The sequence below is a fragment of the Calypte anna genome, chromosome 7, assembly GCF_003957555.1.
Source record: "Calypte anna isolate BGI_N300 chromosome 7, bCalAnn1_v1.p, whole genome shotgun sequence".
NCBI classification, from domain to species: domain Eukaryota; kingdom Metazoa; phylum Chordata; class Aves; order Apodiformes; family Trochilidae; genus Calypte; species Calypte anna.
Genome location: NC_044253.1, coordinates 16,911,635 through 17,199,992, shown reverse-complemented (window position 1 = coordinate 17,199,992; position 288,358 = coordinate 16,911,635). Strand labels below are relative to the sequence as shown.

Below are 288,358 nucleotides of genomic sequence, written 5' to 3'. Positions count from 1 at the left end.
CTAGTTTCTGCATCACATGAAGCCTCCCATTGCTATTTCATGCAGAATACAAAATTGCATATCTATAAAAGCAGCATGGCTTGAATGATCCATTCGTAAATAAAGTAGAATTAGAATGCATTTTCCCCACCTCCCACATACCTATTTTTATCACACTCCTCGTTCTGGCTCACAGAAAATGTGAAAAGAAGTGCTTAACATACAGTGTCCCCAGAAACCACTGCCCTCCCACTCGTTTTGCCTCTGTGCAGGAAACGCTGTGCGAGAAGCTACTGCCACCGCGTGCTGCGCTCCAGAGCCCCTCTTTGCCTGGGATCCAGCTCCCAGTAGTGATGCTGAGTCCAGAGGATGTATGGCTACTAATTCAGATGTTTATGCTGTTGTATTGTATCTCCTAGCTAGCTCAGTTCTCTAAGAGCTCTAAGAACTGGTAGTTGGGTAAAGCTGTTTCTTCCATACACAGATCCAAAATGGCATTCAGAAAAGCTGGGATACTCTGAATTTGGAAAATAAAATAATGAAGAAGGGAACAGCTCACTTACGTAAGTAGAAGTGCCAAGGAGAAAAGTTGTCTAAAATAATCTGTCTCTCCATTTCAGGCGTTTCCCTGTTCCATCAAGTTAAAAGCTTAGATATTCAAAATTCTTTGCTTCCAAAATTCCTCAAAAAACCCACTTCCCTTCTTCCACCCTTTACCCCTCATAAAGTATTCATGCTCTTTGTTTTACTGTGTGCAAACACTGGAAACAGAAACAGTCTTGCAGACCTGACTGTAGGTCTCCCTTCTCTCACAAAAGTGATCTCATCTCTGATCTCGAGTCAAGATCTTGCTTATAATTTTTGTACAGACTCCTAAAAACTTGTATCCAGCAGGAACCACACAGTACCACAAACCTCTGTGCTCAAACCTCACACTTATTTAGCAGAAAGTTAGTTGGTCTAAAGAAATGGTCCTGGAGAGGAAGAGCTGCCATCTCTGTCAATTTCTGATTTCTCTTCAGCTCTGATCTCTTGGAATCTGAGCTCTGACCTTCCTGTCTTTTAGCATTGATTCCTACTGGTGATCATCCTGCCTAGATCTATTCCATTTCTGCCTCTTCTTCTGACTGACTTGACTGTGTTGGTTTTTTTTTTTTTTTGCTTTTTCCATTTGGATCAGTGAATGTGGATACTCTAGAACCCAAGCTGGGGCTTATATTTGTCCTTGACCATTCTTGGCAAGATATATTAAACTTATAATGGGGAAATGTTCTATAAATATAGTTCTAATTGGACTGTATTTGCTAACATGTTACATATTTTTAGCTCTTCTTGTTTTTACAATGAACTATCTTTGATAGAATGTCCAGCTTCTGAATTTATATAGCATAAAAGTGTGTATGTAAGGGTTTTATCTCACTGAATGACAAATACTATCACATGCATTAAGGTCCAAATCTGTTCTGCTTGACAGTAGTAAAGTAAAGCAGATTACTGTGTACTAATACTTTCCTCTGAAGATGGGAAAGTCCAGCTTCTTGAAAGTGAAGCTGGGGAGCTATGTGTGAGCTTTTTAGAAGAGAGGAAACATACCCTGGAAATAACTTGTACAGTAGAGGGCTATGTCAAGTTATCGTAGCAGATTTTGAATTATCCATCTATGGTGTTTGACCCTGATCATTAAATAAATTGAAGTAGCTTTAAACATAAGAAAGATTTAAAAGCTAGTATATGTTGTCACAGGGATTTCTATGTGAACTGTTGTCATGTTTGCCCATTAAAGTCTCAAGTCTGTTTTTTTTCCCCTTAAGTCCAAGACTGCATAAATTTGGGCTGTGTGATTAGGGGCTCAGTATAGGAATTGCACCTGAGCAACTCACCAAAGGGAAAAAGTTCTAATACTAAGCTTCTGCTGTGAGAGGTACCTTCTGTCATGACTGAGAACAGGATCCTGCTAAGTAGCACAAACAGCAGCAATGAAGTACTTCACTGTACTTAGTAAAGTACTTAGTGAAGTACTTCAACTTTTCTACAGAGATTAGAAAATAAGGGACTGTCAAGGAGGTGGCTCTCCTGGTATGTTTATATCTGGTGCACTTGGTCACAGAGCAGGGGAATAATACAGGTGAGTCTTACTCAAGTCTTGATGAGTGGGATGTGATCAGCTCTCTGAATCTCTCTGCCTTATGGAAATCTGTAGCTCTCATTCTTCATTTTGTGAAGCCTCTACACTGGACAGACCAAATCATTAATTTCTTCAAAAGTATGGGGATGACAATACTGCCTAATAATTGATTTCCCCCAAACCTTCCTGTATATTATCTATTTCTAGCTGCTTATGATTTTCCATAATCACTGTTAGTGATTAACTATTAGTCACTTAGCTGGTAACCATCTTCTTAATCCCAGATTTTCACAAGTCTTTAGAAAAAATGCCAAAAATCAGTCATTTCTTAGAAGAAATCAAGTGGAGAAGTACATAATTTTCTGCTTTTAAACTGCATGGAATAAACTTAATTTGAGATGCTGAAATGAACCATGAATTAAGGCGGGGACTGAAAATTTGTCTGAAGCGGTATTTTTTGACATAATATGCTTTGTCAGTCCTTTGAAAATTCTTCTAATTCTGGTTTTAACTGTAAACCCTCCAAGCATTTTGGCATATTTGAATACATCTTCATCTAGAAATCAATGCTTGTAATCAAGGAATCAACTAAATCTGTGATGATTCTGGTGTCATATCTCTTTGTCATGAGCAAACTGGCATCCACACAAAATGACTATTTATGTTGTAATCCAGTACACTCTGGACTGAGATGAGCACACTTTCTCTGTACTGACTGCAGCCAGCTTCCTTTTATGTTTTTGGTCTTGGTGTAAGAGCTACTACCCTCACGAAAAATAAGAGGGAAATATTGGATAAAAAATAGAATGAAAAGGGAAGCAACAGCTGGAGTAAGTGGTCTAAGTGTGTGCTGGAAAAGGAAATGTAATAAGATTAGAAGAAAAAACAAGCTCAGAACAGAAGACAGGGTGGGAAATGGTCTACAGAATAGTTGTACATCTAACTTTGTGCCTTTTACATAATGGTTATAATGTTCTGTCAAATTTTTCAGTCACAAATTGCATGAATTTGTTCTTCTTGTTTTCTTGAGGGGTAAAAGTAGCACTGCTTCCTCTTTCTTGATGTGCCAATGGTATTGTACATTGTACATGTACTTGATGTAACATGGGCATTGGTCAAATTCTGAATTCAATGTTAAAGAGAAGTTCAGAGCTTACTGATACTAAATGCAAGTTGCTGTCTTGTTGTGGTTATTAGTATCATTTGTTCCTTCAAATTTTTGAGATTGATGAGGTTTAGTCTTTGAGTATCAAAGAAGTTTAACAGAAATGCTATTCCAACATGCAGGATTTTAGTCCTAATTATTGGTTAACATGTAATTTCTATGTATTACAATATACACTTTAAAAATAAAGTATTTAAAATAGTGTAACTCACTTTTACCTGCCAGGACTTCATGTCCAATTTTCTTTCCCCCAGAATGAATGATACAGGAGCTTTCCATGCAGATAGATGCAAAGGCAAATGTAGTCAAGCTTGCTAAAACTTAAAAAGCTGAAAGGTTGTTTTATATTAAGAATGTCAGTCTCATTGTTCCCCAAGGACTTGTTAGGAATTGGATTAGTGGCAAAATGTTGATATTACAGGAGAGTGATACTGGAACAAAGGAAGGAATTTTTAGTTGCAAAGTGTACTTTTTGGCTAGAGGGATAGAATGTTGCTACAAAACTGTAGCAAACTTGGTTAGAAGTTGACCAGCAAAATCAAAGATCAAGAGGTAGAAAGACAAAAATCCTTTTTTCTCTATTTCTTGTCTTTGAAACACACAAACACACCCACTCTGAAAAAAAAAAAAAAAAGAGCAGAAAAAACCATAATTTAAATGCTGATTATAGTTAAAGAATTCAGCTTTCTGTTCTTGTTTTTTATATTAACAATCTCTTAAGATTTAGCAAGAGTTATCCATGTTAAAACCATGTTAGGTTTTAACAGAAAAATAAATAAATTCAAAATATTCCCTAATATTTCAAAGCAGCATGAGGGATATAGTGGCAATGTTGTCATATTTTAAAATTGCTTCCATCTGAAGTGGTTCAAATGCAGGACTTTCAAATGGACATGGAAGTATAGTGTGTCACCCTCTTGATTCCCTTAGATTTTGATGTCTAGTTGCCCAGATTTATCAATGTAAAGCCCAAAAAGCAAGGAAATTTTACTACATATACTGAAAAAAAAAATTAATAGAGCCCATCTATTCATTTCCCAGCAGACTGACCTGAATTTTGCAGAGCTGTCCCAGATGCCTCTAGATTTCAATAAAAATAGCTGCAATTAATATTTCTTCTGCCATATACCATCTCACAGTAGAAGAATATTGTATTGCCTTGTTTAAAATCCGTTTTTAAAAATCACGATCTTTTAGAAAAAAAACATTTTTCATGGCTGGCAGGAGGTACATAAGCAAAGGTATGAAGACCAGTTGCATTTAATTTTAAGACTTGGTAATAATTATGCAGAATTATGTTTATCAACAGTAACTTTTAGCTCCGGTATTTAATTCCAGAGTCATTAACAAAGCCTTACCACCTTCTTTCTTATTGTGTTTTATTTCAAAGGAAAATCAATAAACAGATTACAGAGAGAATGCCATGCCCACAGCTAACAGTTTGCAGAACTTGCAAGAACTTTTGTATCTGCTTTTCTGTTGATCAATATACCTAAGGCATTATATGAAAAAATATAAATGAATATCTTTATAGATGTAAGCTGCAGAATACCAAAGTAAAATGACTTTAAGGATGTCCTCATGGAGTCTTTTCACCAAATCCAGTTCCCAGTGCCTTTCTAAATACTAAATTCTGATTGAACAGGGGCTGTGGCTATATAGATACAATTTCTTACAGAATCTGCAGATGAAATCTTTTCCCTGTTGAAATAATTTATGTAAAGTGATTCCAGCATGACTCAAATACCTACAAAAGGTGTCTGATATGATCCTGCAGATATTAATAAACTGTATTTACGTATATGTTAGATTAGCCATGCACATCAATGTTGACAGGGTCTGAGGCACTCTCACAAGGCTATTGTGCTAATGATTGTTTTTTAAACCAAATATTTCACCTCTTTTTGCACCTGTAGGTAACTGCTTGTTAATAACTCATTCCTCTTTAGAGAATCAGGTACATTTCTATTAATGATGCCAAATCATATTTAAACAAAGTTTTGAAATAAAATATAATTGTTTCATCAGTGATATTGATCAGCGGCAGAAACAGAGTGCATTTCAATGAGACATAAATACAGACTAGCTGGATTCTTTTGCAGATATGAAGCACATTCCCTTTTCTAGATAAGCTATATTTACTTATATATTACTCATACCTTTAAAATTTATGAAACCAAGCATAGGAAGAACTATTGCACTGTGCTCAGTTTAGTAAAACATTGAATAAATTCAGCAATAAAGAGATCAGATAATTCCTAAAGTACACATTATATTGCCTACTTGCAAGAAGCTATAGGTAAAAAGAAGTGACAATCAAGGGTTAAACTATGAAATTTTAAAATTTATTTCTTATCATTTATGAGATTGTTAAATGTCAGAAAGTGTTTTTTTTTTTTTACTATCAGTATAAAACTGAACATACTGTGAGACATAAGGTAGCAGGTGTCTTGGCTCTAAACTATCAAGTCTGTGGGCATTCTGTTATAACAGGTGCTCCAAAAATTTGAACAGATTTTAACAAGAGCTGTATGGGCTTTTTAATTAGCCTGGTTACTCAGCATGTGGAGAAAGCACTAGGTATGTGCTTAAAACATCATTGTATGTTGCAAACAAATGTTTCACATACCCATAGTCACTCTTTTGGATGTTATCTTAAAAATCCCTTTTATCTCATGCTAGGATTTGATCCTTATATTCACTCCTTTTCTCATATGTGATACCTGAAAAAAAAAATCTTACTAAAATAGTGTTCAATAATGCATATTCTTGTCTTTGGAAGTAAGCATTTAGAATCTTGGATTTACCTGATAATTTGTTGTGATTTTACTTGGCATTATAGAACCATGAGAAGGCACATAGCAAAAAAAAAAAAAATCTCTTCTCCTAATCTCTTAGTATTAACTACAAAGGGTCTTCACTTCCAGTTATACTTTTTCCATCGTTTTGTACATCACAAGTTTTTTAAAGGAGCTAATGCAACAAGCTGTAAAATAAACAAAAACAAATTGAAAATGCTTTGATTTGAATCAATATTAGTGATTATAAATTATGTGATATTTATAGTATGATTTAAAAAATGCATACGAATGCGTGACTATAGCACAAAACATGAAAATAATGTAACGTAATTTAAATCAGTTTGTGCTATAATGTTGGTTTAAAAGGAATAAGCCAAAGAACAAGTCACATTAAAACGGAGAGAAAAAAAGAATCAAAATGACTGCTTATAGAAGATTTTTGTGCAAAATGTCCTGTTGCAAAAATTGAGATTTTTATTTATAAGTATTTTCACATAAAAATTATTTAACTAGCTGTGCCTGTAATATTGACAGAAGAACCTGCTGCCGGTATTCATCTAGAGATCTTTGCATCTATAATGATTTTGTTGCTATAAAGTTTAATATTGCACATCTTTAATTACAGAAATAGGTTTGGGGTTTTTTTTAACTCAGTAGAGATTGTTGAGATATTATGTGGAGGATTTCACACTTGAAACATTCCTGTCAAAATATCTTTAATCATTTGGTCTAAGATTAAAAATACCAAGACACATTTTGATCCATATAAAATGCACACTTTAAAAAGCGTGCTTAATTTAAAAATGCTTATATCTGCATTTTTAAAGGAGCTTCTTTTTTACATAAATTTATGTAAGACATATGCATTTTATGATTTCACTGTGAATTCATTCTCTTTCCTGATGCTACTATTTATTTCTTTCAAACCAAGATGTGCTCAGTAGTAAGAAAGAGAAGAATAGTCGATCATCGTCTATTACCCGAATTATTATTGCCATTCTTACTGTATTGTTTTTTGGTTTGGTTTTTTTTTCTTTTTAATTTTAGAAACCCCAACCAATTTTCAAGCTTGAAGGAAGACAAAGATGGGGACATATTTATGGAGTGAAATGAAGGTTGTACTTGTTACCATAGATGCTAGTTCGGAGAGGTAGCAATAGTGGTGAAAACACAGCAGAACAAGTGTTAGGATGGGTTAGGCACCCAAAATACCCATAGATTTTGAAATCTATATTTTGCTCAAGGATAGAACCCTTAGCATTGCATTTATGTTAGGTAACAAAACAGTTTCCAGCAGTTCATATTACCACTGCAATTGAGCATCAGTTGCCTTGAGCACCAATACCAGCTGGATTTCTGACCCCACCAATTCCCATTACTTGCTCCTGCTTTTGCTCCTCTCCTACATACCAGTCTCTCAGCTATGCCAATGCAGTTGACTGTGGATTTTGTTACAAGACAAAATTGCCTCTTTTTAAACAAGTGGATATATTGAGCCAACAATGCTGCTGAATATAATGTATTAGCAAACTATGGTCTCATTTTGCTGTGAAAATATAACCTACATACAAATTAAGTCTTCTGGGAGACAGTAGCAAACCTGAAAACAATTAAATGGATTCTGGAATGGCAGATAGAGAGAAAATGAGTCTGTCACAGGGACTTAGAAGTGGTAATAACTTTGATAATGTAGTCTTCCTCTTTATTACTGTATTTTCCCCCTCAATTAATCACCTCCTATTTAGTCTTCCTGTAACTAGAGAACTGTGACCACTTGAGCATAGTTTTCTGTGTTCATCATCATGCTGCATTATCTACATAGTCATGAAATTAAAATATTGAAATTAAATAATGAAATTAAAATATCATCCCTGCCAGAGGATGATACACATTACTGAAGGGTCATATAGGGAAGTCTGTAATGAGATTCAGGTAATAATGGATGAAAAACACAACAAATGAAACTGCAGGAGGATGGCAATCTGAAGTTAGAAATTGTTTCAGTATTAGCAGTTAATGGCATGAAACCATGGAGAGTTGCAGCAAACCATTTCTAAATATGATAGGGTTGGTCAGTTAATTATCAGAACTAGAAGAAGCCATTCTTTTAAAATCTGTAATTATAAACAAGAAGCCTGTTTGTCAAAACTGAGCTATGTCTTAATGCAATGTTTTTTTTGCAAATGTGGAAGCTCTAATTGCATTGATTGAATGTTACATTAAGATGGAAGCTAAGTGCAAATGGTAAAGTAAAATGTTGGAAGGTGATAAGTACATTTTTTAAACATTTCTAATTGCTGTCTTATGTTAAGATTGACTTTGTATGATACAGATATTTATACTAGGTATGAACACATAGGTTAAATTAAATATAGGGAGCTGGTCATGCAGAGTAAAGCCAGCACTAAGGATTTAATCTGTAAGGCAAGGTTTGAAAAAGGTTTCAGACTTCTAAGTTTGTGTATGGAATACCTATGGAAAGCACAGTTTTGTAATAAAATCCATGAAGCTGTGCACCCCATCTAGTTAGCTAGAAATCTAGCTATTTGTCAGTATAAATTCAGTGTATGGTAATTCCATTCATTAACATTTAAAATATTACAGCTGTAAAGCTTGCAAAGATTTAGGAACCAGCCTTGAAAATAATTGCAGTGGTGGTAGTAATGGTTCTGTCAGTTTATGTAAGAGCAATATGGAATTAAAGCCTTCATTTAGATATTTACAGGGTTGCAGTCTTTGGAGCAGCTCTTGAAAATATCACCAAGAGTAATTTAGTTGGGTAAGAAGAGGACATTTTCAATGAAAATTATTAATTCCATAAATTATTGGAAGAGATACTAAATGATGGGCTCCACAGTCATCACTGTTTCTTTTCCATTGAATTTCACCATCCCACTGACCACTCATTTTCAGGGACATATAATATAGCCTTGTGAAAATGTACTCAGTTTTGGAAAATCTCAGCCTGAAAAAAACTCTTAAGGAAAAAGTTGTGTTTATGAAGAGCAGAAAAAAATAAAAGTGAAAAGTTTAGATGCTAATTGCAGTTAATTTTTTATTTTTTTTAAATTTAATTTGGCACTGCTCACTATCTTTTATTGTACAGTTCCTGAGGTCAACCAGGATGCAGATGATCTCAGAGTCAGTTGACAATGAAGTTTATAATTAGATAGAGAAAAGGGAAAAGGTTTTTTCCTCATTAGGTCTGTATGGCTGACTGAGACCATTCTACTGGTATCTTAAAGGCAGTTTAAAGGGTCATGTGGCTGTTTCCTAAGTGAATTCTCTTGCAAAATGCTGTTGTCTTTTTAAGGGTAGTCCATTTTCAGGATGGATAAATGGTTCTTAATAAATTTTTAAGTCTAAAGTTAACCCCTTTGATAGACAAAGAAAAGCATGTGAATTATTTTACCTTTCACACTCTGGCCTTGGAACTGCAGGGATTCCAATTTTAAACAAGGGGTCAAAAAATCAAAGCCAAATTTAGTCTCAAATGTTTATCTTTAACAATACTTTCTATAAAGTAATGCAATTTTAGATTAATAGTGACAGACCTTTAAAATCTTTGCCAGAAATCGTGTTGCTTAATGGTTGTTTAATATATGTTCACATTAGCACGAACACAAATGTATTGAATTACTGCATAGCACTCTAGGAAAAAGCATATATAAAATAAACGTGTATTTTATTAGCCTTGAAATTAATTGTAAAAATTTACTGTGTATACTGCATTGACATAATAGAAATAATCTTAATTCACTAATGCCTTTGCAATGTTAGACACAGTAATTCTGTTACTCTTGCAGTATTTAATGATTAGTGCAGTGCCGACTCCATTAGTATTAACTTAAAGTATAAACTGTATATAAAGTTATAAAGTATAAACTTAAAAATAGATATTACTTTTTCAGAACATATAATACAATGATTAAATCTTATTTTTAATTTGATAAATGTATTTCGATAAGGATGTTTATGCATTTCTATAATGTGCATTATGAATACATTTATAATAGTATTTTTATTAGAGAAATTAAAGCAACCCTTCAGTTACGTAATTTCAAATGTATAAAACTGATATTTGAGAGCTCATGAGAGAAAAAAGAAAAAAATAGAAGAGAAAAGAAAAAAAGAGAAACTGTAAAAGAAACGCAAGAGGGAAAGTCCCAACAGTTCTAATTAAAGTTATTTCAACGCTAGAACTAAAGCATCCACCCACATGTCATTCTTGCATGACATGTAACAGAAGCTCATCAGTTCTGTCTTCCTTGTACAAAATATTTTTCCTTGTAATTGTTTATCAATAATGGCAAAAGTGAGAGATTTTGCATAATCGTATTTATAAATTGAACAGAAAAACAACAATTATAGTAAATCTGCCTGTTACCAAAAATTGATTATTAAAGTAACTTTCAAGAAACTCTTTCAGCCATATATTATCAAGTATTTTACTCTATACTGGTTTCCCTCATCAAGTAGGAGTGAGTGGTGCAGCCTGGAGAAGGTGATCAGCTCAATGAATATGTGAAAAACTAAAATGCATGTTTCCCTTATTTCATTCAAAGAGGACAGAAGTGAGAATAAAAAGCCAGGCATATTCATGACAGTGGCAGATGGTGCTAACCTTGCACAGCTATTTTCTTTGATTGTTGGTTACTTATTATACTTTTAAAAATGAGAGCCCAAGCCAGAAAGCTGTGGTTTTAGAAGATAGTGAAATCACAATGACACAGGTCAGCATCTTGAACATCACATACAGATTTGGTTTGGGTTCTACAGAATTTTCCTCAATTTCTCCTCCACTTTGTATTTTCTTCAGGAAGCCACCTGAACTGAATACAGATCTCATCATTTTCACACCAATATTAGGCAGAGTTTGAGATTTGATGGAATAAACTTGCTTCTGCCATTTTAGAACATGTTTACTTATTACAATCTTGAAGAACTGCCTTTTTCTTTTCAAAGAACAGTATTACCTTCAGTAGTTGTCATCTTATTTGTTTAACCACTGTCAAACAGAGAATGTGGATTTTGAATTTTTAGTATCCAGTTCTAAGAACTACATTTACTGTGCTGAATCATACAGAACTTGGCACAGCTTTGAAAAAAGTAAATGCTGGATTGAGAATGGAGGTATTTTTCAAAGTGTCTAAGTAAACATAAGGAGGTTTTTGAGTACTTATAATTTTTTTCTTTCCTGCTCACAAGATCCTACTGCATAGTGTGGTCACAGTCAGATGCATGTTTATTGAAAATAAAAACTACAGCCAAGTAAGAATGAAAGCAGAAGAAATACCTACCAAGGCCTGATTTATGATTATAATTTCTACCACTCTTCCAAGCAATAAAAGGGCAGTGGAAAAAACATTTTTCCACAAACTGAATGAATGACATTGCCTTTACAAAGGATCTAGAGAATGAATAGGAGTTTGGAGACCAAACGAGGAGAACAAATGAGTTTTCTCCTATCCAGGAATGTGGCCAGTCAGGCTCCTCTTAAAGAGTAGATTTCTTTTGCCAGCAGTAGACAAAAATTCAAGCAAACCCCAGCGAATGCTGGGGTTCAGTGAGAGCCTTCACCAATAGAGAAAAATGAATCACTGTCAGATACATTATAAGCGAATCAGATTAGTCTAGAAATGAGATCTGAATATATTTGTATTGCTATGTATAGCCAGTTGTATTTTTAATTCTGGTGTCTGGAGCAGTGCTTTAGCACTAACCATAGTATAAACCTGCATCCTCATGCTGGTGTGACTCTGTTACAAAGGAGTCATTTGCAAAGAGAAACTTCATGTCACTGATATTTCTTTGATTTCACTGATGTGACCTTAAATACTTGTTTCAAATAATTATTTCAAAATTGGAAGGCTTTCTGTTAATGTTTTAGTCTTAAGCAATTGCTATTTTAAATAATGAATGGACAGGAGAATGAAATAGCGTTTTGAAAAGGATATATTTCTCAACAGATGATAAATTTATCCTACGCCTTGCATCATCTTCTAATTTTTTAGAAGCTGTGTTGTCAATAATTAGGGTTTTAACAATCCTAGTTTCCCCCTTACTAGAAATATAGCAATGAGCTTTTAACATACAACAGAAATCCTAGTGCTATTCCCTTCCCTCAGTGTTTCTTTGAACTGCCTCTAATAGATCCTCAAAGTATAAATTCTTTCCAGTAAAAAAATGTAATCAGTGCTTTAGTTTCATAATGATGTGTCTGTGGCTGTGCTGTACTCTAATTAACTGTTATCACTCTGTTATAAGAAATACCACCTTTTAAAATAGGAGGATATTTTGCTCAACTTATCCTTGCTATCCTAATACTGCAGCATTGTTTTCAGGTGCTTCTTAGTCTTTGATGGCACAGCAGAGAGAACTGGTATGGATTCTCTTTACTTTAATAAAGCAACAAATAGGCCAACATGCAGTAATTCTTTTTCCTGGAGAATCAGAAAAGATTAGCATTCATTATGTATCATTCCTTACTATGTACCTTTTTTTGTTTGTTTAATATTATCACTATAGTGTATTTTATGCAATGCTACTGAAAACTAATAAATTAATTCTGGATATTATTATCCTTCACTAAACCTATAGATGTATACGTGCAAAGATATAGTATTGCAGAATTATCAAAAAACCTTGACAACAAATCTGCCATTCTTCTTATCCCAAGCATATATAATACGTACTTCACTGTGATGGAAAAGGCAAGACACATGACAGAGAAACACAAGTATCTGTTTAAAAGTAAGCACCCATGTAAGCCTAAACACTATCAGAAACCTGGTGCGTTTTTCTGCAGTTTCTCAAAACCAGTCATTTTATATCTGCTTGGTTTTGTTTGTTTGTGCTATAAATTTCTTGACTCTGTCTTTTGGTATGTGATTGTACAAAGGCCAGCAAACTGAGAGGAAGAATGTTTTTAAAGAATTTTTTTATATATAGGGTTGAGTCTGGATTATAACACATTCTTCCTGAGAAAAATTATCAAAAAGCTGTCCTTCAGCTATTACATTTAAAAAGCATGAAATATTTACAGAGATACTTAAAACTGAAAGTTTAAAATATCAGATGGAAATAATAATAATAATAATAATAATAATAATAATAATAATAATAATAATAAATTTTAACTGAAGGCTTTCAGCGAATGCATTCTGGGGTACAGGGAATCACTTGTGAATGCTACTGCTGAAAAACAAAAGCATGTAGAGCTAGAATCATATATATTGAGGAAGCTGGGATAGAAAGCATGGTGATTCACAATCCATGAACAGTGAAGTAGTAAAAAAATATACATTTATTGAAGGACAAAGACTTTATATTAGGCAGCACATGATAGAGTACATTTTCTGGGTTTGCACTTATATTTTTGAGGCACTCAAATACTTATTGACTTGCATAAGTAAAAAAAATGCAAACTTAGATTCTGTATTTGCCATAACTTTTGGTTCACATCAACTTTATGTTAATTACCAGTGTCTTGGGAGAGGCAAACATGCAGTCTGTCTACGTGACTCATAGAATCACAGTATTTATGAGGACATACCACCTGAATAAATTCTTCCCAGTCCGTAACACCAAGAAAATCTGTAGCATTGCTGCTAAAAATTAATAAGCCTCATCTGAAAAGCCATTTTTTTTTCTTTCCAACAATATAGTGAATCTAGACAAAAGAAAAAACTCTGAGAAGCTTTTATGTATTAAAACTGGAGCCAGTTGGCTGCCTTGGTTAGGCTGAGCAAATGCCAGCAAAACCAAAAATCTTCGTTTGCTTTGAAGACCTCATGCTGAATGAGAAGCTGTTGTTGAGATAAAGATACTCTCTCCTTAAGAGCATTTTCATTTTCTTCTATTGGACTTTCAAGAAAATCTAAGCACAAAGTTTCTTGTCCATTTTAAATCAGAAAGTGCAGAATATGCAAACTTTGAAGAACTGAAGTTTATCAAAATGGAGCTATGAAACTGTGGAGGCATTTGACTCAATGAAATATTGCCTTCACACTACTACTGCAGTAGATATTTCCTATTGCATAAATTAATATGAAAATTCTTCATATTGGATGATCTCTATGCTCTTCGGGAGGTTGCTCTGCAATGTAGTTGAGGAGTCTGGCACTTGCAGCCCTTTGTGGATAACTCAAATAAAGCTCCCAAAGCAAGCATTTCCCAACACACCTTCCCAGCCATCTTTGCTGAATACAGGTGTTTAGAGATCCAGAATCTAGTTAGCACAGGAAGAGAAATTTTTATTATGCAGAACTTTGTCACTGGTGGGAATAATAGAAACAAAAAGTTATTATTCTTGGTAACTTGGGATTTTAAAATATTGCCAAAATTGTATATTGTTGCATGTGTATGTTAACTATAGTTACCTCTGGAAATAGAGCTGTACTTTTTCTGCAACAGGAATTTATTCTAATACTTTTATACTTTTCTTTCCTTAGCAGTATAATAACTACTGTGCCATATATATAGAAATTACTCCCAAGAATGTAACAAGCAGGATTCACACATTTAAATGATTTTTTTTAAAAGCTGAACTGTTTCCAAATTCTTCCATCCAAGCATCACTTAAGAAACTGTTTGTTCAGTTCAGTTTCATCTCTGCAGCTGCCAAACCACTTCAGTTCTGCCAGCTCTGCTCTCTGATTGCAAAATAAAGGGTGGTCACTTCACAGTGTATGCAAGAAATATTTTAATTTTGTGAAAATTATGACATTTAAGAAATCCTTTCAATAGTAATTGCTAGGCTATCCTGCTACATGCCTATTTAGCAAAAAGAAAAAAAAAAAAGAGAGGATCTTTTATATCTAACTTCTCCATGCCTTCTAATAACATTACTAAATAGAGTATACTGGGTTTGCATTTTCTAAGGCTGATGCACTTTGCTGCATCTTATATTCATAGATATTTTTGAAGCATAATAGCATGCCAAAACAAATCTGTTTTCCTCATTTGTGTCTGAGCAGAATGATGTCCTTGCTGCTTTTTGTCCATGTCTAAAGGCAACAATAGAGCAATAGTAATTGCACGGTGTAGAAAATCTTGTCCTTTTTTTTTCTTCCTTTTTCTCTCCTTAAAAATCAGAGGATGTGTGAAAAAATGAAGCAAATAACACTATGAAAAATGTTGCTATGTAAATGCACTAATCATTTTCATAGCTCATGTCTGGATATGGTGTGCAGAAACACAAAGAAGTTACACAAATGAAACTGCAACCTTTTTTCTTAACACGAAATGCAGATAATTGCATTACCTTTCTACTTTGCTACAGACATTTTTTTGATTTTCAGAAAATTAATTTGAATTGTTCATTAGTCTCTAAGTGAAAGGTCCCTGCTTGATTAAAAGTAAAGTGTAAAATGCATCATACTGTTTTCTATCTCAAAATTAAAACAAAACAGAGAAGGAAAAAACAGTAAGCTTTTATTGATAATTTTCCCTAAGTTCCAAGTAATTTTCTTAGGAAAATAATTTCCCTCAGCAGCAGAAGAAATTAAAGTGTACTTAGAAATAAAGAAGGAACAGAATATTAAGGAGCTTATTTTACTGAAGTTTTTTTCCTTGGTAATAAAAATATATCACTGTAAGTGGTGATACAGAAAAGTTATTAGAAAAAGAAAAATACCAGAATGTCAGTTTCTCAAACATAGAAGCAAAAAGGCAGGAACTTCTAGTGATTTTTTTTTTTTTTAATTGAACACATTCAGAAATGACAACTACTACAACATTCTGATTTTTCCTGTGACAAGGGGCTTTTTCTATCACATCATGTTCAGTGTTTTTCCCTTGATGATCTCTATTTTTCTTGGTAGGAAATCTTATTCACAGAGAGTCATTATGGGGCGAGGAGTCATTTCAGGGGCTGCTTTTTGTCCACCTTGCTTTATCACTGTAAAGAGCTAAAACTGACTGTAAGGCAGTATCGTAATGGTAATGTCTTGCATCCATTTTCGACTTAATGTGTATTGTTATTTACATTAATCCTGAATTGGACCTAATATGCATCTAATATGAGTAAAAATTATAGAAATGGATAGTGCAGATTTTCACTAAGAAATATTTCTGAGAGGGTCAGTATATTTTTCTTAATATTAGCCTCATAACTAGTACTTGATGTAAGTATAGATACTGAGAGTTAGAAGTAATTCTAGCATACATGGGATATTATGTAAACATTAGCATTTGTTTGTCCAATACTGGTTTTGCATATACTTGTGCAGAGCCACTGAACTGAATATATGCACAGAGATACATCCTCTACCAAATTGTTAATCCAGAGAAATATATCCTTTGCAACAGAACTTCATGCCAATCGCCCCTTCAGTAAACACTGCCACATCATGATGACTGCTCTCCAGGAATTAGCAATGAGTTTGTTTATAACCAAGTTTATCAATATTTATAAAGTACTGTACTTAAGGGGGATAATATATTGATAAAATACAGTTATAAAATGCATTACATTTCCACGTTACATTTAATGGCTAAAAATACATATAGTGGGTGTGGAGTAATAGGGGCCATACCCCACCCCCACAAACAGTTTCTTTATCACCCCATCTGCTACCCCAAATGCTAACTCTCAGGAACACCACTGCTTTGCAGCATGTTTTATTATTCAGGCTTTGGTGGGAGGAGAGCTGCAGAAGGAAAGTGTTAACTGTAGAAAAAGGAAGGGTCAGACAAAGGCCCAGAATAAGCTATATTGCTCCACTAATGCCAGGACAGTGACACAAACTTCCACTGGTCCTGAACTGGTTACTAAATACCATTAGACTAGGTTAAAATCTGCTAGAAAAAAAGGAACAGTGAAAAGGAGGTCTAAACACATTTGTCAAAGAATTAATAAAGAGGCTAAAGGTATTTATGTAGGCAGGGAACATATGGAAGAGGAACAAGGCAGACTTTGAAAAGAAATTATTTAGCTTCATTAAAACAAAACCAAAAACCCCCCCAAAAACCAAAAAACAAAAACCTCCCCAAAACAGAACAAAGATAAAACTATAAAAATACCCCAAACTTTACAATGTTTTTATATTTTTCCAAAAGGAAGCAGGAGATTTGGGCCTTATCCAAAGTGCCCACAAGTCAAGCAAAGATTCCTATTGCTTTGGACTTGGTTCTTCAGGAAGAAAGAAATGCTGCTAAATCATCATATACTTATGAGTGTTAATGGGGGTTTAAGAGATAAAACATCCAGTTTGGAGCACTATCTGTTTGTCTATATATGTTTGTCTACACTATCACCACTTGCCAAAAACATTTCCAGCATTGTGCAGTGGTTGAGCTTTACAACTGACTTTCAGTATTTTAATCTAACTCCGATCTGAGCAGGTGAGGAGCTGCCTGAATGTAACTCATCAAGATGATTTTGGGGATGACAGCATTGTTCTTAAATGTAAGTAAAATTCAATAAGCAATTTCATTTGAAAAAAAAATCAATTTGGGAAAGGCAAAGGGAAAAGTGAGAAAAAGAAAGGTTTTTAAAGTGTATTAAAATTTTAAAATTTGATTTTTGATCTTAGTATTTTTCTTTTACAGTTGGTTTATTTTTAATATACATATATATATTTTAATGAAAGAATCCTGAAAGGGAGCAAAATGTTTTGTTTTAGGACAGCTGAAATTGTTTAGAACAACACAAAAATAATTATTTATATGATTATGTGATTCATCTGTCAATCTTCAAATCACATTATTCATACAGCTCTCAACTAGGTAATACACTTACAGCCAAAATGACTAGCCAATATTCTGGGCCTCACTGGCATGCATCTATTAGGATGTGAAGCTGACCATATGAACCATGTTTTCTTTAAAAAATCACACTGATTTACAATGAATACACAGAGGTCTTTCTTTAATTCAAAGAAAACAAATAAGATACAATTTTCATATTCTCCACTGCAAGCCAGAGAGGGTTCCCTGAAAAGATAGCCTTTTCTGGGTGCTGGTTTGCCATGGTGGGTTTATTTATTTGGCTTTTTCTAGGTTGCTTTCTCCTATCTGTATGTTTATGTTTATAGACTAGACTGACCCTTATACTAAAATCTAGGATGTACATCATTATATCCAGAGGTCGACATATTCAGTGAAAGGAAGCTGTTGTTCCTAACCCTTCTATAAATGTTCACAGAGCTGTGAGGGTGAGGAATGAAAGCATCATACCAGATGTTTTAGCAGCTTTCCCAGTGTGTAGTCCTCTGGGCCTTTAAATAATCTGAAGGCAGAAAGTCAGGCCCAGATGGCAAAGTGTCAAGTTAGTGTTTGTTTCTACTGCAATCAAACAGAACTCAGGATAAAAGAGAAGATGTACACGTGAAAAAAAAACACAGGTCTGTACTAGAAAGTCCGGGAGGTTCTGTCTTGGTGTTAAACTGAATAGTGTCCTGTTAATTTACATGGACCTTAAAGCTCTTTAAGTTTTCTGGCACAGTGTAATCAAATCCTAGTATAATCAAGTCAGTTTTCAATCATTTTAATAGGTACTATAAAAAGCTAAATTCTGTTTTATCTATGTGGCCTTTCCTCAAGAAAATTTATGCTCTCTTGCTGGTTGAAATGTGTTAGCTGACACTTTTCTTCACCAGAAATGGCTATAGACTGAGTCATGATCAAAGATTGGATGTCTTATATTGAGATGGCTGCAGTAGTTTCCTACCCACACTGCAGGAACAGTTCAGGCACTGATGTAGAAGCTACAGAATTGCAAATAAGAGCTTGGCATTTGTGTAATAAACTTTAGCAGTTCAACTACTGCTTTCTGAGAAGCAGAGCCAGCTCTGTAGTCAGGGTAGGAATCTCTAAGAAAAGCAAGAAAAAGAGGGACTGTAACTGCCTCAACTTAAGTTATCCCCACTTGTGAATCAGGTTCCTGTGATGCCTTGGCTGTTGTGGTGTGTGTACAGGAGGACATTTTTTGATGCAAGATAGTTCAGTCTGAAATATATTCTTTTATTACTTCCATGAACGAGAGTTCAAAGAAACAGCTATTTATTATTCTTCAAACAATGATATTGCACATGACTAGTCTGAGATTCCAAGCCCAGTGGAAAGTAAATTTGACACTGTAGGGAAAACAAAGAGTTATTATAGTTTCAGAATGAAGGAAAATTGTAGTTCACTGTCTCAGAGAGCACTGTGTTATACAGAAAAATTAATTTTTACTTACAGAAAAAAATGAATTAATCATATCAGACACAGTTGGTTTTAAGTATCAAAAGGTAAATTTTATAGTTTTTTATAGTTTTTTAAAGTGTCATAATCATGTGACAAAGAGAGACAACTGCAGACTGGAAAGAGCTGGAGCTCCCCTGGTTACCTGGAATAGTTAAACATGACATTCCCAACTCAGTAGGGAAGGACTGAGACTCACAAATTGTCTGCTTTCTAATTGTCTCTTGGCTCAGCTTGGAATATGCAAATAGAACTAGACTGCAAAAATTGGTTCAAGAAGCCCTAACAGAATATCAAGCACTAAGCAGTATACAGCAGATGGTAAAAGATTTTTAAAAAGCAATCTTCTTGAAGTTCACAATAGTCAAGGGAGTTAGAAAATGGCAGGTGGAGCAGGAACTATAACAGGTTATGAATTGTCAATAATTTCATTTTCAGTGGCAATGAAAATGCTCTTGAAATCACCAAAGGGTTATAGAGATACACTGTAATTGGAAGACAAATACCTCAAGTGAGAACTGACACAAAGATGTAACAACTATAAAAACTGCAGAGGAAGAATGTAATCTTCTGAGTTAGCATTTGTGCACTAATACAGAATTCTGGTCAGTCCAGAAAATCTTGGACTTCGGTACGCTTAAAAGAATGCAAAAAAGAAACACAATTAAACAGCCTAAATACTTAGGAACACATTCAGCAGCAGAGCATTATTACCAAGATAGTCAGAATCCTTCATTAATGTAAAAGGACACAGAAACTATGCCCCAAGATACTTGAAGTTTACAATCAAAATAGATATCTCAGAATAAAAATAGACAGTGTAGATGGTAGGAAGAGCATATGTTGATGTAGAAGACATGGATCTTAACACAAAGAGTTGTAGGTTTTTACCTGCACTGTATGCAGTGTATGCACTTTATTTACAAGTTACCTCTGCTAACTTCTTCATTTCCCAGTAAAATACTAAGGAAATTAGAGGCATGATATCAGTTGTAAAACTGAACAATCCAGGACAACAAATAACAACTGTTAAAATCTTGTTGGATTTGTCATTTTCCAGCCCCTTACTCTCTCTCTATGGTACTCAATTTTCTACTTCCCCTATGCTTCAAGCCAGCCATTCTGCCTTTGGCAGAACAAATATACTAACAGCAGAAAATAAAGTGAAAATACTGTTGTCAATTTGATACAAAGTGAATGGGGGATGTTGTACTCTTTCGAGGAAATGAAAATTAGAATGTAGTTATCTTGGTTACTCCACATTTAGATAGCCTGAAACAGTGGCATCAAAAGACAGATCTGATATTCCTCATTCATCTTAATGGAGCACTAACTGCAAAACATAATTATGTCAGCTTTAATGCTAATATTAATTATTATTGTGTTAAATTTCTGAATCATATACCAGATATATCTGCACATATACCAGCACAACTTCATTACTGTTGAGCTTACTCGATGTGTACTGATGTCTCATTCACCTTAAATGCTCTGTTATATCTGCTTGTCATAATACTGTCTTTGTACTGCAATACAAGTCTGATAGCTTCAGGCTTCCCTTCCCTCTCTGATCTTCTTACACGATACTCTTTAAATATTTGTATTAAAGTGTTGCAGTTAGAAACCAGTTTGAGACTTTCAAAATTCCAGCAAAACTGGACTGCTGATAAGAAAGAATGTCACACAGCTGTAGCCTAGAGACAAGGGTGAAGAGACCACAGCCTGAGAAAGCTGAGACTAATTAACTCTGTGGGATATTAGCTTTCCAGAACGGGTATATTTCAAACAGTGGCATAATAACAGACAAAAATTCAATTCTGTCACCTTGCCTACCATAATTAGAAAACCAGCAATGAATCAAAACTGCTAGTGTCTTCCCACTCAATTAGCCCATGATTGTGAGATAAACAATTTATTCCTTATCCTCATTTTACAATTAATCATTTGCCTTACTCTCTTGCAAGCAGCAGAGTCCAAATATGCAGGTTTTTTTTCAATTTTCATTTTAAATGGCTAATAATTGGGAAAAAATTCTTGTAAGTGGAGTCAAAAGAACCTGTTCTGCAGCAACCTCCACATGGCAAATAAAGGAGAGAGAATAAGCATTGGTTATTTAGAGCACTGGAAGGCATCCCACTTATGTTTTCATTCTGATATCCAAATTACAAAGAGATGATGCTCTTAAGGAAGTAAGGTCTCTCCTGCCCAAATAAGTTTGTGGGGAATAGGTGACAGGCCATGTCAGTGAAAAGAAAATCTTAGGTGATTCCTTATTCAATAAGTAGTTTTCTGTACTTTCCACAATGTAGTGACTGCCTTAAAGACCACTCTTATACATATGCATGTGTGTATACATGCATATCTGTATTTATACACACACATACGAGTACAAGTAAATGTGTATTTCTTGGAGATTCCTTCACTCCTCAGAAACTGCAGAAGAAAACCAAGGTGCTTAAATCTAGTGGGTGGAAAGTGGGTTAGAAATAGGACAGTTTATCAAATTATGGTGGTCCCATCCCACAGACTGTTGTCCTTTCTTTGCAAGCTGTATAAATTCAGCCTTGAGCTACATTTCCAACTTCAATTCCTTGTCACATTTTTCATTCCTGTCTCTCTGCTCAGCCAATGACAGCAGCGCCAATCCCCCAGTTGTTAAATCTATCTGAAAGCTTCCCCCCTCCTACTTTATATCACCCTAAAAGTGATTTTTGCAGCCTCTCCTCCAGAGAGAGTGAATTTGAACACAAAGATGGAGTATTTGAGCCAACAAGAAGTAAAAAGAGAATCCTTGAAGTCTTTTCTTCAACTGATGTTATCCTATGCACATTACAGGAAGGAGAATGTCCCTTTAAATAGTTTGGGAGCCCTCTAGTGATTCTTCCTTTCTTTTGCCGAAAAAGCAGGAGAACCTCCACTCTACAAGTGGAGATAGGTGGAGATACTAGGAGGCCTTTCCATATAGCTAACGAACCCAGAATTTGCCATCCCATGATGCCAGTGTTAATTCCACAAATACTTAATATGGCACAGAGACACAGAATAAAGTGCTTTCCTTTCCTCTGTTTGTCCGTTTAATTAATAATTTAAATTCCTGTTTTGTAAAGTTGCAGATTCTGGGAGATTAGACACTTATATTTTGGCATCATTTTGTCTTGCCCCTGCAGGACAGAACCCCATGAACACATATGCTTGTGTGTGCTGCAAATGCTTCCTTCTTAGTTGTCAAGAGCTTGAGTGTAAAACCCGAGCCTTCAGATTATGGTTAGAGTGAAACCTTTTGCTATCTTGCCATTACAAACCATAAGCTCTTATAAAATATATTTTTAGGAGTCCTATTGAATCGCACAGTGTGTAGCATAATGTAATCAATACAAGAAGCTTCATATAAATAATCTGTTTGGATTCTCACACATTTTAAGATGAGAGAGGGCACCATTCCCAGCAGTACTCTTCCCCCTCCCTCAGAGTTCACACCTTTTATGGGGGAAAATGATTGTAAAGTATTCATTTAAGCCAATAACCAAAGCTTATGTTATTCATTTCTCGGTGATATACATAGTGCTCTTTTTGTATACTATTAACTGTGGACATATGTTTTTCATTTGGCTATGTTACTTACACACACAATTCTTTTAAAAAATATGTAAAATTTAACAGCTGCTGTAAAAAAAATATTTTTAGATCTCTGAAGTGCCTAACGAGCTGCAGTGCACAACAAAAATGGTTTGATCTTTGTAACATACCCATGGTAAAATACTGTGGAAGGGTTTTATCTGCTTGGTCATCTCCCTGGAAGGGAGCAAGTAGACACAGCTTGAATAACACAATCTGAATCTGTGGGGTATACTCCTTGGTTATAACACCAAGGTCTTGATCGTTCACTGCATCAAAGCAATGACACAAACAGTGGATCAGCCAACTTTTAAAACAGCAGAAAAAAGCCATTGTAAAGGCTCTGAGTGTATCATGTGAGCTCTGCTTTGACATTGCTGTTTTCTGATGACAAAAATATACCTATTTCCTGCCAGTGTAAGTGAGAGATTAAGGGGTAAATATAGAAAACCTAAAGTTTGCTTTGAAGGAGAACTTTTTTCTTTATGAATTATTGAATAAATCAAATATCCTTGGTTCTCATCCCAACAGAGTGTGATGATTGCTAGCTTGAAAAAATGTAGCAAGAGCAAACTTTGGCAAGAGTAAAGCATTATAATGTGATGTCTACAGAGCTTTAGGGATAGAAAGGATTGTCACAGTCAATGTACTCAGCCTTGGTAGGAGATATTTAAACTGCAATTCTACCGAGGTTAAGGTACTTAAAAACAGCATTCATGGCTTGAAAACAACCTGTGTGAGCCTCTTTTGAGGAATTAATTCCACCACTGGTTAATGCATAGATGCAGATTATTCCATTGTAGCTCTTGGCTTCTACCATGTGAGGGAATGGCAAGTATGGAAAACTGCCAAAACTGAATGTCTTCTTCCTTCTCTTCCAGTTGATAAGACAGAAGAACTAAAGTGTTTTTTTGAAATCAGTATCTGGAGAGTAGGATGAGAAAACAAAACCTTCTTTATGAAGATCCCAGTCATACAGTGGTAGAGAATATACTTGGGAGGATCCCGCTCTCAGAAGAGCTCTGACATTCCCTGCAGCAGCTGCAGCACCATTTTGCAAATTTTCTGCTGCTATTTGATGGGAAGCCATGATATTTATTTGCACCATGTCCTGCTCTGACAGGCTTCGCTAAAGCACCTTGTGTCATCCAAATGGAAATGCCTAGACAGGGTTTTTCATTTCTTTGTTTCTCCTACATTTTCATTGATTTAGTCTTAATGACTCCAGAGTGTTAAGTCCAATGTGTTCAAAGATGTCCATGGTGTTAAAATCTCTGCAAGCAGTGTTGCTGAAGCACTTTGATTCTGCTTCAGAGGTGTCTGGGGTGTACCCATGTGTGTAGACAATGGCCTTGAATCACTTCCAGGCAGCTTTTATGCCACGGGGAGTTACAGTAGTGGTACCCAGATGGCTTTCCACAGATTTTTGAAGTGCTGGTTTTACAGCAACATTTTAACAATATTAACCTTAAAATTATTGAAATTTAGCTTATTCCAAAGGTTTTGCTTAGTTTGGTGCAGATGTCAGACTTCCCACAGGTCAGTTAATTTGACGTTTGAATCCTCCTCCCATAGACTGAGCTCTGGAAGTGATGTAATAAATCACTGCCAAGTTTTAGAATGGGAATATGTCCAGGGAATTTTGATTTTATTTGGAATCTGAAAGCCTGTGATCATATTAGGTATATTCTTTTAGGAAGAGCAGGTAATTTGTGTTGCACTTTTCATACTGAATGTTTCAATAATACCAGCAGCCTTGACAGTCTTCCTTAAAACAAGTTTTGATGCCACCAGGGTACTAATTATGCTATCTGAGTATGTATATGCTACATATCTTCATAAAAGTTATTTCTTATTCTAGCTGTGTTTAAATTAGTTAGTGGGTAATGATGGTGGCATAGCATTTCTTTTAAAGTAGTGATCTTGCTGTGTGGTCATTTTTTCTATCAGACAATCTAGTTTATTGATCACTGGAGAAATAACAATGAAGCTACTCTCAGTTTCTCCTATATTTCTTCAGTAATTACAGGTCTACAGTACAGACATCTAATCTAAGTTTCCTTACAATTGTTTTCTTGTTAAGAAAAACTTAATGCAATGTTATTATATGAATTTCGTATCTGGCAACTGCATTGTCAAGCAGGGCAGTTCTTCACATTGGATGATTAAGTGGCTGTCAGTGTGTGCATGATCCTGCTCTGTTCAAAGATGTAGATTTAAAAGACTTAAAGGGAAGTGTGGTTCCATGGGGAATGTGTGTGCTATGCAATTAAATGCAGTGCAGACAGCCCTGGACTAATGCTGACCCATCCACAAACTGGTCACTGCGTTAGAATGATTTTGACTTCAGTAAAATCTTTGACTTCCAACAGTAAGTGCTGGCTGAAGCTCAGTGCCATGGCAATGGAGACATACTGCTTTTGCTTCCAGAGCAGGAGTCTGATCTGCTCTGCTCTGTTGTGTGGGAGTCACTGAATTCTAGCATGGCTTCTAGCTGACGGAAAGTCATCTGTGATTCTGAACTTTGTGTGAACAGATTTTGCAATTGTAACTGCTATTGAATCCATACCTACAGCTTTGCTGGTTTTTGTTATCTAAGACGTCTGAAAGAATGATAGATCAACTTGATTTTGATGTCAAACACACATGCTATAGCAGTATGACTCACCCTGATATAGTCACAAGATAGAGACAAAAAAGATGTAAAGCTGGCTGTAATGCTTGGCTATAATTCCCATGTAATTTGATAAACCTTAGTTGGTGATCTAGTGTGTGTACTTCAGCTGTATGACAAACTTCCTGCACTAAAGCAGAATTGGACCTGATTTGACCTCAAGCTCGCACACCTTTCTGCAGGTGTCTATTTGAAACAGAAGCTCTTTGGAAGAATGTATAAGCTTAGCTGTAGACATTAGGGTTTGGGTTTCCCTTTGCAGATTGTAGCTGATTCCTGAACTAAGAAACTAGCATGATTGTGCCGTGCTCAGAAGGATAATACAGAATGGTCTGGTTTAAAAAATGATATGACGATTGTTATTTTGTGGTTTTGCTTTGGGGAAAATCAAATTGTCTTTAAAATTTAAGTGACCTTTGTATTTTTGTAAGGGAAGCAGAATGGTGGGTGAGGCGTACTTGAGATTTCTCAGCTCTTCCATTTTGTACGTACAATATGCATTGAACATTTGTGCTAGAATGAAGCAAGACACAGGGGATTTGGGATGATGTGCTTCCAGCAAGTAAATGCACTTTATTCTCAGTTTAGTTTAGAGGATACAGAGTGGGTGTGAAAGATAAATTCAGGTTTGAGAACTGAGAATGTAGTGTAAAATTCTGCACTAGGGGGCAGCCGGTAACTGATGTGCTGGATTAGTAATGCCATGTCCCTCATCACTCACAAGTTGGCCCAGAGGATTCATGTACTGTGCAGCTTCTCAGGTGAGGTTTATGCCTGCAGAAACTGCCTCCGCTGCCTAAATGAAGAAATGAAAAAAATCTTGCATGACTTTAGAAAGTCTGCACATGAGGGGGGTGCTAAACTACAGTGATACATCTGGATCTAAGAAATCTCCTCTTACTTTTAGTCAGTAGGCAGGCAGTACTGTCCAGACTTAAGGCTTTTTCAACAGCTGCTTTTTAAAGCAAGGTTGTTGGTTTTATTATATTTCACTCACTTTAAAGTAATTTACATTTGTTTAGACAGAGGTCATTTTTCCAGGGAAGACGAAAGAAAAATAGACTTTAGCTCATTGTCAAAATAAGCAGAAAAACTACACACATCAATGCAAACAAGGTAATCTTTAAACCTTTCCTTTTTAAAGTCACTTTAGTATAAAATTATATTAATGATTGTTGCTGCTTATTACTCAACTTTTCTGTCAGCAGCACATACTTGTAAAACAACACTTCATATTTTGAAGTTAATTTACCCAATTCAGCAGAACACTTGCATATAGGGCTGGAATGCAGGTAGGAATAGGAAACTTAAAGTGCACTTCAGATTCAGAGGTCCAGAATTCTTATGACGAGAACATTTATCTTTTTGGGAAGAAGGTTAGGTTCCACAACCAGCTGGCAGACCTATGATTGCCAACCTGAGTATTATGTAGAGAAACTGTGGTGAGTGCAAGCAAGGTACAAGTTTTGGATCTTAATAAGAATACTTGTCAGAGAGGACTTGAGAACTACTGCGTAAGAATACTTGAAATCTGCATTGTATTTACTTTGCAGAACACAGCTTCATCTCTCAGAAATGAAAATTTTGTTTTCTGTTTTGCCAAAGGAAGGAAGCTGAGGTAGGGGGACAAAGTTATGCTCCCAAAGTGTCACAGCATGGCAAACTGGAAAAGCTTTCTGACAAAGGAAGGTAGAAAAGTGCTAAAAGAAGCAAACATTCCAGTGCTAACTGGTGTACCAAAATGTGGGGCCATTGCTAGGCTAATCCTATTGGCCTCACTACACAGACAAAGAGGACAGACAAGATCCTCTAGATTCCTCTAGAATCAGAAGAGGAGTGTAGTGAAATGAAGCAACCAGGTGCCACTAATTACCAGACAGTGGGCATGAGCTTGTGTTAAGCCCACCTGTGCCTGATTAGGGTGGGCCCCCACTGCGCATGAGCAGGATTAGGGGGCCAATAAAAGATGAGGCCTGAGACACAAGCTCAGCTCATTCCTGAGCAAGCCAGCAGAGAGGTTAGTCAAATCCATAGCAGTAGCACCGAGCCAGGCCAGCCCAGCCAATCCTGAGGGCAACCAACTCAGGGCACTGTCTGTGCACTTCTGCTGGGATACCTGTTGGACCTTGGAGCGCTGTGCCCTAAGAGAGGTTTGTCTTGCAACAGAGGAGCTTCCCTCCCAAGGGAAGTTTTTACTTTCCAATGATCGTTAAAAAAGCACTGGAAGATCTGACTAGCAAGGGTGAAGTCTGATTCTTTATAGTGCAAGGGAATGATTCAATAATTCCCCATTTCTGTAACATTCCCTCTTTTTTTTCTTCCGATATCTGGCAAATATCTTGCAAAGGAGCATATTAATCACCTGCTGTATTTCCTTAGTAGGTAAACTCATGGAAGGTTGTAAATCTAAGCTTTTAAACTTAAAACCTCAAAAAGTTATGGTAGTGCCCAAATCCACAAGATCATGATGTTTTCACTTTTGAGCTGATATTGTCTGAGAAGAATTGATTTTGTGTCAGTTTGAATGATTCTTAAGTGAGTTTTGTACTTTGTGTAAAAAGTAATATATTTTGGCCTTGTGAATCAGAGTGTTGCACTTGTATCAAGTTATCAACATAGTGTATTTTAACGTGTAAATATGGTAATTATTTGTTGCTTATCTCCTTACTAGAGCTATTGCAGTTGTAATCAACAGACATGATCTTGATGGAATGGATGGCTGGTATTGAATTTTGCATCTTTGACATTTGATTTCCTCACGTGCTCCTTCGTCTATAACCATGTGCATTTGCTTGCCTGTGTATTGAATATTTTGGGGATTTTATTCCCTCATCTTTGCACATCACCAATGTGCAGTATTGAGCAGTAAAGATAAACCATTGTCAGGGCTTCACATTTGATGGGTCAGTTATTTAATAGTTTTTTTATTAAGACTACAAAGTGCACTCAGAGATTTGACAAGCATTTTCAAATCATGCAGCAGTAAAATCCCATTTTACAAAGAAAAAATGAAGCTGTGGAAAACAAACAAAAAAATTAACTGTATGAAGTATGAGAAACTTTAATACCAGTTCTAAATGACTATGTTCTGCTTGTTCTGGTCAGAAGCCTGATCATCATCAAGCCTTTTCATCTCTAGCTCCCTTGTGTTTTGTTTTTAGACTTATTACATAGTACCACCATCTGTGCTACTCACATTTTGTGTACAGTTCTACATATTTCAAGACATGAACTCCTTGAGAGTCTCAGAGTTACATAAACATTCTCTCTGGTTTTGTGGTATGTCATCAAGAAGATAGTCCCTGGCCTCAGAGGTAAGAGTTCAGATCAGCAGAGAGAAAGGAAAATATGGGAAAAACAAAGAAAATCAGACTATTTTAATAAGTGAGGTAGGTTTTAGTTCACGAGTGTTGATTTATAGGCATCAAAACAAAGCAAAGCTTGAAATATGTGAAGGTAGTGAGGTGTTTTCATTAGCATTTATGAAATCAGAACTTTGCTCATTTTTTATGACTCTCATTTCACACGTAATCAGAAACATCATCCCTGTCACTACTGTGTTTTCTGCATAATGTACATTGCTGTTTTACAGCTGCTGTGTGAAAACAAAAGTGATGAACATTTAATACAATGCACTAATTGGCATTTTTTATCTCTTTATCTTTCCTGAAATACTTGGCTGAATAACAAGGGTTTCATCAAACATTTTGTTTCTAAAACTGATCTTCTGTCTGGTGAAAATGTTAGGAAAAGACCATAAGAGAGGGCAAAGGAAACCTTACATGAACTAATTTATTTTTCAGCAGAAAATATAGTAAGCTATTTTCTAGAATTGAAATAAGCAAGGCAATTCTAGAGTAATGTGATTCCCTCTCAAATGCCAGCTATATTAGAATTAAGAAAATATATTTTTAGTAACTACTTCAGAATTATTCAGTCTTTTTCTGATGACAGAGTTGTTCTTTATGGGGCATGATTTTGACAGATTTCTATAAACTGAACTGACTGTCAGAAGCTTACTTCATATCCCAGTTATGCTGACATTCCCTTTTTCTGTCTGGTTGACTAAATAATATAACTGAGATGTCTTGATGAACAAATGAGACGTCAGAAGAATGTTCCCATCTTTCTTTCTGACCTAGGGATGACCTAATCGTCAATCTTGAAGGAAAGATTTGTTGCTCTAAGATTAACTTTATGGGACATATGTAAATTTTCAAATACTTTGTATCTGGTTTTAGGAGAAACTTGTTTACAATAGATTGAGGTCAAATGCAAGCATGACTAACAAGTTCTTCAGGTTCTATAAAAGCAGAGGGATGGCACTAGCTCAGCTCTGAGCTGGAGCTGTTGCTGGACAGTGTTTAGCTTGCACTTAGCAACACATTGGCAAGGTCAGGTGGCCTTTGGATCTGACCTGACTCCTGCTTCTCTGTGGAATACAGTAACAATGTGATGCATTTTCTAGATTATAATAAAAACTACATCTGCTTTGTTTTCTACCTTCATGGTAGGTGCTTTTAGTATCATTCCTCACTGTGGCTAGTATAATTTTTTTTCTTATTCCAGTTCAAAATGTCTTTAGTGACAAAACTGACTGAAGGAGAAATCTATATAGCAACTGTCTGAGACACTTTTAACAAACCCGGTTCAGAAGGACTCTTCAAGTCCTGTCCATTTGAGTGAGCTTGTTCTCACTTAGACTGTTATGAATACCTGAGAACTGTTGAAGAACATCATGAGCTAAAATCTGGTTTTGGTTTGGCCTACTGCTGTTGATGAAAAAAAATTTGACATTTTCTATGCATGCGTAACCTCACTCTCCAGACTGTATTTAGGGCTTTTGCCCTATTAAAATGATGCAACACATTCCTTACATGAAAATCATGCTTATGATTCAACAACTTCTCATACACTACTTATTTATTTGTATTAGAAGACCCATTAAGGTCTGACTGATTAATATTCCTCCACTCTGTTCTCCAGATATTGATGCATTGCAATCAGTGTGTAAGTTCAGCTGTTTTTTTCAGATGAAAACCAACACTTGTAAGATTTCATTTAAGAGCAGAACTTAATTTTAACTGCCAACCATGTCAGAGTACTATCTTCCATACATTTAAAGCTCTATCATAAATATAGAGATTTTCACATTTTCCTAATAAATGAATGAAAATACCTTTTTGGGAATAAAGTGATATGCTTTAAAGGCATTTGTTTACTTTTTCTGTAAGTTCCTGAGATGGCTAACATACTAGTTGTTAATCACACCATCTGTTCAAGCAGTTAAATGAATCAATTCATACTTTTTCTCCTTAAAGCAGTTTTTTACAGAACAATATGTTTGTGTCTATTACCCCATCATTTGGCAATGTAATATGAGATATTTTAATTTTCCTATTTATTGTGCATGGATTTTCAATCTCCAAATATTTTTTTTAAATATGCATACAGCACAGAAAAGCTGTGTCTATTGATTTCTGTAGCATTGCAAACAGTGGAAAAATCTGTTCCATTCTGCTGTCAAATTTCAACCATCTGATTATATTTAAATGAGTTATTTCAGCATGTTTCATTTGAATGACCGGCATGCAAGCGATTCCTCCTTCGTACCGAAGATGGCAGTGGTGCACAACCTACCTGGTCTGCTTTTCTGCCTGGGAGAGTTTTGCTCCGGCTTTGGTTACTAGTAGTACCAGGAAAGAGCAAATTAGGCGAGGGACAGTGTTCTGCAAAGGGGAATGGAAACCTTTTGTTGTCTTCCTTGTCTCAGTTGTGTTTGGTGAGCTCACATTTACATAATTCCAACCAAAATTCCAGCTAAATATGGAATCTGCAGCTTGAAATGAATATAAGTCTGAGTTTAGAAAGATTGTAACTGATCTGTTTTAAAATGTGTTCTTGTGTACTTCCTAACTTCATCTGAAACAAAAAAATAATCAGTGTGTGCATCAAATCTTGGTCATTGCTGAAACCTCATGCGAAAGGCTCTAAGTTTCAAGTGAGTTTGGGTTTTTTTCTCAGTCCACAGAACCTTTGCACAAATATGCTGGGACAAGTTCTTGACACTTAATTTACTTAAACCAACACTTTAAAGTTCATATAATGGAGACTCATAGGAGTAATGCTGGGCTGAGCACCAGGGAGAATCTGACAATTAGTAAAATAATTTCTGAACAAAATTAATGAAGCCACACTGGTAGTACAAACATAGTAATGTTTACAAACATAGTAATGAATTCCTCCAGATCACTATAAAGAATAATCCTGAAGAAAAGCTGACCAAATTACTTCTTAATAATTTTTCTGCTATTGTGAACTAAACATTCCTTGGTACTACAGGGGTAATGGTGTTAACAATCGTTTCTAGAGGCTGTAACATATTGTCATGGTTACTTAAGAAACAGTAAGTGCTTTTCCTCACTGTGTGATGCCACTCTCCAGGGAGTTTACTTTATAGGAGGACTACCTCAACCTCAGAAGCAAATACCTATATATTAAAGACAAAAATTGTTCTAAAACTGTGACTCACTCATATTCTGTTTTTAATACAAAGTCTTACTGGTGTAAATTCACATGCAGTCAGGTTAACTGGCCAGCATGCAGTAATAGAAAAAAGTTTACTAAACAATGAAAAATGCTGCTAAGATGATCGTAGTAGAGTGTTCATCATCCTTAGGTTTGTCTGGTTTTACTTATTGATGGTTTGGCTTTTTTTTTTTTTTTTTTTTTTTTTAATAGAGAAAGAAAAGAGCAAATGTTTCTGTAAACCCTCTCTAAAAATTTTCCGGCTGCAAACTGTAATTAGTATTGTGTTGTGCCAGTAGAACACAGTTGTCTTGCTGGCACTGCATGTGAACTGCAAGCCAGTCAAACATATGAAATAATACATACACTTTTTTCTCAAGTGTCCTGGCTTATTTTATAGAAAGTGGAGATTTTGTATTTCTTCTGTTTTAGTTACCATCATTAGTCTGATCTGAGAGTATTGCACTGTGAGCTGACTCCTCAAGGATTATTTTTTTGCATCCTAAAGACAAAAGATGTTCCTTCACCCTTTAAACATTTCTTTCAAGTCTAGATATTTAGCACTTAGCAAACCTTTTTATGTTAATGTGAACCACAAAGCTTTTTTGACAATGTAGTGGCCCACCCCTTCAGAAAAAGAAAAAGGACAGTCTCTTGATTAATTTCACATCTTCACTTAGGTCTTGCTTAACTTTCAGTTTGAACCTGCCACTATGCATTCCAGTCTTGGTAGTATTAATATATAATGGCATTCATTTAATCTCTCTGATTTCTTCTACTGGAGGTATGTCATTCTCATACTGTTGTCAACAAGTTTTGTCTTATCATTCCTGATGGCTCATATATAAATGTAGAGGAAGTAAAGAAGGAAGGGAAAGGATGGCCCTACAGTTTGTAGGCCTATGGAGGATGAAGGCAGCTGGTGTAATGATACAGGGTTCACTTGTGCTCTGTGGGTCAACAATACCTTCCCAAGTCAGTTAAGATGGCAATACTACAAGTGAGACTGTGGTTTAGTTTTCACATTTAAAAGGGGAAAGTAGGGGAAGCCCTGCTGGGAATTTCTTCTCTGTGTCCTAGCCTGTGTCCTTCAAAAGTATTTATAAACTATATCCAAGTATGTAAATGTATCTGTATTACATTACATGTAATTATCAGAACCTTGGGTTTTGATTTTTCAACAAAATTTTCAAAATTTTGTATTCTCTTCATTTAAGGGGTTAGAGAAGCTAACTTTTTACTGTACACTTTTAAAAGTGAGTATGAGGTAAAATAAGTCAGTTGTCACATCAGATCACTGAGAAGCTTAAGCAGAGCTATCACACCAGTGTGAGAGTGCTCCTACACTGCTTTATCTGGTTAATTAAAAAGGATATCTGGGGGGTTCTTGTCAACTTGAATAATGATGCATTCTTTCCCTACATATTAAAATTCTCCTTGAAACATCTAGTAAATAGCAGTGCCATGCTGAGATTGCAGATTTTACTCAGCAGATAGATTAGGTCTGCCATTTTAAAAGGGGAAGTTAAATGTTTTTATTGAAAATAAAAGCAATTCTACTGAGAGAATGAAATTTACCTTCTTTACATTAATGATCTGAAAAATTTGACTATCATAATGCAAAATGATCTCATTTCTATTACACACTCTGAGCTGAATTTATGGAGTCTTTATTCACGTTGATTAGTAACTCATACATAAATCCTAGCAACCTCTGTTGGATCATTTTTTTAAGTGCATGTAAGTAGAAAGTAGATATTATGTGGGGGGTTTTTTTGTGTTAAAAAAGTATAATGTGAATGCATACTCCTTTACTGCAGAAAGTCTCCTACTGGTTTGTTGCACTCCTTTTCTAAACACTTTACACTTATATAAATGAAATTCTCCTCTAAAATGTAATTTTTCTTGAAGATAGCTTTTGAATCTATTAAAATATGAAATCTTGTAAAGAATTTTAATCAATGAATAACTATGATTTTACTGAAAATTGGATTGTACTAGATGACCTTTTCTTTCATTTTTTGTTAAGAAAGGCAAAATTTAAATGAACGGCTTTAAGAATAAAAAGAAACAAGGGCCAAGCTGATATCTTTAAAAACTTTGACAATCTTGAATTATTCAATATAGTTACAAGGTTATTTGTTTTGGATACAATTACTGTCAAGTTAGAAAGTAAAGTACATTCTATTATACATAGCAGTAATATTCCATTGTATTGAAGAAAGCCGTTAGCAGTATATATAGCTAATAACAAGTTTTTAGTAGGTTTGTTTTGATTTTTGTACTGTAGCTGACTGGAAAGTGGAGACAGAAGAGAAAATACCATATAGATCGTCCCAGTGAAAGACAACCAAACAGAAAAGGAACCTTTAAAAATTTGAGGTTATACTGTCATTTAAAGTTAAATTTTGAGGTTAAATTGTCATTGAAATCCATTTCTAGCCCTTCATCTCCAAATTTCTGAAATTAAAGAATTTGAAAGCCTGTGCAGTTTCCTTTGATATTGGTGCAATAGCATGAAGTATTAAGAAATATTTTTGCCACGAAGTGTGCCATGGGAGTGATGGAGAAGAAATAGGATAGAGTCAAATCAAAAAATGTACTGATATTTTGATATTTCTGGGTCTGGAACACCAAAAACTTTGAGTTATTATTTCTGTGTTTAGCCATGGCTTTCTCTCCCATATGAAAGATGCAGTACTTTTTGCCAGTACTAAGGTCATTATTATTTTTTACTCTAGATTTTTGGTAAATAAGAACATTCTGATTACTTAAATGAACAAATAAATAAATTTGAAAAAACCACCTTGCAACCATTTTGGCAAAGAAGTTGCAACCTTGCTGTTCACCAATAGTAGGGACAAATTTTTATGAGTTTTAATAATAGCTCTTGAGTCATTTGTTATCAGATCCTCTTTAGCAGTCACTACACAGTAAAGAACTCACATGTCCACTAAGTTTTAAATTAGTGTGCTTATGCTATTTACTATCTTCATAATGGTAATTCATTACACGTCTTCCACTTCCCTTTTTTGGTGTTTAGATGATAAACCTGAATTGTTTAAATTATGTTATGGCAGATTAGAGAGGAATAAGAAAAGAAAGGAGAAGATGAGTGAGGGTACCACACTGCTTCCTTGATGGTGAAAATCTTCATCAATTATGTCTATGTACTGGCATATTCTCTACCATAATCCTGTCATATGTACTCTCCTTTTCACCTGATCACATATTTGTTCATTCTATATTATTCTTCAGGCTTTTAGTCCTTCAGTTACTTTCCTCTGTCACGGTGGCAATGCTCTAGCACCTTGACAGTCTCTTACTTCCAGTTTTCTCCTATTTAAAGCAAATTTTTAAATTATTATGGAAGAGCCAGGACTTAATAAAAAGCAAGTACTCATTACTAGATGCAGCCTCTACAGACACTGTTAATTCTGTAGACAACTTTTCATAACAAAAACAATGCAGTACAGTAATTCCACCTAGAATGGAAGCCTCACAATCAGTGGGCTGTGCAGAGAATTTTTTTTACTTATTTATTCCTGTACTAGTTTGCATTTCTCTTTCCTTCTGTTACAGGACCTTGAAAGATCAAATATTTTATATATTTTATTTAAACCTTGTAATAACATTCCATTTGTAATTTAAATTGATTACATCTCGCAGAAGAGAATAAAAGGAAATAATGATGACAGAAAGACTTGCTTAAATGCTATGAAGGTGATGATGTATTAGTCAAGGACAAACATTTCCTTTATGCAGTGAAAGAACCCGATAAGTTCTAAAATATTGTCAAATATGCAGCAGCATTGTTGCAGTTGGAGTAGAATCTCACCTCTGTTGCATTTGTTTTTGCCTCCTTAAACTCTTTCAGTATTCACTGGTGTAGAAATGAAATCTCATGTGGACTTAGCATACCCTCTCCCCCCTCTGTTTTCAAGCCACTTGTCAACACTTTTTAAGCACTTAAGTGAATATTGTGCTTGACATGCAACAATGAGACTCATCCAGGTTCAGCCAGATGATAAAACTTTTTATCCTTCTGGGCTCATCCACCCTAGAATATAGTGAACACACAGGGAAGTGTTTCAGAAGCATAACAAACAAGGACATTTGGAAGTACCTGTTGCAGTGAAGAGCTGCTATTTTCTGGGCTTGCTAACAATGACCTTGGAGAAGTAAGAGGTTTGACAGTGGAGTCATCATTTTTATCAAGAAAGAAACAAAGCCAGATCTCATAGACTTAAAGGCACAGTAACCCAGCTGCCACAATCACCCATGGCTGTTGACTTTTCTGGTATTAAATTGATGCTATTGTGAAATGCAACACCTCATGACATTACAGGCATTCACTCTTTTCCTATAAAACCCTGAGTAATCTGCTTTTATGTAGAAAATTGAGTGGAGAGGAAATAACACTTTCCCACATACTTACTGAAGGCTTCTCCTGTGGGGTTTATATGAGCCATAGAAAACAAACGAGAAGTTCCATATAAGTGATATCCTTTAGGTCTTGATTTAGCCAGATTATTGACAATTCTTCCTTAAAGTATAAACTAGAAATGGAGATGTATCTACACTCATGTGAGTGAGTATAAATTACAGATGGCCAAGCACTGTATTATTTATTATGCATGTTTTATTTATTTGCTATTTTGTGCTTACTTCAATTATTTTAATAATAAGCATTCTAACTACTTTACTTTTCAGAATGTATAATCTGTATGGTTTTAAAGAGCACACATTCTTGCTTCTGTTCTTCTCAAAGCAAAAGCTACAGTAAGCCAGTTTTGTGTTATTACATCCTCTCAAGGGACTTAAGTAAAAAAAAAAAGTCTGTGAAACATTGCACTAAATCATCAGTCAATGAGGCCACTCAAAGTACATAAACCTAACTGTGTGCATAAGTCTTTTCTGGGTCAGGGCTGAAGAATGTATTCACTTGCCAGTACTGCCTTCAAGACAATTAAAGAAAGAAAAGAATCAAGCACAACAAGAAAAGCATCGTTCTTACAAAGACACTTGACATTCCCTGAAGCATCCACACCCAAAAAGTCAGTCCACACCTGAAAAGCAGACCAAACTAAAAGCAGTTTAAATATGTACTAGTAGGAGAGCTCAAATATTTGCAAATATTGAGCAATTGTTCTATGCACTTCCAATTCATCTGGTGGCATTGAACTTGAATGCTCAAAGGTCTCAGTATCACTGAGAAAACTGAAAACTTGATAAGCTCTGAAATTCACTGTGTTCATCAAATGTGCATGACTGCATCCAGTAGGTCTGTGGTAATTCTAAAAATTAATGTCTTTTTGTCCTTCAGGTTCCTCAGGCTTCCTATACACTGTGATTAACCCACAACTGAGAACAACTTCTGTTTTTCTCTCAATACAATAGTTCTTTCAAGTACAGCTGACATCCCATGTGGGTTGTGTTACATGTATTTGTATATTATTACAAAATCCTTTTGTTTTGTGGAGGTTTTTCTACTGCAGAGCTGTAAAAAAGAAATCTACACACCACCTTTGCAAAGTTATGTGTTGAAGTATTAAATACCTATAATGATTTGTAATGGAAATACTCTAATGAAAGACGCTTAAATGGTGCTTCTCTGAGCATTCCATACATTCAACTTAACCACTGATACATATGATACTCTATAACTGTTTTCACCATAGAACTAAAGCTATACTTTCTTATAATGTCTTATAATGTGTAGAACAGTTTTTTTTTCTGATTGCCGTTGATAATTCTTATTGTGACACTGGGAGGCAGATGAAAGAACTGGAAATCAGGATCTCTTGATTTCTGTTTTCTATTCTTCAGCTTAGTTAAGTAGCTTCTCTACACATGACTATTTCACCACTGGCAATTCAAGAGAGCAGTTTGGCACATACCTGATTGAGGACATGAGATCTGGAAAAGTTCTGTAAACTGCTTTGCAAGGCTCGCATGTTAAATACAGCATTTAAATCCAAAAAACCTATATTACGTATTGGGAAATATTTTATTGTGCATTCACGACATTTAAAGAACTGCTTCTGTTTTTGTTGTGGAAATACCATATAAAATCCACTAAATTGGGTACAGGTGATATTTTTATATTTCACCTGGGTAGGGATTTGTTTGATGGTTTCTTTTGTGTCTGGATTATGTTTCCACTTGACTCTTTACCCTCAATTGCCTACCAGTTATCTGTGAGACAGGAACTCATGTTTGTAGAGAAGTGGTGAGAAGTTTATCTAGTGTGACAGAATTAGGATATAGTTGTGTTCCAGGTTAATCTTAAAAATTCTGCTTTCATGGCTATCTATGGCCAGCAGATGTGCCTATAGAGCCAAACCCTCATTCCCATGTCTGTCTCTCAGGAGTAGGTTGGCAAGCATATATGAACACAATATGTTTGACTAACATTTGAAAAATGTCCTTGTGACATTTATACATGTATTGTTACAGAGATGTGGCTCCAAACCTGTTTCTACATAATTTTGTACATAAAATTACATCTCTCCCTACAGTATTTCAACATTTAGTGTTGTGGATCAAGATAATACAAAAAAAATTTTTTTGGCATTTTTTCTCCAGGAGATTTGAATATTCTATTAATCTTCCTTTAGGTGGAATAGAGAAAAAGAAATTTAAGTTCTCTTTTTCAATTAAATAGTGAATAAATGCTGTTTAAAACTGTATAGAAATACAGTCCATTGTGTATTAACTCCTTCTGTTAATGCTGGTATGAACGATCCATTTCACTGATGGGCAATGACTGCACAATTTAATAAGAATACATAAATACCTAACTTAATTTTAAAGCTTTAAATGTGTGCATAAGCAGTTGGTCTGGGCAGCACGTGAGAGTGCTTCTCTGAAAAAATACCAGCAGCAGTTAATTTATAAAAAACCCTGAATGTACCAGATGAAGAAAGAGATGACTTTGGCTATAGTTGTGAGTTGTTTAGGGGAAAGTGAACTAACCAAACTTGATGGAAACAAGAGTATTAAGCTGATCCTTCAAGAATCATTCTGTTAGTTAACACAAGGGCTATATAGTAACACAGTATTTATCATTAGGTTGGATACCAGAGCCTCCAGACACTTAATGGCTGGGGTGGGGATATAATTCAGATCATTTCACTTCAAAAGCAAAGGCTTTTTCCTACTTGAACAAAAGGATCTGTTTATTAGTGCGTAGCAGCACAGATGCTGGGAGACTTGTCCAGACATTAGAACAGTTGAGGAGATGAGGAATTTTGCTGAAGGCCACCTACATTTTTATTTCTTGAGCCGTAAGGAGGAACAACTTTTTAAACAAATTTTCACCTAAAATTACTTTGAAGATGTTCTTCATTGAGAACAAGGGTACAACCCTCTCAAATTTTCCCATTGAAAAGTGCATAAGTGATAAAAAGTGCACTTTTTATCAAGTTCAGACAACAGTCTAAACATTTTAAAAGGGTATTATTTCCAATTTTGAGCTAACCCTTTTTAGCAGGTGGTTTACACCTTTGAAAGATGCACAATCACGTGTGTTTTACTGTAATTTTTCCTTTCAAATGGAACAGATTATGAGAAGATCACTCAGTTCAGTGTCTCTAATTAATAGGTAAATGACCATTGTTTAAAATGATACAGGAATGAAAATACTCAGTGAGTTTTATTCTCTGAGCAATGGATGATATAATGATCAATATTTCTTGTATCAATATCTTGAATTTGAGTATTTCTATGAATCAATATTTTAATAACTTGCAATAGAGGAAAATACAGAAGCCTCTAACTACTTTTCCACTAACTTCCATTTGAGCTGTCTTGAGGACTACAACACTCGCCCAGCAAATATGTGTCCAAAATTTTCCACTGTTCTAGCATGTCACTAGAGTTTTTCATTCCTGCTATCAAAACCAGATGATATTGACTGAGTTCTGACTTAACTCACTTCTTCAAAATAGGTGTATTAATATTTGCAAAATTGTGAAAATAATTTTCTAAATGAGGTGCTTCTGAAATCAGTAAATGACACAGAAATCTGGGTTACATTCATTAATGGTGTTTTTGCTTGGTTGGTTCCTTTCTAGCCTATTCTACAGGGTGAGATAAATGAGGCCACAAAAAATTGGCACAGATTTGAGATTTGACAATGATTATAACTAACTTCTGTGACATTCTGCAGACTTTTTAATCTTCCTCATACCTTCTGTTTAAAAATTCTTACAGAATTATTCAAATTTCTGTTAATGAAAGTGCACATGTGCTTCCAGAACAATACCATTAAATCTCCACAACTCATTAGGAAGTAAAAAAACTCACACATTTAAAATAATCTGCAAGTAAAACTTGCATTTAGGAGCATATTGCTACACAATTATCCTGTTTTTAGGCTTTCCTAAAGCTTTTCTCACAGAAAAATGTAGAATTGGATTGTAACTGGAATAAAAATGCCAGAAAGCTTTGGCAAGAGGATAGTTGCTGCATACTTCAGGATATTGCATGGAGAAAGAAATGTGTTTGTAATTAGGGAAACACAGAACAGTTCTGATTACATCTCAGAAAAGCCAAATAGAGTAACTTTCTGAAGGACAGACCATGTAAGCTTAAGTGGATGAAAGCTAACACTGAAATAGTTAAAGGAAGTGCACAGGTTCTCCCAAAGTTACTATAACAGACCAGCTATTTAATGGTCTAGAATCCATTTCTGGATTTGTTCTTGAATTAAAACATACACAGATTTTTTTCCTGCCAGGGTCAAAAAGTTTGTGGTTTTCTCTCAGTGTATGAGTAATGGCTACAAAAAGACAAACACGTTCTGCTGAATGTAGTGGTGATCTGGCTACTAAGCTCAGTGAGCACTAGTTAGACATAATTAACTATCTTGTGCTCTCAAGTTGGACAAACACTGTTTGATTTTGCAAAACATTTAAATGGAGAAGAAAGTGCTTCTTTGTATTCAATGGGTTTTCATAACGACCTTACTCTTAAAATCCAGACATTTCAAAAAAACATCACTTAATATTTTAAAGCAGCCTGACTAGCCAGTGTTGGACTTCTAGTCTCACACACTTCTACTCTGAGCTCAAAAAAATTATACAAGTTAGCATGGCAAACTTGGATAGCTAAAGCAACTTAGATTGGCTGAACTAATGATGCTACAGAAATGTCTACATAAGGATTATCTCTGCAAAATACAAGTTCCAATTGCTTAATGTTTACTAGTTGCCTTTTATAACTGACCAGCAGACTTTAACCCGCACACAAACCTGCATTTTGTGGTGGTTTGAGAAAACTAAAGCTTCTGAGTGAGTTCTTTGTAGCATTCTCTGCCTTGACATGAAACTCTACTTTAATGGCACGTAGTACTAACAGATGTGGTATTGCAGTTTAATTTACTATGACTAGCCAAGTTTCATCAAAGCACTATTATTCTCAAAAAATTACTGAAGACCTTAATATTCAAAATGTAATACAGGCCTGAGATCTTCCAATTACCAATTTTTCTAATGATTATCTTACTGTTTTTAAAGCAAGTGACCAAAAGAACTTCTGAACCCTATGCCTTTGGCACATGGGTCTAACTCATTGTGCAAATAAATGAAATCATTCTTTTTAGAAAAAACAGGTGAGCCAAAGGAAAATGAATATATTCCGGTAAAAAAAATAAAATTAATGTACCCAGTGTTCTTAAAACAGGTCCACGTCAGCACCTGTAACAGCTCTACGAATTGAACTCATGTTCATAAGAAAAACGAATCCCACCATCTTTAAATTAATTCAGAAGAAAATTTCCAAAGCAAATGGCAGCAGAAGTGGAAAGGAAACAAGAGTGAAAGTGTCATCCAACATAGATATTTGCTTAGTATATTTCTTGAAGTGAAGCAGGTCATATTGCTGTCTCTGGAACAAACTGTATCTAAAAAAAGGTCTTGAAATACCTTCTTTTCCCATCTCCTTCGAAACTATAGTGTATTCAATAGGATACTTGAGGGACACATCAGCTGTAGATATTAAATCCCCAAATCCTGCATGCGTTAGTGTATAAACCTCACCTATGGAAGTCATTCTTGCTTCAAATTAAGGATTTACAAATTGGCATTGGGTATCAAACCTGCAATAATGTTTTCTAAGCACAGGCTTTTTCATCAGCTGGTGACTTTATCACAATTCCCTTGAAGAATGTCATGATATGCAAGCATGTAATTTCAATTAAAATCTATTATAACTTGGGAATACTTCTCTAAAACATTCTCCTAGTGTTTTCCTCTTGAGCAGCACACATTCATTCCTCATTGCAAGTCTTTCCAACATTGCTGATCGTAGAAGCTTCCCTGTTCTTGACCTAGAAAGTTAATCATGGTTGTAAGCACAGCTCTTAAACTACTGTAGCAAGTGCTACAAACCAGACAAAATCTGTGGTATGTTTGGGACTACTGTGGTTTAAGCTCTCTGTTGTCAGAATCTTTTCATACTCTGTATGTTTGTAACTTATCTTTGGAAAAAATATATAATTTTTAGGGTTTGTGAGGTTAACTGCTTAATACATGCTATGTTTTACTGATATTTTTCTCATTCTGTAGCAACCCTAATGTTAGTTGGTGGAATGCTAACTATGTGATAGAGAGATCAATTGGTACAATCATATTTCTTTCTCTCAGTGTTTTTCTTCTCTTCATTTTTTTTGAATCTCAACTGCTGATAATGCTTTTGACTTTTCCTCTTTTTTTTTCCTCCCTTCACAGATCAAATATAGGATTTTTTCAGGGTTTTCAAGCAACATTCTGATGTACATTCTAAATTGGTTTACACTGTAGACTTTTTATTTTCCTTTTGTTCTTGATTCAATTATAAACAGTGAGGTTCGCTTCACTTATTTACAATATACTTAAAAATAATTTGATGTAAGGGTATATGTTCTATTTTTATTCCTTCTCCTTCAGATCTTCACAAACTGAAACAGTGCTCATCAGTTACTGAGATCTGAGATGATACAGGTTCAGATTTTAAATCCCAGATATACAAAGAAGAGTCTAATTTAAATTAAAACAAATCTGCCTTTCTATGATGTATATTTTGAGAACTGATGCCATAATGACTGAAATGCATGATCCCTTTAAAAACTATTTATGTCATTACGTTATTCCATTTTGTATTAGTTCTTTCTAATATTGGAAGTGGATACATGCATGAAAGCAAAGCATAGACAGTTGAAATTACTATTGCTTTTGTTATTCAGAAAAAAGTATACTCACCACTGCCGTTAAAAGACCTTTGCCTAAATAAAAGACAAAAAAATTCCATCCTTTCTATTACAGCTTGTAAAATCTTGGAGTTTAAAATCTTGGAGTGTAAAATCTTCCCTCATTTGCAGGGACATGTTTTGAGAATTTAAATCCCATCAAAATGAAGGATGCTGCAGTAATGTGTTCCTTCTTGCTTCTTTACTGCTATGAAACTAAATAAAAGCACTGCCTTTAGATCTTTCTTTCTAATAGTCATTAGTGGCTGATTAAGTATTTTTGTGGTTCAGTAGCAGTTCTGTAGAAGCAGGCTCAATGCTCAGAAATAAAATTAAGTGCAAAACAGAATCATGAACTGTTGCTAAATTTTGCTTATATATGAAAGGGTGTTGAGCAGTATGTGCTGAAGCACCATTTCTTAGATAAAGATAGGATTTGTTTTCACAAAGAAACTCAGAAATATTCTATGACCAAAAATAAATCTGGTGTGTTAGCTTTTCACATTACATTCTTCCCTCTGGATACGATTATTTGCATTATTTTTAATGACTTAGAAAAGTTTAATGCATTATATTTTTGCAGTGGGCAGTATCCTCACCAGGAATGACTTACAGTTTACAAGAGTATAGTCTACAATATAGATCAAGGAAGGCAAGTGCATTCCAGCTTAGAAAATTGAAGAAAAGCTGTACTGTTTTAGTGTTTTATGACCTTCATTATGACCTTAGAATTGAAAAATCTTTCTAAACTCTTACCCATCTGCTCTGAGTAAAGCAAATGTTTGTGCTGCTGCTCTGCATAATCCCCTTTTCCTTTCTCCCACATCTGCTACTGACCAGGCCTTTTCTTGATTGTTATGGAGTACTTAGTTTGAAAAGACACAACAACTTTAAAATCAGAAGATGTCATTGTTATTAAAACATTTTAGTCAGAGTCAAAATCAGGGTTCAGGGATCTTCAGATTTCCTCAGGAATTTTGGGTAGCTGACTGAATCCCTCCATGCTTTCATCTCCTATTTGTAAAAAGGAGTAATAATTATTATTTTCAGGAGAAAAATATTGTTGATTATTTTGATTGAAATAATTTGTTCATTGTGTGACATGAGGAAGTAATATTATCTCTTGAGGCTTCCACACACTGTATGTAATGAAAGTATTTCAAAAGCTGACTAGTGTCTCAAAATGTGTTAAAATTAAATTATACATGAACTGCTACCATTGGTTTTTCAGTAAATAGGACCTTCTGTTTTTCAGTGTTTGTAAACAGTAAAATAGTAGTTAAGAAATACTAAAGCTTTTCTGCTCTTCCAATGAACACTAGTGACCTCTATGTAGTGTATTTTGTAAGTACTAAACTGTAATGTTACTTTGGAAGACCAGATGTCTGGAAAGAAAAAAAACTTGCCCATGTACGGAAGCTTCTATTGGTTTAATTATATAAATCAGATTTATATGACATGTATAAACACTGCACTGTACTGTATCTTGGCAGGCACATGTTATTCAATTTAATTCCAAGATTTCAGGTTGCCGAGCATCACGTATTGCATGCCCCACATACAGTATAAAAAAAAGAACAAAGCCAAAAATATTGCAAAACTCTCCCCTTTCCCCTGTAAGTCCAGTGGTACTGAACCCAGGCATTTTTGCCTTTAGGATTTCTGGGATTTTCTTAGTATCTTTTTTTTACGGCAAAGCCTTAAAAACTGATTCATAGGAGAGCCTTTCAACCTAAGCAAGCATGTGTAGAAGTGGCTTAGCTTGTCAACACGGTTTTTAAAAAATCTAATACTGCAACTTCTTTCTTCAGTTCAATGAAGGAGCAAGCCACAGAACCTTTAAATTAATTGCTCCTGCTTTTGGAGGACTTGTTAAACAACAGAGTAGACATTCAGTGAGCTGTTCAGAGATATAGAGATCCTACTTGTTGCAGAAGACAGGAGGATGCAAAGGTCACTTGACTTCTAGAGGCCTGAACAACAAACAATGTTGTTGATAACAAACATGACATTCTAGGATTGTACACAAATACAAGATTACCAGAACTGGCTGCAGAGCTTCTACACAAAACTATTTGAAAAAAAAAATTATCTTCACTTTCAGAGCAAACTTTCAGAGGAACCAGTATTAGTATCAAAGGTATGAGCTTGCATTCAGACACTGTTGGTGTATTACAAATCAGTTTGGTTACAGCAAGTCAGCTGACAAGGTTCAGCAGTGGTGATAAGTGTGAGCTGACAACTGGCCAGTGCATACCTATAAAATTTTACTGGAAATAACATCTAATGTCAGGAAAAATACAGTAATATAAATATGTCTCACACTGGTGAGACAGCCATAGCCAGGAAATCTCACTGTATCAAGAAGGCCAAGCAACAAGAAGGCCAAGCAAGTAATTTTGTTTTCTCCTAGTAACACTGTATGCAGTATCTTACTACCTCTGGTTGTATGGGTGGAAAGTGAGAGGAGTGTACCTGGAATATCCTGTTCCTGTCAAAAGCTGTAAGAGTCAAGTACGTGTTTCCAAAAAAAAAAAAAAAAAAAAAAGAAGTAGCTGATAAGATAAATGGAAGCGTTGAGGCAATGCCGCAATATGACAATGTCACATTATCATATTACATATTCCCTGGTTGCTGCTTCTTGCCACTCTTTACACCCAAACCAGTTAATTGCCATTGAAAATAGAAATATCATCTGAGGGTATACACAGCAATGTGAAATGTGATGGTTTTTATTTACTGCAGATAATTTACTTGAGTGTGAAATGCCTTCTGTGCCCCATTTATAGTTGTTTTGATTTTAAGATTAATTTTCACAATTCAAGAGACATTGAAATACAGAAAGCTAAAAAGGCTGGTTTTGCTTTTGGTTAGTGACAGATTTTGCATTGTTTTAATTGATAGAATAAAATTCTGTGCATTTGAATTTAGAACTGTGTTTTCTAGGAGCAGCTTTAATCTGTTCCAGTTTAATATTATGTAGCAATTTCCAGCCTTCTAGAAATGTGTCCATTTTATGGTCATGATTGACTCCTTTTCTCTTTTTCTTCTTTACTTCAGCACCTGCCAGGAGCTGAGAGCTGCAAGAGATAGTCTAATCTGTGACTAAATGTGTTGCATTCTTTCCTTTTTGTTGACAGTTTAAAAAAAAACCCACAACAAAACAAACTAAACTTTTCCAATAAGAAAGTATGAATATTTGATTTTCAGGAAAACAATTTATTGTTTAAATGCAAATCATTCTTTTTGTTGAAAGCTGTGCAAATGTACAGAAAATAGTTATACATCTATGCATTAGTTGTACATTTGTACATCTATGCTGAGGCACATGCATGACTAGCTAATTACTTTTTCAAAAGTCCACAGAACTGTCCTTTGTCACCACATATAAAGCACATTTACAAATGAAATCCTTTATCATTCTAAACCTGAGCTTAAATATTTTATCTTACATAGCAGCATCTGGTTTAAAACAGGAAAAAGGCTTATAGCTAAATGACTTTTGCACATAAATATTTAAAACTCTGCATACTGAAATGTGACACCACAATTTACCACTTACCAGTATGTATTCTCTTTTGCTCAGTTTTATTTTGGCAGATGTAAGGTATCATAAAGACACGATCAATGTGAAGTTCTCTCAGAAAACAAATTAAGTTCTGATATCACTTTGGAATGCTATGGTCTTAAAGCAGTATTTCTGATTTTATTGCATTGTCCTTTTTTTTTAGGGTAATTGTTTTTTTTCCAAAGGTAATTTGACTCCACATTTACTTAAAAGTTTGACCTAGTCTTCTCCCACTTCAGGCACTGGGACCTCTGCTGTTGATTTCAGCTGATAATTTTTATTATAGGGATGTGTAATAGAGCTAGTGTAAACTCTTTTCTTTCATGGGGCATCTACAAGCGTTAGGAGATGTTGTGCAAAAAGGATAGTTACGTTATTCTGGAATTCAGCGTTGGGGAGGAAGAATCTTAGTGTATGAGTAAATGATCAGGTCGGTGACTGAAATATTTAGTACATGAATATCTTTTTATTTTTAATGCTTTTTTTCAGTTGTGTGTCCTTATCCCATGCTTATATATGTCTTTTCCATTAGAATATGAACCTCGTATGCCTGCTCCTGTATTTAGTCTCCTTCTAGGTGACCTGTTTCAGCTAAACAACTGAGGATGTTCTGCCTCCTTTCCATGAGTCCCAGATGGATTTCTGTCTACCTAAGAACTTTGAAGTGGGTAGCAATTGTCATGCTAGAAGCCAATTTGAAAACATGCAACATTTTCTATGCATTGAGGTCCCCAGACTGGTTCCCTCAAACTTTGGCTCGTCTTAAGGATCATTGGTTAACTGCTTCTGGTTAATCCTTCTGAAGGTTTTTGTAATAGTGGCTAATTTAATGGCTAATAAGAACTTAATTTTGTACTTGTTCAGCACAGGTGGGATTTTGAGTATTAGGTTCTGTAACTAGACATACATAAAAAGATGCAAGCAGGCTGTTGGAATATTCCTAAGGCATAGATATACCTCAGATAAGGAAATGTTTGAGAAGAGTTGTCCACAAAGTGAGTGGGATGCTTGAAAGGAAGCAAGGAAACAAAGAGAGGAGAGGCATGGATGGTTCAAAGCAGAATTATGTGCAGTGTGTCTGAGGCTAAGAACAGGGAAGGGGTCAACATGCAACACAGAAGAGTAAGCTCTGACATAGCTATGAGCAGCTTTATTCAGAGCTGTTCCACTTCAGCTTATTTGGACTGAGTCCCACCTGCCTCCTGCAGACCTGGGAGAGGTGGAATTTGTGGGAAAAATTAATTTCTCTTTCCTCTGCAGCTGGTGAGTGTGATCAGAAAAAGGTCAGGGAGAGCATAAGAGGGTGGTATGGTTAGAAAAGAGAACTCTGATAACAATTCCCTCCAATTCCAGAAAGGTTTAGAGTGCTCTCAACTTAAAAATTCAATTTTGGGTAGTTTAAGATGCGGTACAAGTATTTTTAGGAATAATGTTTTCATTATTCTGCTTCTAAAGAGCATTCCTTATCTCATCTGGGGAATGCATGCAACAAGCACATTGATAACAGCAAGTAGGGATGGATATGCAAAGTTATAAAATAGTGTCCAGGTATTCTAAGATTCTGATAAAACATTCCATTAGATTTGTTCAAAACTACTAGGAATTCACTGCCTGTTTCAATTAAAAATTATAGCCTTCCTCTGAAAAATTGTAAATTTTTATCAATTTTATATTACGCTCTAAGGAGTTCTTAAAAGTTTATAATATCTTAAATCTTTTGTTATCAAAAGCAAATGTTGATTTGATTCTTAGCATGACATATTTTTCACCCTAATTTTGAAATAAATAATAATTTCTATGAAAACTAGCACTGAAAATTTAAAATATTTACAGTTCTCCTGTGTTTCTTTTTCAGGCCAAACTTGCAGTGAAATAAAAAATTACCAACTGAGCTTATGTGTGATGAAAAAAACCTTTGTGGATGTCTGAGTCATTAAGGAGAATATTTTAAAATTAAATTTATTTTTATCCACAAGGGGAACTTGAGTTGTCAGGAACTGAAGAGAAGTCAGTGTCTCGACTAATTGTTTTATATCTTTCCACTAAATTTTAGCAGATTTGATCCTGAATACTGCCCTTTTCTTGCTCCACACTGGTCAGATGATAAGGATTAATTTGCTGTGACGTATTTGTTTTGACCTTACTATGACCTTTAAGCTTTTTTATCCCTTTTTCCTGACACTGTCTGTCATCTACTTTGGGCAGCCAACTATAACTTCAAAGTAGTGTTCTGTAGGATACTTAGTTTTATAGCATAGTCAGTCATTCCAGCACATAAAAGATAATTTGCCTATAAACATTATTCCTGAAAATAGGAATAAAATGGGTCTGTTTTAAGCTTCCCAGGTTATGCCTTTATGTGAATGTTTCAAAAGGAAAGAGGTAGCACATACTCTTTCAACTATCTAAATCCATTCATTTAATTCCTGCAGGAGCATTAGCAGAATAATTTATGCATTTATGATATATAAGATGTCCATTGTGTTGTATTTCAATAGACTGGGCTTCATGCAGCTCTATTGTGTTTAAAGCCATTTTATTACCAAGTTTCCATATTTCTGTTGAAATATTTTAGTCTGTCTCTGATTATTACATATGAGCCAGAGGTATCAAACCTGTAGAGCTCACATCTGTCATGGGCACTTGTGTATATTCCAGACTGATTTTTACCTGTAATTTTTTCCCCTCTTATCTCTAATGTTCCCACATGCACTTTACAGGGCTGTGCCGACCACTCTGCTTGCACTTATTAATTATAACTAGAATTGAGCATTTTCCTGCTGGCAGCACTTGACATGGTGATTTTATTTTCCTTTCACCACGGCAGGTGACAATTTTTTCTGATTGCTCCATAAATTGCTGTTCAAGAGGAGAAGAAATGAGAACTTCATGTTTCTAGTGATGGACACTCCTAACTCACTCAAGTGAGGTGCATAACTCTAACACCCCAAACTGCTGATCTTAAAAGTGTGATGTTGTATGCACAGAACAGCTGTACTGCAAGGGTGGGGATACAACGGCAGTGCCCTACGAGATAAAAATCTTATTTTCCTCCTGGTTCCTATATAAAAATCACAATGATATAATGCAACAACTCTTACTAACAGCATTTTGGGACTGTGATTAATACAACTGTCCCAGACTTGTGCAGATAACATGTTTGCACACACATATAAAATATACCTGCATGCTCTCCTGTGCTTGATCATACAATCCCTCACCACAAACCCTTATCAGCCTGTTTTATTCATCTCTCTATTGACCTATAGGTTAGAGGCCTTCTTATTCTAAAATTCCTATTTGTTTCACAAGGAATCCTGGCTGTACCAGGAATATAGGAACATCCTCTCAGTTCCCAGTGCAGCAGAACATTCAAGCATATGCTTAGCTGTAAGCACATGTTTTAAGTTCCATGAAAGCAAGAATCTAATCATGTGTTGATTCTGAGCCAGAAAATACAGCACCAGGCATGTGTAAGTAAGTGCAAACAGTTTGCTCAGGTTTTAGGGGTATGTTGAATTAATTTTTTTTATCGGGAAATGCCGTATAAACAGAGCCAGACTAAGTTTTGGGCATGGATAATCAGAACAATCTGCAACGGCTTCCCGTCTGTGGCTAATGGGATGTTTCTCCAAGCTTTGTCACCATGGCAAATACTTTTTAATACACAAACATTTGCTGCATTGAAAATCCACCCACTCTTGTTGAAAGATGGCCAGGTTTTGTAAAATTACATTCCAGCTACCCTGCTGATTTTTAAGATAAGCCCGTTCAGTTAACATTCCATGTGTCTAACAAAAGATGTGTGAAAAGCACAGTTTATAAGAACACACATGGAATCTTTACAGTTTCTCTGTTCTCTACTTTAATGAGAAAACGAAGTTGAAAAGTCTTCTCGTATGTACATATATGCAAGCATGCAAACACAGTTTTATTCACTGGTTTTTTTTCTTTTCCTTTCCTTCCCAGCCCTCAAAGGGACAAGCCAGTAATTCCATGCCAAGTTTCCATCCAAACTTGACTTCCCAGTTCTGGCAGGCATTCTGTGAACATCTCGTGTATTAATGAGAGATCAGTCTTTGAGGTTTCTTAGCCTTCACTGACCAAGATGCATATGCTAGGTAGTGAGGTATCTATTCAGTTTTTAAAAATAATTGCTCTTAACTTTTCTTCTTGCTTAAATAAGAATACAAAGTAGAGTAATAAAAATCAATTATGTTCTTGAACAAAACACAAAATAAATAAAACCTAGACATTTTCCCTCCCACTACAGATCTAGGAATAGTGATCTGTCCAGCTTTTATTTTTAGTGCCGTATGGGTCTTTGAAACCAGTAGGAATGGTCCAAACAGTTACATGCAAGATAGATAGTTACATGCAAGCAGAGACTACAGGGTGCATTTGAGGGAAGATATCAGTTTAAAGGAAAAGACAGCTTGCATTTTGGCAACTTGTGTGAAGTTTTGAGAGCCTTTAACTAGATCAAAAACAGGAGAAAAAAAGAGGAAAGTTAAAAAAAAAAAAATGGAAAGGGAAGAGGAAGGGAATACATTTTGTTCTTCAGGTCTACACTGGGAATATTATTCCAAAGTTTTCTATTTGTTGTTTTTTTTTTTTTTTTTAGCTAAGTGTAATCCTTTTATGCTTTTTAGCAAAATCCCTCAGCAGTTTCTAACTGTATATCTTACTGTACTGCCCTTTAAAAAATATTTGTTGCAGACTTGACTAAAGGGTAAACCTCCCTTAATTTTATCTTGCAAAACACAGGAGATAGTCTTGTGCAAGCCTTTTTGCATTCAAATGCCTCATACTTCCTTCACAATAAAAAAGTTAAAAAAAAGTATTAAGGCATCATTGCTACATAATAGGTACTGCTTTTACATTGTGAGGTTCTTCAAATTTCCACAAAAATACTTTCATAAAATTCCTGGAAATTCTACAAAAGATGTCATGAAAATGGAAACATAAATCCATGCTGTCCTTGGGTATGGTACTTGTTATTATCTTCATCCTTTTGAAGTATTATCAGAAGTGTTTCAAACAGAAAAGAGAATAGATTACTCTGCTTACCCTATGAGATCACTCCTCATAAGAGCTCATCCTATACAGGAAACAGAATTTGAAAGCCTGACACCCAGTTTTTAAGACTAGTGCAATTTCAATTTTTTTTTTTTTTTTTTTTTTTTTTTTTTTTGCAAGCATTATGCTATGTTTTCAAAGCTGTTGTACACTTTCAGACCCATTGATGTGAAATTTCTATTCACTGACAGGAAAAGAAATCAAAAATTCACTTGAAAATGGGGAAGTCTTTATATCATCACATTTTCAAATTTTGCCTGAGTAAAAACAGACATGGTCTAGAAGTGTTTCTGAAAGACTAGTGCTTTCCACATTGAATGGTTGTGCTACAAAGTATTCTTAGTAAACCTATAATTCCATGAGGCTGCTTTGGCAGTATCCTGTATTTTATAAGCATGGCAGAGGGAGATTTGTTCATTAAACAAATATTCTCCTCCAGGTGTACCTCCTCTTCTCAGATGTCAGCTATAGCATGTCCCTCATGCCCTAGGAACCCTGCTTATTCTTCTGGGCTTCATGTCCAGCCCATTCACTGCCATTTTTGCCATTACCAGTGAGGTGCCTTCAATGGAGTTACTTCATTTGATTTCAGCATTTATTAATTAACTGCTGCACTGATATGGAAAAAGAAAACTGGAGTTGCACAGGTAAAAAAATAGCAGATATTTTGAATTAAACTTATACTGAAGCTGAAAAAAATTTGCTGTCCAGCTGGCTCAGAGCACAAATATCCTGATTCAAAGCCCAGATTCTTGCTAAAACTAGAGTACTTTCTAATGTGCATGTAAATGACACAGGAACAGGAAAAAACCTCCCTGGATTCAGATGGTTTATTTGTGGGGAACACCCCCTCTGAAAAAAATGTGGAAAAATTGATGCTCTAAATAAAGAACTTTAAAATGGACTGAACTGATGACTTTACAGGTCATGGATGAATATATGCCTATAGCCCAGATGTCTTAAGGTGGACTGCAGTGTCTCTATTAGTTTGGTGCTGGAAGGCTGGCTGCTGCAGTTAAAGTCTGTTAAAGCTTGTGAGAAGTTTACTTTCCCAATTCAGGATAAAGATTACTTCCAAGACAACGAATTTAAAATGTAACAGGAAACAAGTCAGTGTAAAATATTGAAGCCTTTGAAAATATTTAAATAACATTAGCATTGCACTGAAATACTCATTTCCTAATTGCATAGCACACAAAATCTTGCTCTTGCTAAGGACTCCAATAAATTGAAAGCAGACTAAATCAAGCTTTCATACAAGAAACATCTGTTTATTTAAGTTTCCTTCTCTTAATACTAATTTTAACAATTCCCAATCGTGGATAGAAATACTACCTTATACTTTTGTTTAAAGTTCATTTCCTGTCCCTGGGATATTCACTGACCTTTTAATGCTGGCCATTTTGCTTTCCACTTTCTTATTCTTATTCTCATTGACTTCATTCCATTCTTGACCTCTCTTCCCCTCAAGAAAATTAAATGCAGTCCAAAACACGTTGGACACCAATTAGTTTTACAGCTCGTCTTACCTCCCCTCCTACTGCATTCTTCAGTTCATTGACTCCACTCCACTTTTATAATTTAAGTCTTCACAAAACTTACAGCCCCACTGCAAAATAAACATTGCTGTCATGAAATTAAGGCTTTTTTCTCTGCTGTTTTCTTCCTGCTAACCAATACCAACACAAAGTGATCACTAGACACAGAAGGAAAAATATTATTAGCTTCTACCTTTGACTTTTGAAAAAAAAAGCTCTCTTTTCATGTAGTTATGACAGAGGTTTCTGGAACTTGGTAACAATGAATCTTAACTAACCAGTAAGAAATAATAAATTTGTTTGTACTGTAATTTACTTTTTTCATCTTTTATTTAAAGTGTTGGAAATAGAGAACATATTTTTATGTGTAATGGGAAAGCATGTTCTCTCTTGTGATTTAAAAGTATACCATAAAATACAAATATAAAAATATAAGCATAAATTACACATATATATAATTCCTACATTATATATACATTCCACTTATATTTAAGGTTAATATTTAAGAATTAGATTATTTTCCACTCTTACACTGTTACAAATCTGCTGTTCCAGTGTGATTACTGGCAGAATCTTGCCTAATAAGTCTTTTGTTATTAGCCTGCCCCTGACTCAGCAAGGCACTTTCTGAGTGCATATATGGCAAAGTTCAGAACATTTCTGGTTGGATGGAAACCACTTCTCAACTACTGACATATTTTCCAAAGCAGAACATAGGTATTTATTAAGGTGTCTTTTTGAAGTACACTTAGTGACAGTATGGCTATGAGGCAAAATATTGTAGTGAAAAATACCAGCCATGGATCTGACCCAATAACCGCCAGAATTTTGGCTTTGCTATTGCAAGGTTTGCCATGAAGCATGGGTGCATCTGAACTGTCTCATATTTTTAGAGGTACATTATATATGTTGTGTTATGCATATAATTATAAAGATATATGTATCTATATATATTTACAACAATATTTCTGCCCAGAAAGAGCAATTTTTAAAAAAAATCCCTCTTCTTAATGATCCTTGAGAACAGTCCTGCATCAGGGCTTATATTCAGCCTAAAGATGCTTTTCAGTAAGAGCAAAACTGTACAATTTTCAATGTTTTTTGTTCTTAAAACTCCTTGTTAAAGTAGAAAAGCTAACAATATGCACTTTAAAGCTTTTATTTATTTATGACTCTGTGATACTCAGTTGCTTGGATCGATCTGGAGGAAAGTCCCCTCTTCTCTCTTAAAGGATCATCCTTCCTTTGTCTGTACATAAATCTTATCACCATGATCCAGAGAAGAGAGCTTTTATTGATTTTTTTCTTTTTTAGACATCTTGTAATGTCTAAACACCCATACGAAGACATAGATTATTCAGAAACTTTCAGTATTATTTGCAGTACAAACTTTTTTATTCACACTTGCAAGAACTTTTGATGGAGCTTCAAACTACATACTAGATCAGTATGTTTCTGTCCAATATAATCTTTACAACATTAAAAAACATCTATTAAAGCAAAAGAGGTCTCTATGTAGTAGTGTTTACTGTTTTAGTAATATTTTCTTTTTCTTTCAGAATTAATGTCAAACTAAGAACTGTAACTCACATGATTTTATAAATTTGCCATTTAACTTTTCTGCAGATTATCAGTTTCATGGGTGAACATTTATTATGCTTTAGAAAAAAAATCTGAAAAAATGTATGGTTCTTTCTTTTAACCAGTTTTTTACCCTGAAAAAGTGATAAGCATTAGGTACTGGTGATATGTATTTCTGAGACAGACTCCCACTTTTGTTTCTTATTGTCCTAACCACACATAAGATGCTATTTTGACTTCACTATTTCTGCATTCTACCTATCCTGGTAGATTATTGAGAAATCTGACTGAAATTCTTATTAACAGTTAGATATTTGAAGTTCAGAAGGTGTATTTTTTGACTACATGCTTAAGGCAGAAAGAATAATAGCTATAAAGAAGCACCTCACTTTTATTGTAAGATGGCTTAGTCTTTTCCTTTCTGGGAAAAAAAACCCAGTTTTTGGCTGTATGCTACAAGAATTCTTTCACTGTCAATATGCTGTGATAATTTGTGATACCTATGGTTCTGCTCACACATTGTTAGGCAAAATGAAATCTTTTAATCATATGCAAGCTACAAAGAAAAATTGAAGTGGTGAGAATTATGCACAGAGAAGGAAGAACATGCCTCAAGAAAGTGTTAGTTCACCACATGCAAATGTTATTTACCTTTGGGGAATACAGACAGTTGTAACCATATTAACACTCACAGCATTTCTGTACTTCTGAATATAGAATTAATTTGACATAGATATTGGTGTTCCTGTCCTATCATCACCTTCCTTTCTAAATGCTTGCAAAGTCTTCTTTGTGTAGAAGGCTTATGGTGACTCATGATTTTCTTGTCAGGATGTTATCCAGATTGCTCCAAAATTTGCCCTGTAGCCACTCAGTTTTTGATTGCCCAGGGAAGTGGAGGATGGAAAAATTCAGGAATACAACAATGCAACTAACAGAAGAAAATATGAATATTAATTTTGGGGAAAATACTCTGGGCTGAATTTACTGCTGGGTCAGAAGTGTGAGACCAGATGACAGGAAGAAGGCTCAGCTCCATGCTGCACTCAGTGGATGTATCATATAGCAGGTTCCCTGTCAGGGTGGCACAGTTAATCCACAACCCAAATAATCCCCTACTGGTAACTGAGAGCTGATTATATTTGGTGACCTTCTGTATTAGCAACGCTTTTTCCTGCATCCTGAAACTCAGCTTCCCCACTCTGCTGAAAGTCTGCACATAAATATCTTGGATCAGTTGCATGAATAGTAAAGATAAATGTGCAAAAATGTGAAGACATTGTGCTAGGAGAGCAAAGATTTGAATGACCAGTAGACTCCCTGAATTCTGTGTTCACAGAGAAATAAAGAAAAAAGATATTTTTAAAAACTAGGCTACCAAAAATTAGGCAGCTGTGGCATAAAATTTCTAAGTTTAATGGATAAAACAGCATTTCTATACCCTACTGGTGAGGTCATGCTGTAAATTCTACCAGACTGTATTCATTAAATTAGTAAATCCTTTGGATGTAAATAGAAAAAGTGTGAATATGAAAACTGTATAAAAGAATAAATGTACTGGTTGAGTTCCTCCATTGTAATTTTTAAAGAACATGTTAGGGTAAAAAAAATATCAAAGCAACAAAGCTATTAGATAGAGCTCTATGTAATACCATAATTTTTCTTTAAGTATTGGCTGTTGAACTCAGAAAGCAGAGAAGAAAGTTCTTGTGCAATCACTTTTTTTATAGTTGCATTTTTGCATGGATATAGCACTTAGAATTAAACTCTTCCCGTTTGACTTTGAAAAATTAGGATACATTCCGAAAATGTGAAATGTAGCCTAGGCTTCAGCATGGGGGTTGCAGTCCAAGATTAGCTGCTTATTCATATAAACTCTTTATTTTCAGAGTAATTTTCTTTCTCATGTTTAAAAAGCTCACTTATCTAACTTTATTTTTTATTTTATCTAACTTTCTGTGTTACATGAATGATCCATGAATCTAGGGTGTGGAGCTATATCTGGAGTGATTTCTAATTTAGAAGTAATGATACAAAGAGGACAGTTCAATGCCCATTGCTGGGCTACTCTCATATCTTTGCTGCCGCATCCTCCCTGTTTTTACACAGTGTGTTCAAGTTAAACTTGTACAGGTCTGATCACCTGAAATGCAGTCAGGCTTTGTTCCTTCACTGTAGTCTTAAGAGTATGGAAATTCAGCCTCCATACATTTGTCCCCAGAAGGGGAAAACTTCGCCATTCCAACTTCCCTAAGTGCTGCCTGTCTTGTGGTTGCAATAATGTCCCCATATCCCACAATACCCTCTCTTTATAGAGTTACCACTTCTTGTTTTTAATATCTCACATTCTTACAGACAATAATTCTAGCTGACAGCGCCAAATTCTGGGGGAAAAGGCAGTAGAATTCAGTCTTTATGTGGTAATGCAGTTGGAGAAGTAAAGAGAACAGGAAAAAAACTATCTTGGTATGTGGTTTTTGAGAAACAGAAGTTTTACACACAAGTGTTATCCACCTCACCTTGCTTCCTCCTCAGCAGAGCTAAGAATGTTCTGGCAATATTTTAATTGTTGGAAAAATACAGTTCTGTTGAAACAAAACTGTTTCACAGGAATGTCTCATTTAAAAAAAAAAAAAGTTACTCAAGAAAAGCATAAAAATATATTTGAAGCCTAACTCTGTATATGTGTGAGATTTTAATGTCAAACCCAAACTGACAGCATGAAAACAAATGTGTGGCCATGCCAGATTTTTCAGATTTTGTTTCAAAATAAATCTTATTATCTTGGCTTGAAATTAATTTTTATGTCTGGGTAACTTGATGGTTAGGAATTCTGCCTGAGAGTCTACAAGAGCATACCCCTATTCAGGTGAATTATGTAAAATAAAATATACTTTACTATCCATACATAAGCATATTTTTACAAGAAACCTGTGCATGTATTGGCACATTTTTCAAAATATCTGTAAAAACAGTGAAGGGGACATACAAGTGACAAATGTTAGTGTGATGCTGCACAATGCTGCAGAACTTACAGCTCACACCGTTTGGCACAAATGGTGCTCTGTGGCTCTCTGTATTGCTTATCACAAACCCTTAAGAATGCAAAACCACATGATGTTTCTTTTTTTTTATTTTTTTTTTCATTTAGCTGCCATTTCAAGATAGTGCTTGGTCTGATGACATGTATCTAATGCTTTCTCTCAGTTGAGGAGAAAGAGTACCACATGCACAAAACAAAACAGATGTGGAAAAGAAGAGATGGTTGAATTCTAGAAGAGAGAGAAATCCTTAGATGATTGCTAAAGCCCATATTTCTGAAAGATGCTGGAGAAATTCCTTATTCAAGGTTTAGGAAAAGGTATCCAAGATCCATTAGCAATGCAACAGTTTTCTTAGTGGTTGGAAAGGGAAGACAGTTGAGTTCTAATGAGAGGTACACTGAGTTTAGGAAAAGGAATTCTAATTCAGTGTTAAGACTGAGTTAATCATGTAATATGCTTGTAAACTTTGTTACATTCATAAATTCATTAATTTATGATCCATTTGAAGCATAATGTAGCCATCACTTTTGATATGTATGCCTTTTTAATTTAAACAGAGGAACCAAGGGAGATATACTGATCCAGGGAAATTAGATTTAGATGACATGGGTTTTCTGCTGACTTGCCTTATGACTATTCAGGTAATTTACCTTTCACAGTGCTCCTACTGTAGCACTCAGAAACTGGGGATAACATTTGTTAATGCTTTGCAGTCCTTGCAAAGGTGAAGAATACTAAAGGAATATAAAAAAGTTGACCTCCTTCTATATGTTCACAAATAAATAACATCTGATAAACGTAATCTAAAAGAATGTAATAAATATTTGATAAATTAAATGATAAAACAATCTTAGAACTGCAAACAATCATTAACTCACAATATTAACTCATTTAGAAGACATAATGAAAAAGCTTTTGATGTTCTAACTGGTGATTGTTTATGAACACTTACTAAATGACACAGGCTTGTGCCCTTGCAAGGCATTATCATTGAGGGGGAAGAAATCCATGTTCCAGGATGACATTAAGGAGCCCCAAAAAAGCCTCTTATTGCGATATATAAATAAGAGGTTTTAGCCTTTGCCATGCATTTTGTGGTTCAGTTGCAGCAATCACTGCACAGAGGCAGATTGTCCTGGGATATTCAACTGTACTGTGTAACTAGAGCATAGATTTTTAAAGTGTTTCATCACCACTAACCAACCCCATTTAACAGAGGCAAAGATCTATAAATAGGTTTTCCAGAACCAGCAGTCTCTGCTGATTCCAAGATGTTCTTAATATTGGCACTGTGTCTAAGAAAAAAATGAATAACTTATAGGCTAACATGCCATATAAAAGAATTCCATTTTTCTAGAAAAATACTTTTCTGCACTTCAGTAGAGTATTGTATAACTATCTTTGGTGACTGGACGTAATGTTAAAAGAGAAGGTGGGTCACATTACCTTCTGAAAGCTTGGATGAAAGAATGGAAATGTGCCTCATAATAATGAGCATGTCAGCACTGCGGGGTTACCTCAGGTCACTGGTGGCACATCTGAACACATGGATTGCTTTATTTAAGGTGGGAACCCTAAGTTTATACCAAAGTTACTTTACACATATTATGTTCACCTGTGTATGTCACTGGATTTCTGCAAGCATAAGACGTGTACCCTGACAAGGATAGTGACCTAAATTTTAAAAATCTTTCTGCATTTGCCAATAAAACTATTGAATAAGTTCTCTGCTCTCCTGGGCATCCCAGGCTGAACTGACGGGAGGTACTGATCAGATGGATCAGCCCACGTTATGGCTGCACAGTACTAGTTCAAAGGAAACCTTCTCCTTGGAACTGGTTAACTCGAGATTAAGTAACCTTAATGCAAATCATAGTTTATGGCTAGGTTGAAGCCACACCAAAGTAAGGATATGGATTTACTTTGGAATGAAAACATATTCTAAATTCTTGTGTGAATTGGAGTTTGTCTCGAGAAAATGTACCCAGGCTTATTCCAAAGATTCAATTGTGAAAATGTATCTGCAGCACAAAGCTGTGTGTGCAGGATTGTTCACTGCAGCACTGATGATAGAGGTGATAGGCAAACTCAGTATCCAGGATAAGATTAGGTTAGTAAAATCACTTCACTCATATTTTTGGTATGTTAATTAAAAAATTGAAAACTCAAGAGAGATAAAGAAAGCATAGATTTTCTTAAGTAGTTTGCAGGGCTTGTTGGTTCTCTGCTGGTTAAAAGCCTTCAACATTAAACTATTTAGAGGTCTATACTAATATTTTAATTTAAAATTAATTTTTTTATTAATATAAAATTTTACTAAATATGATCTGAGAAATACCATGTCATATTCTGACTTTTCAGCCTATGTTCTTTTGTCACTGAGGAACAGCTATAGGATAAAGCCACATTATTGTTTCATATAAATTACACCAATGGTTATGTTTTCAATATTAAGTATTTTTTTTAAAACTGTGATAGCTTTCACAGTTTTTCATGCTGTTATTTATTTTGTGCAAGTTTACAAACTTAAATTTTATGCAAATAAAAGATATAAAAATCTGTTTAAAATTTGCTCTGTTTGAACAAATAATGTACTAACTTCCTTTTTTAATGTATTTCAAAAATCACATCAAAAGCAGAAATTGTCAGATTCTTCTTGCAAACCTGTGGTCTGCCTCTGATTACTGCCTACTTCTCCAAAATTAAAACAAATACTAGAAGTCTACATGGTGGATGTTTCTCTCTTAAGAATACTACCCACCATGACCATGTTATTTGAACTATTAACCTTAGACTAGTAGCCAAGCCTGGCTAAACTACATTAGACCAGATTGACTTTAATTCTGGATTTATTTATAATCTAAATTAAAATTCTGATTACAACAAGCAGGAATGTGTGTGTGCATTGTTAAGATTTTCAGTTCGAAGATCTGAGATTTTTTACAGCTGCATAGCATCTCTAAACCATCTTCAAAAATGTGAAGGTGTTTTCCTCCTTGCCATGTTTTCTTTTTGACCCAGTGGAAGAAATTTGTAAATTTAGCTGTAACAGCTTGAATACATTCCACAGATGTTCACTGATAGGGAGTGTCTCCTGTGGCAAACATTTGATGTTGTAAATGTGCACAGTCTGAAATACAAGAATCCTCAAAAGATAATGGCTTTTATCTCACATAAATTTGGAGGCTCTTCTAAAAGCTCCAGCACTGCACATTTTTCCATACCCAGCCCCATTTAGAAAAAAGGGCCCCAAATACTTTGTCTGAATTCCTTGCTCAATGAACCTACAAGGAAACTTATGGAGCAACAGAATTAAAAGATTAAACCACAAGCTACTTGTACTAAGTCTTTAAATGATTTGTGAAGTGTAGCATTTACATAGTAACTGAGTCTGCAGACTCAGTTGCTTTTGGAGTATTCTGAGGATTTTCAGGCTTTTTCTGCCTGACTTGACTGCTTTGTTGCTGTGTAGCTGTCTCCATCTGGATGTTACAAAAGAACAAGACAGAAGTCAGGACTACCACTAAGTAACTTTTATTTGGTGGTTTTTTAACTGCTTTTCAATTAGAGAGAAAATCTATTTTTAACCCACAAGAATTGGACACAGAATATCACATGGGCACAGCATTCATACTCACATAACAACAGTAAGTCTATTATATATTTCAGGCATGCAATGGTTTGTATATATGTAAATTCCTCCAACAAGGTGGGGTTTAAGTTTAAATATTAAATATTGACAAGGCTGAAAGCAAATTTTACTGATCATTTCTGCCTATGGCTTTAAATCCAATAATGTCTGTGGCATGGGGTAGAAGAAAATTATATGTGTTGCAAACACTTCAGGAGACAAGAATTTTACCCTGGGTAGCTAGGAATATAAACCAGTAGCAGATTAGTGGATTGATAGAGTCATGAGGACACAGGTCATATTATTCTGTAGATGCCTTTCAGTTTGTCTCCAAAGTGTAATACATTTAATTTTAAAACTTTGATTTGTACCTGTGTCCTATAGGCTTGGTCTCCTGATTCTATTCAGTCACTATGAGAGACAGAACACTGTGAGAGAGAAGGGAAACATTTCTAGCAAGGACTGTGGGGTTCCCTTTCTCCTATCATGGTTAGGAGGCTGTGTCATGGATAGCTAGGAAAACATTTTTCATTAATGAAACAAATGGAAAGGAGAAGCAGTTAACAGTGTTCGAAGCTTGTACTGATCAGCTATATTCAAGTTTAGTGCTTCTAAACAATATAAATAAATAATAATGATGTAAACATGTAAACTGTTCCCATGGCCAGTGTTTGTGGGTGGTGATGGTTGCATATCATTGTGAAGTGGGTAAAAATGATCCCTGGTGTTACATAGGATCTAAGCACAGTCTTGGTGTTGTAAAATTTGTACCATTTAATTTTCCACTTCAGGACAAAAAACCCCCAAACAGATGAAGTGCTTTGCATCTTATTCCTTAAAATAAGTAGAAACCCAAAGGTTCTCTGTACAGCAATGACTGAACATTTCTTATTGTGCAGGAACACAAAGTAGCTGTAAAACCCGTTAAATCCAGAGTTACTCTTCAAGATTGTCAGTAAAGTTCTGATATGGAAAATAGGCCATGTTGTAATTACAAATACTTATTATAGCCACCTGAAGAGAAAAACGATCTTCACAGATCGTGAGGTGTGCTAGAACAAATTGCGTGTGATTAAATGGGTGATGTAAGGTGACACGAAAGACAATTCAACCAGCAAAACCACTCAAATAAAGGTTGAGAAAGGGGTATTTAGGTAGCAGTTGTGTAGAAAAGAACTAAGGAGTTATTGCAGATCACAAACAATATCAGTCTACAGCATCACTTGGGTTTGCAAAAGGCTGACATCGTGCATTTGTCCTGCAAGATGTGAATTAGTTCTGCTCTGATCTGCAGAAATTTAAGGAAGTGAAAAGCAGAAAGCATCAGCTGAAAAGGGGCAGCTGAAACACTGTGTCTGGATGTAGATGAGACACTTGGAGAAAGATGGTGATCAGTCAGTTTCTAGAGGAGAGCAATGAGGTGTTTAGGCCCAAGAAACATGACCTAGAAGGAAAATCAGAAAAATCTGAAGTTATTTCTCTGTGGAAAAGAAAGCAGAGACATAGTAACAGTGTAACATACACAAAGAACTGTTGTGATGGAAAGGAATGCCCTTCCACATTTGTGTGAGGGGCAGTAGAAGTAGTAATGGTCATTAGATTATATATTAGGATTAGATTATTTTAATAATTAATTATTAATAATTATTATTTTAATAATTATGTAACTTATTTTAATAATAAATATAATGAAAGAAAGGAACAAACATTTTGGAGATGTAGTGAGTGGTATGCACTTTGTCTAAAGACTCCTGGCTTTAAGAAGCCTCAAAGTGGTGATGGGAGGGATGAATTTTGATATGTAATATGGAACTGAGTTATCAGGACAGAACTATTATAGCCCCTATCTCTCTTAGCTGCACCTGAATTTTTAAAAAAAATTCTAGTCTTCAACATTATATGCAGTTCAGAATGAGTCTGAATCATGCCTTGACTTTATAAAGGATACAGACTTCTGAGTCTACATGTCTACATGCTCATATTTACAAAACCTTTGCAACATGGATACATTAGTTCTGCAGTGGAATTACTTGAGAAGCAGAAGAAATTATAATAATATCACCTAGAAAATTAATTTTCATTTATATATCTATATATATGTATATAGATTTATAATATTCAGAAAAAACACAGACAGTATATAATCTATCATAAAATTCAGCAGTTGTGCTTTTTACAAAATTTGATATCCTTCATCAAATAAAAATGATGTACTCCGAACACAGAAAAGCTTTCTGATCTGTATTTGCCATTCTCCAAACACAAAGATTGCATCTTTGATTTTGCTAGTATTAGTATTTGGGAGAATAATCAACACAGAAATGCTCAGGTTTGACAAGTGGTATAAGATTTCAGTAAACATGTCTTCTCTCAGAGAGATATTGGAAGCAGATAATATTCAGGGAAATTATACTGCTTGGAACTCTGATCTTCAAAGAGAATGTAAGTAGAGATTGAAATCAGAATGGACATTTAGGGATATTAAATGCAAATAAGGCTTCAACTGAGGCTCAAAGATGCAATTATATTATGGAAATATGCAGAAGTTCAATAAGTGAAACATGAAATACTGCAGAATAGAAGGTTATAGAAACATAAGTTTATTATTGCTAAATTAATATTTGGAGTTAGCTGGAATTTTTTTGGTAATATTTAAATAGAAAATTTGGATATATCAAAAGTAGGATGCTTTGTAAAAACTTTCAAAGACTTTTAAGTTTCTTTAAAGAGAAAATTCTAAAAATTTAAATTAATCCTATTCCAGCTATTTCAAAACGTAACATTCTGAAAGCAGCTTGCATTGGTTTGCCTACTGGATACAAATTTAAGATAATCACACCAAAATGCAATATATAGATTAATCCAAAGCATTTTTCACAGTTCTTTGTGATGGAAAATTTCTGATATTTGTATTTGTTTCCTTTTCACTAAAAGAGATGAGAACTTATGATATTCCCCCCAAAGAGTCAAGTCCCAATTGATTGATGTATTTTTCTTTAATGATATTAAAACTGGGTCCTCTGATAAAAGTAAAGGGTGGTTAGATTTAAATACTTTTGAAGATTAATATATATTTTCTCATCTAGATGAACATATAGTTTGAAAACATCTGAAAATGTAAACTCATTCTTAAGAAGTCCCAGAGGACTCATTAGACATGACTGACTTTGACTTAAACAAATTACTTCTAAGATAAAAACCAAAGATTTTGCTATAAATATATGTGGTATACCAAATATTTACTTCTTAGGATTTTTTTCCTTTTAACAAGTTACCAGCATCTTGCAACAAAAATTCATAAGGAAAAGAAAACCAAATCAAAATGTGAATATGCTTTGTGAAAGGTAAGACATTTTCAGTAAAAATTTTTTTTCCAGTCACTTCCATAAAAGAAATATATTAAAATATCACGTATTAATATATATACATAGCTCAAACTGTGAATCAATTAGAATAATCAATTGTTGCTTTGATAAGCAAGTGCCTTGCTATTAAGTCTCTGTTGTCACACTTTAGCCAAGTTTCTGAGAAGGAGCTGAAAAACAAGGGTAAAAAGCAGGAAATGGCTCCAGATGTTCACCAACTTAAAGTAGGCCATTAGTTTAAAACATAACTTTGCATTCACATTGCTGGGGTGGAATACAGATTTCTCTGTTCTGGTCTCCAGGCAAAAAAATAAAATTCCAGTCTTCCCTGAATTAAAAAGGCAAGTAAGCAGCAGGCATAAATAATGAATTCTGCCTGTCATCTGCTCCCAAAGTTGCACCAGAGACACTTCCAGCTTTAGAAAGTGGCATCCTCTTAAATAGGTCCACTTCATTTTTCCCACCGTTAGTGCAACTGAAGTCCCTCATTTCCTTCTTGCAGTGTATCTTTTACTTGCTAAAGATCACCCCTTTAAACAGCTGTTTTGTCACATACATACCAGCTATATGAAGAGCTTTAGTTTGGGTTTTGCTTACTCCTCAGGCTAGTCTTCCAGTCCCAACTCAGAGGAAGAATGAAAATTTCCTTCATTTTAGAGCAATTCTGTGTTTTATTGAGACTCTTCTGCTTATAACCATTATCAGGAACTGCCTCCCTTCCCTGAGATCCCCTGCCACGTTATCTGTTATGGTGACAGTTTTAGTGCTGCTGCTTCCACTCTATAGCATCAGCCTCTGAAATGGCTTCACCAGCATCTGAAACCTACATTGTTAGATGGGTAACTGCACTTCTTTCATCTCTGCCTGTGCTCAAAAATCTTTAGGTGGGAGCTCTCCAGAGCACTTAATTAATTCTAACCATGGTTCGCTCTGAGTATTTCTTCTCAGGGACAAAAAATGATTTTATCCTTTATCTTGATTTTCCCAACATTCTTAACTTTCCAGACAGGTTACTAAGCAGTGCTCTTAGCTAAAATTCCCAGGTATGTTGCTATAAGAAGGGAGTTATCAGAAAACAGCCACACCAAAAAGGCCAGGCATGCTATGTAAAATATGTACCATTTATTTACCGAGTATGGCCCTTCCTTTTATTTGCATTCTTTACCAAAAACATGTTTCTCTGAACCCTCTGCTTCACCCTATGTTGATCAAGATGGAACCATTTATATTTGTTTAAGTGTTCTGATTGCATACATGATACTCGGGTTGGTTTCTGTGGTGCCACTGGCAGTACAAGGCAGGTACCTGTTGCGAAAGTTTCTATCTGAAATGTCTGTGTACCAGACAGCTCTCTCAGCAATAATGAGGTCATACTCAGTTGGTCACTTAGTATAAGCAGAACCTTTCTGGTTCAGTGCCAACCTTTCAATTATCCCAGTTAGCTCTGTAGTGTTGTTTCTTTATTTCCAAATTACGCAAACCTGCTCTTTTTAAAAGCAGATTTCTTCCACTCTTCAGTAACTGGTGGAAGCACCAGGCAGCAGAGGGTTGTTTATCATGAATTAGAAACTGTACCTGCATCTTCTTTTCCTTTTTCCAATACTGCTGGATTCCAGAATTCTAATTCTCACCAGTTGCACCTCTGCAGTCAATAGACATAATATACTTCTCAGGAGAAGTCCAAATGTGACTATTTTCCCTCAAAATTCCAGTGTATTTTACAGTTATTTGTATTATCATGAAGCAGGAAATAATTCTGTTTAGGATGCCTCATAATTTAGGACTGAAACCTGGTTTCATTTAAAGCAGTGGTGGAAGTTTGACTGTTTTTAGTGAGATGAGGTTAAGGATTTATGTGGCATGAGGAGTTGAATTTATGGTTTCTTCTGAATTTTGTATGCATTTTTGTTCTTTCCAGTAGGGAAATATATTTCTCCTTCTTCTGTTGCTGTTGGCACACCTTGGAAGTAAAAAAGTGAAAGCCAACAACTTATTTTCATCCAAATAATCTATTGCACCTCTTTAGCAAGATTCTTTTACTGCTTCTAAGAAAATATTCACAAAATGCTAAAGCACACAGAAGACTGTGAAGATAGGAAGGCAGAAAATATTTCACTTTAGAGGAATACTAAAGTATTCCAATATCTTACTGATCTGTACAATTTACGTTGAAATATCTATGGTTATAAAGCTCTCTTACAAAATTCATGTTTAAATTCATAAGGAGTTAATTGTTGCTGAAATATTTCCAGCAAAAACTTTCCCATATAAAGATGTTTCATTTATAGAAAATGTTAATGATAAGGGTTCAGTAATGTCTGGACAACACAGAAGTTTAAATCCCTTTTTAAAAAGTGGTTAAGGCATATATTGAAAGTACCAGCAGCTTGCAGAAAAAGCAGCAAAATGCTCAGCCTAGTGAATTAAGGCTCCCAGCTTCACACAGCTTGATTAGCTGGCTCATCTCCTCAGGCTTCCTGTATAATTACTGGAAAGAAGCAGCTTTCTGCCAGTGCTGATCCATGGCAAGAACCTAATTTAAGTGCTTGAATTCCCAGTGGAAGAACCTGTTTCTCTTCACTGACTATAAAGAAACCAAGCTGACTAAGCTAGGTGCATCAAGTTTGGTGAGAAACACTCTCCTGTTTACTAAGGGCTCAGGTTCCTGGAAGTGGAATGTTAGGTTTATAAACATGTTAAGTGTTTTGCAAGTATTTCCTTGGGGCTGGTCAAACAGTTTAGACAGAATTCCTCTAGCTAAAGATTCCTCTGCTGAAGTCCTCAAATCTTTCCAAATCAGTAGCAAATAACTGCTTTTACAAATATACTGGTTTGTCTAGAATTAGTTAAATGCTGAAACTGATCACATCCAGTTTTCACCATCCTTCATATGACTCTTTGGAAGAAAAAAAAAAGGTCACAGATCTTTCAGATCTGCATAAACTGCTTTCTACTTGGACTTCTAATTAGTTTGTCCATTTAGCTTGAGAACAGTTGTTTTCTGCGCAGCTTTATCAAAAGATTTTGAGAACTATTTCAGAATGATTGACTTTAACAGAAACATTATTTTATGAATTTTCCTTTTTAGTCACCATAAATTATTAACAGTATCACCGGTAAGGCAACTATTGGTATTAGCAAACAGTAGGAATTCTAGAAAGGGTTTTTATGGAACTGGAATACATATGCTTAAAATGGTATGGTAGTTGTAGTAGTATACTACTGTAGTGGTGTTATCATTATTATAATTATTGCCACCTTTCTCATGAAGCATGTGAGCAGAATGATCTTGTTTTCTCTTTATATCTATATGAATTTTTGTTATGAATTTCATTCTAGTACTTTTATTTTTGTAGTGTGGAGTATAGCAGGAGGGAAGGAAAGGAGACAACAAAATCAAGGATAAAAATTATCACAGAATCCATTTTGGTATCTTTAGTTGTGTGAGGGTGGCTGTGAAGCAGAACACAGCACACTGGCACTTCAGATGTCATGCCAAAAGTTACATTAAGTTACAACTTCACTGCCTGAAAGCACATCTGCTTTATTTCAGATGTGCAGTGACTTTGTTAAATGCTTCTTTCTCCTCTCTAGCCCCATCTAACGGAACTACTTTAGTATGGGAATCTCCAGATGTGGCACTATTACAATTTCTGTTGATCCAAATTGTGTATTTTCAGGAAAGCCCTAAATCAGAGAATGGGTGTGTGAATGCTGTTGCACTAACATATAAATATTAGGGAAACCTTGTAACAGTGTAAGTAACAGCATGGGCAAATGATCAAAGTTTTATTAGATTTTTTGTAAAGTAAGAATTTTAAATAATCAGTAAATACTCTAGAAACATGCACTGCAATGAGGAACACAGCTACAGAGCATCAGTGATCTGGCTGCTAAATATTGCAGAAGAATGTATGTTCCCTTATGTTCCCTTCTTATCTACCTTTTTTTTTTTGTTCTTTTTTTGTCAAATATTTTGATTTGTCAATTAAGAAGATAAAGAGGACCTCTTGGAAGGACATTTAACTACAGTTTAAAAGAAAATAAAGAAACAGAAAATAACCAAGTGGCTCAGCTACTAGGTTCTCCTTTTTTGTTCTGAGTCGAGGATTTGGAGACTTTTTCTTCTTTTGTTCTTTTCTAATTCTTCCCTGGGGCTGTCACCTTCTTGCATCGGTCAAAAAACCCAACCAAAATGCCATGCCCATGGCTATTCTATAAATCATGTGGCAATACTGGAGGAAAATGGATTCTATATGTTGTGAAAAAAACAACAACAAAACCAAGCCAAAACAAAAAAAAGCAAAAAATCCCCAAAATCAAGCCAACGCCAAACAAAAAACTGCAACCAACCAGCCGAAACCACCTGTGTAAACCCTGCTCTTTCTTTTGTTGCAGAATATCTTCTTCCTTCTGGCTTAGAAAAAAAATATGTGCCTATGACATCACTATGCCATGTCACATATCTGACAGTAAAGCCGGTCAGTTTGGTGATTTTTTTATATTCAGAAAAGGACAGTGAAATACCTTGAGGACAGAGCCTAGGTCTCTCATATTTAACATGTTTCTTAAATGCTCATCAACAGATATTTAACCAGTGTTTATGAAAGTAATGACCAGCTGGCTTATTGCCGGCAGACTTGGCCATGCAAGTGAAGGCCCAAATGGGCCAGGTGTTTTCCATCACAGCACACTCTCAGCATGCTGCTCTTATGCCTGAACAAACCCCACACATCAAGCAGTAATCGTGCCCTGATTTCTGTTCTAATGCACATTGCAGCATGAAATAAGTTACATTCCATCTTGTTGACACAGCGTGCTTCAGCTGCTGGTGTGGCAAGTTGTTTCTTCACTGAAGCTGAACTAAGAAATGTCTGGCTTTATTAGACAGATTCTTATTACAGTTTTCTTGGCACTTACCCACCATGGCACTTGTATGGCACCAGGAGAAAGTGAGTATCCAGAGCACTAAAAGTGTATTAACAAAACAAATCACAAACATACGTACCCTTCCAGAAAGTTATTTTGGGACAGAATACAGGAACAGTATAATCTGTTCAATAGCAAACAGAGAGTTAACTTCATGTGACTAAACTTTCCCAGTAGTGGGAGAAACAGAGAAAACTGCCATAGGTTAGTTAAACTCCCAGGACTGTGGTAAAAGGGGAGCCTACAGACATCCTCTGCAGACATAACCCCTTATTTGTGCTCTTACCTATGTGTACTTTCTAGTCTAAATCAGGTTAATTGATTTTGCTTTCTCGTATTGACTATAGCTTAATTGTGTGGAAGCAATCAACAAACCTGGCTAGGTTGGCTGCCTCTCTTTTTCTGGCTTGGGCCCCAAAATTTAATCTTCCTTTTTATAGATCATCTGAGCTTGAAGATGAGGGCCACAGCATACTCTATGTAAGCCTAACATATGTAGCCTAATAATTCAGGCACACTTAGAAACTATAATTTGAGCCTCCTCAGAACAAAGAAGCACTGAGATTTCTGCTTTTTGGTAAAATTCTCTAGCTCTCTAGTTCTCTACACTGCTTTGTAAAAAATGTCTCCTTTACCCTTCTGCTTTTTGAATAAGTGGATGTTTTTTGTGTATAGTGAAATACATCCTGTTTGATATGTCTAAAGAACTGTTACATTGAGTCATTGATGACCGTGGACAGAGAACTTAGGTACAGGCATACTTTATGAGTCCCAAATACATTAGATGAGATGTATACCAAAAAACCATTCAGTTTAGCCATATTATGGCCAAGTGTTGGTAATATATAATAGCAGAACTTTTCAAATATTGATGGAAAACACAGCGTTATTTTGCCCTGTATTCTCATAGTTATGCTGTTGGGTTTTGTTTTTTGTTTTTTTTTAATGAACTGCTCACTTGGTGTTGTTTGCTTTAATCTGTATTTTCATGTTTGCACTTCACTGGAAAGAAGTAGCAATTGAATCAACCATCATTGGCTCTTTTTTGGATTAATATACTCCTGCTGCACTATTGCAGTTTTATCAAAGATACTGATAAGGTGTTGGTAAAGAATCTTTATACCTGTATGTCGTTTGTTTTGTAGAAGTTCACATAGCTGTCATCTTCACCATATATCTGATCTGTCACTTTAAATGTTGGATCCTGTAAATAACATGCACCGCAATTCACTCCTTCCTAGGGCATGCAAAAAAGCTGCAGAATCACTCAAATATTGAGGGGAAATTTATAAGCTTTGCCTTTCTCCTCTTGATGATGATCAGAACTGAATTTTTATAACAGTAGCACTCTAAAAAAACATGCATACCTGTCAGGGGCTGGGTTATTTTTACTGTAAGGGCAAGGTAGAAAGTACCTGATACTCCTATTTAAGTAGTTAGAATCAGATAGTGGAACCTGTGACTGCTATCTCTACCAGTACCTGGAGAAATTGTCTCAATTTGCTATGTGTACAGCCCTTCTTCCATAGTTGGTTGTAAGAGGGTAAAAAAGATGTAAATTGAGATGGTCCTCCCTTTTGCACTTACTGCTGCCATCCTAGTGACTACAAAAGCAGAAAGTCCACTGTTGTGGAGCTCTTCCTTTTCAGTATGGAAAGCAATAGCCCCGGGTCTAGTACAGCCTCTTCCCAGGAAGATACAAAATTTTAAATATAGAAGGAACACAGAGGTGGTTTAGGGGGTGGAGAGTGCGGGCTACATGGCATAAGGAGTCTGAGGTGGGATTTTGTATTCTGGAGAGCGCAAGAAACTGCAGGGGATCACAGCTCAGGGTATAGTGCAAAAGTGAAAAAGAATCCCTCACAAAAATCTTAACCTCTATTGAAACATTTCAGCCCTAGGCAATCTTCTCCATTCCCATCACTTCCCCAAAGTACCATTTTTCTTTCATTCCCCAACCCAGATTTTACACTCTGCTTCCATATCTCCTCTGAAAGGGTGCAAAAGTCTGATGCAATTGAATCCAACTTGTGCAGAAAATCCAGCCTGAGCAGACTACACACATGGATCAGATTTCTGGATCAAGGCCCAAGGCTGAAACTATAGCCAAATATTTCCTCCTTTACGTGAGACCTCACAGAGCACGGCTGTGTCCTGGAACAGTGCATTAACTTTGCAATGTTGCAAATCATGTTTCTCTTTAAAAACTAATTTTCTCCTATGAAATATCCATTGAATATGTTACTAGCTTTTGTCTGATTCTTGGTGGTGGAGATTAGCTGGTGGTAGTCCTGTTTGGCTTTGAGTTCTTCAATTTACTTTGAGAAAAATGTAAGAGACATTTTACAGTTTCCATTGCTACTGGTTTTCAGCTGGTATTTCTGTGTTAGTGAGATTTGAACAGTCGCTGCAATCCAGAAACAGTAACTATTTACAGTACTATTAACTATTTAACAGTACTATTTACAATAAGTGCAGTGCTCACACTGGGATTCTAACAGTTTTCCTCAATTTATATAAAATAACTCAGAAATTTTGAGTGCTAAGGACACTGAAGAATCCTTACTGCATTCAGGAACTGACTAATGTAAGAGCTTTTCATTAAATACAGTGGTTTCAAGCTATCTTGAAATCTTGGAGACTCTTTATCTTAGTCCACATATTTTTTTTGTTTTTCTATAAAACTGTTGTATGCCAAAGCAACATCTCTTCTGGTTTATCTACTGTAACCATTAAAGAAATAACTTTTTGTATTAAGTTATTTGAGTCATTAGAGCCCAGAATTTATTTTTCCCTCTGAGACTGGGGAAAAACAAGTATGGGCTTTCTAGACATGAACCTTCCAGACAATGGAAAAATAGGGTATAGGAGAATCTGAGTAGGGTTCAGACTCTGCAGCCCTCTTCTGTTATCATTATATATGTTTGCATGATGTAGGCAATCCCTCTGAGAGAGCAGTTAGGACTTCGGAGATAGTTGCCAGCGAAGCCAGCTACTTGAAATGTTTTTCTAATCCAGTATGGCTAAATTGATGCAGTGATCTAGTGAAGTAAATTTAACTATCAAGAGCAAGACTGACCAGAGAAATAAAGGAAAGGGAAATGAAAAGATAAGCGAGCCATAGCCACCCATAACTTTGGAGCTTTTTCTCTTAAATAACCTTACTTGAAATTGTTCCATTTAAATATGGTTACTTTATGGTATTGCCCCACATATGAAAAAGCAGTCAGGAGCCAGCTGAGTCATCAGAAAACCCTGATGATATAATGTTCAGGAAGCTTTTTCCAAATATCCTGCACTGGATATACATTTGGACTGGTAAATATCTCCATAGTTACTTAAAATTTCAAAAACAATTGGTGTTTGTTTGTCAATTGCAAAGGATCAGTTTTACATTCTGTCTGTATTTTAAAATCTGTGCTAATACTACTGCCAGTCATCACTGTTTTACTGCTATTTGTTTTGCTATGTTATGCAGCATTAGGTGTCTAATCCAAGAGCCTGTGTCTCTTTAATCATCTGCAAACTGATGAAATACTGTCTGGAAAGACCAAGTTGCTGAATTTTTGAGAACAGAGTGCAGATTTACTATTTTTTTCAAAATAAAGCACTAAAACAAAGAAATCCACACTGAAAGTTATTCTGGGACTGGTTCTAACACAGAAGTGGCATTACATTTGTTTATAAATTAAAGTAAATTTTCTGATTAAATATTTAGTATCATTGAAATTAAAATTATTTGAGGAAAACAAAAATATTCTAGGAACTGTAAAAACAAAAAGATAATTACTTTAACATGGCCATTGCTTTCTTTAAATCTGGAAATATATGCATGAAGAGTAATAATTTTTACATACTTCAAATAGTTATGTACAATTAAGTAGGGCTAATAAACATAGCAAAACCTAAATATTATATTTTTCAGGATTAATGAAATTGCCAGTCATTACTATAATAGCTATGGTGCTAGGTTTTTTTTTTAACAAAAACCTAACTTTCCTGATCTTTTCCCACTTAAAAAAAAAGGTGAAAAGGAAATACCCTGGAGACTTTAGGGAAGGCTGTAACTGTGAGGAATTTCTTGCCAGTCTGGCCTCTAAGCAATCCCAAGGCATGTCTAGTTCCAGGAAAAGCAAAAAACTACAAACTCTTTATGAATTGAAAGCTGTGGGATTAGTACAGCTATTCTCTCAAACAAAGCACTCAGTTCACCTCATCATAGCAGATAGTAATGTTTGGTTTGTTTACAGAAACTAAATATCTGTGGGTTTGGACCCTAGTAAAGTTAAACTTCAGTTGTGCTTGAGTGAAGATCAAATTAAGATCACTATACTTTCATGAATGTACATCTTTAAATAGGTTTCAGATTCCTGTGGCTAGATTCCCCAGACAAAATGAGCTGCCCTTGGCAAAGGACTGGAAAATGGAAGAGGAAGTGAAGGCTTTAAGCATTTGTGGTTCCCTCCTCTCCAAGCTGGCAGACAGTCAATCCAGTTCCAGTGCAGCGTGCTCAGATGCCCCTGGCCTCTGGGAGATAATCTGGCAGCCAGCAACTCATGCAGGCAAAAAGGCAAAAGCTACATGTTTTTCCATGTGAGAATGGGTTATGAGATGCAGACCTGGGTGAACATGCTGTCCTTCTGCCTAAATTTTTTTATTTCTCAAGAGGAACATGGCATTAAGAATCTTTTTGCATGCAGAGGGTGGATTTATAGTACTACTAACAAAAAGGTCTTCCTGTGAGCTGAAACCAATTTTACATCAGATTTATGGAGAAATTTGGAGGGGCAGAAGTTCAACAGAAGGATTTGGAAGGAAGAGGTCAGATGTGAGGATACTGGACACTGAACAAAACTGATGTTACCAGTCTAAGAAGGTTGTGTAGCTGACAGTAACTTAGACTGCATATAACTTCAAGTGCAGAGGGATGCAGCTCGTGATTAACAAATGAGTGCTGGCTATAATGTACTTCATTTGAATGCTGTGGTTTCTAGGAGCATCTAAGAGGAGAGATATTTAAATGTACTGAACACGACGACTCTTTAACTTCATGACAAATTTTGTCTTGTGGACTTACGGACAGCCGAGCCACAAGGTCTAAAGTTTGAAATGAAGTGGCATCACATCTAAAAAAAATCTCACCCTCACTCTACCTGCCTCCAGAGTCTCTGTGTACACAGTAAATATTTTAATATATTTATATGCTCCTATATAGTTTGTGTATGCTTTCAATTGTATTGGAAGATACTACAGAATGTGCAGAAAAGAATAACAAAAAAAAATGTGGTAAGTATGTAATAACAACTGCATACAGTTTTTTTTTTACCACCATCTGTTAAACTGACAAAAATTATGTTTTCTGCTGTGTACAAGCTGTAACCAACACATTAGTGCAGTATTTATTGTCCAAATCTGGGTGCAGAATCTTACAATGAATTACCAAAACCCTGTTGTTTCAAGACAGAAAAGGATTAGACATAGCCTGATAGACTGCCCACTGATTTAAAGAAACTGAAACAAACCATGCAAATGCTTTTCAGTGGAAATAAGTATATACATTGACACAGAAGGTTTCTCAGTAATTTTGATTTTGGAATATTTATATCCATAAAAGTAAAAAAAAAAAAAAAAAAAAAAAAAAAAAAGACAGGTAGAAAATAATCTTTGAATTTAAGAAAAAAAATTATCAAGGTTGTCAAGAGCCACAACCATTACTCTGTCCTTCACAGACAGAAAAACTACATTGAAGCAAAGAAGCTTCAGTGAGTTTCATACTTGCTCTCGCACTTTTTCCCTTTAAACTTAATTTATTTTTGGGTTTGTCTTCAAAAATACTTCTAAAAAGTTTGAACCATGATTTGAAAATAAAGAATTGTCAATAACTAAGTAAATGTCTTCTTATGGCAGATACAATTCTTCTTGAAGTTTAAAGCCAAAAGCAATTACGATTTGTAAGTTAAATCTTTGCCAATTTACTCTAGTTCTTATTTATTATATGTTGGATTTTCAACAAACAGTTACCAACAGATTTTCAAAAAATGGAGTTATGATCAAATAAAATTAGAAATTAAATGCAACTTCTCTAAAGAAATCCTTAAATATTTTTAAACTTAGGGTATCAAGTTCCTACATTTTCATTCTTCAGAGCAGAAAGGTTAACCAAATGTTGCAGATAGGCCATTAAAAAATATTTTTCTTCCTCCACAAGAATGATTTTTGCACCATGCAGCGCATTGAGCAATGTTCTGTTGCGATGCAAATGATGGATTTCTGTGGCTGTGAGGCCTCTAGTAGAGTAGGAGATAAAAGAAAATTCTTCCCTTGCTCTGATTACTTTGTCAAGCAGGATCTGTTACTGCCAAAACCTGAAATGGCCCCTGCTTAGACTCTGTACCACAAATCAAAAAGCATATGACTTTTTAACATTTTTGTGTTGTATAATAAGTGTTTTTATCTTCAATTCTAACACTTTTTCTTTTTTGAAGATTATGTATCTCAGCTCACATCCTTCGACTCAGTGACCTCAGTTTATTCCAATCCAACTACCACCTACAACATGCTTAGCATTTATAAGCATCTTCTTCCACTCTGGTAGTAGAAACACAGGGTCACAGAGAGAAAACTACAGGTATTGAGCCTCTGCCCAGGGCAATTTACCAGCAGAGTCATCCCACACTCCAGATAACAAGAGCTGAGTGCACAGAGTGGCCATGACTTCATAACTTGCAGTGCTAGCTGATACACCTTCAAAGTGCACACAGAGTAGTGAAATGCCTTTCTGTATAACTGCTTACCCTTATTTCCAAAACATGCTTAGGTCTCATTAACACTCTGTATACTCTTATTTTTTAAAAAAAAAGCACAGCTGATTTTATCAAGGAAAGGAACAAAAAGCCTCTCAAACCATAACTACTTCTGTGCTCCATTAATATAGAGCTTACTAAAGCCATTTTATCAAATGAAACTTCTAAAATACACTTGTCAGCTGCTTATGCTAACAATGAACTTTAAAATTAATTTTTATCATTCAACCATATGTCTCAAACAAAATTGGAAGGGTGGAAACAATGCTACAAAAACAGTGGGGTTTGCAAGTCTAATTTGAGTGTATATTATATAAATTTATTCTTTCTACATTCAAACTCCCCAGTAAAGTTTAAATTCCACCAGTATAAATCAGCATTGCTCTGTTGGTTTCATCAGAGCTACACTGGCTTACTCCCATTACACTTCAAGTCTGAGAAAGTTTAGGTAATTAATTATATAAGTCACAGAAATGCTTCAAGAGTTTTGTTGTAAAGGGAGAAAACCTTTTCTTCCTGCTTTAAACTTTTTATTTTTTAAATTCTCAAATACCAGCATTGTTAGATAAAAGGTTCAAAATCATATCCCTAGTTGTCAATTGCATGTTATGGAGATGCACGATGTCCAATTTTAAAGTATCGCTGTCTTTATCTACTTCCTAGATCAGAAAGGATCATGAAAATTTCTTCACTAACAAAGGAAAGACACTGCATTTATTATATGAACTTGCAGCTTTGATGAAGACCTGGAGACTCGTTAGTAGAAAATAATTCACAAATTTTGGAAAGTTTTCTTGTCATTCAGTCAGATTAGACAAGAGTCTAACATCAAAGTATGGCTATGAATATGTATTTTTCTTAGAGTTCTGTAACTGTTTAGACAGGTTTCTCATACAAACTCTGGTCCATAATTCTACTTGGTAGAGATTTCTACTGTTATTAAATACTTTTAGGATAAACACAAACATTTCATTTCATTCTGTTTATTTTAATTTTTTTAATCTGAAAAAGATCCTTAGATTTGCTTTTGTTTCAGATTAGTACAAATAGATATTTAATGACTACTTTTGTCACAGTTTTAGCCAATAACCAGATGACAGATGCTCTCTGTAATATCCCCACTACCCTCCCAGGGGAAGTTCAAAGGGGGATATGGGAGAGAGACTTCAAAAGTTGGAAAAAATATAGAACAGGTTTAATGAAGTAGTAATAGTAATGATGGTGGTGAATTATAAATATATACACATGTGAAAATACAGAACCCACACTCCTCAGTTGGCAAGTGGTTCTCAACCACAGAAGTCTGGGAGCAGATGTGGGTGCCTGAGACCCAGTGACTGCCCGCAGCAGCCTGGGAGCAGCTGAGCTGGCCCTACTTTGGGAGGCAGGAGAAGGAGACCTGTCTGGATGAACAGTACTCCTGCAAGAAAACAGGATTCAGGAGCACCAGCAGTATCAGCAGAGGGAGCCATGGCAAGCAAACAGACACCCTCCAAACCAGCCAGCACACCAGCAAGCAAGGCCCAGAGAAAGCCAAGGAGCCATTTTGTGATGAGGGCCCTGGTCAGGAGCGCTGTGATTGGTCCATCCATGTCACCTGACCCGCCCTCCCCTCCCCTCAGGCCCCGCTGCCCCCACCCCTCAGCCCGGTACCGGCTGGGCCTGGGCGGAACCAGGGTGCTTCCGCAAGATCTGTATCCTGGTCCTGTCAAACCAGGATAACTGTGTTTGCTGAATTAAGTGCAATGAAACAAACAATCCAGGCTTCTCATGCATTAGATCTGAAAGTCTTGAAAGCCTTTGACAGCGTCACTGCCACTGCTGTTTGCACAAGGTACTGAGTTTGTGTGATGAATGTAGTTGAATTTTTCATAGATAGTCGATGGAGCCACTGTGTTATACTGGTATGCTCTTACAAACAGCAAGTTAAAATCTCGAATGTCTAGTGTAATACTTTTAAAAAAGGTTATAGGAGATCACACTTTCTGAGGAGCTAATCCTAAACATGTGAAGCAAGCATCCATTCCTCTCCTTGGCTTTGTGATGAGTTGTCAAAATCATGTATTTGAAGGCCCTAGACAGGGAGGGCGTGCAAAAGTGTACACACACTTTGAAAACCTGGCCCAAGCTATTTTTTTCTTTTTGTCTCCTTGCCAAAGAATGCTAGCTATTTTCAAAGGCTATTTACAAATCAGAGGAAGTTCCCACCAGATTAAAACTGTTTTAAGGAAGGTTAAAATCTGGGCTAAGCTATTCCACAGCACAGATTCTTTTTAATCTTTGCATACAGTTCTTGCATCTATAAAAGGAGTTATTTTCTGATAAGGAAACTGAATTCATTGAACCTGCATATGAACACGTCGTTGCCAAAGGCTGTTGTTACAGTCCCTGTGGTTGGTAAGGTAAACAAAGTGCTGTAGGTCTGTTTTGATGAAAGATTGGTCAAATAACTATCCTTCTGCTGGGTAGCAGCAAATGCTTTGGAGAGCAGTTGTAAAGATTCTGGTATCATTTTACTATGACTTGAGAAATTAAATGAACTGGCTAAATAAACACAGAGTAAATTTGGCCTAGCTTTGGTTGTAGCCAAAATGTTGCATAGTGTAACATTATTAATCTGACTAGAGCTGTAATTCTTTGTTGCCTGCTGCTTCTTTCTCTGTGGTAAAGAAACAAAGTCTCTGTGAATCATAAAACAAGTTGAAAAAACAAACTGGAGACATGTTTTACTGTAACTTACTGAATTCTCGAATGTCTACTACTTTAGAAGTAGATATAGTACATGTCCCCATAGGAAAACTTCTAGTAAGGATGTTGAACATATCTTGAATGTATCAATATGAGAAAAAAGAGCAATTCCAAAGTTGAATAGAATTTCTTAAAAAAATTGTATACTCTAGCCACCAAAAGAACAATTACTTCTGCTTTCATCTAATAAATAACATTTTCACTATGGAAGGATGTAAAGGAAAAAGAAACAAGACTACGCTGAAACCTATATATATGCATAAATACTGCAGTAGGAAAGTACAAACTACAGTTTTGACTAAGTAAATTAGATGAAAAAACAAATTCTTCAGAGATCTATGGAGCTATAGAGCACTGACTACTAAGAGTCTGACATTTTCTTCTCAAGCATCTTAATTTGAACACCTTGAATCCAAAGCATTCATATTAACAATCTACTTTTTAGTATTCTGCTAATTCTAGGAAGTTCTGTTGTTGATTGATTATCACAGAAATCTTGCACACAAAGCCTATTTAAGCTGCAGATATCACTACTGCTTTACTGTGGAGCTATTTCAATTGTGTGTCTAAACAGCATAGTGAAAGCTCACCTCTTCTTTCATCCTTTACTTAAATATTAATGAATGACACAAAATGTTGAAACTTTATGATGAGGATGAGAAGTGTGTATAAGTGTTCACACGACTTTTTTGCAAGAATCATCATTAAATGAATTCTGATTGTTGCATAATTGTTAAGTTACAAGACTTTCTGAAAATTAAACACTTGGAAAATGTTGGTAAGAGAATTGCCACTTTCATTAAGATACCATCTCACTGCTAGAAGGATACTCTGAATATTCATCTATCACTTTCTTTTTTAATATTTTTGCTTTCATGAAATGGTTCAACTCCATTCATTTGATGTAAATGGCAAAGGCCTTCCCCTGCTTTTCGGAGTTTTTTGAATAATAATTTTATTCCATTGGGATTCTGTGTTCAGCTTTGATCTTAACTGAGAGAAAACTGAATTCCATAGCAATGCAAACTGAAGCTTGCAGATCAGTGATTAAATGGTGGAAGTCTATTTATGGTACATACAAGATCACTGGAAAATCTTCTGTTTCAGGAAACTATACTTTTCTGAGAAAGCTACCTAACACACTGATTTTTACTTCTAAACATTGTAAAACAGCATACATAAATATATTTTTTCTAGAAAAAGATCATAAATTTTTTATTAAAAAATTGAGTGGAGACAATTATCAACTAGGATTATTGTTTTGTTAATTTCTTGTGCAAAATGCAAGACTTTCAATATAGTTCTTCAAGTCTAAAATATGAAATGCATTGTTTTTAAAACTGGCATGCTGAGGTACATTTGTATCCAGTTTGTATATCCATTTGTATACACATTTGTATCCAGTTCTGGGCTCCCCAGTTCAAGAGGGACTGTAGTCAATTATGTACTAAAGAAGACTCCAGTCGAGGGCTACAGGGATGATCAAAGGACAGGAACATCCATCCTTTGAGTAAGGGCTGAGCAACATGGGGCTGTTTAGATTGGAGAAAGGATGACTGAGAGGGGATCTCATTAATGTTTACAAACATCTGAAGTGTGGGTGTCAAGACAAAGGGGTCAGTCTCTTTTCAGTGATGCCCTGGGACAGGATGAGGGGCAATGGACACAAACTGTTACACAGGAGGTTTCACTGAAACATGAGGAAAAAACTTTATTACTGTAAGGGTGATGGAGCAGTGGAACAGGCTACCCAGAAAGGTTGTGAAGTTTCCTTTCCTAGAGACTTTCAAGACCCATCTGCACATTTTTCTGTGTGATCTGCCCTAAGTGATCCTGCTTTGGCAGAGGGTTTGGACTCAATTATCTCCAGAGGTCCCCTCCAACCGCTGCCATTCTATGGTTCTATGGTTCTATGATAGATGCAGGTCCCATGATTCATATTGTTTATGCTTTTTTAGGCCAAATGCTGATTTATAATGCTATTTATGTCAGCGTAGTTGCGCTATTGTGAGTTGGGACACAAAGTTTTCAGGCTTGTCTCTACTGGGCTTACAGCAAAACTTAGCAGTTCAGATAGAGTAATCCCTGTTGTCTGGTGTCCTGTTGAAATATCCTCTAGGTGTTGAAATATCTCTTTATCTCTTTTGCAATCCAAAGACACCCAGACACCCTGCTCTTTACCCGCTTCAGCTTCTCAAGTCAAACAGGCTCATTCTTCATCACAAATAAAAATGTGTAATGGAAACTTTAGTGTCTTGAAGAAAAATGTGACTCTTGCATGGAGTGTGTGGCAACGTTGTATAAAGATCTTGTCAGCAAGCTGTCTGTTTTTATCTGAGCTGTTATTCTAGAATGAATCATGTGGTTATAGGAGTACCTGTGTATCTTTATTTACAGATCTGTAAGGATGTAATTCTATTACTGACATTTACATTAGTGGAATCTTTGTATTTATCACGTCCTGTATTATTTTACCTAATTCTGTGGTAAAGCTAAATTGAAGCAATGCATTCATCACTTTGCCACTCACTGTCTAGCTCATCTTTGTGGAAGTTCCACAGTCACAAGTAATTGTTATACAAGTTTAGATTCCCTCGAGTGCAGTTCTCACCTTGAAGTGAAATAATGTTCTCAGACTGTCAGTATTCACCCACAACTGCCTCAGTGCTAGTTTCCCTCCTGATTAGAACACGCTAATGGAGATTACCTAATGCAAAAATACACTGTTTCAGAAGTAACCATTCTTTCTCTACACTAAAGAAGACATTTGTTTAACAGCTGCTACCATGCTCCAAACATCTTCCACAGAAGCACAAAATAAGCACAAAAAGTAACTTGAATCACAAGAAATTATGAAAACAGCAATCTAGAACATGAACGATTTTAAGTTCTGTCTGACTTTTTCATTCTTTTAGATTATTCTTTCATAGATACAAATCAAGTTGCCTGAAAATATGACTAGGTGCCTTACATGGCAATTTCCAAAATGAACATGATCTGCTTTTGTCTAATTCTAGGAATTAGGGAGTGTATTCCTTTGTTACACAAATACTAAACTATTGCTGGTGGGAGCAGGATTGGAGGATGATTTAAAAAAAATCAGTCTGCTATAGTAGTTCTTTTACACTCAGGAAGTCCATTTTCTGCAAAGGGCTAGAGAGAGTAATGGCTCCACAGATTCATGGTTCTTCATAACTGAACACAATTTACCAATGCAGTGCCACACAGAATAGTTGTTTTATAAATCAGATTCCAATTTTAAATGTATTCTCTATCTCCAAGTCGATAAATTCTGCTCAGATACTCAGATACTGCTTGTGTTCCTATTTCTTCCTCAAGAGACAGACATTAAGACCAGATCAGAGTCTGGTATTTTAACTGGATAAAATACTAAGTAACATTTATTTTGTGTCTATTTCTCAGTAAGGAAAGGGAGATTTAGCTGCTGTCCTTGGGCCATTGCACTTTGAACCCCTGTAAAAGGAAAATTCCACCTGGAAGGAATATTTGAAACCACACTCTAGAAGCAAGAAAGTATATTTCAATAAGCAACATAGAAAAATCTGAGAAAGACATTTTTTAAACATGAGAACTCCAATAAATATCAGAACTGTCCCAGCTAATAGGAAATATGCTATTAACTTCAGGTTAAAGAATTCCATCTTCTTCAAGAAATATTAGACAGGTTAGTGACAACCATTAGATTAACCCTGTTCAGCTGTCTTGTTGGATTAATTCTTGGAATCCCTCAAAGCATCAGAAGAAAACAGGCATAGTGATGCTTCTCACTAGCAACAATTTTTCTTACACTTTCCTCTAAATGTTATATTTCCAAATTCAAAGATACACATTCTATATTTTTAATGTCTTTATGACAGTTACCATAAGCATGAAAACAAGGAATAATTGACTTCTATTTACCCAAAGCTGGCATGCAGCCATCATTGCCAATTGATGAGCAATTGTTAGTGTGGCATCAACATGTGTTTTTAAAATGTTCATTTCTGGATTCTTACACCAGGATCCTATCTTATGTGTAGTTGATATATTTTCTCTGCTTGTTGAAATGATGAATATCTTTAGCTGGGATCTTACCTATTTTTTTTTTCTTTTCTTTTCCAAAATAATAATAACAAACCTATAGAAAATACTGTTTGACTTCCCATTATAAACCAGAGTTGTTGAAACAAGAGTGGATTTTATTGGTAAAGTTCAATCATATATTTTTCTCAAATTCAAAACATAATAATGAAATGTTCTTATAAATGTCAGTGCTTTATCATCATTACACTCAAAATCTTTTGAAGAAAAAATAAAATGAAGCACACAAAGACAAATGTTGAGCTTAGCTAGATGTGAATTTGCAGTCAGCATTTTATAGAACAAACACCATTTGAATGGAACAGTAGAGAAAATATTTTAAGATTTATTTATTTATTTATATTTAAACTAAATAAAATATTTATGCAGGAGAATTTCTGTGGAACACAAAGGCAAGCACTAATCAAGTCTTGCTGCCTGTTTTCCTCAGCTCAATATTACGTTAAGTAAACCTGTATGAGTCATAAACCAAAAGCTTTGTACATGTTGTTATGTGGGTGGATCCTCACGGTGATGTTTATTTGCCACAGCCAGCTGTCTGTGGAATCACTGATAAACCCAAAACACAATATCCTTTACCTGCATTCCTGGGTAGAACCTGTATATCATCTATTACAGCACAGAGGTCCCCTTTTTAATGTGATAGAAAGGCTTCTAGAAATAATCTAGCAGTATTGAAGAACTGCAGTTCAGGTAGAGAAAACTCAGTGCAGACCTGTTTTTACCTGTAGGCAAAGGTCATGTATCCAACTTGCCTCTTCTAGCCCACTCCCCTCTCAGCCTTTTGACAATTGCTTCTTTGGTATTTTTAAAAACACACACACACCAGAAGAGTTTTAGTGGTGGTCTGAATACAAATTAGAATACTAAAGAGTCAAGATTCTGTTTAGATACAGTTTTCACTGTAGGACAATATTAATTGCCTTAGCCTGAGTGAGATTTACTAGCTGAAGAGATAGTCTATGTAGATGGAACTGTATTTTTTTAGACTTGAGTCAACCTGAGTCAGGCAGTACTTAATATTGCTTCTCAGAGGTTCTAAGAAGGGCTGTACACCTGCAAGAAGCTCTGTATTTCTCAGCTTCCAGATAGCTAATTAGTTCCCAGCTAGCCGGTTTAGCAAGAGTTACTGTATTTCTGCTTGACAGCACAAAGTTCTCCATATAGAAACTGGAGAAGAGAAGGTGCACTTCAACTTGCTCTGTGAATGCCTGCTTCATGCCCTGTATTCCATGGGATGGAAATGCAGGTGCTCTAGCTAGAAGGCAGTCAGAGCACAAACACAACAGTTTACACCCTATGGACTCTGAGTACTGAGGGAGGGCTGGAAGTTCTTCAGCACTGACAGTACTTACATCAGTCCTCACAGTAAAGAGACTCTTATGTTACTCATATGCTGATCTCCAAAGTGCTATTCCAGCCTTTAAAGGTGTGCAAAGCCATCAACTGTTTTAAATAAGCATTGTTGAGATTTTTGACCCACTCAGACAACTGATGTTGGGGATTTCTTGTTGTTACTTGCTTTGGCAGTAAGTTTCTTTTAACAACAAATCCATGCAAAAGCCAGAACCTCATATCTGTGACTCCTATGGCACTCCTAAACCAAACTGTGTGTGCATATTCTTTCTAACACAAGCATTCACTCAAGGCACTGTTTACTGTAGGGCACAAGTCATGTTGGTTTTTAAAATTTTTTTGACATCTGAACTTTGCAGGTTGTTTAAACCAGGGAAAGAATAATGTTTTTCCCTTTGTCCTAGGTTTTTGTACAGACAGCAAAAACTATTGTTAAAACAATGTGGGGGCTTTTTTGTTTTGTTTTGGTTTGGTTTTTGGCAGGTAAAAACAGTCCTTTGAAGTTTTGGAACAAAAATAAAAATTAAAAAGAAAAAAAATAATTGTGGTTGGAGAGCCAACAGGACACATGTGCAATACATTGCTGATGACACACAAATATGACCTCCAGGGCTGATTATTGTAATTTATTTTACCTAGCATTGCTCTCAGGTACATGGGGTAAAAAACCCTCCAGCTAGTAAAAAAAGTATCAGCTTGTTTCCTCATCAAAACAGGTCTTAATGACCCCATCATCTGACTATTCTTCTGCTGATGCTGGAATCTTGGGGATAAATACCAGTTCTATGTCTCTGCCCTCATATTGGAAGATGTATCTGAGAAATTTCCTCTCCAGCCTCTTATAGTAACTGTTTCTTTTAATAGTTAAATTGAGGACAAATGATGGGGAAAGTTTGTGCATATGAAACAGAGTTCCTGTACAACACAGTCCCTATTTTTTAGAATTTTAGAGCAGAGTTCTCAGGCACATGCCTTTTTTTATTTGTTAACATTTTTTTCTTTTTACTTTTTACTACTTTGACAATATAAACTACTCTGACAATATAAACTCTGGAAAATTTTAAAGAAATTGAGAAATTACTTTAATAAGCAAACTCTTGCAAATAATACTGAGCCTTGTGCTGTAATCAGAGATGTCAGTGAGAAGGTTTGTTTTTGCTATTTTCCAGTGACTCCAGTCAAACAATGTTTTCTTTCTGTGTACTTTTATCATCATATAGAAGGGTTGTTCCAGCAATATCAGAATATCAGAGATGATATTCAGCATGTGACAGCTTAAGATGGAATTTATCCTTATAGTGTAGTGAAATGAGGCAACCAGGTGCCACTATTTACCAGGCAGTGGCCATGAGCTTGTGTTAAGCCCACCTGTGCCTGATTAGGGCGGGTCCCAACTGCACATGAGCAGGATTAGGGGGCCAATAAAAGGTGGGGCCTGAGACACAAGCTCAGCTCACTCCAGAGCAAGCCAGCAGAGAGGTTAGTTGAATCTGTAGCAGTAGCACTGAGCCAGGCTAACCAGTCCTGAGGCAACAGACTCGGGGCACTTTTTGTGCACTTCTGCTGGAGCATCTGTTGGACCTTGGAGCGCCGTGCCAGAATCTTGCAACATTTGTGTCAGGATTGGCATTATGCATCATCCATGTAAACATTTATCAATTTTAATTCTTTATATACTGTGTGAAGTTTGTCAATTAGTCTAGGCAGAATGTTTAATTCTTATAAGCTCATAATGCATTCTGTTACTACATATATTAGTGTGAGACATGTCTTTTAAGGATCAAGGCCAAAACCACAATTTTTTTCTCTTATCAACATTCAGCTTCACAGGCAATCTCATATTTATTAACAAGCTTTGGAGCACATGCTGATTTGTAGTATCTCAATGCCTGTAATATCCAAGAATGCTTATGGCAGTATACAGTATTGATGGAGATTTATAGTATGAAAGAACCTCCCTTTAATCACTTACATAACCGCAGATTTTTCTTGGCTACTCTTCTGTTTTTTTTTATTAGAGATGAAAAGAAAACATCTTCTTCTAAATTTACTTTGATGGTGAAAACAGATCTGCAGCAGGGAATGGCCATGTTGCAGTCCCTGTATCCAAACATGTAGTCTCCATCTGTAATGACCAGTTCCAAAAACTTGAGTGAACAAGCAAGAAGCCACAGGAAGTCTTCGTCTTGATCTTCAACAGCAGACAGCTTTTGCTTTGAAAAATGAATGCTTTTATGTCTCTGAACAGTTTAGTTCTAATTATCCCACCTTATCCTCTTTTTTATTGTGTATCTATTTGTATATATACATATAATTTTGCTGTGTATAATTAGCTCAGATGCCCCCCAATAAACTGTGAGAAAAGAAACATCTACAAGATGTGCATTCAGAGTACCTAAGACAGCTGAGGATCACATGGACTGGCTTCCTTGCCATCTTTTTAACCTGAGCCATGTGTTAAAATGAAACTAGGAGTGCGTAGCAGTTCTAATTTTCTCCAACTTTCTGCCATTCAAGGACTTTTCAGTGTCAGGGACTCCACATCTGCCTGTTTAAGTTTTCTTTCCATGTTTTTTGTGCTCTCAGCAACGTTCAACAGAAAGAACTGGAGCCAAGAACTTGGATCAGATGTGTAATCGTGTTTTGAATTCTACTATGCTTTTGGCTTTGGTAGTAACACATGCTGTTTCCACAGCTTAATCTAGATTTATCAAAGTCATCCTGAGATCAAGTAACTAAGAAGCATTTTGTCAGTGATTTTTGGGAAGTTTAATTTAAGAAGCAATACTTTTTGAAGGAAATCTTTTCAGAGTTTGCATCTTTATCCAAGCTCAGTTTAACATTCTACTTTTTTCTTATGAAAATCCAGCTTAATATTAATATAATGGTTTTGAAATGGAGAACTCTGAATACAAATGAGGGTGGTTTTATCATTAGCTGTGCACAAAGTGGTGTTTTGCCAGTTCTTTCCTGATACTTTCAGGGGCAAGGTCAAACCCCTTATCCCTTGGAGGATGATGGCAAACGTTTCAGGGACTTTCATGGAAGTTTTTCAAGACTTCATTAACATAATAGAGATGTACATGAATGAAGAAAATGTTAAAGATGGGTAAATGAAGCCATTCAGATGAACACCTATTTGTGAATATAAATGCCATAAAACTCCATTTTGTGACATATGGCTTGCAAATTCCACTACTCTACAGAAGTTTATGGCAATATATTTTTGCTCATGATGTGCTCTGTGGGAGTTTTTCCATGCAGTTTTTTAGAACGTTTTTATGTTCACAGTCTTCCATGAAAGTGCTTCTTTTAAGACTGAAATTTACTCCCTATCAAGAGCAAGAACTCTAGCAGACAAAATCCCCAGTGTTCCTTTTTAGCACCAGAGGAATGTTCAAATACATGGGAAACAGTTTCAAAATCTAAGGGGAAAATTTGTCTTGTTAGTTAAGTAGCAATCTGCTGTCTTTATCTTTTAAGGACTCATCTTGGAGAAAATCAGTATCAAATACCAAATTATAGTTTTGCTTTGAAACTAGAACTTCATACATTTTTCACACTGCATGATGACTTTGTTTTTTATATGAGAGCAGCATTTTAGAATTTTTTTTAAAATGGATTCCAAAGTACAGAGATTCTGTATCCCTGTTATGCCACTGTTCTCCTGAAACTTGTGGTTCATTTCACAATGAGATTATAAACCACGGCTTTTTTTCAAACTCATATTTTGGCATAAGTGATACAATTGAATCAACTTCTCTGTGAAAAACAAGTGCTGGAATGCTGATGCATTTGTTGTTAGCAAGGTTGTGCAAATGCAGTCACAGCTGTGCAAGCTTATCATGACAACACAGAATTCTGGCATGGCTGATACTACCAATGTGCTTCAGGAACAACTTTTCTCATCTGAAATACTCACTGTGATAAAGAATATGTATATGTTTTAATTCATTGTTCAATGGGCAGACTTAGAATCTATCTAAATTAAAGCATAACTTGAAGTCTCTCATGAATAACTGCGTAACTTGGTTCAATGTTAGGTCACAGTGGAACAGAGGCTGTAACAGGAATATATAAAAGCTCTGAAGGGAGCAAAGAGACTTTATTCTGGAATGGTGAACATCGTTGCCAGAGTAACATAAACCTTGTGTGTTTTCACAAGGAAATGAGTCACTTGTTTCTGTTGGCCAGAATTCTGTTTTCTTTTAATTTCATATTTTAGCTGCCTAATATAGTTTGAAAGAACTCTAGGGTTGCAGTCTTTGGGCTAAGATCCCTTGTTAATTAAAGCAGAGTAGAAGGGTAGTGTAGTAATTACACAGAATCAAGAAAAACTTATAGTAAATATGACATTACCACATGGTGTGTGGGGGAAGCCTTGGTCCCTTTGTAGCATAGTTCTGTGAACTATTTATATAATTCTGAAAAGAAGATTAGTTTTTACATGTACTATGTGTATACCTGTATGCATACTTATATCTGTGGCTTGTATTCACTGTGAAACTAATTTGCAAGTTCCCTCCTTGCAGCTGTGAGTCTCATGGTTAACCTAAGGATGTGAGCCTTAGCTGTCATCAATCAACAGACTGTGCTAATGTTAAAGATGCCGGATAAGAGCCACACAGTGAGAAAATATTTCCTTTCTTCAGACGAGCAACTAAGAACTGGTAAGATTCTCCTCCATTTTCCTGGTGTTAAGGCAGCACCCAGTACTTTCTCACAGTGTCACCCCTTCTTGGTGAGAAGACTCACGAGACTTAAGATCTGCACAGCTCATTCCTAAACTACTTTCTATTTTCTCTTCTTACAGCTCCAAGCTATGGAGACTGTGCCAAGCAAAATAAGTAACACAGACAGTTTGAGCAATTCTCAGTTACAGTGGAGTCTCTGAAGGAACATAGCTGGCTGGTACAATATAGACTACTTTATCCTATATGCAATTTGGGCAGAGACTCCACATACCTCTCATCACTACTACAGCCTTAAATGGAAGTAGTAGAGAATGAGGGCCAACTATATGCAGTTGAGAATTAAAGTATATGCTATGACCATTTTTGATGGCATAAATATGTATGCATAAACATTGCACACCTGGGCATGTGTATGTGATAATTCAGATGTGAGCTTTCTTTAAATTTAAAATTTCCATATGCGTATGGTATAACAGATACTCTTGCATTTATTGCATCATGAATACCAGTAAAACAAATTCCTACTTCCATTGGAATAATAATATTCCCTTATATAATAATGTTTTCTTATTATTCAAAAAGCAATGTTTTGTGCTTAGACGGAAACTCTGGGAAACACTGAAGAAGCACTTAATCTGTTCTATTCCAAAAGCAGTGCTTCCATGTATATTCAAACTCACCTGAGAATCTCAAACCCAACATTTATTAATACTGAGGCATGCTTTTGAGCCTGAGCAAAATGTAAAGAAGTATTTAAAAATAATTTCAATGGGAATCAAAGGAGAAATGGAAAGGGTAAGTGAAACTTAAAGGTCATCTACTGTGATTGACTCAGGAAAAAAAAAAGTGCTGGCTGAACCAGTACCTTGCCATAACAGTTTGGATACAGGTTGCTGGTTAGGGCTTTCAGGGTAAGTTCAGGACACTATAAATCCTGAAAAGCACAGCAGATGATATTCAGATATGTATGACTGTAGCTGAAGTGAATTGATAAGTGCAGTGTTTATGCCTCTTGGTTATTTTGAAATTAATTATGCAGAGTGATTAGGGATGGGTTAGAAGGAAAGTGCAGAGAAAACAAAATATTTGCAATGCATCAAACTCCTTGTCTCTCTTACACAGAAGACCAAGTCCTTCTTTCCTTGCCAAAAAGTGGTGTAGCATATAAAAATAGGCAAAGATAAAAACTAAGGAAGTAATCACCTTGTGTACAACCACTGGAGATTGTCCTTCTCTAACAAAAGGTTATCACAGAGGAATGTGGATGTTTGAGCTACATTAGCTTGCAGTCTGTGAAACTTGTCTGTATTAATTGTGTTGTGCTTTTCATTCAATTACTCTGACCTACCTGATTTATCCAGTTGATACACCTAAGCAAAATAACAGCTGCAGGCATCATAGAGTTTGAGTACCTTAAAAAGAAAATGTATCTGCCATAAATTTTAACCAGGTTTCTATTCTTTGATGCTCTTTCTCTTCAGAGAGGTGCAGGAGTGTGGAAAGTGCATAGCAAGTGTCATTGTATGTTTACAAATCATAATGAGTGTTGTTGTTCTGCTCTACATTTTTTGTCTGTGTCTTCTAGCCACTGCTGTTTCACATTTTTAATGAATCTTTTATCGTTTCTGAGGAAGACCACTTCTGTAGAAACCCACAGAAATGCAGAATCCATTCTTACAACACAGTAAAACAGTTCCTTTGACTATTTCAAAATAACAAGTCCAAAGGTCTTCGGAGATCAAGATTAGAATCTTGAATTCAGAATGGATTCATTGCAGGGGTATTTTGCCATATGGGTTTTTTAGATTTTGAAAACTAACAAAAATTAAGTAGAAGAGACACCATTACTTATACTTACATTTAGGATTCATAATCAGTAGGATTACATTTATTGTTTGGAAGCAAATATTCCAAACTGAAAACTCTAAAAAAGAGATCTTACAGACTCATCTTTAAAATGTTCAGTGAAGGTTTTTTTACCTCAGGTTACAGCTGTCCCACCTACTGTATTCATTGTCCCTTATATGCTTACATAAGTGATGACTCATGAGCACTGAAAAGAGAAATTGTAAGAAATTTTTGCTTGTCCCTGTGCAGGTTTAATCTTTCAACAGCTATTCATTTTGAGGATGAAGAAGATATAAGGATTTTTTTCAATAGGTCTTTTTTTTCCCCCTGTCATTTACTAACTATTGTCCTAGAATAGCGAGGTCATTCTAAACACTACCTGTTGGTTTCCTAACCATTAGCAAAATAAAAAAATAACAAAGCTTCAGCCCGCTGTTTATCACTATGCAGGAGCTGTGTAATCTGAATTTATTTTAGCAGAATATACTACACTAACATTATGTGAAAGATGTTGCATTTATCTGCTTGCACACACCTATTTATCTAATCACTTTATCAGTATTATCACAATAATTTGACTACTATGTCACAGACTGAATCTTCCTGTGGTAATTTCATGGCTTTTTTTATAGTTCACTGTGTAGTCTCAAACAGTATTACCTTACCTGCTCTAAAAAGCTCATGGTGCAAGTTTAAAGGTGGGATCACAAGCAGATACAGGAAGATGTAACAGGAAAACAACTGTAATGGAGATGACAGATGCTCCAGGTCTGTGACTGCAGGTGTTTCTGATTGGTGATAACTGGCCTTAGAGCAAGCAGACCCAGAGCATAACTGTTATGTGACCTTGAAATGTTAAGGTTCATCAGCTTCATGATTGGGGAATACCTATTCGGCACTCCTGGGCTCTTTTTCATCCTTCTCTATCATATTCTTTATGGGATATCACTACTTCAGAAGTTGTTTTTACCATTTTCCTAGTATAAAACTATTAAACTTAACTGAAAACTTGAGCTTGCACAGTAGAATATCTTACATGTGGTGTACACTGAGAATTAGTCTTATTCTGGTTAGCAGTACATTTATATCAGACAATGCCATCATTCCTTCCCCTCCACAGCTTATCCTACTAAATACCTGAGTAAGTTTCCAAATGCAAACAATTTCTTTGAATCACCTAAACTAGGAGAATTCACTAATATAGTCACCCATCTGGCAAATAGCAGAAAAATCCACAACCTTAAGCAAAGTAGTCTTCAGAAAATCAAAAAGCCCCTTTAGAGGATTTAACTTTCTAACAACATTAAAGTGTTTTTCTAGTTTCCAAATCACATTTTCTAGGACAGATGTAAAAAAAAGGTAATGCAGAGTCTAGAAGGAGCCTAGACTAAATAAACTGCCAAAAAAAATTGATATGAAGAATCACAGTATGTTCCTTGTAATCAGTCCTCTGTGAGTAAAATGCAATGTTTGCTCTATTGCCACATCACTTTTGCACAGAGATGACCAATTAATTTAAATCACATTACAGGTTGCTAAGTGCAGATTTTTTTTATGATTAGTGTTTTACAAGAATGATGATAATTTGAAGGAAATAAATAATGTCTTAAATTACTAAGGATCTCCTTTTAAGCTATATAAAAATTATTTGATGAGTGTCTACAACTGTGTAGTTGGCATGTACAATGCTTCTCCAATCTGCTTCTCAGATTTTCTGGGAAAATCTACAGTTTCATGATCAAATGGCAATGACTGTGAGCAATATTCGTATCTTTCTTTTTTGTTCAATAAGAGTTAAATTTGTGTTTATAATACGAAATGCAATGTAAGACCAGCTATCAACTGGCACTTGAATATGAAGCTGATATAAGAATGTGGTCTTAACTTCCACTCAAGTTAAACTACCAGATAAATTCCATCAGATCCTAAACCCAGTCTGTATTTTGCTTGTTGTCTACATACTTTGTATGCAGTATTAAATAAAGGGTTCCATTGAAAATCATTACAATATTTCCTGATGACGCTAAGCTGGGGGAAGTGTCAAGCAGCTGAAGGCAGGAGGGCTCTGCAGAGGGACCTGGACAGACTGGAGAGTTGGGCATTTGATGTAATTAGAATTTAGTCTCTCACACAGTCTTTAAGGCAAAAGAGTGCTGTGAATGAGTTTTCATAAGTTTTGAATTCAGACACACATAACATATTCACATCACATTTTGCCTTTCAGAAATGCATCAGCCCTCTACCTGCAGAAGAGCAGGGTATTAACTCTTAGTGGAGTGATACTTTGGTAGTATAACTCTACTGAAGGCTGACAATATTCTTCTACTACCAAGGCTAATATTATTTATAACACTGTTCACTCCTTTTTTTGCTCCTGTCGTTTCCCTTAAATAGCTTGTTTCCCCCACACACCCAGTCTTCTTGAGAAAATTGAACACTAAAGTCCTTGGCCAAACTTTGGCATGGTTAAAATGCCTGTAACTCATAGAGAGGCTGTAAGCATTTCCAGTGCATTTTCATTTCATCTAATAACTCATGTTGGTTTGTAAGGGGATTTCAAAAGAGGATATTACAAAAAGAAAAAAGCCAAAAGGAAAAAAATGTAGGCAATTATGAGTTTAACACATTATAAGACTTAATATTACTGTAGCTTCTATCATTCGTACTTGTAAAGCTTAAGCTAGTTATTCACATTCTCAACTTCAAGCATCCTCAGGATTTATCACTCATCCCGGCCTTGAATTAAAATTTTGGAAATTCTGTGACTGAGATGAGGTGATTGGACGTTTTACACCTCTCTTGCTGTGTATTTCTTCTTAAAAAAAATCCAAGATAACTGAGCCAACCCAGATCTAGGAAGCAGGATGAGTGGTGGTGCTCTGTCCCCACTGGTTAGCTCTTTTTCTTTAAAATTCTACCAACTATGGGATCCTGGCTAATATCACTTCATGGTTATTTTACTGTGCCATGTAAATAGATCAGTTTACATTCAGAATGAGCACTAGCTTGCCTCTTCATTGCATGATGAGAATGAATCTTTGTCTTTCCATGCAGTATAAACATCAGTCTTTTTTCTAATGTTGTCATCCTTTTCATCTTCAGTCTCTGTACAAATTTATGAGGTGTTTTAAACCCTGAATTTTAACTTTCTCCTCCTTTAGACAGAACCATTCTAATCACTAAGGGAGAGTTATGAATTTTTTCATCATGGTCATTAATAAATTATTAATTTCAAGGACTGTTTATCATTACTTAAGATGATGACATACCAACCACTATATAAGGTGGAACAGCTGAAGCACGGGATAAGCAATCTTACATGGTGTGGCAATCCTTGTATTCCATATCTCTGTATTTTTTGATATAGAAATTAACCTTCTGGGACAATATTCCTTCTGTATAATTATGCATGTATTTATTGGGTAAAAAAGCTGATTTCTACAAACTAGTGGGTATGAGACAAAATACTTTTTTGCTAATTAGTATGGCTAATTAAACTGCCATATCACATTTTGAGTATTAGCTTTGGATTATTAGTTCTTGGATTAGAGTGTAAGGTATGTTTCTAGTTTTATGGAAAAGGACAGAGCTGTCAAGATCTCAAACAGACTTGGAGCTGCTTGCTGTCCTGAGTGACTTACCAGTGACCTCAGTTGTAGGTTGTCAGGGGAAAAAAAGAGAACAGAACTCCAGGCAAAAGCACTCTGTTTGAGAAAGGTATAGCTTGCTGGCTTGGTAAATTTGCTTGGGAGGGACTGGGCAGTAACTGGATATTTACTTTACTGGAGATGTAAGAAAAGCTAAAGAGTAGCTACCAGTAGCTCCTACCCTTGCTCAGGCTTTCCAGTGGAAATAGCAGCAGCTAGATAGCTTGTATAAAGAGGGAAGGTATTCCCTTTTCAAACACCCTGTTACAGGTAGTCTGGGTTTATATCAGAAATTAACTTTTTTTAAATGAAGTGTTTAGAAATAAGCATGAAGCAGCTTCTAATTAGATGCGTCTGAACTTGCTGCATAGTTGTGTGCCATTAGAGTGCTTTGTTTTTAAAGAAGAACTAATGCAAATAAATAGCTATGGCATATTTGTATGCTCCAGAATTTCAGGAGGAGTTGGAGCACTGCTGAAGTAATTAATGCCAAGGTTTGTCAATGATCACAGATCTCAGGATGCCTGCGGACAAGCTCTGCAGAGGTTTCCTTCAGGGGAAGAGGTTTAGAGTGTTTCCCACTCCCAGCAACAGTCTGTCCCTGTGCTGAAGGAGTACTACCCACTGGAACAGAGATTGTAAAAGCAAATGCATAGCTATTGCACGTCAGCCTGCAAGTCTTCTTTGCTTTGAGTATTTGACACATTATTTTTAGACAAAACCAATGGCAGCTGATGCTGAGTCTGTGAACCTCGGGGATGAAGATTTGGCATACAGTTTTTACTGAGGCTTGTCTAGATGTTACCATTGGGCAGTGGAGGAGGGAAGGAGGGAAGGAAGGAAGTCTTCTGGGAACACCCCATACTGGTGTCTTATCCCAAAGGATCACTGGAGTTTTATGAAAGGACTCTTTTGTAGTCCTATTAGCAGCAACACAACCAGTTTCAGAAGCAAGATCAACAGAGTAATTTCTAATTGAGATTTATACAACTACTGACCTCAGGACACCTTATCTGACTCTGCATCAGCTTAACAGAATTAATTTATTATGCTTGTTGTCCATGGAATATATTTCAGATCTTATTTGTAGAATACACTGCCTTTGGATTGCTTGTAGCTTTTAGAATACGCCTTAATTTTATATTTATATTATGTATCATTGCCAGTCTTATGGACTTCCTTAGGAAAAAATTAATCACAAAAATAAAAAGACATTTAATAACTTTTTGACCTGATGAAAAATAAACTAAATTTATGTGAGAGATTATGTAATAAAATATGTATTCAACAGTTCTATTCTAGAAATATGAATTCTAAATAGCAAAGTAAAATAGCTACAGTATCAGAAAACCTTTTCTTAAGAAGATGCTTTGTTAATTGCATGCAAGAACTTTTCTCAACTGTGTGGAAAAACAGGGCCTCTACCAGGGATTTTTCTCTATCCTTTTCAAGCAACTGTTCAGGAGTCAGTGTAAGTATCAAACATTGTTGGGTTCATGCACTTGAAGAGCCCCCTAGGGTTAGATTCTAAAGCCCTTTCACGGCCTTTATACTCATAAATAAGGGATGTGCTGCATTTTAGAGAATATCAGATCACAGTGAAAGTTTAAATTAGCATTCACTAGAAGGAGAACACATTCCCCAAGACTCGTTAATGTTCACCTCTTGGGTACATGCAAAGATTGAAATGAGAAGCTTTCCAGACTCTGCAAGCATTTCTCTCCTGTTCTCTGTCCCATTTCGCTTCTTTGAAACTGCAAAGCAGGAAGATAAATGTGGCAGGGAGTCTGCTGCATTGCTAAAAAATGAGTTTCGTGTCACTGCAGCTATACCACATGGGTGTATTTTATCAATTTGTGTAGTAACTATATGGCAGCCAATTGCAAAGCTTTTCAAGTGTTCAAATTTGTCTGCCAATTAGAAGCTGCAACACCAATCCATCCTAATAGCTATTAGCAGTCAATGCTGGGATGCACCTTTACAACCCAGGACTGATGAAGTAACGGTTATTTCTGCATTTTCTGTTTTTGAAAACTACATCAGGCTGTTCTCATTATTGCAGTTTTAGTTCTGATGATTTTATTAGCATGCAGTTGAAATAAAAGATGCAGGAGGGTTTATCTGATGAGAATATTTGGGGATGAAATTTTCAATGGCTGCACAGCAAGGCACACTGTTTCAGACTTAGACATGTAAATGATTTCATCCAAAACCAATTTTCAGACATGGAATTGAAGTGACTAATACAGCTGAGAAGATTTGCCAGCTTGTGCGTTTATAACTGCACGATTCAGATACTTTTTTTGAAAGATTTACATTTGTGGATAAAGTACAACAAGAAGTAAGTAGATAGAAAAGCCTTTGCAGTGCTCTGCAATCTGTACTCCTCTGAGTACAAGCTCATCCAGACTGCAGCATGGGGGATGCTGTGTGGGCACACAAGATTGTGCTGCAGACTATTAGCTTAGCTGATGCTTTCCCTTCTTTTTGGTGGAACATTCTGAGATTTTGTTTGGATAACTCTGAAAGGGGGAGAATAAATATCTTTCTTCATAGTGCCTTCTAACAACTCTTCTAGGTTAATGTTTTTCTGAATTTTTGATCTTGGTTAACCTCAGGCTCTAAACACATTCACTCCTACTCATAGGCAAGAAAATGGACAGAAGAGAAATATATTAAATTCTCTCTTATGGAGACAGAGCAGGGGCAGAATAGAAAAAGGTGGTGTTACCTTACTGCTAAGTACTTGAAGATTTATTATGGTAAGGAGTCACACAAGAATCTTAATGGTTTTGCAGTTGCTGATTTTCTGTTTTGTCTCATGATACTCATATCTAAATATTAGCAAAGACTTAGCTGCTTTTAAAGCACTTTTGCTATGGCTGCCTGTACCTGGAAACTGGCAAAACCATTGTGATATGAAGCAGGTATTAATGTGTCTATCAAGTGGTTGGCTTTTTTTTGCATGGATCTCAAAAAAGCTGAGGCTTCTCCTTTTTAAAGCACAATGAAGTGAACAGCTTTGGGCATGACATTCCAACACTGGAAGTGAAAAATGATTCTTTAGCCTCAAGATCAGAGAAATTAGCAAGGGAATAGGAAAAAAATTATTTACAAGGATGTCACTGAAATAGTGATCTCATTCTGCTGCTCTGAGTTTTGTTGCTGCTTTGCTTTATTCAACCCTAGAGTTTTCTGTTGCTGTGAAGCAAATATTACAAGCAGTCCTGATTCATTGCTGCGATACCAGAAAAATCCTATTTCTACTTAAGTTGCTGCAGTGCGACTTCCCAGGCACTGTTGGGAAGACATCTCAAAGCTGATTTTTGTCCAGAAAAGAGAGAAACTCTCATACCTGTGTGCTACGGAAAAAGTGAAGAATGCTTTTGTGTTACAGCTCTTCTTCTAATGTGCAACTCAGAAAAACAATCATTGTTATTTAGGAAACTGGGTAATTTATAAAACATTGTTGAGAACAGTAATCTGCATGATGGACTGTGTCAAAAGAGATGTTGTAACAGCAATAAATGGTGAATTAAATAGAAAGTGCTTGAGGGCTAAGAGTTGGAGCTCAGTCTTTGAGTGTTAATTAAAATCATAAAAGTACATAGCATTTCTATGCAACAGCTATATTGAAACCGACTAGTTCCTATTCATAACTCTGCTGAAGACACAAGTCGCACAATTTGGCTCACTGAGTTAAATGCTGCATCGCTACTATGGGAGACAGAACTGTACCTCTTGCACCAGGTGCAATTAAAGAACTAGCAAGATGCCTAGTCTTATTATAATAATTACTTTTCTTTCAACAGTTAAAAATTACTGAGACAGAACTGTGTATAAGAGGGAGGAAAAAAAGCTTATTTTTATATGTGGAGGGTTTTTTTTGTTATTGTAGAGGGAAAAAAATGGTGTGAAATGGACATTTTATTTTAAGGCAAGTTTTGCAGATTATTTGTGCAGAATGTTAATTCCTTGTCCATTATATTGAGGACAGTTTTAAAAATAATAAATTGTAGAATTTAAATTTTATTTTGTCATTAGTTTTACAAAAACCATAAAACATCCACAGAAAGGACTTTCTGATCTTGATTAGCTTCGTGTTGATGCTAACACATCTCCATAGCAATCAGTCTGTTATAATTAACCATCTATTCTTGCTTTTTTTCTTACAACTGCTTCATGATAAGGAGGACAACGTAATAAATATATAGAATGAAGAACAACCAGAATAATTTATTAATAGGAATTAGTCTCGGGTAAGAATTTGCACACCTTTTCAAAAGTCCAAAATTATTTAGTACTGGTCAGTGAATGTGTAAGGAAGAAAAAAAGTGTATTATCTTATTAACATGAAGGTAGGGAGCTGGGCTTCAAAGTGTTTCTTGGAAAACTGGTCCTAATATCCCACAGATCCATTATGCGGTATTTGCTCCTTCATATGTAAAAGTGTGTATTCAATGCTCCTTCCTTTGGCATGCTCCCAAAAACTCTATCCAGAGACCTATTCATGGTTAGCATAGTGTAAAACGAGTCAGTTTAACAGATTTTAATTGGATCAGTTTTCAAACATGAGCTACAAATGTGGGTCTCTTCTTTTTTCACTTAACTCTAATTGGTGCTTGCTGTATTCTACATGGCTGCATCAACATGAATGCTGAAGTACAAAGATGTTGCTGTAAACTGAACACCTCATTCTGAGAAGGGAGGCCTAGGCTGGTTTTTCAGTAGAAAGCATAGAAAAGCATTAAATGATGGGTTACTTAGCCCATAGAAAAATTCTTTTTCTTGCAAAACAGAAGCCTCATCTATTTCCCAGCTACTTTTTAAGGCAGCTTGTTAATTCAAGCCTATGAAGTCTTTGGTGGTGGGAAGGGGAAATAGCTGTAATATTGCTGACTATCTGCTTTAGGATGACTCATTTGATATGAGCAATTCTGAATCATGAACTATCTACAGGCAGCACACAGAGGTCTCAGTCTCTCCCATTTACTAGATGCTTCTAATGTTTAGCATTAGTGATGCTTTCCTCTTTCCACAATATGGGATTGAAGAGTTACCAATTTAAAAGTTGCTCAGAAATATTTGTGATGCTAATTCTTTACTGGCTAGCATGGGAGTTTGGCCAATCTTTTCAGATTCTTATCTGTGAACCTTCAAAAGACTTTAAAATGACAAAGAAAAAAAATTAGAAGTTTATCCCTGGGCAACATACTGTTGCTCCTTGTGCACAGTGTTCATTATAAGATTAGGCATTGTTATGCACTGTTTAGCTACTCAATCTGGTATAGATGGTAGCCAAGTGCTCAACTAGACAGTGAAGGGGTGGGGCAGCAGCAAAGTAGGATGGTAGCTCAGTAGGATTTACAGATGTTGCTAAAAAGAGAGGAATGATGAGTTTTTAAAACTGTCCTGTTCATACTGAATCCATGGATCATCCAGTAGTGGATAAAAGTGAGAAGAGGTTACATACAGTACTAATTGATTTCTAGTGCTATTTCAGTTTCCCTTTGCGCCAGCATGATGTACTTCGACTTCCAAGATATCTACTTCATTTCTTATCACAGCCTTCACCTTTTTATTCAGACAGACCTGTTTTTCCTGACAATGCTTTCTGGCACTAAACCCATAGCTTGCTCGGTCTTCCGGTACCATCTCGTTCCAAGCTCTTTTGCCTCACCTTTCCTCCTGCCGTTTCAGTTTCATCATTCAGATTTTTGTTCTGCTTTCTTCTATCTATTCTTTCATATCTTTCTTCATTTTGGTTCCCCCCCCCCTCCTTCAGGCCTCATTTTCAACCTTCACCTGACCATCAGCTGAGCTCACTGTCCCAGTCTACTTGTCCAGTCAGTCTTATCTCAGTAGGCTGTGAATTCTGCAAAACTATATAGACTCAGCATCCTATATTCTTGGCCATTATCAAACCTGCCTGAGCTGTTCTTTCGCTTTCCTGTTCCTTACTCCCTTTTCAGTTTACTTACTAGAGCAATCCTTTTTTTGATCAGTTCTACCTTGAGGTAACATTCCCCCAGTCAACCGATTCCCAGGCCTCCTCTACTTTTCTTACCAACATATTGTCCTCAGCTCAGCCAGACTTCTTATTTATTAATTCCTCTTTCCATTCACCCACTTGGCTTCAGTATCACCAGATTCCTTGCTGCAGATTTTCTACCCTCTTTACCTCCACAAACTGCCTGGTTTTCTGCCTGCATTTGAATCCTGCAACTTTTTCTGCACATTATGAGTGCCAGCAGTACTGCCTCAGAGAAGGCACCTCATCTTACAGAGTTATTTTTCCCTGAGGATCCCTCTCCCGCTGTGTGCCTCAATTCATACAATACTCAGCCCGTTCCCTGAATCCGTGTGAGTTATCTCAAATAAAGAGGGCAACCAGGAGAAGGCGCTGCGGATCTCGAGCAATCTCTTCTCTCAGACAATCCTGGAGCATATAGGATTCAAGTTTGGTGGATGTGCTTGCAAAGAATATGTGATAAAGCTGGTATTTGTACTCTGAATGAAGTGCCCACAGCAAGAGTGTCAGACATGTTCAATTCCTTGTATGGGAGTGGCTGTGTTCTGCAGCTCCCTGATGCTCACAGGATCTGGAAACAAAAAGGTTTCCACAGTGCTCCTGAAAAAGTCTGTATTGTTTTAGCTAAATAAGCTTGTATCTTAGGGAAACTTTTATTTTGTTAAGAAATAAAAGCTGAAGTTTCCTTTTATATACGTTTATTTAAATTACTGGAGAGATTACTTTTAAACGTCCTCATCTGTGGTTACATAGTAAAAAGTTGCAGTAGTGGTACAGAATGTGAGAAACAAGTGAAAACACAGAGATGACCAATAAGAAAAATCCCTTCCAGCGATATGTCAGAGAAGGGATGTTCTATTTTTGAAGAAAATTAATTTCTCTTCGTAAATTGGGAAGGCCTAATGTATTCTGTGTTCTGAACATGCACTCTCTGAACATCTCGTGTTGGCAGTGGTCCTTTATGCAAACATCGCTAGATTAATCCTAAATGCTGCTTGTGTATAGCACTACAGGATAACTAAACATTTTGTTTCTGATATGTGCCTTTTAATGAATTGCAGGTGCCACAAACTTCATGTTCCCTATAGTGCTTTATTGCTTACTAGATGCAGTAAAACAGTTGGCACACTGTAAATTATCAAGTGATAATTATATTCATGGCCTCAATACAAGAAGAAAATCCTCTGTTAACAACATATTTCTTCCAAAATGTGGTAATGAGATGTGTTGCACCTCCTAAGAAAAGCTTGCCGGGTGACTCTCTATTTAGAATACTGCAATCACAGTTCTATTTTCGGCCAGCATCTCTGTGGTCAGAACACAGAATGACACTGTACTCCCAAAAGTGTGTTCCTCATTCACTACACTAATTTTTACTCATCTACTAAAAGACATTAGTGCTGTGGTTAAAAGTGGAAAGATAGGAAAATATCAATGTGAATTTTTATGTGATTTTCAAAGGTCAATCTGTGAGTTACAATAATCTGATATCTGATATTTTAGCCAAGTTATTCTAGTATTTTTCCACTGTTCCAAATGTTTCCTGTATGTGAATACTCCATGACAGCCACATCTCAAATGGTAATAGTGTCTCTGAATAGCATAGGATGCTTCCTATCTCTAATAAGCTCCTTTAATATACCAGTCATATAATGATGCTCATCAGTACAAATTACCACTGCAAGGTCAATGAATGTTAATGTGTTTCTGGCAACAGAACCTTGAAGAATAATATAACCCCCTCCTCCACTCTAATTCCAGGCTGAGTACTGTCCTACAGCAAAATAAATTAAAGAATACTGGCATGTGTGGTTATGCTGACCATGATTTTGTAAAAAAACCAATTTTATTTTAGAATTCTCCTCAAGCGCTAAAATAAATGTTGCTTTCTAATGGTTTATATTAATCTGTCCAAATTACGTGATAACTGTAAGCAACTAGAATATTTTAAGGAGCAATATTCACACAAGATTTAATTTATATAGTTACAGTTTTAATGTTAGGAATCTTCTTCCAGCCTGCAAAGTTCTAAACTAGCGAACAGTCACATAGGGAATATTTAATAGTTACAAGCCATGAGAAATGTGATGTAAATTCTGTGTTGATCATAAAAAAATTCAGGACTTTTTAACAAATTCTATCAATTTTTTTGTGTGTGCTTGAAACTACTGTTTATTTTATCATGTTTTAAACAAATTATCTGGTTTCTTTTTATATCTTAGATAATTTTAGTTGCTTTTTGGAAAAATATAGAGCTACACTGACACTCTAGGTTAGTCATTTCATATGCAGACACTAATTCAATAAAAATTTAAAGCTGTATTTTAGTGCATGCCTATTTAAGACACTGTGAGAAACTAACAGTAAGTTCTGAACAGGAGCCTCAATCTTTTAATTTTCTTATATGAAGCCTTAATTCAGTATTTTAATCAAAAGATTTTTAGCAAAGAAAAAAGGCTTTCTGAATATTCTATTATGTTTTCTTTCACAGCTTACTTAGCCACCTGTCATATTTGCAGCAGATAATTAATTTCAGAGCATACAATTAGTCTAGCTAAGAATAGCCTTTGCAGCACACCACCTTATTATTTCTTTATCATGCTTCCTAGCCCATTGACTCATTACTTCTCAGCTACTACATTTACATTTTACTCTTGGTTGAATCCACAAAATAATAAAATGATAAGATAACAGACTGACACTGCTCATTATGTATTGTGATAGCCGTAATAAGAGAAATAATCATATCAGGCTTATATTTCATGCATACTTCATTGCCTTAAACTCTGGCCTGTACTCAGCAATGATAATTTTTTTTCTTGGTGTTTGCTAGAAGAATTTAATATTAAACAAAAAATGTATTAAGCATTAATGGACAATTTATTGGAAAATGGACAAAACCAGGATAAATAGCTATTTGAAAACCACTTCTAAAATGAACGTCTTTAATTAAAAAGATATTTCATCATTAAGATGATAGACAAATTAATAAAAATCTATTTTATAGCATATATTACCGTTAAAAAGAGACTCTCATGAGAACAAAAATGCTTAAACCATAGTGTACTGCGTTTTGCCCAATACATAATTCATACATGCAAATGTTCTGCAGATATTTCACTATAAATATAATTAATTGCTGCAGATTCACAGATGAGGCTGTGTGACTCTGCATGCACACATTGCCAGGCACACTCATTTGTGTTGATTTCAGGCTAGAGACTCCTGTGACAAGCAGAATAGGTAAAGAAGGAAAAAAATATAATCAGTGTTTTGAGAGACAGAATCATGCAATACCATGTAGACAATTCCTTACAGAAATGACAGCATCCACCAAGAAACTGTCTCTAACAGTAATACATATATGTACCATGTAATGCTGCATAACATTAGCATACTGCAATTTAGTTGAGTGTATTTTGTTGTCACTCAGCAAATACCTCTTAATGGTCTTTCTGATTATAACCATTGGGAAAACACTGAAATTAGGGGGAAAATTTTTAAGATTATGTTTGTTAATAATTTTGCAAGGTAGAAGCTCTGTATCTTTTGTTATAAAAAGCTACAAGAAAGTCTATAGATAGTCTTCCAAAATGGGTAATTTGGGTTGATAAACAAAAATTGGAGGTAATTTGGAAAATTCCAAACTGAGAGGAGTTATTCAGCTTTGGAGGAAGGAAGCAGACACAAAAGATCATCTTACAGACCTCTCTATGAATCATTACTTAATTGTTACTTAAAGGCAAAAAAAGATTTTCAATCATTTTCCTATGGTCTATTTAACATGTTTTGTAGAAAGAGCATCCAAAACAAATCTCTTTTTTTTCCTGACAAATCCATGTAAAATTTCTCTCAGTTTCTCTTTTTGATTGGATTCCTTGAAAGGGGAAAAAAAATTCTTCAAAGTTTCCAATGAAATCAAAACCTACCCATTATTCTTCAGCACTCAAAAGCTCATTGGAAGTGAGTACGTGTAGGATCCTCTTCTGTCCGGCAACATCTCTTCTTGTTATAAAAAGTTGCTTACTATCATCTTTCTTTACAAGCTGACACCCTGCAGGCTTTTCTTGTATATCTTCTAAAAAGCTGCAATGCTTACTGTCTTGCCTTTTCCAAGCTCAGAGAATTTGTACACACATATCCTACTCATTATCTCGAAAGGTTTGTTAAGACTGTTTAATTATTCCCAGCTTGTCATTTTTCCCAGCTCTTTAGCTGTCCCCCAAAACCCATTCTATGTGTGAGTTAGATTGATCTGTCTCTTGTGAAAATGCTAGTGTTAGAAAATAACTTCATCCTGTCTTTGATTATAGTTTATTCTTTGGTCACTGCAGATCTCATGAAGTTTCCAAGAGATCATGTGTCCTTACTAAACACCATAACTGAGATATTGCAGCCAGGAATCCTAAAAAAGAGTTGGGGAATGAGTGGGTGGAAAGACAGATCTCTTCTGTCTTCTCTCTTTATAAACGGATCTTTCTAGTTTGGGGTTCATCAATTTGCTCTGTCAAAGAGAGTTACTGCAGAGCAACCAATGGAGACATGGAGAGATTTTCTTCAGGAATCGCAGGTGCTTAGACAACCCACAGCAAATACGAGAACAAATAGCAGATTTAACAAAGATCCACTGATCTAAATCCTAATTCCTATCCAGAGAGATGTTAAAAATAACTCATGCTTAGCAAATATAGATTTTCTTCAGTTTGATGTCATCAGTTCAGCTGGTTGCTGTGTTATGCTGAAGCTGTCTGATTTCACTGGATTAAAATAGGGGTGGTAACTAGAAACAGAGGTTCATTGTTGCATGGGCTCTACAGAACAGCTGCCTTTGCATATATAAAATTGTGTTGCTATTCACATGTGGAAATTTATCACATTCTATATAATAGGTTCAGTGAAGTTATACTACTATTGTTTTTATAATATGCCTGAATTATCATGTTCCCATCACAAACGCAAAGGTAAATTGAAAGGATCAGTGCTGACCTATCATTCTTGGTGTTTGGCACAAATGCTGGTGAGCAACATTTTATCTGGAGAGTCTTTACACACCTTTCTAATAGTTCATGTGTCATAGGGAAACACAGTTCTGCCATTGCACCATATGTGCATCCCCTAATAATTCTTGATGCTGCTGCTCAAATTGTTGAAAATTACTTGACATTAGGCAGAAAAAGCAAAAATCTCACTGGTCAGATTCTAATAAGTTGTGTGAAAATCAGATGAAGGAATAGAGGGAAAAGAAAGAGACACCAACTCACAGGAAACAAAGCTTTGGTGGTTGTGTTGCTTATGGAACACTTTGAATTTGATTTGGCTTTTGTTTCAATATATTCCACGATAATTTTGCTTCAAAAAAAATTTCTGTTTTGCTCTGTTTCTTCCTGTCTTACCACTCTCAAATTGTTCCACTTTGCAAAAAACCGTAGATTTTGTTGTTTTTCTGCTATATCTATGTGGAGGTCTCCATGTAAAAGTTGATCTGGACTTCATGGCTTTAATTCTTCATGTAATAATTCACTTATATTTCGATATGTCCCATGTATGAAAAAATTATATGTACCTACTTTCATAGTGTTGCATAGCTTACTCTGCTCCAGGGTCTTCAGGAGATTCTTTAAAAGGGAAATTGCCCCTGCAGTCTCTGAGGGCTGTAAGCTGTTAGTAGAAGAAAGAAAACCAGTGACAGCTAAAACAAGAGAATGTGTGTTTTGCTGTGTGAAGAGGCAGAGGCAGAGGAGCTGTAATAGATTTACACCCTCTTTGTCATTCATTGTCATGCTCAGATGCAGACACACTTGCTTTGAGTTACTCTGGATTTTGCCTTCAACCAAAACCAAAGCCAGCAAGTACTTTTTAGCACTGTATGTATGCCTATGTACTGTTGAAAAGACCCTCTACAGCTCTAAGAGAGGTCCATACACATAATTATAATGTTTTTTTATCACAGAAGTGCTGTTGCAAGCTAATAAGAAAGTACCTTATGTTTGAATAGAAATTTCTCTGTCCTTGAGAGTGTAGATGCATTACCCCTGTCCAGAAGGATTCCCATTGTGGTAGATGAATCATCAGGATTTCTTCTTATATATTCTCATTGAAATATGCTCAAAATTCCTAGTCAACCTGTCCAGATAACACTATGGAGCATGACTACTATTTTATCCTATTCTTTCTTTACCTGCTCCTTCAAAGATACCCAGGAACATATTTTTGTTAAAAAGAAAGCATGCCACAGGGAAAGCATTTTTGCCTTCCATCCATGGACTTCCTGCATGATCAGATGTAGATATTAATTTTTATCTCAAAAAAAATCTCATTAAAGTACTCACATTAATTTTAAAGGGATGAGGAGATGAAATAGGTGTAGGTTGGTTTTGTCTATTGTTCTTTATAGAACTGTAGAAATATAATTGTACAAAGCATCATCAGTATACAGCTAATAATAATGATGGTGGAGCTGGCAGATCAATTTGTTCCTTACTGTTATAATTCTCTCTCTATTTTTTTTAATGTATGCCTTGTAACATATATAACATATATAACATATAACATATATATAACATATATAACATATATAATTCTGTTCCTTTTGTTTTTTCACTGAGGCCATACAGTTACTGCATGTTTTCTGCTATAATATTTACAAGGCAAGTATTTCTCTGCTGTTTAACAGCTTAATAGACACCACTATTGAAATGAAAGGGAAAGAATACCAATTGAGGAGAGACTTGTTTTGGTTTAAATTTTTTTAAAGCTTTGTAAGTTTCTGCTTTCTTTATGTTCTGAGACTTTCAACATTTATTTCCTGCGGGTGCTTGCATTTATAAGACCCTGGGACTTTGGTTTTGCTGGCACTGGAGCTGGCAGCACCAAAATACCATGATAAGGGTTATTTATGCAGTGCTTCCTGCTTTCTCAAAACCTGGAAGTGCTAACAACCCATACAAATATTTCCCAAGCTTCATAGTCGAAAGCTGTTCAATAAAACTGCTCAGTTTTCTGGATGCTAATGCTGTGACCTTTTTTTTCTTTTTTTTTTTTTTTTTTTTTTTTTTTGATATGTGCCTCTCATTAGCAAGCAACATGCCTAGAATGATGCCAGATTGTCCTAAATTGCTGGCCATCCTTGAAAACTAAAATCCTGTGCTTACTTTTCTTCAATTCAGTAACTGTAGTTCACCAGCTTCTTTTTACTGTTTGTCCATTGCATTAATTCTGTGAAATAACTGTCTCAGGAAGTCACACATTGTTTTAGACTGAGCTTATTAATTTTTGTGGTATGACTAAGGGCTGAGGGGCAACGGATTAAAGATAAACCATAGGAAGTTCCACCTCAACATGAGGAAGAATTTCTTTACTGTAATGGTTACAGAGCCCTGGAACAGGCTCCCCAGGGAGGTTATAGAGTCTCCTTCTCTGGAGACTTTCAAGACCCATGTAGATGCATTTCAAGAGTGACCTGTCCCTGTTTTGGTCCTGCTCTGGCAGAGGAGTTGGACTTGATGATCTTCAGATGTCCCTTCCAACCCCTGACATTCTGTGACTGTGATTTTGTGACCAGTGCAAGGCAGTTAGGATGAGGCACTGCTGACAATCCTCCACAAGTGTAAAAGCACTTTAGTTTGGGAAGAAAATCACCTCCATGCATCTCTTTTTCCCATAGTTTGTGCAAACAATGTACAACAAAGTAACTTCAGTTGCTTTCAGTATATTACCACTGAGACAGACATCCCAAGTAACCTTTTTAAGGAAGAAATGGGTTGGGAGAATTTGGAAGTCCATGGCAAATTATTACTGCAAACACTAGTGCAGAGTATCAGCATTTATCAATAAGACTTGCAAGGCTCTTATTCTGACAGAGATCTGATGAAGTTATATGATATGCAAAATGCAGGATGTTCCAGTCTTGAAGGTTTTTACCTTCTGCATGTAAGACCAGACTTGATAGTGAAATCATTACAAAACCTATCTGACAGCACGTATTACAACTTCTTTTTATAACCCAATAGGTTAGTGTTTCATTGTTCCACCTGAGAGTCAGATCCAATTTAAGGGTTTGTGTGTTTCTGTGCATGTTCAAATGAAAATGGAAAGGATTCGTAGGTGACACACCTACAAAGCAAAGCAGTTCTTTCCTGATAAGCCTCTGCCCACCTTTTCATTGTTAAATATCAGAAACCAAACTCCAGAATTGAGAGCAAAAGAGCTTGATGGCATTCCTTCTGGAGGAGGGAGTCATTACAGCAACACAGGAGAATATAATAGCAAAATGACTCAGAGGAAAGAAAATAATTTTCCATCCTGTGTGGGCTAAGTGCATAAATAAGAACCTGGACCTTGCTGGGATCCTGTGCTCTTTCTTCATGGTAATCAGTCAGTTCCCTGAGGGATGGAGTCTGAAGTCTATTACATCAGCTTCTTCATGAGTGAACTCTTCACAAGCTGTTTACACCGAGTTTTTCTATATAAAATGAGGCTTTATTCACTTACTTTATTCAGAAATTTCAAACATCTATGCTTTTAAGACCTAAAGACCCTTAATATAGGTGACCCTCAACAATGTAAACTAATTTAATAGGAATGGAGTAAAGGGAAAGGCTCAGAGGTGGACAAAAAGGGTTATGGATAGCAGCATGTAAACAGTTGTGGAAAGAAAAATAATTGGGTGACTATTACACCCATCAAAAGGACTATTCATAAGAATTGGATCATCAGACACAAGCCAAGGCCAAAAAACCTACCAGTGTCAAAAGATGTGTAATGCTTACTTTTTAGCAATAAAATAAATGTTCCTCATGAGAAGATGTGATCCTTTCTAAGCTATGCTCTCAACTTCCTGAATGTAGTAAGTGAAGGAAAAAGCGAAACATAAAAATTGACTTCTGAATATGAATCATGCCATGATTGAATGTTAGACCAAAAAAAGGTCATTACCAAGGTCTTGTCTATGAACAGCTACTTGAGCAATTGTGATTGAAGACATACTTTATCTTTTCCTTTGATAAACTGAAGAGACTGAGCTCCGATGTAAAGTCATATAGCAACATTCTTCATGTCAGCATGTAATCCCTTGTAATTCTCACTCCACTGTGTTTTGAAACAAAGCTTCCTCCCTGTTTGGAGGCCTTTCAAAGCCGTGGTCTTGAACCTTTGCTGAGTTGAAGACATCCATGTCTAGCTAGGCCTACAAGAATACCTATACATACAGATGCACTCACATCCTTCCAGATGAATTGGGGCATACAGGCATTTTGCAAAAGAACATGTGCTTTTTTAGGAGTATCTTCACCTCTAATATCTTATACATCAATTAGTTTAAATCTCTACCTGACTATATCCTTCTAAGAATGTACTATAACTATAAAGAAAATTCCTATAAAGAAAGAAGCAATAGTATTTTAAAATAATAATAAAAAATTAAATAGAAAGAATAAATCAGCCTATTTAATGATTTTAGAATCTATATTTAATTTTTTTCCTAATTTTTTTTTTGGCAGAAGCTTTGACTTGTAACAAGAATCTGTGTGTCACTCTAAACACTAATAGCTTGTATAAACATATTGTAAGATATATGACAAATTTGCTCTGGTCTTGTTAAATACTCATTTAAATATGTTATTAATGATAATTAATTTCAGTTATTTCCATTATTCACTTTTTCAGCTCGCCCATATTAATTTTATTTCCTTTGTGTGTGTTCTGAAAACCTAATTGGATTCTGAGGTGGGAATGTGTTGTCAGAAATCACACAATCAGTAGTCAAAGAAACTACTAAAATTTATTATGTTTGGTTACAATGACTAAACCAAATAATATGAAAAAGTAGTAGGACTACATAGGAATCAAAAAGAACAGTTACTTTTCAACATGATGTACCATCTTTTTATTTTAAATGCAGGCAAGAAAGAAAGGATCAAGTTTTATTTAATTTAACACCCAGAGATGATATTGTAATAAACTTTAACTTATTATTAATACAAGCATCATCATAGCGGTATGTGGAAAGGCCAGCGTCTGGAAGGACTAATAGAAAACATTTAAATAACAGAGTTGATAGTGAGGTAGGCAGTGTGCAGTGCCGAGAGATCTCCAGTGGGAGATCATCTCCCTCAGTATGAATCCATTGGGAACCAGGAGCATGCAGCACTTTGCAGCATCAAACCTTCTAGATGTCAAAACTGGAATCCAGTGGTTGAAATGGCATTCCTCTGGGCATAGCAAGGATGGCCACACTTGGGAGGGCTCTCGCCTTGACTAAGGTTCCTGTATTCCTTCCAGCAAATGACATGACTCTGACACGGGCACGTCCTGCCTGGCTGAGACCCTCTAGAGGTGTCTGAGTTTTCAGCTGGAGCCACCAGCGAGAGGAGAGGAGAGGGAGAGAGAGAGGAGAGGAGAGGGAGAGAGAGAGGAGAGGAGAGGGAGAGAGAGAGGAGAGGAGAGGGAGAGAGAGAGGAGAGGAGAGGAGAGGAGAGGAGAGGAGAGGAGAGGAGAGGAGAGGAGAGGAGAGGAGAGGAGAGGAGAGGAGAGGAGAGGAGAGGAGAGGAGAGGAGAGGAGAGGAGAGGAGAGGAGAGGAGAGGAGAGGAGAGGAGAGGAGAGGAGAGGAGAGGAGAGGAGAGGAGAGGAGAGGAAAAGGGAGAGGAGAGGAGAGGGAGAGGAGAGGAGAGGGAGAGGGAAAGGGAAAGGGAAAGGAGAGGAAGAGGAGAGGGAGAGGAGAGGAGAACGGCAGCAGGTGGCACTGTCACCCGCAGCGCTGCCACTGCGGGGACGCGGCCACTGCCTGCACGGGGACTTCTGCCTGCGCGCCTTGGCCTCAGCTGGAGGAAAGGGAGTCCTCCCAGCTCCTCCTGCCAGGACACGGCTTAGACTCCGTTCAACTCTTTTTCCAAAGGTATCAGCAAGTGTTGAGAGCCGGGAAGGTCCGTAGCGCTGCGGATCCAACCCAGTTTTTCTGCACAGGCAGTGTGGAATTGGGCGAACAGCTGCCGCAGTTGGTCATACCTTGCAAGAGGCAATTCCTCCTGAAGACTTTTCTGCAGGAATCAGGAAGTGGTGCTTGTCTGAGGTTTCTCGAGAGAAAAAAAAAATCCAAAAAACAAACTAATAAGCACTCAAAACAATCAAAACAACCAAATAAATAAAAAAAAACTACAAAAAACCCAACAACCAAAACCACCAAAGAAACAAACAGACAAACAAAAAAACCCAAAACCAAAACATAACAAAACAAAGGCCCACCACCATCAAAACAAAAAAAAAAAAAAAAAAAAAAAGGAGATTGTCTGCATGCAGTATGGTTAAAAGCACTGCTATGCTATGTCTGCCTGGCAAAACTGACCAGTATGCAGAATTCTATGTTATTTCTAACATTCTGTATTGCAGTTGTTGCCACACATGTTCGTGCTGTTTAGGTTACGTGGGGACTCTAAGGTTGTAAATAAACTAGAAACAGTTATAAATTAAATCTTTAAAGACCCTGTGAATTCCTAGCATATTTAATCAGCAAGCATAAAAATATGAAAATCCACAACTATAAATCGTAAAGGTTTAGAAAACACTTGCTAGTCTAAGTCCTCTGAGAAAAAATTATTAACATTCTTCATGGCTAGAGATGTGTTGATTACAGCTCAGACTTGGGCTTGTTTATTTGCAGTTATTTACATCCCCCAGGAACATATGTTTAGAGGTTTGATGGGTTTGTGTCTCCCCTAGTGAAAATGGAAGAAGTGCTTTATAAACATCAAATTATACAAAAAAGAATAAAAATTCATAATATGATGCAATAAATAGTGCTACCATCTGATGGAAATATTATCCCATGACCAGTAAGTACTCTCTTAAGTTTCTCAGTGGATTAAAGCCCCAGAGACCAGAATTGGAAAGGCAATATTTTTATTTGGATAACTTCCCAGCAAAATAAATACACATTAGTTTATATAGAATTGTTGTGAAACAGAAGACCTGGAAAGAAATTTAAATGCTAAGAATATTTCTGTGTATATCTGAAACACATTTTTGTTATCACAGTGTTACTGACATGCATGAAATTCTAAGGAAAGGAGGAACTATAGTAAAATGAGACTGATAGTTATGGAAACAGGAAAGATACAAAATTGTTATACATATATATGTGAGAACTCAAAGTTTTTTTGGGTGGTTTTTTGGTGTTTTAAATTTATTTTAAGAACAACATCAGAAATAAAGCTGATGTAAAACTAGAGAGCTAGAGAGTTATTTTAATTTTATTTTATTTATGCTATTTGCAACAAAATGTATATCCTATATAGTCTTGTAAAAGTCCTCTAGTCCCTCAACATCTCAGTTTCATGACTGTGAATGGGCTCAAAAAATGGGTTGTGAAGATGGATGAAAAAATATGGTGACATAACAATACAGTAAAAGGACAGGAACATCCTAAATATTGCAAATTAAATAAAAAAGAATTTATCTTCTTAGTCTTGCTAGTGTGTAAATTAGCATGTCTTGAAACAACACAAAAGGAACCCAGAGGATTCTCATTTTATCAGGTTGACACTTTTGCACTATCTATTTTAAGATATAAGAAAAAACCCTAATTTAATCCCCTAATACAAATATTCTAACTGGGACATCTAGCTAGTCCTAGCTCTTAGTTCCACTTATTCTCATCAACGTTTACATTACTGTCTGTGCCAAATGGCAAAAAATAAATTAAATTCCTCAAGTCAGCTTTGTCAGTGTTGTATGACTTGAGAACTATTTTAGCAGGGAATGCTAGGGCTTCTATGGCAAGGTCATCTGCTAGAATGAATCAGCCCAGCTCAACTGAGGATTCAAATTCTATAAGGAAGCTTCCACTTTTACAGCAGATCAAGGGGGATGACATCTTAATGTTTTTTTAAATTATGCAGAAGAAACACAGGATCTATTAGCTCTGATGATGTATTGCACTGTGTTAATTTGCATGTGCATGGGTCTGAGTGCTCAGCATTTACAAATAGTTTGTGATAAATCTAAACATGATAAATTGTAGATGAAGCTCAAATACACAAACTAATTCAAAATGGCAATGTACTGTGGTCCTTTTGTGAGAAAGACTTTTTCTATGTGTAAAGAAAATAAAAATAACACTGATCGGTATCTGTTCAGGTATGTAGTTCAAGGGTTTCATGTGGCAAAGGATTTTTAAAATTCATTAAAATGCCTTATTCTCTGGTTCTGTTCAGGTACATAGTTTAAGGGTTTCATGTGGCAAAGGATTCTTAAAATTCATTAAAATGCCTTATTCTCTGGTTCCACTAAATGAAAAATTTAAGACATCAAAAGCCTAGAACTTAATGTTGGGTATGTGATAATGGGTAAAAGAGCCCATGCTCTTTAACTTATTCATGTTCTTTCTTAAGGAAATAAGGCTCAAGCAATTGTTTTGCCTACTCATATTCTCCTTCTTAATCCCTTAAACCATTACAAATTTTGGAGTCTTTGGGCAATTTAAATCTGGTGGTGCAGTGGTGTCACAGACAGGATGGCCCTAAAAGTTGCATGAAAATCATTAGCTGAGAAAGGGTGAGAATGCTGGTGTTCTGCTTCAGAGCTCAGCAGGTGGGGTTCAGACTGGGCCATTTGGACAGAATGCAGCCCACTGGCCAGGCAGCACTTGGATTAAACAGCTAACCCATACCTATGAATGTGCAGAGTGTGGGACAGCTGAAGGTATTGCTGTGAGCTATAGAAGAAGTAGGACATTGGAAGGACTTGTTAGACATTCCATAATTTGCAAAACTTGCCTAAAATACAACTGTGTTTGGGTTGGTTGACATTTCATAGTTGGGAATAGTTTTAATCGAAAATTAGGAAAAATTAGGGGTATTTTAGAATAGAACCCTGAAGGATTAGAATAGAACCTCTGCCTTTTATTCAGAACCTGCTCAAGATAAGCCTGAAGACAATACAATGCATCCCTAAAGCCTGTAGAAATAAGATGGCTGTTGTCTATGCTAATTAAACTTCTAATTTTTGTTTGAATGGCAGGAAAAGTGCTTGTTTTGAATTATCCACAAGTATTTTAAGTAGATGGTTTGAATTCATTCTGGACCAACTACAACTGGTTGGTCAAGCTTGTAAAAAGACACCCACAAGAACACTTACTACACTACAGCCAAATTGGGCTGGGCTTGGTGTTTTCCTCAATCTGCCTGTGGAGAATGGGAAGGCAAACACTGCCCTGCAACCGAGATGAGAAAATTGAAAGAGAATGTCCTAATGAAAGACTTGTAGCTCGTCAATATTTTATAGGGGTACAATTATTTTCTTCCTTGTTCATCTGCTTGCACAGTGAAGACTATTGCTAGCGAGACTCCAGGGTAGTTAGAGACTGCACAGAATGTTTCTGATAAATAATATATAACTAGAAGTTTGATTCTTAACTACCTCCACTCTAGGATGAACACACTCCTATAATACAGCTAAATTTTGCCATCAATGAGATGATTTAAATAAAATATGCATTAAATAGACCTATAGAGCTTGACCTACAAGAGGTGTCTTACAGGTTTTATGAAGGATACTGAAAAAAAGCTTCAGTTACTGTTAGTATGCAATCACATTTATTAGCTGTGCATCTTAGGGGTAACGTAAACCAGAACACAGAAAACTCAGAAAATGTGGTGCTTATGTGGGAAAGGATTCTCTCAGACATATCAAAACACAAAGAAAAGATTATTGTTGGCAATCAGTGTACCCAAAGTCATGATGATATGTTTAGCTGCAAACACAGAGGCCATTTCCATGAGCAGTCTCTCTGCATCTTTTGTTGACACCCATTTTGTTGACATCCATTGCCAATAGTGGGAGCGTTGTGTGGTACATGAGAGGGGAAGATCAACTGCAAAAGTGTATTAAAAACCTATATGTTAGTGCCAGTTAAATGCTTCAGTCGGACAATCAGTGTATAGCCCTGTAGGTTTTACAAAAGTGAATTACACTGAGTGCAGCTGTCAGGAGCAGCTGAGCCAGTGCAGTATATGGATAAACAAGTGCTGTAAGGATAAACAAGGGCATGCCATATTCAGCAATGTTTCAGCTAAGCCTTGTTACACCAGGAGTGCTACTGTAAAAATACAGAATTGTAGTCACTCTGTTGAAATAAATATTTAAGGATTTGGTGAAAGGGGTAATAGCCACTAAATCTAGAGAGTTGGTTTAATTGATGAAAACAATCAAGTGCTTTTCATCTTGGTGGCTCATTAGCAAAGGGGGTTTATTTAGCCTTTGTGCTTAAGAGTGTGGCCTACTGCGACCTGAATTGAAGAGCCTTTCATTTGTGTTGCAAAGCAGTCAAGGCCATATGATGGGGCTAAGGGTGGCATTACAATAAGGAGGTTTTGCAGCTAATTGGAACAGTGTGTGTTGGGGGTGAGGGGACACCCAAACAAGTTACAGGTTGAGAGCTTAAACCTAGTTGCATTTCTGTAGCCCTAACATATTGTTTGGGGGTATAAAACAGATCTTTGGTTTGCTAAAATTTGTATGTGAATTGTAACACAGTACCTGCCTTCTCTGCATCCACAAGTGATGCACTGCCACTGCTTTTTAGATCCACTGCCACTGCTTATTTTAGTCCTTTAATGTGAATCACACAAGGCAGATTCCTAGCAAATGACTGTGGTGCCTTGCATTGCCTACAGACTGACCACACAAGGCAGACAAAGAGCAGAAGAGAGTGAATGTTTGACATGGTTTGCAATCTGGGGAAGTAAGGCACAGGGTAATTCAGTGACTTGCTCACCCTCTCGCCCACATTCTGTGGTAGATCTAGTATTGGACAAAGATCTGCCAAGACTCAAGCCAGTATGTCAACCAGAAAAAAAAAAAAAAAAAAGCTGTTTAAATATTCAAAGCAATAATGATTTCAACACAAATATGTCTGTCTCTTTCAGCTTAAACCGGTGCAAAGACCCCAAGTGGTGCTGAGCAGAGCAGTCTGCTTGGCTCCTGAAGTGAGGTGAATTAAATATATTTCCCTCCTAGTGTGCATTGCTTTTGACTTTTTCTGCCTTAGGGTAGAACTCCTAAAGTCCAAGTTAATCTGTAAATCTTAAATGGGATTTCTCTACAATGCTTTTAAGTCTGTGCATAACCATTGGTTTAGTTCAATTGAGTTGACTGAAAAGTCCTGAGACACAGCAGCACATACAGTGCTTCTCAGGTTTTTGCAGCAATAGCTCAGCTGTGTTTTCATCCTATTTTATTCAGTCCTGACCAGTTAGACTGTAACTATGACAAGAAATAATGTTAAAAAGATAAAAACAAAACAAACCCAAAAAAGTAGAATTGAATATTGTTCCACCAATAGTCAGTGAAATCTTACTATAGACAATATTATAGATTACTCTTTTCCCTAACACTCACAAAGCCATATTTGTAAAGAAAAAAAAAAAAATCTTTTTTACTCTGTCGGGTATTTACTAGTCTTCAGAACTCAATTCAGTGTGTTCATTAAACCAAATGACAACCTTCTTTCTTAATCCCATACTTTTGTGTAGTGTGTAAATGAGGGAAGCATTTTAACCTTGTGGGTATTTAGCTATGATGGCAGGAGGTAGTACCACCAGACAGCATAAGCAGTTTCAGTTTTAAACTGTTCACCCTTGCTATGGACACAGAATAAGCAATTAAAACCAAACATTTCCATCAGTACAAAAAGTTAAGAAATCAGTCATTTGGTTTAATCTGCAATTTTCTTCTGCAATGCCATTCTATCTGTATTGTACAACTTGCATTCATAGTATTTAGCTGGCTGAATAATCAACATATTATAAAGATAAAAGCAGAATCTGACTTGAGTGATAAAAAGTTTTTTTTGCCTAAGAATTCTTCATTGATCCATTCTTAATAAACACCTTCAATGCTATTATAAAAAATGAAAAAAAAACTGTAAGTGAGGCTCATGTAAATGAAATAATGCAACAAAATAATTATATTTTCTAATGTCATTTTAATAAAAATTGAGCATCCTTGGAAAACTGTCATTAATTTTTAGTAGGATCACTTCACTGTAAAAGTTGGTAATATTAATTTGCAGGCTTATTTTTAATTTCAATCATAAAGAGTAAACTCTATCAATTTTGGACTTCTGCAATGTCAGCTTTGCTAAATAAATTAAAGCAGATGCTCCAATGGAAGTAGATCTTTAATTAGAAAATATTCTGGTAGAAAATGGAATCAAATTGGTTTCAACTCTACATAAACAGTAATGCATGTTTGAGGACAAGATTAAAGATTTAGTGAAAAAGACCTCTTTTGGGAAAGTTCTAACATTCTGCAAGGAGAGACTGGGAATGAACCTGGAGATCAGCTTTAGATGTTACAGTTGAAATTAAATACTTTCTTAGCCATATTTCTTCTTGCATCACTTTCAGGAGCCATTATGGCAGAGTGAATTGCTGCTCCTCTCACTGCAGCCATCAACCATTCTCAGTAACTTGACACAACTAGGCTGGAAAACTTGCAGTTATAAATGCTGGAATGATAGAGGCTTCACTTTCCCTTTCCTAATTTCCTAGAGATTTTTCTTCTGGATACTTCTCTCCCCATTCATGGTTGCACAATGTACTTGTGACAACCACAGTAGCTACTTACATGAAGATGGATTCCAGGAAAACAGCCTTATCTTTCTAGCTGTCTTCAGTACAATATGTGTTTTCTTTCTGATCTCATTCTTTCTTTATTCTCAGGAAAATCCCCACAAAATCCATCCCTCAGTTTTAAGTCTTTGTTTCTTCTTGTTTGTGCTGTTTTTCTCAGAAAGAAACTAAGTGCACTAGCACCCATAACCTGTAATTTGTTAGAGAGGTGTTGCTGACCACATTCTTTCAGTCCAACCAAGAACTTCAGACCACCATTTGGCAGTTCTTAAAGCAATCTGTAAGAGTATCATCACATATCTCAGCTGTAGCAACACTTCCCCATGAAGCTCTGAAACTTCATTTCTGCTCTCCTCTGACTATGCACTATGCTGAAACTGTATTATCTCACATTCTGCCGTTCTAATTGCAGCCTGTATGCTTTTGCCACTGGGTAAAGTCCATGACAGTCAACAGAAGGCAGCTGATTTTGGCCATGGCCATTTTAGCTTTTCCAGATGTACAGTCTCAACCCCTTCAAATACCTGGTATTTCTGAACTGCTCATCTTCCCTCTGAGTTCAGCTCATAACCTTATAGAAGGTTACCATCATGGACACAAAGATATAACTAACTCATATACTTTCTGTGTTCCTCCTTTTCAGAGGAATTCTAGCTATGTATTAAAAAAAATCAAAACAACAACAAAAAACCCACTGGAAAAAAAAACTACTAAAAAGGAAAAAAGAACATCCCCCCCCCCCAACAAAACAAAACCCTAGTAACAACTAACAAACATCAACCCAACAAAAAAGCTGCTCTAAATAAATGTGAACAAAACCTCCCAACCCTATCCAAACCTCAAATGCTCTCATGTCTCTTTTTGGGGAAAATGTTGTATTCTAAAGACACGAGTAGTCTTTTCATCTGTGTGAGCTATAAAGCCTATACAAATTTCTTCCCTGGAAAAAACTTGCAAAGTGATCTTAATGGCCAGCCAGGAGATCTGCAATGTCATTTGTGTAACTGTTCTCTGCTCAGCTGGAATCAGGAAGAATATCTGCAGTTACCTCTCCTCGCTCAGCCTGGACGGCTGCGCAAAAGCTGTCTTCGCTCTTTAACTGGGATGCTTATAAATCTTTAAGTTTTTTAATGTTTCCTTCAGCTATTTTGCCGTTTAGCTTGGTTGATAATACACTCAGGACTTCGGTGGAACTTACATACACGTTTTGTTAATAAAACAATAATTGTTATTAGTGTGACAAAGAAACAGCATCTGCTTCATACTCTGAGGATCAGTTCATTTTAGGGTAGAAAAGAGATACATTTCTCAGAAGTGCACCCACTGGGCTAAGTGGGTTTTTTACAAATTACAGTGGATTATAGTGTGCTGCTGGTCCCTACTTCTAATGTCTGAGAAATGAACTTTCCAAAAGAAAATGTTCAAGTGCAAAAAATCTGCAACTACAGTTGACTAGGTCAGGAATGTTTCCATTTAAAGCATGAAGCATACTCAGCACCTCCGTGAAAGTACAAATTTAAGGATGTACGATGGGCCAGACAAAGAATCTAGTCTAGCTCTGTGGTTGCTGTTCTGTAAACTGATTTTAGCACTGCAGTCCCTTCTGCTCCTAACAGATAAATAGACCTTCTACTGCTAGGCAGAACCGAAGCCAAACATAGTTTTCCAAACCTATATCAATTCTCCCCTAAAGCCTGCGCCCTGCTCCACCGCTCGGCAACGAGATGCACAAAGAGCAAAGGCGGTAACAAAGCACAACCCGGCTAATTAGGTCAGAGCCGAGCCCTGTGCGGATGCGACCACTGCAGCCCTCTTCCTTCTTCTTCTTTTCCTTCTCCTTCTCCTACTCGGGAGTGTGGAAGCCCCCCTCTCCCCGCCGGGCTCCGCGGCTTTTCCCGGCGCTACAGCAGCCCTTCAGCCGATCCGCCGCTCGCTGCCTGCCTCCGACACGTCCCCCTCTTCCCGCGGGAGCTGCCCGGCCGCCGAGCCGGAGCCGGGGCTCTCACCGAGGACGCCGAGAGGGGCTATAAGCACCGCCCCTCGCCCCCTCTCTCCTCCTTTCTCCCTCCCTCCCTGCCTCCCGCCTCCCTCCCTCCGCCAGCCCTGCCCCGCCGCCTGGCACCGCCGCCGCCGCGCCCGCCCCGAGCGCTGCCCGCGCCGCCGCTCCGCCAGCCGCCCCGCCGCTGCTGCCGCTCGGCCCCGGCCGGGCGGGGACTTGGCAGGAACTCCCAGGGAGAGAGCTAGAGTGCCTGCCCCCCGCTGCCGCCGCTCCGCTGTGGCTTTTGGGTGGAGGAGAAGGAAGGTCTAGGCTCGGCCGAGAAGCAGCAGCTGCCGCCGGAGAGGAAGACAGGAGGTAGAGACGACAGACGGCTGGAGCCCCCCAAAGTGCCCCCCCCCCATCCCTGCACTGCAGGATACATTTCCAGCTTCATGGGCAAAGTGTGGAAACAGCAGATGTACCCCCAGTACACCACCTACTACTACCCCCAGTATCTGCAGGCGAAGGTAGGGTACGGCACGCCGGGCGGCGCGGTGCGGCGGGTCTGAGGCTGGCCCCACTCCCGGGGGGCTGGCCAGGGCCCAGCCCGGACAGGGGCTCCGCGACGCCGAACACGGCTCGGGCAAAGTGGTCAGGTTGCACCAGAGGACGGAGACAGGAAAGAGCCGGCAGCCTCTTCTGCTGCCCGCCGCCCCGGGAGCCTCCGGGCCGCCCGCAGCTGCCGAGCTGCCCCCTGGACTCCCACCCATTCCCTTCGCTCCCGTCCGTGCTGTCTCCGACCTGTCTCCTTTCCTCTCGCCTTCCCCCTCCCTCCGGCGGTCCCTCCTCTTCCCCGGGGCTCTCGGCGTGTCTCCTCCTTCCCAACTGTGTCCCCGGCCACCCCGCTGCACGGCGAAGCTCTGCGGAGCCCGCGGGGCCCCGTTCCTGCCTCCTTCACCTGGCGCAGCCTCCTTGCAGGCAGGGAAGCGACCCAAACTTTAGCCGGCGGGGCCCAAACTGGGGTTCTCCGCTGTCGGTAGCTGCGCTATGGGCTGGGGCGGGAGTGCCTTGATATTGTGGGGGTGTCAGGGAGTGCTGAATACTGTGCTGGGGATGGCCGTAATTCCACTTAAATACGGAGGCTGAGGAGGCTGCTGGACTCGGATGGATCCTCATTGTCTGTGGAGCTGGCCCTTTATGAGCCTCCACCTCGCAGTTTACAAACTGTATTATAAATGGATTAGTGGTCCTACTGCTGATGGTTAATGTTGTCCACGGGTAGATGTTTGCAGGAAAATTGGTGTTAGTAGTTGATGTGGTTCGCCGCTTTTTTTTTTTTTTCCACTTTCTTTTTTTTCCGTTTTTTTTTTTTTTTTTCCTTTCCCCTTCAAGTCTGTAAGGGCAGCCAACCCCACTGCTCTGGAAGCATCATGCTGCAAACTGGCAGATGCAGAGGTGGTTGCATCAGCTGTGTGGAACATTTAGCATAAGCTTCTCCAAACACCAGTGTCACTCCCTACAAATCAAAACAGACCCATATGAGGTTTCACTGTGAACTTTTTAAGAGGCTATAACTGTGATGTGTATGGGGGGTTTTGGTGGGGTTTTTGTTTGGTGTGGGTTTGTTTTGTTTTTTTTTTTCTTCCCCCATAGAAGTGTCCAGCCTGTGGTGTGGAAATGACAGGACAAGAATTCCCTTCTCTTTATCTGCACGCTTGATAGGCTCTTCTTACTATTGTGTTCTGTATTAATGTATTTTGAAATGTAATTTATACTGCTTGGCTGAAAAGTAAGTCAGTTCGATAGTCATGAGATTTTGCGAGTCAGCAACAAGGAGGCTTTGAAATGTGCTTTCATATGTAGAGAAATTGATAGAAATATGATGGTCTGTAGGTGATTTGATATAACTAATCTCTTGAATGTAATAATTGACATCAGTCTAAATAGTACAGTCGGTAACCATTTAAAGACTTAAAGACTGTGCTGCAGAGTAATCCCTTCTGTTGTTTCAATATGTATTTTGCATGCATTATTTTAAAGAAAGGTAGGCTGCCTAAAGGACAGCATGAATGACTGTATAAATATTCTCAAATGAAAAGATATCTTTGATAAAAAACTTTTACCTTCATGATTTTGTGGCATTAGTAAGATAGGAACTGAGTACATAACATTGAATATATATAAAGCAATGTCACGTTTTTTTTTTTGACCTGTAAGTAATTGAAGAGGGAGATAAACTGTAATAGCTTACTGTAGTTATTTGAGTATGACCCTAGAAATCCATGATACTCTGAGAAAGCTTGATGGACCATCTTTTGAAACTGTTTCCTGTGCAGATAATTTATTATTGATTTGCATTACAGTCAGTGACATCTTCAAAACATCTTTGCAATAAAATTATACAGCCTGAAATTACATTATCGTGTTTCAGCAGAGAAAACACACAGCCATTTGACCTACACACATGAATTCAAATATCTGGGATGCAGTGTAAGTTTCCTAGTTTTAAAGATCTTGATTTTCTGAAAGAAATAAGAGAAAAAAGTGTCTCCTTGGTCTGTATAAAAGGATCAGTTACTAGAAGTTTTGGTATTCAAATATGCAGAAATGTAACCAATCTTGTCACTATGGTTCCTCTCTGAACATGTTGAAAAATTAATTTCTTCATAGTTTCCTCTGTTCTATTTTTTGGGCCCTAAAATAAGCTGTTGTCCAGTACATGAACTGTTTCAGTAATTCTTGAGAAACCTTTGTTTTTTAATAAAGATTATTATAATAGAATTGAATAACCTTTGCTGAATGGATGATGAGTGAAAGTACTGCTGGGGGTGGTAAGAGATTTTGAAACTAGAAGTTTTGCTTCTCATCTTATCCTTATTTAAGTATGATGTAAAATCTTCTGACTAATAAACTACAAGTTGATAATTAGGAGAATTTCTTTAAGATGGCTTTTTTATAGAGATCTCAAAAATACTCATTAGAAATTGCATGCATTCCTAATAGCTCTTTAGGTTGAAATGTTGATGTGGTCAGCTATTTTAATTGCTACAAAAATACACCCTAGATTTTAAAGACAGATTTTGTGTTTCTCTGTTGTGATCTTCACAGTCTTACTCATGAAGTATTCAAGCTGGTTCAGTCATATGTTCTGGGAGGAAATAAAAACATTTGCTGTGATTCAGCACCTCTCTTCCGCCAATCTTAGGGAGTTCAGCATGAACAGAGATTAGAGAAACCATGGACTTAAATGAAATTAACAAGATAAATATTAGAAGAAGGTGTAAAGCTTTTAAAATGAAAATCCATTATGGCAATGAAAATAGTTTGAACTGGTTTCAAGTTCAAGCACGCAAAACTTGGTTTATTGGGACTGCCATGGTTTTACTCTGGCAAATGATGTGTTTGACTTATCTGTTCATTTTCTGTGTCTTCTAATCAATGTGCCTTCTAGGATACATTGCAGCATTGGGTGGCATGTCAGAGAGCATAAAAATGTTTTCAGAGTTCAATGGATGTTTCTAAAGGTTCAGATACTTTAGCAATATTTCTGAAACATTGCTTTTTAAATTTCAGCTCAATTGTATTTTTTCCTTACTTAATATTTTATTTGTAATGAAGGGATTATGTATTTCAACATTTGAGAAAATTACGTTTATTAAGATTGTAGATGTTTTACTTTATACTTAAAGGCCTCTCTGACCAGGAGAAAATCTTCCTGTGCTTTGGAAAGAATTGCAACATAGAAGAAGACAGAATGCACATAAACAAACGAAAATGTATATATACATCTCTAGGCCATAATCTGCTTTGGTCAAGTGGGAAATAAAAGTGAATTTGTTTTGTTTTCCTTTACCTAAATATCAAATGGAATTCAGGGACACGATGCACACAGTGAGATACAAATAAATTGTGATAACTGGCAGTATTAGTGTTTTTTCCTTGGACAACAATGCAATAGTCTGACTATTTTCACTGGTAGGTTTCTGTATGATAAAGAACATTTCTTTGTATAAGAGAGAGTAAGTAGAAAACAGCAACATTTCCCATAGATAACATGGTTTATTTAAAGTGCAAACATTTAATAATCATAGATAATATTTATGTGACACTTGCATTCTATTTATTTTGTGTAATATTAAGAAACAATAAATAGAAGAAATGAAGTCTTGTTAATCTTGCTAAGTTACCTTAGTGTGAGCATATAAATGTATAAACTTATATACACATATACATCTTCAAAAATAGTGCCCTTGGACCTATGAAAAGAACTAATATTTCTAGAAGTTTGTGTAGGTTTGTAGGCAGTACTGTAGATTGGTGTAAACTTGTAGTGAGCAGGCACATTCTGCCATATCAAAAACTTATTTTCCTTCTCTTGACAGCAAACTTTAGAATGGTAACATTTAATTTTTAGACAAGCCTGTTGGTGGCAGAGTAAGTAGGGAGTCATTAAACAGGGAACTTCCTGTAGTGTTAAACAAACCAGATATGAACCTTTCTTATTAGGAGACACTGGATAATCCACAGTTTAGTGTCAGTGTTTGAAGTTAATAGACTGATGTAGAAACTTCTGGTTAAGATGCTTCTAAAGCAGAAGTGGTAGGACCATCTAATAATGTTTTACTGCTAATTAAAGCCTTACTCACCACATTCTGTTCCAAGCACAGGTCTGTCACCCTTTAAAAATTTTACTAGCTTCTGAGTTAATTTTAATCAGCATAAATGGTTACTAATTTTAGTTATATTTATTTCATAGGCACTGTGATTGTGAAATCTTTACACAATAAAAGACAAATTGGCAGTAACAGAGTATGCATGCCTATGATTATAGGTTTGGATAGAAATAATCCACTTCTTATTGTGGGAAGTTGTATTAATTTTCCATAATTGTGATCTCTCTGGTTCTTTACTGGGCTTAAAAGACCATTAAAAAAACAAAACAAACAAACAAAAAAAGCACAGGTTAGCTTCAGGCAAACTGTTTCCACAGTTACCTGATCCTGTTAGTGTCCTTTGCCTCTAGAATGTGTTCTCTCCTATTCCAGCCAAGCTGGGATTTTATTGTGTAGCTATCCAAAAACTCATTTAGAAAGGGTAGCACGTTGTATAAAGGAAAGAAGTATAAAATCTACCATTCTTAAGAAAAACTTGAGAGTGCTCATGGTAAGGTGATCCTTCCAGCTGTATAAAATAATCTCAGTTTATGTTAAATAGGGAGAGATGAGAAGTGTTCTATAGAAAGAGCATTTTATCTTCTTCCATACATCCCAGTCCGAAGATGGGAATGCCTGTTTGCATCATCAGACAAGCCAGTGACTTTTTGTCACTGGTCACAATGATTGTTTTATGTAAATGTTCCAGCTGGCTTATTTTGTGGGGGGCATCTCTGTCCTTGTCCCAGTAATAGCTCCTTTTAAGTTTTGAACTTTAGTCCAGGTGACTTCCTGTGAGCTAGAAATATGTCCTGAGAAAGTATTTCTTGAAACTGTTGCTAGAATATGTATATGCAGAAGCTGAAACCTTTCTAGAAATGGATCAAGTAAAGTTCATACAAAGCCCTACAAATGTTTGTCCTCCTTGCCTTAAATTACTTCAGTTTTGAATTATTCTGTACCAGTGCCTCTCTTGAGAAGCAATATCAGATTATCCCCATGGGCAGTTATGCACTGAAGCAGGGTGTAACCAAATAAGTTTTAAAAAGTGACTTTAGGAAGGTTTAAACCTAGGTATTCTGCACTGGGAGCACTGCATTGTTTGGAGGAGTCAAGAAGGATGTATGTTAATGTATAGTGTATGTTAATGTACATGATTCTAACTAAATAAGTGATAAAGGTACATGAAATGTAGAAACAGTTCACAATTTCATTATCTTGAAGTCAACATGAATTTTGCCTTTGATTTCAGATGACCAACATTTTATTTACTAGAAATTTGATTCCTGCATGACCAACTATACTTAATTTTGAGGTGATTTGCAATGATATGATACTTGTAAACTTCACTGTGGATGAGCAAGTGAGGCAGTGCAACAAACATTCTGTGATGGAAGTTGTAATCAAGGAGAAGTAGCAATGACATCCATAAATTGTACCAATTTTGTATTTTTTTCTAGAGAATTTTAAAAAAAGACTTTAAAAAGCCAGAACTTCCCTCCCTTAATCCAACCTCCTTAGAGAGGGGAATGGTATAAATATACATGCATTGCAGACTGAATTTGCAAATGACAAAGTGAAAAATACTCTCCCCCCCAGTCATTAATGGTACAAACAGCAGGTTTATTTATACTAGCTTTGCAATTTCTAGAAGTTTGAGACTAAACTCATCCCTAGAGTACATTGTGCTTGGGGCTTAATTCGATACTTCTTGATTTGCTTTATTCAACAAATGTTAACAAAATCTTTGTCCCTCTCCTTGATTCAGTAGCAACTTTACTGCTGACGTTTGAATCAGATCTGAAGTCTGATATTCTTATGGGACTGACTTTTACAGGAAAGTGATACAATATATGACTTGGAAAAGGCTTGAAAAATTTATTCAGAGCTGTTTTCCTTTTGTGTTTGATTGTTAACTCCCCCAAGGCACTGGGTATGTTCCAAAACAGTATCTATGAAGTTCATATCCAGCAGGTAGGCAACAGCTGTAAGAGACCAGAATTACACAATATGTCTGCTTTGCAGGAGTGTATTTCCTAGCTTTACGCTCAACACAGGATCCCAAGGCAGTCATGAAAGGTGTGCAATAAGTTTGTGAGGAGAGAAGTTAATTTTCTTTGAATAAAATAGCTCTTTAAAGTATGGTTTTTTTTTTCACAACTCAACCGTTACTATTGGTAATGCTGTAGTTTTTTCTCATTACTTTTAAACTAGAGTTGAGCATGCTGTTTAGATTCTTAACCTAATTTTTAAAGGGAACTCTGTACTTTAAAACACTTTGCTTCTATTTAGAGCATAAAACTTGAGGTCTCATTCTCAAAGATGAAATTTGCTGAGACTAAATTTCTAAGCTTCTACTTAGTATTTAAGGAACAAAAAAAAGAAAAGCAAAAATACTTGTTTTCTGATACAGTGTAGTAAGGCATTAGTTTCTAAATCTATTTTTCTGTAAAACAGTACTTTTCAGAAATGTATCTATGTCAAAAAGCCACCTTGAACACAATTCTTAACTGCATTAAAGCCCAAGCAGCAGTTTGAGCTGTCAGTGTTGATAGCCCATGCATCACTCTTACTCAGAAAGGTAATTGATGCTACTAATCCAGTGATCCTAATGAAGAATACTTTATTGTGATAGCAGTAATGAAGTTGGAACAAAGGCACAGTCATAAAGTGGAAGATAGCTCAGTACAGTTACATATTTCTGTTTCAGTCCTCCAAGTAGTGATAATCAAGAGCAAACAATGATTTAATTTTTTTCATTATATTGTTCTTTTGGTTTGAGGAGTAGTCCTTTGAAGATTAATGCTCAGATTTAACAAAAAATGCATATTCTATACTAATTTTTGTTGTATTGACTTTCTACAGCCTGTGCAAAGTAATGATCACATTTATTTCTACCAGAAAGTCATCTACTTAGTTAAAGAAATGAATAAGTAATTTCAATCAAAACAAAACAACAGATTCACAACAGGCACACAACAGATTCAGGTCATATTTACTGTATCTAATAGGTGATAATCGTTATCTGACTTCATGTGTTTTCTTAATATTCCTCAGCTGAAAATACTAAGACCTGCATTTAAATGTAATTTCATTAAGTTCTAAGTTGAACTATATTTTCTTGGAATTGAGGAAGACAAAGAGCTTGGACATTGGTATAATCAGGTACCATGCCTTACTTGTTTAATGGGAGCTTTTGAAGCTGCTGTGCTCTGTTCATGGTCAGAGACTGTAAGAGCATGTTTAGTTCCAGTTGCTTTGACCTGATGAAGACATTTAAAAATGTATTTAAACTACATTTCAGAAATCTCAATATATACATAAGGCCTGTGAAAAGTGCTTCAGAATTGTTGCAGGTAGATGAAAAGAGCTTACTGATACAAAATACAAGTCAAAATGTTCAATGTGACTCTTGTGCATTGAGGGGAAAGCATTGATCTTCTGCAGAGAAGTAGAGGGAATGGACTTCTCTTTGTGAATTTTACTACAGGTTAAGAACAGAATTCCCTTGCTTGTCTCTTGGCAACACACTCTGACACAGTTTCTATAGCAGTTTATAGGCTGTGATAGTATCTGTGACCTCTTCTATCCCTCAGGCCATGGCTACATAACCACTTTAATTTTACGTAACTATGCAGCCATAGCACAGCAGCCAAAAAGGGCAGTCTTGTCTTTCCCCACTGCCCCCCAGCAACTCATTCCTGTCCCTTCCCCTGTGCAGGCACTAGCATTCATATGATCAATCAGTGAGCTGAATCAAGAAACCATTCTGTCTGAAAACTAAACCCCAACCCCTGACTATAATACATTTTTACAGTGACCTGACTAAGGGGATGCTTAAGGAGTCTGTGATTTGCATAGTTTTGGGAGAAGTCTCCAAGAAAAGCACAACCGCTTTGGTCTCACTTTTGTACAACAAAATGGTGGTGCTTAACCTTTCTAACTAAAAGGCTTTCCATGTCCTTGGCCAAAAGGGCAAAAGATCCAAGCCAAAGGAAGACAAAATGGAGATCTTAGGTTATCAAAATCTGCTGATTTCAAATATACATATATGCAGATAACTGCTAGCATCCTTTCTCTCTGACTTTATTTTCTCTTTTACTGCATTAAATTGTGTTAAATGTTGGTGCAGTAAGTGTTAAATAATCATTTATGTCTATCATCTTTCTTAACACCAATGAGTGTGGAAGAAAGTGTGAAATAAGTTACCAACAGGGCATAAGCTAGGTATGGGCCTGGGAGGAAAGAATCAAATGTAAACGGGACTTTGGGAGGCCATGTAGCGTAGTGTTACATCTTACTTTCCATTTTCAGTACAGTGCAACATTGATATTTTATTTCATTCTGGGGAAAGAGGGGAGAAGGCTGACACTTCAAATTAGCAGCAGCTGCGGAATTAAGACTAGGGTGTTAGTGACTCATTTGGAAAAGTACTAGCTAAAACATTCTGTCTCCTAGAAAAAAACACTTAAGAAGGGTTTAAGATATAAACTTTGAATATCATGAATAGTGCCTGTGAGCTTCTGGTATCCTCCAGGTCCTTTTTCTGATTAGTGCATATTAAAGTGAGGAGAATACATGGAGACATTTGGGAGGGGCAAACATCTCTGTTAACAGGATCAAAGTCTCTAGAATGCCACTTAGTTCTTTTGACTTAGTCAGGTAGCCAAAAATTCAGATTCTTATTCTTCCAAGTAGAAGGAAAAAATGGTAACACTTAGTTGTTTCTTTGATGTAGCTGAATTATTGACAAAGAGCAGTGAAGCTCCAGTTTCCCTGAACACAGGGATCTTGAATAATAGAAGCAGTTTCTTTGTTCTCAGTCCCAAATTCCTTCCCCAGTTCACTGTTCTCTCTGTTTAGGTCTTTTAAGGGACTACATACTCAGTGCTTATGTTTGGATTGTTCTCTGCTCTTTCCCTATTGTATTTGCATGAGGTTTTTTCCCTCCTCTGATGAATATGTACCTTGCCCTGCTATATCCCCAGGTCTTACAGATTGCATTGTTTAGCTTTAAGGAGTGAAGGCTGAGGGGAGATCTAATTGCTGTCTAAATCTGTCAAATGAGAATATATAGACGAGGTGGAGCCATACACTTTTTGAAGGTGCACAGGGATAGGATAATTCAGGTTGAAGGGTACTTCAGGAGCTCTCTGACCCAACTTTCTTGTCAAAGCAGGGTCATCTAGATCAGACCAGGTTGCTCAGGCCCTTATCCAGTCTGGTCTCAAAAGCCTCCAAGGATGGAGATGCACAACCTTTCCGCACAACTTGTTCCAATGCTGGCTGCCCTCATGGTGAATTTTTTCCCCTTATTTCCAGTCTGAACCTGCCTTATTCAACTGTATGCTTATTGACTAATCCTCGCACCATGCACCACTTTAAGAACCTGGCTTCTTCTCCTTGATAACCTCCTCAGAGGTTTCCATTTTACAAATGGAAAACTGCTGTTAAGTCCCACCAACTTCTCCAGACTGAACAAGCCCAGTTCCTCAGTTCCTTCAGCTTTTCACAGAGCCCCCAGCCATCTTGATGGCCCTCCACTAAACTTGGAGGGAAGCTGGACTAGGTGACTACCAGACGTTCTTTCCAAGCTATTTGTGTGATTCTATAAGGTAGAGGCTGATAATTGTCATCAGCATAAGAGGCTCTAAAGTAACTATTACTGTTCCTTTTATCTTTCATCATTATAAGCTGCAATATTGTATTGGGAAGGGAAGGTGTGGAAGGAATTCCTCTTTTTCTATTTAACATAACGTGTTCTTTAAATATGCAAATAGCATTGCAATAATCTCCTCATCATGCAAATTCGCTTATCCCATTTTAGCAAATATCTTGTTTAAGCTGCTTAAAATTTAAGGGTTTAGGTTTTTCTGTTTGTTTTCTTCTGGAAGAACATTAATGATACAAAATATGTAAGTTTTGACAGACATGTATACATTCTCATACCAAACCACTTCTTTAGGCTGACATTTTTTGTTCTTCATCAAATCTGAGTTTGTTGGTAAGTTTTTCTCTTGAATATGGATTAAAAATTTAAAAAAAAAAAATTAACCTGAAGTTAAATTTTATTTTCTTTCCAAGCAGACAGAGGAGGAGAAAAGTGTACTGAGGAATGCAGTGTTCTGACTTTCTAGTAGTAAATATTAGAAGAATTAGTGTGTTCCTGTTGCTCTTCACTGACAGTTCCACTATATCCACCCAGCTTCTTTAGCCCACTCTTTGTTTATTAGTAGTTCTTTTCAGTGTCATCTTTATACTCATTTGCCCATATTTTCTAAAGATTTTCAATTGCAAGTATGATAAAAGGAAGCTCTTGTGATCTCAAACCCTGAAGTTAATCTTAAAAATAATGTATCTACTACATCTTAAAAAGAAAAAAAAAAATCAGACCTACAGTTTTTTACCAGATTGATGATAAGAACATATAAAACTTAACCAAATGTTGGTTCGTTTTTACACTGCTAACTAAATGTGTTCATGGTTGTCCATTAATTCTGAAAATCAGTTTTTTTGTTAAGTGCCAGAATACATGTAGAGGCATCTAAGACAGGACAAAGTTTACTTTATTATCACCTCCTCATGGCTAGAAAGTTGCAGAGGCAGCAGCATTATCACTCCAAGTTTCTATCACAGAAAAGAAATACGTAATTCAACACTTCTTTATTTCCTTCTTTATCGTGCAGTTTTTACCTTGATGGTGACTGGGCTGCCTGAATACAAATAGTGAAAATTTTTGCAAAAATATAATATTGGAAAGAAATTGGAGATATCTGTGCAATGAGGATTCTTCTCCTCTTAGGAATTTCAAATTATCTTCCTGGACTTTTATTTAGTTGGGGGCCTGGGACTAGGGAGAAGTGTTATCTAACACTTACATGCTAAATACTCATACATCTTTCTGGGATAAAAAGGTAAAAAAAGTTAATAAAAATGATAGGAGAGTGACAGAAGTTTATTTTGCCATGCTGCCCCACAAAGAGGCAGAAAACCAGCTATGTGTATTTTGTATCTGCTAACACTTTTCTTCTTTTAAAACTGAAAGTGGAAGTCCATGTCAGATGACTAATTGAATAATGAAAAAATGATATAATAAATACTTAGTGTATTTTACTCATATGAAATATAATGGGTCATTTTCCATGCTTCCTCACATTCTTACAATACTAACCCCTTTCGCTGATGTTTCTGTGAGGTTTAGAAACATACATTTTGAACAACAGAACTGGTGTTTCTGCAGCACACCTTTTTAGGTGTAGGGTGTTGTCTTCCAAAATGTATTCCATCATTCTCATTGATGGAAGTGTGCTGCACCTCCTCTAGTTGCTTTTGTCATCCAGGGAGGATGCTGTAGATCCCTGTGCTCTGGTGGTGGTTTCTACTACTTTCTACTACTTCTACTACTTAAGTAGTACACTTAAAAATGTGTATATACACAATTAAAAAAATGTATTGGATTTAGTGTAGATTTAGTGTAGATTTGCCTATCAATTATTAGAAAAATATTCACTGTTGATTACATTTTTTTATTGACTAGTTAATGTTGTTCTTTGATTATTGACAGTGTGGTGCCTACTCCGCAGGATAGCCTGTGCTTCAAGTTACTGAAGTATTGGGCAATCTAGTGAAGTATGGCTGTGTGTGCATTGATTATAAAATATTCTGGGTTGCTGTCCATATAATGACAGCATTCATGTGTCAAATAGGCACTGGTGATTTTTTCATAAATTAAGACCTTAGTCTTCCTGACACTGATACTGAGCTCCTCATGTTCTCAAATTTAAGTGGCCATAGAGTGCAGTTTTGGCAGAAAAATTGTGCACCAGAATCTTACTTGTTTTTTGTCTCAAGAAATAATAAACATAACATTAATTTTAACATTTATTTAATTACACCTCTCCTTTTTTCTATTTAAATGAGCTGCAAAATCTTCAGACCATGCAAGACTATTATTCATGCCAGCCTATATCATTAAAGGAGAATTCAGGAGTGATTTGCTCTGGATTCCTTGGAGACAGTGGAAAGAAGGCTTACTGTTATTCAGGGTTGTGTACAAGTCTGAGCAACTCTAGCTTGCCTAATTACTCGAGGATGTCAGGAAACTGAGCAGTGATTTCTGGGAGTGGGAAGCTGAGAGCAATGGCAGGGAATGACAGGTATTTCAGAGTTTTAGTAAGAATCTTTTGATAGTTGATACTTACATGATTAGCATCTGGAACAGAGGAATGGAAAGCATGGCTCAGGATACCAATGAGATAACAACAGAGAAGTAGTCTGGTTTCTTTATTTTTATGTAACCTTGGCTTCACTGAAGCAGCAGACACCTTTGGAAGAAGTGCTTGCCTTACTCTCATACCGAGACCCAGGGTGGCAGTCTAAGGAGCTGTGAATTTGCTCACAAAAGTGGTTCCATGGGGCTGACCCATTTTGCTTTCTTTGCCCCCCTAACACTGAGTTTATCTCTGACAGTGGCTTAAATAGACTCTTAAAGCTGGCTATACACAGGTCTCGAGCCTCATGTTGTTGTTTGAGATAGGAAAAGAGGGAAAGGTAAGTGAAAAATACAAAGCTGGATGGAGGGAAAATATAAGGAAAACTAATTTTGAAAGAGGAAAATTGCTGTAAAGAATAGATAAGGGGGAAGAATAAGAGAGAAAAGAGCAGGGAGGAGAAAAAGCACACTTCAGTGGAGAGGCTGTGGCATGTCTGCCAGAACGTGGCACAAGAGAACACCTGCAGCTGCCAGCCCATCTATGGGGACCTGCATTTCCAACAAAAGGAGATTGAAGGTCGCGTTCTGCAAGAACTCAATTGGGGGACTGCTAAAGTTCAGCAAGAATCAAAGGTTATTTTTCCAAAAATAATGGAGGATTTGAGGGAACAGACAGGCAAGACCTCTGGGAAATGCCTGGTTTTATATAGATTGTGAGAGCACAGAAGGTACTTGTAGGGCAAATTTGGCAGTTACCTTTGCCTATTAAGTCGTGCAGCCATATTCTGATACTGTCGATAAAGTTACTGAGTACTGAAGACTGTGCCATTTCTTTCTAGTAGTTTATCTATCTGTTTTCTTGTTACATTGAAACTAGAATAAGTGCAAGGACTTGCTGAACAAACTCCTAAGTGATGTGGTGATTTTGCTATTCTTTTTGATATTTTTTATGTTCAGAAATTCTCGTATCCCAGTAGATCTGGCATGAAGCTGAATCGAAGAAAAAATACACTGTAGTAGAGACTTAATGGAGTTTGCTTCCACTTAGCAACCACAATATCATTATAGTGTATCACACACTACTTCTGGCTGAAGTGGCTAAATAGAAAAAAAAGGCAGAAGGCATCCATCTCGATATGAAAAATGAGAAGAGTGTGCATGGAAAATAGAATTCAGTTGAAATTATACAGTATATCAGCCAAAGCGAAACTTTAAATTTGTAGCAACATATTTTCGTGTCTTTCAACTTTACACATAGGAAGGCATGCTTTCTTAAATTCAAGTTCTCATCAGTCATTTGTGCTGTTTGTATTATGCCAGAACACTTATGTTCTGGTCATGTGTTAATCAGCTCAGAGGCCATGGTCCATCCCACCAGCTTGAGTGGATCCAATATTCGAACTAGAAGTAACATTCCAGCCTGCTTTGGTGAGCAGAGAGGTAGGATTTCTGCTTAGATTTGGATCACTTGCAGGACCAAGAGGAAGTATGAAGTGCTGAAGTAATCACCAGAGAACAGTATTTTCAGTTCTTACAACTGAGATGGGATGATTTGTATATTTTAATTTATATTTTTTGTGAAATGGCCAGAATCACTCTCAACTGTGCTGTGGCTTTTGTAAGTAGTGAAGATCATGATATTACAAAGGGATATCACAAAGCTTTTATTTTTCTGTCACAGTCTATGACAAAAAGTCAAATAAATCACAAAATCAGTCCCTGTGATTTTGTACTTTTGAATATGCTAGCCTGAAACCATAACTACAACTGACCAGGAGATCCTTTCTGTTTATGTTTAATGTCCTTTTTGTAGCTTTTAGTTCTGTTTCTTTTTGTTGTTTTTTAATCATTTGTTGTGTTGGTGATAGCTGTCAAAAAATGATAAAATCCCTGAGGTTTGGGGCATGGAGTTTTGACCTGCATCTCTCTCACGTGCAGTGATTCTCCGTGAATGGTATTTGGCATCCAGTTCTTTTCTTCTGACAGCAGGGATCTTTGAGAGGTAACTGCTGTGCAAGCACTATGCACAATACTAGCACATTGAGCACTGGTGAAAGGCCAGGTATAAGTATTTATTAGGTATTCTGGAGTAATTATCCCTGAATACCTTCAAGTGAGCAGAGCTTTCTTCTTATATAGAAGTACCATTGTCCAAAACAGCTAAATCCACTTTCAAAGCCAGCTAAACAAGAAAAGGCATTCTTATTCTGAAATGTGATTGCTTTCTCAGGTCATTACTTCTAGATGTTGTTATATCTTAAACTGCTAATCCGATACAATCTATGTCCATACACGAGGCTTCTGTTCCTGATTGTCTCCAGGATGAAGCCTTAAAGGGTTGATGATTCTGAAGTAAATTCACTGGAGTTAGAAAATAAAACTATTCAAGATGCAAATATTGATGCCTACAAGATTTAGAGGGTAACTAAATTTAAAAATATAATGGAGTGTTTAAGGCAATGCTTTTCGGGAATTTCTGTGTTTTATTAATTCCCATAGACATGTTTGCATATCTGCATATCCGTATCAGGAGTCATTTCAGAGCAGGTCTGATAAATTTCCAAATGTGAACAAGACTTAAGCTGACTTGATGTGCTCAACTCAGGTCAGCTAAAACTCTTATTAACTGCATTGTCCTCTAATGAATAACTTTAATAGTTTTAATTATATGACTCAATGCAGTCATACTAGAAGCAAGTAAATGCACAATGAATATTTATTCACTAAGTGAGCATTTTGACTGCATGCAGTATTCAGGACTGAACTCCAGAGCAATTAGCAGAACCCAGATGAGATTTCTCTCTGTTCTTTTTGATGTCTCTTTTCTTGAAAATTTTAAGTACTGTAGTTACATTGGTATCTGAATTCGATTTTAAATTGAAAGGTTTCTATGATATGCAGCAGTGTGGAGCACAAGTAATTGCAAGAATATGTGTTATAGTAACACATTTATATTAAATAGTAGTAGTTTTATAAATGAGAAGTTATGTTACAGAGAAGAGTGGGTATGATGTTGCTTAGAGTTTTAAAAGCTACATTTACAATGATAGATATACATCTAATCTAATATAATTACACTAAATACTGGAATAAGAGGCAAATTGCCGAGCTACAGCCCTTCAATTAAAATTGTAGGGGAACGGAGTTAAATAAGTAACGCTGGGTAGAATTTTACTCTAAATACAGAAAAAAAATAATTTCAGTCTGTAGCATATTCTACTTTTGTGACTCTTAGACTTCAATGAGAATTTTACATTTGCATCCCAGGGCAGAAATTGGCTGTGTGCTTAGAAGCATAAAATCTCTCAAGGTAATACTTCATAGCTATGGAATGTATCCCATGACCGATATGTAGCTAAGAACTGAGAATCAAATTACATATTAGAAATAGTTGAAATTAAATATTTTTCTAGTAAAAGAGAGCATTATGCTGGGTAAACAACATATGTTTTCTCTTTTTCTAGAGATCTATTAGAGCATAATTATATTAAGCATTTAAATATGTATGTTTGTATTTCCTGCTTTTTGAATTTTAATAATATTTCTTTAAGAATTGTTTTTCTTGAGTTAATTTATTAAAGTTTTATGTTTAACTCTTAAGTACCTATTTTTCATTCTTACTTTCTTCTTTTCTTCACTCCAAGTAAATTTGGAAATTCTGATCTTAAGCAATTAATTTCCAAACATACACTTATTTCAGCAAGGAAGGAACAAACATCCCTAAATCCTTATTGATGGCTGCACAGAGCATCCACTAAGGTGCTCTCAGTGATGTGTTATTAGAAAAAATAATATTACTCAAAACAAAACATAATTTGACGAACTTCATTGTCCATATTTACACATCTAAGATCAGCAAGAATTACCTGACTGTTCATTTTCACAGTGACACAGAGCCTTGCAGGTACAGAGAAGCTGTTGTGTCCTCAGCTGGATGGATCTTCTATAGTGTCAGCTCCGCTTACTTCTCCTGAATCCATTCCCAGTACAAACTGAATCCATATACATGCTCAGGTTTGATAGGAGGTACTTGACTCCATACATCTTGTCTTCCCATGACACTGCTCTCTGCCTGGAGTGGTGTTGTGCCAGCTGGGGAAGGTGATGATCACGATTTTTGGCTAAAGAGCTCTCATGGTAGGGGAGACCCTTCTCTGTTGCCTTTGGTTAACAATGAATTGCTGAGGATTCAGCCAAACCATCAGAGGAAAATGGGAAGTAGACAAGGATGTTTAATTGTAATAAAAATGCAGATTTTCTTGTTTTTGTTATTTTGTCTGAGGTTCTGTTCACTTGAGCCCAGGTGGTCAGGAAGCTGTGTTTGCCATGGAATGTGATAGACTACAAGGTACTTGGTAATTTGTTTAGTTTATCACTTGTTACTCCTTATATTCTATGAACACCTCAGCAGCCTCCACACAGAATCCTCTGCACAAGGTGTGTCACTGCCACGGGGCACATTCACGTCTCAATGAAACACAGGAGACAAAATGGACTTTGAAGGGTGTAAACAAACAGTGTAGTAGTAGTGTTCTGTGTGATAATCCTGGGGTTTAAGAGAGTCTACTACTTTTTTGAAAGCTTTGTTGCATAATGTGTATTATATACTGTGACTAATGTGTACTGTTAGGGAAATCTGAATAGTCAAGGAGATAATGCCAGAGTCTTTTGAGACTGGATAAAGAACAAAGCAACTCATTAATCTAGTTCTCAAAAGAGCTATATATACACACCTTAGTTACAACAAAGCAAGATGTTACTTTTTGCTAATACTTAATTTCTATCAACTTTAACAACCTCCAGCTCTATGTCACAATTCTTAAAATGTTTAGTCATGAGAATAGCATTTGGAACTATTCATGTAGTTAAGAACATTCACATGATTTAAAATTTGAAGTTCTATCTAACTTCCGCAGATCAGAAGTATGTGGCCTTTATCATTGCTCTGAATTGTCCATATTCTGACATGTGTTGATTAAAATGTTGGTGTATTGAACTTTACATAAGTTTTTAGACATATGTTTGGGGTTGGAGAAATACTATTGTGATTATTCTGTTGTGTTGATATAAAATGCAATTACAAAAAGCACATCATCCACAAAGAGGGATTTTGTATGAAGATTATGCATTTCTATGGAATCTAATGGCCATCTCTTCAGTGAAATTCCACTGTCTTGCTGAGCATAGAATACAGAAGCACTTATATAATAGAAAACTTGGAACACTGTAAATTATGTCCTCTGAACAATAAATGAACTTTCTTCTTATATTGAACTGTAGCTTAGGAATGTAGTATTCTTTGTTTCATAATTGCCTACACACACCCAGTCTGCACTTTTAATAACAACTTGCAGTTGAAGGAGCACACATATCCTATATTTTTGGCCTCAACCATGTATTTTTGTAGTGGATTGATGTCTTACATTAACAAAAACACTACATAATGATTATACATCAGAGTTAATGGGGCCAGTTTTATATTATGATGTGCATACGTACTTGTTAGAACATGAATAATTTTTTTCAGAGTAACTATGCAGTTTATGGAACGTTTAAGCCTTTTTGGCCTTATTAAAATATTCAACAACATGTTTGCTGAATATGTGCTTTTTCTTGCATTAATGTAGTATTGCCTTTTGTTAATCTGTGATGAACATGTTCTCCAGACAAGCCAACAAAAGATAACAGACCAGTTCTCTGTCCAGAAAATTGACACCATGTAAACAGAAGAGTGGGCCAGGGCTTTAGGGACAACCCATTATTCTGTAAAAGAAAAGGGTCAGCCTGATAATGGCTGATAATGATGTCTCTAACTTTGCTGCAGTACAGGTAAACATAAAACCCTAAACAAAAGCAATTGTCATTTAAAGCTAAGCGTAAAAAGCATAAGCTTCATAAGCTTCATTATCGTGCTGATCTGGGTGAACCTTAAACAATGTTTACAGTAAGGTTTGGAGAGTTGCCTAGCACTGGAGTATACACAATTAAACAACATAGCTGAACTTTTCTTTCATGTCAGTGTACTGCTAAAAAGACCTCCATTATACTCATATGATAGTAATTCTTGGAACTTACAACATAAACAAAAATAGAGAACATTCACTTGTAATTCTATCTGATGGTAGCTGAGTGCATCAAGGGGCATAACTGCGTTTTCACCTATATAGCTTAGGAAATAAATTAGATATACAGATTAATGGCATGGGCATAGCAAAAGGGAATCCATTTCTGCCATATGAATGTGTACCTGAATTTCGTAGTTGCAAATAGGAACTAATAGTTATTTAACATATTGAAAAGTTAATTTTGATTGTCATTGTGCACTCTTAATTTCTGTGACTAATAAGCATCTATATATTTCTCTTTGCTTTGGTACAGTAACCCAAGGAAAGCAAACACAAATTACTGAAGGGACAGAGGAAAGCTAAAGTAACAAGCCATTTGGTAGATTTTGAAATTGGATAATCTGAATTGAAACTGTAGTTTTGGTATATTATTAGTCTAAAAATACTTGTGTTTCATGTATAATAATAGGAATTTCCAAGATAATCTATATTATTTCATATTTGGTTTAATTATTTTTATTTTTTATTCTAAAATAAAATATTTGGATACCATTTTGCATACTTATACATCATAATAGTTCTTGTAGTGCTTATAACTAATGTTATTCCATTAAATTGCCACACAGTTTCTATTAAGCTGTTTATTTTTGTGTTGAGACTATATCTGTATCCACATTTTTTATGATAAACTTAATGGCTGCATGTAAAAATGAAATTTAATGTAGGATACTAATTTAAAGGTGCAGTATATGACTTGTTTAATTCTTGAAGAATTAACTAGGTTGTATGCAGTTGATGATACTGCAGAAAAAATTGTATCTTAAAAATGCTCTTAACTTTTATCAGCATCTAGAAGAGAAGAACTATTCAAAGCTTAAGAACAAATTATGGACATAAATGCTTCAAATAGAAACTGTTTTCTTCCAAATGTTCTCTTTTTTTTTCTGATCAAGACCGCTTGACCTTTGCTTTCTGTAGGAATAATACTAATCCTGTGCAATTTCAGATAATCACAACATTCACTCATCAGAGATTAAAACAGGTTTTTCTAGACTTGGAATTTAAACGTTTAAACTATGCACTCTCTTCACTTTCACTGAGCAGTTTTTACTCCTCATTGACCAAAAATTATTCATGCTATTGTCTGAAATTGCAGTTTGTTACAGTTATGATAGAATAATTATATTCTACTCCATACTGGAGCTGATAGCAAGAGAAAGAATCATAATTTCAGATCCTCAGTCCCTCAGTGGTGTCTGTTCTGTACTTATTTTTTCAGTTTTGGAAAAATGGCATCTCACATGAACAGATACTCAGATGAAGAAGGGTTACATGCCAGTGTTACTGGTTTTAAAACACAGAACTCAGAAAAAGTGCATGGGCTCATGAGCATTTGGCATGCAATTTTGTTAGCAATCCTGCAGCATGTTTGCTAACAGCATTAGAAAGTGCTCTTCCAAGCAGCCCTATCAAGTTTTTTTGTCTGTGAATGTACAGCAACTTTATTACCTTTGGAATGCATTTTCTCAAATTCCTGCTCTTTGAATTAGACCTTTCTGCCAGATGCAATTTGTATTACATTGCTAACTATTGCCAGTATCTTTCCTTCGTATTTTTAATACCGAAAGTTCTTTCAGCATCTAATGAGGTCTTGCTTTTTTAAATTAGATGGGGTTTTGTGTGTCCTGGAAATCCAAAGAAAGTCCTTGGCTTGCAACATCACATTAGTATGTTGGTGCTCAAATACATAAATTGATGGATAGTAACTGTGTGGACAGTGAATTTACCATTTGCTTAACATGTTTGGTGTACACAGCTTTCTGCTTGTAGGCTGGAAACAAGCACCCTGTGAGGACACTCTGGGTTTAAGCAGTGTCTGATACTTAGGCATGCAAGATTTGTAGATTGAAGAGAGTGAAAGGAAATGCTAAACCTAAAGGCACATGGCTGCTGAAAATCAGGAAAGTCTCAGCTGTGGCCGCTGTGGACTAGAGGGGATTGCTTGCTAGCTTAGGTGGGGAGATTCTTAGTGGGTAACTTCAGCAGTGTTCCCACCACTTTGAACAGGCTTATTATGCCCAATGAATAGAGAGATTAATTCTGAAAACCATTACAGTTACTTCATGTTCAATTGCAATTATCATTTTTACTTGAAGGCTGTAAGAATCTTGTGCTACACTGCATGTCTTGTGGCTGTAAATAATTCTGTATTAGTAAAGTTTTAATGTCTGCAAGTATAAATCTACCTTTTCCCCAGCAGCACATTTTTCTTCTAATGATACCTAATGGCATACATTTGTAGCTAGTGTACTGGTGCCAGCCATTTCTGTGCAGATAAGGAGTTGTCAATGCTTCCTTGAGAAACCTGTATTAGCTAGGTCTAGCTAGGTGGTATTTTCTTTGCTGTGCTGACTCATAAACTGGGACTTGATGCAAAATGAGTTTATAAAAATAGTTTGTACAAGATACGCCTTCTCTGATTTTTTTTTTTTTTAAGAGGAAGAGAGCATCTTACTTGAGTGATATTTTCCTGTTAACTTTTACTTAAATTAGCATTTTAAAGTGAGTGAGAGGATGGTATCAGGTATTTCAAATGTGGGCCAAATGTCTTTATGTTATAATGATAATACAGTGTGTTGGATTTTTTAAGGTATTCACTCAAACATTAGGAAAATAAGTGTTAAAACAGTTATCAAAAGATAAAACACAAACTTTATCTTCTGGTAGATATTTTCTGATACATGTTTGGATCCCAATAAGTCAGTATATGGTACTACACAAAGATGAGATCTTACTTATGTCCCAAAATAGGCCTAAAACAATATATGAGTAGTGGGCAAGCATTGCGTTGGTCCTCTGTCCAGATCCATCGACCAGTTTCACTGCTATTGTGATCATCTCAGTAGTACTGAAACATCCAGTTGATGCACATCAATCTTACCTCAGCTATGCAAATTATTATTTCTGTGAAATTATCCCATAATCCTGTGTTTTATTCCAGATAGTCAATGATATCTTCACTCAGTCTCATTTAGTGTTTTCAGGGAAAACTTAGATGCACTTGTAGACGTCTCTTTCTATCCAACACACCTAGATGTGAAGGTTTAATTTGTGCAAGTATTCTTTATTTGCACAGTCCCTAAACACTGATGTGATTGGAATCACACAGATGACGAATCCAGATATAGATCACACCATAGGTTTCCCTCCTAGTCACTGTCCCCGTAAAATCCTGATGATCTTAAGCTATAAATTGTTTGTATAGTTTTGGGAAGGAATGGGCTTTGTTTTGGTTGGGTTTTTTGTTTGTTTGTTTTGTTTTTTGTTTTTTTTTCTTTTTAAGATAAATTATAAGTGTGATTTGCCAGAATGTTGCTGCCATAAAGTCTCACTACTGATTGTATGTCGTAATAATTTTTTTCAGAAAATTTTGTTTATGCCTTTTGATGACATGAAAAAGCATGACAAAAAAAGGCACAAGCCAGTTCAGTTTGTAGAAATAAAAAAATACACTGTGTTACCCATTAAGCTAATTATGGTATTAAAAATTAACATCTCCCGACTCCATGCTTTCTTTTTTCAATTTATGCTCAAAGACAAAAATGGATGTCGAGTGGATGTGAAGCAACATGAATTTGCAGTCAGAAAGAAGGACTATTAACAATAAACCTCCACAGATGTGGTCCTGAAGGACTTTCTTTCCAAATGTGGCCTACTGGAAAGCACTGGGATTACTCACAGTAGTAAGGATTTGTTCTGGGACTTTACAGGGTTGCCACCCAACCATTTTGTGGCTCCCAAGATATGCAGTCCTTTTACAAACCCCAGAGGAGCCAAAGAGCAAATGGAAAGTACTTTTTTATACATAGCCTTGCCACTTTGGAGACGTTTGGGACTTACGGTGCCACTAGAGTTGAAGCAGAACTCTCCACTGCCTTCACTAGCAAGTTCTGCTAGAGAACTGATGGCAAGAATCTGACCCCGGTGTGGTGTGTGCTTGCAGGCTGAGCGGTGGTGGGAGGCCAGCTGTGGAATGTGGGAAAGCGGCTGAACTGCTGAAGTCATGCAGGGAATGTTAAATGTGTCTCCAGCTGGCAGGGAGCTGCGGGTTGAACACAAGCGCCGGGGTCCGGGTATTACCGAGGGTTCTCGGCGCCCTCCCCTCCTCCCGCCCTCCGCACCGCGCCCCTACGTGTTGCAAACGGATCGGGAAGAAAATGAAATGTCTGTCGCCTATCGGAGGAGTTTTAATGGCAACTGTAGCGAAGTAGTGAAGGCTTGAAGTTTTTTATTATAAACTAAAGTGTTGCAATAGCCCTACGCAGGCAGCAAAGAGAGCGGTGGAGAAAAGTTAATTCTGCAACATTCAGTAGAGAAAAAAAAGGGTTCTCGTATTTTCCTTTTTTATTTCCATGGGGTACGTTCTTAGAAAAAATGCAGTTCATCCTAGCAACCCTCTGCATTAGTGCGGGTATTCTCCAACAACGTAGCCGACGAGTTCCAGTTTCACAGTAGAAGCAACACGGGCAGAGATTGCCGCCAGGCTGGCATTGCACAGAGCAGAGGGAGAGTACGCGGGCAATGCCTCTCAGCTCTGCTGAACGGGCAATTAGAATAACCTCAGGTTCCCCGGTGTTCCTCCATTAGCAGGGCAGCTGCCGTAAATACCCCTAAGGGATGCCTGCAGGTATTTTCACGGTGTTTTTGTGTGTGTTTTTGTGGTTGTTTTGTTTGTTTGTTTGTTTGTTTTGGGGGTTTTCATGCTGATATAAGCGCACTTTGTCAGCCCCAAGCTAAAGGTAAACCATGTTGGGGCAATTCTTAACCTGAGCTAAAAAATCCTTCTGAGGTGTCAGCAAGGTAACTGCTGGTCCAAGGGCACAGGCCATATAATCCCAGGTCTATTGAAAGAAGACTGTGTAGACATGCCCTATATTGTCTAAAGGTATACTGAGGGAAGAGTTAGAGAGCATGACAGTAAAACTCAGAGGTGGCAACTGTGCTGCGAATAGCAGTTTATAGAGTACTATCTATTTAATAATGATATAATCAGGAGCAACAAACATATTATTACAAACTGCAGCATGTTACTGCCAAACCATGTAAGTCCCTAGCAACAGTTTTATCTGGAAATTCCTTGATGCCTTCCCAAGGTTAATTTTCATAATAAGATTACTACTTTAAATCATAAAGAGAAAGCATTGATCTGCTGTTTTTCAGCTTTTGTTTAACTAAAGACTCCACCCAAGTAACTCTGGTCATAAGACATTTTCTTCTGTTAGAGTCATAATTCAAGATGTGTCACAAATGGCATTAACAATGAAAACAGCAAAGGGCTGTGCCTCCTTATTTCTAATCCTGACCACAAACCTCTTGACTCTGGATCAGAAACAGAATGGAGAAACATGAGAAAAATCCATTTTTAAACTTTCCCCATGTAAGCAATAATTTAAGGGGGTTTAGAGATCTAACTCTGGTGAATCTTGCTGCACAGACTTCAGATGTTACTTTCCCAATCTGACCACACTCCTTTCACTATCTAGGCTCTCCATACTCGTATACTTTCTCAGTGTTGGCACCAAAGGGACATTTGCCTGTGCCTCTGCTGTGTCACTGAAGAGTTTGACACTACCAATCTAGGTCACGTTGCTTGGTCAGACAGCATCATACACAGCTCTTCTTGAAGCAAGGTGTCCTCCCCTTGGTAACTCCAGAAGGCTACCTGGGAGTTGAGAAGGGAGTCTGCTGTAGCCAATAGGTGGAAAAGGAATACATCTGGGACTGAAACAGAGCTTCACTGAAGAAAAATATAGTTGGGAAGGGATGGGCATACAGTAGCCAAGGGAATACGGAAGGGCAGAAACAGAACTTCGCAAGAACATGAAAGTTCACCTTCCAGCCTTCTCCTCGGTCTGTCCAATGGGAATAAAGTGCTTCTTACTGTCAGAAGTTGGAGTGCCTTGAAAGTAACCCTTATGGTGCAGGAAGGTGGGGAGGTGTGGGAAAAAAAGGCTACTGGGCTAAAATACCACAGGCTGTACTTGGAGGAGCTGAGGCTCCAGCATTCCCTTCTGCTCACTCTGCTACCCAGGCATTTTTGGCACAAGAGCAAAAAGGACACCTGGAGGCAGCAATACCTCAAACTAATAGAGGAAGGCTTGCAAATACTCATTTGCCAAAGCCTAACTTGTAGTAAAAACATTCACTGCTCTCCAATAGTAAACAAAGTTGTTGCTGTAGTATCAATAGAAGCAGCTGGTGCAAGTAGCAGTTCTAAAGGAGATGAACAGGAGATGAACATTAAGTGCTCGTAATTTCTGCTCCAAGGTCTGTAGCTCAATCTTATAATACAGAAGATGCATTGTAAAACTAAAGCTGTGTTTTCAGATGTATTCTTTTGTAGCAGTACCAACTTGAAGCATCCCTCTTTGTCTCCAGACATGCTTTCTCCCCACACTACCCCATCAACAATGCCAGCATAGCTGTTAGTGGGCCCATACAATGAAATAGATCTGGGAATTGGTCCAGGTTAAAAATAAACAGCAAAAATGAATACAAGGAACAAGCAGGATAAGGGGAGAAATATTTATGCTAGCACTGTTGCTGAAAGAAACATATACGAAATTTTGCACTTTTGAATTCTCATTTACTGTTGGACAAAATGACAACTGATGATGTGCAAAGTAAAACATCAGATCTAACAACCCAAACCATTCTGTGATTCTATGTCCTGACAGTCTGAGAACAGCAATTATTATTTTTATTTACCCTTATATCTTATGAATGAGAGTATAGTAACATGAACTAGTATTAATTTATTATATAGATGTTATTGCCATTGAGAATAGGTTCCAGTCTTCCCCCAGCCCGTGTAAACTATAAGTAAAAAAGTGATTACAGAAGTTGAATATTGAAACTTGTCTTTGCTGTACAGTGGACAAGAACGTAATTGTGACAGACTAGAATTAGGGAGTTTCTAGAGAAAATCCTGTGCTCTATAGTACTAGAGTATTTCTAGTACACTAGTATTTCTACTATAGAGTATAGTACTGCATACTATATACTATACTACACACAGTACTATATACTACACATACTATAATACACCTACTGTAGAGTGTAGTACTAGAGATTTTATAGTCTGTAGTAAATAGACCAACAGTCCAAAAAAAGGACTCTTTGAAATATATAAAAAATGGATATCTATTTTCATTATTACACATTAACTGAGGAAATTAGTTTAATCTCAAAGTATGGAAGTAAGGGGAAAATGAGCTACCTTTTCTGAGTAAAGATTAATGACTAATACAGCACAAAAAAGAATCTTATGTCAGTCTGTCTATTCTTACTGGTGAAACCATCGTCATATCAGAAGATATGAAATAAGCTCTTAAAGTGAAAAATGGCTGAGAAAAGCATGCTATATTTGGGAAGAAATCAGAATTACTAAGGCTGGGACACCCTATCTGATGTACTTGTAAACAGTTTTTTTGATCCATGTAAATGGGAGATGGCACACTATTTTTCATATCTACAGTTAGATAAAAACAAACAAGAAAAGGACAGCAGCGGACAACTGGATGTACAGATGTTGAGGTCCCTGAGTACATGGTGAAGCAGGGTGCCACAGCCAGAGGTCTTTCCATACCCAAGGAGCTTTGCTGACCTCTTCTAACATCCCAACACCTTGAAGAAACCCACTTTGCCTTAAATCAGAGATTCTGTTAATAATTTCAAACACAGTCATATATTATCTGTCTGGCTTTTATGGCTTTTAAAGTGGATCAGAAGACTGGATAGTTTGTGGTACTTCCATTTATCTGGTAAGACGAGAACTACCTGCTTTTAAATTTTTTTTTGAGTTGTTGAAATTTCAAAACTGAGAAGTCAAAACATCCACTTGAACTGGAACATTTTTAGAAATTTCAGTGAAGCAAGAAGTTGAGAGTATTCTGTTTTAGGCTGAGTTGTGTTTCTTTACTCCAATTAATTTTCAAGGTTCTTGAAGTGAATTTAAAATAGGATAATTCTGAAATGTTGTAATTAAAAATTTAATAAGAAAAATGTTAAAATTCAGTAAATGGGCATTTTGTCGATGTCTTAGGAGGTTTCTTGTTGCTGTATGGTTGTCATCCCTTATACCAGTGTAGAACTTAGCTCACATTTGCTGGTGTGTGTTCTCTGGACCCTCTTTGCTCATCCATCTTCCAGACTAAATTCCTACTTGTGCATTCAAAGCTCTGTATATTTAAAGCTATTCCTTGCCCTGATTTCAGAAAGATAAGTCTATCTTTTTGTCTTCTTTTTGACTAGTAAAGGATTGATCAAACTACATTGCTGTATGTAACGTCAGCAAAAGTGACATAGTTTCTGAGAGTTCAGTTTTCACTTATTTTATAATAAGTAAATTGCCTTGTTTATAATGCTTAAGATTTTAAGCATGTAGTATGCTTGGCAGAGAGTTAAAAAAAGTGTAGAATTGCATGTGCATTGCTTTTTGAAGGCAAACCTACAATAGAAGGTTTGAAGCAAATCCACAGGCCAGTATGGGGAAGCTTGTTCTCTCACTGCCCACCTTGTACCTCTGTTTGTGGAAAATGGGATCTTGTAATTTCCAGAGCTGCAGAACTAGCTTTGAGGTAATGAAGGTAAAGTTTTGATTTTTAACTTCAAGATTAATTTAAGTTTTAACTTTGCAGTTAATGTCTTAGTCCACATTTAAGCAAGTTCTTAACCGAAAAAAGCCCAAACAAATCTTTGGAGATTTAATGTGGAAATCATGTGATGCTATGGGGAAGTAACTGAGGGCCCTGGCTAAATGTAGAAAGCCTTTTCTGTGAATGTCTTTTCATGGATCTCTAAGATTTCAAAGGTAATAAGTAGGCTTACATTTAGTGAAAAGAAAATTAAAAATGAGTCATCAGTTAAATTTTAAGGACATAAAGAGGTGGAGACTAATAGACTGCTTCAAAACCACTGACGCCCTGGAATGATCTGCTATTGCTAACTTGGGAGCTGGTAGTTATTCCCTATTTAGTTAGGGAAGTGTAAGACTAGACATTTTACTGCTGACCTGTGTCAGGGAAGTTCAACATGGCATAGATGATCAAAAGATTTGATGGTGAAGGTGTCAAGACACTGCATATTCCAACTTGATGCTGAATAAGTGAACAGGCTTTTAACTACTGATGTACAATGGGGAAGAGTCTTTAAATCGTGGTGTTTTCTGTTTACTCCTGAGGGTAGCCCCTTAAAATGGTTACAGCTGTTCCAGCATCTGTAAATGAAGAGTTTAGTAATAGCAATAAACAGTAATAATAAATATTAATCATAATAATAGTGTTGAGAAGATTCAAGAATCAAAAGTGTTACATAAATCCAACTGGTAATTAAAGTTTGTGTGTGTAATAGAAAAATACTCTTCAGTGAGTTAGACTGAAAAAATAATTAGCCAAAATTGTCATTCCCGCTTTGGTCCATCTTTTGTGGAAATATGAAACCCAGGATTGTTGTTTTAGATACTGTGAAAACTGAGTAAGAATTAATGGGTTGTTTATAATTAAATGACAACATCATGTTCATTAGCATGTAGTTATGGAATTATGATATTCCCATATGTGACTGTAATACATTTTAATTTTTCTAAAACACTTATGTACTTAGAGACTTGAGTGCTGCATACAAGCACAACTTCTGTAAAGCATGACTTCTTGTTGCATGGTGAGACCTGACATTTCAAATGCTGAGGAAACAAATTGCTGTCTGACAGAGCAGACAACAGGCTTGCAGAAAATAATGAATTCAGGAAATACCTTGTGCCTGGCTCCAGCAACAGTCTCCCTAAGAGTGATCCCTGCTCTGTGCTCCAGTGATGGAAGATACACAAGCTGGGGTGGGGAAAAATGGAAAAAGAATCTACAGCTAATACAAATGTCTTCTTTTCATATGGACCCATGTTATTGTTTTTTGCTTATATGAGGTGAAGTTATTCTCTTAGGAGAGCTCTGCATTCTGCAGCTGAAGACATTTTCTTCTCAAAGAACAAGCAAATGCATCCTAAGCCTGTCTGCCATAGCAGCCACTGTAGGATAACATTTTTAATCCAATCTGCCTCTGCTATTCAGCCACCATTTCCAATTCAGTATTACATTACTTCCATAATTCTCCTGCTCTCTGACCCAACTTCTGCTCTTTATGACTAAGTGAGCAAGGAATCTATACACAGGTCAAGAGAATCATCATTGTTTTATGCTGTGAGCTTGTCTACAAATTTGGAAGAAAGTAATACAGTGGAGCCATTCATTTTATCTCTAGAATTGGTTCTATCTCTTGATATATCTCTGAAAGAAAGAAGAAACAAATGTGTTAAAAAAAGTGATATGTTAGTGAACACCTCCTTCCCAAGAGGTTTGAATGAAGTATATAAGAAACATGTCCTTATTGTTTTTCCTGTGTGATCATAACGAGGACAGACAGGGGCTGGGATTCCTTATGGCCTCGCTCCTCATTAAAGTATTTATAGCAAAACAAAGTGGACATAAGGTGTCTGTTATCCAGAGTCTTCAAATAAATCTAAATCTAAATCTAAATCTAAATCTAAATCTAAATAAAATCTTCAGTAGTCTGACTACCCAGAGCATGGGGAATTCATGAGTCAAGTCCCAGATCCCAGACTACCTGATCTTCATTGGATGTCCAGTAATAGCTCAAGTTGTCTGCAAATAAGCAAGACAAAATGTTTGTCCAAGAGTACCCAAGACGGTAGGAAGTCTAGTAGCAAGGACAGCTCCTGGAACACTGCAGTTCCTAAATCATTCCTTTAGTTAAAATCCTTTAGTACATTCAAAGAAACAAATCCTGACTTTTGCATTTGGAAGAACAATACTGCAACTGTTTTAATTCCTTATTATAGATAAAGTCCTAATATGCTTTCAAACAGGAGTCAGCTTTCCTGTTGCAGTGCTAGCCCGTTAATGCAATGTCTGTTTTTCATGTTTAAACTAAAAATCTGGATTGGTCCAGCAATATATATGTTTTTGTCAGTCATATGCTTAAGTCAGATCTAATCCTCATTATGAATGTTTACAGGCTGCAAGCACACAGCTTCCTGTCTGATGACTGCCTCTGTATTTCCATTTTTCATATTCCATATAGCCATTATCTATTTCATAATATTTGGAGTAACCTGCCAGATCACTTCATCAAGTTAGCTGGGAAAATGTTGCTTTAACCTGTGTGACTCATAGTTTCTATGATCTTTTATTTCTTCAGTTTAAACCCAGCAGCATTTAAACAAGAGTAAGACAACAGATCACCACCATTTTAACTTTCTCATGTATTATCTCTATAATCTTTTAGATTATTCTGTTAACTCAGGTTGTAAGCTCAACTAGCCCAATGTAGGGCTACAGTAATGTTTCCAGTTCTCAACTGAGCTTTACAGTGAAAGGAACTTTTGACATTCTCACTTGAATGTATCTTTGTCTCCCATGCTGACTATAGGAAGTTTTAAGGCACTACAGTAAGAATTAGGTGACAGTAATCAGTAGGGGTGCAGTGCATTCTGCCATGATCACCAAAATAATACTATTCACCTACTTTATGCCCTGTTTATACCTGTTCTATGCACTGTTTTGATATCTTGATATCTTGATAAAAAATTCCGACACCTGAGTTTGAAAGAACTGAAACATCGTTCCACCCAGTGGCTTTCTTGATGCAGCCTAAACCAGTCCTTTGCCAAATGAATACTGGTTGCACATTTCAGTAGCATTTTATTTTATTTATATGTCATTTGCTGCTGATGTCTATAAGTGATGTTTTTGAAATACTGTAAATATTCTACTCTCCTATGTTATGAAGAGATAAAAAGCAGTACTAGGTTGAGAAAAAGACTGAATTGGGTCTTATTGTATGAGTCAACTACTTTTAAAAAAATGGGCATAAACATCAAGATTCCAAACAGGTGACATGAAACACAGACGACACTATCAGCTATTATGCTGTTTGGGTCACACTACAAATGTACAAGCAGAACTGCTTTGAAGTCAATAGGAATAACCAATACTGGATTAAATAAAAGGTCAAAGTACATCAAATCTTATTTAAATTCCAAGGGTAAAAAGAATTGCTAGAAGTGTATGCTGTAACATTTTTGGGTCTGTTTTTTTTAATATTCAAGTATGAATGGAAAAGTAACAGTAGATAAAGAGCAACCATAGCCCTAATATCAATAATGAATCCTTTTTCAATAATAGGTTCAAAATAGCTTTAAAGTATGATCCCAGGATTATCATTGTATTTACTGTGGAGGAGTAGGTGCAAAGTGGAGGAATCATGCAGTGACAGAAGTAGAATGAAACTTGCGTAAGTCTCCTGCATCCTAGCGTGGTTTATGAATCAGCTTTTAAAACAAGTGTCCTTTTTTCTTAGGAGGCTCAAAAATTCAAACTTAAAACTATGTATGTTTAATATCCCTTTTGTATTGGCTTTGTATACTTGGTATTTGTGCTGTAGTCCTTTTGTTGGAAGAAAGTAAGCTCAAAATCATTGTGCATGTTAGAATCGGAGGAGCAGTAAACTGTAATGATGGGGTAGCAGATACTTGATTAAAATGATAATTGATATTCTGAGCATATCCACAATCTGTTATTAAAGTTTTAAGCTAAGAGGTAAATAATATGGGGTTTGGTGGATGCATGGGTAAAAGCATGTATTGTCAAATTTGATATGAAAAGACTCCAATCTGTTGTCACGGACACTGCATTTTACGGCTCAAATGCATGTCCCAGGCTTTTGTGCAATGTGGTTTCGTCTTCTTTTTTCGCACTGTAGCAGCTACAGTTCCTAAGGAGAAATGTTGAATGTAGGAAAAGCAGAAACTTTTGTTATTATGTTAGTTCATTTGATCAAGGTGAAACACATCTCTTCTGCACAAAACCCACTTTATGAGGATGCTAAAAACATTTTGTATGGATGATAATAAACCCAGGACTGTATGCATCTCTAACAGCTTTTTACCTGATAGTCTGGCCCAAAAGCTGCCTCATTCCTGCAGATTGTGTGAAACCCTAAAGCCCGTGGTTTAACGAAACACACAGGGATCCCATTCAGTACATCTAGAGCTAAATCTCCTCCCGCTGGATTCAGAGATAAAATATCTGATGATTTTAGCAAAACCAGAATTTACTCCCTGTTGCAGCACAGCTTCCAGGGAATCCTTGCTGGGCTTGAAAAAATTACATGTTTGTGATCTGCATTCTGTGTGCATATGTATCTACTCTTCAGACTAAGGGTATACATATAGAAAATATTTTAGGGAAAGTTTTGACTCCCATCCTATTTTTGAAGTGCATTATGAACTGGTGAGTTTATATAAATACTGTGTATCACTGGTAGCCTTAAAACGTCAAGGTTGCTTCAGCTGGCCATATAAAGAGGCAGAATTGGAGGGTGAGGGTGGGTGGGGAGGTATTATTCTAATTCCATCGTATACAAACTTCACTAATAAGTAAAAATGCAATTTCCCCAATTGAGTAACACACTTCTGTTCTTCCTATGGCGGGGATTTATGGGCTCCCTCTAGTGGGTAGCTTTAGCGTATGAGTTTTTCTTAAGGGTTTGTTCTTCTCGGAGAGTTTACAGCTGATAAACAAGATGGCCGACAGGCTGCAAGAGCGTTAAGACTGAACAACCTTTCCGTGTTTCGGGTCCGTCTCTGAGTAAAGTTAAGGGAAAAGTTACACAGCGCGTCCTGTGCACTCGTTACCACCCAGTCGGTCTGAGAGCTGAGGCTCTGGTGGGACCCGTGTCTTAGGAGCTACCACTGCATTTCTCCAGCCAGCGTTTGGCCGGGCAGACGGCACAGCCCCGCCGGTGGCCGTGCCCAACCCGGAGCTTGGAGGGGCGGGAGGCGCCACAGCGCTGCGGGAACCCCCTCACCGAGTCCCGCGGGCGGGGCGGACACCCAGCTCCCCCACCGCCGCGCCCAGGACAGGGCCGCCCGCCCCGGACCCCGCCGTCGCCTCAGGCCCCGCCCCGCTCCATTCCGCGCCGCCGGGGGTGTTCCCAGGCCGCGGCAGGAAGCGCGGGGCGCGGGCGATAAGCGGGGCGGTGGGGCCCCAGCAGCTCGGGGTATGGGGGGATGTGTGCCCGGCCCCTCAGCCGCGCTGGGCTGCCCTGCAGCCAGGGATTGAGACCGTCTGTCAAAACCAAATTTCAAAACTCTTAAGCCTTACTGTGGTGAATACCGTTTGTTATGAAAATTGGGAGCTTTTAGGGACCTCGGTTACTCGTGCTTGCTTTAAAGGGAACATTTTGTTGTAGAAAAGAAAGTAATTGATTAAGATTTTTTTCATCCCGTTTTACTTCGTAGTTGTGTCTTAACAGAAAGTCTCCGGGATTTCAAAGGCTGATGGGGGCGTTGGTTGTTCCCATGTATTTGTACTTGTCTTTTTTTTTTTTTTTTTTTTAGGAATGTTTCTGGGGGTTATTGCTTGGTTCTGTTTTGCTTTTTTTTTTTTTTTTTTTTTTTACGTGGGGTGGGTCTAGGTTGTTTTTTTGTGATTTTTTTTTTGGGGTTTTTAGTTGGTTTTTTTGTTAGGGAATTTTAATACAGTTTATAAAAATGCATTTGGGGCTAGTTTGACTAGATTGTGCCCTGGTAAAGCTTGCATTGCGTAAGGATTATGTGCTTGTCACCCGAGATGTGCATAAAACAAACGATTAGCTACTTCAAGGATAACCAAACGGCTGGACTCTTGAATGCTGAATCTTGCAGCTATCTTAGCTGCAAAAATAATTTAATTTGAGTATTTTTCTTCTCATTATACTAGTGCAAAATAAGAGTGGGAAAATGTCACTGAGGCAACTAAAACTGGCAGTGAAAAAAAAAAAAAAAAGTGGTTTGGTTTTTTTCTTTCCCATACCTCCAGCATAGTTACATTTATAACTGAGTATGTGTCTCTTGTGGTCTCGATTACATCCTGTGTTTTTAGCTGGCAGCGTTTCCTCTGCAGAGGCCCTATTCTGTATGCCAGCATACATTTCTGTGTATATTAAAAGAACAGAATCAAGATAAAATAGTAAATGAAACTGCACTCCCTCCAATAAGTGGGATTTTAATACTGATGATTGGAACAAAACTAGAAGCTTTACATGTGTCATTGTATTTCTTTACGTAAAACCATGAAGTGTGTTAGCTTTGCCTTGTTAAAAAATATCAAGCAATTCATTTAGGCCATCAAACGTGTTACAAACACCTTTCTACCATTCTTAAATATTTAAATGTTTGAACACTACTTCTTCAGTAACAGTTTCTGAAAGTGGAGCTTGGCATCTCCAAAGTATTCTGTGTTTCAGAATCAGGATGCAAATCCTCGTGTCCAGAAATGTATCTTTTCTGTTTGCATTGAAGCATTTTTGCAACAGTGAACTCTGCTAACAGCTGTATTCAATCTTGAGTAAAATCACTTCCTGAAAAAAGTGAAATTCAACTTAATACACAAGCTTGGTTGGAACATAATACCAAGGAGTCAGGGAACTTCATGACTATGAAACCAAATCCATTCACCCTGCTGAGGTAATTTCTTGTAAATTGTAGACTATGGAAATCTTTAATCAATGTCAATGTTTTTAAAGCTAAAATTCATACGTTTTGAATGTGCTTTTTATTTCCCCTCACCTGGGGAGTGCATTAGTTTGCTGGGTTCATTTTTGTTGGGTTTTGTTTTTATTGTTGGGGGTCTTTTTGTTTGGGTTTGTTTTGGTTTTTTTGTAAGTTTTTTGTTTGTTTGTTTAAGAAGAATTTTCTGCTGTAGCCTTGTGAGGTTGGAGAGGAGTTAGGGCATGACTAATAGTGCTCTTACCTGCTCTAAGTATTTGGCATCATAAGTCCAGTCATGAAAATCATGAGACTATTTAAAAAAAGATTTTTAAAAGCTACACCTGATATTGTAAAATAAATAAATAAATAAATCAGGCTGTTCTTTGGTTTAACACTGCATTTACACAGAAGGGGTGAGAGGTATTCAGTATTTTTTTATATATTTAAAATGAAATGTGAGATTCTGGATATGTTTATACCGTGATCCAAAGGTAGAAACTTAGCTAGCTTGCATACTGTTAAGCGTCACTCTTCTGGTATGAACTAAACCCACCAAATAATGCTCAGCTCACAGCCGGACCTACGCAACTGAAGCTGAAACCCACCTTGTGGTCCTTACACTGCTCAGGGTACATGAGCTTCAAAATGCAAAACAAAACCAAAAGCAACCACATAATGAAGCTATACATTAGAATTGTTGACATAAGTCTATCGTTCATCTGACTTAATGATCCAGGACTTCAAAACAAGACTGAAAAGAGCAACACACCAAACCCAAGTTGCTCAGTTGTATTTAAATTTTAAAGAGAGGAATAGAATGTTTACATGCTTCTAGAGGCTGAGCAGCTGAGTCAGTCATTGGGGCACTCCAGTAAAGTTCTGCCTTAGCTGATGCCTAATTCTATAAGTATCTAAAGATCTAAATATATTTTGCATACATTTCTGTATTCAATAGTTTGGAAGCAGAATATAAGGGTGAAGATTTGAATGTGGTTTTCTTATATTTGGGATGAGTGCCATAGCCACAGGTTACAGAGTCTGTTCCCCTTGTTCCTTGTTAGCATTTTGTTATTTTACATAAAACTGACCATGATGATAGAAATTGAGAGAGATCCACTCCTAAATGATCAAGGCAGCAGGCACTAGGATGGGGTGTGAGTACTGGCTCCTGGTTGCATCTGGGGCTCTCATTTCCGTTGGTATGTTCCAAGAGCATGTATCTTCTCCAACTCCTCCCATGTATGGTTTTCTTTTGAAGCCTGTGTGGTTTCTCTTCCCTTTCCCTTTACTCATGGCACAAGTAACCTAAGGGCCTACCTTGGAGCAGGAAATTCCAGGAGGGGAAAGGCCACCTACATGTTCTACAATAGCTCTCCAAGTGGCTGACAAACTGCCATTTAACTTATGTTGTCAGCTTTAAGGAGGAATCCTTCTTTCAGCAAGGGTTTTGCTTTATAACAAAGTTTCATTTCCTGATTTACCAGGAAAGTACAGGAGAAATGTAATCTGAAATATTGTAAAATACTCAAAATTCTGTTTTTGGTTTTTTTTTCCTCTAAGCACTGTCCTTTTGGCTAACAAAGCATCTGCAAACTTTCTCCTCTGTGTCATCATGTTTCTGGAAAGTAGAAAAGGTAGATTTTTTTAAACTTTTAACTTGTATGTTCATATACACAACATTTCCCAGTCTTTAACTTTAGTAATATTTGCTATTTCTATGATTCATCAGTCTTGAGAACTTTCAGGCCACGTTAATCTTTTTGCTTGGATAATCTGTATTTTTCTGTGGAAAACATAGGTGTAGATTACAGTAATGCAATGGACTACTCAGTGCAGTACAAATACTTTTGTACAAAATATACACATTGCTTTCTTTTAATGCAAATAAAAATAATTGTTTTCACCTCACTTGAGCTCAGTAATGGCTCTTTGGGAAGCAGAGTATACCTTAGGGTTTTGACGGTTTTATGGTTGGAAAACCATATTTTAGTTTGCTTTCTTGTAAAATGTAGGTTTTGTACAGCCCTTTTGGGAACAAAATTAGTTTCTTCTTAGCACCATTTCCCTTTATTTTACCTAAATTCATATAATTAAAACAAAAATTCTGCCCACCCCAACCAGTTTTCTCCTTTTTACTGCCAACAAAACCACTGAGCATTTTTTCCATTCCTTGTTCAAATTGTTAAGATGCCCCTGAGGACCTTTGTGTACAGTGGCTTCTCATTCTTTTTTTTCCTTGACATTCTCCCCTCCCTCCAGCAATGAGGTACTAATTAAAGAGAGGACACACTGCCCCTGGGTTGTTTAGAAGTCACAGGGGAGGGGTAGTGGCACAATGACAAAACCATCCCTGCAGGAAGTAATCAGGCTGGAGACCCAGCACAATACTGACTTCCAGCACCTGAAACTCCCTTCAGTTTTGAGATCCAGCCCAGAAGCAGATTTAGAGGATCTTTTTTACAAAAAAACCCTCAGTATCTCTGTGTGTCAGTCTGTTTGTTTAACAGGGTTATTATACAAATACTGTTTTTTCTTAAACAATTACTAAACCATATATATCGTAATAGAGTTTGTAAAATAAAGGCAGTATTAAATGTTACTGACTATCATCGGCTTTTATTTCAAAGGAAAAGTCGTTGGTTGGTTAGCATGATACCATCCAGCAGGATTATGGTCTTATCCAGTAGCTATGAATTTTGCAATATTTTTATGGCTATTATTACTGAATTACTAGTTTATTGGTAGTTGCCATACTTTACCAGCACCTAGCAACAGAGAAATCCAGCATTCATTGCAAAACAGACTTTGCAAACTAAACCAAAAAGCCATCACTTCGGATTTAGACCTGTGAAAATAAGATTTCTGTTAATCCAGAAGTCTCTGCTGCAAGGCGTTTCCAGCGTAAGGTAAAGACAGGGTCCTGCAGTATGGGCTGGGGCACTGCCTCCTCCCAGGCAGTGTTCTGCTGGAAAAGCCAGGGAGACTCTGGTGATAAGTGAGTGCAGCCAATTAGATAAATCAGCAGGCTCGAGCCCTAGCACTCAATCTTCTGTGTTATCTGTACAGTTTTATCTTGTACCCATAAAAGAATCCGGCTGATTTCAGTAGCTATCCACTTGGGCCAGCCTGCCTAAATCAGATTGAAGTGTTGAAGTTAGCAATGTGATACCTACCATTCCTGTTGAATATATGGAAAAAAATCCCACTGTCTGGGAGCTGGATAAAACTGCAGACAATGGCCTTTAAAATGCATAGTTAAGGGATTTATTTTTATCTTTATGCATTTTTTTAGTAATTAAGAATAAAATCAACTAGGAGAAATATTCAGAAAAGCTCTGTTTGAGGCAGAGGAGAGAACATTGTCTCTTACTCCACAGCCTAAACAAATTATTGTCATCTTAAAAATAATCTCATAACTCTGAGGTTTGGTCTGTTGGTTGGTTCTGGGTTTGTTTTTTTGTTTTGTTTTGTTTTAGAATTCTTGGACCTATGGTGATACCTGGAAAAATCTTAAGTTTTAGTATGTCTGTTTCACAGAGTATCCATCCGTCCAACAAGGTTTATCCTTGATAATTAAATATCTCTTCAGCCTAAATGTAATGGAAGTATGGAAGACATGGATCCACTGTGTCAGTCAGTTCCACATGTCTTGTATGCCTTTCAGTGTTAAGGGATACAAAATATATGACACCACAACAAGGCAGTGTGTATATATTTTCAGTTGTTTTGCAAAGTCTTTGATTCCAATCAAAAATTGTCTGGTCAAAATGTAAGGATTTATGTATTTATATTCTAGAAAGCAGGCTCCAGAATTTTGATAGCATTTGTTCTGTAAAGTCTTCTTTTTCACTCTTCTTTTTCAGTGGCATAGTGATCTGTCAAAAACTATCACTTTTGATCAGCTAGTGGCCTTGCATCTTCAGGAAGATGCTATGCCCTGGCACTGTAAACCACCCTGAAGACCAGATCATGTCCTTTACTGCAGAGACCCTTCTCACCTCTCCGGAGTGTGACCTGGGTATGGAACTAGAGACGCCCAAAGTTGTTACCGTCTGGGAAACAGAAAAGTGTTAACAGTATCAAAATCTATTACCATCGTTCCATGATCATTAATGCCAGATCTGTGCATTAATGCCAGGTCTGTGCCCTGTGAGACCGCTTGGCTCTGCAAATGTGATCCAGATCAGGTATGAGCAGCATTGCTGCTACTGAGGCTGCATGCACAGTGCAAGGTTTATGACTGTGGAGCTAGAGCAGTACCTGCAGCCTGCCTGGAGCTCCTAGCAGATTTTCTTTGCTGGTGTTCTAAATGAAGGCAGTGCTAAATAAAGAAAGTGTATCACCACCTCCTGAGCCAGGCAGGGAGCCTCGCTGTCTCTGATGCAGCAGACACTGTCTTGGGTTGAGCAGTGGTAACTGGTGGCCTCCAAGGTGTTGCCTTTTGTGAGTGTGTGGGTCATTTGTGGAAGGCTAAGACAGGCATGAATGCAGGGACTCTTCAAGGGAGAGCCTGCTTAGAATGAGAACACTGACATTTTGAGCACTGTTGGGAACTGCAAGGTTGGAGTAGAAAGGAGACAGAAAGGGACTAAAAAGGTTAATGGTTGGACTTCATGATCTTAAAGGTCTTTTCCAACCAAAATAATTCCATGATTGTATGATTCTAAAATGCCATCGTCTGGGAGATCTTCAGTTACAAAGCAGTTCAGATGTTTGAGGCTATGATGAGGCATGTGTATCACTGGACTTATATTGTTACCTTTCAAAAATATGGAAAAAAATGACGTACAGTTTGTTTTTTAAATAACTTTCACAAAGGAGAACCCACTTGTGCTGAGTATTCACTGCATCACATTGTGTGACTAGTGCAGCTTTAATCCAATGTCTTAAAACTTGATTTAATATCTAAGGGAATCACAGCATAATTGATTCAGACCAAAAATTATCAGCCAGTGTTCTTGACATCACCGTTGGTTATTGCACTGCCCATTTGACTGGATTGTTATTGTTCAGATTCCTTTCTGGTTTTGTAATGGCTGTATTTCACATTAAAGTTCAATGGTTTAATTAAGGAAATGACTGAATAGGAAGTTACTGTAACCATGATTTCAGCTTTTAAAGGGAGATTTGCTGTATGCGTGAGGAAACTTGTGAACTTAAACTTTTTGTTAAATGTGCAACGTCTCAATTTTTTTTTAAAACCACTGATACTCATATGGATAAATTTTCCTTCTTTTTGTGGAGCTTTATACATTTTTTTCCAAGTAGGTAGTATACTGCAGTGTCTTCCCGTGAACTATGGCTTTAAACAGATGTTTTCATTTGCGAGTTTAATTGAGATCTGAAGACAAAACTAAGGACAGTCTGTGTTTGCAAATGTCTGTTGAAATGGAAATATTTTATGTGCTACTAAATAAATCCCTGAGTATCTGCTTGCTTTCAGTTTTGAGTCTGGTCAGGGCTCTGCAGTCAGAACTGCATCTCCACATTGCAGTACCCTCAGCAGCTGGGTGGGATGTGGAAGTTCCTGCCTCTGTGCCTAGGTCTAACCAAGCCTGCTACATGTTACAGCTGCTCTTTACACTGGAACTGTGAAATCAACCTGTTAGAAAAAACATATATATTTATCTCTAGATTTAAACTGCGTCAGTTTACTTTTCAGCTTGGGAGCACACCCACATCAACAGTTGATTCAGTCCAGCTAAAGAGTGCGGTAATGTCTGCTCCGAAGGGTGGAATAAGTGGCTGGCATAGATGTGGAGAGGGAAGGCTGTAACAGGGAAAGACATCTCTTAAATCAGATCTGATACAAAAGGAGTAGCAAAGTCTCTGAAAAACAAAACCCCAAAAGCTCACATCTACTCGCTACAAGTATCCACTCTGCCAAATGTTATATTTATTAGTTTGTTCAGCTACCAAATAATTACAGTGGTACAGTAAATAACATTAAGCACTATGCGTCATCTGAAGCCTGGAGTTTCTCAGCATCAAAAGGCATGACTTTTTTTTTTTTTTTTTTTTTTTTTTTTTTTTTTTTTTTTTTTTCCCTTTTCGGTATATTTAATTTGTAGTTTACAGTTCTTGAAAGGAGCAAGGAGCAGTGTAGTAGTCCAGCACAAACTAAGATCTGTAGGTAGATATCATAAAATATTTTCCATTGTAGGGTGAGCTGCTTAGCAGGCAATTGACACTGACAGTCAAAAGTTACCTTGTATGTAATGAGAGGCACATTGCCTGTCTGTTTTAACATTTTAACAAAGGAGTTCTAGCACAGTTTTGATTCAGTTCTTTAATTTTATCAGCCAGACATACTAGGAAATTAGTAATTAGACAGTTTAAAGGATTGAAACCAACCGTAGACAGGGAATCTAAAATACAGATTATAAAAGGATGTATTGTTATAGATGGAAATGTTATGGTAATACATTCTAGAGCTAACCTCTTAGTTAATTTTAAACTGCTTTTTTATTATTTTAAAAAATTAAAGGTTTTCTACATTGATGACAGTTCAAAGACTTAACCTGTTTTTTCAAGGAAAATAAATAGATTTTTTTCTCTATTTTCTAATTACACTAGTCAAAACTACAATAAGGAAGCTCAGCATGAGTTGCTTTGCATGATTCTGCTTGAATGGATTTGTGGTCAGATTTTTTGTGGTTTTTTTGGTACAAAATATGTAAGTTATTGCTTAAACTTTTTAGTGAAGATTTGGATTGGACTTCATCTTACAGTTTAAGTCATCTGTATCTCAAAGTTTTAGCTTCTCTTATTTTTCATTTCCTTTCTGTGAGTAAGAACCATTTGGTCAAGTCTTCTGGTGTAGCCAGTGCACAGCCCACCTGAAGGTAGTCGTCAAGGGATTAATATGCAGATCTGGCTTTTTTTCACTCTGACCTAGTTTCTGTAAAATCATGTGCCTATACAATTTACTTACATGAATTGTCATATTTTATGTCATTGCTAGGAAAAAACGTTTATCTTTCTCAAGTTACCAAATACTGAAGTACATAAAAAAAGATAACAACATAGTAATGTGAAAAAAGTTGGTAGTTTCCACAGGCGTTAGTGACTGGTGTCAGGAGCCTGCAGTTGAGTATTAGTATTTTAACATAAGGATTTTTCTTTACTCATACATTTTGTCGGTACATTTGTAGTTGATTTCAGAATGCTACTTTTTTCTCCAGGTGTCACTAGATTGCATACAGGCAAGAGCAGAAGTTAATGCATATGCCTAAATGGTCTGAGGCAGTGTTTTGGAACAACCCTTCTTTGGAATGAAGTAGCGACTTGAGTGGAAATATAATGAACAAGGGAATTAAAATGGAAGCATTTGGGCATATTTAGATTTTCAGCTCTCTTTTAATGTCTTAAATGGTGTCTGTAATTCTGATAAAAATTCTACTTGAGTTGTGAAACAGTGGGCTCTGCTCGGAAAACAATATGAAATATCTTGGATTCAAAAAGTATTTTTTTACTTTGTGCAGAATGTGATTTATGTAACATCTCAGCTGACATGATCTGACATGTTTTCATGAATTCTTTTGCAAGGCAAAAAATGCCTCTAGTTGCAATTTATAGTAATGAGTCTGTCTGCTGTAAAGTAACTGATTACAGCAAAGATGCAAGAAGCGTGTTTGCCTTTCCAAGCTATTAACTTCTTGCTTCTAGAGAACCTGAACCTGTGTTCTGCAGCAATGTCGTCTGTGGATCTCCAAAATCCATCTGTTAGTCCAAAAATAATTGTGTGTGCTTCACCAAATATAGTTGGATGGTATTTTGGACTGGAGTTCAGCCAGCCAGGTTAACTAATCTGTATGACAGATAACTGTGAAAAAATACAACAAAGCTCTATCTATAATTATGTGAACAAATCTTCATGTGAAAACTTCTCAATGATCTTTAGAATAGTGAAGCGTAAATTGTGTCTTAGGGTCAAAAAGAATATTATGATAATGCCTGGTTGTCTTTGTTCTGGATTATATCAGGGAACAAGTGGATCAGGTCCTGAAGTGGGCAGTTTTGTACTTGGTAGTTGTGATGGATAGGTAGCAAAAGCCTCGGAGACATGCAAGAGCATGTGTTCACATAGAAGATCATGGACTTCTAGTAAGTAGTCCTAGAATGTTCCTGTAGTTATTTGCTGGAAGCCTTTTTGTCTTCAAGCCCTGTTCAGCAAGCATTGCTAGCAGTTTTGCTTTTCTCAGAAATAAATGCAGCAAGCTTTTCTGCAATGGCTGAAATATTGTGAAGATCTGGTCCCTGGGGAGCTTAGTGCAAAATTCTTTTTGAAGATCTCAGAATGGAGAAAATCCCGGCTATGCAGAGCCTCTGACAGAAGCTGCAAGAGTGGAAGATAGGGGAAGGAGATGCCAAGGCAGTGAAGAACTTCAAAGAATGCTGGGGCTAGGGGCAAAAGTTCAACCTAATTCTTGTGTTATCCAAACTTGCTCACTCAACTCTGTTGCAGGGCATCTGCACAAAATGGCTGGGGTCTGGTTGTTGCAATAACCTCAGTTTTCTGGAGTCTGACTGGAAATGTACGGTTAAAAAAATGGTTGCCAGTGAAAAATGTTCTGAGTAAAATTCCATGGGGAAGCCCTAGAAGCAGAAAAGCCACCCCAAGCCACCCAGACAGCAGCACCTCCTCTCACACACCTTACCCACCTTTCCTTCTCCCCCTGCATCCTCCTGCCACTTAACATGAGGTGGTCTTGTTAGACACCTTGGTGACCCAGCTGTACTGCCTGTCATGGCAGAAAGAGAAGTGGAAACATTTCTGCTGGGTTGATGAGTTGAATCAGCATTGAAAAGAAACAGGATCAAGAAAGTGGCTTGAAACCACGAAGCTCAGAGCAGGAGATGGAAAAGGAGCATCTTTCCTCCTTTTTTAGCATCCCTGAGCAGTCAAATGCACTCAGTAAATCACAAAAGTGCTATGTAAGTGTTTTCATTCTGGGACCACTGGTAAAACTCCCATTGATCAGGCCAGGATTTCATTCCAGGTTTTATCTTTGATTTACATGCATTGACACTGGTGAAAAGACCTGTGAAATACGGGTGTGCAGTATCTGATGGGTAATTTGAATCCAACTCAAGATAATGTTGAAAACAACTTTAAGAATCTGTTAGCCTAAATAAATATAAAACTTAATTATGATACAATGAAATATTTTCCCATGAGTATTTGAGCTGCTGTCAGCCCATGACACTTAGTATAGAACAATTAGTAAACAGCTTTATGAATTACTCCCTGAAATAAATTGTCCAAGTTATCTTGATTAATTTACTGATTACTGAACATAAATATTCAGATTATCTTTGAATTTAAAATTACAGGAACTGAAGTGATGACAGTGAAGACACAGACTCAGGGTAGCAATGAAGTTTGTTGCTAGTTTGGCTCAGAGTGGAATGGCAAAAAAACCTGTTTGCTGCTGATGGCTGTACAGGGTGTCAACAAATGGATTTGGTGTTCTGGTCCTGCTGTTCACCTGTCTGTGATGTGCCAGGCGCATCCTGTACTTTTGGGTATGGGATCCCATAGCTCTTCGGGGAAGGGCTGCATCACCAGGAGCTGCACCCTCATTTCAGCCCTTGAGAACGGGCTCTGTGAGTTTTAGGTGATCACAAAACTTGGGTTGCCTCCCACTGCAGATACCGAGTGCTGGTGGAGAACTGTCATTGCCATGGCTGCTGAGCTGGTGGCATTTATGAACACTGAAGTTAGACAGGAGGAAGAATTTTCTTAGTCTAATGATGTATCTGTTTATCGTTTTGTTTTGTGTTCTGTTGCTGTGGTGTAGGTGCTACAAATGTAACAACTGTGCAATTTCAAAACACAGAGGGAGAGAGCATGTATTTTTAGGGGAAAAAAGTACCAGTTTATAGCTTCTTTAGCAGATTGAAGTGCATAATGCCTGTTGGAGATGTAAGCTACAGCAGGTACCTCAGGAACAAGTCTATCAAGGTTTATGTGGATACTTTTATTTTAAAGATATTGAAAATGAGATAAGATACAGACCCATTATTGAATGTTTGCTTGACTTCTGCCACATGATCTTGTTTCTTCCCTTGGTACTCTAAATTAGGTCATTATAATCACATTGTGTATTATAAACAAATGTCTTTCTGTTTATACATGATTATAAAACAAACTTGGAGGGTATAGGCTGTAATTTTGCAACAGATAAAATGTGTATGTCTCTTTGAAATCCATATGGAAATCAGTTTCTCACACTCCAACTGAGGTGATGTAAATGACACCAGAGAGCCAGTACAGAGTTGTCAATGTGCTCAGGGGAGTTCAAGCACTGTAAAGACATTTGCAGGTCAAAAATGAGGTTAATTGAGAGGGATTTGTGTGAGGACATTAAAATCTGCAGTGCTTGTCAGCAGGTAGAGCTGTCAGTTCTTCACTTTGCCACTAGTATTTGTCGAACAAACACAACAGGATTTCATTCCAGGGAAAGAAAGAAAAAAAAAGGAGAAGAGAAAAATAAAAAAAAAAAAAGAGAGAGAGAAAAAGAAGAAAAAAGAAAAAAAAAAAAGAAGAAAAGGAAAAAAGAAAAAGAAGAAAAAAGAAAAAAGAAAAAAGAGAAGAAAAAAAAAGAGAAGAAAAAAAAAGAGAAAAAAGAAAAGAAAGAAAGAAAAAAGAGGCAAGAAGAGTCATCTTAGGACAACAACACTGTTTGGAAAGAGCTGTGTTTTCTGGCTTAATTCCAAGATATCCACACATATACACCTACTGCACACAATCCCCAGCCTGGCTTGTTGCTCCTGCCAGTGTGGCTGCTGCCAGTAGCAGAGGTTTGCAGAGAAGCATCTGGTCTGGGTTTTTTTAGGTATTATTAATCTCATAGCTTGAGTGTGCAAAGCTATTGTATCTCAAAGCTGGAGTGTGTGGTTTTTGCAGTAACTCCATCTTTTTTTACATATCATATTTTAAGTCACTTTTTCTCCCTTTTTCCTCTTTTTACATAATGAGCCATTTTGGATAGTGTGTGTTGCAATTCCAGCCTTCTTCTCATTGCTCTAGTACTAAATTTGCTTACAATGCAAATAAATAGTGAATGTTTCATTCAAGGCTTCCAAATTTACATACCCAGTGAGGGTCTGATTTTTTTTTTCCGTAACTACAGAGCACTGACAGATCTGAGGCTATTTTGTAGACTTAGATTCCAAGAAAACAGCAAACCAAAGAGTAAAATGATGTCTGCCTGATTTTCTGTCAGACTTTCCACTCTAACCACTATGCAATTATTTATCTTTTCAGTGTCATTAACTGTTCTCAATCTTTAAATATAATTTAATTGTAGGAGTAATTTAATTTATTTTCTTTCTTGTTTCTAGTAAAATAGTAAACATTCAAGTCTGGCCTACATGAAGAAAAATTTCATCCAAGAAAGTCCAGAAGACAGAACCCTACTTTAGAGCCATAATTTTTGAGTTTTATAGAAAAATATTTATGTATTTCCAAATTTTGCTTAATCCCTTATTAGTATTTTTATTAAAAAGTAAATATGTAAAATATATATGAAAAATCAAATAGCTGCATAGAATAATTGTTTGCTAGAAAGCATGTAGCAAATATTTCTGCTTTCTTCTTTTACTGTTCCATAAATTTAATCTATACTCAGTGTAAAATTAAGGTCAAGAAAACGTGTTGAAACAGTGAGCTGTTCTTAGTAGTCTCACTTAAAATATAAATATGTTTTAATATAATGAGGAACAACTTCCTACATAGTTAATAACAAAGCAGAAAAAACATTAAGACTTTGCCGTTTCAGACAGGCTTTATTATTTTGTTATACAATAAATCTGGCAGCTGTTTACAGACTTTTGACTACTTTATAGTCTCGAACAAGTGTCTGGCAGTATTATCAAGCTAATGGGAGAATTCAGATCTTTTAGAGTAATTTCAGTTAATTCCACAAATCAAGATTGGATTTTGTCCTGTGTTTTAATTGCTGATTATGAGCAGCCTCCTTAAATTCCTGTTACATAGTAATCCTTTACAGTAATTCTGTTTCAGACTTGTGCTTCCCAGAATATACAGGGTATACTTAGGAAGGGGGTGTTTGATTGACAGTAGAAATACTTCTGTAAGGAAGTATTTCTTTATGGCTTTCAAAGAATAAATAATGCATTCCATGAAATAAAAATGCTGGTATGGCACTAACAAGAGATGGTATTGCTCTCTATGTTCATATTCTTAACATGTCATCAGTGAAGGAATGGTAACAATTGCTTAGAATCGTGCAGTTTATAGTGTCCTATCAAGAACCTTTAAAGAAGCATGAAAGTAATGAAATGCAAGATAAAATGAATAGGAGGAGTCAGAACATGGCATGGGAGGCACAAACCTAGTGGCCACAGCAGAGGCATTCTCTGTGCACTGAAGGGTGCAAAGGACTCTTCCACCCCACCCCCACCAAGAACTGCTGGATTTAAGGGGAAAAAAATCCATAGTAGAGGTGATGGAAAAATCAGAAACAGGTTGGAGGATTCCCAGAGAAAATAAAAGAAATAATAATAAAAAGAAATCTGTTATATAAATAAAAAATAAGTAAAAAAGAAATCTGTCCAAGTGACTGCACATGTATTTTATAATGAGTATAAATATGATATTTTTTGTATTCAAATCTAGAATATAAGTAATTTGGTGTTTTGGTACAAATATTTGAAATGGTACAGCTGGAAATGATTTTTTATCTTCTCCTTTTTGTGGTAATCATCATAGAGATTCTTTTCTTGCTTTTGAATATATTACCATAATTATTTTGAAGGCTGCATTTTTAAATAATGGCTTCTTATTGTGTGTGCAGTACCTTGATCTTTAGTCAGTCTTATAAGTCTTCAGTAGAATTCTTCAGTTATAATTCTTTTTGGTCATAATTTTTTTTCAACAAAAAAGAAAACACAGAAATTTTTATACAGAAACTGATTTGCATGTTTGTAGCATTACTGCATCCCATATCTACTGACCTTTCTTTCTCATATTTACTTAGCAAGATAGACATACCTGATTACTTAGACATACCTAGAATATTATAATATTATTTATCTCTAAAGAAGTGTTCCATTTACTGAAGTTAATTCTTTTTGCCTGTTATAAGTTCTTTTCTTGCTTTCACTTCTGAGTAGATGAATTTAAGCCTAAAATTCAAAATCTGTTTCTATACAATACTTAGCTTCCCATACCCCTTTATTAACACTTTTCAGGAATTGCTTAATACCTCTCAAAGTTCATCCCTGCATACTGTTTCCTTGTCTTGCACAGTGTATTTCCAAGTATTTCTGCATTGTTGTGCCTCTTCTGCCTGCCTGCTCTGGTTTCTGTCATTTTGCATATGAGAGATTGTGATGAGAGGATGGCTGCTCAAGCAAGTGAGTGTTGTGATGGAAAAGTCAGTTTTCTAGGTCCCATCGAGGTGAGGAAATGAGGCATCCACAATCACTCCTCTCCACTAGGGGTGCTTCATGAGGCCATGAAGTGGCCAGGAGAGCATGGCTGTGAGGACATTCAGGAGATCCAATCTGGATTTACAGGGTTTTGCAATAAACTAATAGTTTCCATTTTAAAGCAGAGCCATGGCTAAGGGACAGTTTGTCCTACAGAGGCACTGAATGCACTGAGAGGAAATAAATACTTCAGTTGAATTTTGAGATAAATAAAGGAAGCTTCGTATTTGATTTAGAACAGAAATGGTAAAGTAGCAGCTTAAATGTGGAGAATGGTTTTTAAAATAATGGCTTAGTTTTGTCAGTCTGCTGTTTGTTAAGATTGACAAACATTACTGAAAAGATTCCTAAGGAATTCCAGTTGTCTCCAGGTTTTCAGATAAATCTTTCTGTATTAACCCAGTTTTTCTGCAAACCTAAATTTCTGAAACGTACATAAAAAAAACCAAAACAAAACAACCCCAAACAAATCAGAACATGTAATTACAACATTTTAGCTCCAAAACACACCAGATCTGCTTAGCAAGTTTTGCTCATTTCTTTATAAGCCACTCTGAGTAATTTAAAGATGCTCTGAACATAATTCATACAGACACTTAGATTCTCCCAGATCCTATCGTCACCTTTTTCCTTTGGGATCAAAATGAATTGCTCATTTATAACTGTATGCAGCAAAATGTCTGTCTACCTGTAAGTCTGTTCACACTTCCTGTAACACAGTTAATAAAGTTATTGCGAATGTGATTTAAATTAGCACACCTGTATATATTTTACAGATTATATGTCTCAGTTTTGGGTTTGCTAGATTAGTAAGACTGAGAGTGTTCTTTGCAAATCAAACACCCTTCTTGCATTCAAGAAAATATGTAGGGGAACTGTTATCAGTATCTTGAACAGATATATATGTTTCCAGTATGTGTACTGGGAAGTCCAGAGGATTATCTCAAGCCTTATCAACTTAATCTCACATACAAGGCTTTACACAGAAATAATTTTGCCTGTGTTGTTGGGTAAGAACCAACCAGCTTTTTCATATGAGCATAAGTTCTGGTTTGAAGGAACCTCAGGGGATCTCTAGTCGGACCCCCAGCCCAAAGCAGTGAAGAGATCAGGTCAAGTTGCTTAGGGCTGTACACAGTTTTGCCTTGAAAATCTTCAAGGATGGAGACCACATGGCCTCTTTGGGCAAAGCCTGGCTGTCCCTTATGTGCAGTCAGAAACTCTTTCCTTTACTTTAGATTTGCTGTTCCCTTCCCTCCAGCCACACTGCTGTGTGGAGTCTGGCTCTGTGTTCTTGATAACCTCTTCATAGCAGCTATTCCCTCTTTGAGTCAAAAAATGGGGACCGATCACTCAGGCCTTTCAAAAATAACAGAAAATGTTGATAGGTAGATTAGCACCTAGGATAGGACATTGAGGTTTTCTTTTCAGAAAATTTTGTAATGTGTTTTTCTATAAAAACAATAAATACATAGATACCATTTGATTGCGATCTAGTAGGTCTTAACGGGATTATATTTGTTGTTGTGTGTTCTCCTAACATGTTAGGAAAGAGAGTAATGGTAACCAAGGGAAATGGGTCACACGCTTAATCTGAGAGAGGGAAGTCCGTGTTTGAAGCACGGGAAGCTGTGGGACATGTGGCTGCAGAGAGGGCAAAATAGCAATATTTTGAATCCTGCTTTGGAATATTCTTGAGTGCCTTCCTTGGTATGACAGTGACTGAGAATAGGCCCAATCGAGCATATAGTGTTTACATCCCTCCAGCCTCTTCCCTGGGGAATGTGGCAGGAAGAGGAGAAGGAAGGAAGCAAGGGATGATTGATGGGTTTTGAAAAGCTTTTCCCTGCAAGGGGAAGGTTTGGTTACTCTACACATGTCCAGCTAACAAAGCCCTGCTGTAGGCATAGTAGTTGAAAGCTTTGTCACCCCTTTGGTGGTCAGAACAGTGGAGAAAAATCTTGTTCCTATTTTTTATTTAGGAATACAGATTTAAGCAGGAAAAGTAGTCTACCACCACTACAGTTTATACTGCTTTAAGGCAGTGTTTCAGCATGAAATCAGTTTGTGTCATCTGTGACCATGGATGGGGCTATAATAAGACCAGAGCACCGGTCGTCTGCTGGATGTAATACATCTCGGGAGGGCATGGACACGCAGCTATGTTCTGTCTAATTAAGTCACAGGTACATGAGCATATTAAGTTGATATGCTGCCAAAACAAGCAGCATATCCACCCTCTCTCCCCAACCCATTTTTGCTCCCATACTACCTCCTCCATTATGCTGGCACAAGCCACATGCTGAACCAGACAAAAGAAATGATCTGAAAGAAAACTAACCTGATCAGAGGGGATGGGGGGGAAGTTTAAAAATTTCACACAGAATCAATTGTTGAACAATTGCTTTTTTCAGCAATGATGCCAGCTGGTGTTGTACAGTTGGCATGAGGCTACACTTTTAACCAGACCAGAGAGGATGACTTTATGCTAACTTTAAACTTCTGTCCTAACTTTATGCCAGCACTGGGATTACAAATGATCCTTGATCCATTGTGAAATTTGGGTTCTACAGACAGATGGTACCTGATCTGTCATGAAGTCTGTTGGTACAAACTTTCTCCATCAAGCATTTTTCAACAGCAGTGATTGCCACGTGGCTGCAGTGCTTTTCATCCAGTACTAGCAGCCCTTAAACTTATCGTATCAAGGCCAAGCTGAATGAGGTCCATTTTAGGACTTGAAAGAGGAAAAAAAAAAAGGAGGAAAGTTATGCAGAATGTAATTCTACCAAGCGATGGTGCTTTCTTACTGTCAGCTGTGCTCAGCTGGGTTCTGATCAGTGGCGACGCTGTATTTTAAAAATATCCGTGAATATTTCCAGGGAACTGAGTAACTGGAGATTATGGCTTTTGTGGATACTAGCATTATCAGGTGACACTGTGTTACTTGGCTTTTCAGTTATGACTTACCTGGCAATTTTTTGTTTCTTCACAGCTGTTTCCCACTGTAACATTCGTGTTTGTGAGATTAGGGCCATGGTACTACCAGAAAGAGGAAGAGAAACAAAAAGGTGCCTGATGATGCATGTCAGTACCAGGTCTGCTGCAATGTTGTCAGCCAGAAACTCAATGGCTTTACAGAACTGTAACTCTGCACTTCTTAAAAAACTAGATTACCAGCAGCATTGGTTAATGTAAATGTAACAATGTAAACAACACAGAGTAATAGCAAGTAAAGTTGGAAACCTCCTTTGTCCATGCATGCTAGTTTTGTTGCCCAAGAACTGGAAGGTTTCCTAGGCCCAAATTTTGTGAAGAAAATTGCAATTTACCCCTGCCTCTCCAATACTGTTTTGAGACATTAATGAGAGGCTTTGACCAGATGTTCTCTCCCCTTCCGCATCTCTAATCCAGAAAAATTTGAGAATTAAAACCTGCGATATTTATTGCACTCAGAGCCATCATCCCAGCACCTGGGGTGTGACACAAAATCGTCTTTCTCCGCAGAAGCCGGGGAATTGCAGAGTGTCCTGAGCCACCCCGCGGCAGAAGATGCGGCACGCGGGGCCAGGCGCAAAACGCCAATACCCAACCCGACCCGACCCAACCCAACCCGCTTAGGCGCAACCATTGCGCTCCGCAGGGGCACCCGCAGCTTCGCTCCGCGCCTCCTCGGGTGCCGCGCCCCGCGCAGCAGAGGGGCGGGTCTCGGGCGCCGTGCCCGTTCCGCGCTTCCCCGCCGCCACTCGGCGCTGCCTCATTCCCTCCCTCCCTCCTTACTTCCCTCCCTCCCTCTCTCTTTCTGGGCGGTGGTTGAGGCCGGCGGGAGGTGGGATCGGCTGGGCTGGGGAAGCCGGCGACGGGTAGTGAGAGCCCGTTGATGGCAGGCTGGGCGGCCGCTGAGGGGTAGGGTCGGCGCGGAGAGGAGCAGGGCGGAGCGGGGGGCCGGGGTGGGGGGGGAACGAAGAGCCGCAGCCGGCGGGGAAGGCACGGAGGCGGAGAGCGCCTTGCAGCCCCGCCGCGCCGCAGCCCGGCGGCCGCCAAAGTTGCTCCCCATCCCTAAGGGGAGCCGGGGGTCAGGCGGGGCGATGATCTTCCCCAACACCAACAGCAGCGCGGCGGGAAGCAGCCGGACCCCGTATCGGAAGCAGGTAAGAGCGGAGGAGGGGAGTGTTGTGGCTCCCTCCCCCCGTCCACGCTTTCCCCCCACATTCCCCTCGAGGGGCTGGGGGAGGAGTGGGGAGTGGTGGCGACTTGCGTGAGTTGCAACTTGTAGCCTGTTCGCTTCTCGAGAGCTGGGAAATACAAAGACAAGCTAGGTTTTTTATTTTTCCTTTTATTTTTTATTTTCTTGGTGTTGGTTTTTTTTCTTTTTCTTCTTTATCCCTCCCCCCCTCTCTCTTTCCCTTATAAGCTGCTCTGTGACCTTGCCGAATACCCGGGCGACCGCCGCCGGGTGACCTTAGCGGCCCGCCGGGCTGTGCGGGGCGGTGCGGGGTGTGCAGCGGCCGAGGGCCGAGCGCCAACCGGGCCCTGCTGAGCTCGGCAACAAGTTAAAAAGGAGTCAGTGTTGCAACACGGGCCGCAAAGCCAAACTTCGAGCTGGATGTTTTTCGCTCGGCGTGAAATGAGCGAAGGATCGCGGCACTTTTATTTCTTTGCAACTACCCTCCAAAAGTCCTCCGCGGTGCGGCAGGCTTGCCGCTTCTCCCCCCCTTGAAGTGCACAAGGGAAATCCTGTGACATTTTATGGGCAGACAGATCGCTCTGATAAGTTCGGAGCTCTCGCGTCTATGGAACGGGACTGAAAGAGGTATTTCTTTGTTTGTTTAGTCGGTGGAAATAAAATAGTTGAAATAAGTGGGTTACAACCTTGCTGGGCCTTTTCCTCTTTACGTGTTTTAATCTACTTTCCTCCCTCCCCCGTCTTTCCGCCCCCGAAAAAACAAACAAAAAATACCGTAATATTGAATTATTTAGCACAAAGAGTGTTATTTTTCACGGAGTGTCTGATGTTAAAAAAAAATCAAAATCGTAGTTTTTAACTCATTAGAAAGTGTGCCGCGTGTTTGTGTGCCAGAGGGTAAATGGAGTAGAGGTCACTGACAAGCTCCTAGCTTGACAAAGCATGCCAGAAATACTATGGCAGGCATCTTTCCAGGTAAGGAAGAATCCTTCCGTGTCTGCTGCTCTTAGCTGAAACAAGTAATTTGACGGGTTCAGTTAATAATACTGGAGGAGTTGTCCTATTTTGCTCGGGATCAGAATTCATTATGGGTAGAATTAGCAGATTTGATCTCCATGCTGTGCACAGTGAAGGGTTACATAGAAATAATGGGGAAATGGGCTTTGAAATTTTGAACTCTCAGTGCATTGTTGGGATGGTGTGTTATCTGCGTGGCTAACCTGTGTGACAGTGAAAGTGAAGACTCTTGTACTTTCTTGAAGCTTAAAAATGGCTATTTCTCCTTCCCCCCCCCCCTTATTTTATAGAAATACCTTTTTGATAAGAATCGCTGGTGTGTTATCTCAGCAGTACTCCGCAGATGCTGCTTAAGAGTGCATGGAGTTATCTCTGTATCTTGTACTCGAAGTGTTCAAGTCCATACATAATAAAACATGCTTATTGTGTGCGCTGGTTTTGGTTTGTTTTTAATAAATGCCCTGGATACGCCCACACTGATGATCTTGTCTGATGCTCCCGCATACTTTGTAAATGAAGCCAATTTATTAAATACTATGTTCTTACTCTGCCTGAAAGGACCATTAATTACGGAAGGCCCCTTGGGGCCTGCAGTGTTTGTTGGGTGCTGTGCAGGGTATCGGCAGGAGGGGAAGGCAGCGCGGGCCAGCCTGGGTGCTGGCAGAGCTGTGTTGTGCGTGTGGATGTGAGTTGGCCTGCTGGTCTGGAGCAAGCTGATAAGATGCTCTTCTTTTCACAGTGTACTCCTTAAATTCAAAGAGCTAAAAGGGTCGAGTGAATCAGAAAAACAAACAGACCCTTTTTTTCCCCAGTAAGCAGAGAAAGAAATGAATGCAGGGGTATTATGTGGGCTTAAGACCCTGAGTACCAAAGGTTTCTTTTGTTAGTGTGTAGCCATTCTCTGCTCAAACACTTCCTACCTAAAGAACCAAGACCTGTGCCTTTTTTCATTAAAGTCCACAGAAAACTCCTATTAACTTAATTCATGTCAACTAAGGTCCTTTAGAGATTGACTTTCTGATTTCCCTTTCACTCAGGCTTCACCTGCAGGGGTAATCTGATGTCAAACAATGCTGAAGAGTGTTATGAGCCTAATTTTTCAGCTCTTGATAATTAAGAATAGTCCAGATTGCGTCTGCATGCTCTGTGTAACCCACACAATTGAATTATAATTGTGCTTTAGTCTGAGACACTAGGCACTGTTAATGTGGGAAAAGTAGTCTCTCATCATCTCTAAAAGGAGAAATTAGATTTCCTATGCTAACAGCAGGTAGTATATGAAGCTGAAAAAAATTTAATTAAAAAATGAAACTAAAATCTTTTGAGTAGCTTGTATTTCTCTTAGTATTGCAACATGTGATATTAGAATTGTGTTAGAACACTTCAGTGTTAGCATTTTCCTGTTTAATTTTTAAGAGTTTGTAACAGAGTCAGGTGAAAAGACGAGTCATTTACTGGTAAAAAGCTAGGTGATACTAGCATTTATTTTTAAGTGTAATGTACTGTGAAATTCTGCCTTTGTTGAAACATTGGAAAATACTGTCTAGCTACAGTAGTCCAGAGTTTCATTCTTGTTGGCTTTTTGTTTTCTCAGTGAACTGTTTTGTTTTATAAATGAATCTGTGCTTATAGTATTATGCTTGTTATCTGCTGTATCTATTTCAGTGTGTAATGCAGGCATGTAGGAGCCAGTCGACATCCCCATTTTCAGGTCAGATTTGATTGGGTGGTGCCTGATTTTTTTCTCTCTTTTGGAATACTTGTAGGAATGCTAAAATATGGTCTCTGAAGTTGTATTTTCAAAAGGATTTTATGCTTTATGGGCAGACAAGTATGTTAAAAATACTCCCACCAGGCTTAAAAGTTAGACATCGCTTAAATGAGTGACAAGTCAACTGCAAATTAGCTTGAAATAAAGATTAGGTCTACTTAAAGAAATAAAGACACACAGAATCTGCAGTAATAACCTATGACAATACTCATGGCCATGCATCCTATCTGAAAAAAGGTAGGCGTAATATTTTTACTAACAAGGTAACTCGAGATATGCAAAGAATGCCCATGTGTTCATCTGTAATGCGAAGGAAACAAAATGACACACAATTAAAAAAAAACAAAACAAAAACGACACACAATATCCTGCTTAATATAAGCTTTCTTAGCTCTCAGTTTACGTGAATGTGATGGTTTTCTGTCCCTCCTCCCACTTTTGCTATTCTGATGTGAATTGGGAGGCCCTCCTCTGAAGTAAATATTTCTACATTCTGTAAAATTATCATAAATGGAAAATTACGCTTTCTCCTGCCATCTGCTCCTTGAATCTACAGAGCTAGTGCAGCTATTTGATTAGGGATTTAAAATCGCTTTCTACAGGGAGGTTTCTCTGCTCTCAGGTTTCTTGAAGAGGAAGCCAGAGGCAGCTCTGACAGCCTGGGATGGAGCCCAGTGTGAGGTCCCACCTACCACAGCCTGGGTGCTCAGGAAGCCCAGTGTGTCTGTGCTTTTTAACAGCTTTGCCCTGTAACAGTGGTTCTTGTTACCTTTTGGTGAGTGTAATGTTTATCTCTCCAGTGTAAGGAGATTTACATAGTTTGCTGCTTTCAAGCAGATTAACTGGGCGTAGTTGCACGTGAGGAATTTAACACTGATTTGGTGTTTGGCCTCTGTAAGGAGAGGCATACAAAGGTTTTGATTTTTATTTATCTTTTCATGCAGCTCTATTGACATCAAATGCTGTGTTGCAGGTTGGGTTTTGTTAGTTGAAGACTGAGATGGGTTTCCAATGATTGTTAAATGAAGAAAAAAAAAAAAAGCTAAAACAGGCTAGAAATGCAGATTAGCTTTCCTACTGTCTACAGGTTCAATGAATCAAGAAGTTACACCTGCAATCCAATTTTATTATTTTACAGTTGGTGCTGTGTGTGTGGTGTCTGTGTGTGAGGGAAGGAACCTCATTAAACTTGCCAGACCTGAGCATGGTTATAACTTAAAACATGCAACTCTACAGGGCAGTCTGTGACCAGACCCATTTGACATAACACCTCTTATCTGTATATATCTGTACACATGGCGCTGTGGGGTAGGCTGAGGAACCTAAGCATTGACAGATATCTTTGGTTATCTAAATAAATGGGATTAGTTTATTTGTTTCTGATCAGAACTATAGGACTTATGTAATTTTGTGTCATTGGCCTGGGCTGCCAGAATCTATTTCCTTTTGCATTGTATACTGTGTTCAAAGGGTCTGCCTGAGTTTAGCAAGACTCCATTGTTGAACGTTAAGTACCAGCTATTTTGAATTTTTCAGTGCATCTGTAAGATTGCTTATGAAGTTCTGCTTTTTTTCTCAAGGGAGCAAAACTGTTCAGTCAGTGGATTTCTATACTTCTAACACAAACTTGAATGGAAGAAATAAAAGGAAGCAGCTTATCTTTTTAGGCATGATGTTATAGATGATGAAAAAGAATATGGTCATCTTATCGGTATTTAGCAATTTGAGGTTTTTCTTCAATATTTCTAATATGTTGAACAATATATTTTTATCTCTTTGGATGTGTTATTGTTTAAAGTATGTATCTTTGCTATTAAGATACACATGGAAGGGAAAACTAAGTGTGTGTCTTGAAACTTGGCTCTTTTGTTTTGGTTTCACTGAAACTTCCAACTGTTGGAAAAAGTTTTGCTTGAGTTAACACATTTCAGAAGAGTTAGATCCTTTAAACTAGGATTACTGACAGGGAGGAGAGGGGAAGGAAGGGAGGGGAAAATCCTTTCCTGAGAGCTTGAGATGGCTCCTAAAACGTCCGCACAGTGCTGCAACCAAGGAAATAAAAATAATGTTTGTTTGACATGATAGATGCTTCAGTCTGCATTTTTTTTTAAATCTTTAAAGTCTTCACGAAAATGAATCTTTGTTTGTTGCATGAGGTGGTTTATAACAAAAGAAGTCAGTGGAGAATAAGACCTTTTTTTACTGGCTTTCCCTTGAGGCTCTGTTTCCGGCTTCTTATGAATGTTTTTCTCTGTTCCTGCAGCAGATTATTTTAAAAACATCTTACTTGTGGGACACTGTGAAGACTTACAAGGCTGTGGTTCTAATGAAGAGGAGCATATCAGTGTTTTGGTCTTGGATGAAGTGTGTTGGACAGAAGTTTTCTAGAAAGCCAGCAGAACCACATTTAAATGCTCTCAGAATCCTTGTTGAAGTAATTGTTAGTTATTTTGCATACGTTTCAGAATTGCAGTGTAGTGTGGTCATTATAACAGTTCTGCAGAAGCCACTGTATTTGCAGCTTCGTGCTGCAACAGGAAAAGGAAGGGATGAATTTCAAATAGAGGAGAAACACGAGGGGGGAAATCGTGGGTTAGATAAGCACAAGCATCCTAACCCATCAACTTAGGAACATACACACAACAAAAAATCATGTGCTTGTAGGGGGTGGCTGCTGTGATTAGCACAGGTTTAGTTCTGTTTTCCTCAAGAGATTGCAGTTTAAGCAGTGTAGCTGCAGCTTTGTATAGAAACAAAGTAGTTTTAAACTGCAGTTGAAGTAATTGAATGGTGGTGAAGGATTGCTTTGAACAGATCTAAGATGAACTAGGTTCATGTCTGTTTGAATTAGTGTATTTGTAGCAGTTTAAATTTAGTAACATTTATTACAGTTTAAATAGATTTTTAACAATAAAACTTTATACCAGTTTTAAGGCCCAACTATTACAGTAATATTCTCTGGCTTAAAAATATCTGGCAAATGTTTTGAAGTGTTGGAAGCTCTTCAAAACAGGAATGTAGTTACAAAGCTTCAGAACTCTCTCTTGCATTTGTGATATGAGGATATATCTCTGGTCTGTTGCAAAATAAGAGCTGATAATTATAGATATGTGCAAATATATAATAGTATAATACATAAGAATACCTTTTGGTTCATATGTTTTCGTAAAGGCAGTGTTGTTCATTTAACCACAATAGTTTAGAAAATCAGTGGTGTCTTATTTGTTTAAAGTATACTGCTTTAGAAAAATGATGTGTCAAATGGAGTGGGTGTTTTAATTTTACTTACTTTGTTGGTAGAACTGTAGAACTTCGTGAGATTGCAGTGGAAACAAATAATGCATTGTCTGGGGACACTCACTGGGGCTTCATTTTCCTTGGTTCCTTGGTTGAAGAACAGCAGAAAAAGAGCAGGGCAAGGTAAAGATTAAACCTGGTGGTAGTCTGACATCTACCTGTTTGTGAAATTAAATGCTTCTTTACACCAACTAAATATATGAAACTTTATTTTACTATTGATTCTATTTCTTGAAAATATTTCTTATTTGCAGTGGCACTTTCACATCTTATTCTAAGTGGGTTTTTTTTTCAGTTTTTCTTCTTAGATGAGAAGAGGATTTATTTCTTTCCTTGCCTTCCATTGTTTGCTGTTATTTTATATCTGAAACTCTTCTACTATGTGGTGCTTTGTTTCAAGAAAGTGGAAACATGACTCCTTAGGTTAACTACAGCTCATATACTCTGTTGTCTGGGTTCTCTAGCACCACAGTGCTAGGATTCCGCCCTTTACGATATCTGAGGTATGTGTGTGGCACTTCCATTTTTAGTGTGTTTGGGGAGAGATATCCAGGATTCAGGTGTGAGTTTGGGTAACTATTACAGGGAGCTTTTCTCATGTTGTTAATCACTTCAGGGCACTTCTTTCATATCTGAGGTGTTACCAGCTTCAAGGAAGGCTGCTGCCTCTTAGTGGAGGAGTATCCAGATATATTTTACAATCTGAAGCAATGTTGGTAAGTACTTGACTCCTCTAAGATGATTCAGAATCCTTGTTTAGGGTATGTCTGATCCATAGGAACATTATCAGTTTGTGCTTATGCTACTGCAACAATATGAAATTACTCAAAGCACCAGGCAGGAGAGGGTACAGCCAAATGCAGAACCTTGTTTAAAAATCCATGAAAAAACCCATAAAGTTCTTAAAACTTAGGAATGAAAAAACCCCAAACAACAAAATAGTGGTAAGGGAACTGAAAGTTTCATTTACCTTGTGTAGAGCCCTATGGCAGATGACCCCCAGTGTTCCCTGGCAGACTGGTTATTGTGTAACTCAGTTGCCTCAGGTTCTGTTCAGAGACTCTGATTTAAGGCTCTGTGTTTCCTTTTAGACTTAACCCATTTGAAGGTTAAGGGTTAGAGTTTCTCTTTATTTTTTAAGTTAAGTCGGTGATGCCTCTTTAACCAGACCATAGATTGTTTTTTTCCTGATTTGGAGGTAGTAACATCTCTTGGGCATTGCTTGGTGCAATGGAGCCTGTCCAGGCTTTGGAGTGCCCTTCAGCTAAGTACTAAAGAGTGTTGGTATGTTGCAAAGAAGATTTCATGGTATGATGGATGGATTTCAAGTCTTGTGGTGTTTTTCTTTCTCTTCTAACTATATGTATAATTTGCTAATAATGCTTTAAACAGTTGTGTAGCAGAGACTTTTCTCCAGGCTACTATTGGAGTAGGAGAGTTGGTATTATTCCAGCTGGTGCAGGTGACTGGCAGCTGTGTAGCCTGTGTGCCCATCTTTGAGGTGGCCATGGTAACCCATTTTGAACCATTCTTATTGTTACATGCATGCGTTTGTTGTTCTGGCTTAGCTTAGCTATTCACTTAGCTGAAGTTCTAAATAACCTTTTAAAACATGAAACTCTTAACAGTATGTAGAGTACAAGTAACATACAGTAATTTTTTTGTTAACTTGGCCCACTGTGTCTGTGCTGTGGGAGAGAAGGGACAGAGCAGGTGTGCCATACTTCTGTCACCAGAACCGTGCCTCATGCACCAGATAAACCTGGGCTTCAGCAGAGATGGGCACAAAGTTCTACAGATTTCTGTCCAGTATGAAAATAACCATCAGCAGGATGAGAACCTTTGAAGTGTTTAGCGGTCTGTCTTCCAGATGAGTTCAGGAAGAGTTCAGAAAATGTAGCTCTGAATTTTAAGACTCTTGCTTATGCTAGTGCTTATTTACATACCCAGTGGTGCCACTGCCTGTGGTGAGACTACTGACATGAGTAAATGCTTATGGAGATAGAGAACCAGATGACTTTTGAATTATCCCAATGAGAAACCTGAGATGAATAGTTGGTATATCCTGGGGACTGGCATTGAACAGAATCAAATGGTATTTAAATTGGTTTGACAATATTCCATTCAGTCTGCTTGGCTTATATGCTCTTCATTATGCTAATACTTGTGCTTATTTAAAAATACCTTAGAATAATTTGGGAAAACATGCAAACTAGGTATTAAATACAACTGCTTGGGTCATAAGCCTTGAAATGGTCACAATTTTTGCATTTTCTTCAGCATTCCAGGGTTGTAGCTCTGGATGCTACTTATGAGAAACTTACCCAAATTGGAGTTTTAGAAAAACATGTCTGTGGTGTTTAGTTTAAAAAAAAATATAACTGTTCCTCCATTACCATAGGGCAACAATCCTTCCAATGTGTATGTATGCATGCAAATATTACAGAATTAGGGACAATTTTTGAAAGGAGAAAACCATCAGTATCCTGCAGTATTGAGGAGCTAAAGAGCATGTTTGAAAACTTGAGTAATATTTGGCGTGAAGAATACCAAGATGTAATTCACTGTGTAGAATTTCAGTTTTTTAAAGTTGCTAGTGAAATTTGGGGCACACTATGGCACCAATAGAAGCACACAGTGGTTTTTTAGTTGTCTGAAGTGCCCTAAGAGCTGCCTCTGTTTCCAGTTACAATATTCCACAGTCCTAGGGAGGTTAATGCAAGATGGAAATGGTTAAGGAAGTCATTCATGGTTTCAGCATTATGTTGATATTTTAATTGCTACAGTGACAAAATCAGGTTAACTTTTGAACCAGACTTTGTCAGATTGCCAACAAACATACTGCTCTTAGATCTGTCAGGTGTGGAGTTTTGTGGTCTTGGGAAAGTCTCTAAGGGCTGAAGACTGGCATAGTCACTAGAAAAGGCATATTGCATTTTCATTCTATTCATCTTGGGAATTCCCTGCACAGTATCTCTTGACCATTTCTTGCTTTCTGTTTTAAAGTTTCTGTATTTAAAGTTAAATAACTTTATTGTTATTGTAGTGTTATTAATGTATGGTTTTGCATTTCAATGTGTAAGGTAATATAGTGAAAGGTCTAGCTTATCTGTGTTTTATCCTTCTATGTAAAGACATTTTTTTGCTGTGACACTTGTACAGTGAATGTCTTTCAAAATTACTGAATCCTCAGAGCTGGTTTCCATCTCCACCTTCTTCCTGCCTTGAAATTAGTTCTGTGTTGAGTCATTGTCTCGGGTGATAATAAAAGCCCCAAGTCAGCCACACCTATAAAGTTTACTTAAGGACACTATGGGGGTTAAGATGATGAAATGAACTTCAAATTGTGCTGGCAATGATATTTTGGGTAGTCTTATTTAAATAGTTTAGGTTTAGCTCTTCAAAAGGTAGTTAGTTCTTAATAATAGTTTCCTACCTCCTGCAGATTTTGTACTAAAATACAGTAATGTCTGGAAGTGGGTCAGATATTACAGCAATTAGGACTGAATATCTTAAAAGTATATGCGTATACACATATGTAAACACATGTATGTAGAGGTATGTGTATAAGTATTCTTTGAAGGTCAGGAAAGAGCACATTATTCGGAATGATAAAACTTTTTCAAATTCATGTCATTTACTGTATGAGTACTTTCTTCACAATCTATGGGAATATTCATGCAAATACTGGTATTGATATTGCCAGATTAGAAATAATAACAGGGTTCATTATGGCAAGAAACTCACCTGGTAAAGCTATCTGTTATAGAAAAGGGAAAATGATGTTTTTCTCTTAGCTATAGTTGTCTTTATTTCTAAGTAGAAGTTTAATGTGCAGAAAGGTAGAGTTTGACAATTATGTATTACTCAGAACAGGAATAACTCCCATGAAGTTATGTGGCCTAGATTTTGCAGAATTTTTATCTAGATAGCTTTAGTGGTTTTGTGGCCTTATCTTTCCTACTAAATTAACTCTGTGGGGGTTTTTCTCCTCTGGGAAGTCCTTATTTCAGTACTCTGTTGCCCCGTTTTAATTTTGAAATCCAATTAAGTTGCATAAATTCAAATATTTGGTTTATTCTTTTAGGAAATGGAATGCATGGTCTTTCAACTTCCATTTACTGTGACTTCTGTAGAAAACTTATGATGACTTACAAGATTATTAAACATTAATGATTGGATAGATTGATAAGCTGAAAAGGTAGGTTTGCTACTAAGAAAAGTAGAACTAAATATTCTTACTAAAACCAAGATTCCTTGAAATTGCCCACAGGACAAATCTGAAAGCAGATGCTCAGGACTGTAGCTGTGCAGTAAGTAGAAGCAAGTGATTAATTTATCTTAAAACATTAGTTGTTAGCTTGGCAGATTCCCTTTCACTGCAGTGTTTTAAAGTTAATTACCATCTCCAAGTGTATTTAGCAAAAGTACTTTCTTTTATCTGTAACTTTTTGATGTGTTCAGAGGTGTGATTCCTCAGCTGAATTTTTGTACCAAGGACAAGAACACAACTAACAGAACTGTGGATGAGTTGGGCTCTGTGCCCCGATGAACTGGTTTATTCCTAACTAGTGTTTGACTTGGTGTTCACCATCTCTAGCCATGCGGAGCACCAGACATGTTTCAAATGAAACATCCCTTCCCCTTCCAGAGGTGGAGGCTGTCTTATATGGGTGCTGCAGTTGTATGTACCAGCTTTGCTCAGTGGTGGCCTGCTGACTGCTTGGGCTCCTGAACACCTTGGTTACTGCTGGGAGCACTGCCTGGATCACTGCTGCGAGGTTACCTGGAACTGTGTATTCGTCTGAGTTAGACTGTGCTGCCAGGACCACTTCATTTTGCCAGTCAAATTCCTGATACATTTAAAGTGTTGTATTAGCTAGCAGTATACTTGGAAGCTTCCCTAGGTGTTATCTAATTCTTTTATTTTTTAATTTCAGAATTAACAATGATCTATTGTGTCTATGCAAGTAATTCATTATGCAGTCAGACATTCACCCCAGTAGCTATTTGGAAGGTTGCTTCCATTAAGATGCACCAAGGAATGGCATCCTGCATTTAATCAGCATACTGTTGTTAAGCATTTGCAACCTAACTTCAGAATTAAGTTTCTGGATGTAAAAAGAATCATTTATTATCATTCACTTTGAAATTGCCAACATTTTAATTTTAGAATTTTTAATCTTTATAATATGTCATGTTGCCTTACTTGACTTTCAGATATCTATATGATACTCTTAGCCACTTAAAGCCATGTTTCAATTAAAAACCTCTTTGAGTTAAAAACTAGCTATATGAGTTAAAACTGTAGTTTATAAAAAGGCAAAATTAGTTTGTCTCTTGTTTCAAGCCAATAGTGAAGTTTCAAATTAGGAGGCAAAATGTGAGGGAAACTGATGAGTACTGTGGAAGTGAGTTAGAGTAACTCTTCTGTTTGCCATGTTCAAATTTTAATTTTTCATTCCAGATTTTAAGGAGAACAGGAAATTTCTCCAGAATAAATAGACCAGACATAAAGACACATTTTTTTGGAAGTGCATCCACAAGGATTTTGGAAAATATTGCAGTTTCTAAAGAGAAAATAAATTTTTTTTCAGCAGTCAGAATATTGTATCTAATAAGTGATAAGCATGTATCAAAACATCACCCTTTAAAGAATTGGAAGAGACTGACTTGGGGTTGTTTCAGATAAGGTTATGAAGAAAATCTGACCCTAGGGCTAGAGCAGCACTGCTGCATGTGGTGTATACCAAAGATTTTACTGGAGTTTTCTCAGACAGGTTTGAGCATGCTGTTTGTTGCCTCACTTTTAAGGTTTAGTTACAGACATAGGTACCACACATATCCCCTGCAGTTGTCTTAGTTGTATGTAAAACCAAAGTTAGTTTAATTCCTGATTGTTTGACAGCATAATGCTGCTTTGTTACCACTTTGGTGAATTGGCAATAATAGTAAAAGAAGCAGTGTGAACTTTTTTTTTTTTTCGGGGATGGGGAAACACTTGGAGGGGGAAAGAACAGCTGTGGGGGCAAGGCTGCAGCTTTTGACGGTAGTGCCAGCTCATGCTGTTCCTTGAACTAGCATCTCAGTTTGTGGGTCTGCAGTTGTCCTTAGCCTGCCATCAGTTGCATCTCTCCCTCATTCCTGTCCCTGTAACTTCTGCCTTCCCTCACACTTGTGACTCTGGGGAAAGCCAGATTGCAGAGCTTTATCCAGCTGAGGTGCACAGGACCAGCAGTTGCCTCCATCAGCCAAACAGAGGGAAGAGTTGGCTTGAAAGCTGAGCTACCAACAGGGCCAGCAAAGGTGCCTTTGTTCTTCATTTAATTCTGCACCAAAGCCAGTTTATCAGACCAGCAGATCTAACCACCAATGTTAATGCTTTTGGATTTCCTTATTACCACCCTTTTTCCTATCTGTGCATCCAAGCTCTCTCAGAAAGTTCAGTTTCTGCTTAAGAACTTTATCAGGAGTTGAGTTTCCATGTTAAAACACCCTATCAATAATGTTTGAAAGATTTCAACTTTCTGTGCTGCTCTTAGTTGACCTGATGTCATGTTCTGACCATCAAAGGTCAGTGCAGACAAATCATCCCTAACATCCAACTAGATGTCTACTGGGAAGTTCCACTGGAACTTACCTACCCTTGGAAATCATGCCCTAGTTTTTATAGATGAATCTTCATTTTTAATCTTGCTTACCTTTACAACTTCAGGAATTTCATCCTTGTGAATGAAAACTGGTTTCCTTATTTATAAAGAGAAGCAAACTATTTTTTATACAAGGAAGGCCATGTGCTGGATTTGGCTATACTGATTTTAGCAAACTCCTTGCTTTGTTTCACCAGGTCTCCGTATTTGTTGTGTTCGCATATTGTGATGAATTGCCTTACTGTATGAAAGGACTCCTTCTCATACGTGCACCCATGATCACTTGCATTTAGGAAAATATTTACATTTTTAATAACTTGGATATTAAAGAGGCATAAAGAGGTTTAGATTTATTAATTGGTTAGGTTCCTTAATGGCTACTTTTAAACTAAATGTGTCACTGTCCTTTTTATTATGGCTTAAAATTCATAAGAGTTCACCTACAGATCATATTAAATTGGTGCTTAGCAACTTTGTGCTTTAAACAGATTTATAAAGTCAACTTCTCTGGGCCGTGGAGGTAGAGCTGCTGCCTGAACTGGCTTTCATCAGACAGCAACAGAATCACTTGCTAGAAGCAGCCTGGATCTGTTGAGACTGGTGCCAAGCAAATGCTAACAAGCCCTGCTTGATCCAAATTGATTGGGATTAACAAGTATTTGTACTGTACTAAGCATTGTGTTTCGGAGTATTATAGTCCTTGTTTCCTCAAATGGCCCTGAAAAAGTGATCTCTCCATTAAGTATTCTGATAATGAAATAAGTGCTATATGTTTTACTCTGACATCTGAAATTATTCTTTAAGAAACAAAGTAAATGCTCTCTTTCTATTCTTGCAAATGAAAATTGTCTAGCTGGAGAGAGAAAAAGGTATCAGAGGGAATAATCACTGAGTACTGTGAGATGCAGAAGGTGGAAAATGTGACTGGAAAATGTGAAAAGAAAATTCTTCCCTCTAACTTTTAGGAAGCTAAACCAAGCTTCAGTTCCAGATTAGGAATTTGGAGATGTCTAGAGGCAAAATTTATGGCTTACTTGTCTTTTCCAGGAGAAAATTGTGTAAATATCAATGTTTTCCTTATATTCTTCATAACACATTGTTTTAAGAAAGCAGGTCATAAAAGCTTGTGGAAGGAAAAAGTAGAAAGTGTGTGATGCTGTCTTAGTCCTCGGTTTTCAAACAACCTGTAGTGTAATTCAAGATTCCAGCAGATGGGATACACAAATATAAAAGAATGTAGATATAACTGCTTTGTGTGTATACACACACACACACACACACACACACTTTTTAAGGGCAAAGGGGCACAATGGCAATAACAGATCAGAGAAACATTCATAGTTTCTTGATGCTCATCAAGCTACGTTTTCTCCTGCTAGTGTTTCCTGATGAGGTGGGGACATCTTAAATTGTCTGTACCATCTCAGCAGCATTTTCTCTATGAACAGCAGCCACAGGACAGGTGTTGTTTGGTATCTGTCTGAACTGTTCATTGGCCAGATGAGCTGTTCTTGTTTCTGTTTTTCCCAGGTGTTAAATGTATCTGCTTTTGTCATGCTTTTGCCATGATTGTACTTTGTTCTGTGGTGCCTGTGCACTGGTCAGTCTTCATGCACGACATAAGAGAAAGTTGTGCAGATATTTCTGGGCATGACAGACCACTCCTTTTTTCTTGCAGGAACAGATGATATCCTATGTGTGACTGCATATTATGTCATAGATCTGTAGAAGATAGACATTTTATAGCACCTGTGCTGAATATGCCATAGTTAATACCTAGTGGAAAAGGTTGGATGTGGTGAGCTCTCAATGTCCGTGTAACAGTGCAAGGTCATCCCTGAGAAATGTCAGAAGTTGATTGGTACATAATAGCCCCCAAAATTTAGAAACAGTTGTCCTTGATGCTTAGCATCAGGTCTTCTGCACACCAGCTCTTTCTCAGTTCTTGCTTTAAATCCCTTTTGCCATGTATAAAGCAGTATTCATCCGCCTTCCATGAGAACATGACTAACAGCTTGTCTGTCCCGGAGTTGTTAGCACGCACGTAGCTGCAGCGATACAGTCGCATTAATGAAGGGAGATCTTTGTCACACCCATGCTGCGGGCAGCACAGCCCGGCGCCGCGCTGAGGCGCGCATGGGGTTTGCAACACTCCCTTCCCAAATGGGAGGCAATGCAAGAGGCAAATGTTTTAAAAAGCAATCAAGTTCAACTACAGTTCTTTTCTAATGTAACTTGAGCTTCTACATTTTATTTTAAGAAAGCCACGTAGAGTCCTGAGAGTCGCTTAGAATTTCATTTGCAGTCTCATGTGTGCTACGCACGGTCTCGTTGCAATCCAAAGAAAATTGGTATACATGTTGCAGCACGCAAACCAAGCAGTTTTTGCTCCCTGATAATCTATAGCCCTATGTTGAAAAGTTTGCCAACATTGTATACTTGTGTCTTCTGGTAGGTCATTTTTATACAATGTTGAAATGTATAAAAGGTTTGGACAGATTTTCATCTTGTGTAAAGGAATGCAGAACTACTGGGTGAGAGTGGAACTAGACTGGTGAGTGAAAATACAGAGAAATGGCAACTCCTTAAATAATGAATCTGATTATTTAAAAAGTTGCTACTGATGTTGCTCTTGTTCTAAAAATGGGTACATTGCTAATTTAGTAATACATGGCTACTTCAGTTCAGTTTGGTGTTTTTGGTGTGGGGAAAATCTCATTTATGGAGGTGTGGTCACCCTGTCATAAAGAGTTGCAAGTTCAGTGTCAGACCACATGTGTATGTCTGCATATAAGTATACACTGCATATACATATCCAGTGGCACATATATATACACCACTTGCATCAGTGTGGCCTCAACCATGGACTCCTTGAATGTTAAATACACTGTCACAAATTTATCATAAGCTTAGTACCTCTTCTGCTGGAATTTAGTTGATAATCACTTCAACCTGCACTAACGTGTATACCAGACAGCACAGCTGTCCTGATGTTTAAACTGCACAGTGTTTCTCAAATTAGGTATGTGCCTTCCTAGTTATATCTGAGACTCTTTTTACACTTGACCAGCACTGTTGTGTGTGTCCTCTTCTAGTGTGTTCATTATAATGAATTGTACCTGCTACATTTTATCATATTGCAGAGTATGAGAACCACAATGGCACTTTTTAGAAGTGAGGAACACAAAGATGAAAGGAACTTTCAGTCCAGCACACATTATACTGACCTCACTTCTGTGGCAAATGCTATAAAAGACTATGGAAATACTTGCAGTGGAGTAACTGGGAAGAGCAATGGTGCTTGGAATATGTTTTCCTGTTGTCCAGCTCATGGAGGAATAATTTATTACCACGGAGGAAAGAGACGGAAGATGCTACCATTCAAACTGAAATCTGTTTAACTCTAATTTCACATAGAAGTGAAACAAGCTGCTGAGCAACAGAAGTGGACCTCCTTGATATCAGTGTTTCAATAACTTTTGTGTTGTACTTGTGCATTATATCTACACTGGCTTGTTCTTTGCTGATACCTCTTCAGTAGTTAGGCCTGGAGACAGATAAATGCATTACAGAGTTTAAAAAGGAAAAATGTTTGCAAACTGAGTAGGAAGAATACAATATCTAAACTGATCTCTGAAGCATCAGTTCTGTACATCTTGAAAGAGCCTGCTCATGGGGTCATCCAGATTCAGTCTTGTTGGCGAAGTCTTAGAAAACTGGCTTCTTTTTCTTCATGGCTTTTTCTGACATAGAATCATAGAATCATAGAATCATAGAATCATAGAATTGGCTGGGTTGGAAGGGACCTCAGAGATCATCGAGTCCAACCCTTGAACCACCGTTGCGGTTGCTAGACCATGGCACTGAGTACCACATCCAGTCTTTTTTTAAATATCTCCAGGGACGGAGAATCCACCACTTCCCTGGGCAGCCCATTCTAATGACGGATCACTCTTTCCGTAAAGAAATTCTTTCTAATATCTAACCTAAACTTCCCCTGGCACAACTTAAGTCCATGCCCTCTTGTCTTGTTGAAAGTCGTTTGGTAAAAGAGCCCAACCCCCACCTGGCTACACCCTCCTTTCAGGTAGTTTGTAGAGAGCGATGAGGTCTCCCTGAGCCGCCTCTTCTTTAGGCTGAACAACCCCAGTTCTCTCAGCCTCTCCTCGTAGGGTCTATGCTCGAGTCCCTTCACCAGCCTGGTTGCCCTCCTTTGGACCTGCTCCAGAACCTCGATATCCTTCCTGAACTGGGGGGCCCAGAACTGGACACAGTACTCAAGGTGTGGCCTCACGAGGACATGCCACCTTTCCTCCAGCTGGAGGTGCTGGGTGCAGTGAAACAGGAGTAGTTTGTTAGAGAAAGATTAAGATTTTTGGAATGTGGAAGAAGGGGCCAGAGCCTGTACTGTCGCATCTACACTGTCAAAGAATACAGCAGAAAAAGCAGGAATAGGCTGGGGGATACTGCATTGGGCTACCTATTAAATGCTGCTGTAACAGGAAGATGGCCTTGCCAGAAAGAACATTTTCCTCTGTAAAATAGAGCGATGCACAGTAACACTGCTGCCGCTGTGCTGGGTCTAGTGTCCTACCCATATGGAACCAACAATCATAGACAAAAAGGGACTTTGATAAGAGTATTGTCTCTTTTATACATGGTCGGGTACAAGTTCTTAAATTTATTTCTTAACTTGAATAAACAGAAAATGACATAGTGGATCCCATGTCAGCCAAAAGAGCCATCTGTGGTATAACCCTGTGACAAACAGTATAGCAGTAATTCCAATGCCACCAACAGCATGGAGTTTGCCAGAAAAGCAGATGCTTCTTTTGACATGCATCTTCAATATGGTTCTGTTTCTATCCTGTAATTGCTGTCTATGGAGAAAGGGTGGATAGGATAGTCAGGTGAACAGAATGATTAAAATGTAATTTTTTAGGGAAAAGTAAGAGTTTGGAAAATAATAACAAACAAACAAACAAAAAACACATAAAAAGAAACACTAGAAATAACTTTTTAAAACAGCTGAAATAAAAACCTACAGAATTCTCTTGTGTTTCATGAAAGGTGTGGCACATTAAGTAGCAGACACTTGCAAGACCTTATCAGAAATATTAAATCTAATACAATATGAAAGAAAGCAGTAAATAATACCTGAGCCGTTTTTCTGCAGTTTTAATTTTTCAAAAGAAAACAGTTCTTTCTCTATTACTTTAAAAAATGAAGATTGGCTAAACATTTTTTTTGCTGTACTGCCTGTCTTTGTAAAAAAAATACTCAAACAGGTCTCTGAATAAGCCAGTGTGAGTATCTATATGTCTGTACTTTGTTATTTTATAACATTGGTCTCTTTTCCCAGGTAACTCTCAGCAAGACAAGAGGGCACGGTCTTAAGTTGTGCTGGGGGAGGTTTAGGTTGGATATTAGAAAGAATTTCTTTACCGAGAGGGTGATCAGACATTGGAATGGGCTGCCCCGGGAAGTAGTGGATTCTCCATCCCTGGAGATATTTAAAAAGAAACTGGATGTGGCACTCAGTGCCATGGTCTGGTAACCGCAGCAGTAGGGGATCAAGGGTTGGACTTGATGATCTCTGAGGTCCCTTCCAACCCAGTCGATTCTATGATTGTTAAACCCTCGTAAGACAGCAGTTTTGTGAGACATTCAGACTTGGCTGGATTTACTACCAAAATATAATGATGGATGGCAACCTTAACTGATACAAAAAGAGGATGGCCTCATACATGTTGCATATTTACTGCTTTATGGAATCAATTATGTGCATCCATAAAAATATTAATTCTAACATATCTTAAATAGAAATTTTTGATCACACTGAATATTGTCTGTTGGTACTGGAGGATAAAAGTTCACAGAAGGTCATGGCAATGGTGAGCAAAACAGCAGCTGAGCTGGAAATCTGCACTCTCCCAATAGAAGAATGTCCTCCAGGCATAAGAAGCTGCCTTGCATGATGCTGGAAAGTTTCACTGCCAGAGCTTAGTTTTGGAGGTTTCACCTAGAGAAATGGTTACCTGCTGTCTCTTATTTTCCTGCAAGGGGGCGAAAAAATACCATCAATGAATACAGATACAATGAATACATTTTCCATGCATTTAAGTCCCACCTATTGGTGCTGGGTTTGGTATGTTATTTCTTCCCAATAAGGCAGTAAGAGGCTAATGCATGTTAGTTATTTTCAGATCTCAGGACCCTTGTTTCCTTTTTCCAGATCTTAGATATTCACTACTTCTCCTTATACCCTAAGCTGGATACACTGGCAATGAATACAATTAGATTGTATTGATATGGTCTGGTTTTCACAGATTTTTTTTTTTACCCTCTGTGTTCTTACAGGCTAATTGTTCAATAATTTGCTTCAGAATATTGCTGGGCATTGAAGTTGGGCTGACTACTATGAAATAGCCTGCATTTTCCTCTTCCCCTTTAATTTAAAAAAAAAAAAAATAAATTGCAAGACATCTGACAGAGAAGTGAAACTGTTAATGGGACTTCCATATGTTCCAGCTGCAGTTAGGCTGGACTGTTTTTTTTTTCATGTTCTGGGAATTCGACAACTTTCATGAAATACAACAATTGCCTGGACCCTTTTTTTTTTCTTTGATTTTTATTTTTTTTTCATGTGTTTTGGATTGACACCAGAAGAGTTTTTAAAAGGTGTTAGCGATTAGAAGCTTCCTGGTTTATTAATGCTTAAGCAAAGTTGTATATATAGAGAGAAGGGGCTGCTATGGCATTCTAGTTTAGGGGTCTCCAAACCTCACAGAGCACAGAGATAGTCAAGTCATCTGTCAGGATCTGGAAATTGTACATTTCTTCAATTTTCCCCTTAAATCTCATAGCTACTGCCTTTGTTGCTCTAATAAGTCATCTATGTGCTTATTGCTGGCATTTCATGGACTCCACTGGAAATGTGGCCCATGCCACTGTGTAGGACCTTCCTGCTGGCATATAACCCAGTGTGGTCCCACTGCCATTACACAACCTGAAATGTAAAAGACTTACTGAGTCACATTTTACTTGGTGTCTGGAAGTACTGTCTCCTGAGCTGCCATTGAACTGCTTGTGATCTGTAAGTGATTTACCACTTCTGATACGACCATCTCTTGTCTAGTTTTACCTGCTGCATGACACAGGAATTTCTAAGTTAATTGCTCTTTCAGTTGAAGCATTTCTCCTACCAACAGTATTTTGGATGTTTCCTGTTGTGGAGAACATTGTGTGATTTTATACCCTGCTATTAGCATGTACTGACAGATGTGTAATGTGAGGAATTATTTTTATTATTTGTATTCAGTGTCATGTGCTGGGCTTGCTACCTTTTAGAAACTTGCATAAGCCCATTAGTTTGTGAGTTCAGCTTCTCTGAAAAGGGATGTATTTTCTTCTTAACTGCAAATTAAATATTCAGGCTGGAACAAAGACTTTTTAGCATAGTCTAGGAATTTGGTACCATTTTCTCTCTGGATCCTGAGCAAAAACCTTGGCTTTTTTCACCGAAGGAAATAGGTCTGCATATTTACTAGAGCCAAGAAGGAAGCTGGCAATGAATTCTTTTGTATCTATTGCTCAATGAAGGGCTAACCACAAAAACATGTACATGACTTTTTGTCTAGCAGATCTCAATACCAAACTTCTATTCTTCAGTTACTTCAATGCCTTGACTTTCATTTTATAGTGTTTTAATATAGACTATTGGGTTGCTGCAGCCTCTTCAAATTTTAGAAACTAAAAGTAAAATATTTTGCTATGGATGAGTCTATAATATTGTCATGGGTAGGACATGCTGCCAATGTATTGTTCCAGCGGTTTGTCCAGGGAATCCGGGTATGAAACTAAGAAGGGAGTGGATTCTGTGATGAGCAAGAGTGAGAAGTGTCCACAATCTCTGCAAAGGAACAGGAATGTAGCCCAGTTCAGTGATACCATCTCTCCCCTTTGTGATACCTTTTGTTCTGTGGTGTGGCTGGTTTCATCTGTCCCCAGCACCTTTTATTCACCTCTGGACTGGGTGATTTAGTGAGTGAAACACTTAAAAATCCCTGATGGATGAAGTCAATAGAATGGGTGAGCTCCTGGGAACTTTGGAGCTTTTTCAGTATCACTGGGACTTTAGAAGAGCTACATGAACCAGGAAGAGTTTCCTTCATTCATTGCTTACTCTGCTGGTGCAACCTCTCCTGCTCTCTCTGAGTTAGACAATTAAGAAAAAAAAATTATGATGAAAATAGTTATGATTTATTTTATGAAAAAAAGCCCTCACCCATTCTTGGAGAAAAAGCTGTTCAGTAGCATCAGTGTGGGTTTTATCATATACTTCAAATATGCCCATTATTATAGTCCCACTTTTTCAAGTGTCTTCATAGAAAGGAAATACAAAGATTTGGAGCTTTGTTTAATATGGCAGAAGACTGCAGTTACATTAAGCTTTAGTATGTATAATTTAAATAATTTTGGTTCCATCTCCTGTAAAAATAGGGTAACCTGACATTTTGAAGCAAGCTAGAATAGTTTACTTCTGTTCTTGCTGTTGTTAGTAGTTGTTGCTTTCTGGTGAGAACAAATTTAGTCCTTAGGTTACTCTGAAGGTCAGTTTGTCCTCTCACCATACTGAGAAAAAGAAGCAGAATAGCCATTAGTGGAGAGAGTATGAGTTACCATCAAAATAGTCTAGGGGTGAAATTGTTAGAAGCATCTGAAATGTTACTAAGGATTTATGCTAGACTTCATTTTGGTTCATTGCAGATAGAGCTACTCTCCATGAAGATCTTTTAAAAGGGAAGCTGAGAAAAGCACCTACTCACTCCTGTATTTCTGTAGTTCAAGGAAGAGCTTCTTAAATGGCTCATAAAAAGGAGGTACTGACTGCTTCCTTGGATTTTGCAGGAAACTTTTCTTACTCTAACTGGCAAGATGGTTCAAATTAGTTGAAAAACAATGGACTTGAAGAAAGAAAATATTAATTTTAAAAAGGCAAAGCGAAAAGAATTGTCCTTTTTTTTTACTCTCATACATACATGGTAACACCTATCTATGTTCTTTGTTTCCTTTTAGTATGGACATGATGTTCATCTGTGTTTAGAAAAATAGTTTTCATAGCATTTGGCTATAACTTCTTCTCACCTATTCAGTGCTTTTTGCTTGTTGGGTTTTTTGTTTTGTTTTGTTTTTTGAGTACTCATTTTTCAGCCTGTTTATTGAAGTCCATCATTATCATAATGCTGGCTGTAGTATTATGGGCATAGTTCTTGCATGCCAAGGTATGGAAGGTTTAGAGAGCTTTTTGGGAGAAATCCAGGGCTGGATCTCCAGGTGCTCCTGGGCTGCCTGTGGTATTTCATAACAGGGAGAGTCTCTCCTTGATGCCAGCCTCCACCCACGGGGTCCAGCCTCCTGCCAGCGCCTCGCTGCTTCTGCTCCATGTGGCTGGAGCACCAATGCCCCTCTTCCTGGTGTGCAAGTAGCTCAAATGATCATAAGACATGATATTTGTCGTCTTGGCCTTGTGCAGTAAACCAACCCTTGCTGGAATAGCCCTGCTAGCTCTTGCACATCACTGTGAGACCAGTTTCTTTACCCATGGAAAGAGAAGTTCGGGTCAGTGATTTAAAGGAGGAAAAGGGCACAGATCTCATGGTTTTTCCCTCCTGAGGAAATTTTCAACAGGAATCTGGAAGACCTAGCTTCTGAGATACTCTCTACACTTTATATTGGTATCATCCTGGAAATGCTTAGAAATCAACTAACTTGCTGAATCTTCCAGTGACAAGTGCTGGCAGACTGAAGAACAGTCAGGAGAACCTATCCCAAGGCAGCAGATGTGAATACAGTAGAGACAGAGCTTTCTGTTTCTACTGATCTTTCTGTTTCTCTCTACTGAGAATTGGACTTGGAGAGGCCTCCAGAAATTTGGTTCTGCTTGCCATAACGTTTCAGCCATGATAATGGGAACCATGAAATAGAATAGTTCAGGATACTCAAAATGGTATTTCCCACTATAGCTGTCCATTTGCAGGGTTAAACTAGGTGATCAAGGTTTAATGTTTCCTTTAATGTTTCCTAATGAATGGTGATTAAAAAACCCATCTTCAGCACTGAACAGTCACTTCTGTTAAACATTTAGAGTTCTTTCTGTGTTCAGGACATGATTTTACTCCAAACAACCTCCATTTTCCTAAATTATACACTAGGTATGGCACTGTCTTGCCTTACCAGATTTCCTATTTTCCCAAGCCCTTGCTTTCATTGCACATGCAAAGCTCTGTGTTAAGTAGACAAGTAAATACAAAAAACAACCCTCAATTTAATCCAGAAGTTTTTCAGGTTCATGAAATTTGATTCTTTTATAATTGCTGCACACATCCCCCAAAATGTATGGCAGTTTTTATATCAATGGCAATTACTGAAGGTAGTGTTTTGAAATACTGTTTAGTGAAATCAGGAAGGTGAGGCAAAGTCAGGCAGGGTAAGCAGGTACTTGAGGCTTTATCACCTGAAGAAAGCTAGGCAAATAGCAGTGACAAGATTTTGAAACTATGACATGATCCAATTAGTAGTTCAGGCTAAATGGCAAGTGACAAGATTTTGAAACTGAGATGATCCAAATAGTAGTTCAGGCTAAATCAGATAGTTAATGTGTGCTGTAATTTATGCTTTGAATTTAGAATAGATCTGTGAGAATTAACTCTGGTGTTAAAAGTCACAGTGTTTTTCCTATCTGGAATTTTAGCTGAGCGAAGGAACTCATAATTTAATGCTAGCATGTTATATAACTTCATAGATCTGCTTTTATAACAAACACAAAGTTAGAGACTTAAATGGATTGCTGCCTTAATAATCATGCTCTGTTTTGGGACAGTTGTTATCCAAGTTATCTTGTGCTCGTAGGAGTTTCCTTGGACTTTTGTAATCTGAAGGCAGCAAGGTATCTCTCAACTCCTAGCTCAAAGGAATTTCTCAGGATTGTTCTGTTTTGTTTTGGTTGGTTGTTTTTCTGTGTATTTTTTTCCTGCTAATAGCAAAAAGATTCTTTTCCTCCTTGGCAGGCTAAATCCTGCTCTGGCTCATTTCCAGTCCATAAACATAGAAGGGTTGATAAGACAGACAGGAATGGTTTATAAGAAGATGACTCTGTTCTCCAGTTGTTTTTCAGTATTTGTGATTGTTCCTCTTTGGGTTTTATGTCAAGAAGAAAACATATAAAGGCAATTTTCCTTGGTTCAAGGAATTCCACAGGGCCTGTTCTGTCACTTAGCTTTTTCTGATGAGTAACTATGGTTTTCCCACTGCTGCTGTAGGGCTGTAGAGGGCTGGAGGGCAGGTCCCTCAGAAATCAGGCAAGGGTGTTGCGAGCTCCTCACCCTTGGCTCCAGAATGGGATGCGGTGAGCATACAGCATGTGGGATGATTATTCTGTTGCTGGTCTTTTTTACTTCTTATGTCTTTGTTGAACATGGTAGGAAGGAAACTGCTTGGAGAAAGAATGATTGCTAATTAACCTTTGAGAGTGAAGACTAAAGAGGAAATGGCAAACCAGTGTGAAAGTTACATTTATTGGGAACAGGAATATTGTAATAATGGTTCTATCATTTAGATTGATTCTTCTTGTTTTCAATACTTGGTTTTAAGATACAATGATTTGAAAAAATATAATGAATGTGGCTTAATGTATGTTACATTATTGCAAACTGTTGTGATGTCAATGTGATAAAATCTTAAGAATTGCTTTTAATATAAATTTTCAGCAGAGACTACAGTTTGTAAAACAAAGCTTTTAAAATTTCAAGCTTTATAAAAAGCTTTCAGTTGATGTTCGTGAAAGCTGTTTCTAAACAAACAACCCCAAACTTTGGCCAGGTCTCCTCTGCAGAATGTCTTGCCAGCAAGCACTGTAGCAGCCAGGGGTGTGGAAAAAAGTCATACATCCTCACTGACATCGATATGTTGGCAAATCCCCAGGTGTGGATGCAGCTGTGCTGGCAGAAGAGAATTTCTATCAGCTTAGCTTATGTCGCTTGGGGAGGTGATGCAACTATGCCAGCAGAACAACTCTTCTCTTGGCATGTGCTGTTGGCATAGGAGGCTCTGCCAGCACAGCAGCCAGGCTCTGTACCACTGACCAGCCTTTGCTGCAACTGCAGCTGGAAAAGAAAAACCCCTTTGAAAAAAAGTTGGATCACTCTTTCTCTCTCTTTCTCTCTCCCTTTCTCTCTCTCCCTTCTTTCTCTCTCCCTTCTTTCTCTCTCTCTCCCTTCTTTCTCTCTCTCTCCCTTCTTTCTCTCTCTCTCCCTTCTTTCTCTTTCTCTCCTACTTTCTCTTTCTCTCCTACTTTCTCTTTCTCTCCTTCTTTCTCTTTCTCTCCTTCTTTCTCTTTCTCTCCTTCTTTCTCTTTCTCTCCTTCTTTCTCTTTCTCTCCTATTTTCTCTTTCTCTCCTTCTTTCTCTTTCTCTCCTTCTTTCTCTTTCTCTCCCTTCTTTCTCTCCCTTCTTTCTCTCCCTTCTTTCTCTCTCTCCCTTTCTCTCTCTCTTTCTTGTAGTTGTCAATGAGGAACAGAGAAGAGAGAGACTGAAATTTTGAAATTAAGTTTTAATGTTAAAAATATGTTGAAGTCTTATGGCTTTAAGATGTCACTGTCTCTTCAATGGTTCTTTGTGTATTACTTGGTTGCAGGCTTGTCAAGCTGTAGAGTGCTCAGCATCTGTGTTTTAAAGCTTTTAAGGCTGGTAAAGGTACAAGTTTCTGTGGAAGCAGTGAAAAACCTTGCATCTCTAATCTTAGAAAGACACTTGTAATCACATTTACATTCCCATCATATTTGGAGGTGACCGCTAGCACTAGAGCATCTTTGTGTTTAAATAAAAGTTTAAATTTCTTGGAACGGAGTGTTTATGTTTAACAGGAAGACAGAGTTAGAATTCTTCTCTCTGGACACACACGTTTTCTTCTTCTGGCTTTGGCCAGCTGGTGACAAGATTTTACAAAACTACAGTTCTTCCTAACATAGAAACCCAAAGATTTTTAAGAGAAAAACTTTGTCAGAAGTGAATGCAAAGCAAACTAACAAACCAGATACTGAAAAACAGAACAGAGGTTCTTAGTCTCTGAAGGTATTGACCAGTTAAGATGATTACTGGTACGTGTTTGTTGACATTTATGGCAGCTGTAGATGCCTGCACCAGAGAATGGCATGGTTTGAAACACCAAATGGAGCAGTGGTCCATTTGATCACTGTGTGCTCTTTAAGACTGAAGCGTAATGCTTTGCCAGATGAAATTTGTTCAATTTGTTATGAAAATGTTTTGAAACAAGTTACTCTCTCATTTTGCATTGCTTGTAACCCTAAAAATACTTGCCTGGTGTTAATGGAAGCAGAACAGTCTGACAGCTTGACTATAGTGCTTTGATAGTTAAATCTGTCAGTGTTTCCATTACAAACTTGGAGGGAGGGTTTAATCTTTTTCCCATTTTAAATTATGCCTGGAAGAAATTCTAGATGAGTACTTCAACACCGAGTATAAATCTTTTGGAAGAGATTTGGTATTTCTTAAAGTTTTTATTTAAAACAAACAAACAAGCAAAAGTTCCAGACCTATGGCAATGAAATATGGATGTTGGATTTTGAAGTTCTGCTTTATTAAGATTATTTTTTTTCCACCTCAATCCAATTAGGCAACAATGTTTCTGTATATCAATGCGGACTTTAAAGTGTGGCAGTTCGCTTTCCAGGCTGTTATTGCTGCATAAAAAACTTTGCAGTGTGCTAACTTGGAAGATTTCAAAGCTTACCTAGGGAAACATAAAAAAGAAACACATAATTATCATGATGTATGAGGTATAAGGCATGCCTTTGCACTTTTCTCCCACTCACAGTTTCCAGTTTCATTCCAGTTTCCCAAGATTATCTTCAAAATAATTTGTGTGTGTGTGTGTGTGTATTAAGGCTGTAGTTTTATGGGTTCCTTAAACCAAGGTAAACTGTAGTCCCCTTCTCTCTAACTACACATTCTTCTTTCTTGTCATGCCTTGTGACAGCCAAAGCTTTTGTGTAGCACAAAACCACATGTGGTGAATCAGGTCAGGGAAGATAATTTTTTTCTGATTTGGGCTGTGGCTACACAACTGCTTGTACAGTCCAAAGAAGAGGGTGGCACCAGGGCAGGAACAAGTGAGTCTGCACTGAGTGAGTCTCACTTTATATTACACTGCATTCTTTTTTTTTTGCCCTTCCTTGTGACTTCCCTGCAGTTCACAGGGTGCTTCTTCCCTAGAACTTCTTGAGTCATGGGGACTCAGGCTTTTTGCAGGAAAGGGACCACATGCAGTGAATTCTTTTTGTTGGTGAAGACCTTGTACTAATAATATTCTCTCTAATATTAAAGTATTCCTCTCTTAGAGCACCACAGACCTGTTTATAATACCTTCTGTACTATGTTCTGCTACGCCATTGTTAATGTAAATTATTAAGACAGCTTTGCTGCAGATTTTCTCTAGAATGTTTTTACATTCCGTTAGGGTCTGATTTTAAGAATAATAGCAAATACTATGAGGACTATGCAGAAGTGCTTGTGTGCTTATCTCCTTTTGAAACTTTATTTCTTTTTTTGCAGTTATACAGAATCCTTTTCTCAATACTCTTGAAATAATATGCAAAAGCTGAAATCAGTGGCAGTATGAAAATTCCAAAAAAAAAAAAAAGTATTGTGTGAAGTACTGAAAGACAAAAGAGGTGCACAGAAAGCTTCTAATTATATTTCTGGATAGATTAAGGAAATAGTATGATCTGCCACAATAATTCATTTGGCATGTGGAACAGTTGCAGTGACGTAAACTCCTGGAACCTAGAGCAACAGTATCTTATTTCATTTTCTCATCAGATGCCACAAAGAAGAGTGCTAACAACCTATGAGTAATATTCAGCAGAGGATATATATAATTTATGCATGTGTCATGCATCGTGCGTGCTTCAGACGTTGGTTGAGTATATTAGAGCATGCCCACGAATTCTGTCCCAAACACAGTGTGAAAGCAAGTGTATTTAAAATATATGTGTGTGATTGCATATAGGTTTAACACAGTGCTTCAAATAGTAAACGGGCGATGGTAGACTGAGATAATGTGCATGCTGAGATTGATACCTATAGTTTCCTCTAACTTGCTTTTTCCTTTGCAGCAGTCCATCGTACCAGCCCACCCAATGGCTCCTCCTAGTCCCAGCACCACCAGCAGTAATAACAACAGTAGTAGCAGCAGCAGCTCAGGATGGGATCAATTAAGTAAAACAAACCTTTACATCAGAGCACTGCCTCCAAACACCACTGATCAGGATCTGGTAAAATTATGCCAACCGTAAGTACTATGCTTAAATAAACATTACAGTCTCATGCCTTAAAAAAAGTATACAAATATATATATATATATATATATATATATGCATATATATAAAGACAAAATGAGTGCTTGGATTATGAGGGAATAAAAAGAAATTCATAAATAAAAATCGTCGTGCTGTGATATAATGGCACAATTATATAAACTTCTGTGGCAATCAGGAAGAAAATAGGTTTAGCATTTAGGAGAAGCAAAGGAAGTTTAAATGTTGTGGTGAGCAGAAACAACCTGTTACTTTAGTAAAAATTGTGATCATCTATGCTCCTGCCTGATGCTGTTGAAATCACAGGTATAATGAAATTGGCATCCAAATGTGGAACTTGCTGTTAAGAACCTGCAGCAGAGGGTCACCTGTTCATTAGTACCATCATTTGTTGATACAAACTCATTCTGCATCATTGTGAATTACATTGTACAGTTGAAAACTTATCTGAGTTTCAGACTAGCTTGTGTTGGCTGTACAGTACTGTACAGTCGATCAGAAATAGTTGATCAGTGTAAGAATCCTTGTTGGTGACCAGAGTCTCAGGTAGACTTGGGTGAGCAGAAGGTTTTTAAGCAATGTTAACATGAGATTTTTTTACTTGTGTGAATTTTTGCTTTTGTTTTTATTTTTTACAGCAGCACTGTAGTTACCTTCAAATGTAGGTCAGATGTCAAGAGACAGTGCAACTACCTTGTTTATACAGTTTAGAATCATTACTTAAAATCGTTACTCTTACTTAAATGTTTTACTGAATTTAAAAAACCCTGGTACTTCTGAAATTCATTCTGCATTTCAATATTATCTGAAAGAAAATACCCAGTTATCTTTAGACTTAGTAGGATTTGTGTAAACACTACAATCAGAGATTCTGAAAGTAATTTTATCTTTATTTCACAATGAGTAACTAGAGATATTGAAAAGTGCATGCCCAAGTTCTTAGTGCAAGTTAGCAAAATAGCAAGGAAAACCTTTAAGTCTTGGATCCCAATTTACATGAGGTGCCTTTAGTTTTGAAAGTTGAAAAAAATCTGACAGAGAAGAATTTTTGGGTTTTTTTTTTTAATTAAAATAATATCTCTCAGACTCTCAAGATAATAGTAATTAATAATCATATTAGTATTATAATAAAACTGACTATCAGGTCATGAAAGAAACTTTTTTCTACAATTCTCCCAACAGCATATGAAATTAATGTATTTTACTAAAAAAGGGAGCAGTTTATTAATCTGTAAAATTATTAACTGATAAATTAAACATTCTAAAACTCCCCATGTGACACTGACTTCTTGTTACTTGAATTTTAGTTACAAATGGATGTTTTTACAGAAGTGGATTTTTCCTTCCCATTTTTGTCTTTTGAAGTGATGAAGAAACCGTGGCTTACGCACTCATGTTGTGTTAGGACAGACTTGTGAGGTTATTTTGCACTGGAGCCGCCCAGTAACTGTTTGTGCAGTGGTTACTATAGCTCCTTAATCTCTTTCTGAAGACATTTTGGTTTGCACAGTCTCAGATGTCATCAGTGCATGAACATCCCAGAAAAAATATGCTCAGTATGGGTCCTTTTCCTTTTGAATGGGCAAAGGTTCTGTCTTTGTTGTTGTTGCTCTTCAATACACAATTGTAGTTGGATCAGCATGAATTTTGCAAGTAAAAAAAAGACAAGAACTGCAGCCATGAAATTATTAAATAAATTTGGAAGTGAATTTACAGACTTGGATGGTCATTCTTCTTCTGAGATATTTCTCTCCTAGACTTCCTAATTGAGAGGAAAGGAGGCTTTGTCTCAAAATTCTCCATTTCTGCTGAGGAAAAAAGTGAGATATCCAGAAATTTTAGTCTTGGAACACCTCTCAAAAATCTGGGTAATCTATTAGGAACCTTAGGCTTCCCTGCCAGTGTAGCCCTTTAGCAACTGATTTGATGCTTCTATAAGGTAGAAATTGCAACACTCCTTGTTCACAGAAGCTCAGTAGTCCACTCTTACAGAATATGCAAAATTACAGTAGTGAAAAACTTTTCCTTCCTATGAAGATGGCTAAACTTCTAGGGCATAGAGGGTAAGATGTGCTTAAAGGTGAACATGCCAGGTTTATTGTTTAAATTGAGGAAATAAAAAAATAAATGGAGAATAAAATCTTTGACACATAGAAGTCAATCAAGAAACTGCTGTTTACCCCCGATCTCTGAAATATTTTCCTTAGCTCTTTTTAAAATGCCTGACATTTTTACTGGGAGACTTTAGAGTAATTGTAGCTCCTTTTTACCCATATAGAGGACCTTGCTGTTTTCAGTGTGTCCACTGGAGTCTTTGGTGCTAAGAATGGATAGAAAGGCTGCTCTGCATATTGCAGAAGTGGTCTTGCTAGCTGGCTATAAGCAGTTTTCAGTGGATTTGCAGGAAAAGGTCACTGGATTTTGTTTTATATCTTTTGGCTGTTGTCAGACAAGATAGAAAACCACCTGTGGGTCGAGGAAAGAATGGCTGAAAAATGTCATTGTGACTACAAATCTGCACAGATTTTCACCCTGATTATTATGGATTTATATCATTCTGTATTGAAACTTATTTTCAGTGATGGCTGTTGTAGAGAAATACTGCTTTCAGTATTATCCCTTAGAATACAAGATAGTGAAATCTACAGACTTGTGTGTGGCTCTGGTTGTACAGTGACTTCTATTTGTTTTAATCAGTTATGTTTGCTTTAATTCTTGCTAGTGACAACTAGCAGTGTTAATTTTGGCCCTGTCTTTATTTTTATTAATTATTTTTGGTGAATCACTCGAGAAACCTCTCATCAAATTATAGAAGTATTGGGCTGGCTTACCTCATAGCACATCTGTGCAGCATTAACAAATACAGCAAATGTTCACCAATTTTGTGGAAAATTACTATCCTGGCAAGAGTGCTATTTGCCAAATCTCTGTAAACCTGCTCTCCACCTTCCTCTGCTTGGTTCTTTCTAGTGCTGTGTTATTTGAAGCTTTATCCTCTTTTTCAAGATAAAAAGAGCCTATTATAATTGTGTTGTGAAGGCTTACCTGGGTGCATAGTTGTTTTCAGACAGTGTTATTTTCTGTGGGACATGAAGCTACAACATTTCTAAGTATTCATTCAAACTCAAGCCTGCTACTCCAGTTCTGCATGTGGAAAACAGATTTCTTCATATCAGTTGTGCCTAAGGCAGAATTGTGGGGAAGAGTGAGGTAGGTATTATATTTGTCGCAAGAATGGTGTAACAGACAACCCAGAACCAGAGCTCAGAGTGTTGGGGGAACACTGAGTCAGTCCTGGCCAAAAGAGCTTTCCATTAGGTATGTGGGGGTAGGCAAAACAGTCAATGCAGCAGCCTGCAGAACAGAGAGCAGAGCAAAGGAGAAGTCAGAGTAAGGAGCTGACAAGCACTGCTTAGGGAAGCCTGTAGGAAGCTGGAGTCACATTGGGCAGCAGTTTCTTCTTACAAGCTATGCATGAGAGATGCTGTACTGAGCAAAGCTCTTCTGTGAAGTGCTGATTTTACAGGGTTGCTGGAGCAGTGGTAACCTCAGCAGTGCCTAGTTGTTCTCTACTCCTCTGACATGGCTATCAGTGCTTGCTTGATGTGCCTTCTTTGGCTGTTGTGTAGGATTTATAAATATTTTATATTATTATTATTATGCTTTAATTATTCTTTCTTATTTGATGATGGTCAGACAGTCATTTCTTGTAGCTTACTTAATATCTGGATCTGAAGATGCAAGATTTAATCCATTCCAGTTATTAACTGAAATTGTTGAGAATGCTTATGTGATTAAGGACTTAAGTGATTGGATCTTAGGACATTCAGCCAGGAGTTTGTAACTTGCCTTGACATGTTTTCTAGGTGCTCACCAGACTCTCACTAAGCACTGTGCTTTGCTGTGGAGGACCTTTATCTCCAAGCCACACGGTTCCAAAGCCCTATGCTTTCCACCATCTTGCTTATGATTTACTTGCTAGCCTGCAGCATGGCATCTCTGCAGTGCTGAATTTCCTCAGAGATCCCCTTTCTGTGGCATTTACATCATGAAATGAGGGGTAATGCAGCAGGTTCTTCATTCTCCTGGCAATCCCCTGTCCCAGCATGAGATTTCAAGCTTCAAGGCTTAACCTGTCTCCCTCATTCGTTTCAGTATAAATCATGATGATAGATTTGCTCTCTTCCGGGGTGTTTGCTTTTGCTGTGCCACTTGGATCAAGCTGTAGTCTGTATGATATTTTTAAGATGTGGTTTTGCTCTGGACAGTTTCACTTAGGCTTTCCCCCTGAAATTAGCACTATGTGGTTATAATGCAGGCTTTTGATGGATTACAATACGAAAGCAACTGGTTTAAGGTAACAAAGTTAGTGATATAATTACCATGACAGACCATTGTTCTGTGCTAAGGTGGTCAGAACACAAAACCAGAACCTTGTAGTGGCTGCCTATGCTTATGTGCACTGGGAAATGTCATACCTTGTTGAGGGAATATTTTAAGGATTCATTCCAAAATATTCATCATGATAGGCACAGGCATAGATAAAACGGATGTCAGGCTAATGGTAATTTTGAAACATTTGAGCCAAATATGCTGTATGGCTTTGTTTCCATAGCATGGGACCTTTCTTTTGTTATTTTTGTACTCTAATGTTTCCATGTTTTGAGGCAAGAGCACCCAAAAATGGTTTCAATTACCAGCTCTTAATAAACCAGGTATTTTCATCAAGTCATATGACACTCATTAGCATGTTAATGTTTCCATGTTCTTTGCTTTGTGTAAAATTGTGACCTCTCCTGGTGCTGCCATTTCCCATCTTCTTCAAATATACTCAGGACTGAGAAATGGTGAATGGAAACTCAAACATTTACTGTAGCAGGGAACTGTCATTGCTGCAGTCAGTTAAAAGCAAGAAATCTGCTAATTTTACGTGGTGTATCTCATTAGAAAAAGGAGATGTCTGGACTTCAAGGAATAGTCTGACTGTCTTTTGCACTTTAGTCATTGGGATAATGGTTTTGGTATCTCACTGCTGCTTAGTGCAGTCTAATGATAAATATCTGTAACATATGAGGAACCCCTTAGACGATGTGGTGGATCTTCAAGTGGAATGGAAGATTTCAAAGCTAATTTGTCTGATTTTTTTAAAAGTATGTTCTCCTTATTCTTTTCTCTGGTATTCTCCATTTTTCTTTTAATTTTCTTTCACGGTTTGTCATCTACCATGAAACATTGCATTAAGAATTATGTGGAAAAATCTTTCATGTCATATAATTAAGTGTGATACATCACTGTCTCTGAAACTGTTCCCTTTGAGATCAGTATTAATACTGATTACAGTGGAGCAGGAACCTATCTGTTGTTTGTACTTCTTTGAATAAAATGAAGTCCTCTACAGATCAATTATTTTAGGGGTTTATGTATGCATTTTTAAAAATAGCATTATTGTATACATCTCTGAATAAATAACACCAGAGAGAGAATATCATTTGGTGGTGGGAGGAGGTACATTCTTTAGCAATTGAGCAGTATGTGATTCATAGTTTTCAGCTTTGTTGTACTGTGCCAGCATTGTCTTACTTCTCCTTTTTTCAAGAAATGTGGCGTGATTTGATATAACCTGCAATAGATTTCCCTTGACTGAACTTTTTCATCTGGTTTTGCTCTTCAGAGCAAACATAACATGAAGAATGTTGAAGGTCTGTTCCCTAGGTGAAATAACTGATCATGCCGGCACTGTGTTGCCTGTGCAAGCTCACGCTGGTGTGGAATACAGTGCAGCACTGCAGAGAAAATACAGTAACTACAGGACCATGATTTAGATAATCTCAATTGTGTCTTGCCCAGCTGATGCACCCAGTTTCTCAGCTAAACAGTTACAGAAGAGTTGCATGCCAGTATGGTATGTAAACTGGCTCTGTTAGCTTCTGTCTTAGCTGATGATCTCTTGAGAGGTTGCTATCAAAAGTATGTATCCTGTTTCTACAGCTGAGAAGAAATGGTATTCAGTTTTGGATGTCCCTTTTGCCAGATGCACTGCAGAAATTTAGACTTGCCATGGAGACTGAAATGCTGCTTTTTGTTAGGGCTTGACTTCTGTAGTCAGCAGCGAAGCATTTGCGTGGTATATCCTGGGAATTGTGATTGGCCTGGAGATGTGATGTTAGGTTTAAATAGTAATTTCCTTTTTTTTTTTTTTTAGCAAATGCTTTCAGCAGTCAAGAAGCGTCTAGCCTGGCATGTTGTGAAGGAGCACTTTTTCTCTTGCTCTCAATATTCACACTTAGAGAGAAGTAAAATTTAGATAGCTAATTCATAATCAACATTCACAGATGTGAACAGATAACATTCATAATCAAATTAAATCCACGCTCAAAATCTCTCTGACTTCCAGGGTGCTGTTTTTGTTTGGTTGGTTGGTTTAGTTTTGTTGTTGTTGTTTGCTTTTTTACTACAATAATGCCTTCTTGAAGAATGCCATTAGCGAGCTGTATGATATTTGTGAAAATTGTAGTTGGGGGAAAAAAACCTGTGTTCTGGAGTCCTGTCCTCTGGGTGCAGTCAGTCTTCTGAAAAGTCTTGAATTTAAATCAAATACAGTTCTAGTTTTTTTGTTCCATTTTGTGATTTACCAGAGACTGAAGTTTTACCAAGTCAGTATTTCTTTTAGCCTAATGGTAATCAGCAGTTTCCCTCTTAAACTTAACGGTAATCAGCAAACCCTCTTAATAGCAAGAAGACTGAATACAAATGCACAGAAGAACTCTGTCCACCCAGCTGCTGAGACCCAGGGATTGCACAAGCTGCGTCTCCCCCAGGGGATGAGAATTTTGTTTTAGCATGGGGCCAGAGGAGAGGTGATCCCATGGAATTTCCTCTAGGAAGTGGGGGCGAGGGAGGAGAGTGGAAGGAATGTTTCAGCCACAGCTGCTTGTAAAAGAATCGCTAGGAAAACAGACTGGTAAAAGTTACCACTGTCGAAGATCTCTTGTTGGAAAACAAAAGGCTTATATGGTAGCCTGGGGACTGTAAAATCTGTAAGCATTTGCATGTCTGCAGGTATTTCTTGTAGGGAGATGCAACCCTTGTTCCCTGTCACAGAGCCACAGGAAAGAAATATCCCGTGGCAGCTTTTGGAATGCCTTTGATCAGGGGCAGGTCCAGAGCTTCCCTAGAGACAGGGGCCCGACTCAGACAGGAGGTGATTGCAGCACAGTGATTCATCGGGATAACCAGTAATTCAGGAACGTTTTTAAGGAGATTAATTTCAGTGGACTACTGAAAATGTTACAAAGTACCAAGCAGGCTTTTTAGTGGGTTCCATGATGCCAGTATTGTCCCTTCTTGTAGAAAGGTATCTCAGTCGGAAACCAGAATCAAATCAGTAAGAGCACAAGTTGATTTCTGCCCCAGCATGCTTACATTAAGCTTACCCTTTTTCTCAGGATACCGTTCACCATAGAAAGCAGGAGCAGTATCTGCAAGCATATTCTTATATCTAATGTCTTGTGTGGTTTCGCATAACTCATAAAAATCTCGTAAAATCTTGACTTTCTTTGCTAAAGATTAGTTCTGCTTAGCTTTGATTTCTGTAATATTAACTCCTGGAAATGAAAAAATGAGCCATCTGATGTTGACTCATTGAAAGACCAATCATTTTTTGGTAACCTTTCAATCTGCTGCCAAAGTGGACGTAGGGTTGAGAAACTTAACACCCACAAATTCTATGCAAGCCAGATATTAAATGTGCCAGTTTTACTCGCAGAGTGAAAATGGTAACAAATACAAGTAACCATATTAATTTAGATTCTGATACCTCCAATGAAACTTGTAATTGAGATAAAAGGAAAAAAAAACCATGTTTATCTTTAAAAAAACTCCACAACATGTTAAGCCTTGATCCTTGATTATTTTCCCACAACTTCTAAAATTCTATCCTGTTTTGACATTCAAAAAATGTCAGCTGCTTCAGTTCAGTTTCAGCAATGCCTTCCTGAAGACTCAGATCAGCCCTGTAGAAAATTAAATTACTTAAGGGCCACTGAAAGGAGAATTAACATTTTTTTTCATTTAAAAACCTAATCTCTGCATATATATCTGCAATACATGAGAAAAACAGAATAGTATTTTAAATGTTGATAATGTTATGATACATGGACATAGAGGAAAAAAGCCCCAATGAAAACACAAAAAGAGAAGACTTTGCTTTAGGGTCTGTTTTGACATTGTTATTAGTGCATATATTAGTGCATATTAGTGTATATATTCTAGTTGAAATAACCTATGAGTTGAGTTAGTCTTTAACAGAATCAATTTTGGTGAAAGAAATTTGGTCTTTTTTTTTTTCTTTTTTTTTTTTTTTTTACTCTTATCTTACCTCTTCCATTTCCATTTGTTCTCTTATAGTCTATTTATTTTCCTAAAAGAGGAAAAATTTCTTATCTATTGCTTTGCTGCAAAGCCAGAGGTAAACGTTGTGTAGCGTCACTTAATTTTTTGTATGTCAATAATTGCACTGATAATTTGGGCCCTCTTAATTGAAATACAGTAGCCCAAAATGTGTGTTCTTTTCCAATTTTTTTTTCTCTATTCTGTGCAGTTGTGTAGTTTTACATATTATTTTTAAAGGACAGAGTATGGGTCAGTATTTTTGCCCAGGAGAACATTGTGGACTTAGGCTTTACACATTATCAATATTTCAAATGCTAATGCTGCTTTTCCCCCTAGTTACTAACAAGCTTTGACAACTCTATCAGAATACCAACAGTTACTCTGGTGCATTAAAAAGGACATTTTCTTTAGCATCTGAGTGAATGCACTAGTGAAATAGGTGTTAATACAGGATCTAAAACCAGGAGGGAAAAAGAATGCTTCATCGATGGTAATACTAATACTGGAGAAATCTCAAATCGTTCATTTGCAAACCCTAAATGTCAGAAATAAACTGAAGCCAAGCTACTTCGCTCTGGTTACAAGAGATGGCTGAAAGGGCAGGTGAAGAGCTTTTGGGGCCCAGAGACTATCAGTTTTACAGTTCAGTACGTGGTTTTATTTAATATGACCAGGGATCTGGTTTGTTAGGAAAACCTGGTGTAAAACAGAAATACTCACCCGTGACCCTGAGGCAATGGCAAACTTGGCTGCTCTTTGTTTGCAGTGAGCTGGCAAAGGCCTGGTCCTTGAGAGCCCATAGCGCCAGCAGCTCCTGCTGCATGTACCAGGGTTTAAAACCACTTGGTGCTCCACAGCATTGACTTAGGGTTTACCTGATAGTGAGTGCTGAGCTTTCCAGCTTTCCAGTAATCTGCATGAGGCCAGATAAACTCCACAGTCTGCAGTTCTTTCTTTTGGTGTTTTTCCTTCTTCTTTTCAATTGGAAGCTGTGCAGTACCCTGGGGCAGAAACCTCCACCAGTTAGGTCTGAATGCCTTGGCTGAGTTCTGGAGAATGCATTTGACAGAGACAAGAGAGACTCTTTCCAAAGCCTCAAGGCCTGAGGGTAGCAGCATGGTGGGGTACCCAGTAGAGCTGACATGGCAGGGTGCATTTCCTTCCCTACATAGCTGCTTGTAGTCGTGTGGTCTGAAAATGAGTGCATTATTTTTTTTTCTCACAATATCCAGTATTCAACCCCCTACATTTCCCATACTGGAAGCTTCTTGTTTTTATTGTGTGTCAGGCTTTGTCTTAATTGTTAAGGCTCTTATATTTGCTCCCAAAAGTCTAGTTGCTGCATTTTGAAGATCTCAAATACTGAGAGGGAAAGCATTGCTCCACATTCCTTTTTTTTCAGTGGCATCTTGAAGGGCTTTCATGTTGCTGTACAGAGGTACAGTACTAGGAGTGAAAGACTGTTAGCCAGGAGTGGCATTGAAAACAATCCACCATCATACCAAGACCTCAGTATGAACGTACTATTTGTTATGTAAATTATGATCAATTCGTTTTGAGCATCTTCCAGATATTCAGAGCTTTGACATTACAAAAATATACAATAATATGTCCCAGTCTTCTTTTCTTCCCAAGTGAATAGCATGTTACTTTGTTCCATGAGAAATTCTGAAGTTCTTTCCACTCATTTTATTATATTGCTTATTCAGTTAAATGTTTGCTAATTTTCTTTGAAATCTAGGACACTCTGAATTATGCAGTTTTGCAAATGTCACGAAATATTTTTTAAAAGAGTGGCCCTCCCAGGAAGAGGGGACAGCCGTGTTTGTCACTAGTCATCTGCTTCCCATCTAATACTTGAACTGAAGGTTGAGGTGGTATAAGGAGTACAGGCTTGTTTTGAATGACATGAGTTGTTAAGGTGTTCTTGAGTGGATAACCAGCATAAGAAAAGTTTTTAAGGTGTTCTTGAGTGGATAGCCAAGGTAAGAGAAGTTTTTGAGTCTGATTCCTTTTTAAAAAACAGGACTCTTTTTTTTTTTTTTTTGTCTTAGATTTCCATTTTACCAATGAATTGCACTTTTTGAAGCAATGACCTGAAGCAGACCTCGTGTTTACATTAATCAGTATGGAAAACAGGTCTGCTGCTTCATTTGTAGTGGCTCTTTTCACTTTTTCTACCAAAAATGTTACCATTTTGTTACTTAATATTCAAGTGAGGCTATCTGTATTCACAAGCGAGAGCCTTAACACCTGAACTGCCAGGGTCAAAACCCCTCACTTAATCCAATGAGATTAGGGATTTGGAGTCCTCCATCATTGTAGTTGAAAAGTGAGCAGCAGCAAAACTTTACTTTCAAAGGTAACTGGTTAGTGACTAAGCATCCTGGTGATGTTTTTATGGTGGGTATAGTTTTTCATAACATAGATAGTTTCCTTATCTCATGGGATGAAAAAAATTAGGTCAGTTAATTAGAGACAGAGAAGAATACATCTAAATATATATCTGTAAAAGCAGATGCTCAATCCTTTGTAATTGGTTTGCCAAGTACTTCACAATACACTAATAAAAAACCTTTCTGAAGACAGGATCCATTGCTGCTTGTGTTGCCACAAGAAACCTAGTTAAATTTTTGCCATGAAAAAAGGCAAATAAGATTCTATTTCTCTGGATGAAAATTTATGAGTTCCTGTGATAAAGGACATTTTATTACTGTTAGGACATTTTAGCTTTGTTCTTTTTGTGGTAGTTAGTGTGTCTTTTTTCTGTCTTTTCCTTCAGTGAAGGGGAGGGAGGCAGCTTGAAATGCATAGGAAAGAATACATTTTTATAGTTTTATATTGTAGTCAGAAAGGAGCATTTCTAAGGGCAATGTTTTCTTCTGTTTATTAGTGTCCTTTCCAAACTTATGCTTTGTTCAGTGCGACAAAATTTGCCAAAATTTTAATTCTCCCTCAGGGATTTAACTTGACTCATATTTGGACCTGGGATAGAGGTGTTCTGTCTTCTTCAGGATCTTATAGTTGTCTTCTGCTCATGCTTGTGCCAAAAGTATTTGACAACTCTTGAGCTCAGCTTCTGCAGTGGTGGAGTAAATATGAGGCTGTTTCTTTCAAGTTTCTTTCAAGTTCCTCTGGTGGTAGAGGTCAGTGTTTGGCTGTGACAGCTCTCCCTTATTTTTCTGGCCGGCAGGTCTCTGACATTCTTGTTGCTGAGCTCATCCTCACTAGGGCTTTTAGAAGAACATCTGACTGAGGCTCAAATTCTTTACCTTCTGCTGTTCTGACCATATATTATGTTACAGAAAAGATCTCAGTCCTTTACCATTAGTAATTCTTTTGCTTCTGGATACCTTTTGTTGACACTAAGATGTGTGAATTTGAGGTTTCTTCCTTTCAATGAGATTTGTTTTCATATTGAGAGTATGGATTTTTTTTTTTAATCCCCAGGACAGTTTAAGAGAAAAAAAAAAATCAGTAAATTACTGCAGTCTGAGTCATACTTGCTCTGTGAGTTTAGTTCCCTGGCCTTCCCACACAGCACTTCCGATATGCAGTGAGCTGAGGGTGTGCAGGAAAGACTGTAGAGTGACCTAGATAGAGTTTAACTCCTTACTAATGAGCAGCTTTCTGAAACTGGATGTAGCCATTATCTTTTTGGAATTGTTGTTATGTTCTGCGAAGTAGATACATCTCTTTCATTTCCCTGCTTCTGAGTGTTTTTCTTAAAATATTTTAAGATTTCTATTTGGACTTGTTTAAACATCTTGTCATAGGTAGATTGATTGGAAATTCAGTAAATGCACTGGTTTTGGATATGAATCATAGATGCTGAGATTCATCTTGAGGTACAAGTTACAGGTTCTTCCAGATAGTACTTTATCACTTTTAAGAGAGAAGTTTGTCCTGCTGTCCTCTTGCAGGAAAATAAATAGTTATCCTACCCTTTAAATAACCTAAAGAAAAGAAGTCTGTAAAGCCCAGAAACACTGTGACCATGTCATGTAAGCTCCCTTCTTAGCATATTTTGTTGAATCTGTTCAAGAAAAGTGTTTGTGATACAGAATTAATTTCACTAACTTTGTGCTTGCCTGTCAGCTTTGCTGTCATGCAGTGGTTGCTTGATTTTTCTTGGCACTGTATCAGAATGTGTTTTTTGAATAGTCTCTTCTGTGGCTGCTGGTGGTCTGAGTTTGCAAGACCCCCATGGCTGTTCCTTTAAAGAAACTTAGAATCTCTTACTCAGCTTAAGGTAGATGTCCAGGTTTGCAATTGATAAAGTCAACCGGAGGATCCCAATTTTCTTTGAGCCTAGTTGACCCAGTTTTGAGTCACCCTTTTGCACAGATGCTCATGGGCTGTGCTTTCCTTGCTTGGTCAGGACTAATACTCCTGGTCTGTGTTCTTCACTGTGAAGCCCATTGATCCAAGTGGTTCTTCAGGTAAAACATCCAAAGCACAGTCTGAAACACTTGATTTATCCTTCTGTGGTGGCATTGGACATGGTCGTTATATAAAAAATACATCGGAAAAGAGGGTCTGGCGAGATTGCATTAGTTCAGCCAGCACAAGTACATTCAACATGACAATCTGGTGGTGAGACAGCACGTTGTGAGTGCAGGCCTGTCTGCAGCCCAGAGTTAAGAGTGGGCTGAAAGTGCAGTGATTCCAGAAGGCTTCAGTTTTTCTTTGCTAGCTGGTATAGTGATGAAATCAGAAAAGGTTAATGATGTTCTTAAAGAAAGTAGTATATCTAAACTACCAAAACCAAATATCCAGATAAGTATCTATTACATTCTCTTTGCAAAATTGCAAAATCAAACTCTGCCTCCTGCTTGCTTCAGTCAATATTCAAAAGACTAACTTAAGGCGTGTGAAACCACTGAAGTGTCACTGAGTATGATCCTGAGGTATCAGTCGCTAAGGTTACGTTTTTAGATTTTGTGTTACAGATTGTGATTGCTTATGTATCTAAAATTTGGCAATAGATGGGTAGCATTTTTTTTAGTGCATAACACTCCTCTGTCCCTGTCTCAGCACTTAATACTGCAACAGACATTTTTTCCTAAGAGCCATTCAGCTATAATCAGTAATATGTGAGCCAATGTTTCTGCTCAATAACATATAGCCACTTAAATGCCCTTCTGAAGTGTTTTGACCCCTGGACAAAACTACTTTATTACAACCATTTTCCCTGTTGAAATGGAGACATTTGCTATTCAGTGCAGCTGGGACTTGAGACTAGAGGTGCAGATTCAAATAAGGATGAAGTCTGCATGCTGTGCTATTAAGGGCCAAGGCCTCTGGAAGGTTTAGCAGTGATTTTAAATATTTTGTCCTTTTTATGCTGTTCTGGTATGATTGACATTGTTACCAGAAATTAAAGGAGATCAGATTATAATATTAGTTGTACAGTTTCTTCATAATTAGATGTTAATTCCAGTGTAGAATAGCTATTGAAAGCATGATGTTACTATTTTATGAAAGAAAATAGTAGGTTCAAGTTGAATATTCGAAAAAATTTTTTTACTGTGAGGGTGACAGAGCCCTGGAACAGGCTGCCCAGGGGGGTCGTGGAGTCTCCTTCACTGGAGACATTCAAAACCCGCCTGGACACGTTCCTATGCGAAGTGCTCTAGGTGGCCCTGCTCTGGCAGGGGGGGTTGGACTAGATGATCTTTCGAGGTCCCTTCCAACCCCAAGGATTCTATGATTCTATGATTCTATGAAACACTGTTAAAATGCAGTTCAGAGAGACTACAGGTTACTTGTCAATGTATTGGGTTTTTCTGCCTTTAAGTCAGAGAAAATCAATCAGCACTTTCTAAGATTAGATGTTAAATTAGTGCAAGACACAGGTAAAAACAAGTAATTATCTTTGTATAAGTAATATTTTAACACAGCAGGCCATGTCTTGGATTCATCCTGTTAGCTTTCTGTTGTCTTAATACTACATGAACAGAAGGAAAACATACAAAATACACTGAGATTTTTTTTTTTAAGTTATCAACTGTGGCATTATTTAAATGACCAAAAACCTTTCATATGAGACAAACATGAGAACAAGAATTACATACTTGTGTGTGTGTAAATGTGTATGTATGCACTTGTATATATGTAAATTACACAATATATGTGACATTTTCTTCAGAATTGACAGGATGGATCAGGCATTAGGAAATGGGATGTGTCAGAAAATGCCCTTGTACTTTGGCAGTCTCCCATCTCAAGGATTTCAAGACTTTGCCAACATACTCTGCAGAGCATAATTTTTTTTTATTACACTTGGTTAGCAACCTTCACTAGGATAAATTAATAGATAAAAATAAATTAAAGGGTGATCTTCTGTAAGTATACAGACTTGTAGCATTAATACATGTCTGTCTATGTATCCACCTAGGAGGCAAACTCCCACTAGCTAGGATTGCATCTAGAATAACACCTTTTGATTTATTCTGTTCTGACCACAACAAGCAAAAAAGCTATTGGAAAGTGTTGATAAATAACATTATTTTCCCCTTGCCTTGTCCTTAATTCCCTCCCACAAGAAAAACAAATGTGCTTAGGAAAAGCCTGTACATAGGACTATGTATAATATGCTGACAATGACTGAATTTGGCTTCCTTGGATGGAGGAGGAGGAATTGAAAAATAAAAGGTCTTCAGGTGGAGAGACTAATTTATACTCCCAAGCTGATCTCTCTTCTTTAGCACTGGGAAGAGAAAGGAGTTATAAATTATGAATTACAGAACTGCTCTCTTGTGTCTTCCTAGTTTCATTTTTTCAAGCTGTTAGTGTAGGCTCTGCAAAATCAGTGAGTCTGAAATTTGCTAAGATTTATGGTTGTGTGTAGAAATACTGCCTTAATTTCAGATTAAAACAGCTAACAGTGGTAAATCAATACATGCATGTCTGCAGACTTGCCATCAGCTTGGCTTATAAAAACATATTAGCATTCATCTGGTTGAATTTCTCATCTTTCCAAATCATTGTCTTGATTGGTGATCATTTCTCAGTATGAAAAAAAAGGATAAAAGAAATTGCTGGACTGTAAAAATAATATTCCAGACTTGTAATTTGAACCTGTTCAGAACTCAATTATTCTGCTTCCAAATGAATTATGATTTTCAAAAAATCCCAGTGTCTTTCATGGCTATGGGAAACTGTGCTCTCATTTTTTATTCTGGGAGCCATGGGAACCATGGTAATTTACTTTCAAAAGAATATTGCTTTAGTATTTGCTTTCAGTTGTGTGTAAAAATTACAATTTTTTTTTTCTGTGCTTAACCCAGGCATAATTAGTGTCCATTCTGGAGTGATAGGGTGAGGGAACAAAAGGGTGAGACCATTAGCTTTCTTAAACTAATGTGTCTTTGTTCTTCCATCTTCTAGCTGTAGGAAACTTTAAGCCCTTCCTGTATGCCTGATCCACAGACAAATTCCTGCAGAAATTACATATTTTCCTATGTTTATTTTTTTGAGTAAAAAATGAATGTAGAACTAAGAAGTCAGTTAGACAAAAATTCTAAATAAGTTTACAATTAATTTTATCTTTTTTAAAAAGAAGGGTTCTCCATAGCTTGCTAAACTGTATGCTGAATGATACAGGTTAGAAAGTGCAGTCTGCTTTGTTAGGCAGAATTTGACAGGCAGCTGTCTTGATTTTTTTCCTAATGTTGAAGAACTTACCCATAATTTCTTGTGTGAATGTTTTAATGTATGTTGATTTATGATAAAATTCTGACATTCACTGTTTATGGTTATCTGAATAACTGCAAAAATCTTTTTCATATGAATGATATTCAGCTCAGTCTCTTATGGTAGAACTTTCTATTATGCTTGCAGTGTAAGTACCTCATATAAATTACAATATATTATATTAGAAGCAGAATAGTAGCAAATCAGTTTCTAAACCATTCCGTCTGATTTACACACAGCACTTCATATTCCATCCAACTCTGCATTATATTTTCCAAGAACAGTTCCATAATTTATAAGAAAAATTCAGAGTGTTTTTTCACTAACTCAGATATTAAACAGTAGAATATTGGCAGGAAACAGCACTTTCAATGTTGACCAACATTTGTGTTACTGCAAACAGGTGTTTGAAAACAGAAAGTAACCTTATGTAATTCACATCTTCACATATGAGTTTTCAGATGAGTAAACAGAAAAATCTCCTAAATGCGTAGGCAAAAATAAGTTATGAAGTATTTACTTATCTCTGCCTAACAATTTCATAAATTGTAAAGATGGTTATAAACAAACAATTTCCTTTCATGAAAGAACCGGCCCTTCGATTAATGCATTACTGTGATTTTTATTTTCTTTTTTTTCAGTTTAGGAAAAAGCAAGCTATGGTTGCTTAGACAATGTTTGCACTTCAAAGTGTGTCAGAGGCAAATCCATTTGTGTTTCTGATAGGTTATTTATCCTGCTTAGCCTATAAACTGTAAAGCTACAATCCTGCTGAACTGATAGATAGCCTAGCAGGTGGTTCAGAGATAATGCTAAATCACCTCAGCTTGTCAGAAGTTAGGTTAGTTAGCAGGGGCAGTGGATACAAGAAATACTGAATGGGATCATTTTTCTCAGTTTGTTTCTTGAAATTTCATTTTTCTTCACAGCATGGACATCTTGTGTCTTCACAGGTAAACTAGATCTGTATTCAACAAATTTATGTCCAGCATGTCAGTATCCTGGCTTTCGTTAGAATTATTAGGATGATGAGAAACTTAAGATGCCTGTGAGAAAATGATGTCCTCTGTGGGACAAGAGTTTGGCTCTGCCACTTCTGCTACTGTTGCTCTTTCCTTCTTTGGTGTCTGGAGCTGTTGCTTTGGTCTTTCCCTGCCATGAAGGGGAGCATTATTATCTGGCTAGGCTATGGAAGGCTAAATAAAAATTAAATGCAATTTGTTTAGTAGCAAAAATCATGCTGCATCTGAGCAAGGATAGGCCAAGATCCAAGGCTTTGAAAAAAAAAAAATAATCTCACCCTGAACAGAATGAGTGATTATGAATCATAGTTCAGCCAAATATTTGTATTCACATCTTCAAGAGAGCGACTGAGGCAACAGATGCTGATAAACTTGTCAGTCTAGAAGCTATAGGTTCATCCTTCAGAATTTGCCTTTTTTGTTATTTTAAATAAATAAAAAAGCCCCAATGTAAACCATTAATATTTTCTACTTAGATTTTAAATATCTCATGATTTTGATTCTACTACTTTTGTGTTATTCTCAAAATAGCATCAGTTGAATACTTCTGGAGGCCTCTCAGGGAAGAACATGAGACCCTTGCCATCCCACTTCAAAAGCTACCTTGGGGGCAGGCTTCCCGAATTTTTATTTTCTTTCTCCATGAGTGTGTCTTCCTAGTATTAAAGAACTGGGTTTTTTTTGTGTATTGCAACATTCATAACATTGTAAAGTAAAATGAAATAAACATGCCAGATGTGTTGACTTAAGGTTGATGGAGAAAATACTTCTGCAGGGAACTGTTGGAAATCTGTTGGTGTAGCACACACCAGAAAGTCACATCAAGAATGCTGTTTTAATGTTAGTTGTAATATGTCTTAAACATTTAAATACACACAGATACTAAACAAATCCAATTTTCCCCTGTTGTTCTAAATGACAGAGCAATGGGTTGTGTTTTTAAAATAATCATGGTCTACAGAAAGGAGCATACGAATTGAAAAATCTTTGCAAAATGTCATAAGGATATCTGTAGAATGCTAACAGTCAGTTCCTAAGGAACGGATAGAGATTATTCACATGTCTGTAAAGGAAGAGGAAGCAAATATTTCCTGATTCTAAAAATATTTCTTCCCTTTCCCCATAGCTCATCCTCAGCTAAACCAGGAAACAACTACTTTTAAGAAAAACAAAATGGGTAGCTGAAGAATATTCTCTCCAAAATATTCTGTGTCATTTTGCTATTGTCAGAGTTTTCAATTCCTGGTTCTTTTTAGCTATGGGTGGTTATATTTGTACAGAGCCTGTACACTATAAACCAAATTGGTATTCATAAAATACTGCTTTTTATCTGTTAAAATTAATACTGTTCAAGAAACTGAGAGATCATTTGTTCACACTTCACCAAACTCTGTATGTCCATTAGGCTGAGCATCTGCTCTTCTAAGGATGGATACTGTAAGAGCTGATACTGTATCTTACTTTGCATATGTTTTTGCTACTTTTGATTAATTCCCAGTGAAATCTGGAATTGTAACCTACTGAGCCTGAAGAAAAGATTGATTATACAGAAGTAATACCAGTTTGTACTAGTATTGCTACTGCATCAGTAATGGTGGTGATACGTGCTTTTATTCACTGGTTCTTGAAAACACAAATAAACAAGATTTCAATGAACAATTAAGTGTAGAGAGGTTGTGAATAAAGCTTTCTTGATCCTGTGAAAAATCCACAGCAGCATGTAAGACTACTGATTTGTCAATAAAGCTAAAGATCTGTGGGACTGGGGTTCTTTGTGTGTTTCAGGGTTAAAGGTTTTATTTGTGGTTTTGTTCTTTTTAGTATACAGACCCTAACACATCCAAAATAGTCTTTACATTAATGGACAAAATATAATTTTAATAATTTTGTAAAGGTGATTCGAAGTATAGTTGGCTTCTATGAATATAAATTCTAATTTATTTGGAAGTATTATTTATCTCCAGTAAAATAGTAGTAGTAAAATATAACAATAACAAAACCAACAATAATACTAATAATTAAACAAACAGTAATGAGGACAACTTGTATATTTGCATGTTTTTAAAGTATCATCTTTCTCTCTGAATTACCTTATAGTCAATGGTACAGTTAGTAAAAAAGAAAGGAACTAGCTTTGTGTCAAAACCACATGACTACTTGACAGAATGTCATCAAAGCAGTGCTCAAACTTTAATTTAGGTTCACAGGGAAGTCCTGTTTTGCAGAGTGGAAAATACGATCCAATGCCTGAAACACCCACATCTGGCTGAGCTGATGAACCCAGTGCTTCAGTATCTGAAGCTGGGATAGGTGATTTTGCTGACCCAAGCAAAATAGCCAAATTTATAACAGTTTCAAAATCCAATTTGTACTAAGCTAGATTACGCATACCCATTAACTGTCCATGTACAAATAAGAAAAATGTAACTGCAACTCTCTATATAATGTTTAATTATACACTAAAAATTATTGGTCCAGCTTATGTTGGTAGGTACCTCTTATGCTCCAGTAGCGAATCTTTAGGTTCATGATAACCATGAAGCAACTGAGTGATTCTAAAGAGTTTCTCAAAGAACAGTGTGTCTTCCAACAACAGAAAACAAAGTACGGACAAAATGTTCTCAGCAATGTCTCCTTCTGCACTAGGGCATAAATGTGGTGAAGAAGAATTTAAAAATGGAAACCATATGGTTTGATTCTGTTCTACAAACTCAGTATTCTGTTGGATTGAATAAATTTATCCAGTTTTTTGTAAGAGAACATTTACCAATAAGTAAATGGCAGGATTAGAGTAGGCTATAAGTATTGTGTTGACAATTATTTTATGAAATTCCCTTTATTGGGAAACTAAAAATTTGATACATGGAGAAAAAAACCATGTGTTTATCTAAGCTTAAAAGAGAGCAAGAGCTTAAGTTCAGTATACCACTTTCCCAAGATGCAGTATAGAGAAAGAGGTAGGGGAGCCAGATAAAACCTTTTGCACTGCTCAGAGGTATTTTTTGGAACCAGAAGAAAAGATTGCTGGGGCTGATAGTCTTCCCTTGGCTGTACTGTCAGCTTAGAAATGCCCTGAATATTGGAAGAAGAGTGAGGCATGGGAGCTAGCTGTACCAAGTAAGCTCTTGCTGGCAGCTTTTAACTCAGTTATAGGGATTTTTCTTTGCTCCTTTTGCTCCATGTGGTGTAGACAAGCTGAGCACTGCAGCACAGGTGAGGCATTCCTGTGGACTGCTCAGATCTCTCCACTTCAGGTGTAATCAAGATGAATGGGTTGGGCTTCCATGTACTTTACACGTGTAAGCAGGCTGTGGCTCTAAAGAGCATTAGTTTCATGTTGATATTTTGAGTCCTACTGTTCAAAATAGAATACTCTGTGTTTGGGAAAGTGAGGATCGGTGTTTGTTACATGCATTTATAAGGGTCACACTGAAGGATAATATTATTTCCTTTTGAACAGGAATTTACTGCATTTAGATTGCATGCAAAGTGCCCACTGATTGTATTATACACTGGGTAAGGCTATGTTTGAGTAAAAAAGTAGAGTTTGTTGGGTTTTGTTTTGGGTTTTTGTGGTTTGTTTGTTTTGGTTTTGGTTTTAAGTTGATTACAGACTAAACACCCCCACCTGGATGTTCTTTTTAGTTTTATAATTAATACACAAATGCTTTGGAAGTATTAGCTTTACCCATCTTCTACTAGCTATTTACCCTAGTCTAGAGTAAGGTTTATTTTGATATGTATCCATTTAGCAACTGGAGAGTATTTTAGAATCAACTGATCTGGTCTCCCACACAAACATCTTTGATGGATCTGCCTCTTTGTTGTCTTTGGGTCACCTGGTGAGAGTGCCAGCTCCTGAATGAGATTTGTGTGTTCAGCCAGGTTTTCCTTCATTTCACAACTCCAAGTTCATGTACTTAGAGCCACTTACGTGTTATGAAATTCACGCATGGTTTTGCCATGTGATTCTGGCTCTTAGAAATAAAGAGCATTCCATGAAGGATACTGATAAGATGTGAAGTTGTAAAAAATAATCTAGAATAAACACAGAAGATATGCAACATTGTTTCTGCATAGCAGAGAAGTTCTGACAACAGTACAGTAATTCAAAGGATAACAGCAGGATCTCTAGGAATGCCCTTTTTTACAGCTTAGGCAAAGAGAGAGCCCTGTTCATATTCAGCAAAGTTCTAGACAGTTCAGGATGGAGGATAGAAGCAGCTCTAAAAGGCAAAGGCTTCCTTTTGCCATACTTAAGTCAGTCAGGTGGTGAAGAAACCTTTCCCAGCACAAGCTGGAAGGAAATTTGAAAATACTGCGAAGGGAAGCAGTTTGAGCTTCCCTTTGGTATGAGGTGTAAGCTAAACTGCTGTGGACAAAGATCTAAACAATTCATTCCAGACAACCCCTATCAAGCCTCTTGCTGCCTGTTCTAATGCACACACAGATACATTCTTTCAACACACAATGTAGCACTTGTGGCAGAGACCCCAAACTACTACTTCATTCCCCATTCTTTGTCATGCTCTTGGTAGCATCTTATCACCCTCACATTTGCAAGTACAGTTGTTATACTAGTAGATGTACAAAGGGAGAAAAACAAACACTGGTTCAGTTTGATCCATGTACTTTTCAATGTACCCTTTTTTTTTTCATCATCGTGGAGCTCACCAAAATTTGGCTCCAGAGGTGTTTTAAATGTTGAAAGTATTCTTAGCTATTTGTAATATTTCTGTCAGTGATTATTCGCACTGGGTTTGACTGTATTGCTGAACAATGTGATTTTTAAAAAAGTATATGTTGTTGCTTTGCTTCAAGCTTTCTACTTGGAATGTATCTAAGATAAAGGTATAGTGCTTTCTTTTGACATTCACATTGCCTGGCAGAAGATCTTTGGGCAGCTGAGTAGGTTACCCTTCCATTTCTGTACAAAGTATGTAATAGGCAGCGGTAAACGTTACCCTATTGAGTAGCAGTACTGTGGATCTTCCTAATTGCTTTTCAACAAATTTCTTCATCTCCTTATCTCCTGTGTAAATAGACATTTGCACTGGTCTTCTGTACTATAATAATAGTTTGTTACAGAACATAATAGACTGGTATTGAACAAATGCTATAACCAATGTAGCCGGACCCTCTCTTCCTTACAGTGTTAGTTGGCATTGTACAAGTGCTGTTTAGAAACAACATACAAAGCTATCAAGGATAGTTCAGACTAAAGAGAGTATGTGTTAATAGCGCTAAGAAAAAAGCTAAAAAAAGCAAAAAAAAAAAAAGCTGAGAATTTATTTGGTGGTTTTTTTGGTGAGAAAAAGAACCTTCTTAAACAGGAATACCTAATTGCTTGTCACTAACCAGATTAGCAGTAATTTATCAAAATGAGCACTTTATATTCTAAAAAAATTGCTACAGAGGAGAAGGAATTTGCAACCACCAATCTTTGTAGAAGTGATTCTGCCAACTATGAGAGATGTGCTTGCTCAGCCTAGGGTAGCAAATCTCACCAAGCGCATAGCAAGGCTTTGGAGCAGAAGGGTAGCTTTCAGCAGGGTGCAACTACATGTGCCTGAGCTTTGAAAGGAATTGTGATCTTCAGGCAGGACATATCTTCATAGGCATAATTGGAATAATTTTTTTTTCTTGCTTGTTGTGTTCCTTTTTGTAAGCAGGAAGTACATATTAGTTTATACTATGACTCTGATGTGATTTATAGTTCATTGATTTCTGGTGAGTCTGAGTTGCACCCAACAGAAAAGCAGTTGAATGCAACAGCAGTAGTAGGACTGCTGAATTGAAGAGGAAGAAAGTAGATCTTCATGCTGGTCATCATTTCAAGGAAGTGCATAGGAGGAACTGCATGGAGTAATTTCCCCTGAAGACCACATGGTGGGAACAAGGGAGGGGATGTATCCCTCCTCCCAGGCTTGGGTGGGATAAGCTGCATTTCTGTGTTTCATGGTTGTTAGTGGAGAGCTAGCACTTGGGATGACTATCCACAGGGAAAATTGTAGGAGAAATCCTGGTGATGGCTGCTATTGTTATACTGGTTCTCTGAATCATTCCTAGACTCACACTGGTGAAACTTCTTGGCAGTCTTCCATGGCAGCTGGTTCTTTGCAGGAGCTGTGCTATCTGGGACAGTGAATTAAATCACTAGTGGTCGTTCACTTTGGAAGACAGTCGATGAAGTGGCAGTAAAGAACAGCCATGCAGACACCTGTTTATGGGTTGGTGTGGCCAGTGTTGTCTGTAGCCAGCCCGATTCCCATTTGTTAACAAACCAGTTGAGGATTGCTGTTACCTCATTTATATGGATACCCAGGGCTGTAGTTTTTCACTACCACCACTTTCCACAGTTTCAGGAACTGAAATTTTAGCAGGGACAAGATTATCCTTCAGGGATTTTTTTCCCACAAAAGGTTATGTGGCTCCTTAAGAAGCTTAGGGAAGCTGACAGGGTAAAGAAAATGCTGGCTGTCAAATGTAATGCTGCGCACAAGTGATGAGAGACAAGTTTAGTGGGTCTGGAAGAACAGTGTCACTGAACAGTTTGCCTCTCTTTTGTAACATATACTTTAACTCTGCACTCTGAGAGATTCTGGAGAAAGTTTCATAAGTTTTCACCTACAGGGTATAAATCTTTCTAAACAGAATGACACATTTGGAAAATAAATAGTGCTAATAAGGAAGCACCTGCTCCAACTGTTAGGTACAATTTCCATTGCTGTATTACAGCTTCCAGCAGAATATAAGTATGGCCTGATTTTCATTGTCACTTGTACACTTTTAGGTTAAAATTTTATAGTTATTACATATCAGTGTAAATGCTCACAATTTCAGATACAATATGAAAACCAGTACTAAGTGCCTAATGTCTCAGGTCTACCTCCTTGCAACTATTTGAAGCCATACAATAACTCATTGAAGAAGCAGAAGGTGTTTGAAACTGGTTATGAAGATGGATAACTGCACTGAAACATTTATTTAAATTTCCTTTAGCAGAAAAGTAATTCATAAATAGACTTCATCCTTGATAACTATCACTTCACAAGTCAACTGTTATTTGAGTAGTTTAACAAAGCCTTATTGATTTGGCTTCTTATATATTTTGAAGGTCCAAGCTTATCTCAAAAATGTGGTTTCTTATATGTACCAGGATTTCGATTTTGTTGAATTGTCTGTAAAACACTTATTCTCTAGCTTGTTTTGTGATTCTGCTGTGCCGTTGAGAGCATAAAGAGAATTGAACAAGATCATGATTGAAATTGTTGATTTTTTAAATTTTTTTTTTATTTTTTTTGGTCACTTCTATCTACTTATGTGTTTTCATTATATATAACCTAAAAGTAATAGCTAATAGGATATAGTATGAATTGGGTATCTGTGTAATATGATGCTTTTATTCTCATTTTCCTTATGTATGTGTAATACATTTTAGGTATGGGAAAATTGTATCAACGAAGGCTATTTTGGACAAGACAACAAACAAATGCAAAGGTATGTGTGCTTGCCTTTATGTTACATTCATCTGAAAGTCCTAATTAATTCTTTAAAATACAATAATGTTGAACATTAAGTGCCTTTTTTTCCATTTTTTATTCCTAAACTAGCCTTACTCTTGCCCACAATCACTGTATTGAGTGCATTTGTTTCCAGTGGAGCTGGCAGACAGCCTGTGTCAGTGGTGCAGCCAAGCTGGAGTGAAGCTGACATGCACAGGGCTGGCTGGCAGTTTGCCTCTATTTTAAAAACACAAATGGAGTTAAAAGCATCTTTTCTCTATTTGCCTGGAGAAACTAAGGAAGCTTACAGAAGACTATTCAACTGTGCTAAGCATCTGAAAAAATTACATATTGTGGAAATCGGCTCCATTGATTAGAATAGTTTAAAGCAGCACTTAATTACATGTTCCGCTCCTCTAATTGTGTTTTGTTATATGCTATTGAATGTATTGGGAGCAAAGAGAGGGTTCATTTTCACCAGAGTAATTGCAGCTGAAAAAAATACTAGAAGTCCCTTAGATAAGCTGAGTACACCAGTTCACTGATTTGCATCACTCGTTGCAGTTGCAATTATAATGAGATCATATCCCAGCAATGTGCATGGTGGGGGAAGGTGTGGTAGCAGACACTGAAATATCAGATTTCAGGCTTTCTTTTTTACAATTAAGAGGATAATTTCCAAGCAAAGTGAAGTATTAAGTTATCTGATTTAACAGTGTTAAAAAGTGTAGAGCTGATAGGCAGGAGAGGAGAGTTCATCATTCGCTGAATTGAAGTTTTTGTGCAAAACTTGGAAGCAGTGCAAGGGCATACCTTCTTAGCTCCCCATCTTAAGCAATTAAAGGGGTGCTGACAGTTCAGAAACTGAAATTTCTAGAATTTTTTCCCAAGCTTTTTTGCAGATGTCATCTGCATTTATTATGACTAGGATGAGCAGATGCCCTTTTCAATTATCTTAATTCATTAATACCTGTGACAGCACTTAACTGATTTATTCTATCCAAGTCTTCAGTTCCTGAAGACTTCAGTATCTCTGTCAGTGATACAGAAAATCTCACGTTAATTTTTAAAGAAATTTAAGCTGACTTTTACAATTTAGATTTAAATCTTGCTGGTGAAAAGTGGTAACTAGCAGTCTGTTGTAACAATACACAGCAAGTTAAAGCTGCAGGGAAGTACAATGCAAATCATTGAAATTGCAGTAAGAGCATAAGCAGGCAGAATGCAGATCTCTAACTGGAATTTAACCAAAAGGTTGACAGCAGCTCTGGCTCTTGCCAAAAAAACATGCTGTGGTATTTAAGCTAGCTGGAGCAACAAGTAATTGAGCTTATGTATCATCTAGAAGATGGCAAGGACAGCTTTCATGGCATACTTGGTATCAGTATGTAACCTTGTCTATATTGCACCCTGCAGTGTGGCGATGTTGATAACCTGGGCTGTCATGGATATGGAAAGCTTGTTTGGGGTATGGAAAGCTAGTTTTGCCTTGGCAGCACAAAACTTGATATGAGCTAATTCACTCTGTTTCATGTCAAGATTTAACAGTCTACAATGCCACATGTTACAGAACAATATGCTGCTTTCTTCTTCTTCTTGGCAAGTTAAATGAGCTTGCAGTGATGTACAAGGCTGCTCAAGTTGTTTTTTCCAAGTTAAGGACTTAAAGCTGGTTCAGTTACATATTTATACAACTTTTTTGTTCTCAGTATAGGCATACTGTAAGATAATGCCTTCTGAAGAAATTTTCTACTTCTCTAGAGCTTTTTTTATTGTTGGGGGTTCTGGTTCATTTTAGCCCAGCTTAGACATTTGAGGGGGATTTCTTTAATATTTGAGAGTGTTCACTGGTGGGAATGCAGTGAGGTTTGCAATAACATCTAGGGGAAGTAGCTTCCAAACTGACAGCCTTTTGGTGAGGATTGAGCATTCAACATCTAGGGTGCATTAAAAATTGCAGCCTGTAAGGTCTATGTCTGTAAAGTTCAAGGTATATTGTTGTTCAAGTGTCCTGGAATCCATTAGCTTACATTGTTGTTCAGAATAAGGAAAGAAGTGACTACAAATATATTGAAATTGTTGTGGTTAACTTTGGGTTTACTTTAACATTTAAAGATTACATTATAAAGCACAGGAAATGCTTTCAGGACAATTTTTCACATTCCGATTTCAGCAGCAGCAATGGGAAAAACTTGATTTCACAGAAGCTGAGTTTTCACCCACTTATTAAATTTAATTGTCTTACTTACTTCACTTTATATTATATAGTCAACAAAAATTATTATGCAGTAGATACGTCTCTTTTAAACTAAATTCCTCTTGCAGTTTTGAGTTAATGGTGTGTAAGCTAGAGTCTTGGTCACTTATTCAAACTGGACTAAGAATTTAGTTCAGAAAAATTATCACATTATGCTCTGCTTGTCTATCTCTACCAGATAAACTGAATGTCATATTTGATCTTAGAAGATCTACCCCAGATAACACAAAGCAAAGCACCTACGACTTGTTACCACTTTGGACACAACCCAGATGATGAGTAGGCATGGAAATTGATTAGTTCCACAGAGGTTGTTCCCCAACAGTTTAAGGCTGAAGGATTTTGGTAGGTTATTTTTGGGGGCTACATTAAGAACTTCAGAGTTCAAATTTGCCCTCTTCACCAACAAGAAAATTGTATTAAGTAGCTAGTAGGATATGAACTGTTTGATTATAAGCTGGTTGCTGTCTCATTAATGAAATATGTTTTATATTTCAGGTTATGGTTTTGTTGATTTTGACAGCCCGGCAGCTGCTCAGAAAGCGGTTTCTGCTTTAAAGGCGAGTGGAGTCCAAGCACAGATGGCAAAAGTGAGTTAAAATAAATGGCTGGTTCTTGCAAGGGGTTATGAAGCTGAACAAGCTTACACAGTAGCAGAGCATTGGCCATGTGAATTTTCAGGTTGTAGGCCTATGACAGAGAGGCCCATGACACAGTAAGATGACAGAATGGGGGCTTTCGACTGCCGTATCCCAGATCACCTCAGTTAATGAGATAAAGAAACAGAGAATAGTAAATTCTCTTAAGTGATCTGACTGTAATTATCAGTTTATTAATGATGCTGGTTTTCCACTGTCTTCATCAAAAGAAAGATTAGCAATAACTTGTAAGAACTAGAGCAGGCTTAATCGTTTAAATACAGAATGTTTATTCCTGTGACAAGTCAATAGTTAAAATAGTTTACAGCACAAAGTTATGAAAGGTTTTACACATTGCCTGCTTGTTATTACTGAGGTTAGCAGCCTTGAAATTTGGGGATTTATTTTTAAGCACAGCATGGCAAAATTTAACGTTGTGACTTTGTCTTCAGCCTTTCTAGTATATTTTTTTGTTAAAATAAGTAAAATTTAAATCTGAGCACTTATGATAGATGCCTTGAAATTCTTAGTGAACTCTGACAACATATTTCTGCTCCAGGGCAAATCCAAGTATTATTAAAAATACAGAAATGTGGTCTTCCTTCTTTTTCCCTTGTTTTTACTGAGCCTTGCCTTTGAATTAGGTTATTAGCCGAAAGTCATCTTCAGAGCAGTGTTCTCTTGCCATAACTTTCTCAAATCTATAAAATCAGGGAGGTGAGACTTTAGTAATGACTTTGTCATGGATTCTTGTTAGGTCGGATGGTCTGGTTCCAATACAGTGCCATAAACACTCCTTCAGATTTATTAAATAAGGAAATATTACCAACATAATCTGTTCATGTAATATGTGGTACCTCTTAAAGCAGTTTTTTAAATTTTGAAAATTATATTCCAATAAAAATACCAGTAATTAAATAGTAATCTCAGAGGCTTTTTTTAATGAAGTAGTCTGCTGCAGATCTATCAAGTATTTTTTAGTTATTCATTAGGTACAGATTTTTTTCAGATGAGATATTTTCCACAGCTTCTTAGCTCAAGAGAAGTTAAGCTAACAACATTAAAATGTCTTTGGATGGATTCCAGGGCAACAAAATTGAAACCGTATGTTTCATACTAAATGCATGTTTCATTGCAGCCATGACACAAACATACATGCTTATTGAAAAGCACTTGTTCTTGTTTTGCTTTGTTTTGTTTTTTCTTCTTAGAACATTTTATGTATGCTTAATAAATACTTTTAATTAATCTTTAGTTTCAGGTAATCACTTCAAAATACGCATCAGATTTTTTCAAAGCTTCTGTCTGCCATTTAATGAATATATCTAGGTAGGACAGGAGAAAAGAGAATGTGAAGTCATGTAAATTAATTTTGCTAATGAAATTCAACATCTGATTTAGTTGTCTTCTTGAGTAAAACTCTTTAATAATTCACTATACTAATCTAATGAGTAGTTTCTTGAAGCTTTCCATAGTATATACTTCTGACTGTTCTTCTGACAGTTGCAGTATTGCTAATATTTCTTTCTGTTAGCATTATTAAAAAATGTACACCACAATACCTGAGAGTTTGATTTTTCTGACACTATTTCTGTCAAACCCAGTCACCTGTTTAAAACTTGTAACTATACAGTTTACATTAGAATGAAACTTTGTTCAGCTTCTTAACATGGAAACTGTTTCAATTGTTGCAAAAACAAACAAACAAACAAAGCCCCAAACCAACCCAACAAACAGCAACAAACAAGACCGCAACAAACAGTCACAAGTGACTAGGAATTTGAGTGCTTTGATTTTCATCTATTTTGAGCCATTGAATTTTTTTTTTTTCTGGGCAGTTCTTCTTTTCCTTTTGCCTGAAAAATCCTGTCTCCACTTGGATGCTTCAGACTGAAAATTGCCAGACACTTATAAGTTGTTTTCGCAGGATTAGCAGATCAGTTTCTTCACATGAAAGTCATTATAATAAGTTTACTTGTATTTGTATGATAAATGTTATCATTTTTCATGTTATCTTCTGTGCCATGGAGTAGTAGTTCACTGTTGAGGCTTCAGCCTGAATGAGGGAAAGACCTGGAGGAGAGTTTCTCAGCTGTCTGGCCAATGGATTTCCTCTCACTGGCTGGCCACTACGACTGCTTCAGTTTCAAAGAGAAATCAATACCTGTTGCCTGGACTTGTTGGTGGGAAGGCTATGCTCAGGGTACCAGCCAGCACCACAGCTCCTGCATATTCTTGCCCTCTTCCCAGCTGTAGTGGCAGTGCCTGACCTGCAGCTGAAGGGGGGGGGTAATGTCATCACAGAAGTCTTGTTTTGACTCTGGCTGCAATAAACCCCTTTTTTGCAGTGTCCTGCTGTAGCTCGGTGTTGCTGAATTAAAAAATAGATCAGGAAGATCATCTGCATACCCTATTTTAGTAGAGGAGGTTCAAATTATGTATATTAAAACCTTTGTTGTTTGTTTTGTAGAGTTAACTTCAAATATTGACTTTGAGCTTTTGCTATCAATGGGGTAAGATCATGCTGTACCTGGTGGTCTGCTTCCAAGTTGATCTGACTCCAGAAAATATAGTTTTGTCTGCTATATTTTGGCTATTGCTGAGTAGACTTTGGGGGGAGCTAGGACATGACACATGGCTTCAGGCCACATCCTCCCAAATCTGTTCCAGGGTGGAGGTCACTCTGGAGAGTGGCCATATGGAGACACCAGGATGATAATTCCAGCAAAGGAACCCATTGCTCAATAAACATTATATTTCCAGTTATTCTGATCTTTCTGAGATTTGAATTAGGAGCACTTGATTAAGACGAAGCAGCTTGGGCAGTGTTTTGTTCTGTGTAAGCTAAGAGGATCTTCCAGTCATTGACAAAGCAGAATTGCCTCCATCAATTCCCATTGGTCAGATAATGCTGCTCAGAGCTTACTGAGATGATATTGCACTGCCAGGGATTGGGCGTAGCTTTTGGATGCAAATTTAAAATAGAGGCAATGGGCAATTGCCCCTCTCCTGTATTTCAACTGAGTATTACTAGTGTCCAGTCTTGTCATCTTCTTCATGCTGTACAAGTGGCTGTGGATCAGGAAATTATGTGAGCCATAGTGCTTGCTGGCCTGTTTTAGGGCCTAATACAAAAACAATCCCTTAGTCTAGAAATAAAATATGGAAAGAGCAGATACATATCTTCCAGTAGTATTGTTATTTCTGAGCTGGTTAGTAAGTAGCTGAGTGTCTGATTTGAATTTTCATTCATTTTAATTTCCTGAAATGTCTTTAATGTAATCAGTTTATTGTCCTTGCTTCTAGAAGAACGTTTAGATCATAAACCAGTTATAATAAGTTTGGAAGTTCCAATTTAGCAGAACTGTGCATTTTTAGATTAGGTTAGTAGTAGTATTGAAAAGTTCTGGCTTTTTTTCTTTCTTTTCTTTTCTTTTCTTTTCTTTTCTTTTCTTTTCTTTTCTTTTCTTTTCTTTTCTTCTTTTCTTTTCTTTTCTTTTCTTTTCTTTTCTTTTCTTTTCTTTTCTTTTCTTTTCTTTTCTTTTCTTTTCTTTTCTTTTCTTTCTTTTCTTTTCTTTTCTTTTCTTTTCTTTTCTTTTCTTTTCTTTTCTTTTCTTTTCTTTTCTTTTCTTTTCTTTTCTTTTCTTTTCTTTTCTTTTCTTTTCTTTCTTTATTGTTATGGTTGGTATCAGACTGAATTTTCTGTGAAATGCCTCTCTTTTTTTCCTCTAACCCTACAGGCAGAATCAGTAAGATAACTCTGGGTTTCTATGCTGTTCAGAGCAGATAGCAAATGACTTTGTATAGGACGATAGGCGCACACTGAAAATATGTGATATATTGGGAGCTTGAATGGAGATTTAAAAAACTGAGAATCTGTAAGGGATGTTTTTTAGAGATGATGAGGCCTAAATGCTGTGGAGGTATGAGTTACCTAAATCCTCATAGGTTTTTGACCTTGAATTTAGCATAAGGCATTTTGAGTCAGTGTCAGACAAAATTCTCTCTCATCAAATGGTATTAAACTAAACTCAGCTGTAGTTACTGAAGTAACTGTCTTTCAGATTGGAAAAGTGGCCCTTCAAATTGAAAAGTTTAATTCTTTTTTTTCTGGATGTAAACTAATGTGTAAATAGAAAAGGTAAAAAAGAACTACTAAACAAGAATGGTTAATAAAACCCACAGTTCTAATCTTTCTATCTAGCAAACTTAAGCTAGGAAGAGAACTCTTGCATTTGTGATCCAGATAAAGTCAACTAGAAATTATCTGTATTGTACTCACAGCAATGCAGAGATACACAATCCAGTTAGAATGGCACCTTGGCTCTGGTAGCTCAGAGTTCTTTAAGTCCTAAACAAATTCCTTCCTGGTGTACCAGTAACATCTATATAGTCAGATTGTATATTAGCTTATGATGGGTTAACAGATTCCTGAGATAGATATAAGCTTTCTGATATATTACTAAAACTGTTTTACATATGAAGTAGCCACTTTTTGCAAAGAGCTTGTAGCTTTGAGCATCACAAGAAGTAACATACATTCCAGGGAGAGGAATTAACATGCATTCCAGTGTTCTCAAAATTGTATTTCAGCCTTATCCTGAAAATTACTGGTGTCCTCTCTTTGAAATGATTTAACCATACAAGTCCAACACAACTGCTAGAAACAAGAGGGCATGGACTTAAGTTGTGCCAGGGGAAGTTTAGGTTAGATATTAGAAAGAATTTCTTTACGGAAAGAGTGATCCGTCATTGGAATGGGCTGCCCACTGAAGTGGTGGATTCTCCGTCCCTGGAGATATTTAAAAAAAGACTGGATGTGGCACTCAGTGCCATGGTCTAGCAACTGCAACGGTGGTTCAAGGGTTGGACTCGATGATCTCTGAGGTCCCTTCCAACCCAGCCAATTCTATGATTCTATGATTTAAACTTAAAGAGCCTGATCCCCCAGACTTCATTGTTGAAGACCTTGCCTTCCTTTCTTCATGTCTCCTCTATTCGTGCTGGTTTGAGATTTTTAGTTCTTCTGTATGTACAACTTTGCTGTAAGATTACCAAGCTCATTTATAACTTAAACACGTGATACTGTTTTCCAGTTTGTGTTTTCCTGAACTTTTTTCTATGGAAATACAAACTTACCCTTAGTAAATGTGAGCCACTTACAACAGAATCCATGAAACCAATCCATGAACATCAAAGACCTCTGTGGTCAATGAAACTCATTAATTTGAACAAAGGAATGCTATTGCATGTACTGATGTTAATTTTCTGGGGGACACTCATTGTTTACCCATTCAGAGATTTCCCCACAGTTCCACATTTTTAGGACTTAGGACTTCAGATTCATAGCGCTATAATTTCCTCCCTCTTAAAATCTTCACTTCCACTGACACAATTAAGTACACTCCTGCTTACATTGTATTAGCTCTCACATTAACAAATCACTAAATCTTTTCAGGTATTTCAGGCTTATGCAAAAAATTAGGGCCATCTTCAGGTTTCTTTCTTATTCAAATTATGTAAGAAGGATGCCTGTGATAAGAGTGTAAAGTGTTTGCCATCACATACTGACTGTTCTACCATTTCCATTTTTTGCATTTGTCTGTTGGTCAGCAAAGCAATGGACTAAGCTCTCTAAACCACAATGCTTATTGGAGTTAAAAATTACTTTTCCTATAATTCTTACTCTTTATAATACAGATATGCCTCTGAAAATGAATTAAAATGTTTAGTTTTAGTTTAGTTTTAGTTTGGTTTATTAATCATATATAGTTCTTTTTACAGTTTTGGAGAACAAGTGAAGATTATGACAGTGATTTTTCCACTGAATTGCCTTGTTAAAAGTCTGTGGTCAGACAGTATTAAAACTGTGGCTAAACCAGATGTATTTCAGTGAGACACATGTCAATTGTAAATTTTAAAGTAGTTTCTATATGAAGGCAGACAAGCAATTAATCCCTTCCCTATCAACCAGAGGATCTTCCATGCTGTGAGCAGTGCCTAGTCACATGTTTCTGAATGGCTATCTGTTCTCTCTGACCTTACACAGAGCAAGAGAAAACAGATGTCTTATCATTTTGCCAAGTTTCTTGCTTGCAATTTAGGAACAGTTCCACACGCACAGGGAGGTTTTGTTAATTTCTTTCAGATGATGGTAGAGCATTTTGCATTATGTAGAGCTCCTGATCACCACTTTTCTACAGAAATTAACATTAGCAGTTGATTTTTTCTCTCTCTTTTATGAGAAATATTGTATCTTGCAGTCAGCTTATTAAATTAGTGTTGTAAGTGCTTTTTAGGAATAAGAAGTGCATTGATCTGCAAGAGCACTGCTCAGTATCGTTGTGTTACTATGTTCTGCTAGAGAAGGTTGGGTGTTGGGTCAGAAGAGACTGATAGAAACTTGCTGATGTGAATTGCTAAAAACAAGACCTCCTAGTTCTTTGGTAATATGGATAGTTACAGTAGCCCACAAATTCCCTGACAGTGCCCATAATCTGCAAATATTGAGCACTTTCAGTGTCATTCAGGACCAGCTGAAAGTTCTCCTAACTGAGGAGACCTTGCATGAGATATGCAGACTCTCAAATCAAGTAATTTTCCTAAATAACGCAAAATTACAACTAAAAATGCCTTTAGTGGTTTGTATTTTTGTATTTTAATGTTAGCTTATACCATAAAGTAGGAAGCTTTCAACTGACTTTAATAATTCTTTTTGGTCTTTTCCATAAAACGGTATAAATAACTTGGAGAGATTTAAGATTTCTAAGGTGAAAGCAGCTTATATGACTTCATGGATCTTAAGCACAGGGAAAAGCCCCGCCTTTGAAAGCACTTAAAACGATTACAGTGTACAGGCAGTTTGAGCTGAGTCGTTATGTTTGCAGATATTTTTGCCAGTTTCGCTTTTTTCCTGAATTCCAGAATAAAATCTAGAGACTTGGATAGTAAAGGATATTAAGGATCATAGAATCATAGAATCATAGAATAGGCTGGGTTGGAAGGGACCTCAGAGATCATTGAGTCCAACCCTTGATCAACTACCGCCACAGTCACTAGACTATGGCACTGAGTGCCATATCAAGTCGCTTTTTAAATGTCTCCAGGGACGAAGAGTCCACCACCTCCCCAGGCAGCCCGTTCCAATGTCTGATCACCCTTTCCATGAAAAAAATTCTTTCTAATATCCAATCTGAACTTCCCCCGGCACAATTTAAGACCATGCCCTCTTGTCTTACTGAGAGTTGCCTGGGAAAAGAGACCAACCCCCGCCTGGCTCCATCCTCCTTTCAGGTAGTTGTAGAGAGCAATGAGGTCTCCCCTGAGCCTCCTCTTCTCCAGGCTGAACAGCCCCAGCTCCCTCAGCCTCTCCTCATAGGATCTGTGTTCGAGTCCCTTCGCCAGCTTGATTGCCCTCCTTTGGACCTGTTCGAGGACCTCAATATCCTTCTTGAAGTGAGGGGCCCATAACTGAACACAGTACTCAAGGTGTGGCCTTACCAGGGCTGAGTATAGGGGCAGAATCACCTCCTTGGACCTGCTGGTGACGCTGTTTCTGATACATGCCAGGATGCCATTGGCCTTCTTGGCCACCTGGGCACACTGCTGGCTCATGTTCAGCTTCCTGTCAATCCAGAAATATTAAGGGATATTATTTTTCTCTTCTGAAACAACTATAATGACAATGTGAATTAAAATATTGTGAGAGAGGTTTCAGTAAGGAAGGAAGGAAGTCACAGAACTTAATGTATTAAACTGCTCTTTTCCAGAATCAGAGAAGGAGGAGTTTAAAAGTTTGTCCTCTCCTGACTTCCTGAATTTTAACTGTTTAATCATTTTCCATGGCAAAAACTTCTGTAAAAGCTTAACATCTGTTTGTATAGTGCCTTTTGTATAAGACAGGAAAAAGATGGATGGGGAGTCCTAGTTGTGGTTGCCATTTGGAAGTCAGTTTGGAAATTCAGTGTGTTCTAAGGGGAAGGAAATTACTTGCTGCTTATTATGTCCCCAAATGTACCCATATAGCTGTTTGAAGGCTGAGTAGTCTTGTGGAGGTGACAGAAGCTGCACACTGGTACAAGTAACAGGAGGAAAAGAGATGCTTTGTGCATTATTAGCTGTTTTTTTCCTCCTGCCAATCTAAATGAAATTCCAACACTGTGTAGAAAGAGTTCAGCCAATCTAAGCTGAAGCATTTAGTAAATGAGCTCTTTTAAGAGCTAATGACAGTCTTTTTTTCTTTATAATTTTTTTTCCTGCAAAGTACAGAATTGGATTAAATTAATCTATCTATCCTGACCTAAATGGCCTTGATGACCCCTTTCAACTTGAGATATTCTGTGATTGTACGATCTGTCCTTATAGCTGAACTACTGCCACACACTGTGGGCTTGCACCTGTAGTGCAGATACAGCTTTGGGCACCATGGAATGTGTTTGTTGGCATTTCAACTGTTTGGTTTTAGTAAAATTACAGATTAATGAAATTTCCACTTGTATTTCATGCTATCAGCATGGCATCCTCATCTGTCAGCTGCTTTTTGGCTCTTCCTCTCCTATGTGTGCCATCTTTGCCAGTTCTAGCTATGGATGTATGTAGGCATGTCTTCAAACTCCCCTTTTTCTACTGTGCTCAATATGTCCATTCAAAGGATCAAAACCAGAAGTAACTGAATCCCTGGGGATATTCTGGCTGTAATAAAGTGACACAGGGAAAGGGTCAGGAAAGCAGAAATCCTTCCCAGTCACTCATTTAGCACACATCTGACCAAAACCCCAATCTAATATAGAACACAGTTTTTCTTTCATGGGCTCCAAGTCAAGTTTTTCCACCAGAAAATTATTTCTGTTTAGAGAAAACTATATCTTTCTGTTCCATCTCTTTCTTTATGTTTCCTCAGATTCCTTTTTTTGTTTTCCTCCATTCCTAAGGGATTTACAATGTGGGTTAATCATAAAGTAGCTAGTACTCTTTCAAGGTTGAGCATTCCTTTCTCTAATAGCATCATTACATGATGTGAGGACTGAAAGTTTCTCTTGGGTGGATAGATACAAGAATCAAGCTTTCCAGCATAAATGGAGGAAGATTTTCAGGTGGTACAGGGAATCACAGTAGACCTTTGTGTCCCTTTTGGCAAGGAAGATGCGTGATCTCTCATCCCAGATATATTGCTTGTGTAATGCAAAAGTGTGGTAACCCCATGGGCAGGAATAGGATTCCTGGAGAGAAGGGGAATGTGATTTCCCCGGTTACACAAATAAACCAGATTGCTCTGACAATCTGCAGTTGACTGAATGTCTTTCCCTATTAGGTAATTCTGAATGTAAACATTTCTTTTTTGCATATAAATTCCATTTTTATTAGGGTGAACAAAATGAGGCCTTTTTTATCTTTCCAATTTTTGTTAGGCTTTTTTACGAGAATATTTTTATAATGCAACCCAGACTTCCTGTTATTATAGAAAAAACCCATTCGCAAATTAGATGAAAATATGCAAAGGGTCTGATTTTCCAGTTTGTATATTGTTTTTAGGTGATTTAGGAAAGTTTTAGGATATTTGTGTGCAGTATATTTTACAGTTTATATTAAAAAATAGAAAATGTAAAATTTTTTCTATCAAATACTCTTTGGAGTTTTAGGAAATTATGCTCTAGCTACAAGTGCAATTTTGTGATGCCTGTGGCTGAAACCTCCTATAAAGCTTTTTCTAGTAGTGCTCATTAAGGAAGGAAAAAAGCCTGAGTATCTCAAGGTGCAAAACAAAATTGGCTTATGCAGTCTGAGTAACAAACTAATTTTAAAAATATGAAAGCTTACATTTCTACCTCAGGAAATTTGAACTGTGTGTCAGAGATGTAACAACTGTAACACAGGTTTTCCCTCATGATTGAACACTGCACAGATATTAATATTAACATTAATGTCAGATCTGTCCTCTCTGTGAATCTGTTTTCTTATCTTCTCTTCCTGTTGATTTTCCTAATATGAAAGAGAAGTCAGATATTCTGAGAATTTAAATCACAAACTTGTAGGTGTACTGTAGGGATCCATTACTATTTAGTGAGGGGAGGTACTCTTGCTTGATAACAGAAGGAAAAACATAAATAGCAGTCAAATGCCATTTATAGTGCACTGTAAAGGGACTGATGAGGTCAACACTTGGGTACTTGAAAAAGTTTGTGGGATTTCAGTATAGCTAGGAATTACAGTTATATCAGGGGCATAGAGTGCAGATCAGGAAGATGCAATGTTCCCTTTTTTAAGTCCTTTGGTGCTGAAATTTCTTAAAAATCCCTCACAGAAAATGTCCCCTTCTAACTCTATGTGAGACTCAGAGTAAAAATGTAAACAGTGAAGGTCTATAAGCATAGAATTAGCTTCCCCATTTTTAATTTTCATTACATTTTTGGAACTTGAAAACTCATTCCTTTGCCCAGAAAACATGACCTCTCACCCCTAGCCCTGACACCTTTTCTTTATTTTGTCCTTGGGTAAATCAACCCCAACTGAGAGGTGATATCCAGGATAGAAAATTATTAAATTATGCACTATGCTACTGAGAATACTGAAATATTTTTAATTTAAAGGCAGCTTAAGGAAAAATTGGTGCCTAGTCTGCATAAGAAGGTATCACTACCCATAGAGCTATAATCATTTTAAGTGCCTTAATTCCAGTAGCAAAGTGGACTTTGCTTTTTTTCCTGATTTTTTTTCTGATTTGATTCAAACTTCCCTGTATGTTAGTTAACCCTTTTGTGCAAAATGTAAGAGGGCTTAGGGCTAAGCCATCAAAATTTTAGTTGTTTCAGATCATACCATCTCCAGTGCCAAACACATGGTACTGAGTATCACTGAATATACTGCAGAGCCTTAGGTCTATACAGAGGCCACTATGATAGTATCAAGGCTTTGCACAACTATAAGGGCCAAGTCATATAGAACTGTATAGGTTAAGAATGTGTGTCATGATGGAGCATGACCAACCATTAGCAGTATGAGAGATGCTTCCTAACCACATCTGGAGAATCTGAAGACAAACACTGGAAGTGATGAATTTCAATAAAAATGCTTCTTTGATTGAGACAAATTTTTGTGGTACATACAAAGATCACACAAAGTAGATAGCCTAAGCTGAGGGGAATGACTAAGATGTCAACATTTGTCTCTTCTTTAATCATTCATCTCCTGGCTGCCCTCCTCTGTAATTTTGTCTGTTTCTAGAGAAAGATTTTGGAAGACTTGTATTTTCAATGCATAATATAAAAAATCAATGAGAACTCGGAAACATTCACATCTGGGAGAGGAAGACAATGTCCCACTCCTGTGTGTATGAGCTTATTCTTGTAATAGTTTGGCAATGTACATACTCTTAAATACATTTTCACCTTTTTTGCCCCTATTATTTTCAAATGATCATTCCAATCTTTTATCTTTTTAATTTGCACCTGGCTTTTTTTAGCTCTGTCCCACCAGTCTTGTATTTCCTTTTCTGCTAACTTGTCTCCTTTATCTTGTTTTTGCTTTTTTTTTTTCTTTCAGAAAAATCTGAAACATGAAGTTGTAATACCGACTATAAACTGGTCAATTATTCACCTTTATCTCTACTTAAAAATGTCCTTGTCAGCAGTAATAGGAGGAGGGTAACTTTTCTCAGGAATGCTGTATACAGTGACAGAAGATGGAGGTCACTAATACTAGGGAAGAGCAGTTTCCAGAAAGGGGCCTGAGAAATAAAGATCTGTACCAGCAGTTATATGTAACTGTTGTTATATTTTATATTCAAAACATCTTTCCGGTGGCAACAACAATAACATTTGTTTTTAATTCTCTTTCAGCAACAAGAACAAGATCCAACTAACTTGTACATTTCCAATTTGCCGCTTTCAATGGATGAGCAGGAGCTGGAGAACATGCTTAAACCATTTGGGCAGGTTATTTCTACAAGAATACTGCGGGACTCAAGTGGGACAAGCCGTGGTGTTGGCTTTGCAAGGTACTTCGGTGGCACTGGCCATGCTGACAACTTTTTCCCTTTTTTAATTAACTAGGCAGGAATAATAAGAAGAGTCAGATATTACTGAAAATTGTTAAGTTTTTTAAAGAAAGGAGAGACCTACATGGAGATGTCAGGATTTTGTCAGTTCTTTCTCTGGTAAAGCAAGTATGGCTGCTTCTGATCTCAGATGGCTAAACCTGAATCTATTGCTCTTACTGAACAACTCTCTAGAATAAAAGTTCCCTATCTGCCACTTCTTCTCTGTGCTTCTGCTTTTCTCTATCCTTAAGCCAATAAGAAGAGATACATAGTGCTTCACAGAGTGTGTCATTTGAGACTTGAACTGGAGAAAGGAAACCATAAGGGAGAACAGGAGACCCCCTCCTGCCTCCTTTTATTTTTTTTCCCTTTCTTTGTCTTGATTAGTTCCCCTGAGAAAATCTACTCATCATTGCCCTTTGAATGTCAACCCTTTGCATTTGCTGGCTCATTAGTGTGTTGTCATCCGGGAAAGAAAATATTTTTATTCACTAATGGTAAATCTCACCTTAAAATATTTGACAGCTTGGTCAAATATCTCTCCCAACTCAACAAGAACAAATATTTTCCATCAATTAGTAGATACTTCACAAATATTCTGCCCATGCAAGTCTACTTTTTCTCTAGTTAATTCAGTTATTTGATCTAAGTCTCTTCATCAGTGTCTTTTCTCTGCCTTTCTGATATTTTTGTATTACTCATTAAATCCTGCTTTAAACAGGCAATACCGTACTGGTAGTATGGCAATCAAAATTCAGAGGCTTTAGATAAGAGATTTCTGCCATCAAAAATTGTCATGCTTTAAACAAACTTGCTTACCCAACTCTACCTTGAACAAGTGGTATTTTAGGAGTGCTTTTATTCTAATGAAGAGAGAAGAGTTTTAGAATTGTATGCAAAAACTCCAAAAGTCTTACATGTATCCAAAAACTGGCTTGTATTGAAGAAATTAAGAGAGATTAGTTTTAAAATAAGTATTTTCTCAGTATATTTTATATTATACATTCAGTTTTATATGTAGATGCATAAATGTGGTTATTTTCATACAATTTTTTTTATTCACTTATGTTATACATAATTTAAATAATAAGATGTTGCTGTCATATCTAATCTGAATTTCTCCCCTTCTGCAAGGTAGACATTGGAACATTTTTTGGATAAATCCTAGTTAAAGTTAAAATTGTCCAAGAAACATGTAGAAATCAAATGAATATTTAAATTTCTTGCTTTGGGGAACATTTTACTAGGTTAATAAAAGGGGTAATGTATTTTATCAAGTCCAGACTTGAGTCTGAAACTAAATTATATTGTTCGTTTCATGTGAGACAAAAAAAAGATAGGTTTCTTTGATGCAGATCCAGCAATCCAGAACTTCTGAAAGTTCCCTAGAAGATATTTTTGAAACCGTGAAGAAAACTTCTTGTTCACACTAGGTTTTTTTATGGTTTTGCTTGTTGTTTGTGACTGTATTTTGTGAGCTTGTCCAGAAAAGCTATCAGAATTTAAAAGATGCTGAGACTTGGTAATTTTTAGTACTGCTTGTTTGCTGCTATGGCCATTGGCCTTTTTTGTGGGTCTGAATTACTGAAATAATGAACAAAGAAAAAGAAAATATTTGTTCAACAATATCCAAATATCATCCTGCCGAGCTGCATAATCTTGTAATATGAATTTTGGTATACTTTCATGTCTTAGTCTTCTGTTGCAACTTAGTCCAAGGTGTCAGTTAGGACCAACACATCTACACTGATGTAAGGATGTGGCTGCAACCTATGAAGCCACTCCCAGACTGGCACTACCTCCCTAGTAGTCTGCTAAATCTAGTTTTACAACAAGCCTGTTGTAAAGTGCACAAACCTGTTCAGGATGCTGGATGAATTCTCAATAGCCATCACATCCATTCTTTTACTGGCTCCTGTTTTGAAGTTAACTTGGGTACAATTAAATGAGATAGATACGTTCTGTAGTTGGGATGATAGGTATGAGATAAAAACTGCAAAGGCAGTTTGGCTCAGGCGTGTTTACATTTGAGTTTATTACTCTTAAGCTGTACAGACACTTCAGAGTCCTGTATCAAAAATACCATTAACCTTTGTTATATGTATCATGCACAGTAAGAAGTCAGTTGTGAAGGACTGGGTCAGTCTTTGCTTCCTTCAATGCAGCAGAGATACTTTGTTCTGTAGTTGTCGAAGTTATTGTCTGCCTGATTTCTAAATAAGGGGTTTGTATTTGCAGTTTGGCACTGACTTTGGCCTCAGAGTGCACAAAATGTTAACTGAGCTTAGTTTTACTTTTCTGAAGTTGTGTGTTCTTAGAAAACATTCATTCTGTTGCTCACACATGGGAAAGCAAGCCACAAAAGTGAAGTGAGAAAAAGCAAGAAATATGCTTTAAAAAGTTACAAACATGGGAATCCAGATGAATGTTTAATTTATGTAAATTCTTTTCTATTTTCTTAGAATGGAGTCAACAGAAAAATGTGAAGCAGTGATTGCTCATTTCAATGGAAAATTCATAAAAACACCAGCAGGAGTTTCTGGTATGTTGCATGTATTTCTAACAAGATGTATGAATGGGTTACTGCTTACATAATGGAAGCCTGTTATGCTGATTGTTTCATCTGGCTTCTAAATCAGGGGCAGGCTTATTAAAATTAAACTGTGTCTTGTTGGGTGACTGTAATACTTGCTCACTTGGAACACACTATATTACTTTTCTACTGTAAACCTTTTCGAGGCACCTAGAAGTGTTTTCTCCTAGCAGATAGACAAGCAGCTAAGATGCCTTAAGCCAGCTATGAGCAAATTTACATCCCACATAATCCTAGTTGAAATCAGGAGACAAGTATGTGTTGTGTGTGTATCAGAACAGAATCTGGCTGATTGTGGACATTTTTTTTTTTTAAAGAAGCAAAAAATTGACTACTTTTGCCATCTGTTGGTGACTCTTTTCAAAGTAATTAAAAAAAAATATTATAAGAAATATCTAGATTGTGCCTTAATGTGTGCCTAAAAGCCAGCAGTGCCTTAATGCCAGGCATTTTCATTCATAAGGGGGGGTAGTGACTCTCGAGTCAATGTAGGCTTTGAGGTCCTTCAGTAAGATGGAAGGAGGTTAATGAAGCAAGCTACTTCTAGAACTATTGTGCAAGGCAAAAGACAGAGAACCCACATAGTGCAATTTTGTCACACTAAGTTTCTCAGCAGTCTGCCTGCATTGTCAGCATAGTTTACAAGACAAAATATACAAAAGTGAGGAAACTTAAAAGTGAGGAAAAAAAATGTCAAAGCAGCAGATTGAAATAGAAAGAAAAGAGGACAGTAAAGGAGGATATAATACATGCCTGTAATTCCAGGCAACTTTCAGAAACCATGTTAGTGAGAATCACAAGTGGGAGTTTTACAAAAACATTGCTGATGTGTTTGCTGAAGGCACCTTTGGTGAAATGTAGCCAGACCTTGCTTGACGCTGAGGAAGAGGAAAGCAGTCCTCAGCAGGCAGAGAAAAATATAGCTTGTTCAGTTGAACTACATACATGCCTCATCCCTGAAAGATTACTCCAGTTTGAGGCAGTCTGTGCTGCGGTAGGGATGGAAAGCTGCTTCAGAGCACAGGAAACCACTCCCTTCATTGACATGGATCTAACACAGGGTTTTGACTTCCTTGGCTTGGCTTTTGCAAACTCTTTGCATTGTGATTGATTGCCTAGAGTATTTAGTTAAAACTTTGTTTTACATAGAGCCTATAACATTTAGTTTTCTATTTCATATATTTAGTGATCTGTATTTTATGAGATGGAAAATCCCTTTAGGGGCAAGGAGATCATGGAATGATTTTCTCTGGGTGCAGACTGTGCTCCAATCCACCCTCTGTGATTAGTTTTATAGTGCTGATATGGCTTGGATGTAATTAAGCATAAAAAGTAGGGAGAAACCAAGAGTTCAAATTAGCATATAGGAGTTTCTATTCAACTGGTGCCAGTAAAAAGCCTGTAACAGAACCTCTTATTAGTGCTTTTTTAGTGCTCATTTAGTGCTCATCTTATTAGTGCTCATTTTTATTTTCATTCGTGTTATCTTGTTGAGCTGTCAAGCGTGTCATTGCTAATCATGCTCTGTCTCTGGTGGCCCATTGCTGAAGCTGAAGTTGCACCTTTTCATGGTCAGCTTTAACCTGGTAGAAATAACAGGTTGCTGCACAGAATTGTGACAAAAATTTCTGCAATATGGAGGAAAACACCAGAAAAATGTGATTAATTAGGGACAAAAAATATGCACAGAACCAGTGACTGTTAGAAAGTGGAAACTAAAGAGGGATCTCAAGATGCAATCCATATAAGCTGCTCCTAACCTGTAATGCTAACTTGGCAGAGTAGTTTTCTAGGTTCTCTGTCTAAAACAGGTGCAGAAGCACACACCTCCAGAGCTGACTGATGTCAGCTGTCCTGGTGGTTGCAAAGACTGTCTAGATGAGCCATTTGGAAACGGGTAATTCTAAATGGCTGGGAGTCATTTAGGTGAGCTGAGTCTGACCCTCCATGATGCTGAAAAATGCAACAGATAAGTGAGTGTGTAAGGGACTTGTGAGAACCTTGTTTACTAAGGGCTCTCAATTTTGTTGTGTAGTGTGCAATCCCAACTCTACTTCTCCATGCTGGCCCTGTAAAGTTGTATACCTTCTTGGAAAGGTTTTCATAGAGTTCAAATTCTTCTGGAGTTTCTCACCACATAGCATGTTTCCAGTAATTGCAATCTTATTAGAGGATATGGCGTATGTATAATAACATGCTGCAGTCTGTCTGACAAGAATTGGGGAATAGTCATGGGGTAGCTGTGGTCTTGAACTACTTGAACAGAGAAAAGTGGCTTAGTGGAAAAGCTCTTGGACAAACAAAGGTTGGGAAAATGTTTCGAAGTAGATAAGCATCCTTCAGGGTTATAGAGGAGCAAGTTCAAATACAGGCAAAATAAAAGTCATAGAACTGGAACTATGTTTAAATTCAAACACTGTGTCCTGTGTCCTAGAAACTTAGCTAAAAACACCAAAGGGAGCTGGCTATAAAAACACTGTTATCAGGTTGAGGAGGGTAGAATAGAGAGGCCTGTAATGAAATAGGTGTGGGAGGAAGAACATCTGTTCAACAAAAACATGCTTATAATGCAGCTTTGTTATTTTAACTAAGTTTGGTTTTAAATGGGAGAATGGCTTCTGCATAGTTATGGGAAGCATTGGTAAAACCTCTGGAGCCTAAGACAGATCCAAAGAACCTCTGTGAATCTGAGAGGGACATGGATAGAACAGGGTGATCACAAAAGTGTCAACTGTAGAGTTGAATGAGTAACTGGGCATTGAGGATGCTGAGCAAGCTGAACCTAGTTGTAACATGCTATTGGGGCTTTATGACCCTGTTCCATATTAGCTTAATGAAATATAGGCCATATTAAGTATGTCCTTGTTTGTCTTAAATCAGGAAGAAGGGAGATTTGCTTTGAGAGCAATTTCAAAAGCAGTGCAAGTTTGTATATTCTTAAAACTTTAGAGACAAGTGCATTAGTGTCACTATTTGTTCTAGTTGGGGTTTGTACTTTTGTTATGGAAGTTATTGGAATAGTTTGTTCTGGTTTATGGACTATTACTTTCATAGAATCATTTCTCTGCAGACTTCATTTTTTTCTTTCTTTGTATTTATTGCATGATTGCTATCATCTTGAAATAACTTTTTCATTTAGTTCTACTTTTCTCGTTTAAGAATACTTTTCAGCAAATAATGTGATCTTTCAAGCTTTTCTGTTCTCCTGTGAAATGTGGACTTCATGACGTGAACTGAAGGAAACAGACTAGAACAGTACAAGGAGCCAGGAAACAGAAAATGAGTAGTGAGGATAGAGCAGCACACTTAGCCTCCCTTTCCAGAAGATAATACTTAATATTTGAAGTCTTTTTCTCTTTTGCTGCACCAATAACAATTGTAGAAATCATCTGCTGGGTAAAATCATGAAAGACATCTCCCTATCACAGCAGTGTGAGGCTGAATTAGAATTACATAAATAATTACATAAAGCAGTTGTGCTGTAGCATACATAAGGTAAATCTGATTGTATTTGTTTCTCTCACATTTAAAATGAAAAGTAAAGAAGTTTAAAAGTTACAAAAGTTTTATGCCTGTTGTATGAGCTTTATGGTTTACTCAATCCTTCTGCTACAGAAAAATAACCTAGGTGATTACTTTTAATGGGTGTAAGGTAGAAAGCATTTTTGCTGAGCAGCCCGTACCATTTTTGCTTCGGGAATGGCACATTATGGTGATGACCCAAAAGTCATAGGTTATCCATGAGTCAACAGCCTCTTCCCACTTAGGGTAAAGGCACTGGTCACTCAGATGCTGTTTCAAGGAGGAAACTGAAGACAGCTGTGAAAGCCCTGCTCCTGCCTCTGCTTCTGACTGTAATGTACAGTCACCATGAAGTGGTCCACCAGGTGTGGTAGACACTGCTGTTTGAAATGGTTCTGATCTTGTTAATCTTTCTAATGAGGGAGAGCAGTGGAAACGGAGCCTTGAAGTAGTTATCTTGTGGCAGTAATTTTCGAGCTTTTTCTATTTGCTTAACTTTGCAAAGTATCCAGCACTGCAGATGCCTATATAGTGAACTTAAGACCATAAACTCATATTTCTTAGTTCTCTTTCACAGATCCTTTAGAAATAATCCATGAACTGCATTCTGAAAACCACTGCTAAAAGGGTATCAAGAGGTCACAGTGCTGATTGTTATGCAGAAGGCAGAGAAACCAAGATTTTACCTCTTAGATCAAGATTAGAAGGTGCTACTGCTCTAATTCTCATAGTTTGTAATTAATGTTTATCTTTGAAAAGCAATATTGGAATATAACAGAAAAATACTACTGAAAATATACTCCTGTGACAGATTATTAAGCCCTGTGTGAATTATTAAAGAAATGTGACCCAGGGTGCCTTGTTTATGTGAAGATTAGGATGGTGAAAAGTATATGTTTTGTTTCTCTTCAAACATAAAGTTACTGACATCTTGGGGTTGCACAACTTTTTTTCAATTCTCACAGCTTTTGGCAAAAGTTTCTAGTAATACAGGATTGCTCTATCATTAAGGTGATGCTTTAGTGTCATAGTTCATTGGTCCCATATGCTTTGTCACTAGAAATTAAGCAATGAAATTCACAAAAACATGCAGTTTAATTGAAAGCTGATTATCATGGAATCATATCACATACTGGTTTTGGTTGGAAGGGACCTCAATGTTCATCTGGTTCTAACCCTCCTGCATGGGCAGGGATGCCAATTAAAAAAAAAGAGACACTACTAAAAGAATGGTGGCTTTTAACTACTTTCCTGTATTTTTTAATATCTTAATTAGTATTATAATACCAGTATTAGTATTGAAAATTTGCTAAAATTGGCCATGTAAAGTCGAGGATGTAAACATACAGTCCAACAGAAGAACATCAGGGGTTTTTTACATTTATAGTATAACCTGATATGTATCTGGGTAAACACTGAACAAAGACTGAATTCCAATGTACAGACTATCCAGAGTGTTAGTTTTCATTAAGTGTCAGCAGAGTGGGCATTTTAAACATGGTGCCCTAGCTGCAGAAGCATAAATCCACTGTAAATTGTAGCCTTTTATATCAGCTATCTCTTAGCTGTGCATGCAACTCTGAATATTTATACTATGCCTCTCTGTCTTGTATGTATGGAAGAGCTACTGAATGATTAATGATCCCCTTCATCACTGGGCCTGCACACTTCCCAACGATTGAACAATAAAAATGACTCTCCCTTCCTTCCTGGACCACAAAAAAGATTGCTTGACTGGTCTGTAGGACTTGCTGGAGTTTTTTATTTCTCTATAAATCTGTTGTGTACATGATTGAATGTGCAAGAGGGAGAATATCTTATTTATTTATGAAAAATAGGAGAAAATGTAAGCTGAAAGAATACATTTCAGATTTAATTTTGAAGAGAGTAAGGGCTGTGTTCATTCTTCAGTGGGAGAGAGGGATCAATAGATCATACTTGGCTCCCATAAAGGCTTATCTCTTTCTCATGACCTTCTCTTTGATGACCATTGGTCACTGTGTTCCTGAAGCCATGAACACAGTACTACTCAGGTCACAATTATGGGAGAGCAGCCAAAAATTGCAGTTAGGCTTTCAATTGCAGCAGTTCCCACTATCACCACTCAGATCTTGGATAGGAATTAGGGAAGGCAAATGCTATAGAGTCTTCTCAACAGCAGTTGGTGTTATTAGATAGATGGTCTACTTAATTATTTTTTTATGGGAGTTAGAGCTTTCACTTGGCTTCATTTATAAACACAGTGAGAAGCAAGAGATGCTGGAAGGTCAGAAAAACAGGGGTTTCCATGACCAGATCTGTGTTCAGCAATAGCTTATAGCAAATCACACTTAATGCCTTTTAATATTTTTCTTTTGTCATTGCTGCAGGTTTTGGATATGATATATGTAAAATCCAATACATATGGAAAATTCTTGTTCTCTTTCTTCTTCCTCTTTAAATTTATCAGGAGAGTGTTTTCAATGCACCACAGAAGATGTTTGATCATTTATATTTAGCTGCGTTTCCAGTTTTCTACTAACAATCTTATTCTTAAAATAGATTTTTATGAGTGTTTTATTTAAACAGCTGGACGGGTTGACTAACTTTTTATTTAAGAAAAATTATCTTTATCTTGAGACAGTGGTGAGAGTTTTAAGCACAAACACACTTTCAGAAAAGTTCATTATGGAGATTTTTAATAAATGTATAATGCAGCTTTAAATAAAGTATTTGCTACCTATGGGTGCTACAATACAGAATCACAGGACTAGAAGCCTTTAGGTATTTTCTTATGTCTTAATGAGCCATTCTTATTCCAGTTTCTTTTGACTTAATCCAAAAATGTATAGTGTATGTTTTGGAAGTCACGCATACTTGCCACAATACTGAAATAATTTATAAGTAGCCAGGGATACTCAACTTGGGGAAGAGCCTTTTTTATTAATGCAGTTAACTTCAGTTTTTGGTATCAGCTCTCCCTTTCTGATGACTTCTTTTTTCCTCACTGCTTAAAATCAGAGTCAAAATAACTTCAAACTAGAACCTGACAATTTTCCTCATATTGACTAACATCTTCTGAGATGTCAACAGAACTGTATGTGGAATAAAATGCTCCATGATATGACCAAGGTTATTGGGATCTAGCTTTTCTAAAGCAGTATCAAATTATCCATCAGCATTTGGATAAAAGTACCTTTTAGCCCCAGATATGGAAAACTGAAGTTGTTTCTCATGATAGAAGAGCCCAAAGCAAAAGTCAGTTCTGGGAAAGCAAAAAATCCCCTCAGAAATGCAAGATTTTAAAGACAATTACCTCATTTCTGTCTCCTACATCAGCGTTTCTTTTATAACTTGTGCGTTTGCTCCACTGTCCACAGGTCTCTAACACTTTTTACACAACAACAGAAGTGTAATTTGCCTAGCCTTTCCCTGGTTTATTTTATGTTTATAGTACTTTAATTACCATTTTCTGTAAGATAATGCATTTAAAATTAATTTACTTGTCATGTTTAGTACTGACACCAGACTCTGATACTGAAGTTATGTGACTGATGATGATGAGAACACAGGTAGGAGAGATAGAAGTCTATGGATTTGTGGTCAGTTTTGGAAATGAGACAGGGAACCACATGTCAGTTCTGTCTCTTAGTCCATCCATCATTTATAGAAAATGCTGTGAGAAGATGTATCATGCAGAGAGTGGCTGTTTTCCTGGTAGAACCAGAGCTCATATTGTAGCTATACCATCAAAGCCTGAGATGATTTGGCCATTCGTGTTAATTTTGTGCCAATGTTTTCAAATTCAAACTCTTTGTCAGTTTATAAGTGTATGAAGTTTTCAGTACCAGTCATGTTTTGTAAATGCAGACAGAGTGAAGGGCACATCAGCATTTGCCATGGCTATCCTAATAGATTTTTTTGCATCATACAGATAGGCTAAGATTTTATTTAGGTTGTTTTTGCAGGTGGTCCTTCCACCCTATGTGTTTACTCTGTGTTTTGAAACTTGTATGTTTTCATATCCAGCCATGTCTCATGAAGGTGTTGCTAAACAGAGAAATACTGGAGGAGTGTTATGGCAAGGCCTAGACAGCTCATGTGTCAGGAATTACTGGCAGAGAGTGTTCACATCCAAGTCACAACAGCCCTTCCACCCTGTGATTAGGGAGGGTGTGGTGGAGCAGAGCTGTGCTTCAGCCATAGGTACTTGGAAACTGTTGCAGTTTAAGCTAGGGGAATAATGCTATGCAAACCTTTCTTCATTGTTTCAGTTTTGACTTAAGTCTTGGTCAGGATTATGTTATGAAAAAAAAAAAATTAAATAGTATAGCGATACCATTTCATGAGAGTATGGAAAAAAAAAGTACAAAGAAAAATCTTGAAGAGTTTCTGGTTGCATTGTGTGCTCTTTATATAGCAGAGATAAAAGGGAAATGGATAGTTGTGGCATTTTTTACAGTGCAAGGTGTCAGGTGATAAAGGTACCCACTCTACTCTGCTGGTTAATGTGGGGGTACTGTGCCAGCTCTTCTGGCTGTTCTGGATAAGCAGACCAGGTTAAGTTGTGGGACATTACTGAAACCTCCAAGTGGTGAGGAGACTATTAAAGGCCTTTGGCCAGACCTTAGATGTACCTCCTAAGAGGCAAAGCTTAGAATTCAAATGGCAATTTTCATTCATTCCTACACAAGCTGACACATACTCAGGATATACAGACCATGTTTCTTTCCAGGAAGTTTTAGAGCAGTAGTTTAAAATCAAAGCTATAAGGCATTCCAGATGCTGTCTTGGTGTGTGGCAGCTATCTTGGTGCTATGCAGAACACTCATTGATGCTGTGCTATGGGTCTGTGTTACTTAACCCTTACATTTGACATATAAGTTAAAAATCGTGCCTCATTTGGAGCACTGAACACCTGTATGTGAACTTCAACTAATATCCTTTCTCCTTCTCAGTTCCTGCAGAACCTTTATTGTGCAAGTTTGCTGATGGAGGACAGAAAAAGAGACAGAATCAGAATAAATATATACAAAATGGGAGAGCATGGCACAGGGAAGGCGAGGTGAGACTTGTAAGTCCTTTCTTCAAGCTTTAGTTGGGTGTACAATAATGAATACATAGAAAATGATAGGCATTGAGATTTCTTGGTTTGGTTCTTTGGCATATTAAAATGTGCAAGCAACTCCTAACTGATAGTCTGCAACATATAGTACACTTAAGTCTCTTTTTCTTAAGAAGAAAAAAGGCACAATATGAAACACTAAATCTTACCTCATTAAAGTGAACAATTAAAACTCCTTCAGCTTGGTCACGAATATGGCTTAGATACTTCTGGTATTATAAAACTACCTAAAGCGTAACTTTATTTACTTGTAATAAATAATTCTTTGATTTATGCACCATTGAAATGCACATCACTTTCATAAGATTAAAATGGTATACCAATGCAGTTCATCATTAATTTTTTTTGGTCACAGCTGTTTTTACTCTTCAGTGTTCATGATAATAGTTTCATGGGCTTACTGTGGTTAGCAAGCCTAGACAGCTCATTTATGTGAGACAAGAGAATTCAAATGTGTCTTCTGAAATACAGCACTCCTCATTCATTCTTGTAGTTAATATATGGCAGGCAACGCCCAAACAGTCAGCTTCATGCTCTGCCTCTCAAACACACACATGTTCTCTAAGCCAGGTATTTCACAGATAGCATTTTGTTCCTCATGCTGGGAACTTGGATGCCTGCATTCATAGCCAATAAATACTACTGACTCTTTGCTATATAATTACTTCCATCAATTAACCTTTCCCTAAGTTATAGTAAGAAATTATTTCAGTACAAATTTTACAAAAATAATAAAACACAAGAAACAATGAAAAAATAATTTACAATCAAAATAAAATCCATCAACTCTTTCTTTCCACTTTTTTTCTTTTAAAGGCTGGAATGACACTTACGTATGATCCAACCACAGCTGCTTTACAAAATGGGTATGTTAAGCAATGGCACAGTAAGAAAAACCAACTTTGCATTATGAAAAATGCAAAGAACTGGAACTTAATAAATATTTCTGCTTTTTCTAGCTTTTATCCATCACCCTACAGTATTACAGCAAACAGAATGATCACTCAGACATCCATTACTCCATATATTGCCTCTCCAGTTTCTACATACCAGGTCTGTATTTAGAACTTTGTAGCTGAAATGGTTATCACAGCTTACAATCATTTATCAGTTGCTACATCTGGTTTTATGAGTTTTCCAGTTATGCTTCATTTTAATTTAATGGCCTCTTCATACTGTACAGCATGAAAATGAAGGCCTTTAAAACTAGGTGGGTTTGTTTCAGGAAGCACAGCAATTTAATAAGATACCAGGTGTCTTGTGAAACACAGTCTATAACTTGTGTTGATGGCTGTTTTGTAGCTACTCCTGCATTTTTTATGTATGATTTTTTCTTCTTCTCTTGGTCAAGTTCTTTTATGTCAACAACAAGTTTTTAAAATAATTATTCTTTATTTAAAAATGTTTTTTATTTAGTTAAAGTATATTTCAAAGACATTTCTCCATGCTTTTTGAACTTCTCTCCAGGTTGTTTCAGTGAAAGAAAAAAAAAGCAAAAACTTGCTTGACATTACAGAAGGAAATTTGAAAAAGAATTCAGGGTTCAAATTCATTCAAATTCACTGTTTCCCTATCAGAAGCAAAGCATTTAATAGTCTAAAACTGTGTTTCTAACACAAAAGTAACTTCATTTTGAACAATAAATTAAAACACTAATCATGCACATTTTTTTTCTTCTGAGCCAAATCCAAAGCTCCCTGGAAAATAATTTTGATAGATGCCATCCTGAGTCCCTGCGAAGGGATATTGTCAAGCAGTTCAACCTAAGAAATTGTATTAAATCAGTTTTTGTATTTTGATGTAAATCTCTTAAGAATGCTCAATTTTAGGGCATTATACATTTCAGTTTACAAGCAATTTGCATTTAATGCAGCTGGTATGGCAGTCTCAGATATATGCTCTGTAATTACTATCTGAGACTGCCAATTATCCCAGCCTAAGCTAAATGATCAGCTATTTTGACATTTTATGATTTAATACAGATGAAGTAAACACTGGTCATTCAGTTCATAACCAAAACTAATTAAATATAAAAAATTCTTAATTCTGTAAGTTCAGGAAAAGGACAAGAGGCAGTTTGCTTTTTAGTGAGAGAGATGTGCCGAGTTTGTGATCTTACTGTTGACTAAAATGAATACAGAAGGCTATGCAGAAGGCACATAGAGGCTCACAGAGGCACTAGGGGCCATTTGCAGAAATTTCTACATACCCTCCCCTTCCAGGTGAGAAGAATGAGGAAGAAATGTCTAATATTAGTTTGGAGGTCTAATACTTTCTTATGCAAGCAAAGCTTTATGTAAAAGGTAAAATGGTGTTCTCTGGGGTAAAGGGCAGCTGGATTAATATTATATTAATTTCAGAGATGGCTTATGCAACACACTGTTTGCTCTCAGCAGACATAACTAGTACTGTATTTTTCAGTATATTGACCCATTTGGCTTTGTACAGCAGTACCTCAAAAATTACAGTAAGTTCCGACCTAGAAAAAATATTCCAGTAGAACTAGTTGCTGTTCCTTATTAAAATATAAATTATTTATCTTTATAAGACTCTCAGATATTTAGAATCCAAGTAAATGTTGGAAGTTGGCATGGAAACATACTTATGAATATCATATCACTTTTCTAGCCTTATTGAGATAGGCCACAATACTGTATGTTTCTGGAAGTGTTACCAGTATTTAAATATGCATGGCACAGAGCTTAAGTTATTGTGAATGGAGTTATAAACATCATTATGCTTAAAGTGCCACAGTAACAGGAGCTGAAAATTAAATTTGCCTGTTCTGTACTGGTGAGGAAGAAGGTTCTTGGCCAGCAGAGTTTCACAATTTGAACATTAGTCACATCTTCATTACTGATCCTTTCTCACTGAAACATGCAGTGTTCTGTCATCTCTGCAACAGAACATATCACAAGAGCATGATTTATTTATTTTTTTCTTTGATGCATGGTATAACCTGTTCCTAGATTTTTCTTATTACAGGTAAACAAATTTAATGAAGTTTTGGCTAGTGTTTGTTGCTGCAGCTCCTGTATTCTCAAATGACAGTACTAAGCCCGTTACTGTCACAGTACGAGTAGATTAACCAAAGCTTTACTCAGGCTCTACCAGTATTTTTGTCATTAATATTTTGCCTGAGGAAAGGGGGAGTGTAAGTGCTGTTCATTTTTGAGCTCCTGTTTTGCTCTTTTTCTGATTGAAAAAGGAAAAAAAATTACTCTGATTTGAAAGCCAGTACCAAAAGGAGGGAAGAAATAATTCCATCTTGCAGAAAATAGTTCTCCTGGATGTTTTTCAAGACTGTCTGTCTACCTGTCCTGTTCACAGGACTCTGGGAATGATGGTAGAGGTGTTTAAGGGGCTTTAAACATCTGGCAGCAGTGGTGAGTTGATTCTGTATGTGTGGCACAGATCAAAATCCTACCTTATCCTGCACACTTATAGGAGGTGGAAAGGAAACATTTCTATTCTTACCTTTAATATTTCTTACAACACTCTTTTTCAAACAGCTGTTGTAGCTAAGTCTTGTTAAACAAGATAATCAAATCACCAATTAATTTACCTTTTAATCTCTTTAGTTTACATTGTCATGAAAAGTTTGTTATCCTGCCTTGATTTAAGTATTTGTTTAGTATTTTTTGAGAGAAAACATGTGAGCTGCAAGAACAGAAATGCTCGTCAAAACCTTTTTCTGTGCTTTGTGAATAACCTACCATAGTGTCTTGGAGAAGAACAGTTCTCCTAATCTTCTTGTTCTGGGAATAAGATTCCATCAGAATTCCAGGTTTCTTTTTCTGTTGTGAAAAATCCACTATATTATTTTATTTTGTTCAGGCCAAGAAGGCAAATGATTCTATACCTTCCAAGATCACAATTATTTTCCCAAAGGAATTTCAAAGACAGAAGGTCCCTCCATTTTCAACACTCCAGGAATCTCTCATGCATCTGTTTGAACTCTTTCAGTTCACTTGATAAAGTTTCTGAGGCCTGCAACAAAAGTATAGTATGTTCTGAAAGATGTATGTGGTTTATGGCCTCCAAATTTTGTTTCTGATTTACAGGTACAATAACTACTCTTTTCGTAAAAATCAGTGTTGCTCCAGCAAGTGACTAATTGCATTAAAAAGTAGATAAATAAGGGAGAGGGCTTGTTAACCAATTTATTAAATTACTACTGTATCCCAGTTGGAGTATTTGGGAAGATAATGGCTTAAGTGAAAAATACTGATTTTCTTCTAGGTTCAGAGTCCCTCTTGGATGCAGCCTCAGCCATACATAATGCAGCACCCAGTAAGTTTTTATACATCTTCCTTGTTGTGCTAATGATTGTATAAATGCTTTACACACTTTAAACAATAGGAAATACGTCAATGTTATTTCCAAATTTTGACAATCATCACAGTTAAATCATAGATAAAAATGAAGAGAAACAAATACAGTAACCTGAACTGAGGGCTCATTTTATTAGGAAAAAAAACAAAGTAGCCTTTAGGGTTGTGAGGTGATTTGAGTTACCGAGTCAGCAGCCTGAGGAAGCTTTCTTATTTATTCTTTTTTCTTTTTAATATATTTAACTGGGAAGCACTTTGCAAATGTGAATGTTTTACATACTTTTTTCCTATTAGAAGCTGTAATTGAAGATCCAAGGTTTTAGAATGGGTCTAGAATAGTTGAGACTGGATAATTTGTGGAAGACGGGTGGGTGTAAAGTTATAAATGTAGCATTACGGGCGCTCCCTAGAGAAGACCTGCAAAGCTTGTTCTGATTTCACTGCTCATTTGTAATGCCAGCCTCCCTACCCTTTTGGCTGTGGCATCTGCACCACACTGTCAGATATTCTAATCTATATTCTTCCATGAAATTTTGCTTCTTGTCTATGTCATTTGCCAGTTCAGTACCATTATATCTGAGACTTACTAGGTTTCTTGAGATGAACAGTACAAATAATAACAGGTGCTTTAAAACATGCACCCCTGCGGTTAACAAACAAGTTCATTTACAGATATAGAAAGGATACTGTGTTGACTTTAATTGATCTCTCCATGCAGATTATAAAATGTAAATTTTCTTAGCATAACATTTTCTTATTCTCCATTTGGATAAGGTGATACCGAACCTGTGAGCACCCTCTCACACAATTAATTATTGCATTTGTGATTTTTGATGTTAAACACACATAACAGATTTTAACTTTTCCCTCTATCAATACATTTTCATTAAAAAAACACCTTGCAACTTATGGTGTGAAACACGCAAACCAATACATTAGAGTACTGTCAGATATATTATTTTCACAAGTATAGGATATACATAAAATTTAATGGATGCAATATCTAGATTCCTGACTTAAATTCAGTTTCGGCCTGTGTAAAGATTGGCGCTCTCTTGCTCATTTGCTTTGCAGAGAAACTTGCAGCCTACAGACAGGAGATTCTTCTAGTGTTTGATGTGCCTGTGGCTTGTTTCATCTACACCAATCATGTAGTTACTTTTCTAACTATATTTGTAGGTTTTTTCTTTTCCTTTTGTTTTTTATGGATTAGTTATTGATTCAAAATCTTGGCTTTCACTACTCTGTAATTATTTCTGTTAGTTTTGAGCCTCCATCCATTTTATTCAACAATTCTGCAAGTATAAGTCATGAAGTATTTGGAAATGTATTTTTGTAGAACATGAAAAATGAAATTTTTTTATAACCCTCCATTTCAGATAACTCTGAAAATCTCATCAGTGTGCCCTCTATATTTAGCAATCTCAGCTCTTTAAAAATGTGACATAAACTTTTTATGAAGTTAACAAAATGGTAGAGGAGTGATAGGTCATCACAGTAGCTAGTATTCAGGCAATGAGTCTTTTACACTGCATTGCTTGCCCGCTCTTGTAAAATGTGTGTGCTAATGAAACCAGACATTAAGTAGGGCAGTTCTGTCTTGTATGAACATCACATGTGACAGGTAGAATGCCCCTAACACAAATGTTCCTCCGAGGCCTCCATTCCTGAAGATGAGGTAAAAGTTTTTACCTAAAGCCTGAAATTCCAAAGCATAAGCTGGGGCACTCTCTGCCTGTTAATGTGTGCAGATTTTTACTTTAAAATTAGCATCTGTTTGAACTCATATCTTACAAAGTGTTTTCAGTAGGTATCTGAAGTGCATTGCATGTCAGTCACGTGTTCAATAGGAAGTCAATGCAGTTCTTAGCCTATGGCCAATTGCACAAAATGCATCTGCTGGAGCAGAATATTCAGAGTGCCCCAGACCTGCTTCCTGAGTCAATGCCTGGGGTCAAGGAGAGTTCTTGTGGTATATCCCCTCAGAAGGACAGCCCATACTCAGACCTTTAAATCAAAAATGTAATTAAAATCTGAATGTTGCTGCAACCATTTCCTTCTTTCTCTGTTTTAATAGGGTGCTGTACTGACTCCCTCCATGGACCACACCATGTCACTACAGCCTGCATCAATGATAAGCCCTCTGACACAGCAGATGAGTCATCTTTCATTAGGCAGTACTGGAACAGTATGTAGCAATTTAATACAAATAAAACACAAGTAGAAAATGCTGTATGTGGATCACAGTATGCATGTGGAGCTTGCAAGAGGGAAAAAAGTAATTCTTCAAGTAATTTTTAATCCAATAAAATATTAAGAAATGCCTCCATTTTAGAATCATATTCTGCAGCTTTTATTCAGTCTGTTTGCTGATCAGAAATGAGTAAATAAAATAGATCAAAGCAAATGACAGGAAACCAGGAGGTAACTTAAAAATTGTTCTGAAAAAGAAACAGTAGTTGGTCGTAGTCTTTAGGAGATCAGAGTTGAAGAGAGTACTAAAGTGTGGGACAGAAACTAAACCAAAAGAAGACATTAAGGCAAGCTTCTTAACAGAAAAAAGCTTCTTTTCTGAGCATATAGAATTTAAAAAAAAAAAAAAAAAAAAAAAAAAAAAGATTGTTGGGATTAACACAGAAGGAAAAGTTCTTTAGTCTTTGAAGTCTAAATTTGAATTTTCTTAGAACAGGTATCACTTTTCTGAGAAGTCTATTGATTTCTGACAGAAAAATCTTCCTGTAACATACATTGTTTTAGGGATACAGTCAATATCTATTAGACAATATCATGACAGGTATTTTGAATACTCTTAAATTTACATTGGGCTTTAATTTAGTTTAATGTGATCTTTTTCTTTCTAGTACATGCCAGCCACAACAGCTATGCAAGGAGCCTACATACCCCAGTATACACATGTCCAGACAGCAACGGTTCCTGTTGAGGTCAGTATGTTTTATAAAGGACCAGAGATAGGAGACATGCATATGATACTAGAGTTTTTAAAACCACTGTTTAAAGTCTAACACTGTAACTGTGAATGTACTGTGAATACAATGTATTTTAAAGCTGTGAAGTGTCATAATTTACAACAAATGTAACTAGTATAGCAACAAAGAATGACCTGTACTTGTAGCAGTACTTGGAACAATCTTCCTTATTTTTGTAGTGCAGACTATCTTTGTGTTTTGTGAAACCTTACTTCCAATAGAAACTATTATAGTTTTGGTCTTTCATTTAGTTTTCCAATGACCAAAATTCTCTGCCAGCAGATCATAATTGTAAATTTTTGCAAGGAATCCCAATTTTACTCTGACATGTCTGAATTCTGTGCCTATTTGCCTACTAAACCTCTCTGCAAATCCAGTTGAAGAGTATGACTAAGTGGTAGACAGCAGTCAGTAGTTTGTCTACTATTTTGACTTACCTTATACCCTCTTATAGATCAATACTTCTTTAACAGAGGAGCTAGGCAAGGTGTGCTGGAGCTCTTGTATTTACAATGAGGGCTAAAAAGTCTCTTCTAGAGCCTTTAAGAAAAAGTGTTTCATTTTGAAGTCTGTGGGTCCAGAAACTGCAGAACTTGTTTGCTTCAGTTTATGCATCTGCCCATGTGGGTCGATTGCATTGTCTGCCACAGCAATATCAGCTGAATTAATTCCATGGTTTCTGGTGGTCTGTGTGCAAAGTCCCAACTACAGTTCTTTCTGTTGCCTAGTGGTAAAAACATGGTGGCAGTCAAAGCAATGTTGCTTGTACATGTACAATTGCAGTCCCTCAAAAGGAGAGGGGCAGAATGCTCTTGAATTTGCACATAGAAAATACACTAGCAGTATTTTTCTCCCTCTGCATTTATTTCTACAATGTCAAAAGCTTATTTTTTTTTAATTATCATCTAAGCAGCTGAGGAACTTACAAAGTTTGCAAGATCATTTTATTTCTGTGTTTGCTGAAAGGTAAATCAATGCAAAGGTAAAACCTCTAATTTGGAATACTCCACCTGAGAACCTGTAGAAGGACAGAAGGACTTCAGATTTGAAGACTGTTAATTGCATGAGTCACATGGAAATACAGATTGCAGGTAATGCTGCCTGATTTTGTGTCTAATGTCTTGTCTTCTGCTTTATTTGCAGGAAGCCAGTGGTCAACAACAAGTTACAGTAGAGACGTCCAGCGACCATTCTCCATATACATATCAGCAAAATAAGTAACTGTGAGGTAAGGGCTCATCCTGTCACATGAAAGATGTGAATTTAAAAGTATTTTATTGCATAAGTTATAGTATTCAATCTAGAAATGTTTTGTTTTTTTTAATATCATATAATACTGATAATATCTGGGGACAGGCAGTAAAGTTAATTTGAACTTTTTGAGAATAACAAGCCAGGAAAGGAAGCACAGGTTCCAGAAGTGAGTTAGTGAATTATAAGTAATAGTGTTTTAATAATTTCTTTATATCATTACTGGATTATGTTGTATTTTAAGCTGTCCATCTTGGCAGCATGCTGTGTAAAAGAATAGAAGTGAATTAGTGCAAAAATACTAGAATCACAATGCTAAAGGAAAGTATTTATAAATATAATATCCTCTAGTTCTGTGTACATGTAAGATTTGGAAGCAGCTTTGCAGCTGACTTACAGACCAAAGACAGGGGGTGGTCTGGTACTAATCCTTGCTGATACTTTCTCCTGAAGACTTCCCTGCTCATTCTTTATTCTAGAAAAAAGCAGTTTGGTCCAGAATTTTTTCAATTAAAATGTAATTTTTAATCCACATCTTATTGTGTCTCTAATTACAGAGTTGTTTTACTTCCTACTCTGGTTTCCTTTGGATTTGCTTGCATGAACTTTCTTGACTAACCAGTCATTAGCTTTAGCTGTACTCCTTCCATGCAAAATTTTTGCTTTCTTTAGATTGCCATCCTGAAAATATTGTTTGTGCTAGTCATCCCCTTCTCCATCCTCCATATTTTAGAATTCTGGAATTTAGTTATTCCTTAGCTCAATCTTTTTCTGAGTTTTTTGTAAACTAGGCAACTTGACTACGTAATTTTTAATCAAATTTTGTAAGACCTCGTACTGAAAAATTCTGTTCAGCTGCAACAATGTGTTAAAGCCTGTCTTAGAAGGGTTTCTCTACAGCTCTCATGGCATTTATTAGATACTTCAAAACCGTAATCAGTTATGTGTGAAGAACTTCTAATTGTGTGATATTTTCCCTATAATATGGAGAGAAATCTTCCAGTACAGACATATTACCTTTGATAGTGCAGGTTCAGCTGTGTTATTTGACATTACTTCTCTCATCCTCATTATTGACATAACAGCTTCTTCTATGTTTAAAAATGTAAAGATAGAAACAAACCAATGGGGAAACTTCACACATTCAACAGATGGCACATTCTGCATAGTGCAGCATATGACTTGTGTTTATTATTGTAGTCTGACCAAATGCCAGTGTCTAGAGAAAGCCCACATCCTTGATTTGCTTCCAAGGCAGGGAGAAAGGAAAGCCATGGGCTCCTTTCAATACCCATCTCCTAGTGTTAAATCATGGCTCCTGCATGTTTCCCATGCCAAGGCTATTGGCTGGTGTTAAGGGCTTTTTTGTTTTTTTTAACTTTAGGTCTCCCCTGTGGGCATGTAAAGCCTTACCAACAGAGAACTGTAGTAGACATGTCCTCTCTCTGTCCTGCCTCTCCCAGCCTGTCAGGAACTTTCCCATAGGCTGAGCAGAAGGCTCAGTGTTTAGTTTCCTGAAAGGATGAGATGCCATCCGAGACAGATTTTTAAAGGATGACTCTGTGTAGAGTACTGAGCTCTGGGAGCAGCTCCATCCATTTGCTGTAAGCCAATCCTCCATGTTTTTTATTCTTCAGAGAAACATCATTACCTGTATTTATGCACAGGAGAAGCCAGTGAAACCTCTGTCACAATGGGTACAGCAGTGGACACATGGGAAGGTTAATATTAATATGCTGATTTCAGCCTCAAAGTATGGCATTTGGTATTTCTGTCCCTGGGACATGTTGGTACATGACATTTTTCAGACAGGTGAAGGGGAGGGAGCTGACAGTTATTTCTTGCCCTAAATACAGGGAGCACTTCAGTCTTTTAATTGCTGTGGTTTCATTACTGCTGTCAATTTGAAACTTCTTACTAAATGCACATGTGGCACTTCTGGGAATGTCAGCATACATATTGCCATAAATAAGAGGTAAATGACAACTTGGACTCTCACACAAGTAGATGCAATTAGTCAGAAATGCACAGTGACTTTCCTTTAATGGCTGCATTTAATAACTTAATAGCTTCTTTTCAGGAAGTTAATATGTGAAAATAGTCAAGGGACTTGGAAAAGAACAAACAACAACATTTTAATTATATATACACCTATAACTGTACAAACCTTGAAATACTGGACTTTGTCTCACCTGGAGAAATTTTAAAATTGTCTAGGCTCTTTTTCATTAGCTGGGTATTTTTTAAATCCCATATGGCAATATAAACCAATATAGTAAACTCAACTATATTCCTCAACTTTACTGAGCTCTGAATAGCTGTTAAGGTTTAACTATCATGGAGGTACATTAGCTGTTGTAGGTATCTTCCCTGAGGCTGCATAGGAGGAAAATTGTGTTCCTTTTCCAGTGATCAAAAGCCTTGGAGATGCCACAGGAGTAAGCTCACACTCTCAACCACTTTTGGTCAATTAAAAGGAAATAACAATAACAAAACAACAAAGAAGAAAATAGCTTTGAATGTAGTGGTTCAGTTCCTCAGTGGGAGCTCTGCATGCTGGACACGTGTTAGAGACAGGGGGAAAATGGGGTACAGGCTGTGTCCTGAACCTGAGCCTCATCCCAGGGAGGGCTGAGCACCTGTACTGCTGACTGTGTTACTTCACAAATTTGTGCTCAGATTAACTTAGTCTTCTCACAGGAAGTCTAAAATAGGAAATTACTTAGTTTTAGGGACAGTGACATCAGAAAAAAAATCCCATACAATTGTAACTCTATTTTAGCTCTGACCTTTCTGTGTTACAGATGTCCAGTGTTGACCTGGCCTGGAGAAGGGTGCAAAGGCTGAAACAATCATGGATTTTACTGATCAATTGTGCTTTAGGAATTATTGACAGTTTTGCACAGGTTCTTGAAAATGTTATTTATAATGAAATCAACTAAAACTATTTTTGCTATAAGTTCTATAAGGTGCATAAGTAAAACCTTAAATTCATCTAGTAGCTGTTCCCATGAACAGGTTTATTTTAGTAAAAAAGAATTTTTATCAAGAGTTATGACGCAAAAAAAAATATTCAAATTTCTGGGTATGCACAGATGACCATGAAGACTTACTCATGTGCATGACAGAATTTGTGTTTTGGTTTATTTTTATTTTGTGGGTTTCTTTGTTTTTTGTTTTTGTTTTGTTTTGGTTTTGTTTTTTTTAATTGTATGAAATGGGTTTTCTGAAGTTTAAAATAGTAAAACATCTAAGATGATGTTCTGTGCTTGCAGTGTGTGAGTGTTGCTTTAGTGCAGTGTTGCAGTTATAGTGTCTGGTCTTTTAGCTTTCTGTTTTTCTTTTAATGTAGTGTGAAGTGTCTTCTCCTTTTCTATAAATTCCAATTTGCCTTAAATCTTTCAATGCTGTAGCTGTTCCAGTAAGTAGTCCAAACTAATGGTGTAGAATGCTTTGACCAAATGAGCTGGTCTATTATGCCTTGTAAAACAGCAGCATAGGGCTTTTAAAGGTAGTCAATAAAAATTGCTGAAAATTTGGCTTTTTTAATGTGTAGTAAGTGTTTTTAATGATTTTTCACATAATATGTAAGGTAGTGAAATGCAAGAGGGGAAAAAATGTTTTGTGTGAAACACATTTTCTGACTGGGGAAATTTTAATAGGATAAATTGTTTGTAAGGCCATATGCCAATAGTTCCCTCTGGTAGTTTGAATGATTTAGAAACTCTGCTGTATGATGCAATGTAAAATCTTTTTTTGCCTTTTTTCAGAAACTAACTTGATGTTCTAGTTTTAGCATAGGTAGAGTAGGGAGTTTGGGGTGGGGATATCACCGAATGTTTTTGTCCTTCTTTATACTAATGATAGTGCTTTAGGATGAGGATTGTGCTGAGACTTGGCAAACAGAAAAGTTGCTATTACAGCAAAATGGCAAAAGCTAAAGGACTCGTTTTCAAACATACGCTGAGATATAAGTAGAAGCATAATTGATTGGGTACTAGCTCTCTATAGTAGGTAAATAAAAATAAAAAGACTTGGCACTTTTAAAAGGTAACTTTACCAAAGAACAAAGAGCCAGTAACCAATAATTCTGATTTCTCTCAGCATTACGTCTTCTGTACTCTTTATTTTTGCCGGACCAGTTTGCGGTTAGGAGAATGTGCCTTTTTTGTACATTTGCATTTAGGTTTTATAATTTTAATTGATGTATGGACACAAAAGCATGAAGGAAGACTTGGATCCAAGCAGTGCCACACTTTACATCATCACTACAAGTGTTAAGTGTAAAGAAAACCGATTTTGAAACTATGAAATTCCTGATTCATAAATACACAGTTATTTGTACTTCACATATTAGATAAATCACTGCTACTAAAGCTTTTATTACAATTGCATATGTTTTAAATCGAATGATAAATTAAGTTGTCTTCCAAAACTGTGTACTTCTCTGGTCAGCTGTATATGATCAGTTATCTACCTCAAAGTTTATTTCCTTTTGTATTGGGACAGGTTGCTGGCCCTCCCTGTTTCCACAGACCAAATCATCCTAGCTCAGGAGCTAGGGCTAAGCAGTTGTTTCTTTCAAGTATTTTTTAGTTTTTAAATTTTGTGTGAGTATTGGAGTATAGATGTCGGTGACATTTCATAGTTTCAAAAGTAAATTGCTGCTCTGAGAAGTGTAGATTCTAGTGAAATACATAGTCATAAGAGATGTGTTTTTGTTTTTTCTTTTTTTAAAAAAGTTGTGGTATTATTGGTTCTATGCTCCCTGGAATATTACTGCTTTGTAAAAGTCCAGACTTCCTGCAGCACCTTGCCCGTATCTGGTAACTTTCCAAACCTGAATCTCTCACTACTTGATATTTTTGCGTTAATTAAAACTGCAGTATGATAGCTGTGTTAGAGGAAGGGGAGAGCTGCTGCCAGAAGTGTCTGAACTAAGTGCCATACTCATTGTCTGGGTAAGATTTGGGAAATTTAACCTCTGTACATAAAGAAATCAGTTACTTAAACATCACATAGTAGACAGCCATTAAATTATAAAAAATTAATTTATGAAGAAAGACCTTTTGTACAGATTGAAAAAAAAAAAAGATTTTCATAGAGATATCTATATGATCAAGAGAGTTAATTTTTTATTTTTGTTTTACTAGTGCCACAAACTTGCCAGTGGTAACTTATTTGTCCGGTTCAAGATAACTCTGTAGTTTTGTTTCCTAGGACCTGTTGTTAAACGCCAAAAGACATTTTTGAACTGTAAATTTGATTAGATTGTTAGCTTTTTTCTGTTTTATTTCTTTGAAAACTTTTGAATAAAAAAGATCAAAAAAATTTAAATTGCATCGTCTTTTTTCCTTCAGCCCCTTCCTTTATTGTTGGGAAAGCCAAACAGGTCATGGTAAAACCTTTGCGTTTATTTTGAAGTGTTCAGAGTTGCTTTTCTGCTTTACAGTGTGGGCTTTTCCCTTCTGTATCTTTCACTAAAATCAAATTTTAACTCTTTCAAACCACATCACAAAGTTGCTTATTATTTCAAACAAAAGAGGAAAAGATGTGTGAGAAATATATGGTGAAAGACTTGATTTGAATGCAAGAACTCCATTGTCCTCTCTGCCAGCCTGCAGGGAGAGGTGTGTGTAACCAGGCCTGTGTACTGTAGCCATGAATGCAAGCCAGTTTTCTAGAATTAAGAGCAGAGATGGAGGGTTGATTTTGTAGTTCTTAATACTGACTTACTGCCTAAAAGTTCTTTTGTTCTTCCAAGTGCTGTGACGTTGGCTGCCATACCTAGTTGTGGAGAGGAGGGGTGATAACTTCACTGGAATAAAAAAAAAACATCCTGAGTGTTTGCTTTCCAGCTGCAATCTTTGAGCATTTTATTTCTTACAGATAATCTTAGATTTTATCATCCTTTTGGCAAGATCACTGCTGCTGATGGTGCATATCAGATAGAGGACTGCTCTGCCAAAATTCAGGCTTGGAAATTAAGTAAAAGAGCAACTCGTGTATCTCCTCAGCCAAATGCTTCACCAATCACAGTGCTTTGTGTCAATAGGATACGTGTGGCAGGAGAGGGGATCTGCCCTCACCTGGGGCATCCCTGGGTGCACCTTGTGGCAGAGAGCAGTGATCCCATGGGCTCCTGCATCTTGCCACCCATCCTGGACAGGCAGAGGGGAGGTTTGCTCACCCCAGGCCCTGCAGAACCCTCTCTCTTGGGAGACAGTCCTTTATACACCTGGTTTGTAAGAGCTCCCAAGAATTCTGCCAACCTTTCCACAGGCTGGGCAGCCTCCTGGGTGTGTCTGCTGGGGCCACCCTGCAGGCAGCTTGCAGCCCAAGCTTTTGATCATGTGAATTACTGAGAATAAATGTGGTTTCGGTGGAGCCTAGTGAAAGGAACTCACCTAGAGGTTAGAAAACTTCATTTACATTAGCTTACATAATGAAGACATCCTCAACAATGATGGCTCCTATTATTAATGAAGAGGAAAAAACTCATCCTATATCTTGCTGAACACAGTTAGACTCCTGTAACTGAAGAAATGGCAATTTTACCGCTTTATGGTAATTTTAATATGGTATGTTGCCTGTCTAAAAAGCAACAGATGAAAAGGTAAATGCAGAAACTTTCAAAGGGCTTTGTTACATTTTTCCTGTAGACCACCATACTGAATTCATCTCAAATTAGTAACCAGACTTTTTTGAGTTAAGTATGAATACTACCCTGCAAAAGCTATGCTCAGCTAGACTCAGAATAATGCAGGTTGGAAAGGCTTTTAGCTATCTATTTGCATTTCTGAATAGCCCTATGACAAACTTAGCTGTTACCACAAGTCCAAAAATTTTTTACAAGAATTAATGCTTTCAGATAAGTACTGTTTGCCTGATAGAAGATATTGTATCATTTCTATCAGGCAATCTGTAATGATGCCATGTCTTTATGCAATGTACTTTAATTATGTATAATAAAACTCATTACCAACTGGCTGGTTCAAACCTTGACTCCATCTTGTTGCATACAACCTGTTTTGAACCCTACTTGCAAGCATGCTTTTAATAAAATGTTATACCTGTTAACAAATACTGATAATTATTACATTCATATACGATTATTTTTTGCTGATACAAGTATTTTGTGCAAGATTATGCACAAACACTATTGTCTGTTGTTTGTTAGCAATTAGAAAGTAGCCTTTTGGGTACTGAACAAAATATTTCTCTCTATTTTCTAAATTAACTAAAGTGGGCAGGTGCAAGACAAGTGCAAGCAATGTGTTGACAGCAGCATAACAAAGCACGGTTGATCAGTTGAGCTCTGCTAATGACTGTTTGCATATATTGAGCTAGAATAATTGTGGAGTAAGTTACAGTCGTCTGAAGCACTTTCACAGTACTCTTTGGCAGGTTATCTCAGGGGAAAAAATAATTTTAAAATGTCCTCGTTTGCTCTCCCTTTCCTAGCTTTGTGTTCTGGTACTTCAGCCATACCAGATAAACTTGGTGATTGACTAGAACTGTGCCACCTCACTTTCCTCAGAGACAGCTAACAAATGAGAGATCCCTTTTATGTGCCAGAATATTTATATGAGATTCTACTCCTACGCCTCCCCTGCACACTTGACTGCAGCTGTTCCTTTTGCTTTGATCAACCACTCCAAAGTTATTTGCAAACTTTCACATGTGCTGGAATAAGATACTCAATCCTATCCTGTCCAGCAGTGTCTTATTGTGAAAGCCAATGTGTTATTTGGTGGCATTTAAGACATGTATGCTCTTACCTTCCAAATGCTTGCAACACTGATATAGTCTTTCAGCTGTGAAAGATCATCTGTATCATTCCCTAGTCAACAAATTCTGGCATTGATTAACCCAAACAAATCTGAGGCTTTTGGCTTTCACATTTGGTCCATTAATTCTTTCCAGAATAGGGGTTAGGATATACAAAACCTATTCTGTTTGGCAGCTTCTCCTCCAGCTACTAAGAAAAGCCAAACTGATGTCAGAACAGCAAAGCTTTACAGTGCAGTGACCAGAGGGAGTGTGTAAAAGCCTGCGTGTGGAATGAGTCAGTCTTTCCTTTTCAGGGCAGCTCTAACTTCATCTACCATCTGAGAAACCTGTGCAGTCCATTTCTCTTGTAAAGAAGTTATATCACAGGAAAATACTACTGGATTTTTTTCCATGTCCCAGAAGAAAAGATAGCTTGTCAGCAGCCAAACCATTAACCATTTAAATTCTCTATCTTGCCTTCTTCAACAGTATCCCTTCACATAGTATTTACATCAGTGATGTTCTGAATTCTACTGTATTTCATCTATCTCCCTTCAGGTGAATAACGTGATCTCTTTTAGCAGCTTCAATGGCATAGAAAGAGATTTTTGGAGAACTAAGAGAATGAAGGAATGTGGCACCCTAAAGACTTCCCACATGGACATTACAGGTTTTCAAATCAACTTGCTCAAGCAGCTTTCTATGTAGCTTTGCAGGTTAAAGTCTAACATGATAGTGTTACTGGGGTGGGGGGAAAAGTGGAAAATTATTTTTGCATATACATTCTTCTGGTACTAAAGCAGTCATCTGCAGTAACTAACTTCTCACCACCTCGAATATACACACAAGGCAGTATCAGTATCACAGACATTTTAAGCAGTATCAGTAAAACACTTAAGGGTAATGGAATAGATCAAGGGTTTAAAAGAAGGCCAAGAGAAAATATACTTGTAAATAGAATGTTTTGCTAAATAGTTTTAGCTTCTTACAAGCACAAACAAAAAATTACCTTTCTTTGGTTTGCTTCAGTCTTTAGTTAATGGGGAATGCTTTTCCATCAATGAGAAAGAACTTCGCTTTTTTTTTTTTTTTTTTTTTCTTCTAGTGTGTGAAAACGTATTTACAGATATTTTTTACAGTCTTGTCTTTGTATCAGTTTGTTCAGGTATCTAGCCAGTTTCAGAGATAATCTGTAAGCAGAATATACGTAATTAGGAGTATGAAGCAGTTACTTATTGACTACCCCACAGAAAAGAAAGGTAGGATTTCACAAGCTATTAGGCTAATCATGAGCTTGCTATCTCAGCAAGCTACTTGCAGTGGCTTTGCTGGCCAGGTGGATGTTGGGCAGGAGGGGAAGGGTCAGTCCCAGCAGCACTCTGGAGCAGACCCTCAGTGTTTCCATCTTCTGCCAAACCTCTGTCAGTGCCCCTGGTACTGGTGACTTGCCCCAACAAACTGACCTGGTGCTTCCTGAGTAGCCTGATGTTTCTTTAGATTTTATACCTTTCCACATTGCTTCTTTCCCTCCCTGGAGCTACTGGCAATCCTACCTCAATAGCTCTACCTCTTGCCTGTAATTATCTCTTTCTTATCTCTCCACAGACTCTCAATAGCTTTTTTTCCAGCGTTCTGAGACCAGGTTGTACAGCTGTGTGGGATCAGAGCTGGACCTTGGTTCACAAGCTGCTTTAGCCCTGGGAGAGGAGGTGCAGTAGGGGTGCAGCGAGGGGGTGATGTACTCCAGGTCTTCATTGTGTCAAGAAAACATGATTCAAGTGCAGCTGGAGGAATGGGTATTCCAAGAACTCTGCATATTGCTGTCTTTGCCAGAACAGAATGAAAACTAGGTTTAAGAGGGGCCAGTGCAGCTTGATAGAATAAGATGCTCCAGAAGCTATCGGCTATGTATATCTGAAGTTCATGACCTCTTTCAGCCCTGCTCTGCTCACTTGCCATGGTTCAACAAGTTCCAGCTGTAAGCAGGAAGAGGGTTCGTAGATGAGGAGGAAGGAGACAGCTCATCAGCAGGTCACAGGCTTCACATGGTAAAAAGCCCATTCCCACTTGTGCAGTCACTGTGCCATGGGCTCTCCAGCCACAGAAGTTACTGAACAGAGATAGAGGTAGTGAAGTGATCTTGCAGATCTTTATCTTCTCACCAGAGAAGATAAATCTTAAAAACCAATTTTATCTGTTTGGTTTTAAGCTGTTTCTTAGTAAACTGTATTTGATGGAGTGGTCTGGCTCTGTCTTCACTGTGGTGTCTCCAGAAGCATTCTAGGGCAAATTTTTTCTAAGGAAATGTTGCAAATCCAGAGTTCAATTCTTTAGAAAAATAAATAATAAAATATAAGCCATTCCAGGAATTCCTCTCTTGAAACTATTTTGCAGATGAAACTATCCAGTTGTCTCTGGGAAAATAATTCAGGACAAACCATAGGGTGTGTTACAGTAAGCATACTCACAGCTCATTTGTTCCAGATGGCAATCATCTGATCAGCCCTCCAGTGCTCAGAGCTGCCCTGTTTCAAGGCTGAAAATAATTTCCCAAGCAGTGCTGAGCTCATCAGCAAACCCAAGTGTTGGGAGCCATCCTTTTTCAGCTGGACTCACCCAGGTGTGTGAGCAGTGCAGAGCCTTGGGCTCAGAGGGGCCCCTCTCGGTGCTGGCCTGGGCTCAGGCTCTTCCCACAGCAGCTGCCAGCACCTTCCCACCTAGTTGCTGCTACTGCATCTGGAGGGACAGGTTGGGGACATCCATGTCCCTAAGGTTCCCTGACCCTCAAATGTCCTGGCGTTGCTTTTATTATCAAAGAGCTTAAATCCCATCTTACTTTGCAGCCACCAGAGGGCATCTTTGCTATAAGCGGCAATGATAAAAAAGGTGAACTCCCATTTGCAGTATGCAATTATTGTGCATTAATAGTTGCCTATTATTAAAAGCAAAACCTCATCCTGCCTTTGCACAATGCAGTGAAATTGCTCACATTTCTAATAACATGTTTTTACACGTTATTAAGTCAGTCTTTATCAGAGGAAAAAATAAAAACCATAATTTTCTTTTGGTTAATGAAATGCATGAGGGTGCCTTCACTGCACAGCAGGCAAGGAAAAAAAAAAAGAATCTAATCAAATCCACAGCATCACCAGAAGCTCAAGTGCTTCAGGCAGGGTCAGGGAGAATTGACAAGTAGCTTGTATGTGACAGACGGACACAAGAGAAGCCAAACAACAAGGGAATTCTGGAGAAGTCAAGCAGACTGCAAAGATTCAATCCAGACCACACCAAGTAAACCCTTTTCCCATTAACTCAAAGCCAATCTATTTGCATGTACTCTTGGTAGCCTTCTTTTTGTTATTATATCTTCACAACAGCCAAGACAATTAAAATATATATTAATTCAATACATAGTGTAAAAGAAACAAATACCTTTTTAGAAAGGAGGTAAAGCTCTGAAAATAAGTTGGTATCTTGGGGGCTAAATGAAAAAATCTATACTACAAAACAAAACTGTGCAAAGTATTTAGGGTGATGTAGGAAAGGCTGCTTGTTTTTGCAAAGTTCACTCAATAATACATTTAACTGGTCATTAAAGATTACTTTTTATGGTATATATCCAGATTAGTAATCCAGATGGGAAAGGTGGGAAGGGAGACAACAGAAACAGTTATTTTTCCTGCCTTGTCTCTGTCTGCAGTACAGCTTGAATATAATGAATAAGTTATCCATAAGCCACAGAGGCTGTTAGCACATCAATACGCAGAAGACTTTTTAGTCAAGGGGAGTCAGATTGCCTATACATTGCAGACAGTTGTGTTTACCTCTGGTTCTCTGGACACTCAGGCTTATCCTGCACCACTAATGCCCCAGGCAAGGCCAGCCACTCTGACCTACAAATCTTACTAATAGCTGTGGACTACAAGATGCATTTGTTAGTTTCTGCCAGGGATTTTGTCACTTCAAAGTAATTAGATGAATCACTTCTGGACTAGCCAAATAGCTGTATCAGACACAATAAGAGACCCAAAGAGCAACCAGAACAGATAGGACAGTTCACAGACAGTCATTAATAAAAATATTGTAAGTCTGGAAATATAAAGTATTCCTCTCCTGCATACGCCTTAGCCTTAGGCTGAACTGTGCACAGATGCAGACCTGCATTTCTAGAAAAGTATCTGATCCAGCTGTGTGTTTGCAGTTTTTGAGGACTGCTTTTTCTATGGAATGAGAACTGGGGGAAAAAGGCACAAAACCACTTTTTCTTTTCCTTTTTTTTCCCCAAAAATTAGACCTGAAAGCTTTCCCTCTCCTGTTTCCTTATTTTTTTCTCCTTTGCAGTTACAAGTGCTTGTGATTATCTTTTTTTGGCATCCACCTCAATGTCAGTGTGACTATGTTTGTCACAGGTTTTATATGCTGCTGCTAGCAGGACTCAAATTAGGATTGGTGTGACCAAAGGACAATAGCTCTGCCAACAAGACAGACTTTTTTTGATCTAACTAGCAGATGCTCTGCTAGCGTCTCTCACTTTTTTTTGCCTCTCTCTTGCCTAAAGGACTGAAACCAGCCTGTCAGTGTGATCGTACTCATGGGAGCTACAACTGTTTTCACAAGATCTAAATCTAGCCTAATCCCTACTTTATAACTGCTTCCAACAGCTACTTGTGAAGGCTCCAATGGTAAATTCAGTTCAATGTATCAGAGCTTTAAAAAGATGAGATTTTTCCAGAAATGGCTACTCTTTTTATAGAAGCTACTTTGCTACCTAATGAATTATTTTAGATAATAACATTTTTTTCCTACATATTCCTGGCCACCGATCATTTACAAGAATACTATTTGGGGGAGAGAAGGAGGCTTGAAGGAGACCATACTGCAATTCAAACCTGTAATTCCTTTTTTCCCCTCCCTTGTTACCTAACAGTAGTTTTGGAAGAAGAAGAAACTACCAGACATATTAAAGAGGTGGGATAAAATACTGAACCAGCTTTTCAGATGTCATTGAGGGGGAGCAGGTCTAAAGGTGTCTCTCCAGTCCAGACTTCAGAAGATCTTAACTAGCTTTAGCTTTTCAAGCAAGTCTGAAAGCTACTGGCTGCCAGTCATCCTGACAAGGTGATGACTAATGGGGACAATTAGCTCCCTCCCCTAACTTGCTGTCTGTCATGGCAATTTGTAAGGGAATAAGAACACTTTTCCGTGAGGAAACAGGTTGGCAAATGGGTTTGGGTCTGTTAAAGATTTAACATAGTTTCATATTAACAAAATGTCAAAAAGTTGTTCCATTGAAGAGCAGGGCCAAGCACATATTATCTGCTTTCTCAGTTCCTATTAAATTTATGTTCACATATTGAAAGATTCATTTGCTAGCTAATCTGTAATTCCACAGGAGCAAGTCAGAGAAGTTTCATTACCTCTGAAGGGAGAAAGATACAGTTTTGTGTTGCCAGTTCATATAATAACAGCTTCTTTCATTTTATGTGGTAACCAGTTAAGCTATATAGTATGTTTTAAAAGTAGCAGCTGTCAGTAATTTATCTGGTTTCTATCTCTTTCACAAGTATTTCCAGTTTCTAGACCAAATCAAGACACATCTGTCAGGTTATTATTCATTATTTCCATTATCCAGCTGCTAATCATTAAAATTAATGCTTACAGAAATGTACATCTCTGATGTATTGATTTTATCACCATCTCTCACAGTAGTTTATTTTCAGATCTGTTGAGTGACCAGAGCATGAAGGTCAGTTTGTGATGCATATCCTCTGCTGAATTTTAAGACCCAAAGTTCCTTCAGTTGGGAGAGCTGCAAGTTTTCCCTAGTTATTATTTCTTAATCATCAAGATTTAATACAGCTGACTGCATGGATGTCAGCAGAACTTGCTGAAAATGAAAACTAGACTGCTCTTTAAAGTGACCAAGAAGCAATCAGACTTAGACTAAGAGCCCCAGCGAAAAGCTACATGACTAATATGTATTTTCATTGTGTCAGTAGTGGGAGGAAAGAGGTTGTAGCACAATAGTCAGTTTATTGGAAGAACAATGTAGCCATTCAACAGGGCATTATTCTGAGATTATTTAAATGACAGTAGAGCAGCCCACTGTGACTTAAGAGAATACAAGTCATTCAAATTCCACATCTAATAATGACATTGTTCCACTGACTTATTTGTTGACATAAATTACATATATCTAATATGTTCCTGTTGCAGACCCTGAGGAGTCTTTGTTTATGCTAAACGTGAATGTATTCTAGCACATGAATTATTATCCTCCTGCTTGCTTCTTGTGTGCCTCCAGAATAAGTAATACATTGGCATAACTTTGCCATTTGTCAGCCAGCAGTCTGGTAGCACATTTGCTCGTCAATCTAATTTTAACCTTTTCTCATACAAGCACTTGGTATTTCATGTAAATCAACCAGACAGTCTGTCATTCAATAGGATACTATCTTCATAGTCTTGTAAACTATGTGCTCTGTCATATGTGTCCATTTTTAAGTAGCAGAGGAAAAGTAAAACTAATATATTGCTTCTGGTTTTGTAATACTAGAATGCCAGGAACATCCTTATTACCACAAGAGAGATAAATGATACATCTAGCAGAGGTTTTGGACAATGGGGCTGGCATTGCATTCTGACCTTTCTGAACTGAAAGGCCTGTCCTGAATGGTGAGTAGTGCAATGTGTAGTAAAAGTTTTCAAAGCATATATTCTAGATATGTTCATATTACCACTTTAATTTGCAGCTAAGACTACAAAAAATGCACGCAACTGGTGAATTAAAACTTTCCTTCTAATTAATTATTCTGTGGTTCCAACAATTTTCTTGATAGAATACTGATGCTGATTGAAAAAGAAAACATAATTAATCCTTAAACATAGGTAAGTCTGTGGATGCTCCTTGTTCTTAATGATTTGTGTAAATAACATGAAAGTCTTACTGGCATAGACTGTATTCTGTAAGGTTTTCAGAAATCCATTTGGCTGTGAAAACAGTATTCTTGAGGTTTAGCTGTTTTGTCAGGGTTGCTGTAACTATGTATCACTTTAGCATTTTTTGTTTTTTGAATATGAATGAAGGTCACAGTCCATTTATGCAGCCTAAAACCTCTTCTGGCCTTTTCAGATATTTTACTGCATTAAGAATGTTTGAAAAAACAATTGTAAAATTATAATCAAATGATTTGTGATGTCTGCTAAGAATTCAGTCCCCCTACACACCTGTAATCACTCACTGCATGATACAAATTTAACTGTTTTTATAGTTATGAAATTATAGTTCAACTGATCTAAATTTTCATGATTAATACTTTGAGACTATTATCAATGCATTACATTTCACTCCACTCCACTCAGACTTAATGTTTGATAAAGTTACATGTATTTAGTGCTAGTTTCTGTTCTGAATAGTAAGTTATGCCATCATGCTTGATCTGGGGCACATCCTGAACTGTGCCTACATTTCTCCCCAGTGTAGTGCTTGGTTTTCCTTTTACTGAAGAGCAGAGGGAACTTCATTCACTCCAGCAGCACCACAGAACCTCTCCTCTGTCCGTGCTCTCATGTCCTGCTATTTGCTTATGGGCACCATCACTTTTTGAGTCCATCCCCATTGCCATGCCCTCATTCTAGCAATTTCTGTGCATGGAATGCACCCCAAAATTTACCTCAGTTGCCGTGGAATTAATTCACCAGTGTTGAGTTTTTGGGGTATGAGTTGCATCTAATGATATTTGTGCAATGCAGTTCTGTTTCTGATTAAAGTAGTGCTGTAATAGAAGTAATAACATATAAACTGTTTCCACCACCACCCCCAGCATCTTTTATATCTTCAGATCAGGTAAAAGCAATATTTGCCCATCATGATCTAAAGTGATATAAGAATTAAGACTAGTTTGACCCAAAGAGCCACAGAATAAGTAATATCTTCAACAACACAGACCTGAGATTTCTGATTTCTGACATTCAAGGCTTACCTTGAATAAATATAAATTAGAAGAATTTGTGCCATAAAATATTCAGGTACTTCTGTAACTTAATTTTGCCTAACAGACTTATACATAGGACTTTGTTGGGCTTCTATATCCAGGCTTTTAATGCCAGGCACTGGCAGCTTTTGCTCTGAAGGATGTATCTGGGTGAATTCAATATAGTCAGTGAGGTAGACTTTACATTTTAAATGTAGTTTGTTCATTGCGTATTAGACCCTCTGGTTTATCACAACCATTCGTGCATCTGTAAGTTTTACCTAGTTCATGGAAGTGTATATTGCCCATAAATGTTTTCTCTGAAGGAGCAGTGACTTTCTGCACATGAGGGGAGGCTGCATTTTATTACAGGGAAAATATTTTCTAATCTTATTTTTTGTGCATTAGGGCACACATAGTGTTTAACAAGCACTCTCTTTCCCTTCATATTTCCTCTCCTTATGGATTGCTGAAGAAACATAGCCTATTAACACAGTCAGAAGTTAGGGAATTATATAGGATGAATCTAGTCTCAGATCTTTCTTTAAGAAGGAAATTAAACTTTTTATTGTATGCTTGAATGAAGAAAGAAGAAAAATACTGGTAATGTGTTGCTACCACTGCAGACAACTTGCATAATCATCCTTGGGTTACATATCTAAGGACAAACTCGGTTCTAATTACTCGTACTCCAAGAAAAGAGGTAAAATCCAACCATCTCTCTTGGAAGAGCTTAGTCTTTGGCTGTTCATGTGAATTTTTAATACAATTAACAAAACCCTTAAATGTATTTTCAGGTGCTGCTAGTGAGCCAGCTTTAAAAATTATTCTCCCCAGAGCCATTAATCATATCAATTCTGTTAATGTTCATTGCTTTCTTAATCTTGACTCTGTCCTGACTATTGGGTGCCAAGTCTAGATATCAAAGTCTAAATTCAGCTCACATCATTGTTTATGTCATATTTCTGTAAAAAGGGAAATTGAATGCCACCTGAGGGACAAGTATAGCTCATGTTTATCATTTGCAGCAAGCTCATTATTCAATTTGTATAGAAAATGTTAGTGCTACAACAATATACTGTTAACCAGACTTGCAAAGGTGTGGGCTAAAAATGCAGCTAGACAAACTCTACTGAAATGAGGATTTGGCAAGCTGCACTTAGGAAGAGACTGCACTTATTCAAGTAAATAAAAATAATAAAACCAAGCAAAACCCCTCTCATTTCTAATAAGTTAGCTGGTATCTACAGGTTTTGGTCCAGTATCACTTGACAAACCAGCACAACTCTTATGCTAAAACCATTATATATCGAATTGTGCTTTTCCACTGTACCCACCATGGTTAAGAAGTTCAATAGAGAGGTTTTACTGCCAATTATTATTAGAAAGTAATTCTGTAGACACATTTCCAAGGGTACCTAATAGAATTCCCCTAGGTGTCACAGTGCTAGCTCCACACTGTGGCAAAAGCCCAGGAAAATTACGTTTATGGTCTGCATTATATAAATATATGTAAATGCCTAATCGCATCTGTTAGAGGGAACTAGGCTGCTGGGTTTGGATGAGGTCAGGGGAGATCTCCAGTGCTGCTGCCAGGCTGGGTCTCACCCTCTGCCCATGGGACACCTCAGCCCCCCCTCACCATGTGATCCCTGGCTGCTGTCAGCACCTGCCCCTTGCCGTACATCATGGGCACACCCCTCAGTGACCCCATGCACTGGCCATGGATTTCCACGGGGATTTATAACTCACTGTATCTGACCAATTGCAGCTGACAGCCAGAAATGGGAGAGGTTGGGAAAGTCCTACGTGACTCCTGACTGTGGGAGTGTGGTGGGTTTTCTCCCTGTGTCCTTCCACATTCCTGTTCCCTGGACTCTTCTGGCCTCCTAAGCAGCTGACAATTTACAACCTTAGGCCCTGGTTATCTTCCAGGTTCATATCAATGGAAACCCACAACGTGGGTTTGTAAGAAGTAACAAGTGTTACTGTTCCTTCAGAGCAGAATTTATCTTCTGTTAGTTTTTTCCATCCAGTTCTAAGGAATTCCTCTTTTACAGTGTAAGCTACTACTCCTGCTCCATTCATACTGCCTCTCCTGTCAATTCCACTGAAGGCCCATGTCTGGCTCCTCAAAGCTTTTCTGCACATCAATTGCTCCTGTCCTCCTTCCCCTCTGAAACACCTCCACAGCTTGGATACTTTCAGAGGAAATTGCCTTCCACCACTGTCCTGGCTGAACACGGAGACACCTCTATCCCAAGACAACTTTCCATCAAAAAAGCAGACACAGGCTTGGGTGACACTGATATTATAGAGGTAACCTCCAGTGCTCACCACAGTGTACATCCTGGGATCTGCTCTTCAGGCATGGTTCTGCCTGAGAATGTCACTACAGCACAGCTGGTCCCATCTGAGGACAGGAATACACTGAGCAGAGCCAGAGTGAGGCAGAGCTTTGTGGGGGTGCCCTGCAGCACCCCACATCACCCACTTTCTGAGGGACTCCACGGCTGCCACAGGACCTGTGTCACCAGCTCACTTGTGAGAGTCACCCACAGGCACAAGGTGAGTGAGGTTTGCTGCAGGATTTCATTTCTTTGAAGGCAGGGAAGAAGACAATCTGGACAGTCCATTCAGTGGCATCACACCCCAGGTGCTTGCAGCATGGGGCAAGTCAGTGCAGGGATCTGTAGCTGCCCCACCTGTGTGCATCAGCCCAAGCAGTGCAGTGGACATCATGAGGGAGGGTGGAATACAAACTGGTTGTTATCTGCCTATTCAGGTGTTGCAGAGATGGGACAGTGGTTTTAGTTGTTTAAAGTAGGTAGAGGGAAAGTGGCAGTACTGGTGGTGAGGAGTTCTCTGCTGGGACTGAGGCCCATGGGGTTTATATTGATCTCCTTTGTCCCTGTAGCAGGGCAACCTGGCCATGGGAAAGGGAGCAGTGGGCTATTGGCCTTTCTATGCCACCTCAGCTGCCAGCCCTACTCCTAATAATTCAATTTCTCAGCCTTTTCTCAGGTGCTTCCAATTCTTTAGTAGGCCCTTTCCCAACTATACATTAGCATTCTGTGTGTCTTCCTCTTCCTTGTAGTGCTCCTCCTGCTCTTCATCTCCTGCCCAGGGCAATGATATAAACACCAAAGAGATCCTGCTCTTTATGCCCAGCTTCCCACTTAGTACCTTAGAAGAAAGTGTTACAGATGTTTGCTGCTCTGATTAGCAACCTGACTGGTACTGATGCTTCCTTGCTTATACCCAAAGGTAATTCTGCCTCCCTGTCATTTCTGGTTTGGGCTGGGGCTTGTCTGGGATTCATCTGTTGTTTATCCCAAACTAATTTATTCTGCTACTCAGCTAGAAGGACATAATTATATGTCTGTTACAATGAACCTGCAGTGCAGTTTCTGGGCCCAAAGCACCTTCAGAAAGTGTCTGTGATCTGGTCAGAAAGCAAGGTGGAAGTGTTGCAATGCAGAGAGAGAGTGGATTAGGATTATAATGAATACAAAGCTTTTAAAAATCCCAATATCTCCAACATTACTCTTCAAAATAATGGCTTAATTATTCCAGTGACACTGTGCTTGACCCTGTGAGAGGAGGGCTTTTATTTCTTCCCTCTGGAGCAAGGAAAGAAAGTGGTTTCTTATATCATTATGGACATACAGCACATGAATTCTAGTTTTGATTGTATGAACAGCATCTCTCCTCATGTCTTGTGTGGACTGCCTCACACTCATTGTACTGTGGGGCTAGACACACTGTCACCATTTCTATAAATAGCCTGCTTGGTTATGAAGGACTATTAGTGTTTCTTCTGAGAAGAATTGGACTTTTGACTAATGGCATTTTAGGCCAGTTTTCTTTAACCTTTCTAGAGGAGATAGGGTTTTGGAGAGTAGAGTTAAAAAAAAGATAGGTTTTTGAGCAAGGAGCTTGCCTTGCTGGCTAGGAGCAAGGCAGCTGCCATGCAGAGAAAGAGAAGCTCCCTATGATCCGGTGGAAAGCTGAGCTGTGGCACAAGGACGGCTACAATTCCAGAGTTTTTGCTCTACACCCAGAAAATTCCCAAGTGTACTGGGGAATGAGAGGTAAGCTAACATTTTTTTTCTGTATATTTTTGGAGCAAAGTAGGAAGTAGTTACATGTAGAAAAGTTTGTGTTTCAGCTGTTAGCTGTTACTGTGATCATTTAAGTGTGGAGACCACCCACAGACACATCAAAGGTGGTAGGAATGGGTGGTTTTAAGTTTGTGGAGGGAGTGGGAATCCCTCATTCTAAGGATATAGGTCATTTGGGCAGTGCGGCCCCCTTTCCGTGAGCAAATGTTCTGGAGACGCTAAGGGAGTGCGAGTCCAGCTGTGCAGCAAGGGAAGTTCTATTGCCCAGTGTGAGAGTTTAAACACAGCATGGCATTTGGTGAGAAGGTTTGGTAGGTGTCTTCTTACTATTAGAAGTAACAAACACCAAGATATTTGGGGGTTTTCCTTACAATTAGCAACTGATTTGGAATTCAGACTCCACCTTCCACATCCTGGGATATTTCCAAAAGCATGCTGAATCGACAGCAGCACCCTTTGTGCAAACAAGGAGTCTGTACACAAGAAGATTGCCCTACTGAGAGGAAAGGAACAGAGCGTTAAATTTATGGATGTGACTAACTTCTTCTGAACAGTGAGGAAAGCACCACACTTGCCAGTTATCTCTTCTGTGCTTTTCCTCAGTTGTGGCTGGGGCCATCTGACGAGTGTTTCCCTTTCACTCCCAGTGCAGAGCAGTCTGTCTGCTGTCAGCAGTTAATGAAGTTGCTCGCAAGACGCCATCCCCTGGGGAAAAAGCACTGCTATGAATAGACCTGTTACTTGCGTCTCTGGTTGCAGTCGTCACAGTGCCTCTTTTGCTGTGCCGCCATCTCTGATAATTGTGCCATTTTTTTAACAATGGTGTTTCACTCTAGAGTTACTGCTAATCAGAATGCCAGGGAAAAAAATGGTCCTCTTCCTTCTGGCAGAACTGTAGGGCTCAGTGGATTCTGTGCTGACCTCAGTGATAGATGCAGGTTCTGATGTACCATGAACTTACCAAAAATATACAGAAAGTGAATGAGTAATCTTATTGCAGCAAGTACTTCTAATAATAATTTGCAGTGAACGTCATTGTCAGATACTTCATCAATACACATCCTACAGTAAGAGGAAAAAATAAAGCTTTTTTCTGAGAACAAAATATTTCCATGCTACTGAACTAGATGGAAAACTGTAAATCTGATGAGAACTATTAAAGAACATCACTTATTTGCCGAGCTGAGCTTGTGTGTCTAGGTATAAATAACCTTGTGTTTATAAGAAATTGTATGGTAGTCTGGTAGACAGAGGTAAGCTATAAAACAAACAAAATCAGCACAAATAAAGACAGATAAAAACCAATGAGTCACCATAACATTGTCTGAAGTATGTTAGATTCTGTGTTTATTACAATTTGTAGGACATACAGTCCTCATTAGTGCCAGTAAAGTCAAGCACAGTAAATCACTTCAGTGACTGAACTGTGTGGTTGAGACCTAACCCAAAATAATTTTATAGTAGAACACCTTTGTAATAAAGTTTATCCAACAATACCAGTAAATGGTGAGAGAAAAGAATTGAATAGTGTTCCATTTGAACTTTACCTGTTCTCTCTTTGGGATTTATGGGGGACAACTTTTAATAAAGGTTGTGGGTTTTTTAAATACCTACATTTTTTTAGCAGACTCAATCTTAGCCGGTTCCTCCCAAATCAACTTGTCAAATGTTTAGATCTCAGAAAGCTATGATAAGGCCTTCAGCAAAATGCATATGTAGATTCTTCTGCATCACAATCTAAATGTCTGAACCTCTTCTACATGAGTAGAGTTCAAGTGTCTTACGTGCACCTTTGTTCACATCCCTCATCCTCCTGCTTATATAGAAACAAAACAAAAAACTCCCTTCTTACTCATTCTTTTCATATTAATGCTAGGTGACTGAATAAGTTTGAGTGATTCATGACCTATTTAACAAATTTAACATCTGCCTCTGAGGTGTTCAGCTTGACACATGGTGTGTCTTATAATATTGATATGTCTGATCGAGGTAGTAATCTGCATCAGCTTGCTGAAACATGCCATGAAAGCAAAATGATACAGTAGACCTGATCTACTTCTCTGTCAAAGCTTTAATGAAAACATTCACACTATCTGTTAAGAGTGAATTGGCTTGGGAAAATTCATAAGATGCCTATCCCATCATTAACAATATTTCTATTTTAAAGGCTTAGGAAGACAGGAATATGCCTCTTAAATCAAACTTCTGTAACCTGGTCAGCAAGTCAACGGCATCCAAAATTCTCTTCTGGCTTGCTCTCTGCTATCCTGTATATAAGAAAGCACAAAGCACTGCATCAAATTCTCCCTGTAAATTTGCTAATCACTTTGTTCCAGTAACAATTGGAGCAGCTGAGATGAGTTCAGCAGCTCTGCAGAGCCAGAGCAGTGCTGCTATTACAGTGGTTCTTACCCTTTTCTTGGGAGCAGAGGGGTATAAAACTGAGGTTAGGTTTCTCCTTTATAATTTGTTTCCCACTACACCCAGACAGCCCTATGGCTATGACAAGGCAATACTTGGCCTTCTGCAGGCTTGTCAGCAGAGAGGTAGAGCCTGATCAAAAATGGGGTTTCATTTAGCGCTAGCTGCCCCTGAAATGAGACCCTGCCAGACTACCCAGGAACAGCACTTGTATGATAAAGCCTCTTGGCTGTGTCTGCAGAGGTGTCTTATTAAGGTCATATAGAGATTTTTTTTTTTTCCTCCCTTAGCAAAACGACCCAGAGGGTAGGACTTCAAATGTCGCTGTCCTTCCTTAGGGTGAAAAACCATCTTGTAATCATGATTGTTACCATCAGCAGAAGACACTTCTTGCCCCCTTCAGTCCCACAGTGCTGTGCTAGCAACAGTTCCTCTCATCCATTAGCAATGGGTATTAAAACCACAGCTAGTGCCTCAACTTGTTATTTAAAATCAGCTTCAGCAAGCTTTGCTCTTGCTCTGACCTCTTCCTGGCTTCCACACCTCCTGTGTTTGGCTGTCCTCCACCCAGGCTTTCAAGCTAAGACTTGGAAATCCCCTCTTTCTGATTCAAGACTTATTTTTCTGGCAATATTTGCCTGCTGTTCTTGTAGAATCAAATCGTGGCCTCTGAATAACAGTACAGGCATCACAGAGTATTAATAGATGTTATATACAAAGAGGTCGACAGATTTCTCCTAGAAAAGCTGCACTAAGGAATTTCTTCAGCAAGGAAGGCAGCACCTGTTGGGGCTTGTGATGCTCTGCTGAGCCTGGGCCAGTTCTAGTTGTAAGAGAGAAGTGATTTCTTCCAAGGAACAATCTTCCTCATGCATTACTATCCCAGCAGAAGCAGCACAATACCCTGATCATAAAGAAAATGGTATTTAACTGACATGCAGATGTGGTGCTCAGGGACATGGTTTAGTGGTAAAGTAGTGCTGAGTTAATGGTTGAACTTGAGGATCTTGGGTCTCTCTCAACCTGAACAGTTCTATGATTCTCTGACTCTGTGATGTTCTGTGAAGACTGTGACCTGAGATGAAAGTAAGCAAAAGATCAAGTCTTCAAAAATTTGTTAATATGAAAGTTCAGAAGGTTAAGATAAATCACACTGTCATTGCTCAACATACAAGCATAGCAAATAAACTTGACGGGGCTTCTGAAGCAGCAAGTGAAGAAAGAAAAATACTCCTGTGAGAGTGGTAAGGCTGAATCAGATGGTAACACATAAATATCAGGCCAGCATGAAGGAATAGTTTTTATTACTCCATAGGAGTAAACTGATGATGGAGGCCTAGTAAAAATGAGTGTTTTTATCAGCAATGTGACACTGCAGGCATCATGAGTAGTTGTGTGTCAGGGCAGTCTAAATAAATAACTGCAATGGTTTTGTTCGCTTTTGTATATGCTTAAAACAATAAATATTGATCAACTTTCACAAAATGAGACAGAAGATTATAACATCATATACACATATATACTTTCCACAAGACATTATTAGCATATTCTATTCACTGCTGTCGCTATTTATTAGATAATAGTGCTAACCATAATACTGACTTCTGGGCCATGTACTCATCCCTTTTTATTTTCAGGTTAGCATGACACAAGTAGAAGAGGGTGTTTGTGTTTTTCCTACATGCAAGTAAGTTCACACGCTACAGAGTAAGAGAGAAACTTTTCTAGCTTTGAAGTCCAGAAAGACAGCTGAAAAATAAAATGAACAAATTATATGTTGGAATTACTGTTTTTCTGGCACAAGAGCCAGTTTGCTCTTGACTGTGTCTATAGAAAACACAGAGTGAGGCACCTCTTGCATGTTAGCCCAGGACCCATGTTTGCTATTACCCAGAGGTTTGCTTATAACCACGTTCGTGGCTTGGCATAGTCCCCAGGGCAACCCTAGCACCTGTGTTTCAGTTCTTAGAATTCTTCTTTGGTGTCTCCTGTTGCTCTTGAACATTACTGAGCACAGCTATCGTTCTCTGATGTAAAAGAGCATTCAGCTGCCTCTTCCAAATGAATTTGAACTCTGTAACCTCTTTAATATACCCTTATGCATATTTTTTCATACATTTTAAAAATTTTGTTGTCTCTTTATGGTAATTAGACACTCAAATGTCTCTCCTGATTTGGGTGGGCAGGATCTTGCTTTGACACAGTCTCATACACTGGATCAGTATCTTTCTGTAAATCAAAACCAAGAAAAATGTTGGAAAGAAGCACATAATAACTGTAGTATAATGAATAACTGATAGCTGTGACTCAGTGTCTGCATTTCTTTTCTAGCACAACACTGTATTAGAAACAGGTTTTGAATAGGTTTTTCATGTAGTTTCAGGTAATGATTAACTCCCAATGATTAAAAGATCTCCAGGAGAGCTGATGAGAAATCTCACCCAGTTACTTGAGTTCAGAAGTGTATTCAAGTTTTCATTTAATCTCTTTCATTCAAAACTGCATTTATTTTAACTGAAGCTATTTTAATACTGTCCTATAAATATGAAGTCAGCAGTACTATTACAGTATGATTTCAAGTTGTATTCCAGGCAGAGGAACACACAGTATGTGTGTGCAGTTTTATTATTTATTCCATTTATAAAACAGAAACTTGTTTTCTGTATTCTCTATATAGGCTATGCAATCATCTCTGGAATGAAATGTAACTTTGTACCATCTCACATTGTAGATAAAAGACTGAAGGAGCAAAACCCAAGAAGAACACAAAACGGGAAATCTGTACAAGTAGGTTTGTCCTGAAGGACAAGCTCCCATGGCAGTTTCATTCCTGAGGAGGGTGTGTTAAAGCATGCAAGATAATAAAAAGCAGCAGATGTATTAAGAATTGATGTTATGAGGATTGTTGTAAGGCATTTAACTTTTGAGAAGAAAAAAGCTTTCTTCACATGAAGTTGATGAATTCTGTTGGAGAATAAATGGTATTAATTTTCTGGAACCAAGAGTCCTATAATTGGTATCAATATGGGAGAACATGATTATGTCATGTATCATACTACAAAATAATACATGATAGCAATATATATACATATATATGTATATCAGGACAATCAGTCCAATAATTTTAAGCTAGGAAATACGAGAGAAGATTGTGGGATGCTTTAAGTAACTTCCAAATCCAGCTCTGAAAAGCGGAAAGTGAATAGGTGGGAGAGAAATAGCTATATGATGGGAGCAAAATAGACAGGAAATGCCAGTACTGACAAGGATGGCCATATGATGTGATTATTCCTGCATGTCAGGAATAAGAGGGATGTGAGCAATGTAATTTTAAAAATTGTACATTATCATAGAAAATTAGCTGAGATGTTTATGTGCAAACAGATTCAGTCTAAAATTGCAGTGCCCAGGGTGACCCCAAATTTCCCAAGTATACTAAAGTATGGTGGATGGGTAATCAATGACTGAAGTGAACTTGAAACAATGTGCAGACTTTTGAGAAAGCTATAAAAAAAAGAAACCCCAAAAACAGAGGTGCAGAAGCATCACTTGGTAACGATGGAAGTTTATAAAACTTGCCTACAAAGGAAGAGAGAGAGGTGGTGTGGGCAGAATGGCATTTGTTGAACTTAAGTTCTTCTGAAGGACCGCTAAAGAACTGTTGCCCATATATCTAATGCAGAGGGATACAAGCATGAAAGAGAAACTTCCAAGCATTTTCTCAATGCAGGGGATTTTAACCGCTCAGAAAATAGAGTATAAAACAAATGTTACTGATAATGGTAGAGACAGTTATTTCAGGGTATAATAACTGGCAGTTTTCATCACTATGCATGTCACTGGACTACCATGATACTATTCTAGGTGGTCTTTGTTAGGTAGTGGTGACATAGAACAGCTGGTTGTAGAAAATAACCTAGCTAAAGTGATCCCAACTTAATTAAATTTAAAGTAAGTGAAAGAATAAACAAGTATAAGCCTGCTAGTTTCTCAAAATTTGTCCTTCTGAAGTGTTGTACCTGAAGAAACTAGTTAGCAATGTCAAGTGGATGAAGGTTCCAGATCTAAGTACTAGCATTTAAATAGGATTTTTAAAATCTGCACTTTGTACTGGAGGTAGAATAAAGGACATTAGCACTGTATTGGATTAATAAATCCTTAAAAAAAAAAAAAAAAAAAAAAAAGATAATAGAAATAAACAAAGAGAGTGAATGTTATAGGGACCAGGTAATAAAATAAAAAAGTATTTTGGGAACCAAGAACTAGAGGATTAAATCAGATGTGACAAGCTTACAGATGTATATGCAAACAAAATTTGAAAGGCTGAAAGCTTCTTCAACCACACAAATAAAAGGGGTCTGGTATGAGGCAAGGATGGGGTAGAGATTAAAGATCCCAAAATGCTGAAAAACATGAGCACATTAAATTTCAAGCAAAGAAGCAAGTTTTTTTAAAAAGATTTGCCAAAACAAAGGAGAAGAGCAGAGGAAAAGGTTACCTCGCATCTACAGCTTCATCATTCTGAGTAAGATGAAAATTTTGTACAAATTTTGCAAGGAAGAACAAATAAGGATGTGGAGATAAAATGGAGAAATTAGGATGAAAGCAATAAATGTTTGATACAATGTATTAGGGCTTATGAGATGTATGCATGATAACATCTACTCTGTAAAGGGAATTACTGGGCTACCTAAAGGTGGAATAGAGATTTTCAAGGATCACAGTTTCAGCTATTCCAATTGCAGCCATAGATGGCATGGTCAGACGCAAAAAATACTTGTACCATTACATCCACATTGTAGAGGAACTTGAGACCTGGAGGTTTGGGGTAGCACAAGTGCCAGGTCACACACAGACTGAGGTAGAAAATATTTCTTTTTATAAATCAGGGCTTGTCAGTTGAGCAAGAGGAAGACCATAATGTCTTGCAGAAAGGTGCTGAGGGAAGTGGGATAGAGCTAAATGATCCTCCTCAGACACCGTGTTGAAGACTTTGAGAGACGTGCTTCAGCATGAACACTGTTGTAGGGGGCTGAAGCTCTTTTGAAGTACAATGAGTGGCCTATAACCCATAATTAGGAGCCTATAACCCATAATTAGGAAAGGACATTGAAAGAAATGCTGATAAGTAGTACTGGAGAAAACAAAGAATGAGGGATATACAATTGCTGTCTATAAATATATAAAGGGGAGGAGAAAGAAGGGCAGGGCAAATACTAGTAAAGGAAAGAATTTATTTAAGTTACCAGACAATGTTGTCATTAAAACAAATGGATATATAAATTGAAAGTCCATTCAAGCTGGAGCTGAGATTTCCAGCCATGAGAAGAGTGAATTCTCTGAAATAGGCTTTTAGTAAGACTGACAGGAACAAACCACAATAGGTGGGGGTTTCACAGTAAAATGGAGCTTGCTTGCTTGCAAATTGGATAGTAGTTATCTAGTTCTTGAATATACCATAAAGGTGAGTAAAACCACTTTCTATTTGTCTCTCTGCCACTGTGTTAAACTGTCTGAATAGTCTTACAATGGATTTTTCTCAAGTTTATTA

At 37.1% G+C, this 288,358-nt stretch overlaps 1 protein-coding gene across 4 annotated transcripts; it reads left to right on the top strand.

Annotated features, from left to right (window-relative positions):
* The first annotated feature begins 121,047 nt into the window (after positions 1-121,047).
* On the top strand, positions 121,048-263,586 carry RBMS1 (RNA binding motif single stranded interacting protein 1). Of its 4 annotated transcripts, XM_030454235.1 has the most exons (15): positions 172,927-173,016; positions 173,280-173,678; positions 200,980-201,155; positions 225,733-225,791; positions 228,552-228,643; positions 240,526-240,683; positions 243,188-243,267; positions 251,778-251,893; positions 252,761-252,810; positions 252,904-252,997; positions 256,187-256,237; positions 258,356-258,466; positions 259,140-259,220; positions 260,409-260,493; positions 263,321-263,586. In XM_030454235.1, the coding sequence occupies exons 3-14, from the start codon at positions 201,004-201,006 to the stop codon at positions 260,484-260,486; spliced, it is 1,122 nt and encodes a 373-aa protein (XP_030310095.1). In that variant the 5' UTR covers positions 172,927-173,016; positions 173,280-173,678; positions 200,980-201,003; the 3' UTR covers positions 260,487-260,493; positions 263,321-263,586. The 4 variants fall into 4 exon arrangements, with proteins under 4 accessions (XP_030310093.1, XP_030310091.1, XP_030310094.1 ...); XM_030454233.1 differs by lacking the exons at positions 172,927-173,016; positions 173,280-173,678 and adding an exon at positions 121,048-121,398 and having other exon boundaries at positions 251,778-251,884; XM_030454231.1 differs by lacking the exons at positions 172,927-173,016; positions 173,280-173,678 and adding an exon at positions 121,048-121,398.
* The last annotated feature ends 24,772 nt before the right edge of the window (positions 263,587-288,358 follow it).

Excerpts from the sequence above, each read along its gene's own strand:
- RBMS1 (XM_030454231.1), top strand. The coding sequence starts at position 121,324 with ATGGGCAAAGTGTGGAAACAGCAGATGTACCCCCAGTACACCACCTAC. Across the intron at positions 121,399-200,979 it reads CCCAGTATCTGCAGGCGAAG|CAGTCCATCGTACCAGCCCA; the intron begins GTAGGGTACGGC and ends TTTCCTTTGCAG. Across the intron at positions 256,238-258,355 it reads CATACATAATGCAGCACCCA|GGTGCTGTACTGACTCCCTC; the intron begins GTAAGTTTTTAT and ends CTGTTTTAATAG.